The 288,358-nt window shown below is 42.5% G+C and overlaps 1 long non-coding RNA gene across 1 annotated transcript; it reads left to right on the forward strand.

The window, feature by feature from the left end:
• Positions 1-4,493: 4,493 nt before the first annotated feature.
• LOC307226038 lies at positions 4,494-209,976 on the forward strand. Its single transcript, XR_013843281.1, has 4 exons — positions 4,494-4,687; positions 107,591-107,725; positions 203,643-203,712; positions 209,386-209,976. It is a non-coding gene; the product is annotated as an uncharacterized lncRNA (long non-coding RNA).
• The last annotated feature ends 78,382 nt before the right edge of the window (positions 209,977-288,358 follow it).

A 288,358-nucleotide genomic window follows, 5' to 3' on the forward strand; every position in this document is an offset into this window, starting at 1 on the left:
ACAATCTCTACCTCATTACACTATTTTTATATTGAGGCAAGCTATATTTGCAAGGCTTGTCCTTTTCTTTATTACATTCCATGTGGAACAATGTGAAATAGGCTTCAGATGCCTCTAGGCAGTGTGCTTCAAGAGTCTGGACTTACTGCTAGGTAAGGATCTTCTGTCAGGAGCTCATCCTACACTCGAGTAGGACCCTGGTAGAGACACATGCCCAACTGGCATGTTCTCTCCCTCCTGATCAATCGTTTGGGAGCTTCAAAAGCTTTCTTCAGCCTGAACATCACAGCGACCGATGCCAACCGACACTGGTATACTTAGGGATCCGCAGAGTCTTCGCAGCTTGCGTAACAGACCTCAGCAACTCAGCATTTTGGCTAATCTACTTTATTTACATATAAACACACACAGAGCACTACAACATGGCTCCCTCTCTCTCTAGCATCAGACAGCAAAGAGAAAAAGAGCAAAGGACAATAGTCCCACTTCACAGAACACAGTAACACAAACATCCTGTCTCCGTCACTTCCCACTCTGTGAAGTCAAAACATATACTGTCATGTGATAGACAACAATCCCATGACTGCAATCATGGAGCAGGAATTCTAACACTTCCCAGCTTTCCTGCCCTGAGGCAAAGGTCTGAACTAGAGGACACATGTAATCCATATCAGCACTATCTTGCACATTTGATTATTTAGCAGATGGAACCAAATACTTATCTGGCACACGGGCCACTTGGCCACAGCCTTCCCTAGTAAGGGCAGATGTCCTATGGTTCATCATAAATTACAGTAAGCACTTCTAAATTGGCATCTATGTCCTCCTTTCTGGTGATGTGTTATGAGCAAGTGGCCAACCTACCTTCATGCTATTGTCATTCCTTAATACATGTTGCACAACTTTCAAACAGTAGAGGGTAAAAATATCACACTTCCTTAGGCTATGACTGTAGATTTGGAAAGGGGTAATAGAAGGGAAAACAATCACTCGCCTGAGGAAGTGAAAAATACAACCATGGATTTGTAATAGATGGAGGAAGACAAAATTTGCAGAATGGCCATCTGCTATATTGGGCTGCAATGCTATCCTCAAAACACATAGCTGCAATGGATAAAGTGGGACAATAAAGAAATGAATAGTGAGATGATGTAGGCAGGGTAAACAGTGGAGTGTTTTCTGATTATCTAACTTGGGTCAATCTTTCATAGGAGGATTTATGCAATGCAAGATGTGCATTGATTTATAGAATGCTTGTTGTATTGAAGAGGAAGTGCAAACAAAAACCGAACTATTGACAAAAGTGCCAGGAATACCACTGATAGAGTGAATATATTGCGTTCAGTATGATGGACAGCCATAGTCCTGATCAGTTAATCAGGGGGATAATAAATATGTTGCTGTGCTATGGTGCTAAGGTTCAGGCAGACTGAGGCAAGACACTGGGGGTATAGGAGGGCTCAGGCTGTGCTGTACAACCACAAAGCTCATATGTTGTTTCAGCAGGGAACAAATGGAACCTCAGCCCTTTATAGCCTCCTAACTGTGAACCCCACTGGGAGATGTTGACTTGCTTAAATGAGCCTCTGCTGGGAAGCTAAAGTAGCCGCTCCATCCTAACTGGCAAGCTGCTTCCGACTAGAACGTTCACACACCATTTGACTTGATTTACTATATTTCTAGGGTGCTGTTCATTTGAATGAAAAGCACCGTAGAAATATAATGGATCAGATCCAAGGTAGATTTCAGTCCCTTGCACCTACACCTGAAAAAGAACAGGTGACAGGTAATGGATGCAACCTCTCTGGGAAACTCTGGAGAGCTTCTGCTGACCAGTGTAGGCAGTGTTTGACTTCTTGGATCAACAAACTTCCGGTATTCAAAGAATTCTGAGAAAAACACAGATGTACACAAGGGTTTATATACAACAGAGCTAGGATTTAACTCCGAGTTAGGATTTCAACAAGCTTGTTTCTGTTGGATTTAGGCATATCTCTATGTGGTCCCCTTAGAAATGCTAAGACTCTTTTAACTATTCTCAATAGCTAAAAACATTTTTCTTCTGAGCAGAAATGTACCATGAAAAAGAATTTCCTGTCCACATTATTTTTGAGCCATGCTAATTAACTGAGACGTATATTTCTGCTCTAATGCACAGGGTTGTGGCTATGTGATTTACAACTGGTTCCCTACCACCTTCAACTACAACATTTTTGCTACGTTTATTCAGCAACTAGATGCGCTTAACTGCCCCCATATGTCTCTCCCAGCATTTGTACTTTTTGTTACAGGCACCATGTACATGCTTAAAATATCACATTACATACAATTACATGCTGGTAAGCATTTCGTCAGATCTCATTACATTTTCATAACAGACTGCCATGAGCCACCCTTCCCAGGGGATCATTGATAATTTAAGAGGCAATTGCCTCTTTAACCTCATCTTGCAAAATCTTATCTAGTAGAGCTATGGACTCCGTAACTAGAGCTCCAGGGAGCTGGATGTCATCCAAACAAGGCTTAATTTGGGCAACATCAATATTTGCTCCATTAAAAGCTTACTACACAACTTGATAGTGTAACCAGGGAATACCATCTGGGTTTTTTAAGCTACAGTCTTGTATGTTTTATACCTTGCTTCTTACCACTTCCTTAAAGTAATTATGCCATCTGCAGAGGAACTGATAAGGTTTATTTTAAACTTGATTAGAAGATTAGGATCTGCTAAACTAGTGCATCCCCCTTAAAAGTTGTTGAACTTCTCTGGTCTTCTTGGCAATTTTCAGATTGAAAACCATTTAAGTTCAAATAAAAATCCACTTGAAGCTAAAGTTAGTGCTCCTAAAGTTAGTGCTCCATGTATAATTATAATTTCAAGCACCAACTTACTTTTGAGAGCATATAGAATCTTAGTGCTTTACAAAAGTAAAAATAAAGAGGGGAGCCTCTACCAAAAGCTGATGTTTTAAAATTTCCCCGTCGTTTCCACACACAGCTTGGGATTTTATTGACTTCTGGAACACTGTGAAAACTTATATTTAATGAAGAATCCCACAGTTTGTGGGTCAAGAAAAGAAGTCTGTATTATAAACTGGATTGAATTTTTAGGACTGTATCCAATGTTGATTCTACTCAAAGTAGATACGTTAAAAATAATTAGATCTATTAATATCTGACTAATATAGATAAATAGTGTTAAATTTCTATACTGCCCTTGATCTGAGGATCACAGGTTGGTTTGCAATATAAAAACACAAAAATATACCACATAGTAACTAACGAAAACATGACCTGCACAGTTTAAAAGGCTATAGATTTTAACTAGTCAAGGGCCTGGAAAAAGAGGAAAGTTTTTGCCTGGTGCTTAAAAAATATCTAATGAATATGGCAGGTGGGCCTCTGGCGAGAGGATTCAACAAGTGGTGAGTCACTGCAGAAAAGGCCCACTCTCATGTTGCCACTCTCCAGACCTCTCATGGAGGAGGCACACAAAGAAGGGTCTTGGATGATGATCGCAGGGTCTGGGTTCGTTCATAAGGAGAGAGATGGTCCTTGAGGTTGAAGTAACAGACATGAGACAGGAGTTGGTAATGCAAGTGAGCTGTGCAGAAGCAGAAGAAGAGTTTGGATTTGATATCCTGATTTATCACTACCCGAAGGAGTCTCAAAGCGGCTAACATTCTCCTTTCCCTTCCTCCCCCACAACAAACACTCTGTGAGTGGGGCTGAGAGACTTCAGAGAAGTGTGACTAGCCCAAGGTCACCCAGCAGCTGCATGTGGAGGAGCAGGGAAGCGAAACCGGTTCACCAGATTACGAGCCTACCGCTTAACCACTACACCACACTGGCTCTCACACCACACTGGCAGAGCCTCTTTTTATTGGCAAAAATCAACAGTTGGAAAGCAGTAGTTAAACCACTCTGAACTTTATTAACATAATTCCATCTAAGCACATTTCCAGCATTAGGAAATACACGCGTCAGCAGGTGTTTCCCTCAAATGCCCCCCCCCCCGATACTTGACAACGTCTGCTTTCCCCGCCATGCTCCAGCCAAGCAATATGTCTAAGCAAACAGTTTGCGAAAGGACAAAAGGTCAGGGGGGAAACCCTGTTTTCTAGCCAAGAAGGAAAAAGGTCAGGGAAAGCAAGCGTAACGCTCCTTGACATGCTGTGGCACGTCTTGTGCGAGGTTTGCCTTCGCAAAGTGGAGTGTTATCTCTACAGAGGTATTGTGGTCCTGAGCCATTTAAGGTTTTATGGGTCAAAAGAAACACTTTGAATTGGCTCCGGAAACTAATGGGTGTTACATGCTCAAAGCATCTTGCCCCATTGAGCAAGCTGGCCACTGAATTTTGCATCTCTATCTTTCTTCTCGCCCAGGTTGGCCCTGCCTTCTGCCTGCCCCTCAGAGCCAGCACGGGGTTGAGCCTTGGCGGTGGCAGCCTCTCCTCCTCCTCCTCGCCTGCTCTCCAACAGCCAAGGGAGGAGGTCAACAGCAGCCACCGCAAGGCCACAGGATGCTTCCTCACTGCCTCCACCACCACTTGGGACAAGTACCGGCTCATTCTCCTTCTCAACCTTGGTAGCACTGGCAGGGGAATAGGAACATTCCAGTCAAATCAAAAGCTGGGATGGCTTTTGTAATTCCGGGACTGTCTCTGGAAAATCAGGACACTTGAAAGGTATGTCACTAGGGTTCTGTTAACCTTCTTTTTGGTGGGGGAGCTTTTGTGCCTTGGACCGCAAAAATAGGTAAAAGAAGAGGAGGGGTTTGTAAGGCACATGAAAGATTGCTTAACTTGGCTGTTGAAGAGGAACTGTGTTAGACTTGGTCAATGACAGGTTAAGCGGGCCTGGTGTAAGCTAACCTTTCACCCAAAATGACAATATTTGGGATTTGCTCCTGCAATTTGTCTATACATCATGCCTAGTGAAAATTTCAGTTTGCCGCACAATGCAGCTAAAAATAGTGCAGATTAACTGGTAAACATATCAGACAATAAACACGGTCACAAAACTGTTCTGTTGCTAACAGGGGAGCTTGCTGTTATGGATTTGGCAGGAGAAATAGAAGTGGCAGAAGTTTTATTTATTTATTTAAAATTTCGAGAAGGGATGCATCAGTAATTGGAACTGGCAGCCTGTTACTACAGAGGTTTGCAAATTGCATTTGATGCGAGGAATGGTGGCAGCTGAAGTGTGGTCCAATCAGTAGACTGGGATCACTGTTAGAACTAAAAAGGAAGCTTATGTGTGAACCACATGATGTGCTAAAGCTAAACTGAATGCATATGCTATAAGCATATATGAACCATGAGAATGCGAACTCATCTTGGGCCCAAAGGTGCAAAACAGGTGAAAACATTACATTGAAACAATAATATAGTTTAAATCTCACATCTTTAATGAGCGAAAACATTACATTGAAACAATAATATAATTTAAATCTCACATCTTTAATGAGCCTCTAAAGGCAAGGATTCTAAAGGCAAGGACAAAAGGGGACTGAAACATAAAATGCTTGCCTACACTTGCCTTATGTGGTTGCCATGGAATAACACCATCAGCTGGCCAAATCAATCACAGTGGGACACAAGAAATGACTTCCCTTATAGCCTAAAAGCATCACCTTTTTACTGTGCCATGATGGTTATGGGAAGCCAGTACAGATGCTGGGACATGTAACACGACGCTTGCAATATCCCCCCACCCTACCAATCCAGAATTAGCATTTTAGGCTGTGTTGTCACCGAAGAAAATCTGTGGACCTGTTTTCACACGTGATATGTGTTGCTTGTCATTGGTAAAGGTTTTGTGCCACATATTATAGTAATAGCTGTGAGCCGAGAGGTCCCTGGATAGCTGTAAAAGTATCAGCCAACCTTACAAAACTGCTTCAGGAACTACTGCGTGAAACCACATAAATGCTAAGTATAATCACAGCAAGCAAGCTATATGGCTTGCTTACTAAACTGTTAAGAGGCTACTTTATTCTGTGTCGGACCATTGCTCCATCTTTCTCAGAACTGTCTACATCAAGGGTAGCTGAACTGTGCTCCTCCAGAGATGTTAGCTAGCTGGGACTTATGGGGAAGGAAGCCCAACAACATCTGAAGGGCTACAGGAAAGCTGGTAGAAGCTTTCCAAGGTTTCAGGCAGGAGTTTTTCTCTGTCCTACCTGGAGAATGAACCTGAGATATTTTGCACAGCTCTTACGCTAAGCTAGCATCCTTCCCATCTGGATTTGTCTTGCCAAACTTATTGCTCATCCTGAACCTGCTTCTTACATGGTTCACCTTGATCCCCTTCCACTTTCTTTACGACAGACATTAATGTAGTTGATCAGATGATAACACTATTATTTTATTGTATGCCATAAACTGTCAGATTGTGTGCCCATACAAAGGAATTGCTTCAGTGCAGTGCAACCCTTCTTAGATGACCTTAGAGTCCTACAAATTTATTGTTCAATTTGACTGCATAATTTTTAAAGCAAGCAACAGAAACTATATTGGTCTGACTCTATTAGCCACGTTAGTGATCTCACAGTGAAATGTCACTGATCAGGCCAGTAGTCAGGTACTCAGTTACATTGCTAACACTTCATCATCCCATTTTCACGCTCCTGGTTTTGATGTCAATTCATGCATTACATTTGGAGCCAATTCGAGAGTTCTTAAGAGAAATGTATTGCAAAGTATTAGTGACTCTTCTGAGTGTTTGGAAAGGCTACTGTTTTGTGCCTATGTCTTGACGGGTATTTTAAGCGCATGCAGGTCCCATTTACTGAACACAATCAGGGCCATCTTAAGCATATCCGGCGCTGTGGTGCAAAGATCCCACCAGCGCCCCCCCCCCCTTTTCCAGAGTTGTTGACCTTTTTTTAGGGCTGGAGGAGGCAGGCAGCGGATAGAGGGTGGCTCCTCCGGTGGGGAAGAGGTGGAGACTGGACGCAGCACCTCCAGGCTCAGCTGGCCGCTTCGTGCCACGGTGGCCACAGCAGGAAGCACACTGAGCGAGTGGGCCTGCGCCGAGCGAGCGAGGGTGCGTGCACTGCTCCTGTTGAGCGTCAGCTCAGTTTTTCCCCCTTTAGCCTTCTGGCACCCAGCAGAATCCGGCACCTGCAGGCTAAAAGGGAAAAAACCGAGCCGACGGTCAGCGGGAGCAGCACGCGCGCCCTCGCTCACTCAGTGCGCTCGTTCGGTGTTCCCTGGACTCTTGCCTGGCGCCCTCCAGAACTTGGCGTCCTGGCGCCCCACACCACTAGCCTCTATGGTTAAGACGGGCCTGAATAGAACGCACCCCCTGGAAATTGTTCATTAAGCAAGCATACACCTAAGAAGTCCATGATTTCCTTTGGAAATATTTCTAATGTGTGACCTGGCTGGTGATATATATATATATATATATATATATATATATATATATATATATGTAAAGGTACCCCTGCCCGTACGGGCCAGTCGTGTCCAACTCTAGGGTTGTGCGCCCATCTCGCCATCTGGCACTTTGACGTGCTTTTGAACTGCTAGGTGGGCAGGAGCTGGGACCGAAAGACGGGAGCTCACCCCATCGTGGGGATTCGAGCTGCCGACCATGTGATCGGCAAGCCCTAGGCGCTGAGGTTTTACCCATAGCGCATAGGAAAAGGCCATGTTTGGCAAGTTAAACGATGGTTTACTTATAAACCCTCCTACGGCCAGTTTCTCGCCTTTCAGAAAATTGCACAGGCAGTAAAACTTGGCTTAGTTACAAAGTGGTGGAAGTTCCTAAATTATTGCTATAGGAAGTCAAGAATGGCTGATGATAGCCATGCAGTTGAGCAGGAGCAACCAGATCAAACCTCTTCATACTCTGAGCTTTTCAGGTAGCTTAACAGGAGGAACAGGGGTTTTATTACCTATTTCCTCCTATGGTAAAGGAAGTTGACCTAGCTTAGCCTGGCAGGACACCTTACTCTATAGTATTAACCCCTTCGTGCATTAATTAGACTTAAGCATGTTGGTTATATGAGGCTGATTATCCCATATCCATGGTTTCTTCCTGAAATGGTGGCAGCTACTCAGCAAAATAGAGATGGAGTGCGGGGGGCGGGGAATTGATTTGTCTGATTTCTCCTGTTCTGATTTGCCTGCTCTCCGATATATCTGAACTTGCTCCCTTGCTCTGTGGTTTCTGCCTGAAAATGGCTGCCACCAACCAGCAAAACACAAACAAACAAGGAAGTAAGGAAGCCAGCTTCTTGGATATCTGAATCTGTGGAGCAATAGCGAGGTTTTGGGCATAATTCTTTACATGTGGATAAGTGACTTTTCAGACAGTAAGCATGTAGATAACAGGACCTATGCACTGAGGGCAGACTACCACCAAAAAGCACTTTTCTTTGATGGTACTCAATAAGGAAATAGCATCATGTACATTGCTTCCTAGAACATTTCTACCTTCTACCTGGGAACTGAAGCTCACAGGGAAGTCTAGAAGGTGGATAGGTCAGGACTGGATGAACTTGGACAAGCCTAAGTCCTGCTGTGGTTTGGTATTGGTTCAATCACTTTATGCATATGAAATTCATGTTATCTTCCTACCCATACTGTTAAGGCCCGTAAATGTAAGCCAGGGCTTTGCTAGCTGCTTTGAAAGAAGAGACACCAGAGACAAAATTAGCCATATCTACCAATTCAGGATATATGGTCAATGCCTTGGTGGACCATTCAAAGAGCAGAAATGATCAAGGAAATTCCCAGTTGCGGGGCTACTTTAGTCCAGATACTCAGGCCAAGAAGACTTTGGCCCCGGCAGCTAACATTACAGGTTTGCTGGTTTGTGTGTGTTTTAAGTTTATCAGTGTTTAATAACTTGATTGGCAAACTTGTAGTACATCTAACTATTGCTTATATTCAAAGCTGTCCTTGATTAGCAACTTTAAAAGTCTCAACATAGGACAATGGGATTACATTTTCTGGCTCACTCTTGAGCATTATGGGAGTTTGACTGGAACAACCTTATTGTCCATCTTTAAACAGTTTTCACTGTTAAGAATACTTCTGAAAGCTGAAAGGGTATTTGATTATATCTCTTGTGTCCTTAGAATGCCTTGAGAAACTACTGAGAATAGGGAGGTTAACAATTCCAATTTTTGTTTTAATGAGATAGTGCCGTCTTGAGAAACTGTTTGAGATAAGGAGTGAAATAACTACAAAATAAATGAGAAAAAGCACAGCTATAATAGAGGAAAATCGGGTGAGACAAGCTACGTTTCAAATGAAGGGCTTGCGGAATATGCTGTGGAAAACACACTGAGAAATGTTCAAAGAGAAAGATCTCATCTTTTGTCTCCCATCCACAAAACAGTGACAAGCATAAAAGAGCATTTGGTTACGGGATTAGATCCTGCTTACATAAAGGACACACTGCAATGCAGCAGAACTGGGTAATTTTGGGAAAAAAGATAAACCAAAAAACAACCCTACTGCACTCAAAGTTGATAGTGTGTGTAAGGACCTAAGCCTATGCTGGGGAGGGAGTCAAGTGAGTACCAGTAGCTCACATCCCTCCCATGTGGTGTGATGTCATATCCTGTCATATCCTGCAATAACCCTGGCTCCAGTTCACCAACAGCTCTTTGGGGTAGGTGCTGAAATATTGAACATGATGGCACAAAATTACATTATTCAATTACATCATTGCTAGAAAGGTTTATGGAGAGACAACATGGGTTGCTGACAGCAGCCACTAAATGAAATGTTTTGTCTCTATTTGCATGTTCAGACCCAGAAACCTCCCCCCTAAATAAATTCACACATGACTCAAATTTTGTTTTAGTTTTTGGCAGAATTTAGGCCACAACTTTATCGATTACAGAAAGTGACTGGTTGCATAGGCTCTGGTTCGACTTGCGCTGACCCAGGGTTCCAGCATAGGTCAGCCAAGGGTGAACACCTGGATAAGCAGAAAACTGGGAATGGGCTAACTCCAACATCCAAATGTCCCCCTGGACTCAGGCACAGGCACAACCCCCTTTCAGGGGTTGCCCAAACCATCGAGTCCCTGGATTCCTTTAACGGAATATCCTTCACATAGGGATGGTGAGAGCCTTCTCCCATCCCTATCACCTGAACCAGAGCCTATCCACAACCTTACAAGTTGTGACTATTTCCTACGCGGCAGGCGAAACCCAAATGGCAACAGCAAATCAGCCAAGTGGGGAAAATTCCTGCCGTGCCCCTGTCCCAACAAAAGACGACACATGACGGCATATTGCAAAATGCCTGAAAAGTAGGGAGAGGTGGGCGGGTGTTCCGAATGCACGCGCCGAAAGATGAAGCTCTGGGTCACGTCCACGGGTATATACTGGTCTCTCAAACCATTTAAACTGCATCCCATTGGCCAGATTGCACCCAGCTATGAGGGACCTACCAATTGGGTGTTGTGGCTGACCAATCATACCCACCCACAACACAGGGAGTCGGTTGTCCAGGTCCCACAAGGATCCTAGTATGTTTAGGTCCTGTAGAAATCATACATACTAACAACTGTCTGAAATCTCTGAGTGCCATTGCTTATGGCACCACCCACATACGTAACAAATATAGCAGCATGTTCAGAGCACAATGAACATATATATGGCAGAGGGGAATGGTCAGGAGGAGCTGGGATCCTGAACAAAACCACTGTATGCTGCAACATTTTGTTGCATTTCCCACATTTATTTTTTTCCCAGTTCATGCCCTTTTTTCTTATCTGATGAAGACTGAACACAGCTAATACCATCAGACCAATGCTATTTTTCTAGAAAAAGAGGTGCTGGAGTTCACCATGAACTTCTCCCTTGTTTTCTTATCTAGTTATGAGAGGTGCCAGAACTGAGTTCTGGCTGGGGGGGGAAAAAGCCCTGCTCAGAACACTAAAATTATGAGTGACTACCATCATTATCAAACCGTTAAATATAACATCAGTTAATCCAGCTCAAAGAAATTTCGTGAAGATCAAATATAGCCAACTGTCAGCTTGGATTAAAAAAACCTGTCTTCTGAAAGAATACACGGCGAGTCCCTGGACAGACTTTCCAGAGGAGCAAATTTCACAACAAGCTTGCCACAGCAGATGATGGTGGTGGTGATCGACAGATAATCTATCTTCAGTCAAGAACAGTGACCCTAGGCCAGCACAATTTGTGACACATTTTGGACTCGGACTTCACAACCGCAGCAACAACTGAATCAATTTTCATAGTTCAGCTATGGATTGTCATAGCAATACAATACAAATGTTGACTTTTCTCCTTGAAGCAGGAGAGCTGCATGAAAAATCCAGGACTACTTCATTGTATTAGGCTAAATAAACAAATAATCTATTCAGTGACCTAATGTTATAGGTTAAAGTGTGTTCCCTTTCCTTTGGTTATGATTTACATCACGTATGGAACCAAAGGAACGTGTATAAATTTTCCTGTCTGAATTAAAGTGAGGAAAAACACTCCAGGAAAATAAACTCATCTCATTGTAGCACAATATTTGTGAACATTATTTCCACCTTCTTTTTGTTCATTCCAGTTTATCTCTGCTGTGGCTGATATTTAGGATTCTCTTCCCCACCACCACCCCTTTTCATTGTTTTCTGTTGCCATGCATCTGCTTGGATTGTATAGAGGCAACATGTTTTTTTTAGAACTTGTCATATGTCTTTTTGAAAAATGATTTCATGATTATTAAGGACGTCTTTTTAGCTCCAACACACAGGCAACAACAAATCATCTGAAATACTTTATGACAGTGTTCCTGGCAGCAATGCAAATTGATACTCAATCCCGGCTATTTTATCTTTACAGTTACTAAATTCAATATAAGGAGGATAAATTAACATTTTATAATAACAAAGGCAGTAAAGGAAAAAGTACAGTTTGGTATTCCCAGCTTCCCAGTTCTACAGCAGAGACTCTACCTGGTTATTAAACATTTACTCTCAAAAGCAGTTAGGTTTTTCTGATTCACCCAGAGTGCATGTTGGCATAAATTTGTATCTGCAGACCTCCTGTATTGTTTAAAATCCAAAGTGATCTCTGCATTATACTGTACTATATTTATGTGAAGGATCTGATTGCAAGAAACATTGTATCTGTGTGGTGTAGTGGTTAGGAGCGGTAGATTTGTAATCTGGGGAACCAGGTTCGCGTCTCCACTCCTCCACATGCAGCTGCTGGGTGACCTTGGGCCAGTCACACTTCTTTGAAGTCTCTCAGCCCCACTCACCTCACAGAGTGTTTGTTGTGGGGGAGGAAGGGAAAGGAGAATGTTAACCACTTTGAGACTCCTTCGGGTAGTGATAAAGTGGGATATCAAACCCAAACTCCTCTTCTTCTTCTGCATTGAAATCAGGTTATTTGATTTAGTAATAATAATAATATTTTTTTATTTATACCCTGCCCATCTGGCTGGGTTTCCCCTGCCACTCTGGGCAGCAACCAACAGAATATTATTAATAAAAAAAGCAATAAAATATCAAACAGTAAAAAACTTCCATATACAGGGTTGCCTTCAGATGTCTTCTAAAAGACAGATAGTTGTTTATTTCCTTGACATCTGATTGGAGGGTGTTCCACAGGGCTGGTACCAGTACTGAGAAGGCCCTCTGCCTGGTTCCCTGTAACCTCACTTCTTGCAGTGAGGGAACCACCAGAAGGCCCTCGGCATTGGACCTCAGTGTCTGGGCTGAACGATGGGGGTGGAGATGCTCCTTCAGGTATAGTGGGCCGAGACCGTTTAGGGCTTCAAAAGTCAACACCAACACTTTGAATTGTGCTCGGAAACGTACTGGAAGCCATGTAGGTCTTTCAGGACCGGTGTTATGTGGTCTCGGCGGCCACTCCCAGTCACCAGTCTAGCTGCCGCATTCTGGATTAGTTGTAGTTTCTGGGTCACCTTCAAAGGTAGCCCTACATAGAGTACATTGCAGTAGTCCAAGCGGGAGATAACCAGAGCATGCACCACTCTTGAGAGACAGTCTGTGGACAGGTAGTGTCTCCGCCCATATATCAGATGGAGCTGGTAAACAGCTGCCCCGGACACAGAATTGACCTGCACCTCCATGGACAGCTGTGAGTCCAAAATGACTCCCAGGCTGCACACCTGGTCCTTCAGGTGCATGGTTACCCTATTCAGGACCAGGGAGTCCTCCACACCTGCCTGTCCCCCAAAAACAGTACTTCTGTCTTGTCAGGATTCAACCTCAGTCTGTTTAGGACCAGGTTACCTGTCATGAATCCCAAGGAAGTGTCATGGTTACATCCTGAGGAGCAGTGGGAGGAGCTCAGGGAGTTGGACAACCCTGAAAAGGATCCTTGTGGGATGGGGGAGGTAGAGTCAGGACCCCAGGACGGAGGCGAGTTGCACCCAGGGGAAGGACCAAGCGGGTTGGCAAAGGAGTGTCTTTCCCCTCTGGCATCAGACACCCCAGTCACAGACCTCCTGCTATAGGGCTGCCTCCGGTACCTTCTCCTGCAAGTGAGCATCCTCACCCTTCAGGGAAGACGGCTGAAAGTAAATTGGATGCTGCGTCAGAGCCAGTGATGCTCTATCATGAGTGTCCCTCCCAGAGAGGTTTCTCCGGCACCTATGATTTGATGGTGATCTTTTTATTCTCCCTGGCCCTTACGTAGGCATATTTCTTATGTTTTTACAATTTTGCACCAAATTCTTTTCCCTTACTGATTTTATTGTGGTTTAAAACCGATTTTATGCTGCTGTGTTTACAACTGGCTTCTACTGTTTTGTGTTTTGTAAACCACTTTGCAGTTGTTCTACAAACAAGTGGTGTATATATTTTTATGAAATAAAAGTTAAAACCCAAGGACCCCCTGTGCTCTGTCCCTGTAGAAAAACCACAACCCTTTCAGTGGTTGCAGCAATCTCCTTAAATCGTCATCTCGGACTTCCGTTCATTCCAGATCCAGCTTTTAGCAGAAGACACGGTGCTCCACTGGACTCCTGTTCTTAAACATTTAAAAATTCAAAGCGCATTCCCCAGTGCTTTTAGCTGTTTCTATTTTATCTGTAAGCCGCCTTGAGTCCCTGCTAGAGAAAAGGCAGAATACTGTAATAATAATTACAGGTGGTAAGACATCAGGGCTGCAACTCCTGACTTTGCTACTTTTCATTTAGAGTGGGTGGGAGGGTATTAATAGCACAGCAACAGCTGCATTAAAATTTTGGGTTTTCTCCCTTGTTCTGCATCTCCCTCCCCGCTCCCCCAAGAGAGTCCAAAAATGGCACCCGAAGTGAAACAATATTTGAGCTTTGCCGCTCTAGCGTTCCAGTTTCACCATACGACTGGCTTCTCTTCTGCTCTTGTGTTGTTGTTGTTTTAAAAATAACTTACTTAGGTTGTGTTTTGTACTTTTTTAAAAAAGCCACAAATTGCCTAGGGGATCCACATAACCCAGCCAGGGGGTCCGTGGCACCATTCACCATAGCAAGAGACATCAAAAATTTCAAAAGCAGGGGGTCCATGGCTTGGCTTTTGAAAAACAGGGGATCTGCAGTACTAAACTAATTGGGAATCGCTGGCTTACGGGACTTAATTACATGGGTGGTATATAAATAATATCAATCTTAGCAAGCAGTGAAAAACCTGGACTGCACATGTGGCCTAGAGCTGTTATGATCAATTTGCAGCATCAGCATCAGGTATAGCTTGTACGGCCCAGTTCATACATTCAGATGTACCCAGTTGTGCCCTTTCTTTTGCTGTTAATAGAGAGTTAGAGATGTTCTCAAGCTTCTAGTAAGAACAGACACTGCTACTTACTTTTGGAATTTAGCTGTTACTTTTGATGTAAAATGCAGGGACGCAGGTGGCGCTGTGGGTTAAAGCCTCAGCGCCTAGGACTTGCCGATCGAAAGGTCGGCGGTTCGAATCCCTGCGGCGGGATGCGCTCCCGCTGCTCGGTCCCAGCGCCTGCCAACCTAGCAGTTTGAAAGCACCTCCGGGTGCAAGTAGATAAATAGGGACCGCTTACCAACGGGAAGGTAAACGGCGTTTCCGTGTGCGGCTCTGGCTCGCCAGATGCAGCTTTGTCACGCTGGCCACGTGACCCGGAAGTGTCTCCGGACAGCGCTGGCCCCTGGCCTCTTGAGTGAGATGGGCGCACAACCCCAGAGTCTGTCAAGACTGGCCCGTACGGGCAGGGGTACCTTTACCTTTACCTTTACCTTAGATGTAAAATACAATTGAGAGGGGCCCAGAGGTGATAAAAACTACCAGCCATCTTATCAGTAAGACAAACCACAACCAGGGTTATTTTTCCACGCTTCTTTCTCCAGTTATTAACTCTTCGATCTCCCAATACTGTTGCATGCCCTTTACCTTATTTTTCTGTTGCATCTTTTAGTTTCTCAGTCCATGGCCAGGGATTGTCCTATATCACTGGTAGTCATTTAGAAGCCTTTTGTTGTTGTTGAAGAGTGAGGTGAAAGTTATTTAAATAAAGGAAGCTGCCCTTTGAGCTCCTACAGACGACCACGCGGAGCTGCTGAACACTATAGGTGGTCATATGTTGTGCATTTTCTAAGTGCAAAATTTAGATTTAGATGGTGGTTCTTTTTTATAAAAAGGATTCCATATGTTTTTCTGTAGCTTGAGTCTGAATTTCAGTTGCTCATATTCAGTCTATGCAGCTGCTCCATCTGTTACTTTAGCCAATGTTCCTTGGCTATAAATTAGACAATGATCAACTATGCAGCTGATAGCGAAACTGAAAGGATAGCAATACCCAAGCAAGTGGACAGAAACAAGCTGTAAAATCACATTATTTGGACAGATTAGATCAGTGATGGATGCAAACAAGAAAAATAGCAGTGCCTGGGAAGGGAGTGGGGTTGGGGCAATCAATTTCTGTTGCACAATTGCTCCTGTGGTTTTCCCTGTTTGCTCAAATTTAAAGATGAAACCAATTTGTAAGCTGAAAAATTGGTGCTGATTTTGATTATACATGAGTGTAAGTCTGCTATGTTTGGGTTAACTTTTCTTTAAGTATGCATTTGAACTCAGATTTTACTCTGTGCAGAAGCACCTCAGTCCTACAACTACTGTGCTTCGGGTATAATGACTTAAAAAATGCCTGGGCTCCAACAAAACAGCAGCCATTCCATAACCTTCAACATTTCTCCAATGAAAATAGGGACAGTGTGTGTGTATACACACCACATTTTTTCATCTATAAGATGCCCCCATGTATAAGACACCCCCTATTTTGGGGGACAGATTTAAGAAAATGGGGGGAGATGGTCGAGAGTATAAGACGCCCCCTAATTTTTGACATTTTAAAGGGAAAAAACCTTGTCTTATACATGAAAAACTATAGTAATTATTTATGATTTATACCCCCCCCATCAGACCGGGTTGCCCCAGCCCCTGTGGGCAGCTTCCAACATATAATGGTACCTTGGAAGTCAAATGGAATCTGTTCTGGAATCTGTTTGACTTCCAAAACGTTCGGAAACTAAGGAGTGGCTTCCGATTGGCTGCAGGAAGCTCCTGCAGCCAATCAGAAGCGATGTAAGCTGTGTCAGGCGTTTGGGTTCCAAAGAATGTTTGCAAACCAGAACAGTAACTTCTGGGTTTGCGGCGTTCAGGAACCAAAATGTTTGACACTCAAGTTGTTCGGAATCCAAGGTACAACTGTTTATAAAAATATAATAAACATTTTTAAAACTTCCCTGTATGGGGCTGCCTTCAGGGCTGCCTTTGTGTCCCTCAAACCTTTAAATGTCAAGAGTAATGAGCTTGTAAACAAGGGATAGCCCTTTTAGCTTTCAAAATGGTCATTTAATGCTTAGCATTCCAGAGTTCTAATCTTGTGAGAGTACAGCAGATTAGAAGAGGAACTAGGCATCTGCTGAGCTATGGTGTACCTGGTTATTGTGATGAAATTTCGTCTGCAACTAATGATTGCTGACAGGTGCAGTGACTCGGTTCCATCAGCTCAATCTGCCATATAACAAAAATGAGCTCGCAAACTGACAAAGCCACTTCCGACCTCGGGAAGAGGTGGTGTTGCGGGCTTCAAACGCACCCCCGAGCGGTGACCCTGGGGGAGTCCCTAGTTGATGTGGAGGGCTCCCCCTGCTAGTGTTAACCCTTCCCGGTCTTCAAGCAAACAGGCTGAAGCCAGATAGTCAATAGGATCAGTGCCTAAGCCAATACCGCTCTTTACCAATAAAGTTGTGGCCAATTTTAGCCCATTAACCTAAACTTTGGTGTCATGTGTCTTTAGTCCTACTGGTGGGAGGCAGGAACTCACCACGCAACTAAGCTGGCCAGAGGAAAGTAGCATAAGACAGACACCCTCCAGCTCACCCTTCCACACACAAACCAGGATGATACGTACACACTAGCAAGGATAGGCTGGCTGTTGCAGCTGCCACCAGGGGACCCAAGTGACAGGGGCTGCTGCGGGGTTGTCAACGCAAGCAGGGCCCACTGAGGGCAGCCTGCCGTGAGCCCACAAAAGCTGGAGCTGGGTCTGCTAGCCGGCTCCCTCATTCATTCCATTTACTACAAAACAGGAATAAGTCTTACCTTGGAAGTCGAACGAAATCCATTCTGGAAGTCCGTTTGACTTCCAAGATGTTCAGAAACCAAAGCGCAGCTTCTGATTGGCTGTAGGAAGGTCCTGCAGCCAATCAGAAGCCGTGGAAGCTGCGTCAGACATTCAGCTTCCAAAAGAACATCTGAAAACCGGAACAGTCACTTCCAGGTTTGCGGCGTTTGGGAGCCAAAATGTTTGAGAACTAAGCTGTTTGAAAACCAAGGTACGACTGCAGATGGTGTGAATGGGGTCTAGTTATTTATTTTTTACTTATTTCATACAATTTGATATACCGCTTGATTGTAAGAAAAAACCTGAAAGCAGATTTTTAAAAAGCAACAACACCTGTGTTTTTTTATTATTATTTATTATTATTATTATTATTACACATGGATACATATTTGCACACGCTTAGGCTTCCATTCATGCTGGCAATGGTCACTTTCTCATTTGATAAAAACCACTGGGTTCGGATTGTGTGGGTGAACTCATAGATTTGGTGTAGAAACAATCAAGAATCAAAACCGACTTATACTGGAAGCAGCACGAAGCCTAGTGGCTGTAGAACATTGTTATTATGGATACATTATGTGTGCAGAAAAGATGAATGTTCAGGTGCTTCCTTTGCCACATTTTTCTAAGCTGTTCTTGACATTTTCAAATGCACATTCCATAAATGTATTCATATAATCTTTCCTGTACTTAGTCTGCTAAGGAAACCTCAATGTATATTGGAAACAAAATTTGAGGGTAGTAGATAATTTTCGAGCTGTGAACATGCATGCGTTTATAAATGAAAACAAAAGAAAAGTGGGAGAGTCAGAGGATGTCCTCCTCATGCAGGATTAGGCCTTTTGCTGTTAGCTCAGATCACTATGCATTTTGTTGTTTAGCATTCCGTTGCATTGCCAAGATGTTCTAATTCTCTTAAGTCCGTTCCTGCCACATTTAGAATAGTGTCTGCATAGAAATGAGGTAATATGTTATTGTCATGTTTTTGACACTATATGTGACAAAGTGAAATGCTAGGATTCATTTTCCGTTCATTATTAAACTTTGAAGTTCACATTTTCAAGCCTTTATGGAAATTTGTTTCTATTTGCATTTCTTCTTTGCATCAGAAATCTTTTTTTTGTTTTTGTTTTTTTGGAATTGTGTAAGAGCAAGGAGGGCTGCATTTCAGATGAAATCACTAAAACAGTTATCACAGTTCAAAAACACAAACTTAAGGGTTTCAATGAGATCTTTCTCTGATCATATTAAAAATGTGCTTTTGGGATGTTCATTTCTTCCCAGTTCTTAATATTCAGTCGCCATGATCTGATCTCCAAACTGCATTCAGTCTCCATCTGTCTGCCTTCATTATTCATTTCTCTCTTTGCATGGAAGGGGACACATACAAACATTGTTCCTGTTCCCAACTGGAGTAACATTATTGGGCAAGAGCTTGATGAACAGAGCAGAGTGTTCCATGTTGTACTCAAGGAGCGCTGGACTGGGTTCATTGACTTGGCAAGAACAATAATGCAAAACTGAGTTTCCAAAACAAACTTCTCTAACAAGATACAAAGCCAGAACCAGAGATCCTTGGTTTACAATGTCAGTTTTTCCGCTGTGAAGTGCCTTTTTGCATTGATTTTCATGGTCAGTCTTTTGTTTGGGGAGTGGGCAGCAGCCGCTATGTAACATTCGAACTGAGGTCTCAATTTAACATTGATGAGAGGCGATGGCACTGATTTAATACATGGTTCAATAATAGGTAAAAGTAAGAGACATTGAACTCATTGGAAGGATTGTCAGTGAGTTCAACGGGATGTAGACGGCACACAACATGATACAGTGGTACCTCGGGTTAAGAACTTAATTTTTTCTGGAGGTCCATTCTTAACCTGAAACCGTTCTTAACCTGAGGTACTACTTTAGCAAATGGGGCCTCCCACTGCCATCGCGCAGCCACTGGGTAATTTCTGTTCTCATCCTGAGGTAAAGTTCTTAACCTGAGGTACTATTTCTGGGTTAGCGGAGTCTGTAACCTGAAGCACAGGTAACCTGAAGCACATATAACCTGAGGTACCACTGTACTACTGCTGTTTAACCTTTCTATAGCAAGTTTCTATTTTGCATGCTATTGATGGTTGATTCACACTAAACACTGATTTTAAGTATAAATTGCTACATCGGTGAGTTGGGAGCCATTATTAGGCAGGTAGAGAAATGGGTAGAATTGGGGCCTGGTTGCTAGGTGACAGGCAGAGAAATGTTCACACAGCCCTCTTAAGACTTACTCCATGCAAACTCCTCAAAATGGAATATCGGCTTACAAAATGGCAGCCATCTCCCATGTCAAGGGAACCCAGGACCTTCCTGAATACCTTACTCCTGGGAATTCTGTCATCTTACCAATGCAAAGCCTCAGCCCTAGAATATGGAAATAGAATGCATGATTAGATTCCCACAAGTATGTAATGACAGGTAGTGGAGGAGAAAGAAAGGCTTGAGTCTTGCATTGCTTAATTCAAAAATTAAGCACCAAGGCAATGCAGTTTTGTTGTTTTGATCAAGCTCTTTTGTGGGTGGGGGAAGGCGAAGGGGTTTGCTGCACCCTCCTTGTTAGCTGCTGAGATATTATTATGGACAGTCAGTGTTTTGTTTCCGTCGGCAGAAATCTAAATTGCTTTAGATAACATACTCTAGGCGTTCCTGAAATGTTTGTTATAGCAAAGTGTCAAGACACAATTTCCATAATAATACTTCTATTTTGGGTGCTGTGTGTGTGAAGAGCCAGTTTGATGTCACCCTGTGAGACAGACAGGTTCATTTACTGCAGTGTTTGCTCCATCTCCATTATCTGCAGAACTGCAGGCAAACAGTTCACACTGTGGATAGTATCCCAAAACCAAGCAAAAGGCCTGTCATGTTGGGCGATGTTTGACGGCTCACAGAAATTGCTCAGGGAAAAGAGCCTTATAGTAAATAAGGCTAGTTTGTTCTTATATTATCAGAAGCACCACCTTCTAACAATTTTTTCTCAGTTCTGCTACACCATGCTCATAGACTGGGAAGTAATTTAAGTAGTACGAAACTAATAGAAGAGATACCAAGCACAGAGTTCTTACAAGTGCTGTGCCAAAAAATTATTCTGTTTTCTTCTACCAAGCAACAAGAAAAATGGCATTTGAAGGGGGGGGGGATAGTGAATTTTGCATGGGTGCATTTTTTTTAAATTCCACTTGAAGAAGTGAAGAAGAAGAGTTTGGATTTGATATCCCGCTTTATCATACCCGAAGGAGCCTCAAAGCGGCTAACATTCTCCTTTCCCTTCCTCCCCCACAACAAACACTCTGTGAGGTGAGTGGGGCTGAGAGACTTCAGAGAAGTGTGACTAGCCCAAGGTCACCCAGCAGCTGCATGTGAAGGAGTGGAGACGCGAACCCAGTTCACCAGATTACGAGTCCACCGCTCTGAACCACTACACCACACTGAAGTCTACATTTTCTGAAAACACCATAATACCATTGACTAGGCTTTCCTATGCAGTGGTACCTCGGGTTACAGATGCTTCAGGTTACAGACTCTGCTAACCCAGAAATATTACCTCGGGTTAAGAACTTTGCTTCAGGATGAGAACAGAAATCGCGCAGTGGCGGCAGCGGGAGGCCCCATTAGCTAAAGTGGTACCTCAGGTTAAAAACAGTTTCAGGTTAAGAACGGACCTCCCGAATGGACCTCCCGAACGAATTAAGTTCTTAACCTGAGGTACCACTGTAAGTGTGAAAGGTTGAGGAAACTGGCTACCATACACCTGACTGCTATTGGTTGTTGTTTTTTAGTGATTCCCTCCTACTTTTAAAGAAATCACCATGGAGTTATTTTTTTAAGTAAAAGGAAGAACTTCTCCTAGAAACAAAATCAGTGACTCCACTGACCTCAGGTGCTTAGGAGCCAGCCTGCCTGACTTCCCGTGTTCCAATGATGTCACAGGGTAACTCCTCCCATGGGCTTTTTCAGATCAGGAAGTGCGGATAATTGGGGAGGCAGCAGAGCATTAAAGAAATGTTTTTATGGGGGGGAGGGCACACATCACCCTTCTTGCGACAATAAGGAAAGCTTAACCCCCGTTCCCAACAGAATATAAAAAAATTAAAAAGCACCCTGTGAATGAGGCAGACAAATGAAGGAGGGACACAACTTTCAAGAAATTAGAGGACAGGTTTCAACACAATACTAATTTTAAAGTCAGTGACAAAGATAACTCAAACTGTTGCCATCCTAAAATGGCATCCTTTACAAAGACACATTTTGGCTCTTGGTTGTGAAATGAAACTCCTCTTGCAAAATGATGACATGTTGGCATCATGCTTTTTGTTAAGCAGACAAAATATTTGCATGGATCAGTATGCTAAGAAGAATCCCACTGCATTAGAGTAAATGTTATTGCTTCCCAGGAGTCAGTGCAAGCTTACAGTGCTGCCTGCTTGCCTTCAAAATGGAGCCATCATAGTTGCTGCTGCTAAGATGCTCTCTTGTGCTCATGGCCATTGTCTCTTCATTCTCTAACTTGGGGGAAGGCTACTGGGCACCTGTCAGCCCCATTGCAAAATCCAGCTTTTGCACCACAGTAGAAGATCCCCGTTTTAATATGTCCTCTGTCTTCAACCCTACCCATGTCTATGACCCTTGACTATTTAACTTTAGTAGAGGAGCAGGAGGCAGTGGGATGATTAAAGCAAAACAAAGCAAAGCAAGCATCGCTTAGACAGTCTGAGAGGTTGATTTCCGCTGGGCCATTTCAAACATCCAGAGACCTTCAATCCTGAGATAAAAACCGAACTGCCTGTGGTCCACCTCTATTTAATTATCAGTGGCTCGACAATAGCTTTTCATTTTCACTGTGTCAATCTTCTCAGCTCCCCGGGTTCCAAATGACCAATTAGTGACAAGGCACTGAAGGCACTTCACTTCTCTTGGTTGAGAACGTAGCTCAGCTTTCAGTTATGAGTGTTAACAGCCTTATAATTAGATTTTCTTCTTCTAAATTTAAGCTGGATTCAGTGAACAATCCCAGAGGTTTAAGTCTTGCGGCAGTTATTTCACTATGACTGCACCTCTTCTCTAAACCTTGCTTTTGAATTGCTTTGGCTGTACTGGGAGATGTGCTTCATCTGAATTCTTGGGTATCTGACGAGTACCCTTTATTGTTAAAATAAACAAGGCCTTGGTGAACATAGCGATAGCCATCTAGATCTAAACCTCCCATTCCCACCCTAATCTGAGGAGCTCAAAGTGGAATGTGGTTCTCTTCCCACTCATTTTATCCTCACAACAGCTCTGAAACATAGCTAATATGTGACAGGCCCAAAATCACCCAATGAACTTCATGGCTGATTTGAATCCGGGTTTTCCCATTCCCATTCCTAACACTCTAACGACAACATCATGCTGGGACACACAAATAATATAGGATGGCGGAAAAATATATATAGTGGTACCTTGGGTTAAGTACTTAATTCGTTCCGGAGGTCGGTTCTTAACCTGAAACTGTTCTTAACCTGAAGCACCACTTTAGCTAATGGGGCCTCCTGCTGCCGCCGCACCACCGGAACACGATTTCTGTTCTCATCTTGAAGCAAAGTTCTTAACCTGAGGTACTATTTCTGGGTTAGCGGAGTCTGTAACCTGAAGCGTATGTAGCCTGAAGCGTATGTAACCCCAGGTACCACTAGATATTGCTGGATATAAAATTATATAATTCTCATCCCTCTAGTCCTACCTAGTATTGTGCTGGTAGAGTGAAGCCTCCAGTAGAAGCATGCATGTTAGGATGGCATGTTTGCAAACATCCCATTTGTTAAAGAAACAAAGCTGCTGGAATGTGTGCAGCCCACTTTCAACAAAGGAAAGAGAATTCAGTTTCACTGGGATTAAACCTCACATGGGTCCTAAGAACAGACAGCTTTGGGTGGCAATCTTGTGTCTCGGAAGAGGTCCCAGACTTTGGTTTTTGACTATGCAGAATAATTAGACTTGGGTAGGGGGGGGGGAATCCCTTTAGTTGATTACGTATATTCCTTTGTAGCATCAGCAAACCTTGTTCCTAAAACCCTATACCTGCGGGTATAGGGTAGCATACAAAAAATAAAATAAAATAGCTTTATGAAAGAGGCTGAAAATCTGATAGTAGAGAGGCTCCGAATGCAAATAAAGCTCAGGTTTTCAGGTGCAAAGCCAGAATGCGTTTCAACGCAAAACCCTTTGCATCACCTGGAAGGCATCATGAGATCTTTGATCAAAGTAAACAAAGGGGGAGGGATAATCAACATTTCCTGGGAAACCCTTCTTCTGAGAACAGTCTAGCAACCAATTTACAATTCCCTCTATTTTCTGTTATTTAGTGTGAATCCTTATGCAAGTAGAAAGGTAAAAGTGTTGTTGTTGTTACCGTTAGAATAATAGATTTGTGAAGTAATAGATTTGTAGGAAGGGACCCAGAATGCCATCTGGTCCAAACCCCTGCAATGCAGGAACCACAGCTAAGGAATCCCTGACAGATGACCATCCACCCTCTCTTTAAAAACCTCCATCGAAAGAGAGTCCACCACCTTCTTAGGTAGTCCAAGGTTGTTTCTATTTGCTTATACCCTACTGTCCTAAAAGAGAGCCAATGTGATGTAATGATTAAAAGTGTCAGACTAGGAACCGGGGAACTAGAGTGCAAATCTCCATTTAGCCATTAAGCTCACTGGGTGACCTTGGGCAAACCACTGCATCTCAGCTGTAACCTACCTGCTAGGGTTATTGTGGGGATTAAGTAAGAAGGGGGATATAGCAAGTAATTGGAAAAATGCAGAAGAGCTACGGGTGAACCAATGGAGGGAAAAACTGAAAAATACATAAAATGTAAGGGTTTAAGGTCAGTGAGAAGGAGGATTGGTTTGAGAAGATAGTGAATTATTTGGGCAGGTTTGAACAATTTGGGGCAATTAAAATGTTAAAAGTTAAATAAACCTTGTGGAGGGAGGTATATAGAATTGTACATATGGTTGATTTGAATATGTTGTTATTATGTATACCCAATGTATCAGCCGCCTGGGGGTTTTCACTGTTTGTTTTCACTGTCTGTGTTTTGGTTGTTGGTAAAAAAAAAAAAAAAGTAAGAAGGGGGATAACCTTGAGTTCCTTGGATAAAAAAGCTAGGATATAAATGCAATGAATGAATGAATGAATGAATGAATGAATGAATGAATGAAAAAGCAAAAATATTCAGGACTGCTTACAATAAAAGACAAAAACAATAGACAATAATAAAATAGTGATAATTGCAATCATACAAATGAAACAAGCAATAATAATAATAATAATAATAATAATAATAATAATAATAATAGCAGCAAGGCATTACCAATACAAAGAAGATGGTCCTTCGCCATAAAGATTGAAAATCATAAGAGAAACATTTTTTAATATGTAAATGTTTTAGATATATTCATTTGCCTCCCTTAGAACACTGAAAAGAAACATATGTTCATTAAATGCAAATTAACTCCTTCTCTGGCAAGAATAAAAACTGGCTCTTGGGCGGTCATGATTCTTAGAAGTTTGCTCTTGATTGAATCTAATAGCATCCCGGGCAATGATCTAAAGATTCCTGCCAGTTTTGGGAAATTAAATGACATGAGGCCTAACAGTGCTTTGCAGATATATAGACAGTTAAAAAGTAAAGGTAAAGGTACCCCTGCCCATACGGGTCAGTCGTGTCCGACTCTAGGGTTGCGTGCTCATCTCACTCAAGAGGCCGTGAGCCGGTGCCGTCCGAAGACACTTCCGGGTCACGTGGCCAGTGTGATGAAGCTGCAGCTGGCGAGCCAGCACCAGCGCAGCACACGGAAACGCCGTTTACCTTCCCGCTATAAAGCGGTACCTATTTATCTACTTGCACTTTGACGTGCTTTCGAACTGCTAGGTGGGCAGGAGCTGGGACCGAACGACGGGAGCTCACCCCGCCACGGGGATTTGAACCGCCGACCATGCGATCAGCAAGTCCTAGGCACTGTGGTTTGTATAGACAGTTACAAACAATTAATTGTCAGCCTGTCTATTCAAGATCAGTTTCTAGTCTGTGGGTGAGAGCAATGTTCTCTGTAATTGCAGCTGTAGACTGCACTACTTTGGAACTAGGCAAACACTGTTCAGACCTGCGAGGAAAGGGGCAAGAAGAGAATATTAGGAAGCCCCTGCAATGTTTTGATGTCCTATGAGCCTAGTTCAGGTGTACACCTCCCAGGCAATTGGAATTGCATGAGTGTAAGAGCAGGGACGCAGGTGGCGGCAGGGACGCAGGTGGCGCTGTGGGTTAAAGCCTCAGCGCCTAGGACTTGCCGATCGAAAGGTTGGCGGTTCGAATCCCTGCGGCGGGGTGCGCTCCCGCTGCTCGGTCCCAGCGCCTGCCAACCTAGCAGTTCGAAAGCACCTCCGGGTGCAAGTAGATAAATAGGGACCGCTTACCAGCGGGAAGGTAAACGGCGTTTCCGTGTGCGGCTCTGGCTCGCCAGAGCAGCGATGTCACGCTGGCCACGTGACCCGGAAGTGTCTCCAGACAGCGCTGACCCCTGGCCTCTTAAGTGAGATGGGCGCACAACCCCAGAGTCTGTCAAGACTGGCCCGTACGGGCATGGGTACCTTTACCTTACCTTTAAGAGCAAGGACAGATTTCTTGGCTCCTCCGCCTCTATTACATTCCTGTCACTCAGCTTCATTGCCTTTGTATGGTGCAGGGGCAACATCTGCAGCAGGGATCTTTCCCTTTCCATGTAAGATCCCCATGAAATTTGGAAGCACACATGACACAGAGAGCCTGCATTAAGCAGAGCAGGCTAGAGCAGAAGTTGTGGGAAGCAGTGCAGGGATGTGATGGAAAAGATGGAAACCTGTGAAGAAGGTGGTGGAGGAGAATTCGTTAGTTGCTTTGTTACCAAACCGTCTCCAATATGTTGAAAAAAATGAGATAAATATGAATATACCACAGCAACAAAGCAAAAAACAACAATGCTCATAACAGCCATTGGCAGCACACTTACAACAAAAATATCATCTCGGTCCAAGTCTTTACCTGGTGTCAAAAAAAATCAGTGATGGAGAACTGAGGAGAACATTCCACAGACAGGGTGCCCAAACTGAAAAAGCCCTATCTTGTTACCACCCTCCAAACTTCTGTCAGGGGGGGGGAACCTAGTGAAGGGCCTCAGCTCTAGTGGTCCAAATAGGGTCATATTGGGAGAGGTGTTCTAAAAGATAGTGGGGACCTGAGCCATAAAGAGTCAAACCCTCACTTGGACTCAGAGGCATACAAACAGTACTGTAGTCATAATAGGATTAGTGTGCCTTCAGTCTTTCCCTCCTGCAATTCCAACCCCGGTGTGTGTGTGTGTGTGTGTGTGTGTGTGTGTGTGTGTGTGAGAATACCTGAACAGGCCTATTCTCTGCCTATTCTAGCACTGGAATAATTCCAGGTTCGTTCAGATTTACTGACCTTTGTGCAAACAGCAGCCACAATCACTAAACCTGTATTTATGTACAGTGGTACCTCGGTTTAAGAACAGCCCTGTTTATGAACTATTTGGTTTACGAACTCCACAAAACTGGAAGTAGTGTCCTGGTTTGCGAACTTCACCTCGGTCTAAGAATGGAAGCTGAACTGTGGAAGGGCACTGGCAGCGGGAGGCCTCATTAGGGAAAGCGCACCTAGGTTTAAGAACGGTTTTGGTTTAAGAACAGACTTCCAGAACGGATTAAGTTCGTAAACCGAGGTACCACTGTATTTGTTTGAGGGGCCTTTTAAAGGTTATTCTTAAGCCCACCTTTAATTGCAAATGCCTCTGAAGTGACTTAACAACAATCAGCGGGAATAAGCTGTTGCAGGTTTGACAACGGTGCTGTCACCTAGTAATGTGGAAGAAAACTGCAGTCATCACCCACCAGAATACAGGATCCCAGGCTGTCTCACCACCAGAAGAGCCAAATCTGAAATTAGTCAAAAGGGCGAACAACAAGGAGGCATGGCTTCAATGCAGATGGTATCATTGTTTCAAACAATTGAATTAATAATAGTAGTAGTAGTAGCAGATAGGATAACAGCACCAGCAATTCCTGTTATTGTGTTCACATTTCTGCTGAAAAAAACACAAGAGGAACAGCTTTGAGACACCATGCTAATTGATGTTATACTGTAGAAACCCAGAGAACGATTTAGGATGCTATTGAAAAATGCTTTGTTTCTACTACAGTCCATAGGCAATAATTTCATTTATTTCATTCCTTTTAGTGTGGATGTTTGGAGGAATGGCCAAGGTTGCAATCTAAGGAGGCAATCTTCTTTCTCTCCCTGAAGCAGCCGACTACACAATCCATAGAACGTCAATGACATTTAGACAAATGAATACATAAGACTCTTTCCCTAAGAAATTCCATTTTAAAAAAGAGGCAATGATCTACTGCTGTCTCACATATTTGGAATCAGCTGAAAACACTTTCATGCCCCACAGAAGGGCAGTGAGACAAAAGCCAACTCTCAAAAGTCACACCTGTGGAAAAACAGTTTATCATCCCTACCACATAGGCCATGTGCATTTTGCCAGTGGCTACCAAGAAAGCAGGTGCCCCATCGTGGCTCTCCATCCCCAGAGAAAATTTGAAATATGAATTTAACCACCTGTACATGTTGATTCATTGAGCATTGGCAAATACTTAAACTGTATCACTCACAGTGATTAGTTGACTAGAAAGTCTTCATCATTTTTTTTTTTTAAATTGTATACTGTCTTTCTATCTTAAAATACTCAAGGTGGTTTACAAGCTGAAGAAACAAAAAATGTGCATCTTATAGCAATCTAATGTAATACAAAAATGTGATGATAAAACAAAACTTTAAAATAAGCAACCTACATCAAAAAAGTAACATTCAACAATCGTTAGAATAGTATAAAATAATAATATCAACATATAAAAGTTAAACAGAAATCCACTCAAGAGTTACAATAAATAATTTCTAAACTATAATCTATAAAACAACTGCAAGCCACAGTACAGTCATACGTCGGGTTGAAGTTGCTTCAGGTTGAGCATTTACGGCTTGTGCTCTGCAGCGACCCGGTAGTAACGGAACGCGTTACTTCCGGGTTTAGCCGCTCGCGCATGTGCAGATGCGGCGAATCACGACCCGCGCACGCGCAGACGCGGGTTACGTTCACTTCAGGATGAGAACAGGGCTCCGGAATGGATCCTGTTTGTATCCAGAGGTATCACTGTACATAAAATTATACAATACAAATTGAGAAGCAGAGGCTAGAGGGTGGGACAAGGCAGGTGGAAGGAGGCCTTGCATGACGAAGTCTCTCCCCTCATAGTTCTTCCTCCAGGACCAGCTCCCTTATGAGGACTCCTAGGGCCAGAGGGTGGGGCAAGGCAGGTGGAAAGAAGCCTTGCCTGATGGAGTCTCTCCCATCACTATATGGATGTATTGAAAGTCTTGAATCTACACTCACTGCAATGCAGCTTTCTCCAGCCTAGCCTTCCAGATGTTTTGGAATACAGCTCACATCTGCCCTATGCAGTACGGCCTCTGGTCAGGGATGATGTGTGTTGTAGTTCAAAAAACATCTGGAGGGCACCAGGTTGGGGAAGGTGACTCTGTGAATGTACTGCGTTTAAGACCTGCAGCTTCATGTTTCAGAAACTACTACTACTATTATTAATACCATCCTATCCACATGTTTAGGACAGGTTTTTTTGTACAGTAGTTTTATCGTCGTCTCCCTCGGTTGACTAGATTAATGCACAGTTCAAGTGAGCCCGATTGACCCCATTGATGTCAATTGATTGAAACATACCTAAATATGCTGGGCTCTTGCCAGTTTTGTTTATTAAATATTTATTGGAGAAAACATTTGGTCAACTTAAAAAAATCATTACTAGTCACACTCCACAACAACAAGAAAAATGTTTTTGTCTGCTAAGAATGCAATCAATTGACTTTCAGCTTTATTGATCAGAGCACGGTCCATTAAAATGTTAGCCATCTAGAAGAAACTAGCAGCCATCTGATTAATGTGGTTATACTTTCTTAGATTGTGACTCCAGAAATCAAAAATTCCAGCTTAATATCAGTTAAGGTGCAATTAGAAGAGATCAAGCTGCATTATTTACTGCCTATCTGCCCCATGTCCTGAAATGATATACCACAAGGAAGGTGGGGAAAGACGCTTGATTACATTTTTCGTAATCTCATGTTTTCCTACTGAAATCATATCTGAGCCTAACCTGCTATCCTAAAATAGCCAACTGTATAAATACACAGCGTGATTTTTGAATGTGTTTTATATGAGGGTCACGGCTTACGGTTCTTCTTATCTGTAGTGTAAGATGATACAATGCCTTTCTAGCAGAAGCTTGGATGAGGTTGCCCTAGAGCCTGAAAGGGGTACATGCGACAAAAATGATTGCATATTATCTCTAACGGACTTGGAAGGGGAAATGCCCTTTTCCTATCTAAAAGCATTTGTTTTGAGCCAGACATGTAAATGCAATCAAGAGAGTGTATATCAAATGCACCCTGGTTCTATTTCGGCTGAGCCAAATGGGCTTCTGCAACAAAATGTTCAGTGGTCTCATTAATTACAGTATCTGTGAGGTTTATCACTGGGGCATATTCATATAATGGCAGTAATCAAGAGTCATTCTGAGCCACTCCCGAGTAGTTACTCAAAACACAACCAATGTTTCCCTAGTGCATTCCTCATCCCAATTTTCTCTTAACTTCTCATCTAAATGAAGCATATTTCAGTAGGGTCACAACATCTATTCATTATGAGTAAACAGCCAGCGGGACCTGTAACACAATGTTGCAGTGTGGAGCGCTGCTGTTCAGTATTTCAGCCACTCTGTTCCATTTTTCTTCCCTCCTCCCGATGAGTCCTTCAGCATTTTGTGATCACTGAGCATGGTTGCTCCTCATTGTATTGTTGGGGGGGGGGGTTCTCTTCTCCTCCCCCACCAAAAAAAGATTTGTTTTTAACTTCTTCATATGTTGGGTTCCTCCAAGCTTCCTGATTCCTCCTGTTTCTCCACGAATAGTGCCATTCTGCAGACGTAAATAATGGCACGCACAGTCTGAGCTTAGGAAATAGAGGGAATGATGATTGACAGCTGAACGCTAGGCTAAACTAGGTGTATGTGAATTATTGTGAATGCTCTGAATTTTCACTCCTCTTAACTTTCTTTCACTGTTTTGCTTCTCTATGCTTTGTGCTGTATTTTTTTTTATTAGCCATTAATCAAACCATGGCAGACAGCCAGGAAAGCACTCAGGAGCACTTCCTAGTCACCTACCCATTCCAAAATACAACATTCATCATGCACTGAATCTTGACTCTCTTAGGGTTCTCTGTCTGTCAGCAAAACCAAACTGGGAAACTACTATCACAGAGGATAGTGTGTGTACAGAAACAGAAGGGGGAAAAAGATTTTGGTCTATTACATCTTTTAGGAAATGTTATGTCTATGTTGAATATAGATTTGGAGATTTTTTTTTAATTGGATCCAAAATCCAGGGTTGAGCCAAATTCAATAACTATACATTTCTGTACTGGGGAGGTTACCATATTCTGCTTACCATTGAAATACTTTGTTCAGTTTGGGACATGAGAGTTTATAAACTTCATTGGCAGGTTTGGAAAGGATTTGGAAGAGAGCTTATGAGAGGGAGGACACTCCTTTGTGAGAAAGCATTGAATGAACTTGGGTTATATTTAGCCCAGGGGATGGAAGAGGAAGAAGGCAGAAAGATGCTCAGAGAGTAACTGTGTGTGCAGATTTCTTTGAACAATTTTCAAGTAGGAAAAATATGGTGTTAGGGGGAAAGAATTTTTTGGTAGCTCCTTGTGTGGATAATATTTTTAAAGTGTTTGGTGTCTGCCATGAAGAAGAAAATATAATTTAGTGGGAATGTTCAGGGTGTCAGGAGAGGATATATTGCTTATTAATATGTGGTGCTGTGGGTTAAACCACAGAGCCTAGGACTTGCTGATCAGAAGGTCGGCAGTTCGAATCCCCGTGACAGGGTGAGCTCCCGTTGCTCGGTTCCTGCTCCTGCCAACCTAGCAGTTCGAAAGCACGTCAAAGTCCAAGTAGATAAATAGGTACCAGCGGGAAGGTAAACGGCGTTTCCGTGCGCTGCTCTGGTTCACCAGAAGTAGCTTAGTCATGCTGGCCACATGACCCGGAAGCTGTACGCCGGCTCCCTCGGCCAATAAAGTGAGATGAGCGCCGCAACCCCAGAGTTGGCCACAACTGGACCTAATGGTCAGGGGTCCCTTTACCTTTACCTTTACCTTGTGCTAGCAAGTTCCTGTCATAGCTATCAACTTACAGATTTGAAAATAAGGGACCAGCAGACAAAATAAGGGACCTGCAGCCTCACCTGTTCCAGGCACTTCAGTCTTCCTGTCCTCCTGCAGTCTGGTCAAACTCATGCTGGTAGCTTCGAGAACACTGTCCAACCAACTTTGTAACCAGAGGTTCAACTGAAAACAATCTGAATCACATGCACCACAAGGCCTATGGAGCCTTAACTTAAGATGGCTCCCCGGCCTGGCTTTGCACTGCAAAGTTTGCAGCAGCACGTGCAACAAAATGGCGTCCAGCATTCAAAAACCCCCTCAGCTTGCATTAACTAGCCACAGACACACAGCCTCCCCCCCCACGAGATCTCCTTTCCTTTCCCCCCACCATGTGCCCCCGCTCCAGACAAACCTTTTCACCAGCAAGGGTGAGTGGGCCTTCAATGACGTATCCATCTGATTCTGATCCGAGCACTCAGCACAGGTATGTTCAACTTCTGAGCCCCTCTGAGCCAAAGGCAGAAAGCCCAGCCAGCAGCCAAACGAAGTCTCAAGGAAAACCACCGTCACCTCTCCGCTGGGAAGTGCTGAGCAAAGGCGAGTCCCCAGGGAACGCAGCCGATTTGATCAGCACAAGGCATGCAAGCTCCACCCCCCAGTCGTTCTTAGACTTCTTATTGGGTGAGCAACATAGCCAAGCAACACAGTTGGAGATTCCTTCTTCCCTGGCCGGTAGGGAGGGAGGGAGAGGAGCTGCGTCCTTTGAAATTTAAGGGACATCATTTAAGGGACATTTAAGGGACATCCATCAATAAGGGACAGCAGCGGGACATGGCGCTGGAATAAGGGACTGTCCCTTCAAATAAGGGACACTTGACAGTTATGGTTCCTGTACTTAGCAGTGTGCATTCCCCTTTACACAGCAGAAAACTAGTTGCAAATTTGTGTGAGTTTCTTAAGATAATGCACAATTCAATCTGGCTTGTCAAAATTAAAATGTGTTCTAATATTTTCCTGGTAAGACCCCTTGAATCCCTCCTAAAAGAATAAAGATACCATAGTCTTATTCATTAGCAATAAAAAGAAAGTTTACTCGCGATCAGGCAGAGCACAGTGTGATCCCTGAATACAGACTTAAGGCTTAAAGTTACAAACTTAGACTAACAGGTTTATCCCACAAGGAAGATGACCTGGGGGACTGCTTGGTTGGCAGCCAACAGTTCATTCCAGGAAGTTCGCAGGACAAAAAGAAGATGGAAAAGAGAGAGAGTGGCAGCATGCCTTGTCCTTTTACTAGGTCTGGAAATGTCACGCCCACCCACTAGTCAATTGCCAGAAAGGATGCTCCAGGCCAGGAGGAACAGGAAGTTTCAACTAGCTGGACCAAACATTCCCTTGCATGTCCACTCTAGGAAAACAAGGAATGTTGTACTTGACTGCTCTCAGTGGATTACATCTCACAAACTTTTAGTTTTTGCCCAGCTAGATGTTAAGGACACCAAAGTGAAACCTAAAATATGGGACTACGGTGGAAACTGTTGCCAGTAGAAGGATGTCAGGAAAGAAGAGGAGCTACTGCTGTACGAATAGTGGGTGCTACTATTACCCCAATCAGTATGATCAAAATTCAGCTGGAATGGTAGTCCAACCTCTGGAAGAGCACAAGACGGTTCATCACACCTGTCAAGAGTGTTCTGTGACCCAGTTGCGGCCCCAGCCACAATGCAACACACACACACCCCAACGTGCAGTGACTATAGCAAGTGGGTGATGAATAGAATAGGCCACAGCTTTATTGATTACAGATGTAGGTGGATTTTGGCTCAGGTGTATATTTGCCTCAGTCTCCTGCGGGAGGGCAGAGACATTTCAAGGTCGGACCAGGGATTATGACCTGCACAAGATGCTCATCTACTGTGAAGACCACCCTCAGGCTGCCACTCGAAGCTCTATGACCCATCTTCCCCACACATGGCTTCTGGATACCGAGACCCCTTTAACAGGGTACCTTAAATATGCCGCAGGTTCTGCTAAGGGTGATACACCAAGTCACTCCAAGCTTCTGGTGACTAGGATTCCACCCAGGGCCCTAACTGCCAAAGTTGTGACATTTTGCTATGAGGAAGGCAAAACCGGACCACGGCTCTCATCATCTCTAGCCATTGGCCATGGTGGCTGGGGCTGATGGGAGTTGGAGTCCTATAACGTCTGGGGGAGGGTCACATCTTCCAGCTCCTAATATATGAAATAGTCTGTACTGTTGATGGTTAATGTGTTCAGGTTTTGAATGTGCTATTAAGACCTAGGTTAGGTATTGCTTCGTTGGACTTTTTAAAGAAGTTCTTAACTACTGTCTGAAGCTGTGGTATTTTATAGTAAAACTGCGTTTTATAACTTTTGTTTTAATTTAAACCATCACATGAAGGTGTTTTGTCATGAATAGTAGGCTAAAAATATTTATGCACCTTGTGCATAATTGATCAGAAACAAGCCCTAATAATAATAATAATAATAATAATAATAATAATAATAATAATAATTTATTTATACCCCGCCCATCTGGCTGGGTTTCCCCAGTATTGCATTGTCAGTTTCAAACAAGAAGTAGGTATCATTTGTTTTCTTCTAAGTATTTTGCAAAAGTCTTTATGTTGTAATGGTGTTAAAAACATTGCACATGCTGGTGAGTGATGCCGTCTGCGATCATTAAAACTGTGCTGAATGATAGATATACCTATGATTATCTATTGCAGGAACAAATAGAACAGCATGAGCATGCACAATTCATTATGTGTGTGTGTACACACACACACACACACACACACACCCTACTGTAGCCAAAGTGCACTGGGAGGCTTACAATAAAATATTTAAATATAAACAAACTCATAAAATACAGAAAACAGAAATTAATCGGACAACAAATTGTAAAGCTTTATACAATGCCAGCTTTCCTCGTATCATTAGACATTTTGCTAAAGAGATTTATGTAGCGATCCTTTTTGGGTTAACTGTTTACTTTTTGAGATAATTACTTCATTTTTCTCCTGGCTTTTTCCTTGCTCTTATTAATGTTTTATATACAGAATGATAAAACCCCTTTAAAAATTGCATCACCATCATGCTCGTAAGAAGGCGTTCTATTAACATTCTGTTTGGTTATAATGAGAAGCAATCTCCAGGAAATGTTTACTAGTGTTCCGAGCGAGGAACTGGGATCGAATGTGTGTGATTTGATTTTTATCTCCTGGATGTGCCGCAAAATTCTCATAAAACAGCTTTGGTAGGTCAGGCTAACTACTCAGGCTCATTTTACATCTTTCAAATTCAAATGATATATATCCCCCCTTCTTAAATATCTGTTTAGTCCACAGGAGTTTAGTTATCACTAGACAATGGGGATGAAATTCTGCTTCATCTTCTATAGAAGAATGGAAAAGAAATCACACAGGGTGGTCTGCTTAGGGACTGGTATTCCATATACAGTGGTACCTCTGGTTATGAACTTAATTCGTTCCGGAGGTCCCTTCTTAACCTGAGGTACCACTTTAGCTAATGGGGCATCCCGCTGCCACTGCGCCGCCACCGCACGATTTCTGTTCTCATCCTTGGGCAAAGTTCTTAACCCAAGGTACTACTTCCAGATTAGCGGAGTCTGTAACCCGAAGTGTTTGTAACCCAAGGTGTTTTGTAACCTGAGGTACCACTGTATGGGGATGTCCTGGAAGAGGTGTTCACAAACTGGTACTACATGCAGCAGTCATAAATAGATATATAAAATCTCACTGGGGTGTGCATTTTAGGTGTTGTGTTTTCTCTTGAACCCAGTTTCCTCTTTTAGGCTTCCAGACTGGTGTTATTTTATTAATCAGGTATGCAACAATGTTTCTCCCAGCCCAGGGGAGGCGAGGGTGACCAAGAAATTATTGGGCTTCCGACATCCGATTAAGACACACTTGTTCACCCTAACTTTTGCAGGAATTTCACTAGATTGCTCAAGGTCTTAATGTTATCACTAGCTACTGTTGAATCTATAGTGTGCAATAACTTCTTGTAAGTGGTTGCTTTCTGATTGGTTTTTATAATTATATTATAGTGTCGTGACGTTTTAATTTCTGTTTTACAGCATATTGCAAACCACCCTGGGATTGCCATTTGGTGAAGCCTGGTTTAATAGTTGGATTAAATAAATACTGCACACTTCTAAACTATAAATTTATCCCATTTACTTCTGAAAGGAAGGCTATGGAAGGACCAGGTTTTCATATCTGACTGACTTTTCTGTTTCACATGAATAAATTATGGCTATATGTTGCGCCATTGGTCCATATAATTTATGATATATCAGGCCAGATATATCTTTAACTATAGAGGTATAGGAAGTTTTATACATACTAACAGACAAGAACAGCATTAAATTTTATGTATATTGGCAGATTCTCATGTTGGCTGCAATTCTATACCTTGGGTTACAGACACTTCAGGTTACAGGTTACAGACTCCGCTAACCCAGAAATAGTACCTCAGGTTAAGAACTTTGCTTCAGGATGAGAACAGAACTCGCACGGTGACAATGGGAGGCCCCATTAGCTAAAGTGGTACCTCAGGTTAAGAACAGTTTCAGGTTAAGAACGAACCTCCAGAACGAATTAAGTTCTTAACCCGAGGTACCACTGTACTTACTTACCTGGGCACATGTCGCATTGAACAGAATAGGGTTTATTTCTGAGTAGATATGCATAGGGCTGTACTGCAATAGCTTTTTAAAAAGCAAAGCAAGATATCCTGGAAATGCAAATTGAACATGTAATTCCTATTAATGCTATGCGCTCTACCTTGATCATTTACCTCACCGTTGATGCTCTCTCAATGCAATTTAATTTTCAGGATATATCATTTCCCTTTTCAAATAATGATATCTATTGTCCTGAATACAAACAGGCAGCCTTAGATAGAAGTTATCATGAATTTAAATAGACCCAGGAGCATGTTTCCCAAACAATTATAGGGAAAAGAGCACCATTTGCAGCTTTTGTATTACATATTATTAAGTTGTCTCTATTTCATTACAGTGCTCAGTTGTCGCAAAACACAATAATCTATAACTGCAGTTGCTTAAGGGGATTTTATATATGTATATATAAAGAGTGAAAAAGTGTGATTTGCCATCAACCTCAGTGCTAATTTAAATTGTTCTGCTCTCTGAGTTTTGGGTGTGATGCGTTTTTAGTTCTTTTCTATAGGGGCTAGTAAAAGGGAAATGGGAAATAATCTCACGTCTCAACTACATTTGGTGTGGATCAGTTTTCATTACTTTTTAATGTGGAAAGGAGTTTTTTTTTGTAAAGATGCTAGGAATGTGTCACAAATATGTCATTTGAATGTGCCCCCATGTGGCAAGAGTTGGCATTTACCACAGAGAGGGGAAAGTAGGATCCACATGGGTATAATAACAGCTGAGAGCATATTCAGAATTAGTACATTTCTCAATCACATGAAAGTAAATCCACTTCGTTCCAACTTCACCAAATTAAAAGCATCTTTAGAATTAGGTTTGGGTTTCTCTTTTCAAAGTATACATTTTTTATTTCAGTTACAAGAACTGGTATATAAGAGACTCCATCTTGACTCAGAGAGTCGCTTGTATGTTCCTCTTTCTTACAAATCTGAAAAGCCACATGACTTTTCAGCCAGAAAACGTCATTTCTCTTCTGAAAAATTAGGCACATTTCCAGCACTAGGTTCACTTGACATTAGAGCGAATAAATGCCACACACGTTTACAAGAAAACAAATTGTTTTATTTATGTAACCTCCAACAAACTGTGATCCTTTGATTGACAGGAGGTGAACTAGGCATATAGTAACCATGAAAGTTCCTTAATTATTTCATAAACTGAACAAGAGAAGCACATGTGGTTCAGATCTTCAGAGGAAATCTTAATGTCTCTGTGTTCCAAGGAACTAAGCTATTTAAAAGAGAGTGGTCACTTTAGGACAGTGGCAAAAAATATTGTTTATTGCTTCCTGCATAGAATGTATCTGTGGGCTGGTATTCCTTTTCTGACCAGAAGTGATTCAGAAGAGGGAGGAGATAAGAAAAGATGGAAGGACTAGATCTTTCAAGGGCTTACTAGATTGATGGGGAGGGGGGAATTACAGAAGGGGGAGGGGCACACAATGATAGATAAGACTCGCCTCTAAGAGAAGTGCAATACAAGAGAATCAGTTGACTAAAAAAAAAAAGAAGATCAACATTTGAGGCACATATTTCTTCTGAGAAAACTTTATACTTATAAAGAGAACATTAAATACTAATCTTTCCACTTGCAGTAACAGAAATGGTCAGTTCTGTTTGGAGCAGAGCAGTAGAAGAAATGGTCCCAGGACTCACATTAAGATGGGGTCGTAGCAAAACTGACAATCAGGGCACTCCGTGGGGAAGATAACACTGAAACAAGGTACAGTGAGAAGGAAGTGTGTATAGATGTAGATCAAATGAACATTCAGCCCTGGTCATAGAGCCTGGAAAAGCCCACACCAAAACCTATGGAGGTTTTGTGTTTCCAAACAGTGGTTCATGACTACAAGCCTTCAGTGTGCACAGAGTTTTCAGAGCTGGCTATGGGAGACGGCTGTTTCTGAAGACTTGGGACTCTTCTTCACTCCTGCCATTGCCAACTAGATACAGGGGGCCACTGTTAAGTGCTTCAGAAACACAGAATAGCTAAAAACTTTCCAGTGTGGTGTAGCCAGTGTGGTGTAGTGGTTAAGGGCGGTGGACTCGTAATCTGGTGAACCGGGTTCGCTTCCCCGTTCCTCCACATGCAGCTGCTGGGTGACCTTGGGCTAGTCACACTTCTCTAAAGTCTCTCAGCCCCACTCACCTCACAGAGTGTTTGTTGTGGGGGAGGAAGGGAAAGGAGAATGTTAGCTGTTTTGAGACTCCTTCGGGTAGTGATAAAGCGGGATATCAAATCCAAACTCTGCTTCTTTCTTCCCCTTTAAATATTGGTGACATAAATGAGTTTGCATAATATTTTACTCATTTTTAAAATTTGTATTTAAGACATTTCTGTACCACTTAATTATTCAAAATTTCAAAGCTGTGTGCATAGATAATGGGGCAATAAAACCATTAAAAATATCATAACACTTCACATACTCTGGACAGCGGGTATTCTCAAACTATGGGGCAGGTTCACTGGTGAAGGGAAGAGTGCTACAAGATAACTGCATACATGTGTACAGCGTTCCAGAGAGCGAAAGGATCCTGTAGCAGGAAGACATTCTCTGCTCCTCAAAGCACATTCAGAATTGCTAGCCATGGAATCTGTGGAGATGCTTGGAACATATCTTGGCTACAGAAGTTCTCCCTTGATTGGGTGCTTTTACAGGAGGGAAAAGGGAGCAGGTGGTGCTGTGGTCTAAACCCCTGAGCAACTTGGACTTGCTGATCGGAAGGTTGGCGGTTCAAATCTGCATGACAGGGTGAGCTCCTGTTGCTCTGTCCCAGCTCCTGCCAATCTAGAGGTTCGAAAGCACACCAGTGCAAGTAGATAAATCGGTACCACTGCGGCAGGAAGATATACAGCGTTTCTATGTGCTCTGGTTTCCATCACGGTGTTCCGTTGTGCCAGTAGCAGTTTAGTCCTGCTGGCCACATGATCCGGAAAGCTGTCTGTGGACAAACGCCGGCTCCCTCGGCCTGAAAGCAAGATGAGCACCACACCCCATAGTTGCCTTTGACTGGACTTAACCATCCAGGGGTCTTTTATCTTTACCAGGGAACCTGAGATGCCCACTTGTAACCCTACTAAACTTTCATTTATATATTGCTCAAGTGTAACAAAACCTCTGATCAGACTATAAGAAATATAAATAAGAACGTTTTACAATAATATTGTTTGCAATATTGCAACATTGTTGCTATAATGTTGTTTGCAATATCATTACAAACTTAATATAAATAAGAAATATACATAAGAAAGTTTTACAAAAATATTGTTGCATATAGTACATCTGCGATGGCATCAGGATTAGACTGTAAAACTCTGCAATAGGATGTGACCTTGCATTTCACTAAATTTCATTGCTTTAAGTATTTTAAGCATCTTTGAATAACCAACACAAACCCATTTGCGTCTTTATTTGCAGCAGTCTAATGACTATGATTTAAAATACCTGAAAGCATTGCCACAAAATACCTGCTTTATATACTCCCTACCTAGCACAACACTCTGAAATGGTTTTAGCATTCTGAAAGGAGCCTGAAATCACAATGGCTTTTAACCTGCCAAAAGTGTTGGACTCATTTCTAATATATTTAAAAAATTGTTTATCTGGAGAACAAATCGATACAGTGGAACACTCTTAAAAGTAGGGCTTTGTTGAAGAAATACTGAATTTTCAACAGGTTTCCCCTCCCCCTTCCCTTAGACTCTTGCCTAGTGTTGTTCTGTTGTAAGTGATCCTTCCCCAACTCTCCCTGTAAGAGAGAATATATTTAAACCAGGGACAGGGAACTTTTCAAATGTTGTATTTGCACACTAACCCCCAACAGCCCCAGCTATTATAACAAATAGTCAATAATAGTAATAATAATAATAATAATAATAATAATAATAATAATTTATTATTTATACCCCGCCCATCTGGCTGGGTTTCTCCAGCCACTCTGGGCAGCTTCCAACACAATATTAAAATACAATAATGCATTAAACATTGAAGGCCCTTTGCCTGGTTCCCTATAAACTTGGCTTCTTGCAGTGAGGGAACCACCAGAAGGCCCTCGGTGCTGGACCTCAGTGTCCGGGGAGAACGATGGGGGTGGAGACACTCCTTCAGATATACTGGACCGAGGCCGTTTAGGGCATTCAAGGTCAGCACCAACACTTTGAATTGTGCTCGGAAACGTACTGGGAGCCAATGTAGGTCTTTTAAGACCGGTGTTATGTGGTCTCGGCGGCCGCTTCCAGTCACCAGTCTAGCTGATGCATTCTGGATTAGTTGTAGTTTCTGGGTCACCTTCAAAGGTAGCCCCACATAGAGTGCATTGCAGTTGTCCAAGTAGGAGATAACCAGAGCATGCACCACTCTGGCGAGACAGGAAGTTAGAATCCTATAACATCTAGAGGGCCACAGGGCCTCAGTGTCCTGGCTGAAACGTACTGGGAGCCAATGTAGGTCTTTTAAGACCGGTGTTATGTGGTCTCGGCGGCCGCTTCCAGTCACCAGTCTAGCTGATGCATTCTGGATTAGTTGTAGTTTCTGGGTCACCTTCAAAGGTAGCCCCACATAGAGTGCATTGCAGTTGTCCAAGTAGGAGATAACCAGAGCATGCACCACTCTGGCGAGACAGGAAGTTAGAATCCTATAACATCTAGAGGGCCACAGGTTCCTGCCCTACTTTAAACTACAGCCTACCTGATGTAATTGTTGTTGTTGTTGTTATATTTATGTCCAGCTCATCTGGCTGGGTTTCCCCAGCCAGCTTACAGCATATCTAAAAACATAATAAAAACATCAAGCATTAAAAACCTCCTGAAACTGGGCTGCCTTCAGATGTCTTCTAATAGTTGTGTACTTCTTTATCTCTTTGACATCCAATGGGAGGGCATTCCACAGGGAGGACATCACTGCCGAGAAGGCCCCCTGCCTGGTTCCTTCTAGCTATGATTCTTGCAATGAGGGAACCAGCAGAAGACCCTTGGAGGAGGACCTCAGTGTCCTGGCTGAACGATGTGGGTGAAGATGGTCCTTGAGGTATTGGCAGTGAATGAAAAAAGCATACTCCCTCAATTTTGCTGTACTTTTGAAAAGGTTTTGAGGTTCAGACCTAAACGATCCAGAAGAAGAAAACTCTATAATGACTTTATAATATGTTTGCAGAGGAAGGAGCAGTAATTGCACACTTTTCACATCACCTAAACCTTTTTCCTTCCCGGCTGAACAGCTGGTTGGTGAGAGGAGACCTAGAAGACCCATTGAAATCTGGCTGAGGGCTACATGCGCCCAGGGGTTAGTGCTTCGCCATCCCTCATATAAAGGCTGGTTCCCACATGTATTCATCTCATATTACAGTGGTACCTCGGGTTAAGAACTTAATTCATTCTGGAGGTCCGTTCTTAACCTGAAATTGTTCTTAACCTCAGGTACCACTTTAGCTAATGGGGCCTCCCACTGCCGCCGTGCCACCGCCGCACAATTTCTGTACTAATCTGAAGCAAAGTTCTTAACCCAAGGTACTATTTCTGGGTTAGCGGGGTCTGTAACCTGAAGCGTCTGTAACTTGAGGTACCACTGTACTTGATGATGGCAGTCATTACAGAAATTCTCAAGTTGTTCAAGCCTCATGGCTGGGCACTGTGGGGAAATGCTGATAATTTCTTTTTTTATTTTATTTTGACAAAGTAATAATCATAAATAAATAAGAATAAAAATGTGCACCCCACCACCGATACCATTCCATTGTAGCTATCCAACCTCCCAAAATTTCAACACCTCTTGCGATGGTTTGGCCCCTTTTCCGTTTTAACAGTACAAATTCTACACACACCCTCCATATTTCCTCAAAATGATTTCTGCTGCATACTCCCCGTCTTACCTTAATGACACATGTTAATTTATCATTAATAGCTATATCCCACACCTCTTTATACCATCCTTCCATTTTATATTCTGCTTGCCCCTTCCACTTCCTAGCTATGATAACTTGTGCAGCTGTCGATAAATTTGTGAGCAAGTCCTTCACAGCCTGCGAACCCTCCACCCCATTTTAAATTGATAATAATGCTACCTCTGGATTTTTGGTCAGCTTTAACCCAGTGATTTCTGTTATCTCCTTAAGCACCCTTTGCCCCCCAAATTGTACACATTTACACCCCCACCACATGTGAGCATAATTCCCTGTTTCCTGGCAGCCCCTCCAACATAACACCGAATATTCCTTGTTTATTTGATTTAATCTGAATGGTGTTAAATACCAAACTAATTTATAATAATTTTCTTTTATTCTTTTATTCTGATAATTTCTAAGGGAATTGCTTCTGGATTCTCACCAGTTAAGCCCTGCTTTTTGATCCACATCCACACTAGTTCTGTCCTAAATTATGGACAATCCGTGCTTTTTTCTGGGGGGGGGGATGCAGGGGTACGCATTTTGTGAATCTAAATTTGGCCTCATTGAGGGGCAGTATTTCAATATGAGTAGTAAAATGAGAGTACCCCTAAACACTTTTTTAATGAAAAAAAGCACTGTGGAAAATAGTACTACTACTAAATCAGAAAGACATCCCTCCATCTATTCCAGGTGTGCAGAAAATTTGGCAATCTAGATGCTGAAGAACTATAGCTCCCAGCAGCCCAGAAAGCATGACCAGTGACCAGGAATGATGGGAGCTGTAGTTCAGCAACATCTGGAGGGCCAAAGATTTCCCACGCCTGTCCTAATCGATCCCAGGACTCTGTGTGAGCAAAGTAAGGAAAGCACTAACAACAACAACAGATCTAGGCAGATGCTCCTGATCTTTGCTGCTCAGGCCAACAAACATATTGAACTATTTAGACATTTGCTTGAAAAACAGATTTGGTTACCCTGCGCATGTTTCTTCATCTCAACGGACTGGAGAGAAAATATTTGACACTCTCCAGAATGAAAGCCCCTTTCAACAATGGAATTGAAATCTCACTTTCTGAGGTTCCCGGTTTGTTCATTTGCTGGAGTGCATGCAAAATAAGTCTTTGATAACATCCCTTATGTAAAATTTGCTTCCCGCCCTGGTCTCAAGAAATATATGGCTGATCTATGTGGTGATTTAATGCATCAATATTTAAGCTTGCGCTTACATATTCTGGGTAACATTTCTTCTGGACAGGCAGGAATTTGAATTAGCCTTGTTTCAAGATCTCTGTCGTGAATCCTAATGCTCATTTCTTCCCTTGCCTCAAAGGCATTTTTATCTGTTTTCTCATTTATTCCTTTTAAAAATGGAGGTTTCCTACTTCTGTTCTCGAGATAGTGTTCTTCTTTGTTTTCTGTTCTGTTGCCAGCTTTTCATCTTTGCTTCTTACTGCTTTCCTGTTGTCTTTTCTATTATATTTTATATTCCCTTCCTTCTGTGGCTCCTCTAGGCTTCTCTGTGTAAATCCATTTGAGGGTTCAGCAGGCCTGAAACTATCTTAAAATTCAATACTCCTTCCCATATCTGTCAAAGAACAATCTGAGGTCAGACTGTCAAACTTAGATCTTAAGCACTGAACCTATTTGCTGAAACTTGAATTGTGCCTTCCAGATAGGTCATTGATCCTCGATATTGATATTCATCCTTTAGAAATAGTACTAGACTCTCTGAAAACTAGGACTCAAATGTCTGCAGTAAACTGCTAATCAGTGTTTTTCATAATATTGGTAGAGAATTGCCATTGATTTCATCTGCTATATGTTAAAGACTTAGACAGCCTGCACAGTCACTATTAATGATTTACTATGATTGTGAAGATGTCTGATGGATTGCTTCTGTTATCAGTTGCTTTGCTTCCCTTTCAAATCAGTAGGGAGAGTCAGTGTGGTGTAGTGGTTAGGAGCAGTGGACTCGTAATCTGGTGAACTGGGTTTGCGTCTCCGCTCCTCCGCATGCAGCTGCTGGGTGACCTTGGGCTAGTCACACTTCTCTGAAGTCTCTCAGCCCCACTCACCTCACAGAGTGTTTGTTGTGGGGGAGGAAGGGAAAGGAGATTGTTAGCCTCTTTGAGACTCTTTAGGGTAGTGATAAAGTGGGATATCAAATCCAAACTCCTCCTCCTCCTCCTCTTCTTCTTCTTCTGTTCACTCAAAGGGATGTGTGTGCTGAATTCTCCTCACTTGCGAAGTGAGTAAAGCAGTTCACATGGAGTGTCTGTGCAGCATTGGATCAGAACAAGGTGTTAAGATGCAGCAAACAGACCCTCTGAGTGTCTCTATTTTCCAGGGACAGTCCTAGTCCTAGCTGTTCCAGTTTCTGATTTGATCCAAGAATGTCCTGCTTTTCCTTAGGACGTCCCTATCTTCATTGGAGAAACGTTGGAGAGTATGGAGATAATTAACTCTACAACCTTTAGAAGACATCTGAAGGCAGCCCTGTATAGGGAAGTGTGTGTGTTTTTTTAATGTTTTGTTGTGTTTTTACATCTGTTGCAAGCTGCCCAGAATGGCTCGGGCAACCCAGCCAAATGGGTGAGGCAATAATATCATTATGAAATGGGACGTGCCTATTTCATCGGAGAAATGTTGGAAGGTATGAGCAAAGAGCTAGAGATAACATTAAAGACTCAGCATTTAAAATTTAAAACGATAGCTTCACAGCATCAAGTAAGGTAGTTCTTTTACTTGTCTGGACTAGATTTGCTGTTATGCAGGAGATTAAGAACCCAAGAAGAATGTTGCTCCATCAGACCAAAGGCCCATCTAAGTTCAGCATTCTGTTTCCTTAGTGGCCACTCAGCTGCCTATGGGAAGCCCACAAGCAAACATGAATAGAGTGCTCCTCCGCCGCTTGTGTTTACCAGCAACAGATGTTCAGAGGTACATAGCCTCCTCTTCTGCAGTTAATATATAGCTAGCATGATTGCTCAGTATGTGGAGGGATCCAAACTTTCTTGTGGAACTAGTTCAGCAATTCTGCAAGGATCTAAGAAACCCTGAATGATGGTCATCTCCTTTCCAAATGCAACTCGTTTCTTTTCATCTTTTTGGGGTGTGTGTGTGGGGATTGCTAAATGCGTAAGACCAAATCAATAAGAGGCTGGAGACAACTAGCAAAGAATAGACAATTGTGAGAAATGTCAGGTCTCATATGAATCAACGTGGGGAGAAATGTCAGACTAAAAACTAGTCCTACCTTCTCATCTTTCTTGTCACACATGGCCTGGCTTTCTTCTTTCTGAATAACTGGGCTGCGTATGTTTAAATCTCGGGTTTCTCACAGCGCCACGGCATCTCTATTCCTTCATTAATCTCTGATTTAAAAAGATGGGTTTCGCGTGGAGTTTTAATTGGAGCTGTCCCTTGTTTACTGAAAAAAATGTGTTTGCTGATAAGAAGATTGCTATCAGCACCAATCTAGATGTACATCTCTAGACTCAAACAATCCATTTAAGATAATTGATCAACCAATAAAGAGATGGAATAGATTGGAGAGGCAGCTTAGATGAGAAAAGCATTCTCCTCAGACATGCCACAATATTTCACCTAATGCAGGAACAGCGGGTATGGAAGGGCACAAACCAGATCTGGCTTCTTGGCACCAGAACCCCACCGATCTTGCCATTGCTCTGCTTTGCTGCCTCACTGTCCCACTATGTGGCAGTAACACCACTGACCAGGTGATGGGGGCCATGGTGCTGTTCCGCTTGCTTCTCTGCCCTCTATGACTCGAGTCCAGAATAATGCATTTCTAAAACAGAAACAAACAACCCATTTTTTAAAAAGAAGTGAAGTTAAACCTGGGTTGCCATATTTCTGAGAAAACCTGGACATGTCCTCTTTTGGGGGACCAACCTGCCCATCCAGACGGTTTTTTACATTTTAAAGGAAATGTCTGGGTGTGGGTGGATGGCTTGGGCTTGGGCTTGGGCTCCTCCGCATTCCTCAGATGCTGCCAGCCTGAGCCAAGGAAAGAGGCTTGTGGGTGCGGGTGCTCTGCACACTGCGGCCACTGCCAGCCCGACCTGGGGAAAAGGCAGGCATGGCGGTGGCGACCCCGTGTGCCTCTTTCCTCCGCTCAAACTGGCAACGGCTTGGGCTGTCTTCTTTTTTGCTCTTCAAGATATGGCAACGCTGTTAAACCTTGGGTTACATACGCTTCAGGTTACAGACGCTTCAGGTTACAGACTCCGCTAACCCAGAAATAGTACCTCAGGTTAAGAACTTTGCTTCAGGATGAGAACAGAAATCGTGCTCTGGCGGCGTGGCAGCAGCAGGAGGGCCCATTAGCTAAAGTGGTGCTTCAGGTTATAACAGTTTCAGGTTAAGTACGGACCTCTGGAACGAGTTAAGTACTTAACCCGAGGTACCACTGTATTCAAGGTATAAGTTGCCAATTATGCAAAATAAAATATACCCTAAACTTTCTCTCTACGAACGAGATCACAATTTTGCATGGCCAGGTGGTTTCTGGTAAATAAATTTACAATTGTTGTTATACAACCTGTTATGTTTACATGTTTTTTCAAGCAGTCAGACCCACCTACCTCTCAGAAATGGTCCACAGAGAGTGTGCCAGTTCTGAATCTTGCTTGTGGGAAAGATCCATCCCATCACAACCAATGAACACCCATGGCAGTTTCTCAGTGGAGGACCTAGCCTAGACATTTTCCTGTCTTGTCTGTTCCTTGGATTCATTCATTAAAATGAACATGGCAACCTGGACATGGAGTCTATAGATTCACAGATGTCTCAGAATTCAGTGTTATATTCATAAAATGCCTAATGTAGAAATCAAGCACAATTTCTGATGTGTTTTTAATTTCTGATGTAGCTTATTGAACTTCCTGCCCTTTTCCCTCACTTAATGAGCCAATAGTTTAATCAGCTCTGAGACTCACCTGAGAGTCATTTTTAAATGTTTGTTTTTATTTTCAGATAATTTTAATTGGCAGCAGTCTTTCATATAGGGAAGCTTATTTGTTTTTTGATAAGGAAAAAAGAGCACTATGATGAATAAAACATGGCTTTATCATTGCCTTTAAAGGTAAAAAAAAGATAGTTAAAAATTATTGTTAGCAATTTCCAGTCTAATACCATGAAGTAGAATTATTCCAAATTACAAGTGCTTTGATAAAAAAGGTAAATAGAATATTGACTTCCTGTCACTGCTTGTGTGACATGGGCCTTGCATAATTCAAATACTGAAGTACACCCATAAGGGAAAGATAAAGAGTCTGTGCTTGGGAACTAGCAAAATCTATTAGGGCAAGAGGATGACAGTTGCTTAGACATATTATCTCAGAACCTTGTACTGTATTTCAAATTGTCTGGGATCCCTAGAGCAATCTCAAACTGAAAGAACATGGACTAATATAATTAGGTTAGAGATCACTCCTTCATTGACAGGTGAGCTGCAGAATTAGAAATGAGATATTGCAGTCCAAAGGGCTTGGCTTCATCACTGATTGCACCAGGTTGATTCATCTGTTCTTCCCAAATCACACACACAGGGCAGGGCTAAGAATCTAGAAAGCTTGCATACATTTCAAGTTTGTAGGCCACAGTTTACCCAGCAATGTATAATCAGCAGCGCAAAATTATGTCACTCAGTGGACCTGCACTGAGGTCCCTCGTTAACCAACCGTCCTCGTCTGTGGAAATGGAACTTGCATTGATAAGCCAGCAGACAGAAAGTAAAGTAATTTCATTAGGTACAAGTGATTTCATTTTTTTCAAGTGTGTGGAAACGCAGGCACTTGGCTGATTAGGCGTTGTGAGACAGATGAAAGTTTCATCTGGGCAAGTAAGACAGAAACTTGAGCATTAATTTTTGTTTAAAAATATCTTTCAGACATTCTCGACTGTCAATGTGTGACAAGTCTTTAAATGTGGCTGCAAGGTATTTAGAACCTATCTTATAGTGATCATCGGACTCAAAAAATATCAGGACCCTGCAATATATTTCATATTTATGTTCAGTCCAGTGATCACTTGCAGGTAGAAGATTCTGATGCACTCCCAGAGTTCCTGCGTGCAAAGGGATGCATTAATGAATTTATTACACGTGAATCCCTCCTTTATTCAATAGAACTAACCAGACATGGACATGCCTGCAATGTTTCTGCAGTGCATGATGTGCTTTCAGACCACAGTCACGTATGCACAGAGCTCATGGACACGGATGGAGGAATCTAGAACATCAAACTGGAAGCAGAAGGGGTGGAAAGGAGAGAATTGTGTGCTGAAAGTGGCCCCTTTGCTTTCACGTTTGCTTTATGTTTAGCATTATGGGAGAGTTCAGCTCCAACTACCTCTCTGATATGTTTGCTTGGGCGGTGTGTTGCATCTCAAACTGTATGTGTTCTAAGACTAAACACCCACCAAAATTATATTTGCAAAGTCTAAAGTGCCCCATGAATGAGGCAGAAAAATCGAAGCCTCTTTTGACGGGGAAGAAAACTTAGGTTTTGGCACAGCACTGGTTCCAGCATTATTCTTTGACCATAGTGGTTCAGTAGTTGAGACCAGGCAGAATTTCATATAGTTGTTATGATATATCTACATTTCTGACAGCCTGGCTAGCTCAGTTGGTTAGAGCGTTGTGCTGATAATGCCAAGGCTGCAGGTTCAAGCCCCATATGGGAGAACTGCATATTCCTGCATTGCTGTGGGGGTTGGACTTAGATTGTTAGGGTCCCTATCAACTCTACAATTTTAAGATTTTATTATCTTTTGGATAAATCAACATTCTAAAGAGCTGGTGGATTTGGAATTGCTTGCATTTGTTATATAATACCTCTGCTAAGCGCAACAAATTGACTCTCAGAGTTCTGAATTTGCCCAGTATCATGATATCATAACTATATAAACAGTGATTCATGAAGGATGGAATAGTGTAGCCAGCATGATACCCTCCAGACTCTTTGGACTTCAGCCCCCAACAACCTCAGCTGGTATAGCCAGTGGTAGATTGTGATGGAAGTTGGAGTCCAGCAACATCTGAAGGGTACCATTTTTGCTACCCCAAGTGCAGAAGATTGCCTAGAACAGAAATTGCAATTTGTCTCTGTCCCCCTGAGAGAGAATTTTAATCTCACATTTCAAAGTACCGTAAGTAACACCTTATTAGCTGCATATCAGAACTTGTGTTTCTCAGCCAAGATGGATAATAGGATACAGTAGGATTCCTGAAGAAGAAATAAGTGTACTGTCAAATGCCTGTTGGTTATATGACAATAATATTTTGCTTACTAGTCCCAAAGAAGGGCAGTGCCAAAGAATGCTCCAACTACTGCACAATTGCACTCATTTCACACGCTAGCAACGTTATGCTTAAAATTCTACAAGGCAGGCTTAAGCAGTATGTGGACTGAGAACTCCCAGAAGTACAAGCTGGATTTTGAAGGGTCAGAGGAACCAGAGACCAAATTGCAAACATGCGCTGGATTATGGAGAAAGCAAGAGAGGTCCAGAAAAAAGTCTACTTCTGCTTCATTGACTATGCAAAAGCCTTTGACTGTGTCGACCACAGCAAACTATGGCAAGTTCTTAAAGAAATGGGAGTGCCTGATCACTTCATCTGTCTTCTAAGAAATCTCTGTGTGGGACAAGAAGCTACAGTTAGAACTGGATATGGAACAACTGATTGGTTCAAAATTGGGAAAGGAGTACGACAAGGCTGCATTTTGTCTCCCTGTTTATTTAACTTATATGCAGAATTCATCATGCGAAAGGCTGGGCTGGATGAATCCCAAGCCGGAATTAAGATTGCTGGAAGAAATATCAACAACCTCAGATATGCAGATGACACAATCTTGATGGCAGAAAGTGAGGAGGAATTAAAGAACCTTTTAATGAGGGTGAAAGAGGAGAGCACAAAATATGGTCTGAAGCTCAATATCAAACAACAACAACGAAGATCATGGCCACTGGTCCCATCACCTCCTGGCAAATAGAAGGGGAAGAAATGGAGGCAGTGAGAGATTTTACTTTCTTGGGTTCCATGATCACTGCAGATGGTGACAGCAGTCACGAAATTAAAAGACGCCTGCTTCTTGGGAGAAAAGCAATGACAAACCTAGACAGCATCTTAAAAAGCAGACACATCACCTTGCCGACAAAGGTCCGTATAGTTAAAGCTATGGTTTCCCCAGTAGTGATGTATGGAAGTGAGAGCTGGACCATAAAGAGGGCTCTTGAGAGTCCCGTGGACTGCAAGAAGATCAAACCTATCCATTCTTAAGGAAATCAGCCCTGAGTGCTCACTGGAAGGACAGATCCTGAAGCTGAGGCTCCAATACTTTGGCCACCTCATGAGAAGAGAAGACTCCCTGGAAAAGACCCTGATGCTGGGAAAGATTGTGTGCACAAGAAGAAGGGGACGACAGAGGACGAGATGGTTGGACAGTGTTCTCAAAGCTACTAACATGAGTTTGACCAAGCTGCGGGAGGCAGTGGAAGACAGGAGTGCCTGGCGTGCTCTGGTCCATGGGGTCACGAAGAGTCGGACACAACTAAACGATTAAACAACAAAAAGCATTGCATTTTTTTAAAAAAAGATGGTTCAACTGTTCAGCAATGATCAAATAATGATGATGATGATGATGATGATGATGATGATGATGTATATGCTGCCCATCTGACTGGGATCCCCCAGCAACTCTGGGTGGCTTCTAACAAGTAAAAACACAATACGACATCAAATTTTAAAAATTTCCCTGAACAAGAGGGGACTGAATAACCAAAGGAAAGCTGAAAATGTGGGGCATGGAAAACCACTCAGTCTCAATTATTCCTCATATTAAGTCAGATGGTAATTTGCTGTGACTTTTTACATCTTCTCATCCTTCAAGTGGTGATCTATCAATATTCTGTTTACATGGCTTGAATTACTGAGCTTGGTGGTGGGCAGAAAGCCTCACTCAACCCCTCAGAATAGATTGACCTTTTTTCACTGTTCTAAACCAATTGTGTCCCTGTTGATGCTTAATTTACATACCCATCTAATGGAAATGTATAGGGTCAAATTGACTTCAGCGAGAGCTTTCCCTGACTAAGGATTACAGAAGTTTACTCTGAACTTTTGACTTTGGCTTGTACATTGCTTCAGAACAGCATGTCCTGACTTTTAATAGTCCCCACAAACATTTATGGAAGAAAAAATGGTTCAGGTATAGGCCATGGGTTCTTCCTATCAGAGTAAGTTTCCCTTCCTCCTTCATGCATGAAGAGAGTAGATCACAATTGCTTTCTAGGGAAGAACCATAGCTTCATGGAAAAGCATGTGTTTTCATGCAGAGCAGTGTCAACCCAATACAGTGGTACCTCGGGTTAAGAACTTAATTCATTCTGCAGGTCTGTTCTTAACCTGAAACTGTTCTTAACCTGAGGTACCACTTTAGCTAAGGGGGCTTCCTGCTGCTGCTGTGTCACCGCTGCACAATTTCTGTTCTCATCCTGAAGCAAAGTTCTTAACCTGAAGCACTATTTCTAGGTTAGTGGAGTCTGTAACCTGAAGCGTCTGTAACCCGAGGTACCACTGTACATTTTGCTGCCTGAGGAAAAGGTCAGGATGCATGTACAGAAGCTGACTGGACTGGTAGTTGTATCTTTCTTTAACGCATCCTCACTTCAGCATCCTCCATTGTAAGGTAAAGGTAAAGGGACCCTTGACCATTAGGTCCAGTTGTGACCGACTCTGGGGTTGCGGTGCTCATCTTGCTTTATTGGCTGAGGGAGCCAGCATACAGCTTCCGGGTCACATGGCCAACATGACTAAGCCTTCTGGTGAACCAGAGCAGCACACGGAAAAGCCGTTTACCTTCCTGCCAGAGTGGTACCTATTTATCTACTTGCACTTTGATGTGCTTTCGAAATGCTAGGTTGGCAGGGGCAGGGACCGAGCAATGGGAGCTCACCCCGCTGCGGGGGTTCGAACCACCAACCTTCTGATCGGCATGTCCTAGGCTCTGTGGTTTAACCCACAGCACCACCCATGTCCCATCCTCCACTGTACCTTAAGGCTATCTTAGTAAGTGCATGGCAGGCTGAACAGGCACACAATTTTGTCTTCCAACCTCTCACTGCTGCTCCTCACTTTCCAATATCTGCATCCTGAGAAAGCTATCACACTCTGCATAATGGTATGGCTGGCTCTGGGTCCCATGTTTAATCCCTCAGGACCTCCAACGGGAGCGAAAATAAATGGGCTGCTTGTATGCAGTACGTTCCTCTTGTGCGAAAGCTTTTATTAAGCCATAGCTAAGCCATAGAAAGTGGGACGCAGGTGGCGCTGTGGGTTAAAGCCTCAGCGCCTAGGGCTTGCCGATCGAAAGGTTGGCGGTTCGAATCCCTGCGGCGGGGTGCGCTCCCGCTGCTCGGTCCCAGCGCCTGCCAACCTAGCAGTTCGAAAGCACCTCCGGGTGCAAGTAGATAAATAGGGACCGCTTACCAGCGGGAAGGTAAACGGCGTTTCCGTGTGCGGCTCTGGCTCTGGCTCTGGCTCTGGCCAGAGCAGCGATGTCACGCTGGCCACGTGACCCGGAAGTGTCTCCGGACAGCGCTGGCCCCTGGCCTCTTAAGTGAGATGGGCGCACAACCCCAGAGTCTGTCAAGACTGGCCCGTACGGGCAGGGGTACCTTTACCTTTACCTTTAAGCCATAGAAAATACCTGCCAGATATTTGCAGCTACACTTATTTGAGGAAAGATGACACAAAGGGTCTACGGTCTTCTTTTAATTTTTTGATTAAGAAAACCAAACAAGGTGTACAATGAGATACTCTTCCTTTTAAGTGTATCCAATCTTCTGTGGAGAAAAATAATTTGCCGAGTGACAACCCATTTAGTGATTCTCCTAATCTGTTAATGATAATGGAGTCTGATCCTGATTTTTCACGGCAAACACTCGGCTTTATTCCGCTGGCACGCTTCCACCGAGCTTTATGACAGAGTTCAGCATAGCGTAACCTCTTTGAAAGGTTTCAGCAAAGTGTAGTCTGCTTTTGTTATGGATGGGACAGCTACAGTTCAATGTTATGTTTAATTCAGAAGCATTAGCACAGCCCGGGAAGCAGATCATTTCTTTATTCATTCATTCTCAGAATCTTCATTTGAGCAGGTGTTCTGTAGGTGACAAGCTGAATGAGAACTCACTGACAGGAGATGGGAGTATGGTTTACTCTGCACTTAGGGATCCTGCCATGGAAAGAGAACGCTGGTCTTTAGTCGGCAAAAGCTTCTTGTCACATACAGGTTCTTTACCTGTGCAGAGAATGTGCAGTGAAGCACAGCATTCTAGTGTCACAAAGCAGCAGTGATTATGCTCTGTGAAGGATCCCAGCACTTTCTATTTAACTCTCTGGGCTTGGGGACTACAGGTAATGGAGGTCCATATATTCTTCTGGCAGCTAGCGTTGGAAAATGTTCAGTGGTGCCATCAGTGCAGGACTTTGGGGCAGAAGCTTGTGGTCCTATTCAGCAGAATGAGCAGGAAGCCCTCCAAATACAGCAGGATTGGCTTGTCAGGAGTTGCGCCTACACTTGAGTAGGACCCGGGCAGAGACACATGCCCGACTGGCATGTTCTCTCCTTCCTGGTCAATCGTCTGAGAGCTTCAATAGCTTTCTTCTGCCCGAACATCACAGCGACCGATGCCAACCGGCACCGGCACACTTAGGGATCCACAGAGTTTGCGCAACTTGCGTGACTGACGTCAGCAACTCAGCATTTTGGCTAATCTACTTTATTTACATATAAACACACATGGAGCACTGCAACATGGCTCCCTCTCTCTCTCTAGCATCAGACAGCAAAGAGAAAATGGACAAAGGACAATAGCCCCACTTCACGGAACACAGTAACACAAAGATCCTGTCTCCATCACTTCCCACTCTGTGGAGTCAAAACATATACCGTCATGTGAAAGACAACAATCCCATGACTGTAATCATACAGCAGGAATTCTAACATGGCTTGCCACCAGCGCCTGGGGCGGCTCGGGCACCTGGGACGGCACACCCAGGGGCAGGGCGAGCCGCCCATAGGGACAGGGCAAACTTCAGGGCCTCTGGAGTCTGCCTGCCTCCTCCCACTCAGCCACCCTACAGTGTGGCTTCGATGCGCTGCAGGCCCTGCGGTGAGTGCCACCCGGCATTTTGTCACCCCCCTCAGTGATGACATCCAGGGCTGCCCACACTCAATGCACCCCCCTTCCTCCACCCCTGCTTGCCACTTTCTGAAGTGATGTTATTCACATTGCCATTTAAAGAACCCCCAACCCCATAAGACTATTAATTATGTTAACTGGCCTTTTAAACCTCAATGCCAGGCTGGGCGGGGCAGCAGCCATTGCCCGGCTGGCTATCGAGGCACTGCCCTCTAAGCAGGGCCTCTGATTGGCCCAAAGTTGCGTTCTTTGGTGGGAAGGCAGCCCCTTAATACCACTGGCCGAGGGTAATTCCCCAACAGTTGTTGGCAGGCAAGTGTGCCATGACTGGCGGGGAAGAAGCTGAAGCACAAGGGGCTGCAACCTTCTGTGCCCCTGTAGAAGCAGTGGGCAACCATTACCATTTAAAGAACCCAACCCCATAAGACCAACATTTATGTAACTAAAATTACCTAACTGGACCACTGTATGTATTATCATTTTGTACAGTAGGCTCGTTTACACACACACACACACACACACACACACACACACACACACACACACTTATATTTCTCTAGCCTCCATTCTGATAAGCAAGGAGCATTATCAGAGTTCAAGAGCACATCTTGTTATTGATTATGACACTGCAGTTAGGTAAGCAAAAACACACAAGGGGGAGAAGCAAGTCTGGTGAGGGATGTGGCTCTGGAGAGACTCTGCCCAGGGAGAAACTTGAGGCTAGAAAGAGAGGCCTGGAAAACCCCATTTGAGATTCAGGCCTGAGATTCTTCATCCCTGTTACAGCAGAAAACTTGAAGTCAGCCCTGATTCACATGAACGCAGAATGCATCTGAGTCTCAGTGCAGTTCTCAGTACTGTGAGAAAAGGTTGAAACTTGCTCCAGCCTCATTTTCCTGCAATATTAAAGAAGCCATCATTTATTATGGCAAATGAAAATTAAGCCGACAGCTGCACATGTACAGCACTGGACTGCTTCCCCACCTCACCCCAACATTGATGATGACCTAAATATTGGGCATTTTTTACCCATCACTCTATATATTTTTAATACCCACACTTATATTCCAAACCAAGATGCTGAAATGAATCCCATGCCTTCTTTTGCAATTATTACCATGACAAACAGGATGTTCCTTAGACGAACCTATGCCAGAAATAAATATGTCTCTGGTTTTTGGTATTAACTTTCTCTTCTCTTAGTGAAAAGCAAAATCTGTCACATTTTGTGCCTGCAAAGTAGACCACGAGGATGTAAGAACTGCCAAGTAATTTCAATTTCACACCCATGAATCATTTTTCCATTCAAGACACTAAAATAGCAAACCTGCTCAAAGTGGACAGTCTGGAACCTATGGGGCTACCCATTGACAAAGGCAAATATAGAATAATACTAATCATTGTATGATCTATTCCCAACAAATATAAGGGAATGCACAGGCATAGATCTGGTATCAGATATAAAATAACCCAACATTGGAACGTTGGTTTGCTTAAATGTGGAAAATAGAGAGACGTGGAAAGCCACTGACAGTTCAAACCCTCCATATTTTTTTTTACATAATGACCCCCTTTTCTTGCAAATTCAAAAGAAAGGCATACTTCAAAGGGGAGAAAATACCTCTCCAATTCCAATCTTTAGTATATATTGCAATTACAGGTATATCAAAGCAGCAGTCCTTGGGTTATAAATATCTCTTTACAATGGAATGCATCACACAATCAGGGCAGATTCACACCGCACACATTTAAAGCACATGACTTGCCCCAAAGAATTTTGGTAACTAGTTTGTTAAGGGTACTGGGAATTGAAGGTTTTTTTTTGGGGGGGAGTAATGTGCTTTCATTGTGTATTGGGTGAACTTTAAATGTATGGGATGGATCTGCCCCACCATTGCCTATATCTAATGCTGTATTGTGTTTTAATATTTGACTGGGAGCCACCCAGAGTGGCTGGGGAAACCCAGCCAGGTGGGTGGGGTATAAATAATAAATTTTATTTATTTATTTATTTATTTATTTATTTATTTATTTATTATCTTGATTTACTAAACATGAGGTTGAAAAATGAGGTGGTACATATGAATAGTGGAAATAAGTTCAAAGTGGGGAGGAATTAAAGAACCTTTTAATGAGGGTGAAAGAGGAGAGTGCAAAATATGGTATGAAGCTCAACATCAAAAAACCGAAGATCATGGCAACTGGTCCCATCACCTCCTGGCAAATAGAAGGGGATGAAATGGAGGCAGTGAGAGATTTTACTTTCTTGGGTTCTATGATCACTGCAGGTGGTGACAGCAGTCATGAAATTAAAAGACGCCTGCTTCTTGGGAGAAAACAATGACAATCCTAGGCAGCAGCTTAAAAAGCAGAGGTTCACAGCATTAGCACCCCAAGAGGTTCTTGCTTCTCCCATAACTACAGCCTTGGATCCCAGCAGAAATCAGGCATGGCTCTGTCTCTCAGCTGCCCAGCCTGTAGCCGCCTGCTTCTAACTCTAACTCACACACCTGAACTCTAGCTTTTGTCTTACTTTCAGTTGAGGGGAGGGGGAACAACCCACTTGATCTCTGGCACAGAGGCACTCCCTTCAACACCTTGAAGGTACTCAGGCATACAGCCCACCCACCCTCCAAACTCACAACAGTCCCACATAACCTTTTATTTGTCGACACTGCTGTATGAGACAGATCACATTTCAAAATCATCTTCTAAATATTATTTCTGTCATGTCAGTGAAGACACAAAAAAAGATTCAGTTCAGAATGTCTTGGGATATTTCATTGATGACATTGCCTTCCCTCTTTTCATCCATCTTTGCAAGCTGTTAGGACTCTCCATCTCATATCATAGTCTTCCACACACTACTTCCAGGGTAGAATTTCTTCATCTCTGGCCTTCTAAACAACGACTCACAAAAGACCTCCTCCTCTCGCCTTCCTGCATTCATAGAGATTACAAGAAAGGGCAGAGTCATGTGAGCACAATAATCTGAGCACAATAATCATACAGCAACAGGCATTTTCATACCCTAGAGTTGTCACTGAGCTTGTCTCCTTTGTAGAACTCTCTTGGAATATTGGTGAAATGTTCAGTTCGTTCTCTCTCTCTCTCTCTTGTCTCTTGTCATCCACTATGAATTGTTAAGGATTCAGGGAATCCTATCCCTCTCAGGGTAAGATGCCAAGAAACAAAAACAAAAACAAATCCCACCCCCCCCAAAAAAAAACCCCGAGAAAAGTTCTTACCAAGTAGTTTATTCAATATTCACAGAGAGAGAGAAAAGAATGTGGTCTCCCCTAGATAGCTCCAAGTAAAGTCCCACCCCCTCAGTCCCTCTTATTCCACATCACCCCTGCACCGGCTGATCTGTGCTTTCTGCCTTTGAGTTTTCTGTTCTACTACTCTCAAGGCACGCCTGGGAGAGGGGAGGGGGTCAGGAAAGCTTTCAAGAGACACCAAGTCTGTTAGCTGTCTCTCCCCTGGTGCTTCTTCTTCTTCCTGCTGCTCCCCCAATATTTCCCAGCTTCTCCCCTCTGCAGCCTCTGAACTGTGCCTTTCTGCAAACCACTGTTCTAAATCTATGCTGTCCTCCTTTCGGGAAGCTGCAGAAATTGTGTGTGTGTGTGTGTGTGTGTGTGTGTGTGTGTGTGTGTGTGGTTTCCACCATTCCTCCTCAGTCCCCTGACATGAATCTGCAGTAAGGGAAACAGAAGGTACTCCCACAAGTCATCTCCCATATCTAAAAACGTAAGGCAAGTTAATGCATAGTGGTACTTAGTACACTGAGAATGCATTTTTTTAACCCCCCCCCCGTTACGATCCCTCAGTTATGTATTCTCAGCCCTCTGCTATTCTCACTCTACACGCTAGTAAAGGTAAAGGGACCCCTGACTGTTAGGTCCAGTCGCAGACGACTCTGGGGTTGCGGCGCTCATCTCGCTTTACTGGCCGAGGGAGTCGGCGTACAGCTTCCAGGTCATGTGGCCAGCATGACAAAGCCGCTTCTGGAGAACCAGAGCAGCGCACGGAAACGCCGTTTACCTTCCCGCCGGAGCGGTACCTATTTATCTACTTGCACTTTGACATTCTTTCAAACTGCTAGGTTGGCAGGAGCAGGGACCGAGCAACGGGAGCCCACCCCATCGCAGGGATTCGAACCGCCAACCTTCTGATTGGCAAGCCCTAGGCTCAGAGGTTTAGACCACAGTACCGCTACACTCTAGCCCTCATCAGATCTTACGGGTTTTAGTGCCACCTGTAATCTGATTGCACAGAACACTCCCCTTTCATCCGATTCCACACTGCACACCACCTGTCTAAGGTTCCCACCTGGATATCAACATTGCCAATAATATTTTGGCAGGAAAAATCCTTCATCACTGTTGGAATAAAGGAAACTAGCGAGATGGCAGTGGCACACATACTGTATCTGTTCCTGCTCCCAGCATGTAGCACCTCAGCCTTCATCTGAGAAAACACAAGAATAACATAGGTAATTGGATGTTTCATCACTGTCTCAAATTCAGTATGTCGAAAATGGAACTTCTCATCCTTCCTCCGAAACCTTCTCCTCCTCATAGACTCTCTGTGTCAATTACATGGAGGCACTAACAACTTGTGGAGCAGGCACAAAGCCTATTCTTTATTCTTTCCCTCTGCTTTGCATCCCCATATCCAGTCTCTTGCCAGGTTACCTCATTTCCTGTGCAAAAACTGCCAAAATGCAGTCCTAATTCTCTGTCCCCTCAGTGAAAACCCTGATTTCACTGTCATGTTTAACCTTCTCCTCTTGGGACTTGTCTCATTCCAGCTTTTAGACTCACCTCCATCCAGAACTCTGTTGCTGGAGATTCTATTTATAGATTACGCACCCTGCCTTTCCTAGAAGTCTTGCAATATACCGGAGGTGCAACTAATCTCTGAATATGTGACCCTTCTCTTTTATTCCCCTCTCTCCCTTTTTTCGCATCTTGTTGATTAGGTGGGCCAAACCACCTCTGGTGCACTTGAGGGGACATCAGGGTTTAAAACATTGTTATTAGTAGGCATCAGTTTGTGTGCGTGAGTGTGTGTGTGTGTGGGGGGGGAGATTTTCATTGGGACACCACTGCATGGGGAATGGAGGCTTAACCATTCCCTCCCCTGCTGTGATACTGATTTTCATTGTCTCTAGTATGTCTGTTAGTTTCAGAGAAAAAGCTCCCATTGCCACCAATGAAAATTCCATTGGTCTTATTAAAAAGCTCCCTTTGGCAACAGCAAAAATCCTCTGTGCTGCTATGGGGTGGTGGATGAGATTCATTGCTGACAATTCAACTATCTCTTATTTTTGAAATACTAGCAGTAGAGCAGGGAAAATATTCAGCAAGATGGTGGCTGGGGGAGTGGGGAAGAATTAAGCCTCCCCTCTCTGCACACTGATGAAAACTCGACAACCTGTACCTATTATTATTATTAATAATAATAATAACAAACCCTAGCCCTCAAGTGATGTGTTTAGCATTATACACAGCTTGGCCTCGGTAACTCTTAGTCCCATGCAGCAGGAACATGCATTTTTGTTTATTTCTCAATAAAATGCAACATATTTTTAATATATATAATTTTTAAATTAATTTTCCAATTTTGACAATTTTTATAACATCACAATATAACACCATAGTATCATTTGCTCTGCCGAGCTCTCGACTTCCCTCCGTCTTCTGGTTTTCTTATATATCTATTTTATTTCCACACATTTTTACAGCTCCATCCTATATCTATATTATATTATTAACCACTTTATTCACAAATAGAATGTTCCTTTTTTTAAAACGTTGTGAGTTTTATCAGAATCCTGTTAGTGCCTTTAGATGTGTACAATGATTCTCTCTACATAGTATAAATTTACTCCAATCTCTCTGGAAAGCTTGGTCACCCTGGTTGTGGATTCTCCCGGTCAGCTTTGCCAGTTCCACAAAATGCAGCACATATTGGCGATGCGTGAATATGTACGTGCAACCTCAGGTGCCTCAACTGCATAGTTTGGAAGGAAGGATATTAAGTTTTTAAGCAAATAAATTTCAGGCATGGGAACACAATTGCACTGCAGGGGAAGCAGGGAAACTCATGTCATATATCAAGAAGCTTCATTTCTTTAAGAAGCTGCTTTCATATCCATATTGCGTCTGCATATTCCAGATGAGTTCTTAGGCGATTTTTAATGTTAATGGGAAACTTGTCATGCCAGAAGATTTCTCTCAGTTTTGCCTGTCAGGGAAGACTGGCAGTCCTTGACTGACTGCTTTTAGCAGTGATCCTTCTTTGACATCTGCAGCAACCAATTTATCTTTCACCCTCAATCCCTTCCTTAAAGCATTTGGAAGGTTCACTGGCATTTACCTTTGTGAAATGCTGTCTTTACTTACTTTATGTCAGCCATAGGGTATTGCCTTTAAACTTTTTTCTTTTTTTTGCCACTGATTTACTATGGGTGCGGAAAATAAAGTGACCATTAGCCTTCTCACAGTAGCTTTTAAACACTCCTGGACTAGCTTGTTCTCCATACATCTTTGAAGACCTGTCAATGGCTTCTTGTATACAGCTCTGTCAGTTGCTATAAATGGGATACCAGCAAAGGGGAGGGGAGCAATCTTTTAAAAAATTCTTTGTGATCTTTGCTAAAATAAAAGTTATACTTTTTATTCAAGCAATGTAGGAATGTAGGAAAGGTAGGGCTACGATATGCCCAGATTTTCCCTGACATTACTGGGATTTCAAAGGTGGAAGTGACGTCTGAGGGGATTTTCTGGCGGTTTCTCCTAGATCTTAGGCAAGTCAATTGAATTGGGGGGGGCATCTTTGTAGCTCAACAACTTTTGGGGTGTCCTGGTTTTTACTTTGCAAAATATGGCAATCCTAGGAAGGGCTTAGCAGACCCTCCTGGATTTACAGTACCATATTTGCAGAAGCCGTCTCTATTTCTGATTTGATCTCAGAATGTCCCACTTTTCCTTAGGATATCCTTATTTTCATTGTAGAAATATTGGAGGGTATGGAGATATGTGACCTCTGAGCAAGGGAGATAAGTAACTATTCAACCTTTAAAAGACTTCTGAAGGCAGAACATTAATGTTTTATTATGGAGCAATCCAGTCAGATGGGTGGGGTATAAATAATAAAATTATTAAGGAACAGGACATCCCTAATTTCATTGGACAAATGTTGGAGGGTATGGGGTAAGAGTAGGGGGTATGGAGATAACCTCAAATCTATCATCTAAAGACAAAACCTAAGTAATTAAACGGAAACTAAGTCATTAAACTTTGGCCTCCATGTCACAGGCTTTCGGGTCCTGTCTGCACTATACATTTAAAGCGGTATCATATCTCCCAAGGAATCCTGGGAACTGTGGCTTGTTAAGGGTGCTGAGAGAGGTTAGGAAACTGCTAGTCCCCTCACAGAACTATGATTCCCTAAATTTGCTGGGAAGAGGGATTGGTTCTTAATCCACTCTTGAAATTGTAGCTCTGTGGGTGGGATGGGGGGGTCTTAACAAACTCTTAACAACTCTCTTAACAAACTACAGTTCCCAAGATTCTGTGGGGAAAGTCAAAGTCAAAATCTGCTCTAGAGGGCTGGGGGACCTTCCAGAACATACTTTGGGAGCACATGGGGGCAGTCCTGTTGTGTGAACAGGACTCCACGTGCCACACCGGATGAAACCCTTTTTTCATATGACACGTCTTCTTACCGTACTGATGATGTGGCTCTCAGCAGGACTTTATCTCCAGAGCACACTCAAAAGCCTCCAAAATCTTGAAGTTCTTGGCACTTGATCAGTGACAGAATGGCATATGCTGAACTAATTAAAGGAGCTTGTTCTTGGATGGAGCTTCAAACCCCACATGAAGCGAATGTGGAGATTCATCGGATGGCGCGTTAAATGGCCATGTAGTTCTGCTTAAAGAGAAACGAAAACAGCTGCAACAGGGGTAGTAGGAGCATCTGGTTGAGTTCTCGCTTTGTCTTTGATATATACTTGTAAAACACTTAGAAGCCATCTTGGCAATTGATCGAGGAATCAGCCAAATGTGAAACCCCATCTTACGTATATTTCCTTGGAAGTAAGTCTCACTGAAGATTCTATTTTACAGTGTGTGTGTGTAGGTGAGTGGGTGGCGCTGTGGTCTAAACCACTGAGCCTCTTAGGCTTGCTGATCAGAACGTTGGCGGTTCAAATCCCCGCGACGGGGTGAGCTCCCTTTGTTCAGTCCCAGCTCCTGCCAACCTAGCAGTTCCAAAGCACACCAATGCAAGTAGATAAATAGGTACTGCTGTGGTGGGAAGGTAAACGGCATTTCCGTGCTCTCTGGTTTCCATTACGGTGTTCCGTTGCACCAGAAGCAGTTTAGTCATGCTGGCCACATGACCCGGAAAGTTGTCTGTGGACAAAGAAGAGTTTGGATTTGATATCCCGCTTTATCACTACCCTAGGGAGTCTCAAAGTGGCTAACATTCTCTTTTCCCTTCCTCCCCCACAACAAACACTCTGTGAGGTGAGTGGGGCTGAGAGACTTCAGAGAAGTGTGACTGCCCGAAGGTCATCCAGCAGTTGCATGTGGAGGAGCGGGGAATCAAACCCGGTTCCCCAGATTACGAGTCTATCGCTCTTAACCACTACACCACACTGGACAAACGCTGGCTCCCTCAGCCTGAAAGCGAGATGAGTGCTGCAACCCTGTAGTCGCCTTTGACTGGACTTAACCGTCCATGGGTCCTTTAACTTTTTACCATATCTATCTATCTATCTATCTATCTATCTATCTATCTATCTATCTATCTATCTATCTATCTATATCTATCATCTATCTATCTATAGATATAGGTATTTAGAAATACTCCTACAAATAAATAAATGGTTGCAATTACTGTAGCAGAGTTCTGTATGTTTTCCTCATGGGGGGCTTGTTTTTCCCATGTAAAACTTTTCAAAAGTCCTATTTCACTTGGCACCTTATGAAGCATTTTCGTGCGCTAGCCCCAGACCTATTAAGCACTTAGTCTTAGGCTCTTGCAACAGTCATTCATAGAACACATATCAGTATAGAAAGAAGGGCTCTCTGCTTTGTTATCAGAAACCTGCTGTTTTGAAGGGCTTGCTGCAGATGGAAATATCAGTCATAAAGCTGGTTTAAGGAACAGGTAAGATTGTTGCCTTAAGAGGATGGCTTAGGAAAGAGACTGCATTTAACCAGCAGCTTCGAAAGATTAACAGAATACTTCCAACATTGAAAAATCGCAAATCTGCCATTGTGTACAATGCAATTTCTTAGTAATAGAGGGCTTTAAAGAAAGTCTAGTGTATTCAGAGTTAAGGATAACAGAGAAATTTTCCAAACTTGCATTTTTATACAGGTTTTGTGTGTTCTAATACCCCAAAACTGCCTAGGAACTAACCCCCACCCCCATTTTATTTGCTCAGTGATTTTTGTAGCAAATTACTGAGTGGCTTCAGACACTGCAAAAAAAAAAAAAAGGATTTATTATTCTTAATATGATAATGTAGTGTGTTATGCTGATGTTTGTACTTCTGGACAGCATCTCTGACCATTAGCTACTATGGCAACAAATCACTGATCCTTAATCAGTCTTTTGTTATACAAAGGTCATTCTCTTGACAAAGGGGAATCTGCAAGGCTATCTACTTAAGGAAAGAAAAACAGGTTTGCACATTTTTTGCAATCTTCATGTTCTGCAGACTTAAATTCTTCAGGTCTGAATGGAGTCGATGCATTATTATTTTTTAAATGGGGATTTATGGGTCTCAGCCTCATAGGGGCACCATAATAACACTCCATGTGTTGCTGGTTTTTTTGTTTGTTTCTTTGTTTTTTAAAGGGGGTCCACAAGTACAAAAGTATCAGCCTCCATGTATGTTTATGCTGATATGACCACTTCCAAATGACATCTCTAGCCTGTTACCGGAAAGATCCGAGGGCCCCCTTGGACAAAAACAAAGACACCAACCAGGATAACTTCGAGCAAAACAGCAGCCTGTAGGCTTGGCCTTTATTGAACTGTTGCAACAGGGTGTTCCCCTCACTTGCAGGAGAGAGGAAAGTCACAGAAAAATGGTGTGCAAGACCTTATAAAAACTTTTGAAATCCCCATCCTGTAGGTCAGGCCCACCCCCAGAAACATCATGCATACATTACAGAAAGGAGGGGTTGAGGGAGGAGTTGCGGTGGTAACCTGAGTGTCCTGTCTGGTTCCCTTCTCCCCCTTCCCATGAGTCATTTTCTGAAGACAAAAGGTAGTCGCAGTTTCCTGCCCCCTGAGGGAAGATCTGATCATTGTCCTTTGTTCCAGTCCATGCTGAATCCACTCCCATATGGAAGTTCTTTGTGATCTTGATTGTCTTCTGTCTAGGACCATCAGGGTTGGCATAGCAACTGGGCAGGGCTCCTGTGGATGTGCTGGGATGGGATTATGGTGCCCTGTATCAAACCTTCCCCATTTTGTAGTCTTTCCTTCATGGAGTAAAATAAAAGTGGAACAGTGCAAATGCGATGTATGGTTGATTTTCTATGAATTTATAACAGAAACGTAGTGTATGCAGTGTGTGAGTGTCAGTGTGTGTGAAGTTTGTACAAACTGAATGACTGGGGGGGGGGAGGTTTCCTGCTACAAGCCATTAGCTACTGTGGCAACAAGTCACTTATACTTTACTTTATCCCTAACCATCCAGGGGTCCTTTACCTTTACTTTTACCTATTTTAAGTGCCTCTCCCTATTCACTTTCATGGAAATGCAATGCCTATGATATAATTCCAGAGGTGTGAGAGACCCAGTCTTAACGCCTAGCTTAGTCAATGATTTTCTAGCCTAGACTTTAGTCTGTCCAGCAGAGATCTCCTTATGTTCCTAAAAAGTCTCCAAAATAACTCTTCCAGTGCTTTGTGGTGTGTGTGAGAGAAGAGACTGAAGGTTTCAGAGAATGGGAATAGACAGGTGTCTGAAAAGTTAACTTTGTGGAAAATAAAACAAGTTGTTCAATTTGAATCTAATTCAGCAAAGAAGGGTTTTTAGAATGCATTGGTCTCATGAGAAAAGTGAGTAAGTAAGCATGAGTGCAAGTATTTATTCACACTGCAATTTAGAAAAATAACTGTTATAATGCATATGCTTGGGGATTCGCAAACAAACAGAGCAAAGCCTGGGAGAATTTATTTTTAATTCATTAATTGAGAGAATATATCATTTGAACAGATGGCCATTGATTCTGAAAATTAATAAAACATATACTAAAGTTTTAGCTTTTGCTTTGAAAAGAAAATCGTTGTCTCGTATATTGTTTCTATCTTCATACCCTTTTCATTTTACATGCATATTAGCAGAATTATTTCATTCAAATGTTTTATTGCTTTTAAAAACAGCTTTATCACAACCTCTTTCAATACTGTAGAGCATGAAAACTTTATTCTAATGATACAGATTGCAGTTCTCACACTACTTTATCTAAAGTTGCCCGATTAGTTATTGCAGAAATGTATTCTACTTTGTAAGAATGACGGCCCTACTTAGAAATTGTTAAAACAGAATAGCATCTTTAGAACTATAGGGTTCTCCATTTTATGGACAGATCCTTGCAATTTATATATCAATCAATCTTCAAAACAAATGTATTTTATACTTTTGTCTTTCTTCCCTGGCACGTCCCAATCTTGAATGACAGGCAGCGCATCAAGATATTCATTTGGAGATTTTCCAATGCTGAGAAGTGGCATTTGGTTGCTGATATTTGTGCATCTCACTAGACTTTTTGCTACCGTAATAACATAGTTTCTGGAATTACACCGCTGAGTAAACAAATAAGGCAGTTCAGTGACTACTGGTAGGCTCATGTTATCCAATTTCCCAAACAACTCAAAATAAGTCCCTGTTTATGTGCGTTTCAAGAATCAGCTACTAGCTGATCTGTCCCTAGAATGATCCTTGCAGCAGTCGGTTTGTCCTCTGAGTCTTCTTCTGCATTCCGTTCTGTCTTTGAACTTTTATCATTCGCCTTTTTCTTTGGCCATTCGACTGAGACAGGCCCACTGGAGTTATTAATGATTTGCTTGCGGCTACATCCAGAAGGCTCCCTTCCTTTCTTATTCCACTTGACTTATCTGCTGCTTTTGACAAAATGGATCATTCTCTTCTCCTTTCCTTGCCTCGGCACATATAGATTTTCTGACTCTGTTCTCCAAGGTTCGTTCATCTTCCCACGATCGTCTTACTACAATTCATTACACTTTTCCATTTCTGTGCATTGTTCTTTGTCCCCATCGTTTTTTTGTGTGGACGTGGCTTCACTTTTCAGTGTTAATCTCGTCTGAAACATTTTCTTTTTATTATTTTTAACTGGCTTTAACTTGCCTGGTTCTTCCCATGGAGGCCAGCAAGTAATTGGTTCACCTTGTTGCTTGCTGTTAGGGGGTAATTTATATTCCATTGTGCCGTTCAGATAAACTTGCACAGAATTTTGAAACAAAGTTACTGGACAGATAAGCAATGAATTGTAATTCATAGATCAGGTTTGAATTTAAAAATATCCTTCAAGAATATACAAACATACATTTGGAGTGCTAACACCAATTTGTGTGAAACTATGCAACTGAATATATAGAATGCATGTATATGTAAATGGAGAGAGAGAGAGAGAGAGAGAGAGAGAGAGATACAGTTTTCAAGTGTTTTATCTATGCCAAAATGTTGGGGTTTTTTTTGGTCAGCTTCCTTTTGTAGTTGTGGGGAAAGGTTAAATGTTTACCTCATAAAATCCATTTTCGTTGTATCCTTCTCCAGCAGTTGTGTTATGACAGTCTCTAGGGATATACTGAATTTTTAAAAATGGTTTTTAACATCCTACATTTTTTATGTCTACCACTTTCTGCACTCATCCTTTGATTTGCACCTACGAATCACTAAAATTGGCATTATATTTTGTGAACAGGCAGGATGCCATCTTGACAGATGGGTGTAAATGCAGTCATGCTCGTAGACATGTTGCATGCATCCGTTTTGATTAGCATGGGCAGAAATCCTATAACTGAAGCCAGTTCCTGGACCTGTTATTAAAGGAATAAAGTATTGTGAACTGAGTTCAAGACTCCTGTGCTTAGAACAGAGGGTATCACACTTCTTGTTAGCATGCACACATTTTCCTCATTTTCCCATTGAAGGATTAAATTTGAAATGGAAAGATAGTCCTAACGTTTAGCTATTTTATAGTATTCTTCAGGAAAAGGCATTAATACAGTTCTTAACAAGAGAGTCACCATACATTTGTTAACAAACGCTGAGATATCTGAGCATATTGGAACACTTGTGCTTTGAGGGATTTGTGCTGACAAATTATTTCACATGTGTTCTCTAGCTGTTTTAGGATGAATGAGGTGTAGAATGTAAAATGTGACAAATTGGCACATCAAATCTAAATATTTCCACGAGTGACTAGCATATCTGCTTGACACTTTATTATAACAATATTGTTGCAGCACTATGATTTTTGCCATGGATATAGCAGAAACTGCGCTCCGCCCACTGAGATGGCACAGCAAGTCGTCAGCTATCACTGCAAAACTTTACTCCCATTTTTCTTCTCTTTTCAGAAAAATGTAACCATTTTGTTTTACCTTCACCTGGGAGCAGTTAAGATATTGTTTGTGAGGTATTGATATGTGCCTGTTGTTTAGATAGGACCTAAGAGGATCCCTGGTGATCAGATCATAGGCCTCTTCGCTTCTTATCCTGGCCAGCCAGATGTCTATGGGGAGTGTTTCTGCAAGCATAATCTGATTATTATCAGCACTGTCTCTTCTCTGGCAGTCTTGGCTCTGCACTAGTGATGCAGTCCGCACAGGTTGGAGTTGAAGAGAAAACAAAACCATATAGTGCCTCATCTTCTTCTTTGGAGATCACTCATAGATGAGTAAGATTGTCTTCCATGAACACGGTCTTAACAGTGAGACCGTAAGTGACTGTGGAGGCCAATTCTGGATCCACATGTCCTTCCACAGAGGAGACATAGGTTTCCTCAGTGTTTTTTTCTGGGGGTATGTGGGGGTACGTATACCCCTAAACATTTTGTGAATCTAAGTTTGGCTTCATTGAGAGGCAGTATTTCAATATGAGTAGGAAAATGAGAGTACCCTTAATCATTTTTTTAGAAAAAAAGCACTGGGTTTCTGGGTGGGAGTTGATCATGGTGAGGGTTTGCCAAGCATGCCTTCCTCTTAGCACGTTTCTCCCTTTCAGCCTGAGTTTGAGCATCTTCAAAGCCCTTGACACCTTTGGTAAAGGCTGTTCACCAATTGGAGCGCTTGCAGGTCAGTGTTTCCCAGTTGTCGGTGTTTATACTACATTTTTAAAGATTTGCCTTGAGAGAGTCTTTGAACCTCTTTTGTTGACCACCAGCATTATGCATTCCATTTATAAGTTCAGAATAGAGTAGTGGCTTTGGGAGACGATAATCAGGCATCTGTACAACATGACCAGTCCAACAAAGTTGATGTTGAAGAATCATTGCTTCAACACTGGTGATCTTTTCTTCTTCCAGTACACTGGCATTAGTTCACCTGTCTTCCCAAGTGATGTGTAAGATTTTTCGGAGACACCGTTGATGAAATCTTTCAAGGAGTTGGAGGTGGTGTTTGAAAGTGGTCTGTGTTTCACAAGCATGCAATAAGGTTGGTAGTACAATAGCTTTGTAAACAAGCATTTTGGTTTCCCTTCTAGTCAACAAGTACAAGTGCTAACCTCCCCATTTCTCAGAGCCACCCACAAGCATGCCGGAAGTCTATGCCAGGACAGGACCTGGCATAAATAATTTCGCTCTGTTCAACTCCATTGAAAGGGAACAAGGTAGGAAGATGGTTGCTCCATTTTCCACACTTTTCCCTTCTTCCTTTCTTCTTGAGCTGGGAGTCAGTATTAGATAGATATTAAGAGTTTGAGAAAGAGTGGTTATCAGGAGGAAAGGAGGACTTCTTTTGGAGCAGAATTGCAAATAAAAGTATAGACACCATGCAGGTATATAAAGGTAAAGGGACCCCTGACCATTAGGTCCAGTCGTGGCCGACTCTGGGGTTGCGGCACTCAGCTCGCTTTATTGGTACAGCTTCCGGGTCATGCGGCCAGCATGACTAAGCCGCTTCTGGCGAACCAGAGCAGTGGACGGAAATGCTGTTTACCTTCCCGCCGGAGCAGTACCTATTTCTCTACTTGCACTTTGGCATGCTTTCGAACTGTTAGGTGGGCAGGAGCTGGGACTGAACAACGGGAGCTCATCCCGTCGTGGGGATTCGAACCACCAACCTTCAGGTCGGCAAGTCCTAGGCTCTGTGGTTTAACCCACAGCGCCACAGCGTCTCACAAAAACTATCAGAACTCAGTCCCACAGCTGGTTTTGCATATGAAGAGAGTCAGGCTGGGGTCCAAACAGCACAAACCTCTTCACAAAGATGAAAAGCTTAACAGACTAGCAAATAAGTTTCAGAAGCAACTGTCTAGAATTGGTCATATAGCATTGTCTATCCCTATAAAAGCTTCCTAGTCAGGCTTGCCCAGTGGTCTGAATCACAAGGGAGTCTGTTGTGGTGCCTCTCTCTCTCCCTCCCCGGGAACTGGGTCAAACTGTTGTACGCTTAACTTTTGTACTGCTTTCAACTGGGAAAGCGAAGCCTGGATTGTCAAATAAACGTGGTTTTCAAATATGAGGTTTTATTAAGGCACGCAACATACTGGCAGTGACCTTTCTGCTTCTTTTTATCCCTTTATTGCTGTAGTGATAGTTCTTTGCTTCAATAAACAGCTGAGTTCTGTCAATTTTTATAACTGAGGCAACAAATAAAATATATGCTAGAGAAGCATATTTGGAGATAGTATGGCAGAATTAGCCCAGGGCAATATTCAGTTTCTTCAAAACAAAAGTGAAGGAACTCAATGGTTTTAAATTACAGCAATACTGGAGACTAGCTAAAAAACACACGCACACTTCAGTTTGCAATAGTTTTCTAAATGAGATGAATAATGAGATCCTCCACTGTCATTATGAACAAGGTACTGCAAAATACAGTAAAGTCATTTGTATGGCTTTGTTCCCATTGAGAGCTTGTATTTAAAATATTATAAATTAGAGAATGAAGCAGGATAATATATTAGAAGCCAATTTACATGCCTGAAATGTCAATATATATCAAATTGGCACATGTGCCACAGCCGATAATGGTCCCATTTCAAACATACTTTTTATTGTTTATTCCTGCACCAGCAGTATTGCACTCTTGTTATTGACTTCGTCTTTGACACATAGAATTGGGTCCTGAAGTCAAGTATTTAACTGCAGAAAATTGATTCAACATGTTTTAATGTTGCTTCTCAGGGATTTAGGTGAGCAAGTACAAACTCTGAAGACAAAAGACCTTCTGATTAATTTGCATAATTAAACAAACTGCAAGTGCATTTATATATTCGATCAGAAATTGCCATCTACTGGAACCCACAGTGAATTCAAGATACGATGGTAATTAATGTTCATTGAGTAGGAAAGGGACAGTAATACTATTCATTTAATATTAAAATGTAAGTGACCAACACAAAGTGAATAAAAATTGACTGGGCTTAAAGTAGCATGATTCTTCCAGAAACCATGCAGCCCATTTCCAGTAACGTTACTAAAGGATGAGTGTGTTCAGCTTGTTGTAAAAGAGTGGCCTGCCATTATTTCAGACCCTGACAGAAAACAACAAACAGAGAAGATGGCAATAAGCTGCTACTAGACCACTAGCGGAAAGGAAAGGATTTGAAGGCCTCTCGCCTGCCCAAAAGACCAGCTGTGAACAAGAGAGGACTCCAACTGATTAAGTGCCTTAGCCCAAAGGAAGAAAATGTCAAGGTAGCAATCGAGTTAGGCAACTCTGTGACTTTGGTAGCAAGGTGTGCACATCAGGGAAGATTATGCCCCCCCACCTTTTTACGGGACCACCCTCCTGGTATGCCCCGCAGAGGACCTTAAGGTCCATGAATAATCATAGTTTAGAGGTCCCGGGCCCTAATGAAGTCAGATTATCCTCCAGAAGGGCCAGAGCCTTCTCAGTGATGGCTCCGACCTGGTAGAATGCTCTGTCCCATGACACCAGGGCCCTGCAGGATTTAACTTCCTTCCACAGGGCCTGTAAGACAGAGCTATTCCGCCTGGCATTCCTTTTAGAACTTAGCCTGATCTTTTATTCCCCTTCCTTCCTTCCCTCTCCCCTTTTTATGAAGATTACCTGCTCTGGGATCCCACAGCTAATTCTCCCCTGGTCTCCTCACTGGCCCAAATAGGACTAATTTAGCCAGCTAGCCCTAGTGATCATCTAATGTTTATTGGACGGATTTCCCCCCTAAATTGATTTTTAATTCTGAATTTATTGTTATTCACATTTTATATTGTATTTTATGCTGTTTTTTGTTGCATTAATTAAATGTTTTAAATTTGTTGTTAGCCGCCCTGAGCCCGGTTTTCTGAACCGGGAAGGGCGGGGCATAAATAAACATTTATTATTATTTATTAGTTACCTAACAAATCACAAGCACTAAAGTAAGGAAGCTCCATAAACAACAATAACAGGTATGCATGTAGAAAGCCAGCAGGGGAATGGGCTTTATTCAATGCACTGTACAGAAAGCCACATGTATCGCTCTCTTCCTACCGGGCAGTTGACGTGGTTGGGTGCTTGGTACAATGAGCTCCTGACTCTCAGGGAATATATTCATTCCCTTGAGGCTAAGGCAGCTGACCAAGAAGATGAGAAAGGTTGGTGTGCAAGGCCTTCAGGGATGTGACAGTGGCGTCTCATTCCCAGTCGTATCACATCTCTCTTACTGCCATAGAGCAGTGTTTCCCAACTGGGGGCCTTATGACCCCCTGGGACACCCCAGGATATTCTGATGGGGGACCCAGGTGAAAACTGCGTAAACGGGGGACCACAGCTATGGGGCCACAGAGGGAAGTGAGAAGCGAATATATATATAACCAATGTCCTTCCTTTTAGCTTCTCAGCTGGGAAACCTGAGCATGAAGCTCTTTTCACATCATAAAGTTAATTGGATTGGACACTCTCCTTGAAGCCAGCTGCAAAAAGCTACAGTGATATGTGAAAGCAAAAGTTTTGTTTTCTGTCCACCACACACCAACCTATTTTTAGAATGTGCTCTGCGGCTCACCCTGCTAGATAGAGTACATCACTAACATTTAAGGTTTGATTAGTGGAACTAATAGCGGTGGTGCTGTTAGTGTACTTCTGACGGCTCAATCATAGGGCAAAATCTCTTGAAGGCTAGGTTATTAGATTAAGTGAAAGAATAAATTCTTGTAATGTGAATATCCACTTCCTAAGTAAACAAGAATGGCTTTCATCAAGAAGATAGATAATTTAATTTACCTTTTCCCCAAGCAAACCCGAGTTTTAGATCAAGAATAGCCTGCTTTTCTAGCTCTTGCACTTGCTTTGTCTCTGTCTTGGCTGTCAAATGTGTTTAATAAATAATTATTCTAGCATTCTGATCTTCCCGGGTGTTTTGCATGGATTTATTATTATGGCAGCATCTAGAGAAAATGTATTTATTCTTTTCCTTGGTAAATGAATTTAAGGCTTCTTGAAAGCATTCCATAGGATCAAGGTAAAAATGATTTGATTTACATATCAGGTTATTCATAGCTATGCATAGAGAAGGACTCTGTGTACCATCCTTGCAACAATTTCAGAAATAGTACCAGTTTAAATAGGAGAAGTCCATGGGCAAAATATATTTCCCAAGTCTGCTTGTAGCCATCTTGGTGTCTACAGTAGATGGGCAGAAGACGCCCTACTGGTGTTGTGACGTATGCCTTGTAATTAGAAGGATAGGCCCAGCCTGGTATATACACTTTTGCTTTCCAATAGTTAACATACCCAGCATTTTTTATTTTTTAGCATTCTTTTTTCCGCTTTCAGTTTCCACCTCAAACCAACCAGGTCTAGATTTGGGTACAACTGCACACAACCCCAGTTGAATCCTGATCTAATTTCTAGTAGACAGACTGTTATCCCTTCTCATGAAAGTCAAGCACATTATTTCCATTCAGCTCTGGACTCTCATATCCCAAATCCATCAAAACAGCCTGATTAATGGCTCTGCTATGTAAGGAGACAGAATGATGATGTCATCTATATGCGCAGTATGCTGAAGTCTATCGGTGACAAGGTTGTGTAATTGCCGGAAGTGGAAACGGATACTTGAATTCCTGTTGTCATTTTGCTTGCAATTCCATAGAGGTGGAACCCCAAATTTGCCAGCAGAATTTGGGTTGAACTGAAACTTAGTAAAATTGCTGGATATATAATTATTGTCATGTTCATGCACTCATGCAAGGAAAAAGGTAAAGATACCCCTGACCGTTAGGTCCAGTTGCGGACGACTCATCTCACTTTTTAGGCCGAGGGAGCCGGCGTTTGTCCGCAGACAGCTTCCGGGTCATGTGGCCAGCATGACTAAGCCGCTTCTGGTGAACCAGAGCAGCGCACGAAAATGCTGTTTACCTTCCCGCTGGAGCGGTACCTAGTAAGGTAAAGGTAAATATTTGTTCCCTTTGTAGCAACGGAGTTGCCCCTTAGACATCAGTGTAAGAGAAAGTTTGGGGCCTGGATAGCTCAGCTGGGTAGAGCGTGGTACTGATAATGCCAAGGTTGCAGGTTTGATTCCCCATATGGGAAAGCTGCATGTTGCTGCATCACACGGGGTTGGATTAGATGATCCTTAGGATTCCTTCCAACTCTGCATTTCTACGAATACAGATAGCCAAGCCCAAGTCCCAATGTGTTAATAATAATAATAATAATAATAAATTTTATTTATATCCCGCCCTCCCCAGCCGAAGCTGGGCTCAGGGCGGCTAACAACATTAAAACAGTGTAACATTATAAACATTATAAAAATGAATTAAAATCAAAATTGATGGCAACCATAAACTAAAGCTTTGTAAAGATTGCCAGAGGAGGGGGTCAGACTGCGCCCTGACCAAATGCCAGGTGGAACAGCTCTGTCTTGCAGGCCCTGCGGAAAGATGTCAAGTCCTGCAGGGCCCTTGTCTCTTGTGACAGAGCGTTCCACCAGGTTGGAGCCGCAGCCGAAAAAGCCCTGGCTCTAGTTGAGGCTCTAGTTGTGTTCCATTTAAATATCAGAGATCTGCAGGAAATTTTGAGAGATTAGTTTCAGTTCTTTCAAAACACCATGAGTACATCAGTGTTGTGCTCCTAGTACAATAGTGCCATAATTTTGCTTCATGTCTGTCATGACATCTCACACTGTATAAATTTAGATTATTCAGAATTACTGCAGCCACCAGCCATTATTTCCAATTATCCTGATGCTCAATGACTAGATTTCTTGACAGATAGGAAATTAACTGCTATCTGAACTCCAATGTGCAGTCTGCCTCCTTTCTCTCGTGACTATTGTTTTACGAGGCATAGGGCAGAGTCAGTGCACCATGATTCTGAAACCAGATTTTTAAGAGCTTCCTCAGAGGAGGTGGGTTAGCAAAGCATGGGTTTACATTATGTAAAACCTGCTTGTAAAATGAGTGCAAAAATTCAATTACGCACACTGAATATCCAATGCAGGTGTGAAGCTATTTTCCTTAGTTTCAGCTGCCTTGACTGACAATGTCGAGCTGTTTTGACAAAAAAACACTGCAGGTATTTGTGGAATTCGACAAACGAGAAAGATGGAGTAATTTGGTTGTGGCAACACTAGCCCAGTAATCCAATGAAGCTGGAAGAATAGAAGTACAGTGGTACCTCAGGTTACAGACTCCGCTAACCCAGAAATAGTACCTCAGGTTAAGAACTTTGCTTCAGGATGAGAACAGAAATCGTGCAGCAGCAGCACGGCGGCAGCGGGAGGCCCCATTAACTAAAGTGGTGCTTCAGGTTAAGAACAGTTTCAGGTTAAGAACGGACCTCCAGAACAAATTAAGTTCTTAACCCGTGCTACCACTGTAGTGACTTGTACTGCCACAAAACAATACTAGCATCTTCTTTTAAAAAATAATAATTATAGCAAGTTTAACCAAGAAAGGGCAGAAAAGGCACACATTAGAAATACAATACCTATCAATACATCCAGCTTATTTTAAACATGCAAGTTGATATATGCTATTCAGATATCATGATAGATATCTGAATGAAATTGACGTTTATAAGAAATACGTACAAATGCCACAAGGTCAGTGTCAGGCTTCAGGGAACCGGCTTCCTCCCTGCCTTGGCAGAACAAAGGAAAAGGAGTCTTCTTACCAGTTAGAAACTTTAATGATCACAGTGAGAGAACAAAGAATCCATTTCCTAGGAATGGCAGTGCTCCCAATTAATGGTTCCACTAACTTCCTCCCTAGTCACCCACATCACTACTGTGTCTTGTAACCTGAGCTCATAATCTCTGTTTTCTGTTCTACCACCTTATCAGCTCTTCTTCCAGAGACAGTGAATCTGTTAACTCTCTTTCCCCCCCAGTGCTTCTTCTCCTAGCTGTTCCCTATCCAATATTTCCCAGCTTCTGCCTTCTGAACTATGCCCCTCTGCAAACCACCATTCCAAATCTATACTGTCCTCCTGCTCCTGGGAAGATTCAGGATCCTGATCAGGAGCAGGGGGAGGGGGAGGCTCCCACCATTCCTCCTCGGTGCAGCCCTCCTCAGCGCGGTCCCTGACAGTCAGTCAGGACTTCGGACCATTACATAAGGGATGGTGGGTGCTTGTCCTTTCAGGCTCCAGGTGACCAAAAGGGTTCACAAAACCCACTTTTGTTGTCCTGCCATTAGTCCCCATATCACAGGGGTATAATTTTAAAGTACACAGACCTCTGCAGATATCAATGATTTTTCCCCAATACAAAATTAATGCTGACAATAACTTCAGACCAAAAAAAGAAAACATCACTGAACATGCCCACGTCATACGACCCAAAGAGGCATTATAAGCGTTATGTCTCCACCAACTATCTGTTTGAGATGATGCCTTCTTATGAAGATGTCGTGATGCCCAGTAACACCATCTTGTGATTGAAGAAGTTGGCAGAGCACTTGTCTCAAGCAAACTCTTTTTGGGGGGAGCCTCTTGTTCCTATCTTAGCTTGTTATTCCATTGTAGCTCTGATGGGTCTTTGTAGAGTACTTTTATACCACACGTGAGTGCTGCCACATCAACCAGTGATTGCGATAGTGAGTCTGAGATGGAGCTCTTTGTTCCTCGTATGGAATGGAGGGTGTGAAATCAAAGAGGTGGAAGCAGTTGCGTTAAACAATGTTGAATTTTGAGCAGTGGAATGGTAGAACAATGACACTTTTATATTCTCTCTCTCACACACAAACACATAAAATAATGGCAGCAGATAAAAAACAATTCAGCGTGATGTTTAGACGGGTGGATAAAAATGTCAGAGATATTTTCCCAAGCCATTAAAGTTCAAAAATCATTCTGAGTTGCAAATATTAATAGATTTGTTTACAAGCTTCCTAAACTGCTGCTTTATTTAGGCCATACACTAAAATTGGATGAAAGTGTGCACCATATGTGTATTTAGAATTATTGTAATGTGTACTTGTTAGGGATATGCACTAGCTTCAAGATTTGGTAGGGATCTGTTTCTGTTTCTGTTTCTGGGTTACAGCCCCATCTGATCTGTGGTTTGTCCAATTTGTATCATGATTCTGGTCTAACTCAGCTTAATTAAAAACAAGCTGGTGTTTCCCACCATTCACTATTATAGTGAATCAATAAATGACTATAACCGCCCCATCTTTAATGAAAGTCGATGAAATTTGCAGGCACAGTGACCCCTTCTGAGAGGATTAAACTTGCCAAATTAACAGGCAGATGCATCTTGGGTTTTTTGTTTTTCGTTTTGTACTGGGCACCTTTAAATTTTAATTTAGAAAAAAAACCATATATTTTTAAATTTTCTGGTAGAATCCGATGCCTTTTGCCGACACAGTTTCTCCTCCTGAAAGGTATCTATGGTTAAGGTAAAGGTAAAGGTACCCCTGCCCGTACGGGCCAGTCTTGACAGACTCTGGGGTTGTGCGCCCATCTCACTTAAGAGGCCAGGGGCCAGCGCTGTCCGGAGACACTTCCGGGTCACGTGGCCAGCGTGACATCGCTGCTCTGGCGAGCCAGAGCCGCACACGGAAACGCCGTTTACCTTCCCGCTGGTAAGCGGTCCCTATTTATCTACTTGCACCCGGAGGTGCTTTCGAACTGCTAGGTTGGCCGGCGCTGGGACCGAGCAGCGGGAGCGCACCCCGCCGCAGGGATTCGAACCGCCGACCTTTCGATCGGCAAGTCCTAGGCGCTGAGGCTTTAACCCACAGCGCCACAAGGCAGATCTTACCATTTCAGGGTGGGTAAAATTGTTTACTTTTAAGTCCCCCACCCCCCAGAAGGAAATGTCTATAACTTTTTTTTTATTGTTTCGGGATAGAATTTTTAAAAATGCAGCCACAGTCATACCTTCAAAGGGGATGAAGCCTGCCAAATTTCAGAATGACAGCTGCGGAAGCCTTTACCATTTGGGATGAGTAAATTAGGAATCATTTTATCTCCTTTAGTTCTGTGGGCAATCAGTCTGAAAACTGCTGACATGAGAGAGGTGCCCCTGGGTAAGAAACCAGCCAAATCACAGAGAAAGAGGTTTTTGTGCGAGGAACCCTTTAAAACAATAGGAAAATAAAATAATGAAGGATTGTCAAGAGATAGCACTATACTCTAACGTGTACAACTTATCCAAGGGCAACATTTCCACAAACGTCAAATGAAAAAAAACCAAGAAAAATGGTATGAAAACAAAATAATTAAAAAGAGATAGGGTGCATTGTCAGTACAGTGGTACGCTTCAGGTTACATACCCTTCAAGTTACAGACTCTGCTAACCCAGAAATAGTACCTCGGGTTAAGAACTTTGCTTCAGGATAAGAACAGAAATCGTGCTCCGGCGGCGCAGCGGCAGCGGGAAGCCCCATTAGCTAAAGTGGTGCTTCAGGTTAAGAACAGTTTCAGGTTAAGAACGGACCTCCAGAACGAATTAAGTACTTAACCCGAGGTACCACTGAAATTGGAGTAGAAAGCAGTTTGGAAAAGAGGAAGGGGCTAGGAAAACGGATTTGGCCTAATCCACCAGAACTCTTTTAAACGTCCAGCTCCAGAGAGACAAAAATTGTAGAAGAGCTATAAGAATGTTAAACATTCTCTAAAGCTCTGTGATGTGAGACTCCTTGTGAAATAGTTCCCCCTGTTCAAATGCTCTCCCGCCCCTCTCCTTCCCACAGAAGCGGCAATGGGGTATTTCTCACATAATCAGCTTTGCTTCACAAACACCAAAAAGTAAAAGAAAGCCTGTAGAAATTCTTGGTGAGCAAGTCATCAGGGCAACACAAGACTTTGGATGCCTTGCTTTGCAATTTGAATTTTGCTTGTTTGGGCGCATTAATATACACCACTTCCATTTTATGTTTAAAGTTTATACTGTTCAGTAAACAGCTGCAAGACTGGGGTTTAGCACATACCTGAGCTTAACGAAAGAAGCTCACCTGGAGGGGTGGAGCTGCAGCAACAGCCTCCTGACAGCAAAGTCAGTGGAAAGGAGAGAAGACGGTATGTGGTAGTGGTGAGGTTATTGTTGCATTGACACAAGATTGGGAGCTCCAGATTGGCTCTGCATGTGCATTCACACCTCACTGCCTCCTCCTCACTTCCAGAAAGGGTCAGGAACTCAATTGGTGGGAGACGATTGCTGCTTTACCCCACAGGGTGAGCCCACTTCTGGGGCATAGATAACCTCTCAGAAGGGTGAATATCTATGAGTGCTACTTCATTATTGTTACAGGGACTTGGGTAAGTAACAGGCTTGTATAACTGCGTTTAACAACTGCTTGATCTACTGACATTAGTAGCTGATGATGAAGGTTATCTCCACACAGACATACGCACACACAAATCCACATGCCTATTTCTGTAAATCAACCTGTAATTAAAGACCAAAGAATAAGCCTTGAGCAGCTTTTTTTAAAAAAAAAAAAATATATCTAGACTGTTGGCAGCTTTATAATGGAGAATCAGTTGCAAAAATGATTTGCAGAATAAGGAAGAAGTGAGATTAACGCAGCAACAACTAATTCTTACCCGCTACGAGGTGCCCAGTTTGCTTACAGCAGATAAAAACACAATACAATTTGCTTACCATTATTTGCTTTCACATGTCCTCAGATTTAAAAAAAATAATTCATCACCACTGTGCACTTTAAACTGTGTTTCCCTTTGTATTTACCCAGCAAAAAAGCTTTACAGAGAGCCTTGTATGGCATTCTGTTTTTTCATCTTTCTATTAATAGGTCGAAAGTTATTCCTTTACAAATTCAGTTGATTGTCTTGACCCCCAACAATTATGGTTATCAAGCTCTGCAAAATTTGAGGATGTATATTGTTGCATTCCACCTGGATCTCTGAGTGGTGCAAGATTCCAGGCGCTCACCCAGGGTTTGTGTTTCCTTTTTGGGAATGAGGCACAGCGGATGCTGATGTGTCCTTATGATATATGGTTTGTTTTCACAAAGATGCAACCTGAGCCTATGATGGAGGGGTTCACATTAATTTCCCCATAGCCTCCTATACCCTTAAAATATAAATCAGCCATCATGCTCTAACCATGTCTACAGCTTGTTGCCCTACCAGCCTGCAACCTTTTCCCCTCCTGGTGACATCACAGCCAGCTCTTGCCCTCCTTCAGTCTCTGGCTTTGTCTCAGAGTTGGGGCCCCACCCTTTTGCCATCTGGCAGAAAGCCCATTCTCATTGGCTGCCTCAATGGCCTCCTTGTTCTCTGAATGGTCCATCACCCAGGCAATCTCCTGAACACTGGAAGCTGGGTCCAGGGATTAGCAGTTTGGAATCCAATTTAACCCCCCAGGCCTTGATTAAATTCCAACACCTAATGGGCCCAGGAATTTAAGGGAGCCTGGCACCCACAAGCTCATAACCATGTGTTAAATTTTATCAGGAAACCAAACACCAAATATTGGTCTTTTTTTAAAAAAAAGAGGAAAGGAAAAACATAGCATCACTTTCATGCAATGCATTGGGGAGAGAGGATATTTGAAAAAGTCTTGGATCTATAGCTATTGTGGATATCATGCTATAAATAGACTGCTACAAAGTCAATTTCTGCTGCTGGGCTTTTATTTTATTTTATTTTTATAAATATTTATTGAGGTTTTTCACAACAAAACAAATGTCACAATCAGAAAAGAAAAGAAAAGCAAAAAACAGAAAAAATACAATCAAAAACAGCACGACAAAAACAACAATAAACAAAGAAAAAGTTATTACTTGCTTGCTATCTTTATAACCCTCTTTCCTGACTTCCTCACATCTCCCTTTTCTGTGTTCCCCTTTACACAATTAATTTTAGCAGTTTCCTACCCTCTTTCCAGTCTTAGTCAATATTATACATTTCAGCCTATTATGCATTGGTTTCCTTTTCTTTTAAAACCATTTATCACATGTTCTTTATAACTTAATCCTTTATATCATTTGTTTAGTCACAACATAATAATACTCTGGTCTTACCCCTTTTTTTCCACGTCATTTTTACATATTTCTTTTTACCAAATCATTAATGCCATATTTTCTTTGTATCCAACATCATTTTAACATTCAAACATTTTACAATGTTTTTGGAGGTATTCTTTAAACTTCTTCCAGTCCTCTTCCACCAACTCTTCTCCCCGATCTCGGATTCTGCCAGTCATTTCTGCCAATTCCATGTAATCGATCACTTGCATCTGCCATTCTTCCAAGGTGGGCAAATCTTGTGTCTTCCAATACTTTGCGATAAGTATTCTTGCTGCAGTTGTTGCATACATAAAGAATGTTCTATCTTTCTTTAGCACCAATTGGCCGACAATGCCCAAAAGGAAGGCCTCTGGTTTCTTAGAGAAGGTATATTTAAATACCTTTTTTAGTTCATTATATATCATTTCCCAGAAAGCCTTAACCCTTGGGCAAGTCCACCAAAGGTGAAAGAATGTTCCCTCAGTTTCTTTACATTTCCAACATTTGTTATCGGGCAGGTGATAAATTTTTGCAAGCTTGACTGGGGTCATGTACCACCTATAGATCATTTTCATAATATTTTCTCTTAAGGCATTACATGCCGTAAACTTCATATCGGTGGTCCACAACTTTTCCCAGTCAGCAAACATAATGTTATGACCAATGTCCTGTGCCCATTTAATCATAGCTGATTTAACTGTTTCATCCTGAGTGTTCCATTTTAACAGCAAGTTGTACATTCTCGAAAGTATCTTAGTTTTAGGTTCTAACAATTCTGTTTCTAATTTCGATTTTTCCACCTGGAAGCCTATTTTTTTTATCCAAGTTAAAGGCTTCTCTTATTTGATGATAATGTAACCAATCTCGCACTTTATCTTTTAGTTTCTCAAAACTCTGCAATCTCCATGTGTCTCGATCTTGTTCTAATATCTCCCAATATTTTGGCCACTTGGCCTCCATGTTGAGTTTTTTCAGAGCCTTAGCCTCCATAGGTGATAGCCACCTTGGGGTTTTGTTTTCCAATAAATCTTTATATCTTGTCCAGACATTAAACAGAGCTTTCCTGACAATATGGTTTTTGAATGCTCTATTAGCTTTTACCTTGTCATACCACAAATATGCATGCCACCCAAAAATATTATTGAACCCTTCCAGATCCAAAATGTCAGTATTCTCAAGAAGTAGCCATTCTTTCAGCCAGCAAAATGCTGCTGATTCATAATACAACCTCATGTCTGGCAGGGCAAACCCCCCTCTTTCTTTAGCATCTATGATGGGATAATGAGCTGCTTGTGCGTAAAAGCTTGATCCCTCAGAGATTACTCAGTGTAGTAAAGCTCTGCCTTGAGCGGAGACCTTTGGCATGGCTCCGTCAGTCGCTGGTAGAATCTGACAGTGGGCGTCTGCGGAAACGTTTCCAACATAAAAGCTGTTTAACGGAAACGCGTCTCCTGGATTCTCTGCGTGACAGTTTCCGGCGAGGGATGGGGGTCCCTAAAGGGGGTCTTGATACCTCCTCACTGTTCTCACTGGAAGTATCCCAGAGCCTCCCCTCCGACTCCCTTTCCCTTGGAGCTCCTGCTCCCCCCCTACTGGTTCCCTCTTCTGCTGTAGTGTCTCTCCTATTCTCCTGGAGCCTTTCCACCACCTGTTCTTCCGATGGCAGTTCCCTGACAGCATCAGTCAATATTTTAAATTTTATTCTAGGCTTTTTGCCCTGCCAGACAAATTTAGAAATGTCTCTTTGCCACCTCTTGAAACAATCCATCTTGTCCGCAATCTGTAAAGTTTGAAACAAAAATAGCATCTTTGGCAATACATTCATCTTTATAGCTGCAATTCGACCCAACAAGGAAAGCTTCAATTTTGACCAAATTTCTAGATCTTTTTTGACTTCTGACCAGCATTTCTCATAATTATCTTTAAATAAATTCAAATTTTTAGCCGTCATATTGATCCCTAGGTACTTCACTTTCTTAACCACATTTAAATCTGTCTCCTTCTGAAACCTTTCTTTTTCCGTTGTTGTCAGATTTTTCTCTAAAACCTTAGTTTTTTGCTTGTTCAATTTAAATCCTGCCACATGACCAAATTCTTGAATCAATTCTAACACCCTTTTCGTACTAGATTCTGGCTCCTGCAATGTCAAAACCAAGTCATCTGCAAAAGCCTTATGTTTATATTGTTTAGCTCCGACCTTAATTCCTTGGATCAGCCGGTCCCTTCTAATCATGTTCAAAAGCACCTCCAGGACCGAAATAAATAGCAATGGAGAGATAGGGCAGCCCTGTCGTGTTCCTTCTTCTATTCTAAACTCTTCTGACACCACATTATTAACTATCAATTTTGCTTTTTGTTCTGAATAAATTGCTTCTATGCCATTTTCAAACCCTCGTCCCACTCCCATTCCCTTAAGGTTTTTCTTCATAAAATTCCAAGAAATATTATCAAAGGCCTTCTCCGCATCAATAAAAATTAAAACTGCTTTTGTATTAATATTCTCTTGTAATAACTCCAAAATATCAATAATGTTCCTTGTATTATCAGACAAGTGTCTGCCTGGGAGAAAGCCTGCCTGATCTTTATGTATCACTTCATTTAGGACTCTTTTTAATCTATTAGCTAAAATATCTGCAAAAATTTTGTAATCCACATTTAAAAGGGATATGAGACGGTAGTTCTTTAGTTGTGTCTTTTCAGATTCAGATTTCGGTATGAGTGTGATGAAAGCTTCTTTCCATGACTCCGGCGCCTTCTTTCCCTCCAGAATCTCATTGCATACCTCTTTTAATGGTTGAATTAAGTAGTCTTTCAAAATCTTGTAATACTTGGAAGTTAATCTGTCCGGTCCTGGAGACTTGCCCAATTGCATGTTCTGAATGGCACCTTCAATCTCCTGTTCTGTTATTTTGTAGTTTAACATTGTCTTGTTTTCTTGAGATATTTTTTGTAATCCATTAGTTCTTAAGAATTGGTCTATATCCGCCTCTTTCTGTGGCCCCTGAGTGTAGAGTTGTTTGAAGTATCTCTGGAAGCGTTTTCTAATCTCCACAGGATTCTGAATATTTTTCCCTTCAATTTCAAGATTTGTAACCGTATTCAACTTCTGTCTTTTTTTCAACTGCCACGCTAGCAGTTTTCCACATTTATTAGCTGATTCAAAAGTCTTTTGTCTCATTTGTTTAATTTTCCACTCAACTTCCTGATTTATCAGTTTCATGTATTGAACTTGATATAGTTTAATTTCTCTCAAAATCTCCTGTGACTTTGGTTTCGATCTTACTTTTTTCTCTCCCTCTTTTATTTTCTCCAAAATTTTGTCTTTTTTCTCATTTAAGGCTCTCTTTTTTATTGCATTCTGTTGTATCAGAAACCCCCTCATAACCGCTTTACTTGCGTCCCAGATTACTCTTTTTTCAACTGTAGTTTTCAAATTTACTTCAAAGTAGTCTCTCAGAGTCTTTTGGGCCTTCTTAACAATCTCTTGATCTCTTAATAAGGTGTCATTCATCTTCCATCTGAAGGAACCAGTTAATGTTAGTTTCATTTCCATCTTCACGGCGTTATGGTCGGAGCAGGTTTGGGGGCAGATTTCCACCTTTCTAGTCTTTGGTGCCAGTCCTCTAGTTATCCATATTTGGTCAATTCTAGTCCAGGTCATTTGGGCTTCAGAGAAGAAAGTCCCTTCTCTCCCTAAGGGATTTTTAGTTCTCCAAATGTCAATCAAATCCATATCAAAAAAAGTTTTAGGTAGCCTGCCATCCTTTGTTATGTTTTGTCTTTGTTCTTTGTCCATATTTGTAGATACCATCCCATTCATATCTCCCATCATAATGATGTTGTTATAGTCCATGTAGTCCAGCATTGTCTCATGCAACTTCTTATAGAATTCTGACTTCCCCTCATTTGGTGCATAAATTCCTAAAATCAAAAATTTTTCTCCTTGTATTTGAATTTCAATTGCCAAAATTCTCCCTTGTTCATCTTTAAAAAGAAATTTTGGTGATAGGCTTTCTTTTGCATAGATAACAACTCCTCTCTTCTTCACTCTGCCCGATGAGATAAATTCTTGGCCTAATTTTTTGTTAATTAAAACTTTCCTGTGAAGCCTAATCACATGCGTTTCCTGTAAGCAAATTAGGTCTAATTGTTCTGCTGCTGGGCTTTTAAGAGGAATCCACAAATGTACATATCCATATTGACATATGCACATTCACCCAAATTCCAAAAGAAAATGTATTAACAGAAACATAAGGTAGCGGGAACCCTGGTCAAAGTGAAAATGTAATTTGTAATTCGGGGGGGAAAGCATTAACAATATGCTTTGGGATAAAATGTGAACACTTGCAAGAACCACTATAAATTCATGACATTTTAACAAGGAGCTTAGTATCTGAAGTTTGGCTAACTTTTCTCATACTGTGCTTAGTTAACAATGTATGTACTAAGCACCCACTTCAGTGTGGTCTACTGTGGGTAGGAGTGACTCAATGAGGTATCACAGAAAGTGGTATGCTAGGGATTGAAGCTGGGACCTTCTGGACGAAGAACATATATTCCACCAGTGAGGTGCAGGTGTAGGAACAAACGTACAGTTGTACCTCAGGTTAAGTACTTAATTTGTTCCAGAGGTCCGTTCTTAATCTGAAACTGTTCTTAACCTGAAGCACCACTTTAGCTAATGTGGCCTCTTGCTGCCGCTGCGCTGCCACCACATGATTTCTGATTTCTGTTCTCATCCTGAAGCAAAGTTCTTAACCTGAAGCACTATTTCTGGGTTAGCGGAGTCTGTAATCTGAAGTATATGTAACCTGAAGCGTATGTTGTTACATGTTGTTACATGCTGTACATAAGTTTTGGGTGGATGGATGAACTTGGGAGTCAGAGTTTCAATTGGTAGTTAAGTTTCAATATAGTTCTACAGCAAGATGCACTTGGCATTTTAGGTAACGTGCAGAGGCCCAGAACCCTAGCAGATGCTACAACACCTGTCGAAGTCTGCCACCACCAGGTAAGCTTGATATAGCTCAATGGAGTGGGGGAACAGACATAAGAAAAATCCCACAGAGATTATTCTGCTATTTATGTTAGAAATGCTTAAACTGCCAATCATCTAAGTCGATTCCAGGGCAGTGTACAATAATTAAAATGCAATACATTAAACAAAAACAAAAAAACCCAAACACCCACTCCGCATTCTTCATATAAACATAAACACTGAGAGGCAACCAACCAGCAGAACTATTAAGCAGACAGAGGCCATAAAACCAATTTCAAAATGCCTGGGAAAGAAAAATGTGACTCTGGAAAAGACTGTCGTGTCAGCATCAGTCAGACCTTGCTGGAGAGGGTATTCCAAAATTGGACACCACCACACATTATGCTGAGCGATTCCTCTGACCTGAAGACAGCCCAGTTCTATAATTCTGAGTGTAAGTTCAATTGATGAGTTAACATGTAAATTAAGTATTATACAGCTGATGATTAAGGCATTTTAAGTCCCAATGATTGATGAAAAGGTCAGTCTTAAGTGTTCCCAGGCATGGAGTGTGCCCTATTTAATTTACTGCATTCCACCCTGGGTGCTTTATGAGGCAGCCATTTCTTAAAGCAATGCCCCCCCCCCTACTAAACACATTGTTTAATGATTCTCCACTCCCCCGTTGGGGCATACCTAGTGGCTGGCTAAGTTGGCTCCCTCCAAGAGAGCAGGCACAGGGTGTGTGTACAAAAATAATGATGCTCCTGGACCAGCTTCTGGGTGAAAAGGGTTTTCCCAAGATGGTGGAGGGCACCCCCCCCCCCAACATTTCTCAGGTGAAGAGCGGGACATCCTATTCCATCCCTTTCAGCATTTCTCCAATGAAAACAGGGACATCCAAAGGGAAATTGTGACAGTCCGGGATCAAATCAGAAACCAGGATGGCTTCCGTAACTCCGGAATTGCCCCTGGGAAACTTGGAGGGTATGTGAGTGTGTACACATCTGCAAATAAATGGTAAGGCTCTTCTTTGGTCCAGGTACATGGTAGCGCCAGAAGGCAGGCTCTGTCCAGGGCATGTGAATCCACCCACTTTCCCCCCTTTCATGCTTGCCTACTAATTAACATTCATTTTTAGTGGCCAAGCCACTCACAATAAATGGACAGCATAAACATGATGGCAATTTACCTCTCTTCTATGATACTAGACTGTGAAAATATAAAGGTACGAATGAAATGCAGAGAGCAGGTTTTAGTAGGGTTCTCCACCCCACATAGACCTCTTTCGCCTTTTATCTGAATAGACAGATAATATTCAATGTAAGCACTGCAGTGTTTGTGCTATGGAGCAGAGGCAGCAGAACTAAGAAAGGGTGTGTCTCTGCATTTTGTAGCAAACAAACGCCAAAGATCTGCGGCAACACAACGTTTCCCTTAGCTAAATTCCAGAAGAAAAGTCTTTGCAGAGTTTCACAAAGAGTCCTGTAGCATATTAAAGATGGATAAATCTGCTGTGAAGTTACATTTCATAGGCCGCAGGCTATTTCTGGATAAAGTGCTCAGGCAATCCCAATCGTGTGAGGAGGTAGAGCAAAGGTGCACTCTGGCACCATCCTCCAGGCTGAACTTCTGCAGTGGGGACCCATGAAAGCACCTTGTGTGATTTAGAACCCTGATCTTCCAGCATAGAAGGCTGCAGGGCAGGTGATGGAGAAACAAAAGAGAGAGAAGGAGGGGAGGAGTGTCTGAATAGGGCTATATGGTCTTGCCAAGAAAGCTCATCACACTCATCTCTAAGGTGCTTCAGAACTCTGGCTCTCCTTAAAGGGACCCCTGACTATTAGGTCCAGTCATGGCCGACTCTGGGGTTGTGGCGCTCATCTCGCTTTATTGGCCGAGGGAGCCGGTGAACCAGAGCAGCACACGGAAATGCCCTTTACCTTCCTGCTGGAGTGGTACCTACTTATCTACTTGCACTTTGATGTGCTTTCGAACTGCTAGGTGGGCAGGAGCGGGGATTCGAACCGCCAACCTTCTGATCGGCAAGTCCTAGGCTCTGTGGTTTAACCCACAGTGCCACCCGCATCCCTCTGGCTCTCCTTAGGTAGCATTAAATAAAACTGCACAGAATTCTTTGAACACGCAAGGAAAAAGAGCACAACTGTAATCAGAGTTCTCACTGCGCAAGAAAGATGCCTAGAGCCAGCTGGATAGGCAATTTCTATCACGAGTAATATAATCCTTCCATTAGCTGAATGGCAGCCAGTAAAAATTCATTGCCTTTGTGTGGCGAAGTGGCTCACATTGATGCATGATTCCTGATTAATGCTCTGTGAACGGCTCTTTGGCCCCTGTGTGTTTTCAGCACTATGTGGCTGTGGGGACACAACCCTTTGATGAGCTTGCATATGGATCTCATTAGGCACTGGCTTGATTTTCAAAGCACACAATTTTGCAAAATTGGCTCATAAACACATTCCAAAGATATATGCGGGGAAAGAAGCAGCCATTAGTAGGCGGGCACCATGTTGCCTCTAGTAGTTGTTTACTTTGCTTCCTTTCAAGTCAGGCAAAACAAAGGTTGGGCATTAGATGCTGCAGGTAGCTAGACACAGATCATTGCTCAGCAGAGAGGTAGGGAAAAGAACCCATTCCAGGCTTTGACATATGGATCAGATAACAGCCAAGTACACCACTTGACTGGCACCAATGCAAGAGCATATGAGAAAAGGGACCAGAGAGTTTTCTGAAGAGCAGCGGTGAGAGGAGAGGAAGTAAACAGTTGGTAGCAAAACTGCATTCCAGTTACCACTGTGCATGGTAATTGCTTTGCCCTTTAGGAAAGAGAAAATTGCACAAATAGTATTATATTCCTATGCTGCTTAAAAGGAAGAAAAAAAAGCAGAAGACCAGTGTAGCAAAGTTAAATAGGACTAAGTCCAATGGCAAGATACTGACCTTGGGTTTGGAGAGCTGAGCTAAATTACAAGCCCTCCTGATCTTGTACAACCTTGGGCAAATAATCAAAGAGGATTTTGAGACGAGGCCGAAGCAAGAGGAATCACTGGCTTTCTATTGCAATCCGATGATGCCTGTTTCTTCAGAGTGCAGTTTTGATTATGTAGCAGTATCACTAAAGTCTGTGCCTGAGGATATCTGTGCCTGCACACAGACCTCTAGCAGATATCATGCAGCACACTTGGTATGCTCTTAAGGAGCGCAGAAAAAGACACAGCAAACATCTGCAAAGCACCACGCTGCTTAGATCGCTGGAATTGGGTGGCATGCCTAAGAGCCCCCCAGGCATAAATACCATTAGGGAATAACAGTAAGCTAACCTTGAGAAAAATATTAAAAGGTTTGTGGACATTTCCAGGAGAGGAGAGCAAAGAGGCAAAAATGGTGGCAACGCTGTATAATATAGCAAGTGACCATTTCTCAAGGAAAAGGGAGATTTATAAGGAAACAAATGTTGAGCTTGGGGGTGGGGATTGGAAGTTTCAATAGTGGTGGAGATATAAACAAGCTGCTCCTCTGAATCAGTTGTCCATCACACCTGTTTTGGGGTTGAACATAGACACAACATTTGCTTAAGCGTGGTGGATCTCCTTTTCACTGCCCTGCAATAGTAATAACAATGTTTCAAGAATTCATAAAATGTGCTTTCAAATCATTTTCACCACACTTGGTGTTATGTCTGCCTTCAATATTAGGTTTCCCAGTCTGTCAAGCGCTGATGAGACTTGCGGGAAAGTGGAGGGCTGGGAGTGGGGAAGGTTCCCATAGAGACCCTGCAGGTTTTGTGCTGGATAGAGTCCTAGATTTCTATGCCAGCCTCTGCTGTGTAACCTCTGAAGTTTCCCAACGGGACTTGGCAGTCAGGTCCAATACCCAAGTTGAACTTATTCTGCAGATTTTATCAGTGTGTGAAGCTGTTAAAGGAAGATAAATGCTGGTGACAATTGTTTGTGAATGAAACATTCTTGATAGATATAGGATACTTGCTCAATAAGATACAGCTCCTCTTGGAGCTGATCTATTTGCATCTCTTGCATCTGGGTCTTCTTTTCTAGAGTGGAGATTGTGCCAGTGAGGGTTTCCACTTTGGAAGCCAGGTCGTTCATCTTTGTCTCTACAGGTGAAACTCGGAGAATTAGAATATCGTGGAAAAATTCATTTATTTCAGTAGTTCAACTTAAAAGGTGAAACTGATATATGAGATAGACCCATGAAATGCAAAGCGAGATATGGCAAGCCTTTATTTGTTATAATTGTGATGTTTATGGCGTACAGCTGATGAAAACCCCAAATTAACAATCTCAGAAAATTTGAATATTAAATGAAATCGGCAAAACAAGGACTGCAAATAGAGCAATATTGGACCTCTGAGAAGTAGAAGCATGCACATGTACTCAGTACTTGGTTTGGGCCCCTTTTGCATCAATTACTGCCTCAACGCAGCGTGGCATGGATGCTATCAGCTTGTGGCACTACTGAGGTGTTATGGAAGACCAGGATGTTTCAATAGCAGCCTTCAGCTCTTCTGCATTGCTTGGTCTCATGTCTCTCATCTGTCTCTTGGCAATGCCCCATAGATTCTCTATGGGGTTCAGGTCAGGTGAGTTTGCTGGCCAATCAAGCACAGAAATCCCATGGACACTGAACCAGGTTTTGGTACTTTTGGCAGTGTGGGCAGATGCCAAAGTCCTGCTGGAAAATGAAGTCAGCATCCCCATAAAGCTCATCTGCGGAAGGAAGCATGAAGTGCTCCAAAATCTCCTGGTAGATGGCTGTGTTGACCCTGGACTTAATGAAGCACAGTGGACCAACACCAACTGATGACATGGCTGTAGAGCAGTTGGCAATTTATTCATGATTTCTGTTAGTCTCAGTTCCGTTTCCCTCAGCTCCTGTTTTGTTGTTGGATCATTGTCATCATGGAGTGTGTGTGTTGTGGTCTCTTTGTCTTTTGCCTTCCCCTCAGTTGGTGCCATTTTGATCTTCTTGGTGACCCTGGTCTATGTTGTACGTGGTGTTCTTCGGAGATTGGTGGTCTTACGGTGTGTTGATCCCCCCAAAAATATGGACACAGGTTTCCATTGCCCATCTCACCAACCCCCATCCATACAAACAAATATCCCATTGTAGATGCCTTATGAAAAAGTTTCCAGTCATGCACATAATTTCACCAAACATCAGTATCCCCAAGATTACTAATCCCCACATTTCGCTTTCCACCCAATTTGATTCCTTTTCCATAACACCACAAATGTATGTGGCAAGGAGGGCTTCACTCACAACTTTGGTAGGTTAGGCATTGGTTAAGCCTTAGTCTTTGGTGAAGGGGAGGTTGTAGTCTTTGCCAACAACTCTAGTCTCCAGGGGTATCCTGATAAAGGGATCCTGAAGGAGTTGCTTCTGTCCAGAACCCCAGGTGGGGAGCTAGATCCATAGCACTTCCCAAGGCAGTAACCCAGCAAGAGGTTCTTACTTGATGTGCGTCATAGGACCTCTTCAGGTTGACTCCTAACAGTTATACATCAACAAGCGGGTTGGTGGTTCAATGGTTATACCCAACACCTATGCCAAACCTCTACATCTGTAAACAATAAAGTTGTCAGCTGGTTTGACCCCCAAATAATGTTGTTTTGTCCATTTCCCAGGAGTCAGACATGGGTGAGGGGAAGTGCCCGGCCTATGCAAAAGAGTGGGTGAATGATTGGGGAAGCCTTCATGCATGCAAGGCTTTTTTGCTACAGATGTTTGTGCATTATGCGAGAACATCCATTGGGGAGCATGTAGTGTCAGGAACAGGCTACTCAGTGTAGCCCCACTCCTTGCTTTCCCATGTTTTTCAACATAGGAGCAAAGAATGCCCAAATAGGCTCAGTGTTATCAGTAGATGCTGATTATTAGAGCAAATGGGATGTTGTCTCACCATCCTCAGTCTGCCCCTAGCCTGCCTGCACTTGCCTCCCTACTTAACAACCAGTCTACTTAACAAGGATGGCACTGGCTGTTAATTTCCTCCTCCTCAGTGTTACGCTTGCAGAAATCTTCAGGAAAGAAGATGGGGACAGAAGTAAAATGAATGGGCTCTGCCTCTCAATGGCACTGCCTCCATCTGCTCTTTGGACTTCCGGCCTTGCCACTCACAATCAGCACCAACCACCAAGGCTTGAGATATCATAGCTACTGTTCCCTGAACAGTGTGTGTGTGTGTGTGTGTGTGTGTGTGTGTGTGAGAGAGAGAGAGAGAGAGAGAGTGTCAGTGGCGGGCATGTGGTCCACATATCCTTCTAGTCATCCAGATCTTGAACAAAGAACAGGCGAAGTTTTGAAGGGGCAATTTAAAAGCTCACCAACAAACAGAAGTAAACTCTTTCCAGAGTGAAAACAAAGATTAAAGAAGACTGTTTCTGTTCAGCTTTACTTTTTATGCTGAATGTGAAATGTTTGGGGATCAGATCATATATTACACTTAGGGCTGTCATTTACAGCTCAGTGGGTTTGTTCTTGTGAATAATAGTTCTAATTATTTAATCTTTTCAAGAGGAGAGGCTTTGCAATACTACTGAAGTCCCCCTTGGAATATAAGTGATGATCTACACCCTTCATAGTGTCTGGAACAAAGCTCTACTATTAGCCGAGCATTTGAAACATAAAAGATTTAATGCTCAATGCAGGAATGTAAGCTGCCTCTTTCTTATGGTAATTATTTAATTCCAGCAACTCAAAGAACATGAGTTTGAGAACTGGCATACATTTCCCCTCATGCTGTGATAACATCAGGATTCTTCTTCTTTACTTACCTTTTGCTCAAAGCATTGTCACTTAAGTTTCTTACTGGTAAATCCCATGGATTGGTTGAAGTGGAAATAGTGCAGGGTGTGAATTAGGTCTAAGCAAAAATGGGCTCCAAAAATTCTCCACCATATTTGTGTGCTGCAGGAGTGTGTGTGTGTGTGTGTGTGAGAGAGAGAGAGAGAGAGAGAGAGAAACAGAGACAGAGAGACAGACAGACAGAGATTGTGTGTGTGTGTGTATGTGTGTTTGTGTGTAGCTCTCAGTGAATGTTATTTTAGGGTGGGTGGAATTTAGGGTGGGTGGGAAGGAGATAAATTTCTTGGATAATCTCTTGAGAACATTCTCTTTTAATATTTTATACTTTGGCTCAGTTAATGCTGAATGAAACTGGTGGATGAAAGCAGCAGTGGACTATGAATTGAGAACTAGAAGGAGTTAAGCCCATTGCCTTCTTCCTGAACATTAAAATAATATTTAACTAGGGGCACTCAAAAATCTTTATCTTATTTGTGGCTGGCAAAAAGGGGGTATTTTGCCAAATATTCTATATATGGGCTGAAATTCTCAAGGCAGAGCACCTCCCCTCCAAAAACACACACAAATATCTCAGGAAATTTATCAGATAATTCTTTTCTAATAAATCTTGTCCCAGTACTTCTTTTAAGGAAGCAGCACTTCATCACTTGCCATAAAATGCCATCTCATTTACGGTACTTTTGCCAAAAGAATCCCAGAGAAAGTCATACAAGAAGGATAAAGGGAGCTCTCTCACATTCTTCTCTGTTTCTTACATTCTGCTCCCAGGAGGAAGCTGCAGTTTCTTTGAAGGCAGTGGTATCATGCCATGCTTGGAAGAGAAGTAGTGGCACGACAGAACCAAAGGCAGCAGTGGGCCTTCCTTTCTAGTTCTGGCACAAAAAAGGAAGTTGTTGTTGTTATGTATTAAGATTAAGTTGCAGTTCTCACTCAGGGCCACCAGTATGTAAATGAAGGATTGAAAACTGTCACTCCTGATTGGTTAGCTAGTTGTGAGTTGTTACTGTTTCACGTTACTTAGTATTATATAAAGCAGCCACCTAGGCTGCAGTCAGTCTGATTCCAGGAGCAGTTCTAACTGCTGCAGTAAAGAGCTGTGAATCCAACAGAGCTGTGTCCTTTGTCCATCTCTTCCACTATTCAACAGTTGTATTATGGCAGCTCTAGGACTTTGGAGCCAGATCCTACACGCTATGAAAGCAGGATGGGGATCACTAGGACTGGTCCTTTAGGGGATAAGGACAACAACAACAAAATTTGCTCTAGAACAGAAATCAGGGAAGCGTTATTTTTTTAAAAAAACACGGAGACCATCACGAACATCTGTCATAAGTCGGGAGTGGGGATCATTTGAAAAATTCGTAGGAAACAGATCCACCTTTAGTCTTTTCTATATAAATCAGGCCTCACCAACTTTTTTGGACCAGTGGGCACATTTAAAATTCTGAGGAAGTGTTTTGGGTCCTCATCAGAAAACAGCTGCCATTGGGTTGTGACGTAACACAACGTGGCTCCTGTGAGGTGTGGCATAACACAACATTTGAGATGGTGCAGTCATGCTGCTCCCCCTTCACCACTGGACAGCTTCATACTTCACCTATGTCCTGCTGGTGGAGTCCTGGCTGTGTAGATCACACAATATTGATTCCCCCTATCGCCATAGTCAAGGTGTTAAGGTTCAGCTGCTTCCATCAAAGCTCCTATATTTATTTTGGGGGCGTAATGAGATAGATAAACATCTGGTGCCCTTTTGAAATGTGTTGTGGAGGTGGGATTATTGGGTTGTTCTTGCTTTTCATTTTTATTATGTGTTTTGTGGTTTTATATTGTGATTTTATGTTGTGAACTGCTCTGATCTGCAGGTATAGAGCAGTATATAAATTTTAAAAATAATAATAATAAGTAGAACCATTTGCTGCATGAGCATGCTATGGGTGAGTAGGGGAGTATGGAGATTATCTGCCACTCTTCCTTCATAATAGAGTTTTGCTATACTTGCTCCGTGCAAACCTTGTTTTTGATGGCAGTTATGAAGAAGCTACCATTACAGCTTTTCTTCTGTGCACACAAACTATCACCTTTTTTATTCTCTCACAGTCTGTTTCAATAAAGCTATCATCTATCACCTTCTCATTATCTTCTGCTCTGAATCCCAATGCAGCAGTAACTTACACAAACAGCCATCCTGTCTGTGTTGGTTGATGCCCATTGGTTCTTGCGGGGCGTAAGGCAGAGAACTCAAAAGTAGATGGAGCAAGAGCCAATGGCAGGCAGAGCTTTGTCCCCATCCTTCTCCCTGTTGAGTCCTACAAGGGCAAAACTGAGACCAAGGAAGAGAAAGCTAACAGCCAGGGCAGCCCCCTGGGCTGGTTGCAAACATGGTGTAGACAAGTGGGGACCAGCTATGGGGAGACTGAGGTTGGTGGTGCAGTGCTCCACTTGTTCTAATGGCTCAACTTCCTCTACATCCTATTACCATTGGTAATGTATGCTCCATGCCTGAAGCTGAAGTTGAAGGAAGGGTTATTACAGTAATACTGCAATTTTAATCTGTGTTTTAACACATCTGGAAAGAGTCTCCTCTCCCTCCTCCACTCCTGCCCCTAAATCTTCTCCACCAACCCTAGAAAACAAAGGTGGCAGCATTTTAGCTCAAGGCAGAAGACTTTTAGTCAGAAAATAAAATTATATAGGATTAAGAAATGGAAACTTGACTAGTAATTTCTTTCAAAGGAATAAAGAGTTAGTGATTCAGCTTCCTATATTTAGTGCTAAGGACTGAGCACATATTATCTGCTGATTCTTTGGGGCTGGGTGTGAATGTCTTCTGGAAGTGATTTTCCCAGATATCTCCCAAGCCAATCAGTTTCTAAAGAAGTTCTAAAGAAGAATAAGGAATATTAGTATTTAACAGCAAATGTAGGGGGGGGGGGTTGTAATTAAAACAACCCCTACAACTAATTTTTCTTCAACAGGGAATACAACGTTAGTGAATCATCTAAAAACAATGATATTTTCCTCTCTCTTTTTGGCTGAAAGAAAGCTTCAGATTTTGCCGTGGCTATGCTGGTTCATTTAAATTCACATTACCACACTAGCCTCTGGTTCAGATTCAAGAGAATGACTGATCAACTTTAAGAGACAAGGAAGCAGATAATTAGATACTCAGGACTGTGGCACAAAATTAGTAACTTGTGTTAAGTGTTGGAATTCATTAACGATTTAAGAAAAATTAACAACTATCAGGTTAAGTAATCTCAAACCTCATTTAATCAGAGTCTGGGCGTTTTCCACGTGTTTCTTCCAGGTGCCAGCAAATGGATCTTGGAACTTTCCCAGATAGTTTATACTGCTGAGTTGTAGAGGGCTCCTAATTTTACATAAAATTCAGAATGTGATCTAAGAGGTCTTGGTTCTGATTTCTGGTTGATTGCACAGAACATAACCAATACTATGGAAAATTGGTGACACTTGGCTTCTTTAAGTGATAGCGATTTCCTCCAAGGGTATTGAGACAGAGTTTTCCATCAATGGGAATGAGTCTTAAGGACTAAGAGATAAATGTGGCAGAAAGGCACTCACATATTTAGTTACTGGATGCCTTCCAAGGTTTCTTCCTCAAGGTGGAACACTATGGGGTTGAGACCAGACACAAAAAAATAATGGTTAGTCACTTATGCCTGGGATGAAATGGCAACTTCCTTGCATATGAATTGGATAGAGTCTATTAAGAGATATCCTTTATTTATACATGGATTCTCTCAATAAAGTAATGAACTATAAGAAAGATGTTGACAGCTCTCTCCATTTGCATCTAGATTTCCAAAAGCAACAAGAAAATTATCAGTCTATCTGCATGAGCTGTGCTCTGTGGCAAATAGGTTGTCTAAAACCTGACAGAAGTGCTCTGTTGCTGGAAGAATAATATATTACATGCGACTTACAAAATTAAAACGAAAGGAACATTGCAAAGGAATGCAGGATTCGCGTGTGAGTGTAATTATCAGAGAGCAGCAGAATGCAGAAAGTGGCAGGTGAAACACTGCAGAATATTTATTTTGAACAATTAAATGCAGTTCCCAGCTTAAAATTGCTTTGCATTACAGCTTTGAATATATTCAAGCATATTTACAGTATGTTCACACTGTGCTGGGTTTTGTTCACTTGTACTGGACAGCAAGGAGGCTTAGTTTTTGTTTTCTCCTGTGTGGGGGCCTGTCCCCTCCTTCCTTGGTGTAAAGTGCACTTTATCCTGCACAGCACTCATCCATAATGCACTAAAATCACCCATCCATTACCGGAAGCCTAACTGGCATCCACAGGACTCTTGCAATCCATTGGTAAAAACCTCTTCAGTGGATCACGAACCAGCCTTGTAGAATCAGGTTAAGAAGTCCTACAGTATGCTTTTTCAGGTCAAAGTCTAAAAGACAGAGAAGGCCAGCCACATAAAAATTGCAAAGTTTATGCAGCGTCCAGGTCCAAATAACATTCTTTGATGAACAGATACTAAGCAATAGGTGGGATGGAAGCAACTTACTGAAGGGGTTAAACCTTGATGCACTAATGGACCCTGAGTGATGCTCACGACAATTCTGATCACATTTACAGCTGGGGCGGGGGTCTTTGAAACAAGCCACTCTTGCACCCATGAAACAAAAAGCAGACTAGGCTTTCCAAATTGGTCCATTTCTTCACTGCACTCCAACCAGCTCTCTGTTTCCTGAAGAGCCCAGTGATAGGTTTGGTGCAAGTCAGCCTCCATTGGAGTGCATAACTGGCAGTATGTACGTTGCCCATTTAAGAGTTTCTCCAACAGAATTAGCCATAGGACAATGAGTCCTAGCCTGGGGTCTTCCTGTTTAAGGACTCAGAAAAGAGTTGACCTTTGCAAGTGCAGAATTGCAGTTTTCCTAGCTCCCTGTTCCAGATGGATAGTCTCTGTTCCTTCAACTTTTTGATGACTTGATCAATCTCCCGCATACAGCTTCAGCCAATTTGAACAAAGCTATTTCACTCTTAGCAACGAGGGTGGCGCTGTGGTCTAAACCACAGAGCCTAGGGCTTCCAATCAGAAGGTCGGCAGTTCAAATCCCTGTGACAGGGTGAGCTCCTGTTGTTCGGTCCCTGCTCCTGCCAACCTAGCAGTACGAAAGCACGTCAAGTGCAATTAGATAAATAGGTACCACTTGGGTGGGAAGGTAAATGGCGTTTCCGTGTGCTGCTCTGGTTCGCCAGAAGTGGCTTTGTCATGCTGACCACATGACCCAGAAACTGTCTGTGGACAAACGCTGGCTCCCTCGGCCTATAGAGCAAGATGAGTGCCACAACCCCAGAGTCGTCACTCTTAACTTTCTCATGATTTAAATATACTCCTCTGAGGATAGTGGCTTAAGCCATCTCCTGCCTGATGTCTCTTTCCTAACCATTGTAGAAGATTCAAGAAGGAAAGTGCACCTAAGGTCAGCTGGAAAATATCACCTTAAAGAAGGTGCACAGAGGCCAGCAAAGATGTAAGAGCTCATAAAAGGGCAAGAAGGCATTCAAAGACAGAGAGGCTGAAAATAAAAGACAAGGCAGAATCTGTGGAAACTTGTGGCAAATTTATTCCACACGCATGCCCTTTGGAAGTTATCATACAGGTAACTCGCAACTTACACACATTTAACGTGCACATTCAGCTTTATGCACTTGGCAAAAAAAAAAAAAAATAAAGATGAAAAGGGGACAGGCAATTGGGAAAAAAGACTTTGGCAATCCTGAAGTCCTGGGATTGTATACGCAATTGAGAATATTGTGGAAAGTTTTCAACCAAATGCTCAGAAGTCAGGGGCAGGGTTGCCTAGGAGCGGAATATGAGTTCTCCAGAGGATCCATTTTTTGTGTGAAATTCAGCTATGGATGGTTTTGAAGTGCACTGTGTCTGCCTAGGAATGGAGTTAAAAAATAAATAAATCTCGGTATTGAGTAAAGTATTTACATCTGCATGTGTGTGGTTTTTTTTAATTTTAAATAATTCCCATCTCACTTCTTAATCTCAAGAAATGAATGAAGCTTTTTTGATGGGTTTAAGAAAAGAAAAGAAGATTAACTGCATGAGCAGCTTGGACATCAGTTGGTGCTCAATAAAAGAGGTAATTTGGTGGGAGCAAAGCTCAACCAGGTCAGAACCACCAAACACTGTGTATGAATCAGTTTATAATGGTTATCTTCTCTATTCCTATAGCCCCTATAACCCCTTTATAATGGTTTATAATGGTTTATAATGGTTATCTTCTCTATTCCTATAGCCCCTCTATCTCCACTTTTCATGGACTTGAAAGGACAGATCTTACCCTCTTTAAACAACAGAGGGAGCCTGTTACTCTGAGCCACAGTGGATCTTATTATAGTTGACACTATGCAGTTGTTTCTTGTAGAGCTGAGAAGAAATGAATAAAAACTGAAGCGAGTGCGGTGGAAGACTTTTGTGGAAAGCCCTGTAGTCTGCTTTTCTGCCCCTCAAGATACTTTTTCCTTAACTTGAGCATTGGTGGTAAAGGATTCAAGGTTTCTGAAGAATTCAAGTGGACTCTGGTGTTTGTAGGCCAGATTCAAATGAGAGCACTTGGGGGGGGGGCATATCCTACGGAGAAAGATGAAAGGGCTTTGAGAAGATCAAAGACAAAACAGTGAATAGGAAATGGAAACAGTTGTGATAATAACCAATATTCTCTTTATATATCAGTTCAGCATTTTCTAGTATACTTTGGAAGTCACACTGTGTGAAAGATAGCGAGTCCCGCCAGACTGCAAGTGTCTTGCAGGAGGGATTCAAGCATACACCAGAATTTAAGTTTGTGCAATTAAAGTGGATTAAAGTGCTTTGTCAGCCTGGTACTACAAATCCACTCCTTATTTAAGAAAGGACTTTTGCAGATTGAAAAGCGTGGAATGAGCAAATGATTAATGGGAAGACATGCACACCCTGCGAGCAAGTCAGGACGAATGCTGGTTGTCATATAACCTCCCAGTAAACCAATCAGAACAAAGGTTCAAGGAAGACTGGACTACTTGTGCAAGCAAATGTGGATGGATGCATAAAAAACCAGATCATCTGGAGGGATCCATTGACTAGAGCACACAAGGCACCTGATTGATGCTCTGGCCAAAGTATCACATTGCTTCAGGCAAATGCTTCTGTAGTAAGTCCACCTGCACAGACACAACCCTGCTGAGACCTCTCGTGTTCTTTTGCTATTCTGCCTTCTGAGCTTCAATATGGTAGCATAGATATATTTATTTAGTTACCCAGTCTTTAGTGGTTAGTTAGCACATCAACTGTTAAGGCAGGTAGTCTCATTCTCCAAGCCCAATATTCAAATAATCCCCCAACAAATGTATATAAAATGTTGTCCGCAGTCATTTTTCTCGTGCAAATACTGTAGATTAGGAAGTATGTTTTATATTCATTTGTATCAGGGAGGACTCCAAGGGTTGGTAAAAGGTAAAGGTAAAGGGACCCCTGACCATTAGGTCCAGTCATGGCTGACTCTGGGGTTGCGGCGCTCATCTCGCTTTATTGGCCGAGGGAGCCGTTGTACAGCTTCCAGGTCATGTGGCCAGCATGACTAAACCACTTCTGGCAAACCAGAGCAGTGCACGGAAACGCCGTTTACCTTCCCGCCAGAGTGGTACCTATTTATGTACTTGCACTTTGACGTGCTTTCATACTGCTAGGTTGGCAGGAGCAGGGACTGAGCAACGGGAGCTCACCCCGTCGCGGGGATTCGAACCGCCAACCTTATGATCGGCAAGTCCTAGGCTCTGTGGTTTAACCCACAGTGCCACCTGCGTCCCTCCAAGGGTTGGTAAATATCCCCAAATATCTATTCCTTCTCCAATTGCTTTTACAACTTTCATTCACAGTAATTTCACATGGCTCCTAATATTGTGTGTTGCCTCTTTTGTGTGATCTGCCAAGGAACATAAGTGGGTGTTGTAATCAGGGGCGGACTTTGGTCTTTCAAATTTCAGCGGCGCCCTGTATGAGCCCAAAATTCGGTGCCCCATCACCCCTTCCCTTCCATTCTGCCCAATTCACAATGTCATAGTTGCGCCGCCCTGCAGCACCCCCAAGGCTCAGCGCCCAGTGCAGAATGCTGCCCTAAACCCGCCTCTTCTGTAATGGTGTGTGGGCTCTTCTTTGTGTGTTATCATCCAAAACAGGGATTGTGAGGGGCACAAAGAACTCTCCCTATACTTGCAAATTTCAGTTCTTGCATTATTTCAGAAAGTGCGAATGTAGATTCGCCTTTAAATGTCAGTTGAATCAAATTTCCCTGCCATCGCTAGTTCTCAACAATTGCAACATGTGGATTACTAGTTACAACATGTAGATGATGATGGCCAGAAGAATAACACATAGAGAATTTCTCAAATTTGCCTAGGAACTGCTTGGATTTAACAAGGGAGAGTGACACTACACTCCAGCAATTTATCCGTCCTCCTTCTATTTTGCATATATTTCCTCCCTCCCTGACATATCTCTCTTGGTTGCTTTGAGGACTAATTTACACTTTGTGAATAGACCATTAAAGTGAATCCGAAAGGAGACAGGATGTATGAAAAAACCATTAAAGACAGTGAAGATCTATGGAGCTCCTACAAATGACTATCATTCAGTGTCATCTGATTTATACAGAGAAACAGGAGAAATTGTTCCCTCGATAATATTATGCTACTGCTTTCTAAGGGAATTTCTAAATGAAGAAAGTAACTTGGGGCATATCAACTGTTAATGCGAGACTAGTAAAGTACACTCACCGAGCTATGAATTAGTTATTAAAATAAATAACTCAGGGCCCAGTATCTCTCGTAGCCCTAGAAACCTTATTTACAATTTGGTGTTTTTTTTCCTGAGCGATAGTGAATCTTCTATGCCTAGGGAAAATTATGTTAGGAAAACATTAAGGTTGATTGTAATTTATGGTATTTACATATTGTTGATTAGGCGAAGCGTTCATATGGTTCCACAGAAATGTTGATATGGAAAAGTTATCGCAACCAAGCATTCTTTTTCATGCCAGGAAACAGAACATTTTTGTTTGCCCAGGCATTTTAAATAGCGGGAAATTAATTTTGTTGATTTTTATTTAGTGTTTTATTGTTGTACTGTTGCTATTGATTATTGATTGGGGGTTGGGCTGAGATGCACTTTTAACCATTAGATCTGAACTCAGGATTTCCCATGACTTCTGTACTGGAGCATCTTTATTAATATACCAATTTGTTGTTGTGTCTCTGTTCAATTAGATTATGTAAGATAAAATGTACTGGAAGGTCATCTCACTGCCTATATGAGTCTCATTCTTTCTAGAGCAAGGATCGTCAACCTGACTAGTGGCCCTCATGTATTTTTTGTTTAAAGGACAGAAAAGTCCACGAAGGAGCTATCAAATATGCTCTCTATGAGTGTGTGATTGAGAGTGATGTACTTTGGGGATATGGACATGTCCTCTGTGTACCCAAGTGGTCTGTGTGAGAAAGGGAGAGAGACACTTGGGCAGAGAGAGTGGGAGATATTTATTTAGGGCCTGTGTCTGTGAGAGAAAAGACAAGGTGTGCACCTAGAGAAGTATGTGGTGTGTATGTGAGAAAGGCAGTGAGGGAGGTTGTGTTCTGTGCGAGTGAGGGGGAGATGTATGTGGAGCTGTGTATTTGTGAAGTATACGAGTATGTGAGAGAGAAAGAAATATGAATGTATGCTTGTGAGTCCTGGAAGACTTGTCCCCTACCTTGCAGGCCTTTTCCCACTTGGCCTGAGAGGGCAGGGCTGTAGGTGAGTTGCCACGAGGGAAAACACGATGATAACAGCAAGAACCTTTATTAAACTAACAGAACTGGACAACAGGTGCAAAGCAACTGCTTATATACATTTCTGGAGGCCTGGGCCACTCCCACTCTCAACGTGATTGGCTGTCTAAACTTCCAAGCTGCGAATCATACCCCAGAGTTTTAGGTCCAATGGTAGAGGCCCAAATCCTGAAATGTTCTGTGATTGGATGTCATGTATCGAATCAGAACACAGGTGCTCAGAAGCCTTAGTCCAGACTCAAGCTCAGGCAAACACAGACCACTGTGTACATAACAAGGGCTCTGACTAACTCCAGCTACAAAAGCTGAGGCTGCTGAACAGACTCTTGGGTTGCGGTGTTGTTGGGGGGGGGGGATGTTACTGTTGGATTTTTGTGTCTTTGTTTTAGATCTTGTGATTTATATGGAAATTGTTCGTCTTGGTTCTGTATTTTTAATGTTTTGCTGATGATTTGTGACTGCTTTCATTATGTTGGAGTTAAGTATGTTTTTCACGTTGAGCATGGTTTGAACTGTGGAAAGGTGGCATACAAATAAAATCATGTATGTATGCATGTGTGCGGCGAGTATGATGACAGTGAGTATGGAGTGGCCATCTTATACCCATTTAGTGACTGGCACCCACAACACTTTCTCAAAAGCCTGCATCTGCCTAATGTTTCAGAATGGTTGGCGGCCCCTGTTCTAGAGCATGAATAGCAGGAATGGACAAATTTAGTTAGCTGTGGTCCAGATATGATACCACACTGGGAATGGTTTGAAACTGTCCCAAATTAGCAGTCCAAATTCTGGGAGTATGAGACTGTAACTGGCATGTTAACAGGAGTGGTTGTCAATTTGCCAGACTGTTACTATTGCTGCAACGAGGCCCAAGATAACATGGTCATGCCAGGTTATGTTGAGTCATGTTGTTGTTGTTGTTGTTGTTGTTGTTGTTGTTGTTGTTGTTGTTGTTGTTGTTGAGTCATGTTGTTGTTGTTGTTGTTGTTGTTGTTGTTGTTAGAATTTATATACTGCCCTATACCATAAGCTTCAGCCAGTTCCCAACCTGCATTTGTCCCAATGGTTTTTTATGTGTTTCCTTTATTAATGATTAATTATAGCCCACCTTCACTAAATGGTCCCAGGCAGGGCCTTTTTTTCAGCCAGAATTCAGTTATGGCACCTCTCAGATGGGCACCAGAGAATAAGGGAGGCATTAATGGTGGGTCCTGGCTAGAAAAATAGCACTGGTCCAATGACATGTTACAAAAGCCCGGGATAGTTTGCAATTTAGATCTCTTTCAATATAATTTCAAGCATCCCAAACATAAAGTACCCATGCATGGCTAAATATATGCAAGATTGTGCCTTTAAAAAGTTCCCTAGTTTTATTCCACTGCCACAGCTGAATGCCTGAAAAGAAGGACTGCTTTTTCTGAAAATAAAAGTCAGATATAGTTTTAAACACCCTAAAGTAATATTAGAAATTCTCTTAGAAACAACAGTGATTTATCAGAGAGATAGTTTTGTTTCATTTTTGGTTAGCTGTTACCTTTAGCCTATGCTACGTCTGTTATTTCGAATATAGCAGTATTATGATTTTTGTAAAGAAAGCAAGGCACAGATGGAGGAAGACGTGATTGCAGAATTAAGGTCCCAGTTTTAACATTTTGCCTCCTTCATTCCCACCTGACCATGTTTGACAAAAGGGAAAGATTCATTGGGGTTAATAATAATAACGCAGATCTCTGCACCGAAGGAAAAACTGATTGATGTTTACTCAGGCTCACATTTTCTTATTTGAAGCCGGGGCTTATCTTAGAGCCTTTGCTAAAAGAGGCTTACTGTTTAATTATAACTCTGAATGTTGAGTCCTTAACACTAATAATCAGATTCTTGTGAGAAATGCTAGGATATTGTGCTTGAGATCCCCCCCACCCCTTCTATTCATTGTTTAGTTTAGCAGGGCCTGTCTTCTTTGAAGGCCTCTAATTTTCTTCCAGATTGTAGATCTATTTTTTATTTTTATTCTAAGTTCAGCATATCACTGATCACTCTGTGCTTTGTCTCTTATACTTAGAACCAGAAAAAGCAGGTCCAGGCAAAGTTTCCATTGTTTAGCCAAAGCCTATTTCATAAAAGGATGCGGGTGGCGCTGTGGGTTAAACCACAGAGCCTAGGACTTGATGATCAGAAGGTCGGCGGTTCGAATCCCCGCGGGCTTGGTCCCTGCTCCTGCCAACCTAGCAGTTTGAAAGCATGTCAAAGTGCAAGTAGATAAATAGGTACCACTCCGGCGGGAAGGTAAACGGCATTTCCGTGTGCTGCTCTGGTTTGCCAGAAGCAGCTTAGCCATGCTGGCCACATGACCTGGAAGCTGTACGCTGGCTCCCTCGGCCAATAAAGCAAGATGAGCGCCGCAACCCAGAGTCGGTCACGACTGGACCTAATTGTCATGGGCCCCTTTACTATTTTATAAAACCCAATGGATTTTCCATCTTGTTTCCATATTTATCTGGATCATAGGAAGCTGTCTTCTATTGAGACAGTCCATTGATCCTTTTAGTTCCGTATAAGGTGTGTAAAAGGAGATGGCATACCCTCTAACATTTCTCTGATGAAAATAGGGATGTCCTATTTCATCATCATCATCATGCCCCACCTTTCTGACTGGGTTGTCCCAGCCACTCCAGGTGGCTTCCAACATATATAAAAACATGACAAAATTTTAAACATTATGAAACTTCCCTGTACAGGGCTGCCTTCAGGTGTCTTCTAAAAGTTGTATAGTTACTTATCTCCTTGGCTCAGGAGTCACATAACTCCATATCCTCCAACATTTCTCTGATGAAAATAGGGAAAGCAGGACATTCTGGGATCAAATCAGAGAATGGGATGGCTTTTGTAAATCTGGAACTGTCCCTTGGAAATAGGAAGGTTTGCAATGGACTGCATGCATTTCTGCTCCTATGATTCATTCAGTGGATGGAACATTGTGTTTCCTCTTCCTCCATTTCTGTGTATGCAGAGCTCAGAGCCAATTCTGTTTGTTGCCTGCTTAATAAAGTCAGCTGTTCAGCTACTTTCCAGGAGTCCATGGCACATGGTTAACAGGGAGGTGTGCAATTACATAAATAGGTGCAGAAAGAGGCACATAACCATCTCACAGTCTACACTGACTCCAGGGTTTCAGGCACAACATCTCTCAAGCCACTTCTGGAGATGCTAGTGATGGAGCCTGGGACTTTTTGCCTTCAAAGCATGTGGTCTACTACTGAGCACATATGACCCATTTCTTGTTTGCATTTTTTTAAACATATTTTTTGCCATTTTAAAAAGTGAAATCTGCATGAAAATTCACATTAAGCTGTTATTTATTATGTGCTTTCAAATGTATTTTTTCACAAAATATGCATTTCTGAACAGATTCTGTCTTAAATGGTACATTTAAAAATCAATTTCATCCCAAACTATGCACTCTTAAATACAGTTTTGTACATTTGTTTATGCTAGCAGCTGCATTGCAAATCTGGAGAAGTTCAAAACTCAAAGTATGATTACATTCTGGTCTGCACATTATTCCAGGACAGGGTATGGAAGGTTGCATGAATGCAACAGCTAATTTTTAGACTTCACGATGAATAATAATTAAAATTACAGACAGTTAATAAGGAACACGATTATGATCCCTAGTTTTAATTTATAGTTAAGTTTATTGACATGTAAAATCTTGTTACATAGTTCTATTTTATAGTGTTTTTGTATAATTACATTACTCTTTATAAGAAGAAGAAGAAGAAAGTACAGAGATTTTGCCCAAAAAAGATGCCAAGCTTATGTGTTTGTAGGTAGGGTAGTATCTCTGTGCTGGATAAATGAGTTGAATGGTTCATTTCTACCACCAGTGAGATTCTTATAATGGATCCAACACACACTGGTCTGGGCTTTTACATTCTTTAAGCCTAGCATCACTCAGCTGCTGCTGTATCTTTTATGAGAGCGATCTCCATCAATACTGTGTTGGGAATTGGTTGTTTTTATCACCACGTATATGGAAATATCCCAGATTAACAAAAATTAAATAGAAAGAAGCACTGAGTTTGCAGTTAGTTATGGTATTAATAATGAACATAATAAGATGAGAAAAGAGAAGGGGGAAATTCTGAATAAAACAACAAGCATCATTTCTGATTTACACTGAAACCTCTGTTTGAACTGGAAACGTAAAGAAGCTTTAAAGTTGTAGCTGTTTTAAAAGGGCCTCAGTGTAAGGAAGAATTAGGCCACCTGGGTCCTGAGTTCTGCTTCCAAAAAGGCAGAAACAGAGGAGGAAACACTGGATGAGATTTTCTCTCCCTCTCTCTGTCTGTCTCTTTTAACATAGAGCTCCATTGAGGTTCAGTTTCCTCCTGGCTAATTTCCAGCAGTGTATTTGTTCTCTCAAAGGCAGATGAACCTTTAAACTAGAGAAATAACCCTGGCAAGGAAGAGACGGGGAGAGAGACCTGCCGACCAGCAGAAAGAGCAACTATAAAGGCATGCTTTCATGTCCACACAAGAATGCCACATCCATATAAACAAGTAAGTGGGTTTCTAGCTCAGCTGTGTGAATTTGCCACCCAGGGATATTATTTATGTGTATCTTTGCAGATATATTGTTGCTTATATATGAAAAAAAATGTTTTCCATGGGAAATGGAGCCTCATTTGATGCCTGTCCAAAGGTCTTTCCTCAGAGAGAAGAGTTAACCTGTAGACCTTGGTCTGATATCAAGGAAACGAGGAACCCAACAGCCATTTGATATAAAAGCGCCAGTGTTTTTAGGCCAGGGCTGACTGTCTTGAGAAAAAACACACAGACAGAAAACAAACCGTTTTTAGAACATATAATTGAAAGGCAGGCTTTATCCACCCATTTTCCCTGGAGGATATGAAAAGTTGTTTCATGAGTCTGCACACAAGGCCTATCAAAGCGACTGGGCTTCCAGAGAGTTGGACTCAATTAGTCCAGCAATCTCGCGTTAGCAACTGCATCTAGTTCAACATGGTATTTTGCTGTGTGCAGGAAAAGGGGGGGCATTTAGGGGTGCAACCACCCTTTCCAGTCTGCAGCAACCTTAACAGAATTTTAAAAAATGTAAGTATATTGTGTATGTTAGTTAATTAATTAATAAGGGACGCAGGTGGCGCTGTGGGTAAACCACAGAGCCTAGGACTTGCCGATCAGAAGGTCGGTGGTTCGAATCCCTGCGACGGGGTGAGCTCCCGTTGCTCGGTTCCTGCTCCTGCCAACCTAGCAGTTCAAAAGCTTGTCAAAGTGCAAGTAGATAAATAGGTACCGCTCTGGCGGGAAGGTAAACGGCGTTTCCGTGCGCTGCTCTGGTTCGCCAAAAGTGGCTTAGTCATGCTGGCCACATGACCTGGAAGCTGTACACCAGCTCCCTCAGCCAATAAAGCGAGATGAGCGCTGCAACCCCAGAGTCGACCACGACTGGGCCTAATGGTCAGGGGCCCCTTTACCTTAGTTAATTAATGGTATGCCACCTCTGGCTATTATCAGGTAGAAAGGTGGGAATCAAATATTTTCAAGTGAACAAAGAATGAATTATGTCAGTACAAACACCCCAAAAAGAAGAGTTGTGAATGGTGTGGTTGGAACGGACGCAAACACATGGGAAATCACTTCTGAAACAGGATTACATCGCCATTCATTGTGGACAGTTGGAATATCTGGGCACTAGGTGGATGCTTTTGTCTCTGTTGCATCTAAGCCTCTTGAATCTGTTGTCAAGAGCCATAAAGGATGAGTGACAGCTGCAGCGGTCTTTAGGAGGAAGCCGCATCCTATAATGGACATCTGAAAGGTCCAGTCGTGACCAACTCTGGGGTTGCGGCGCTCATCTCGCTTTATTGGCCGAGGAAGCCGGCGTACAGCTTCCGGGTCATGTGGCCAGCATGACTAAGCTGCTTCTGGTGAACCAGAGCAGCGCACGGAAACGCCGTTTATCTTCCCTATTTATCTACTTGCACTTTGACGTGCTTTTGAACTGCTAGGTTGGCAGGAGCAGGGACCGAGCAACAGGAGCTCACCCCGTCGCAGGGATTCAAACCGCTGTCCTTCTGATCGGCAAGTCCTAGGCTCTGTAGTTTAACTCACAGCGCCACCCACGTCCCTTAAGCGTGCTTTAAATGTATTGTAAGCTACCTTAAGAACTTTGTCCTGTAGACTGAGCATTCATATTTCAAATAAATCCACACAAATAGGCAAGCAAACATAAAGTTATTTATTTTTTTACCTCTATTTATTTATAGAAATATTTCTGTACTGCTGTATCATGGAAGTATATCACAGTGGTTTACAACAATTTGTGCAAATTAAGATGGGGATAGATTTTGCTATGTTGATTACAAAATTCCAAGGATTTACTTGTATAGCTAGCTGAAGGGCCTTGTTTAAATCAACTTGTGAGCAGAGGTTGCGGGAGGGCAGTAGACCTTGCCACTGATCTTCACACAGTGATGGGCTCTGGGTCTGTGCATGCAAGGCGTATCTGTTCTTTCTGTGTGATTAGGTAGCCTGTGAAAAATGTGATACCAGATCACATATGTCCATCTACCCAAGGAGGTTGCATTTCCATGGTGTCAGAAGTTATGGCTCAACCTTTATTAAGAACACGGTAAGGTTAGAACTTGGCAACTTTCTCGGTTCATTCTGAGATGGATTAGGAACTCTTTCTCTCCATTGTGTGTGCAGTTATAGAAAAATAGTGAAAAATACTCATATTAGCTTCTGACTTGTTGGGGGCATTTAACAGTACAAAGAAAGAAAAGGCGCCACTTTTGTTACGCAAAGCTTTATCTACTGTAATGCTGAAGAGGCTGCTGGAAAGTTAATAATGACTCACAAATCAATGCCAAATACATAGTACAGGCTTCTCCTTCTTCACAGTTTGTGGATCGGCAGACTGTAATTAAACCTTGCACTTTCTTTTAGCTTCCCACTAGAGCACCTCATCATTTGCTGTGCTTCTTTGACACAATTACCATTTCTGCTGGCCTGTCAATATCACTCTGTCCCTCCGGAGATAGTGTGTCTACAAAGGCATAAGCTTCAGAGAATAAACTGGATCTGGAAACATCTCTAAAACTACTGTTCAATATTACTCTGGAGCCCGGCAGAATACTAATACCAACTCAGTAGTGTAATGAATAATAAAAAGCAAATTGGCATTGTTTCAAACATTTTCCCAATATCTCCAAATCATATTCATGACAGATATAACAAGTATTTCACAAATGAAAAGGCTTTCAAGGGCCTAAACCATGAATCCTAGTTGAAAATTACATGCTGGGGTGGGGGGGGGAGACCTCAGAAATGACTCTCAGCTTTATAGGACAGAATTCATCTGCATATGCTTTTAGAAGGTACAAGTGGTTTACTTCCTCTGAGTGAGATACTTTCATATTTCTGCCTTGTTGCTTGGCAACACTATTTTTAGATATTAAAAAATGTGTACTTTTTGCAAATTAATCTCAGGCACATTGTTGCAGAATGTTTTTCAAATGGCAGCTATTTCATAATATTAAAATACAAATCAAATCAACTGCTCCTTCTTTGGCTTTGATTTACAAGAATGTTTAAAAATCTTGGGCTAAGTCAGATGGAAACATCTCAAGTGCAGTGAATGAGCACGTGCCGTATATTTCACATCATTGGAACTCTCCATTAGCAGTTAGGAAGGGGAGGTCTCAAATTTAAGGAAATCTTTATTATTATTACAGTGGTACCTTGGGTTAAGTACTTAATTCGTTCCGGAGGTCCGTACTTAACCTGAAACTGTTCTTAACCTGAAGACCACTTTAGCTAATGGGGTCTCCTGCTGCCGCCGCGCCGCCGGACCACGATTTCTGTTCTCATGCTGAAGCAAAGTTCTTAACCTGAAGCACTATTTCTGGGTTAGCGGAGTCTGTAACCTGAAGCGTATGTAACCCGAGGTACCACTGTACTTCTTAAATTTGTATACTGCCCTTCATCCAAAGAGCACAGGGTGGTCCACAACATAAAAGCAGAAAATGATAACACAGAATACATAATAAACCAAAACCAAAACAATACCAACACACACACACCCCCGACACATCTTTATGGTTTGTATACTACATTCACAATAACCTTTTCTCTTGAAACAACTTGTTAGGTTTGTCAGCTCAAAACTGGGAAAGTGAGCAAGTCCAGATGGTCGTACAGTATGACCAGGAAGCATGGGCATAGCTGGGATTTTTGTTAGGGGGACAGGCCTTTTGTTGGGGGGGGGGCAGAACCTCAGTTCACTATGTATTATTATTGATTTAAGGGGGCGGTTGCCCCTCCCTGCCCCCCTTGGCTACGCCCATGCCAGGAAGAGAACAATAAATACTGTGTATCTGTCTAAAATAACCTGCGCAAAACATGGCCGTCTCATTCAGAGATCACATTCTCCAGCCCTCCAGACCGTAGACCAGTGGTTCCCCATGTTTTGTCAAAAGCCAAACCACAGACCCCCTACTTTTGAAAATATTGATCTCTCTATATGGCATTTCTTGTTATGTGAATGGTGCCGCAGACCGCCAGAGTAGGTTCTGTTCTAAGAAACAGAAAGCTTGTGGTAGGTGGGAGAACTATCCAAACCCCTTCTTTATCAATTCAACAACTGAGGTGCACGAATAATAACACTGACATTTCAGCAAGCTAAGACTGAAAAGGAGCAGCTTTGAGATGGAGGTCAGGTTTTAGTCTCAAACACAGAACACCTGGACAAATTTATGTTTCTGTGACAAAAAGTGGGAAGGAAAGAAGTTGACTTGAAAAGTGGCCCAGTGACACATTGTACCAGAAATCTGTTCCAAAAAGAGAAAAGAAAAAGCAAGGAAGGGCAATCCTCAGAACTGCTTCTTAAAATAACGATGTCTTCTGCATTTTGACAAGTATGATGTCTGAAGATCAAAATCAAGTACTAGTCTTCAATTATTCAAATAACTGGATCCCAAACTAAAAATATATAGGTTGTGATTTGATATATAGAAGTGATTTGCCTCTTGCACTAGCAAAAATGTTCATAATATATATAAAAAAACCCTCTGGCAGAACAAGTCCTGCCCTATTTCAATTTGAAGCCTGGGAGTGTAAGTGCTTTCAGGATCAAACCACAATCAATATAAAGTGGGAGCATTCAGCTTTCCTTGAAGGTCAACGTGAACTTTGCCCCAGTATTATTGCAACCAGCTTGTTCAATGAATCACACTACACACATATATACAGTATATATATATATATATATTCTGCAAGCAGCTGAAATTGTAAGACAGTGGTTTATGATTAGCAAATAAAAGCCTTTTTGGAATTCTGCCAGCATGCATTGTTTATTAGCATGTTGCAATGAGCTTACTTAGTCAAGTTTTGCTATTAGTCTGCCACTTATATAGAATACTTTGGATCTCGAGGCAAAAATTATTGGTAGCCAATAAAAAATGGGCTCTCTCCATGGCCTGTGTTAACACAACACTACATAGAATAATTACTTTTTGATTACTGACCTTACTAAAACTCTGTAACTTCTACATTATTGTTGTCTTGGCCTACTCCATAAACAGTCATGATAAACCTTCTGTTGCAGTGAACGGTTTAATTTCTAAAAAGAACACTGCTGTGCTTTTAAGCTTTTCCAGAAACTTGGATATTTTGTCACCGAACATTTTCCCCTACCCCTCCGAGTCTCAAATATATGAAGTTATAGTGTTATTTGTGCTGCATTCATGGATAGAAGAGGTACAGTGGCTTGGATCCAAGCCGCCACGTGAAAGGGGAGAAAGCAGGTGCCCCTCGTCTGTGCATAGTTTCCTTTCCTCCTAGTGCCCCTACCTGTTCTCCCCGCTACTTTAATTTGCACCTGTGGGGGGGGGGGAGACCTCCAATTAGGGTTCTTGCAGCCACTGTAACGTAAAGAAATATTTTCTTATTTTCTCTGGCTATATCCATATCTAATATACCCAGTAAAAAAAGCTTCTGTTTTCTTAACAAAGCTTTGTTTAAACATTTTCTTTAGCTCTTCGTATACCATATCCCATCATGCCAACCTAGCAGTTTGAAAGCATGTCAAAGTGCAAGTAGATAAACAGGTACCGCTCCGGCAGGAAGGTAAACTGCGTTTCTGCGCGCTGCTCTGGTTTCACCAGAAGCGGCTTAGTCATGCTGGTCACATGACCCGGAAAAACTGTCTGCAGACAAATGCCTGCTCCCTCTGCCAGTAAAACGAGATGAGCGCCGCAACCCCAGAGTCGTCCGCAACTGGACTTTACCTTTGTACCATATCCCAAAAGCCTTTACTTTTTATCACAAGTCCATCACATATATAGGAGTGTCCCCTCTACTTGGTTACACGTCCAACATAAATTTGATTTTGTTTTATACATTTTACATATTTGGGTTGGTGTTAAATACCATCCGTAAAACATCCTTATCAAATTGTCCTTTATCGTAAATTTCCAACTCTCCATCCATGATTTTTCCATATCTGTAATTTCTATTGCCTGTCAGAGTCAGTGCATCACATGGGACAGAGCCTTGCAGTGGCAGCCTCTCTTCTTCCTCAGCTGCTGTCTGCTACAAGCTGCCCAAGGGAGAATGCCCCTGTTGGGATGCTGCCGGGAGACGGGGGCATTTGGCAGGCCCCCCAGCTGGCACCAGCCACTTCCGGCCGGCAGCCGGGTGATCTCTGGTTCTCGGAACAGCATCAAACAGCGACACAAGCCTCAGATACCTTTAGAGACTTGGCATGCTCTTGTCAGCAGATTGAGTAACTTCTCACAACGGAAGTGGCGGACAGAGACATGTGCAAGCATTATTTACAGGCGTTTATTCAGCATAGTTCAGGAACAAAGGAAAAAACATGTCTGCTTCCTTTCGTGTCCAAGCACACAGCAAAATAGCAAAAGCAATATACAAACGGAATTTCCCAGAAAGCCTGTGCTGGAAGTAAACAGGCATGTGACACACAACAGTCATGCCTGTTCCCTTTTAAGGTGGAATGGAACTATATCCTAACAGCCCCCACACAACTGCCACTCGGGACAACTGCTGGTTCATCTTCTTTCCTGAGCTGAGTGGCGGCAGCACTGGCAGGGGAAATAGGTACATTCCAGGATCAAATCAGAAGCTAGGATGGCTTTCATAATTCCGGGACTGTCCCTGGAAAATCGGGACATTTGGAGGGTATGCATCAGGCTTTTGGGCCAGAGATTCCCCCGTCCGTGGTCTTCACTGACTGGCAGCAGACAGGAATCTTTCCCTGCTCTACCTAGAGGAGCCAGGAATTGAACCTGCATGGAAAGTTGGTACTAATATTAACTATGTTATTATGGTAATGTTGACATCAAAGGAGGGACTTAGCTGAACATACTCCACTTGAATAAACCTGCGCAGCACAGTCTTCAGAAGTAACTGGACAGTTGTGCAAAAGGATGCCAATAGTCTCTGCACATCTCCAAAGTGTCTCTGTTCTGTGCTTGCTTAACATGTTCCACAACTTGGCACTGGAATTAGATTTTCAAGGACCTTAGATTAATAGTGGTTCAGATAAAACCGTGGTCTGGAGAAATGGCCATTGGACAGAAGACACCATGCAGGTGTTGTGCTTAAGTATAGCCATAAGCAGGAAGGGGGGAGGGAGAGACAGAGAGACTCATATATCAAAGGTAGATTTAAGAAACGCTGTACATTTATAATCTGTAAATCTAGTGATTTATGGGCTTCCCCCTAGCTAGACCATACCCTTGTTGCCGCAACAAATCTCCTAATATGTTGAATAGAGCTCAGGCAACAATCCCAGTATGGGAGGAGTGGCAGGTAAATTCCAGTGACAAATTGGATCAGCTACTGATATAAATAATACATATATTACAAGTAGAGTTGAATGTTCCTTCTATCAGGACAGATAAGGGCTCATCTAAGCCCTCTGGCCAAATAAAATGATAAAGCTCCTTGCAATAAAGATTTGCTCTTTGTTATGGTCTGGGGGTCAACTTTTTCTTACCCTGGAGCATCTGAACTGTTCTAACTGTTGAAGAGCGGAATAAGATAGATAGATCTATTTCTCCTTGGGTTTTTTTTTGTATGCTCGGATCCAGAAACAATAAAGACAGTTTTATTTAATTTTAAAGAGATTTATCTAGAAGTGCCTAAAATGGCAAATAAAAGATGTGTAAAAAGCACGGAAAGCCAACAAGAACCACCAGAAGAATCCAAAGCAGCACCAAAAAACCCCTAGCCCAAACCGCAAGACAACACTCAAACTAACAAAATTAAAATTAGAGTCAATATTTGAGTGAATGCCAGCAAAATGGTTAGAAGCTGTGGACATAAGCATAAGGAATGGACTTTGTCTGATTTGTACAGCCTAACTCTATTTATGTTTACTTGAAAGTAAGTCCACAAACCACTATAGCTGCCTTGTGTATGGTCAATGGCCAAAATCCATAATATGCAATTACTTGTGAATAAATCCCATTGAATGCACCGGGACTTACTTCTGAGCAAGTGCATTTGGGAATGGGATATGAGATTAGAGCAGGGGTGGGGAATCTGTGCCCTTCCAGATGTTTCTTGACTACAGCTCCCATCTTCCTTCACAGTTGGCCATGCTGGTTGGGCATGCTGGGAGTTGGCATCAAGCAACATCTGGAAACATGCCCTCCAACATTTCCCCAATGAAAATAGGGACAATAATAATACCAATAATTATACCCCACCCATCCAATTGGATTTCCCCAGCCACTCTGGGCAGCTTCCAACATACGGTATATAAAAACATATTAACAAATTAAACATTAAAAAACTTCCCTATACAAGGCTGCCTTCAGATGTTTTTTTAAGTTGTATAGTTACTTATCTCCTTGGCTCAGGGGTCGCATAACTCCATGCACTCCAACATTTCTCTGATGAAAATAGGGACGTCCTAAAGAAAAGCGGGACATTCTGGGATCAAATCAGAAACTGGGATGGCTTTTGTAAATCTGGGACTGCCCCTGGAAAAAGGGTCTGCTGGAAGGCCACAGGTTCCCCATCTCTGGGTTAGAATAGCTCACAAAGAACTGTTTTATTTTATCCTTTTAACAACTTCTACAAAGAAAGAAATTCTGAGCTATGTTTGGAATGCATTATTTAGAAGCACAACTGTCTATGGAGTATGAGGTAAAATGATGCAGTCATTATGGGAATATTAATGCCATATACAGTCTGTAAAAAGAAGACGTGGAACTTAACTAGTTCAGTTTTAATTCCTGTCAAGGAGTATCCTCATGACAGTTTCCCACCTTGTGATGGCCTTGAGCAACAGAGCACAAAAAGTCAAAATTCCAGGCCCCAAACCCGCTCAGTCAGCATGGACACATCACTTTGTAATTAATTACTATAATGAGATTAATTAATAATCTGAGCAAGCAGGTTCTGCTCATTCCTAGTGGTGGCTGACATTGTGAAGGAATATAGAATGATTGTTTCGGTGTAGTGGCCAGTCCTTTGAATGCCTTTGCCTAAGGCAACGAATGAGAAGTCTGTAATTTGCCACATCAGGCTCAGTCCTGATTTCCAGGATGTAGGGATCTGCATCCTCACCAGCCAACTGCCACACATCAGGGACAAACTAGACATTATAATGCAATTGTGTATAAAGGTACCCAGATATGTGGGAGCGGGGTGGCATGGGGGGGGGGTGTTTATCATTTTTGTTGTGTTGGACTCAACACAAATCAAATGAAACGGTAGTTGTGGATGTATTCAATATGACTTAATTGATTGGACTTCTAAATGTCTTTGTGTATTGTGGAACTGGAAAAGTCAAATAAAGAGACAAAGCAGGGGGAAATTAGTAAGTGCTTCTCCCCTGATGTCAGGTGTCAGAGGATCCAACCCCCAATGGTAGGTTGCCAGGAACAGATAAGACAAGAAAAGTTCTTACCAATGCTATTTACTCAATATTCACAGAGAGAGGCTTAGAAATTAGTAATTGTGTTGCTCTGAGTGAAACCACACACACCCTGTCTCTCCCACTTCCTCATGTCATCGCCTTTTGCCCTTGAGCTCTTTCCTCTCCTACTTTCAAGGCCCTCCAGGTTCTGGGAGAAGCAGGGTCTGGAATGCTTTCTAAAGACACTGAGTCCATCAGCTGTCTCTCCCCTGGTGCTTCTTCTTCCTCTTCCTCCTCCTCCTCTCCCATTACTTCCCAGCTTTTTCCCTCATCTGCCTCTGAGCTCCCTCAAACTCCCTGTTGTAATTCTGAACTGTCTCCTCCTTCTCTGGAAAGGTCAGGCTGGAGAGGCAGTCTCCACTATTCCTCCTCTGCCAGTCCCTGGCACTTGAATAGTCGAAGGTGAAGACGGGAGGGTTTTTCTGCCACCTATTTTACCCTGAAACCACCATCAACTTCCTCCTCTGGCTTCAGATTTTTTTAAAAAATGAATGAAAAAATGAAACAAATGATTTGTTCATTTGTTCATTTGTTTCTAATTTGATCAAATAAATATAAATGAAAATTTGTTCATGCATAAGTTCACTCATTCTGACTTGTTTGCATTGTTAGACATATCCCGTCAGCACAATGATGTCCACTCGTACAATCGGACGCCCTCTCTCCTTCCCCCACATACTCCTAAATCTGTTCTAAGGATTTCCCCAACTCTCCAGAGCAGATTTAGGGGGAGCACGGGGCTCACATGTGGGAGAAAAGAGGAAACTTTCATTGTGCAAGTGGAAATGTTTGCACTGATGCGGCTTGTTAGTTGGATAGCACCCATTGCTTTGCACTGGAGAAATAAGCTGGAACACCAATACTTACTTTATGGAAAAGTCACAGGAAAAGAGAAGAATGAGAGAGTAGTGAAACTGACAGAGTGGAGGAAATCTCTGCTTGGTTTGAAATCACAATTAGAGTGTGTGTATTTTTACAAACCACCTATAAAATGAGATTATTTGTTCTCTTTCTATGAAATGAAGAAGAATTCCTGCAAATTTCAAGTCACATGAATGGAAAACATCAACATTTCAGGCAGTGGAAGGCTGACTAGGTCTTCCATTGAAAACCAAATGAACCAAATGAACTAATACAATTCAAATAAATAAGAAAAAAAAAAACACTAATAAATTCTAAAGATGAAAACAAATAGTTTTTTCCATACATGCCTTAAGCTCATGTTTGCATGCATAATTTTCTCTTCCACCCTTCTCTGCTGCAAATCAGCTTCTCCAAAGCAAGAAGCATTCCATGAATTTTGAGGATTTGCTACCTGAGTCACATACAGTGATTTAGTTGACTAATTTATAAAGGTTTTCTTCCCATCTTGCAATAGCCATATCAGTATTTATTTATTTAGAACATTCCTTTTCTAACTTTCTACCTCTAAGGAAACCTCCCAATGTTGCCTTGTCTATGAAGGAACCCCCTGTGTGCTGTGGAAGATTCTGGAGGGTGCAAATTCAATTCACGTGGAAACCTGTCCAAACCAATTGGGTGTCACTGTCAGTCACCCAACTAGATGTGATTATACCTTGGAATTCATCCAGTGGTTTCCTGTGCCACACTCCTTCCCATCGCATTAGAGGATCAGGAGACAGAAGCAAGCTGTCTTTCAGAGAAGTTTATCAGTCATTACTAATCTTCTTTTTGAGGAACCCCTGCTAAGCTTCCTACAGATTCTGGGAACACAGTGTGAAACCATTGATTTAGAGCATATACCAAACAAGTTCCATATGTTTCTAATTTGATGGGTTTCTTTGGGTTTTTTAAAAGAATTGTTCCCTACAACTCTTCTCTTTACTGCAAAGGGGATTTTCATTTTCTATTCTGTGGCTTACGTTTACTGTACATTAGGAATTGTTGACCTTGCAAACAAATAATCCAAAGTGATAATTACCTAGTTTCTATATTTACAGAAGAATTGCCTTTGCCAAGTGAACAATGCCATTTAATATTAATGAAGGTAATGGTTTGTGTGAATGCAGCAATTTAAATTATTAATTACTGTTTGAACATTTTGTTATTCACCTTCATTTCATGAATGAGAGTGTGTGGGGGTCAATTACAATTCCAAAGGCCCACAACCATCTCAAGAAATTGTGCCAGCTTGAACTGCCAAGCCTTGAATTATCAGCAAACTGTGAATTCCCTCCTTTGTGATCAAAGGATTGGAGATCTATGCCTCTGTCTTCACTCTCAAAGGAAAGCAGTGCCCAACCTGGTGATAACAGAATCAGTGATGCAAGGAGAGAGCTGCTGCCCAAGATAGGAAAAGAGGTAGTAAGGGAACACCTAGCTAGAATTCAGATCTCGAGGGCCTGTTGCAAGGAGCTTGCAGATGTAAACTCAGAGCCTCTGTCTATGATCTTTGAGATATTTTGGAGAACAGGCAAGGTCCCTGCAGAATACAGACAAGCAAATATTTCTGTATCTTCAAAAAAAGAAAGGGGTTGGGTGGAGAGAAGACCTAGGTAACTACTGACAAGTCATTTGTTTCTTGCACTGTCCTTAAACAGAATGAAACACTCATGAATTTTTATCCTTCCTTGAAGGTTTTTAAGCAGAGTTTGGGTGGCCAGCTGTGGTATATGATTGAGCTGAGATTCCTGCATTGCAAGAGGTTGGCTAGAAGACCTTCAAGGTCACTCCCAACTTTACAGTTTTATGATTCTGCAGATCATTCACTGAAAATTGTCAGGAAGTCAAAGTTGTTGCGCTATCCATGACCTCCTCTGACGTGGGTTGAAGCCATAACCTTGCAAGGGAGACCAAACGCAACATCAGTTCTTCAGTTTCCCAAGTAGACATGTATGGTTTCCATACACTGGAAGAACCCACAAATGTGCCTTTGGGGAATAGGTGTGAGCCTCAGCTTTGGACATTTGACAGGAAGGCTGCTTGTGGTTTCCTCTAACTTTACTTGTTACTCCAATCTCTCTCTGAGACACTCTGAAAATATACAGGCATTTGAAGAATGGTCAAGACACATACACACACACAAAACTATCAAAATGATCTTTAACATGAAATGAATATGTTCATTGCCTTATCTCCACTATGGAAACATATCTGAGACTGTGAAATGGTTTCTGAAGGAGCTGATAGATATTCAAGATAGATGTGTTGGCAGTGAGTCTGCCCAGCTGTTTTGTCATAGGCTGAGCAGCCCTCACCAAACACTCCTCCTGCCTCCACCACAACAGACACAGTTCTATCATTTTGACAATTCTGCCATTTATTCCATCAGAATGTGGGCTGGCTGGCTGTTTTTTTTTTAAGAACCATGACCTGCCGGTTATAAACACAGGCTGTTTGTGGCTGTAAAATCCTCCCGCCTGGCAGGACTGAGGACTCAGAAGAACTATGAGCTGGTCTCAGTGCGGTGGAATTAATTTATTATAAAAACCATGAAAACGCACACAAATAAGTGGTGTGTGATAGTGTTATCATGGGGATGGAAGACATCCATTACAGTGGTACCTCGGGATAAGTACTTAATTCATTCCATCGGTCAGTACTTAACCTGAAACTGTTCTTAACCTGAAGCACCACTTTAGTTAATGGGGCCTCCTGCTGCCGCCGTGCTGCCGGGCACGATTTCTGTTCTCATCCTGAAGCAAAGTTCTTAACCTGAAGCACTATTTCTGGGTTAGCGGAGTCTGTAACCTGAAGCGTATGTAACCTGAGGTACCACTGTATTGGAATGGAGATGGCTCTGCATTCCCCATATCACCTGAATCTGTAAGACCCAAACACCCTGGCACTGGTCCAAAGAACATTCTGAAATGAAAAGGACACACCATTGTTCCTTAAATATAGTCATTAGATCAAGACTCTGAATAACAAAGCTGTTACAACATTACTGTTTATGCAGGAATGCCTCTTATCTTCTTCTTCTTCTTTGGCAATCACTCGTAGCCGAGTAAGATTGTCTTCCATAAACGTGATTTTAACAATGAGTCCGTAAGTGACTGTGGAGGCCAATTCTGGATCCACACGTCCTTCCACAGTGGGGACATTGGTTTCCGGGCAGGAGTTGACCACGGTGTGGATTTGCCAAGCGTGCCTTCCTCTTAGCACATTTCTCCCTTGTGTCCTGAGTTCTAGTGTCTTCAAAGCACATGAGACCTTTGGTAAAGGCTGTTCTCCAACTGGAGCGCTCGCAAGCCAGTGTTTCCCAGTTGTCAGTGTTTATACTACATTTTTTTAAGATTTGCTTTGAGACAGTCTTTGAACCTCTTTTGTTGACCACCAGCATTATACTTTCCATTTTAAAGTTTGGAATAGAGTAGTTGCTTTGGAAGATGATCGTTAGGCATCTGCACAACATGACCAGTCCAACGAAGTTGATGTTGAAGAATCATTGCTTCAACTCTGGATATCTTTGCTTCTTCCAGTACACTGATACTAGTTTGCCTGTCTTCCCAAGCGATGTGTAAATTTTTTTGGAGACACCGTTGATGGAATCTTTCGAGGAGTTGGAGATGGTGTTTATAAGTGGTCTATGTTTCACAAGCATATAGTAAGGTTGGTAATACAATAGCTTTGGAAACAAGCATTTTGGTTTCCCTGCAAATGTCCTGGTCCTCAAACAGTCTGTACTTCAATCGGGAGAAAGCTGCACTCGCAGAGCTCAGGCGGTGCTGGATTTCGGCATCAATGTCAGCCCTTGTGGAAAGATAACTGCCTAGGTAGGATCTTATAATGCATCTTATAAGAATGCTGGGATGATGCTATAGTAACTCTGATTAATGAATTGTAAAAATGGGCAGATCTGTTAAGGAATTTGCAAGAGGATTGCAGGTAAGATTAGTAAATGGTTAAGCAATATTTTTGGAGCAAATAAATGCATTTAATTTCGGTTGCGGGAATGAAGATTGACACAAAGTTAATTAAAATCTTGTGCTGAATAGCTCTTTTCTTTTGTTGGCTCAACAGCCACACCTGGCCTGTCATTTAACAAGATTACAAATGAGCCAAATGCATTTATCTATATGTTGGCAATTTCAAGACTGGTAGTGTATATTCTCTTCCTCACTTGTTCATTTTGGGGGCTTACAATCAAATCAAATCCAAGAGTGATTTTATTTTATCCTAGCTGGGTGCAAAATAACCGAGGAATTTAATACTCCCGCGAACCATTAGATACTCTCATCCTCCATGACCACCCTACCCCCACAATTTAAATTAATAACAAATAGGGCATGTGAATCTCCACAAAATTGTCTTCATCTATATTTGCAAACAATGAATGAAGCAAACAGAAAATCTTTAATATTGCAAGTCGCACTAGTGCTTCGCCTCATTTGCCCAAATGTACATTTGCTTCATAGCTGGTCAAATGTCACAAAGGTGGATTTGAGCCAGGATGTGAAGTGAGAGGAAGGGTCCTTAGGCGTATTGATCGACAGATAATTTCCCCCCTCCCCCCAAAAATAACATTTTAGCAGTTAAACTGGCCTTGTTTATGTCAGGGGCAGGGATCTGGCAGACAAAAAGCAAGACTTCAGTTGTCAGGACCAGCCCTGCTGCTTAATATGGGCTGTTTTCACACTCCCCCCCCTTTTTTTGGAAAGCAAACAGACACTTGCTGTTCTGCAATTTGTTTGCATCAAAAGGCCTTTCAAACCGTTTTGAATAGCGAACATATCTCTGCATATTCAGTTAATTTGTGAACAAACAAACTCAAATTCTGAATGGATTATTGTACAGAAAACATTTGGCTTCCTGTTCAGGGACAGAGAAAGGGAGAATGGAGCATGTTCAGCCAGAACACAATCGCTCCCCCTCCCCATTAAATCTTTTCATTTGTAGCAGATGTACAGTTGATGATGTGTGACTGACATGTTCTGCCACAATGATTTAAAGCCTTACCGCAGCATGCTAGCCTTATCATTGTGTGAATAAAGGCAAAATGCTTCCCCCATATAATTCCAGTTAGAACAGATAAAAGAAAATAATGCATGGAGCCCCTTTCCCCCTGCAGAAGAAATTGTTTGCCCTACGATGAATAAAGCAAGATCAGGTATTCATTAGCATCGTAATTCAGAGGATCTTTGGGCAATATACTATCAGCGCCTCCCAGTGTTCTCTCCTTCTTCACTACTGCTACCATTGATCATTTACCTGACTCTCTCTCTCTCTCTCTCTCTCTGGACCCAATCCACACCACACCACCTCTGAGAGACACAGAAGCCCTTTTCATGAGTTCCTTGTATGCAGGGCTTTTTTCCCCCAGCTGGAACTCACCAGAACTCAGTTCCAGCACCTCTCAGGTGGTCGCCATTGCCATTCCAAGAGAACAAGGGAGGCGTTCATGGTGAGTCCTGGCACCTCTTTTGCTAGAAAAATAGCACTGTGTATATCTTTAGGCTGTGCCCATTTACCTGGGAATGAGCCCTGTTGAAATTGATGTATGCATACAGTACAGAGAAACGTGGGCACTTTCACAGCACACAACAATGCATCCCTCCCCACAACTAAATATTGTGCATTGTGTTATGAGAACAAAGGCCAGTCCATGAGTAGGGGCTGTGTGTGACGAAGGGACCTGCGCGATCAAGTATCCTGATCTGCCAAGCAAATAGGTGCTTGTGCATTCGCAGAAACTTACTCCACACACAACCACAGCAACATGTGGTTGTGGGAAGCAAACAATGCGGCATCTGGGGTGAGGATTTTATATATGTGTGTTTGTGTGTGTGTGTGATTTTACAAGTGTAAAGTTACAACAATACAAAATGCCTTTCCATATTTAGAGATTTCTCCAAATCTCTAGACTTCCCACTTTCCCCTCTATGGGCCCTATTGTAAACCTTTTCAACAACATATTATTTCATATCCAAATTTTATGTCTCTCCATTTTGTCCATAATATCTTTTACATTACAGGTGTTATTGTAATCCTGCTAATGTTTCCATTTGCTTACAGTGGTCTCTCAAGTAAATTATAAATTTCCCCCCTTCTTTATTGAAGATTTGGTCTTCTTGGTTCCTGAGCTTTCCGATCAGTTTTTGCCATTTCGACATAGTCCAACAGCTTAGTTTGCCATTCCTCTCTGGTAGGGACTTCATCTTCTTTCCATCTCTGGGCTAGTAGTGTCCGTGCGGCTGTCATTGCATACATGAAAAGTCTTTTCTGCTCCTTTGGGATCTCGGTACCTACAATTCCTTGAAAAAAGGCTTCTGGTTTTTAAACAAAAGTTATTGTAAGCATTTTTTTTCAATTCATTATCATTTCCCAGAACGCTTTTGTTACCTTACATGTTCACCACATATGGTAGAAGGTGTCTTCTTTTTCTTTACGTTTCTAGGAGGTATTTGTACTTGTCTTATACATGTTTGCTAAATTAAAAGGTAAAGGTAAAGAGACCCCTGACCATTAGGTCAAGTTGCAGATGACTCTGGGTTGCGGCGCTCATCTTGCTTTACTGGCCAAGGGAGCCGGCATACAGCTTCCGGGTCATGTGGCCAGCATGACTAAGCCACTTCTAGCGAACCAGAGTAGCACACGGAAACACCGTTTACCTTCCCACTGGAGTGGTACCTGTTTATCTACTTGCATTTTGACGTGCTTTCGAACTGCTAGGTTGGCAGGAGCAGGGACTGAGCAATGGGAGCTCACCCCGTCATGGGGATTCGAACCGCCAACCTTCTGATCAGCAAGCCCTAGGCTTTGTGGTTTAACCCACAGCGCCACCTGTGTCCTGCTAACTTACTAGGAGTCAAATACCACTGGTGCATCTAGGGTGAGGATGAAAGCATGGTTGTGCTTCTCTCTGCACACACTTGTGCCCTACAAGTGAGTAACATGTGAACTAGAGAGAATATGGCATGAGGTTGTTACTGATCTTTCTCTTTGCTCCTCTCAGTGCTCAGAGAGGTCAAGTTGAACAGGCAGAAACGGCAGTTGCGGGGGTTGGCAGCAGAGCCCCACCAGTGGCCTGTGGGTCTTAGCAGGTGCCCAGCATAACCATCTCTTGATACTGGCTCTGGGCTGAGTGAGGATGCATTAAACTGAGCCTCATAGGATACAGGATTTGGAAGGTTTCTGGGAAGTGTCAGTTTGTCTCATTTGGTGTTTAACTGTCTGGCAACAGATGCCTCTGCTGTAGGGAAGAGAGAGAGAGAGAGAGAGAGAGAGAGAGAGAGAGAGAGAGCGCCATGGAGAAGTTAAGTCTGGCACAATGAAAAGTTTAGATAACCAAGGCAATGGTGTAGACAAGGTTTGCAAATGATGTTATCATAATTCTGTCTACATCATCAGCCTTTATTTCAACACTGAGTACACGGAGCATAGCCCATATGTTTAGCCGGGGAGAATCTATTATCAGCTGAGTTTCTGCTATATATGTATATTTATTTCATGCATCTTCACTCAAGATCTCATTGCATTTCCCCCACTGACAGTGTAAGCAAACACTATATCCCCAAGCCTAAACAAATAAATATGATTTAAGGAGAGAAAAGTCTTCCAGCAAATTAGCAAAAAAACCAATTGACTTATTAAAGCTAATTTTCTTTAGTATACTACTTCCCACATGATGGTACGTAATTGTTTCTTTAATGACCCTGGAGTTTTGCCTCAATAGTTTTGCCTCAGAGGCAACTTCACAGTTCTATAATTCTCTACGTGAAAAAAGACTTCTTGACATCTGTTCAGAACTTGTTTCTTTTGGTCCCCTCCACTTTCAAATTCTGCTTTGTCCCCTTTGCCCTCTCATTGTCAGGATTTTGCTGATAATAGGCGTTTGGGTTGATGGTTCCATAATATTTTATGTGCATGACTTTAATTAATCTCTTTGCTATACTGCCTAGTCCGAGCCTTTACAGCTCACCCTGTGATTCATCGTTGACTGAAAACAACCTGAGACAGGAATCTTTCAGTATGTCGGAGGTGAAACCAATACTTTTGGGTTAGTATAAAACTAAGTAGAACATCCAGCAAAATAGTTCAATTACTGCAACTTCCTGGCTGCGCAGTGGATCTTCCCCTCCTCTCCCTGCTCTCATGCTGTGTACACACCATACTTTGCAGCACATGCATAGTTTCTTCTTTTTTTTTAATAAATTTTTATTAAAGTTTCAACAAATTTTATAGTAACACAAAAAGCAAAACATCACAACAACAATACAAACAAACAATACAAAACAAAAATCAAACAAAATTAAAAGGTTCAATTCTTGGTTTCATGTAGCTTTCTTTCCGGACTTCCTCACATCTCCCTTTTCTGTTTTCAAATTTCCAATTTAGTTTCAGCAGATTTTTCCCCTATTTTAACCAGATTAATATGTCTTAATTTCTTTTAAAGTTAACCATTCCTGCTGCTATCCCATCTTTTTATCTTCCATCCTTAGGTTAACTAAACTGTGATTCTCTTATTTGTTACTAATGAAACATCTTTGCACATTCCTTCAGCTTTGTCACTAATGCCACATTGTCTCAATATCCTGCATCATATTAACATTCATACAGTTTACAATGTTTTTGCAGATAATCTTTGAATTTCTTCCATTCTTCTTCTATTTGTTCTTCTCCTGTATCTCGGATTCTGCCAGTCATTTCTGCTAGGTCCATATAGTCCATCAATTGCATCTGCCATTCTTCCAGAGTGGGCAAATCTTGTGTCTTCCAATACTTTGCGATGAGTATTCTTGCTGCTGTTGTTGCGTACATAAAAAAAGTTCTATCCTTCTTTAACACCTTCTGATCGACAATGCCCAGAAGGAAGGCCTCTGGTTTCTTCAAGAAGGTATACCTAAATACCTTTTTCAACTCATTATATATCATTTCCCAGAATACCTTTACCCTTGGGCATGTCCACCAGAGGTGAAAGAATGTTCCCTCAGTTTCCTTACATTTCCAACATTTATTATCGGGCAAATGGTATATCTTTGCAAGCTTGACTGGTGTCATGTACCACCTATAAATCATTTTCATAATATTTTCTTTCAAGGCATTACATGCCGTAAATTTCATACCAGTGGTCCATAACCGTTCCCAGTCCGCAAACATAATATTATAACCAATGTCTTGTGCCCACTTAATCATAGCTGATTTGACCATTTCATCCTGAGTATTCCATTTTAACAGCAAGTTATACATTCTTGACAATGTCTTAGTTTTAGGTTCTAACAATTCCGTTTCTAGTTTCGATTTTTCCACCTGGAAACCTAGTTTCTTGTCCATGTTAAAAGCCTCTCTAATTTGGTAATAATGTAGCCAATCTCGCACTCTATCTTTTAGCTTCTCGAAGCTCTGCAATTTCCATGTGTTTCCTTCCTGTTTTAATATCTCCCAATATCTCGGCCATTTGGCCTCCATATTGAGCTTTTTCAGAGCCTTAGCCTCCATAGGTGACAACCACCTTGGGGTCTTATTTTCTAGCAAGTCTTTATATCTTATCCAGACATTAAAAACTGCTCTCCTGACAATATTGTTCTTAAATACTTTATGAACTCTTACCTTGTCGTACCACAAGTATGCATGCCATCCAAACGCATTATTAAACCCTTCCAGGTCTAGAATGTCAGTGTTTTCAAGAAGTAGCCAGTCCTTAATCCAGCAGAAAGCTGCTGATTCATAGTAAAGCTTCATGTCTGGCAGGGCAAACCCCCCTCTTTCTTTAGCATCGGTTAATATTTTAAATTTTATTCTGGGCTTTTTGCCCTGCCAGACAAATTTAGAAATATCTCGCTGCCACCTCTTGAAACAATCCATTCTGTCCACAATCTGCAAAGTCTGAAACAAAAACAACATTTTCGGCAAAACATTCATCTTTATAGCGGCAATTCGGCCCAACAAGGAGAGTTTCAAGTTTGACCATCTTTCTAAATCTTTCTTTACCTCTGACCAACATTTTTCATAATTGTCCTTAAATAAATTCAGGTTTTTAGCTGTCATATTTATCCCTAGGTATTTCACTTTCTTCACCACATTTAAATCTGTCTCTTTCTGAAGCTTTTCTATTTCCATTGAAGTCATATTTTTCTCCAATACTTTAGTTTTTTGTTTATTTAATTTGAATCCTGCTACCTGACCAAACTCCTGAATCAGTTCTAAGACTCTTTTCGTACTAGATTCTGGCTCCTGTAACGTTAAGACCAAGTCATCTGCAAAGGCTTTAAGTTTATATTGTTTAGCTCCGACCTGAACCCCTTTAATCAACTGGTCCCTCCTAATCAGATTCAGGAGCACTTCCAGGACTGAAATAAATAGCAATGGAGAGATAGGGCACCCCTGTCGCGTTCCTTTTTCAATTTTAATCTCTTCTGACACCACATTGTTAACTATCAATTTTGCTTTTTGTTCCGAATATATTGCTTCTATGCTATTTTCGAACCCTCGTCCCACACCCATTCCCTTAAGATTTTTTTTCCATAAAACTCCAAGAAATGTTGTCAAAGGCCTTCTCCGCATCAATAAAAATCAACACTGCTTTTGTATTTATATTCGTCTGCAATAACTCTAATATGTCAATGATGTTTCTTGTATTGTCAGACAGATGCCTGCCAGGGAGAAAGCCTGCTTGGTCCTTATGTATTACTTCATTTAACACTCTTTTCAGTCTATTTGCCAAAATGTCTGCAAAGATTTTATAATCCACATTTAACAGGGATATGGGACGGTAGTTTTTAAGTTGTGTCTTTTCAGCTTCGGATTTTGGTATAAGCGTGATGAAAGCTTCTTTCCACGAATCTGGTGCCTTCTTCCCCTCCATTATCTCATTACACACCTCCTTTAGTGGTTGAATTAAATAGTCTTTCAACATCTTGTAATATTTGGAGGTTAACCCGTCCGGCCCTGGAGATTTGCCCAATTGCATATTCCGAATAGCACCTTCAATCTCCTGTTCTGTTATTTCATAATACAATATCATCTTATTTTCTTGAGATAGCTCTTGTAATCCGTTAGTCTTTGAAAATTGGTCTATGTCAAACTCTTTTTGCGGCCCCTGCGTGTAAAGTTGTTTAAAATATCTCTGGAAACACTTTCTAATCTCTTCAGGTCTCTGTATATTTCTCGCCTCTATCTCAAGGTTGGTTACCGTATTCAACTTCTGTCTTTTTTTCAGCTGCCATGCTAGCAACTTTCCACATTTATTTGCCGATTCAAAAGTTTTCTGCTTCATTTGTTTAATTTTCCATTCAACTTCTTTATTTACTAATTTCATATATTGTACTTGGTAGAGTTTAATTTCTCTCAAAATCTCCTGCGACTTGGGTTTCGATCTTAACCTTTTTTCCCCTTCTTTTATTTTTTCCAAAATTTTGTCTTTTTTCTCATTTTGGGTTCTCCTCTTTATTGCATTCTGCTGTATCAGAAACCCCCTCATAACTGCTTTACTTGCGTCCCAGATTATTCTTTTTTCCACTGTAGTGTTCAAATTAACTTCAAAGTAATCCTTCAAGTTTTTTTGGGCCTTCTTAACAATCTCTTGATCTCTTAATAAGGTGTCATTCATCCTCCATCTAAAGGAACCAGTTGTAGTTAATCTCATTTCCATCTTGACGGCGTTGTGGTCGGAGCATGTTTTTGGGCATATTTCCACTTTTCTAGTCTTTGGTGCCAGTCCTCTAGTTATCCATATTTGGTCAATTCTTGTCCATGTCAATTTAGCTTCAGAAAAGAAAGTCCCTTCTCTTCCTAGGGGGTTTTTAGTTCTCCAAATATCAATCAGATCCATATTGTCAGTTAGTTCAAAGAAAGTCTTAGGTAGTCTGCCCTCTTTTGTTATATTATGACTTTGTGCTTTGTCCATGTTCGTGGACACCACTCCGTTCATATCTCCCATCAAAATGATGTTGTTGTAGTCAATGTGCTCCAGCATTTTCTCATGCAACTTCTTATAAAATTCCGACTTTCCCTCATTTGGTGCATATATTCCTAAAATCAAAAATTTTTCTCCTTGTACTTGAATTTCAATTGCCACAATCCTTCCTTGTTCATCTTTAAAAAGAAATTTCGGTGACAGGCTTTCTTTTGCATATATAACAACTCCTCTCTTCTTCACTCTGTCAGATGAAATAAATTCTTGACCCAATCTCTTTTTAATCAAAACTTTCCTATGAAGCCTAGTCACATGTGTTTCCTGTAGGCAAATTAAGTCTAATTGCTCCTTTTTTAATATGTGAAATATCCTCTTCCTTTTCTTCGGACAATTACAGCCATGAATATTCCAAGTTACTAGTTGCAGGGCCATGCTGGAGCCTTCTTGTTCCTTTTGGGTGGTGTCACTTACTTCTGATCCACAGATCCCAAAGGTGTGGGAACAGAGCTTAGTAGTCCAGATCCTAAGGCTCCTTGTTCCGCTTCAATCCCTTTCTGAAGGTCTTCTCCGTAGTGGCTCAGGAATTTTTCCCTGTCTTCAGCTGATTTGATTTTAACCTTCTTCCCCCTAAAAGTGAAAGATAGTCCCTGGGGGAACTCCCATCTAAAAATGATGCTGTTTCCTTTCAATAGTGTCACCAAATCTTTGTAATCGACTCTAAGATCTAATAAATATTTCGGGATGTCCTTGTAGATTTCCACGTTGGTATCCTGGATAGTTAAGGTCTTTTGATAGTGTGCATTCAGTATCTTGTCTCTTTCTTCTTTCGATCTGAGGGAGATCAGACAGTCTCTAGACTTGTCTTTCCTCCCTCCTCTTCCAAGCCTGAATGCAGTTGTTATTTTAAAATCCTTATCTTCTTCCAAAGACCAAAGTTCTGCAAATTCTTTTGTCAGATACTCCTTCAAGTCTCCTTTTTCAAGTTCTGGGACTGACCTCAGCTTCAAATTATTTTCTTTACTTTTCAGATCCACCATGGAAAGATATGCCTGATGGTCACCAATCTGTTTACGCATAGGTTTTATTTCCTGTTCCACGGCTTCCACTTTCCGTTGAGCCTCCTCTGCAATTTTACGATTTTCAGTGGTGGTTTCTAAGAGTTTCCCAATTGCCTGTGCATTTAAGCCGACTTGTTGTGTCAAATTATTTACACTAGCTGTGTTCTGATCTAGTTTAGATGAGTGTTCATTCACTTGCTTACACAGATCATCTAGTTTCCCAAGGATTTTATCCAATACTGTTACTGATGTGTCTCCACCTGTGGCCATTCCTGCAGGCCTTGCTGGCTCTAAATCTTCCTGTGGAGTCACGGAGACTGTAGGAACCGATGATCTGCGCAGCTGTGAAGTTATCGTAGTTTGTTGTGTTTTGGCTTTTGCTGATCTTGTCTTCCCACTCATCCCACCACTGTCTAGGCGCCAAGGTCAGTCTTATGATTAACAGTTCCCATGGGAATCCACAAGCCCTTGGATGGAAAATTCCCCCCAGCCGTTGCAAGTTTTCAATAGTCCACTAGGGGAAGACTGGCTGTTTCTTCACAAAGGAAAAACAATTTGCAATATGCCAAAATTCAAAGTCTCTAGAAAGTTCAATAACAATGTCTAACAGCCCCAAACTTCCAAAGACCTTCCGAGGTTCTTAATTTTTGCAGAGCCAAGCCTTAATTCCTTACAATGTCTCAAAGAGTGCAAGTTTCTAGTGTAACAACTCCATGTAGCAATCCACTGTAACAGTTCCAACAGACTGGCAGCTCTGGCAATTTAGTAGCTCTACCAATCTGGCAGTCTGCTGCAGTCACTGTCTCTCAAAGAATTTGTAAATCCATAAAAAAAGAAAGATATATCCACAGGTATAGGGTATAGTCCACAAGCATAATAAATTAGAGCCAGTTGATGCTTGGAAAGATGCTATTCAGAGAAGTAGTTCAACGGCAATTAGAAAGTTAAAAGTCTCTGCTTAAAATCTATATACAAAACCGGGAGACGGACTTCCTGGTTGCATCTCCCGCTTCAGTGCCAAATTTCCACAAATTTAGTCTCAAAATCGATTAACTTCACCTACTCACGAGTAGTTGGTTTATATCCGAATTGTCCCAGGAAAAAAGGTCAGCGCTCACCGGCAGCAGCTTCGCGGCTTCGTCTCTGCAGGAAGAGCGATTGACTCACAGCACCGCGCTAGCCCTTTCACGCTCCGGAGCTCCTTACGGGGTTCCTTTGACGTTTCTGGGCGCACAAATGGTGCCCGCCGAGTCCCACGGCCACAGGCTATCTCTGCCTGTGGTTTTCCGACGCGGGTCTCCGCTTCGCCGTAGCGGACGACCTGTTTCTGCAGAGCCTCCTCTTCACAAAGTAAAGAGGACCGCCATTGCCGTTCGCGCCGCCTCCGGAAGTTTCTTAAGGGTACTGGGAATTGCAGCTCTGTGAGCAGCAAATTACAGTTGTGATTCAAGGACCTGCCACCTGATTGGGGATAAGAAAGACACATGGACACAGTACAGTGGTACCTCGAGTTAAGTACTTAATTCGTTCTGGAGGTCTGTACTTAACCTGAAACTGTTCTTAACCTGAAGCACCACTTCAGCTAATGAGGCCTCCTGCTGTAGCTGCGCCGCCCGAGCACGATTTCTGAAGCAAAGTTCTTAACCTGAGGCACTATTTCTGGGTTAGCGAAGTCTGTAACCAGAAGCGTATGTAACCTGAAGCGTACATAACCCGAGGTACCACTGTATATTAGGTTAATGGGCTAAAAAAGGCCACAACTTTATTGATTACAGCATGTGAGAGGTATTGGCTTAGGCATTGGATAAAACAACAGAGCGTGACTCCACCCCCTCAGGGAGGGTGAGTCTCACAAGTGTTAACCACCAGTGGGAGGAGCCTGTTGATGGAAAAACCACTGAAAGCTCCCCCTGTTGTCACCGGGGGTCGTGCCATGGCCCTAGCCACCAGCAAGGGCGTCGGACAGGATCCACGACCGCCGGATTCCTTTACCGGAATACTCATAAAATGGAGGGGTAGGCGATGGCCACACCCTGCCCTCCAATACACAAACATATTCCAATGCCTAACCACCAGTACCTAAAAGGTGTGACAATTTGCTATGAGGTAGGCGGAAAACCAAGTGGACAGTGCCAATTTGCCAGTTGGATAAAAATTCCTACCACGCCCCTTGGACAACCAAGGCGACCAACCACAGGTCCATAGCAATGTCAAGAACCAAGCAATGAACTAAAGTGAGGGTGGGTGGGTTATCTGACGAAAACCAGCAGCGGAATAAAAGGGAAGTGCTGCCATGGCCGCATTTCAGCGGCTAAACCCCGCCCCCAAGCCTCCACCTGATTGGTTGGCTACCTGGGGCGTGGCACGGCAGCCAGGCCATCTGGGCAGGGGCTGGAACACTCCCTGCCAACACGGGAAACGGCTCCTACTCACAACTCCTCCCCTCTGTAAGAGGCTTTCCCAGGATTTATGCTGGAAAGTTATGCTTTAAAAATATGGTCCATACACAGCTTCAGTTTGTTCCCCACCAACACTCCTTGGCAGATTTGGGGAGGGCAAGGGAAGAGGGATGGGAATCCTCATTGCTCAAATGGAAATATTTGCGCTAATGGAACTACGCCGTTGCTTTCTCTCCCATCCCTACCATGGCAAGCAGTCAAAGTCCCTGCAGGGAATTTTGCAATGTATTCCCTGCACACATTGTGATGGAGGCTTTACGTTCCACTTTCCTGGAAGTTGTGGTTTGGGGTCTATAATGTTCTCTGTTTCAGAATGAGCAAGCCCTGAGGAGTTGAAGAATAAATAGTTTCATTAAAGAACTATGTACAACAGGTCTTTTCTCCTTCAGCTACTTTCGTATTCTGCTTCTAAACTTCCTAAGCTTGATATGGGAGGTGCCCTAAAAGGTACAGTCACATGTTTCCTCTAAACACTCATGCTCATTGGCTACATTCAAATGAAGGAAAGCTACTGCAAGTCAACCTAAGCAAGTTGCCCTTCCTTTTTCTGGTTATTTGGCTATAGCTGTTGATAGGATACAGATAATTGAACAAACTTCGTTGCATTACATTCTTCATTAAATTATTTATCCATTAACTATATAATTTTATGGTATTACTCCAAAGAAAATTGGTGTTATGAGCCACCAAACCTCAGAAATACACTTTATCCAAAAGTTTCCACAATTTTGGCCACGTGTGTGTGTGTGTGTGTGTGTGTGCGCGCGCGCGCATAAGTTTCTGTGAATCCTTCTGGTTTCAACTGGACCCTCCTCAGGTTCATTTCTGAAGATTCTTAATTTTCTGATGTATGACCAATCCTGTGTTATAAAGATGTCAGCAGACATGACAAGAAGTCTGGAAACATGAACCCCACCATGTGGGAATCCCTTGCAGATGACTGCAGTGCCTTGAGACAGTTAGGTTGTGTATCTACCGAAGTGACCAGAGGAGAAATGACTCCTGGGAAGGGTGCAGAAAGAAGAAACATCTGTAACAGCAAAAATGTATGCCTCCATCTGCCCCAGCTGCAATAAACATGTCTGTCCTGTATCAGTCTCTACAGCCACTGCATGTACTGCAACCTTCCAGTGGTTTGACTTCACCCCAAAAGGTGCACTCCTCCATTGTCTCTCCATGCAGATGTATGCCAATGACATGACTAGCTCAGTGTTTTCACCTTGATGTTTTTCCTGCTGTGTTCCTCCTAAAGGTAAAGGTAAAGGGACCCCTGACCATTAGGTCCAGTCATGGCCGACTCTTGGGTTGCGGCGCTCATCTCGCTTTACTGGCCAAGGGAGCCGGTGTACAGCTTCCGGGTCATGTGGCCAGCATGACTAAGCTGCTTCTGGCGAACCAGAGCTGCGCACGGAAACACCATTTACCTTCCCGCTGGAGCGGTACCTATTTATCTACTTGCACTTTGGTGTGCTTTCAAACTGCTAGGTTGGCAGGAGCAGGGACTGAGCAATGGGAGCTCACCCCATTGTGGGGATTCAAACCGCTGACCTTCTGATCGGCAAGTCCTAGGCTCTGCGGTTTAACCCACAGCGCCACCTGGAGGGCCCCTATCTGATACTGGAACCTGATCTCCAGTTCACAGACACCTCTATATGCACTTATTTCCTCAGTGTAAACCTTCAGTCTTACATTTTGCTTTCAGACAGGACAGGTTTTTCTTGGTTTTTTTTTAAAGATTCTGAAAGATTGTATGGCCAGTGGTCACATTTGTCCAACTTGTATTCCAGCACAGTTTCGTTGGTTTCTAAGGCAATGGTCCATATCTCTGACACCTGCCCTGTGCTTATTACAGCACTGATGTGGAAGTCGACCTCTGCACTGTTCTGGAATGAAGTGCCTGCTTTCACTCACTATATTTTCTGTTGAGCTTGCTTTAGTTAGTAACATACTTTTGCAAAGCGGTTGCATATTTTTTGGCAACCAATGAAGTGATTCCCCATTGCAAGAGTGTTGTGTCTTTGATTGCCTTCACAAATGCACATGCTTCTCTTGGTAAGACATTAATTCAGAGGTGTGTGCATGTTGCATGCCGATAAACCTGTGATTTCCTTGTTTCTCTGACTTTCCCCCTGAAGCTGTCCCTTCTGTGAAAACCAACTCCTACAGCATCCTGGATTCCTAGGGTTTCTGTCTCCTCTAACTGTTTTAATGGAAACATTTGGTATTTTTCTCTCTTAAGATCTGCATTCTACCTTCGTTGCAGCAGCCACTTGTGCAGTCTTGACTGCCCTTTCTAGAGTCAGATCACATGAGTCTTTTTCTTCTTTCAGTTTGCAGTCTCTAACTCTCAACACTATCTGATCACTAAATAATGACTCTGTTAGGGTCCCCAAGTTGTATGTCTAACTCATCAGTTTAAGGCCAGTCAAGAACCCTTTCTGCTGCACTCTGAGGCAAAACTTACATCTGTCATAAGTCTTATTGAATTTGGGTATGGACTACTGAAAAACTAGTCTAATAATAATAATAATAATAATAATAATAATAATAATAATAATTTATTACTTATACCCCTCCCATCTGGCTGGGTTTCCCCATCCACTCTGGGCAGCTCCTAACCGAATATTAAAAACACAATACAGTATTAAACATTAAAAACTTCCCTAAACAGGGCTACCTTCAGATGTCTTTTAAAAGTAAGATAGTTGCTTATTGCCTTGACATCTGATGGGAGGGCGTTCCACAGGTGGGCACCACCACCGAGAAGGCCCTCTGCCTGGTTCCCTGTAACTTCGCTTCTCGCAGTGAGGAACTGCCAGAAGGCCCTCAGTGCTGGACCTCAGTGTCCAGGCTGAACAATAGGGGTGGAGACGCTCCTTCAGGTATGCTGGGCCAAGGCCGTTTAGGGCTTTAAAAGTCAGACCAACACTTTGAATTGTGCTCGGAAACGTACTGGAAGTTATCATGTGTCTACCACCCCATGCCCTGCTATATACAAAATATGGCCACCTTTGCAGATTTTCTGTTTCAACCACTCCTGTAGCTTGCCTGCAGTCTTCTTCCTTAAGCCTTTTCCAGGAATCTGCTGCATTGCCACTCAGTTTCAACTCCCCTGGGCCTTGAAGCCATTCCATCTTTCAATCTCAATTTTCTGCCCTCTTGCTGATCCCTCTCCTGGTACCGTGTAATGTTCTCTGCTTAATGATGAGCAGGTCAGAGGAGTTGAACGAAAAAGAGTTTAGAGAACTATATACAAGAGGTCTTCGCTACTTCCTCACTCTGCCTCCTACGTGGGCCTCACCTCCTAAATAGAAGCGGCAGGTGCCCTAAATGGTATCATTACATTTAGACTGGAGATTCACAACATGAACAGAAGCTCCATAGCCAACATTAGATAACACGACCACTGGGACAAGGATCACTTGCCACAGAGAAGCTGTACATTAGTTTAGCTTTAAAAATTGGATCTCTCCATACTTTCCCCCCAATGCAAAAGTACTTTGTCTGTTGTCTCCTTGTTCCAGCTCACTTCCATTCAATTTGTTTTGTTTTTTTAATACATATTTATTAAAGTTTTTTGAATACAAATGCATAAAATAATAAACAACATTACTTATTACATAACATAATTTCGTCACTTCTTTGGACTCCCTCACATCTCCCGCTCCCACTTACATCGTTACAAAAAAAAAAAAAATTCCAAGCAAATTACCCACTTGTTTACAATCTTATCTCCGTTCATTTAAATAAAATCTAGCAATTTTCCAGAAAGTTTATATTTTCCTTAATCTCACTTATCGTCAAATTCAGATCTAATTCAGTGGTGGGCAGTTATTTATGATCTAGCATCCTTCTTAACATTCAACCAGATTACAATATTTCTGTAAATAAATCTTGAATTTCCTCCAATCCTCCTCAACCCTCTCCTCTCCCAGGTCTCGGATTCTACCAGTCATCTCGGCCAGTTGCATATAGTCCATCAGCTGCATCTGCCACTCTTCCAGTGTGGGTAGATCTTGAGTTTTCCAATTCTTAGTGATGAGTATCCTTGCTGCCGTTGTTGCATACATAAAAAATGTTCGGTCCTTCTTTAACACCTTCTGGCTGACAATACCCAGAAGGAAGGCCTCTGGTTTCTTAGTAAAGGTATACTTAAATACCTTTTTCAACTCATTATATATCATTTCCCAGAAGGCCTTCACTTTAGGGCAGGTCCACCAGAGGTGAAAGAATGTTCCCTCATGTTCTTTACATTTCCAACATTTATTATCCGACAAATGGTATATTTTGGCAAGTTTAACTGGGGTCATGTACCATCTATATATCATTTTCATTACATTTTCCTTCAGAGCATTACATGCAGTGAAGTTCAGCCCAGTGGTCCACAACCTTTCCCAGTCCTCAAACATAATATTATACCCAATGTCCTGAGCCCACTTTATCATAACCGATTTAACCATTTCGTCTTTCAATTTGTACTTGTATTATTATTTTTAATGAATAAAAACTTATATAGCTGCACTGCTGTCAATAAGCTGTAATTTCAGCTCATAAGGAGGCAGTCTTTAGCAGTTGCATTACAAATGCAATGGGCCAGAACCATCTGCATTCACCAGCAGTTTTCCAGACTGTAGAAATGAAGTGGTAAACTTTAGTATCCTGGTTGTTGGCCAGAAAGTGAAGTATTGCACAGTCATCATCATGTTAGAGGTTGGGATCCTGGCTTGAATTTCCTATGGCAAAACTGCTACATCAACACTTATAAGTGTGACTTTTCCTGGACTTGCCTCCCGTAGAAACAGTATTATTGACCCAACACCATATACTGTGCAACTGTATTGATTTTCTAATATAGTACTTTATTCCAGGTGCCTGTACTGGTTTTCTGTGTGCATCTGATATGTACCAAATTGCAACACCATGCAGCTTGCCTTCCCTGGAGTCCTCAGGTCTATCCTGGGACAGAATGGCCTTTTGTAACACAGTGAACAGTGCAACATAGCTCAATTTCTTTGCAAGCTAATCAGCTCCCTGCAATAAGCCGTGGTGGTTTTTTTAGGTAAAAGAATTAACCTGCCGAGGAACACTGCTGTGTTACTTTGAAAACTTGCAAAAGGGTTTGCAGTGTTTAATCAAGGACACCTTCATAATCAATAACATATTTTAATCAAAATATTGAGAATGCAGGGTGATGAATGGCAGATTCAATTAAAATATTGTAAGATTTTAAAAAATAATCTAAAAGGTCAAATCAGCAGAATAAAATCTCATCCACAAATAAAGAATAAAATCGCACCCTCAATTTTAAACCAGCAACAGGAAGCTGATAAAATGTGGGTTGAATGAGGTAACTGTTAGATGGATTTGTAGCTGGTTGACTGACCGAACCCAAAGTGTACTCATTAATGGTTCCTCGTCATCCTGGAAAAAAGTGACAAGTGGAACCACAGGGTTCTGTCCTGGGTCCGTTGTTGTTCAACATCTTTATAAATGACTTGGAAGAAGGAATTGAGGGGATGCTCATCAAATTTGCAGATGACACCAAATTGGGAGGGGTAGCTAATGCCTCAGAAGACAGAATCAGAATTCAAAATGAGCTTAACAAATTGGAGAACTGGGCACAAGTTAAGAAAATGAATTTCAGTAGGGACAAAAGTAAGGTTCTGCACTTAAGCAGGAAGAACCAGGTGCACAAATATAGGGTGGGGGATACCTGGCTTACTAGCGGTACATGTGAAAAGGATCTATGGGTCTTGGTGGACCACAAACTTAACATGAGTCAACAGTGTGATGCAGCAGCAAAAAGAAAGCTAATGCTATTCTAGGCTGCCTCAACAGAAGTATAGTGTCTAGATCAAGGGAAGTAGTAATATCATTCTATTCTGCCTTAGTCAGACCACACTTGGAATACTGTGTCCAATTCTGGGCACCACGATTTAAGAAGGATGTTGACAAGCTGGAACGTGTGCAGAGGATTCTTGCTTACCATGATTTCCAAAGAACAATCTAAAATATGCCTTAAAAATACCAGTAAGGGTAAACATTAAAAAGACATTGGCATAACAGTTTATCAAAATATAAATATCTTATCGCACTCACAAATCTATGTTAGAATTCTTACCTCATGAAACCAGTTAGCATTTAACTGATTACTGAATCTTCATTGGCTGGTCCCCAAAGAGAATCCAAATAACTTCAGTGACAGTGGAAACTTAATCTATGTCTAAGAAATGGGTATAGCTGATGTCTTGAGTACTATATAGTGGTATTGCTTGTCAGCCAACAGGGAGTTGGGAAAGCCATCAATATTTTAGGGAGAGTTATTCACTGTTTTAGAAGGTCAACTCCAAATTTCTTAGATGGAATAATTTTCAGAAATAAATTCTTCCCTATCTAAAAAAGTTGATCTTCATGTAATATTTTGTTCTTAAGAACCACTAGGTGATTGAATCGCTAGCATTAATCCACCAGGTGACTTTCCAAAATGACCAACATGATTTGTAGCCATTTAAAGACATTTCAGAAAGCTTAATGGCACAGAAAGACTATATAAAGATTTTAGAAATGGAAATCTCATTTCATGCAAAATTCATTCATTACTTGGGCTGAAATATCTCTTGCTCTTTCTCAACAGTAATGAAGCAATGAAACAATTCCTATGTGCAGGTATGGATGGGGGCCAATGCATCCATGTAACAATAAATAAATAAAAAATGGTTGAACATAGCTGATTTTCTTTTTCTGATGAGAGGGACCAAAATATGTATGTTATTTTATGAGCAAATGAGGGACAGAGCCTCAGCATTTTCTTTACTGAATGGCTTTGTACCACTAAAGCAGAGGGTCATTGTGTCCTCTATCTGAATGGCTGCCTAGTGATTCCTCTTTTTGAAAGGCTGTCCAGCCCAAGTCAATGTAAAGATAAAGAACCCTAAGAATTGAGAGGAGTGCGCTTGAAGTTGCCCGTCAACAGTTCGGCACATGAAGTGCAGACTGAGAAGACACCAACCAGCCACAGTCTTCACCAATATGGTGAGACGTAGAGTAGTGTATTTAATCATGTATATCAGCATATGCAACATTTATGCAAATTGGCACCCTGTTTTGTCCTCTTTTTTGGGGGGGAGGGGTGATGTGTATCTGTACACTCTACACTGAGGCCGTATTTCACTCATTTAAATCTTTTAAAATAATTTAATAATCACTGTCCCCTGTAATTAATTCTTCGTATATCCAATGATATCCAGAGCAAACTACTTACAGTATTTTAGATTAAGCATGGAGAGTTACAGTGAAATCCTTTTTTGAAAATCATTTTTATTTGATTTTACAAATACAAAGTTATAAAAATCCCAATATATATCCATAGACAGAGATTACTCCGAATCTCACGACTTCCCTCCACCCCCTCCATGGGGTCCCATTTTAAACATTTACAACTGCATATTCTTCCATACTCTATCAATCCATATTGTCCATGGTATTTGTTACACTACAAGTGACATCAAAATCCTGCCAATGTTTCCATCTGCTTACGGTGGTCTCCTAAATAACTTATAATTTTCTCCCATTTTTTTAATAAAGTTTTTGTCCTCTTGGGTCCTGAGTTTTCCAGTCAGTTTTGCCATTTTTGCATAGTCCATCAACTTGGTTTGCCATTCCTCTCTGGTAGGGACTTTGTCTTCTTTCCAGAGTCACAGTTCAATTCTAACCATGTCTACTCAGAAGTAAATAGACTCTTCAGGCTATTATGGTCCTTCCAAAGCAAATCCTGCATTCCAGAGAAATATAGAAGAGCTTCCTGCTGATCACTTTTGAATTAAGTTGCCAGGATTCATAAACTAATCCTCCTCTCAAAAGCATGGGCTTTCCAGGTCTCCCAGCCATGATTTAGCTTTCCATTGAGTTCTGCTACATAAATGGTTCCCCCCTTTTTTTGCAGTGCTGTTTACTTATTTGCATTTCAATTGGCTTTATTTGTAGCACTGGTGAGCAGTCCTGCCCTCATATCACCCACAATGGCTTGTAGAAATTGAGATTAGTTCATTCTGGGCATCTTGCCAGCAGCTTTCAGGTTTATGTTATTGAAAACAAGTGTTTTCCCAGCTTCCTCTGAGTAGTTACCTCTGAATATGGTTTGAAGCTTTCCATTCATGGCACATGTTGTCATGTCATCCGCCTTTGAAATTGTGATTTCCCGATTTTAGTAAAATCCTGGAAAGTTATTGAGTTCGGTCAGATTACCAGATGTGAAAGAAAGCTCCTCCATTAGCATCACCAGAAGAAATTGGGAGTCATTTTAGGTGGTTCTTCCGCTGTTGACTGTACAGTGTACCTGCATAATAATAGCTGAGAAGTAAAAGAGGGCTCAAGCTTTGAGAAGAAGAAGAAGAGTTTGGATTTGATATCCCGCCTTTCACTCCCTTTAAGGAGTCTCAAAGCGGCTAACATTCTCCTTTCCCTTCCTCCCCCACAACAAACACTCTGTGAGGTGAGTGGGGCTGAGAGACTTCAAAGAAGTGTGACTGGCCCAAGGTCACCCAGCAGCTGCATGTGGAGGAGCGGAGATGCGAACCCGGTTCCCCAGATTACGTGTCTACCGCTCTTAACCATTACACCACACTGAGAAAGGACTGACCACAGGTCTGGTTTTTTAAAAGCATTGGTCAACATTATTATTATTTTAGTAGATCTGCATGTGCAGAACTACTCTTGTTAATGGTTCTGTGTGCTTCCAAAGGTTGAAAAGCCTTATCCTTACGCACCCAAACTTTGAAATTATGGTGAATTTTCCTTCTTGTTGTATATGGCATAAATATTATTCCTTTACTTCACAGATGAGGATTGCTTTTGAGTACTTATGCCATTTATTATGTAAACGCAACCACCTTTTTTCTAAACCAAATGATTAAAAACTGTGTGCTGCAAAGAGATTTAGGAAGTACTACTCTGGAAGGCAGTATTAGAAAGCCAAATCTTATTTTTGGCTAGAGTTTCAATTGAGTTCAGACTCTAAATGCTTCTAAGATGCTTGTTATGGATTTAAATGGGATCTGTTGCTATTGGAAACTGTTTCTGTAATTGTAAAATCCATAAAATTGAGAAGGCTATTTAAGACGGTTAAAATTTATAGCTTAGTAGATTTAATTAATGTATTCAAATGTGAGAAAGCATTGATGATTTAAAATCTAAATCAACACTTCATATATATATATATATATATATATATATATAAGTTTTTGAGGTATATATCTCAAAAACAATTTATTCAGTTCTCTGAGTAGCTCTATTTAGCTGTATTTATTTACTTGGGCAAGTCCAGACTCTAGCTGGCTTAACACACATCACAAAGAGAATTAATGTGGACAGTTTCTCCAATTCCCTGTCAGGAGGTGATGATTAAAGCATATTACACATAATTTTAATTTGAGGGATGCTTGCAATATTTGCAATGGCTGGGTTCCAGAGAGCTACTTTAGGGCTGCTCAAGGGTTGCACAGGCCCACTGGCATCCCGGACTTCGATTTTTGAGCAATATCACAAATTGCTTCAGAGGCTTCTCCCAGATTCAAAAGTGACTTGCCAATCAGGGCTGCGCTTCGTCAGACATTATTGCATTGGACATGCATATTCTAAAAATGGTAAGAGCCACCTCTATAATCCTTGAGCAGCAACAGGAATGGAATCACAGCATTCAGGTGGGGGACTTTTAAGACTTCCCTCCTGCTGTGATTCAACTGAACCTACCCCTCCCCTGAAAGATTGGGTGGAAATCTCCCAGTCGTTGGAAGAGTGGCAGGATGGTTTCAATCCTGTTCAGCTGTTGGAGTTTCAATCCTGTTTAGCTCCTCCCTACAAAATGCTGTCTATCTCTATATTTTTAAAGCAATGTTAAATACAAAAAACATATTCAATGTCATGTCTAGTTTAACTTTTAGTGCAGTCTAGCCACATTGGGTAAGCAAAGACAAATGGTTATCCCAATCACTGGAGGTGGGGAGATAATATCAAATCCTCAATTTTCAGCTACCTGTTGAGGAATTAAAGCAACAACACACCACTTTAAACAGTCATGCCATCTCCCAAAGAATATTGGGAACTGTAGCTTGTGAAGGGTTCTGGCAGTTGTTAAAAGACCCCTGTTTCCCTCGCAGAGCTGCCATTCTCAGAGTTCCCTAGGTAGCAGGCTTGATTGTTAAAGCACTCTTTAACAATCTATGTCACTGTAGCTTATGAATCTACTAAGGATGGAAAGGCCTGTCGCAGAGCAAGCCGGTCAGTAAATTACACCATTCAAAGCTGGACTTAACTTTTTATTAGCGAAACATGATCTACACAGACTTAGCTGGATTTCAGGCCCAATGAGCACAGCAGCTCATTCCCTGTAGGTCTTACTCAATGAAATCAGTTGCCAACACTAAAAGTCAGTATTTTCCTGCAGCCATCTATGTCTCCTCTTCAGCAGGGCTGCTTGTCAGCAATCAGAGACTGTGCCCGTGTAAAGCCTGCCTTTGCTCCACCCGTTTCATACCTCTCTTGGTTCTGAGAGTATGGGGGAAGGGGAGGTTGTCACAGCAAGAGGGGAAGAGACACCTGTGACTCTTCACTAGCCTGACTTCTCTCTGCCTCTTGACCTCCCTCCTCATACTCACCTGCTTCAGCTTCTGCCTCTTAATCTTGACTTCTCTCTGCCACCGACTCTCCCAGCACACTGAGCCTTGCTATACCTTTCAACACATCCTCTTCCCAGTCTTCTTCCTCTGACCACTCATTGTTGTCCTACCACCACTCCCCAGGCTCTGAGCCTTTCCCCCTGGGTGGCACACCTCTGTGTCTTTTTTATGATAATAGTTTTTATTAGTTTTCAGTTACAATGCAATAATAGCCTCATTATAACAATGCCAAATTATAACACAGTTATTTATTCCAATCATTCAGACGCCACATTCTATAATTTAGGTGGCCGCCCGTGTGCTATAATTGATGGTTTGATTATTATTATTTTCCATGTCCCACTATTTTATTTATCTCAATTACACTGCAGTCAAAATAACAATCCCTTATACAACAACTGCAATATTAATGATTCCTCTGTGTCAGTCCATGACAAGACCTGACAATTTAAATTTACTCAGATCAATTTTTAAAACCGCAGAAACTATCTTTCTAACAACAACAACAACAACTTTATTATATCCCACACATATGGCTGGGTTTCCCCAGTCACTCTGGGCAGCTTACAGCATATCTAAAAACACAATAAAACATCAAGCATTAAAAACCTCTTGATACAGGGCTGTCTTCTAAAAGTTGTGTAGTTCTTTATCTCCTTGACGTCCAATGGGAGGATGTTCCACAGGGAGGACGTCACTGCCGAGAAGGCCTGGTGTGAATTTAGAAGGATAGCTACAGTATGTTTGGGTTCTCATTATTTCAGAAAGTGTGATTTGTTTAGACTGGGCTTTAAATCAGATTTTCCACCCAAATCCAGAAGCTGCACATTTCCCTTTTTCTGTAATGTAGTAGTGCTTAGGCAAAACCCACTGCAAGAGTAGGGAGAACATAGATCCAAAAGTCCAAGTTAGATAGATAGTCCTTGAAATTACACAAACTCCAATCAATACTCAGCTGTAATGGCTACGGAACAGAGTTTAGCCCCTTAGGAAAGAGAATTGAAAACACCAAAACCAGGGCTGGATTTAGATGAAGAGAAGCCCTAGGCTACTCCACTTGTGAGGTCCCCCCCCCCCCCCACAACTAGGAGAAAATGGAAGCGATGATGGGATATTTAAAATTCTGCAATTCACAATTCTCCTTTAAAGAACGTAAGATATTATTGTTAAAAACCATGGTGATTTTTAAAAATGCATAAAATTAACACTGAAAAACTTTTGCAATAACTAAACTTTGTAAACTTTGTGTTGCCTGTGACCTTTTGTGGGCAGGCCACATTGCCACTTTGTTTTGTACGATTCTTTGCAAATGAAGGAAAACAATTTTTCTGCTTGTATATGTTGGGCAGGCCGGGTCTTCCTGTTACAGTCATACCTCGGGTTGAAGACGCTTCAGGTTAAGCCTTTTCGGGTTGCGCTCCGCTGCGACCTAGAAGTAATGGAGTGTGTTACTCCCAGGTTTTGCCGCTCACACATGTGCAGACACTCAAAATGACGTCACGTGCATGCGCGGAAGCAGCGAATTGCAAGATGCGCAGACATGGGTTGTGTTTGCTTCAGGATGCAAACGGGGCTCTGGAACGGATCCCATTTGCCTCCAGAGGTACCACTGTATATACTTGCTGGGATTGACAAGGCATCTGATCCTCACCTGAATCTCATAGCTCTCCTGACGAGTGCCTTGGTCTGCCGCCACAGTGTGGAAATAAAGGATGAGATTGCCCACCTGATACCAGGCACTCTACTATTCAAATTAGGCCCCAGTGTTTTTGTTACAATCCCCTTCTCAATTAAGTAATCAATTTTAATCTAGAATTTAAATTCTCAAAACTTTATTATTTGTTGATTTGAGCAAGTAAACTACTGCTCTCACTTCATTACAAACAGTATTTCTGTCTGCAACACACTTGAGCAAATCTGCTCCTCTTCCTTTCACAGATATTTTGTTGTCATTTGCAACTGTAGCTGCCACTGAATAGTTATCATTTAAGTCTTGGGGGAAATAATTAGCATCACACGTCATGTGCATGGAAGTTGCTGAACCAATTAACCACCTAGAAGGATTACTGTTAATAGCACCAGTTTCCCTATAACTTGATATTGCTGGACAGTTTTAATGAGCTGCAAAAGCATTTTCAGATTGCTTTCTGCTGCCACCCTGGAACTTTTCTTTATTAGTGCCACTTTGTTTTGTACGATTCCTTCAAATGAAGGAAAACAACTTTTCTGCTTGTATATGTTGATAATATCTACAAACAAGTTTGTAGAAAAACAAGATTGGGTGCAGGCCTGGCCAGGACTGTGACAAAGGTGACCTGTGTGCTTGCTTGCTTGCTTGCTTGCTTGCTTGCTTGATTAACAGCTGTTGGGAACTTCAAGGTCCCTACTCTCCCTTCTTATGGTCTTTGTATTGGATCTGGAGACTCCAATAGAGAGCATTCCAGGTCAAGGATAGCAAGCAGGCACCCTATCAAATGACAGTGCCGGAGCTACACGGAGCAACGCCTTTTCACTGGTGGTGCCCACTGTATGGCTTGCTCTTCCCAGACCTGCTCTCTTTTGGCCTGTATTTTGGAACTTTATAATTTAGGAAGACTTTGGAAGAACTGGTTGACAAGTCTTATCAGTCGCTGACGTATGAACAGATTTTATTTGCTGCTATTCTGGGCTTCTGGTGCACCAGGGTTTACACCAGCATAATAGAGTTGGCCAGGACGCCAGAAGGGATACAATTAACGAGTTTTCTCCATTATCTGCACAGCAGGGGGTGTTTAGTCAACAGTGCAAAGGCTGAGCTGAAGCGTTTCCTGCTGGTTACCTGCTTTCAGCAATAGGGGTCACTGTTTGGTAGTACCCAATTGGTTAGCTGTCAGATTCTAGAGCTCCCTTTGGTGGCTCTTAGGTAATTCACAAAATACAGAGTCCATTCATAAAACACAGTGTTCATTCATAAAGCAGTAACATAAATCTCCATTGCTACATATTGGGTGTATATTTCAGTGGTTGAACATACAGGTTTATGGCCATGCTGTAATGTAGTGCTTATGCGACTGTGAATAAAAGGTGACTGGGCTCATTGTCTCGGGGTTGGGAAGAGGTGACAAAACTGATTTCCAATAAGTGCCCCCTCCTTTATTTCCATAACAAGTCCTTGAGTCTGTACTCTGAATAGTGACACCAGGGACCTAAAAGGTGCAGGGCTTGTCAATCCAACCCCTGCACAGTCTCATCAGGGCTGACCTTAAGGCAACTGGAGCAATTGGGCGAAATTGGGCCCCATGGGCCACTCCTAAGGGCCCCCCCCCCCCCGCACCAGGGCAATCTAGGTGGATTTTATTTATATCTATAAGATTTTGCAGACTTTGGCTGTGAACTGGAGCCCTACAATAAAAATTTCAAGCTTCAAATTGGGCTCCACTGGCAAGCCCTGAATCTCATAGTTGCTGGGTCTGAGTTGCCCTGCCCTTGCATGAAGTCTTCGGTATACAGTTTTGGGAGTGGGGAGACGGCGGCATTGGGGAGCAGGCAGGCTGGCGAGGCCCCCTAGATTTAGAGGCCCTACTTAGCCTATACATAAATCTGGCACTGACCAAACCACTGAAAAAGCTGGCTCAATATATAAAGGAAGATAAAGATCTAATACAATGTGATCTTATTCCACTGAGTATATCCTAAAATCCTCCAGAATTACAAGTAAAAAAGAACAAATTCAAAATACATATACAAACCATCAGATTCAGAAATGCTTTTTATTTCCAGTGACATCCTTTGGAAGGCAGGTAAAGTGCTTCATAGGCTACCAGGTAAAGAGAAGGGATGGGGTTTTTGCCCTGTTTTTAAGTTGAAGGAAGGGAAACACATTTTTCCCCATGGTATTTGTCAACTCCTTTCAGAAGACACTGCAGTTTAATCCAATGAAATAACACCTTCTAAAGGCGCTCTCTCTCTCTCTCTCTCTCTCTCTCTCTCTCTGTGTGTGTGTGTGTGTGTTTGTTTGTTTGTTTGTTTGTGTGTGTGTGCAACCAATAGACAGGGGTAGTGATACATAGGTATTCTTTTGCAACTTTGTGATTTCATCACACAAGGGAGAATTTAGCCCTGGAATTCAGCATCCTGAATATAGTTCAGGCCACATGTCACTCCTGGGGCTATTTCTGCTGCCTGCCTGGGTAAACTCACCAAGGTTCATGAGAGCTTAGGAAGCGACTCTTCGCAGGGCTCTGTGCTGAAGGCTCCCTTAAAATGGAGCTGACCCTGCTTAGAATTGACCTGGCTTTCAAACGTATAACCAAATTCCCAAATCAGCGAGCAATGCAAAACAGAATTCCATTGGGGATGTAACGGCAAATATAATTTATTTGCAGAGCAGCAGGTCAGATGACTAATCGCAGGACCAGAGATAAAAGTGGTAAAACAGCAGATAAGAGAATAAAAAATGATCCATGCAAAAATGTTCTCATCAGAGAAACCCAAGCTCATTTTTTACTCTAAAAATGCTGTCAAACTATAAAAGCTTTCTCTAGAGAGAGCATGCCATCAGTGGGGTGGGGTCCTGTAACCCCCCAAAAAGGGTACCTGAGAAATGCCTCTATTGAAGATTTCAGTGCCCAGCAGGTTTTGAATAGTCCTTGCATGGTGCTGCTAGGAAGTCACTTAAATAATGCATGTGGGTTCCAGATAGAAAATAAATCCTGATAACACTTTACTGAGGAAACAGAACAAAAGCAGTGCATAATTTGAGGAGAAACGAGCAGAGATTTTTCATCTTTTTTTTGTTAGGCCTTGTACATAGCACAGAGACATTCAACTAAGCATACTGAACTCCACAGAGCACTTGCTACCAAAATGAATAGAATATCACTCTGGTTGCTAGGCAACACCTCCATCCATCTTCCCCTTGGCTAGTTGACTGACTTTTACATAATTAACTCTTGAGTTACAAACTGAATGATCACTGCTGCTGCACTTCCAGCAATTACTTAGACCATGGGTAGGCAAATTAAGGCCCTGGGGCCAGGGCTGGGGCCAGCCCAATCGCCTTCTAAATCTGGCGCATGGACGGTCTTGGAATCAGCATGTTTTTACAAGAGTAGAATGTGTGCGTTTATTTAAAATGGATCTCTGGGTTATTTGTGGGGCACAGGAATTCGTTCATTATTATTTTTTTCAAAATATAGTCTGGCCCACCACATGGTCTGAGGGACAGTGGACCGGCCCCCTGTTGAAAAAGTTTGCTGACCCCTGACTTAGACAATCCCATGACTACTTGAGAAAGAGGTGTGCATTTGCCCAATCTGCATAATTTCTATAGGTTGCAGAATTTTGTGGCTGTGGGAATCCAGTGCGCAGACTTTAAGAGTATTTTAGCACAGGATGTAAGAACCAGATAGACACATCCCTAAATCAGTTTTATCAACTGTGGTAAAACTCATTTTATAATCGTGTTCCCATTGTGGAACTGCCTCCTCAGGCAATTGGTCTTATGCTGACATCACAGTTGTCTCTTCAGTTGCATTCTGAAACTTTCCCCCCAAGCTTTTTATGAGAAATAATATTAGAAGCTCGCCGGGTGACCTTGCCTCGCAGCCTAACCTTCCCCACAGGGCTGTTGTGGGGATTAAATGAGAAGGGGGAGAACCACCCTGAGCACCTTGAAGAAAAAGGTGGGGTACAAGTACGATAAATAAACAAACATTTCAGTTTCTGTTTAGTGCTGCTTCTCTGCAAATGTGGGAGTTTAGATTGTAGTGTTCTTAAATGTTCAGAAATAGGACAGTTGAAAGGAAATTATAAGATGCCACGAAGGTCAGTTTTGGTGGAAAGGTAGGATTGAACTTTTTTTTGGGGGGGGGTAGAGAAATTGTGTACAGTGGTACCTCGGGTTACATACGCTTCAGGTTACAGACACTTCAGGTTACAGACTCCGCTAACCCAGAAATAGTACCTCGGGTTAAGAACTTTGCTTCAGGATGAGAACAGAAATCATGCTCTGGCAGCGCGGTGGCAGCGGGAGCCCCCATTAGCTAAAGTGATGCTTCAGGTTAAGAACAGTTTCAGGTTAAGTACTGACCTACAGAATGAATTAAGTACTTACCCCGAGGTACCACTGTACTCAATAACTCTACCACTGATGAGCTCAACACAATTGCCATGCAGCTGGAAAAAGGAATCACTGTACACCTAACCTCCTGCGTCCCCTCCAACATTTATCTGATGAAAATCCTAAGGAAAAGTGGGAGATTCTGGAATCAAATCAGAAACTGGGATGTCCTCTGTAAATCTGAGACTACTCCTGAAAAATAGGGACACTTGGAGCGTCTGTTCCTGCCAGCTCTGTTGCTTTGCTCACTACTACTGCTACTGCTACTACTAATTTATTACTTATACTCCACCCATCTGGCCCTCCCTCCCCAGCCACTCTGGGCAACTTCCAATTAGATATTAAAAACACAATAAAAGATAAAACATTAAAAACTTCCCTAAACAGGGCTGCCTTCAGATGTCTTCTAAAAGTCAGATAGTCGTTTATCTCCTTGACATCTGATGGGAGGGCGTTCCACAGGGTGGGCGCCACTACCGAGAAGGCCCTCTGCCTGGTTCCCTGTAACCTCACTTCTCACAGTGAGGGAACCACCAGTAGGCCCTTGGAGCTAGACCTCAGTGTCCAGGCTGAATGATGGGGGTGGAGACGCTCCTTCAGGTATACTGGGCCAAGGCCGTTTAGGGCTTCAAAGGTCAGCACCAACACTCTGAATTGTACTCAGAAACATACTGGGAGCCAATGTAGGTCTTTCAGAACTAGTGTTATATGGTCTCGGCGGCCACTCCCAGTCACCAGCCTAGCTGCCGCATTCTGGATTAGTTGTAGTTTCCGGGTCACCTTCAAAGGTAGCCCCACGTAGAGCGCATTGCAGTAGTCCAAGTAGGGATGAAGTAGTGGGAGAAGCATGTGATGGAGCCAGTCCACTGTTCCTGATACTTTTTTGCTCACACTTAGCCAAAGTTGCCCTTGCTTCTCTCTGTCTCCCTCCTGGTAAGCAGAGTGATTTGACTGACAGGAAGCCAGGTGCACAGTGCCAGCCTTCCCCACCAGCTGTGGAGAAGACACAATATTAAACCACAAACCAAAGTAATGGTTGCACAAGTTGTGGGGTGGGGTGCAACTGCAGAGCTCTCTCACCCTCACCCTCAGAGCAGAAATAACCATGGAGTGGCTGGCTTAGTGTTATGTCTAAGAAACATTCGTCGTTTGTTTTTGACTGAAACAAACCATGAACTGAAGCCAAGGTTTTTTCCTTAATCTTGATTTGTTTGGGAGGAACAAGCCGTGAGCATTGGAGCGGATGTGATACTAGAACAGCTGCCCCACTGGTTGTTTCCCCACTGGAGGAAGTGGGGAGCAATGAGAGAATGCTCAAGCTATGTGCACTAGTGTTGAGCTCATGCACTGAATAGTTTGCTTAAAGTTGCACAAAGCTTTTTTTAAGCTGGAACTCGCCTGAACTCCTTTGCAGCACCTCTCAGGTGGGCACCATTGCCATTATAAGAGAACAAGGGAGGCATTCGTGGTGAGTTCAGGCACCTCTTTTTCTAGAAAAATAGCACTGGTGTTGCATCTAAATGTGGACAATGGCCCCTTTTATGCTGAAAATCTCCATGCAAGCTCTGGAACATGCAAAGTTTCCATCATGATTAACATGCGCCAACTTATTGTGTATTAATGTGATTCTGGTGCAGAAGTCAAACAACTACATTATTTGTAAAATGAGAGCTTTCTAAATAATTCATTCTTCCTTTTAGCTACAAGAAATGTGCTTTGTTTAAATAATGATGTGCAAAGTAATAGAGAATGTTCCCTGCGCAAAATTTTCTAGTTATCTAATCTTTGATTGTTCTGATTGCGAGCAAACTTTTGTGCTTTTCTCATAGCCTGGAGTCTTTCTGCCTCTTTGCGGGCTTTATTTTTCATTGGAAACATCTAATAGGCAAATTAATAATGTCATTGATTTCAATGGAACAACTCTCATGCTTAAAATTAATCACATACTTTTGTGTGCTGCTAGCTTAAGGGCCCAAATGCCTGGTGTGGCTAGGCTTCAACTATAATGGAGAAGCCTAAGAAATACATAATGAGAAAGAAGCATTTTTTTTTTTTTTTGCAAATATTTTCTTGCAATATATACTTGGAGGTGTCAGGACCCTGGCAGGAAGGAGCAGGATACTATGGGATTGATTCAAGGCCAGAAAGAAGATCAATACCAAAACATGACCATAGCTGAGAATGTAAATCAGGTGGTCTAGCAAACAGAAAAACTTGGACCTAGACTGAAATACCAGCTCAGCTGTAGGATGGCAGTGAATAGCCCAAGGTCAGCAAAGGAGCATCATAGATAAGTGGTGATTTTAACCCTAGTCTCCTATACCCTGGTAGGACTGTATATCCCTCCACATTTTAGAAAAAAATCTATGTTATTAATATTATTAATATTACTATTATTATTATTATTATTATTGTACCCCCTTTCATCCAAAGAACATAGCATCCATAGCATAGTTTACAATGTAAAAACACAAAAATAACATACAATGGGGGGCAGGACCCAATACCTCCATAGTTTAAAAGGTCATAGATTGTTTAATTAGCCAAAGGCCTGGGAGAATAGGAATGATTTTCCCTGGTGCCTAAAGATATGTAATGATGGTGAGCATTCCATAAGTGGGGAGCCATCACAGAAAAGGCCCTCTCTTGTGTTGCCGCTTTCCAGACCTCTCATGGAGGAGCCACACATAGAAGGGCCTCAGATAACAATTGGGTTGGTTTATATGGGGAGGGACAGTACTTGAGTGTCAGGATGGTGTCAGCGGCTCCCGGCTGGTTGCCCAGGAAAGTATAAAGACAAGGAAAAGTTTCTTACCATCAATTTTTATTTCAATCTTTACAGAGATTGAGAGAGGCTATAGAACACAACCTCTTGGATAACGGCATTGTCCCGAGTGAATCTCTATCCCTGTCTCCTCATTCTTCCTCATTCGTCATTCGTCATTCATCTTTCTCATCAGCTCCTCTACGGATGCTGCTACCTGCCCTCTGTCTTTGAGCTCTTTGCTCTCCTACTTTTAAGGCTTGCTGGGTTCTGAGAGATGGAGGGTCTGTAATGCTTTCTAATGACAACTGTCAGCCGGGTGTTGTTCCGGCTCTGCCATGATTTCCCAGTTTCCTCCCTCATCTTCTTCTGACCTGCTTCCTCCCTCAAACCCCTGTTGTAAATCTATACTGTATTTCTCTTCCTCCTCCCTGGGTCCTGGTCTTCACCATTCCTTCTCTGCCTAGTCCCTGACATTGAGGTACTGCAGTCCTGAGCCATTTAAGTATTTATGGGTCAAAACCAGCACTTTGAATTGGGCCTGGAAACTGGTTGGCTGCCAGTACAGGATTGGCATTGCATGCTCAAACTGTCTTGCCCCGGTGAGCAACATGGCCACTAAATTCTGCACCAGCTGAACTTCCGACACTGTCTTCAGAGGCAGCTCCACATATAACTTGTTGCAGTAATATAACCTGGAGGTAACAAGAACATAGACAACAGTAGTTAGGCTGTCACTGTCCAGATATGGTTGCCATCAATTTTGATTTTAATTAATTTTTATAATGTTTTATAATGTTGCACTACTTCAATGTTGTTAGCCGCCCTGAGCCTGGTTTCGGCTGGGGAGGGCGGGATATAAATAAAATTTATTATTATTATTATTATTATTGGGGCTCAGATGGGCCACCAGCTGAAGCTGATGGAAGGCACTCCGCGACCTGAGCTTCAAGTGACAGCAAAGGATCAGGAGTACCCTCAACCTGTGTACCTGCTCCTTCAGAGGGAGTGTAACCCCATCAAAAGCACACAACCTCCCATCTATTTAGTCTGGGAAACTGTCCACCAACAATGTCTCAGTCTTTTCTGGGTTGAGCTTCAGTCTTTTTGGCTCTCCTCAGGGGTGGCCAATTCCCAAGAGACTGCAATCTACTCACAGAGTTAAAAACTGGCAGTGATCTACCCCCTTTTGGGGGGTTCAGGTCAAAGTTGTTGAGCTTTTTGTAGGGAGGAGGAAGGCCCGGTTCAGATCAGAGTTGTTGAGCCAGTGATCTACCAGTGATCTACCACAGACATTCAGTGATCTACCAGTAGATCACGGTCTACCTGTTGGACGTGCTTGGTCTAGTCCATTACCAAGGCAAGACGGCAGTCCAGCCCATCTGCTGCCACTCCTGCAGATATAAAGGAGAAGTAGAGCTTTGTGTCATCAGCCTATTGCTGACAACATACTACAAAACTCCGGATGACCCCATAGAAATAAATAAACTGGGGTGGGAGCTAAGCCTTTTTTTCGTGGTTGTGTGTCTTGTTAACAGCTCCGTGTGGCACCTTTAAGACTAACACATTCAAGACCCAGTCCTATCTAGGAGCTTTCCCCGTGAAATTTAGTGGGGCTTACATCTGAATAATGTACAGTTAATGTCACATTAATCCACACTTGAAATTGTGATAGCAGGGGCTGCTTCTAAATCAAGGCCAGTCACTCTTCAGTTTAGTTAGGCACTGAGTAATACACAACTGCGATGTTTTTCTGTCCACAACATTGCAATGGAGGAGGAGGGGAAGAAAAGCAGAACATGTTGACCGTGTCCATGTCACCTCCTTGGTCCCAACCATGTGAGTTTACTGGCCATCCCTGCATGACCTCCTTGGCTACTCACCAGGTCCAGGGGTTACCAGCTGTCACTCATCTATCAATGGAATTTAGTACATTTTCTGATCATTATTCATAGCTGCCAACAAGCCCTAGGGGAATGTACATATCCTAGCTGAATTCTGTGCAATCTCTCTCCGATATGCATAATCTCCAGCAGGATTTGAGGAATATACATTCAACCAAAATCCCCAGCCGTTATGTATGTTGACGGGGGATTATGCCTAATGGTCAAAGAATATACAAAATGTAGTCAATATGCGCTATGTGGATTTAATAGATCTGTTGCATTGTTGCTGTTGCTTTGTTATAATGTTGCTTTGTTTATTTCTATAGTAATCAATCATTGGTGTTTTTATTAAATTTCTTTTTCTGAGCTGCCTTGCACCCAATGCCTATAGAAAGATGGCAAATAAATAAAGCCGCCACCCCCCTAAAAAGATGTCATACATTAGAAGAAAATTGTGGGAGAATACAGAACATATTCAATGCAGAATAAGGTCCTGTTTTTTAAAATACCTGGTGTGCTTGTGCTGAGATTTCTCATCACACTTCTTTGCCTGTGATGAGCATTCTCATTTGAAATCTGATTTTCATTAACTTACATAATACCAGGTGGTTAAGCAAAACAGCTGGGGCAATAGAAACGTATATTACATTTACATCCAGGCTCTCGTCAGAGTGGCAGGAATCCACAGCTCTTCAGAGCTAATGTCTGCAGCAATGCTCACTAAATTCAGCACCGGCTCTATGAAATTTCCATGACAATTCAGAAGGAGTAAAAGCTGCATAATTCATAACAGCAGGGAACATAATATAGGTACTTTTCCGCATTAAAAACAAAACCTTATTTTGTTTCTATACCCTGTAATAAATCAGACACCTTGCACATTCAGTTTTCCTGAGAACGCTTCTGGTGTCTTTTATTTTGGATTTAAAAAAAAAACCACCACCCACCTATGTGATTTAGGAACCATCAACTTTACACCTCCAGTGAATGTTCTAGGTGGAAGGGGAAAAAGAAGTTAGTGGATTGAACATGGGTCTGTGCAATCAGGGGCTTTAAAGGTAAAGGTAAAGGGACCCCTGACCATTAGGTCCAGTCGTGGCCGACTCTGGGGTTGCGGCACTCATCTCGCTTTATTGGCCGAGGGAGCCAGCGTTTGTCCGCAGACAGCTTCTGGGTCATGTGGCCAGCATGACTAAGCTGCTTCTGGCGAACCAGAGCAGCACACGGAAACGCCGTTTACCTTCCCGCTAGAGCGGTACCTATTTATCTACTTGCACTTTGTGCTTTCGAACTGCTAGGCTGGCAGGAGCTGGGACTGAACAACGGGAGCTCACCCCATCGCAGGGATTCGAACCACCAACCTTCTGATCGGCAAGTCCTAGGCTTTGTGGTTTAACCCACAATGCCACCCGTGTCCCAGTCAGGGGCTTTAGAGATGTGTTAAATGACATCAACATGTACCTGAATATACTGATAAGAAAGCAGTGTTCTCACTGCCACATCCTATAGCTCAGCTGTGGGGGACCTTTTACTCTCTGGTTGCTGCTGAACTGCAGTGCCCACCAGCCCCAGGAAGCATGGCCAAAGGCCATGGATGATGGGAATTGTAGTCCACCAACATCTGGAAGCACCAAAAGTTCCCCATACCTACTATACCTCAAAGGCTTCTGGGTAGGCTTAGCTTTGTGGGTTTATAAACTGGGACTGTATGTGTGACCTAGCTGAATTTATTGTGTGTTTTTTTCTGCGCTGGCTTTAGACATGGGTATAAAGAGGGTATTTTAAATGTTTTTATATTGCACTCCAGAAATGGATTTTTATCAATATCTGAAAGCTGCTTTGTGGAGATAGCTCTCTCACTTCCTTGGCCACCTCTCCTTGGCCATGCAACGTCAAGGCAGGGGCTGGCAGATCCCAGCAAGCATGCATCTCTTCTCTCCATGCCCCCTCTGTGGGGCGTGTGCCTCACCCAAGGACACATGCCAGGAGGGAGGTTCTGGGGAACGACTGGTGTGGACCAGGAAGAATCTGGGCTCTGGTCAACAGAAGTTCTGTCCGGGGCAAGCGCCTCTTCACTGGCTGCAAAGAGGAGGCGACACTGCAGCTTGCCTCCCCGCAGTGAGTGAGCCTGTCATGGGGGCACTGGATTGCACCCCCTCAGAATTCTGTGCCCAGGTCCACAGCCCTCCTTGACCCCCCCCCCAAATGCACTGCCTGTAAAAGGTTGTAATGTGTGAAGAGGAACTTTGGCTGTTTACACCCATGCGTTCACCTGCATTCATAGCGCTCCACCTGCTGGTTGAGAAGCAATGTGCCCAATCCCAACTTCTCCTGTATTTCTCCCATAGTTTTTTTTTTTTTAATGAAATACTGCATTTTGATGGATTTCCCACCAAACCAGATGAGAAAAAGAATGACCTACTTGTGTTTTAACCCGGTAATGTGTGCATGCCTATGTGTGAAAGAATCGAGCCTGTATAATGGTTTGGCTTTAGAAAATAGCAAAGGAAACTATGGGGTGTGTTTTCAGAGCAGCAATGTCATGTGCGTGAAGGATGTACAGTCGTCACCGAAAAGTCGAACGGAATTCCAAAACGTTCGGAAACCAAGGCGCGGCTTCCAATTGTAAGCCACGTCAGACATTCAGGTTCCAAAGAACTTTCGCAAACTGGAACTCTCACATCCGGGTTTGCAACGTTTCACTCGCAAGGCGTTCAACTTCCAAGGTACAACTGTATCATTCCGGGGAAGACACCTCATGGAGGGAATGGGCTAAGTATAGCTAGGGAGTTAAATTTGTCCTGTCTTCCCCAATGAATTGTGTACTGTTGCAGATCCCTTTCTTTTACCTAGAAGCACTCAGGCCTGCAAGTAATTGCCAGATTAAGCAATTCTGTACTACACAATGTTGTCCTGACAACAATTTTGATATCGTAGAAGAATAGAGAAAGAAATTATTTTCCTCCACGGGAAAAGTGTTTTCTTGTTGCCATTTTTATTAACCTTTGGGAACTTGCATTTTACTTCCAACCATGTGTTTAACACCAGCATCCAGTTTAATGCAGACTTTACAATTCACCTCTAATAATATTTGATAAGCAGGGTTGACATTTCTGAGCTCCTACTTTGTCACTCTCATAGTGGGTGCTAATAAGAAAATGGAGATTTTTTTAAGGGACTGTTTGAACTACTTCTGCTTAGCTGTTCAGATTTTGAGTGGTGTGTTAACTTTTTAGATTACATTTTGCAAATAAAGTAAAGAAAGAAAAGAAGCATTGATAAATTAGCATACCACTATTATTGATGATGAGCTAAATGTTTTCAGGAATGGATGCCAGATTCATATAAAAAACATCCACTTGAGAATACATATAAATTATTGCAGCAAAGACATTGCAGATATACTCAGTAATTTGCTAAAAGGACTCTTGTTTATAAGCATTCTATAAATCAAATATACAGAAACCAGTTTCATAGCCCTCCTACCATTTCCATTGTATATTATGGCAGTAAATATATAAAAATGAAATAGCCCAAGACATTTCACAGCTACTACATTGTCTGACAGCCATTTGGAGAAACATTTATAAGAAAACAAAGTACGTTAAATTAACAAATGGTTCGCTATCATTTTGATCTATAGAAATTGTTCTGACAATCTGTATCTCTGTAATTGTTTTCTCTTTTTTGGCAGGGATATATATATATATATATATATATATATATATATATATATTCTTTGTGCTTATTCAGTAGCCCTTTGCAGAGTGCAGCAATGCAGACAGACTGTCCTTATTTTCCAGGACAGTCCCAGATTTACAGAAGCCATCCCAGTTTTTGATTTGATCTCAGAATGTTTCTCTTTTCCTTAGGACGTCCTTATTTTTTAATGGGAGAACTATTGGAGTTAAGTGACCTCCAAGCCAAGACATCTGAAGGCAGCCCTGTATATGGAAGTTTTTTTTAAAAAAAGTTTAATGCTTTGTTATGTTTTTATATATGTTGGAAGCTGCCCAGAGTGGCTGGGGCAACCCAGTCAGATGGGAGGGGTATAAATTTAACAATTACTGTTGTTGTTGTTGTTGTTATTATGGAATAGTGTGTCCCTATTTTCATCACAGAAATGTTGGAGGGTATGAACAGATGATAAGAATGTAAGAAAGCCTGTACTGAATCAGGCCAAAGGCCCATCTAGTCTAGCATCCCAAAGACAGGGATCTTTGGGAATCCCATAAGCAGGAACCAAGTGTAGCAGCATTCTTCCCACGTGTGGGTTCCAACAACTGGTATTCAGAGGTACAGTGGTACCTCGGGTTAAGTACTTAATTCGTTCCAAAGGTCCATACTTAACCTGAAACTGTTCTTAACCTGAAGCACCACTTTAGCTAATGGGGCCTCCCACTGCCACCGCACCACTGGAGCACAATTTCTGTTCTCATTCTGAAGCAAAGTTCTTAACCTGAAGCACTATTCCTGGGTTAGCGGAGTCTGTAACCTGAAGCGTGTGTAACCTGAAGCATATGTAACCCGAGGTACCACTGTATACTGCTGCCGACTGTGGAGGCTCAACATAGCCACTGTAGCTAGTTGCGTGATAAGATCCCCAGGAGCTTCCCAATAAATAAAGACATAATTGACACGGAATTTAGTTTTTAGATTATTGGCATAATTTTGGCCACAGCTTTATTGACTACAGATAGTGAGTGGCTTGTTTAGGCATTGGTTCCCGACTAGCTGCACCTGACCTTGGCAAGGCAGCACGGACGACTGGAACATCATGGGGGAGCAATGGTCCAGCTCACTCCAAATGCATCCAGGGAATCTTGCGTGGCCCTACCCCCCGAAAGGGGTCAACGAATGCATGGCAAATCCATGGATTCCTTTAATGGAACACCTTTGTGCGTTGGAGGGGACAGGTGCTCCAACCCCCCCTCCAGACCACCTTGAACTAATGCCTAACCACCAAACCTTACGAAGTTGTGACAATTTGCGGAAATTCCTACCGGGCCCCTGCCCCCAAAGCAGACGACCCACGACGGCATAGCAAGGTCATAGCAAGACCCTAAATTTAGGGTGGGTGGGTGATCTGGTGCACAAAGCGAAATGAGGAAGCTCTATGCAATGTGCAGCGGTATATAAAGGTCCCTCGGTTAATACATAAAATTCCCTATTGGCCAGATTTGCCCAGCAACCGATGGACCACCAATCAGGGTTGTTGTGACTATCCAATCGCTCCCACCCACACAAACAGTGAGGTCAGTCCTGATGATCTCCCCGCAACACGTGCCCTCAGTGAGGAGGACTCAATTTGCTGCTGAAAACCTTATCCTCCATGAATTGGTCTAATTGAAAAACCCCCACCATTTATAGTTATCTTAATATTTTATCTTAACTTATCCTATTACCTGAAGCAGTTGTGTTTGGCACACAGCACACTTTTAAAAAAAAGAAAAGAAAAAGAAAGGAACCTCTGTCATTAATACATATACCATCGTTCCTAAAATGTTCTCAAATAAAGGGCCTGGGATCTTTTCATACCTATTTGCAGTCATCAGTACCACCAATATCACTCAGCAAACCCAATTCACCGTTACCACGGTCAAGAAGACTTAAAGGACATGTTAGCAAGCACACTTATTCATGAGTTGATCCCATAGTGACATGGTCACCCCTTTTAAATCACCTCGCGAGCTTGAGTTAACCTTGCAGCAAGCCAATATTCTTTGCACTGAGAAGCAGGCATGAAGAAGTGGGTCATCTTTCAAAGTCTTTTTTCCCTCCCTTGCTAGTGCAATATTTTCCCACCTGGAGATATTTTTTAAAAAAAGTGATGTACTCACAGCGGAGTGGGGTGCATGCAGGAAGAGGAGACTGGAAAATTGAAGTTTGCCAGATTAACTCACTGGCATTTCCAATTAGGGCCAGGAAAGACTCTGTCTGAGACCTTCTAGAGTCGCTGCCAGGTGAGAGAGGCTACAGCTCTAGAGATTCTGCATGCCATTTTTGTCTATGCTAATAAAAATAATATGTAACCAGAAATCAGTAATTTGCATCTTCAAATCCTGTTCTAGTTGAAGAGAATATAAACTGTGAAATCACCAGTAGGGATGAATAGATCAGGGCATGACCTTTACAATTTGTAGTTTCCCTCGTCTCATGTTGTTGTTTTTTAAGACAACCCCCAAAGTTGTTTATATTTTTTTAGAGAAACCCCAAAGTTTTATTTTACAAAAATACCCAAAAACCTGTGGTTTTTTTATTATTATTAGCTTGCCTGAGATCCAGAACAAAGCGCCAACTTTCGGAAATTCCCTGTGGACATCAATGCTGCCTTTGAAATCCCAGTAATGTCCGGACATATGGCAGTGCTACTATATAAGTACCCACATTCACCTTTTACCATCAGAAGTGGAAAGAAAGATATGTGAATTTGTTGTTTGCCTTTTGAAGATGTCTGTTTGTGCTGAACAGGTTCCCAACCCAACATACATTGTGTTCACAGTTGTGTCTGGAAACTGCAGTCATAAATACAGGGGCAGCCAACATGATGTTCGTTCATGGTTTTGGTTGTTCTTTAGTCATTTAGTCGTGTCCGACTCTTCATGACCTCATGGACCAGAGCATGCCAGGTACTCCTATCTTCCACTGCCTCCTGCAGTTTGGTCAAACTCATGTTGGTAACTTCGAGAACGCTGTCCAGCCATCTCATCCTCTGTCGTTCCCTTCTCCTTGCGCCCTCAATCTTTCCCAGCATCAGGGTCTTTTCCAGGGAGTCTTCTCTTCTCATGAGGTGGCCAAAGTACTGGAGCCTCAGCTTCACGATCTGTCCTTCTAGTGAGTACTCAGGGCTAATTTTCTTAAGAATGGATAGGTTTGTTCTTCTTGCAGTCCATGGGACTCTCAAGAGTCTCCTCCAGCACCATAATTCAAAAGCATCAATTCTTCGGCAATCAGCCTTCTTTATGGTCCAGCTTCATGGTGTTAGTGGACTACAACTCCCATGATCCCTGCTCATTAGCCATGCTGGCTGGAGCTGATGAGAGTCTGGAGTGCAACAACATATTGAGGGTGTCAATAGGGCTACCCTTATTCTAACATGAACTTGAGAATGCAGGGTGGCACAGCACAACAGTCTTCAAAGTGCCCTTGATTCTAAGCCATGTATTTTTTTCAAAACAAAATCATCATTTAACAACTTTCTAATATTTTGCAGTGTTCTTGATTTCATCCACATGCTTTCTTAGCCATCTATCTTTTTAATTTTAATTTTCTTTTTAATTCTAGGAGACCACTAATACATTATCTGGTGGGTAGATTTCACCAACAGATTTTCTACTGTTAAAAAATAACTAGACTACCTTGAGGGAGATAGTTCACTTTTTAAGTTTCTTCTCTCCAACTTTTATCTCTATCTTTTAATGAGATTTTAAAAAATGTTTTATTAGAAGTTCCACTCTTCCTCACTTAATTGACCATTAGTACTATTATAGGTGCAGAAGTTTTATATTAGATGAAATTGCATATTCAAAAATTAAAAGCATCTCATAAGAACTATGAATAGAGATAACACCTTTCTATGCAAGAGACAAATCTCTAATACTGGTCTTTATACTCACTGGCAATATAAATCCATGCCCTACTTTTCTAGAGTCATCTTATGAAGCAAAGTCTTACATTTCTCAACCTCTTCTTTCTGCAACAGTGTTTTCAATACAGCCTTATTGTAAGAGAACAAAGAAAACTGGAAGTGTTTTTGTCTGAAATAATCAGACATAAGGGAAGAATTTTGAAGCCATGAGAAGAAAAGGATTTGGTTTTGTTATGTTTTAGTCATCGTCAGAAGGCATCTAAGGCATCTTATGTACAGTATATGGATTCAAATTTCAATCAATCTATAGCTGTGGGACTAATCATGCATCACAGGGTGAACATACTAGAGGTGGGTAATTGGAGCACTATAGGCCATGAATCATGACATTATGCCTTTCTGGGATGACAGCAGTCTGAAAGAAGCAACCACTATTGCTCTCTAGCATGTGGGACTAGCTCCTGGGAGTAGTCTCCCTCTTGGAGCAAGCCACCCTAGAAGGGACAGGATCAGATGATGTTCAAGGGGAATTGTATGGGGAAAGCATAAACGAGTGGCTGGATGCATGATTTAACAAGTTTTCAAGTTGGGGAAGTGGGTGGCGGGGACGGAGACAGCACACAACCCTTGGACCACGTCATAAGTGATTTTAATTATGTGTTTCCAGGCAGGTCTTCAGGATTTTCCATTGATGGAAATGGGTTAGGATGGACTTTAATGAGTCCAGACATTCCTAGGTGCAAAAAGTACAGTGGTACTTCAGGTTACCATCTCCGCTAATCTGGAAGTAGTACCTCGAGTTAAGAACTTTACCTCAGGGTGAGAACAGAAATTGTGCGGTAGTGGTGGTGCAGCGGCAGTGGGAGGCCCCATTAGCTAAAGTGGTACCTCAGGTTAAGAACACTTTCAGGTTAAGAACAGACCTCTGGAACAAATTAAGTTCGTAACCAGAGGTACCACTGTAAAGGTAAAGGTAAAGGACCCCTGGATGGTTAAGTCCAGTCAAAGGAGACTATGATGTGAGGCGCTCATCTCGCTTTCAGGCCGATGGAGCTTGCATTTGTCCACAGACAGCTTTTTGGGTCACGTGGCCAGCATGACTAAACTGCTTCTGGTGCAATGGGACACCATGACAGAAGCCAGAGCACATGGAAACACCATTTACCTTTCCGCCACAGTGGTACCTATTTATCTACTTGTACTGGCATGCTTTCAAACTGCTAGATTGGCAGGAGCTGGGACAGAGCAACGGGAGCTCACTCGGTTACGCAGATTTGAACTGCCGACCTTCCGATCGGCAAGCCCAAGAGGTTCAGTGGTTTAGACCACAGCACCACCCGCGTCCCTATCCCTAGGTGCATGGCAGGCCAGACCACGTGGCACACACAGGTCTGTCTGTCAACATCTCAACACTCCTACCCACCTCGTAGCATTTCTCACCTCATTCTGCCCAATGGTAGGGCCCTGATGTACATTTTCTTACAGTGTGGGTGTGTCATCAGCTGGTTGTATGTTCCTGGTTGCTGGTTGTAAATTATTGTTATTATTCCTCTTCTTCCTGGAACTGATTATGGGCTTTTGGTGGAGGTTTTTGTTGTTGTTTTTAGGGCCCACTCTTTCCTTCTGATTGTAAATTCTTTTAACTGATTTTAATATAGTGTTTTTATCCTGTTGCAATCTTCCCTGGGACCTTGTGGTGTGTAAGATGGAGCAGTAGATAATCATAATGATAATATCTCAAAATGTAGGAAGTTACTATAATTCTGTACTCTTGGACTCAGGAGCTTTTCTCTGGAGAGATTCTCATTTGCAATGGAGGCAACGGGATGTATACATTGTGACATGTTTCATTCATCTGTTTTAACAGCCACTATAGATTTAGTCCTGACATGCTTTCCGAATGTTGAGTAAAATATTTTGCAGTGCATTTGCATAATTTCAGAATTTATTGTTAAATGACCCTCTGGGTCTTTTCTCTTTGCCCATTTTAGATTACGGTAACAGGATCTTCATTAACTTATACTTATGTAAATGTGTGGAAATCAGAAGTAATAAAAGTTTATGCCAATCGTTATAGAAATTGAATAGCTGACACCACATTTTAGATAAACCATAAATATTTTATTTAGCTTTAGTCACTCTTCCTGGAACATAGTCTAGGAGCATGCCTTTAGATATGCTAACAAAATGCAAAAACATTACTGGAAATGAATAAAGTATATAGTCATCATGGCTAGGACATAATGAATCAAACTATATAAGACCATGATGCCTTCGACAGCTTCAATGGATTTCTGTAAAAATAATAGTAACTCTAATTGGAGATTTCGGATAATATTTGGTTCCTGTTACAGAAATAAGTGGAAGCTAGATAAAATTGATATGCCAGTCATTTTTTTTTATTTTTTGCCACTGTGTGGGACAAATCAAACCAGTCTACTGTCAAACGTAAGTGAAAGAAGTTAATATCTTTGGAACATCTTATTAAATTAGTGTAATATAAATTCAAAGCATCTAGAAAGAAAAGGCTGAATAAAAGGTACAGATGAAATATTCAGGTTGGAGAAAAGTGAATAATGATGAAATGGACCACTTTCTAAACTCAGTTACAAAACAACTCCAAAAGACTTGTGTTCTCTGCCTTCTTGGTGCTCAACCCAGTCGAGATTAACTGCTAAATCTTATGCATAGCTACTTGGAAATAAGTTGTTTTGAGTTCAGTGGGGATGATTTCTCAGGTTATGTATGTTTAGGATTTCAATCTAAGCAATCTTATACACAATGCTATTTTTCTAGAAAAAAGAGGTGCCAGAGCTCACCATGAACTTCTCCCTTGTTCTCTTAGAATGGCCATGGTGCCCACCTGAGAGGTGCCAGAGGTGAACTCAAGTAAGCTCTGGCTGGAAAAAAGTCCTGCTTATACATGCCTACCTGGGAGTAAACCAGTCAAATTGAGTTAAACTTATTTCTCAGAAGGCATCTGTAGGACTACAACTTTACAGTGTAATCCCAACTATTGCTTTCCCTGTTAGTTTCCTCATTATATCTGAGCTTTCACAAAACATAGTGCACCCCCCTTTCAGAAATATAGTGGAATGTAACTCAAGTTTACTGCTCATTCCCATGCTGTTTGCATCCAGGGAAAAAAATCTGCTTGCAACTAATATGGAAATGAGCGATAAACCTCTGTTATATATATATGTTCCACTGTATTTCTGGAAGTGGCATTTTAGAGAGAAATTATCCTGTAATACAGACATTTTTGTATGCAATTTTGCACAATATACACATTTTTGCATATTTCCCAAACGTTTATATAAAATTTATATTATGTTAGTTCTTACGCGCCTTTTGTGCATATTACCTGGCTGGAGAACAGCATCCCAAAAAATCAGCATTTTGATGTACAAATTGTTTCAGAAAGTGTAAATAAGGTAGAGTCGTCTTTAAATGTGAACAGAGTCAAATTGCTTCCCCATCCCTAGTGACAGGAATATGATGGAGAGATTTCACTAGAACCGTCTGTGGTTCTAGTATCCCATGGTGTCCCATGCATTACACACTATTTATTACAACTCATTGCAACTAGGGAGTTGGGTAATATTGGGCTTACCATGTAGCCTGAGGGACATGGGTGGTGCTGTGGGTTAAACCACAGAGCCTAGGGCTTGCTGATCGGAAGGTCGGCGGTTCGAATCCCCGCAACAGGGTGAGCTCCCGTTGCTCGGTCCCTGTTCCTGCCAACCTTTATGTAGCTTGAAGCTATTGACATATCAATAATAGCAGCAGCAGAGGAAGCCGATTGGGCTCCTGGGGCAGTGTGTGTGCCTTGCGCCCAGGGGCCAGCCACCCGCAGGGGAGGGGGAAGCCACCCATTGGGGCGGGGCGAGCCAGGGCAGGATGCTCTGTGGGGCCTCCAAGGAGTCTGCCTGCCTCCTCCCACTCAGCTGCCCTACAGATGTGGGGGAGGCAGCAGGCGGACCATTTGGGGCAGCGCAGAGCCTGCGGGACTCCCAATTCACTGTGTCACTCCCAGGAGAGACGCGTGTCTTGGGTGTTCCGCAGGCCCCATGGTGAGTGCCGCCTGCCATTTTGTCACCCTCCTCAGTGCTGACACCCGGGGCGACTCGCCCTCACCTCACCCCCTTCCTCCGCCCCTGGTTAACAGTCATTGTACAGAAAGACTCCTGTGGCTTACTATTGCTTGTGAGTGGTTTCCACCCTCCATCCCTTTGATCTACAGCTGCAGATTGTGAAGCAGAGAAAAATACATTTACATTCAAGCTCATCCATAGCATAGTAAGTAATTTTGAAGTAGAGGAGAAAAAACAGAAGTAAATTCTAGAGAGCTTTTTGGGGTTTTTTGTCTTAAGAAAGGCAAACAATAAACGGATTTGCCCCCGATTCCCTTCACAAAACCGTTCATTCATGTAAGAACTAAGACTCCAAGAGAAGCATGTGCTACTGTCAGATAACCGTCAGCACAGAAAGGCTATGGAAGGAAAAATAAAATAAATTGATTGTCTTCAAAGAGAGAGAAAGCATTATCATTTTACATATCGTACTCCATAATGTCTTTAAAATGGCAGGACAAAACTGCATTTTAGGAAAAGGTCTTGGTTTCTGAAGGAAAAAACAAGTGAGATGCTTTTTTAAATAAAATGCAATGGTTGTAGAAAATGTGTGATCAGTTGGTTAGCAATGTTATGCCAAATTTATCTCATGTTGTCTTTCAGCTTGTGCGGTGGAATTAGTTGAGAACATTGGCCCCAATCCTCAGTGGCTGGTCAGTCAGGGTAACCTGCCTCTTAGCTACCATGGAGATGGGCAACCACTGCTTCTTCTGATGTTTTTGGACTCCAACTCCAGTCACCATTGACCTTGACCGTGTTGGCTTCTTCTGATGTTTTTGGACTCCAACTCCAGTCACCATTGAGCTTTGACCATGTTGGCAAAGGCTGATGGGAATTGAAATCCAACAACATCTGGAGAGCCACAGGTTCCTCAACCCTGAGGAAAAATGCCTCGTTCTCAGTGAGCTGATAAATCTGTGTCTGCATTGGGGACAAATGAGTTTGTCTATTTCAGTTTCTGTCCATTTCTCTCTGGGTTTTCTTCTTTTTTCTTTTTCAGTCTTAAGTTCAGTTCCACATCTGATATTTGTTTTTTGTTTAAATTCATCAGTGATCATTTTGCCTACTACTGTCGTATACTCCCCAGCTCCCTCTGTGTACATATTTTTTGTTTGCAGGTTTACATATACCAATAACTATAAGATGATGTAGATGAAGAAACAAAGTGCTTAGGGCTCATTAAAATAAATTTAAACAGAAATTCATTACTTGATCATTTCCCATTTATTTCAATGGGAGCTAAGCACGACTGTTTAATGTGAGTCTACCCCTATATAGAAGGGACGCGGGTGGTGCTGTGGGTTAAACCATAGAGCCTAGGACTTGCCGATCAGGTCGTCGGTGGTTCGAATCCCTGTGATGGTGTGAGCTCCCGTTGCTCGGTCCCTGTTCCTGCCAACCTAGCAGTTCAAAAGCACGTCAAGTAGATAAACAGGTACCGCTCCGGCAGGAAGGTAAACGGTGTTTCCGTGCGCTGCTCTGGTTCGCCAGAAGCGGCTTAGTCATGCTGGCCACATGACCCAGAAGCTGTACGCCGGCTCCCTCGGCCAGTAAAGCGAGATGAGCGCTGCAACCCCAGAGTCGGCCACGACTGGACCTAATGGTCAGGGGTCCATTTACCTTTACATTACCCCTATATAGGCGCATTCAGTGTCAAGGTTAAAGGCAGTAGAAGCATTTGACTCTATTTTTGCTGCAGATTGCAGTTTTACTTTGTTCACACATGCTTTGTTATAAATTTCTGCCAGAGGAGTTTTAAATCCTAAGTTTGAAATTTATTCTCCTCTTGTCTTTAAACTTCATACCACCTTTGGTATGTGGGAAGAATGAAGGATTTAGTTAAAATTCTTGCACTCAGGGAACTGGACTAGATTACCCTTATGGTCCCTTCCAGCTTTAAAATTCTATGATTCTGTTACTTTTATGCACAATCAACCCTATTACCTACACTTTCTCCCACTGTGTATGTGCTGCAGAACTGCATTCAGAGACGTGTGGATTTTGAAGGGTGGTTGTGTGTCAGTTCTTGCATTTGTTTTTGGAAGGTTAGATGGATTCACCTTGAAAGGAGAACTGGGTCAAATTTCTACTCTATCCCTAATCTGGACTATATGACTTCTGATTGCAGATTGCATTTCTTGCAATAAAACTCCTCCTCCGTGTTATGATCGTGGGGCCTGACTCCACTTCTTCAGAAAGTGAGGCTTAGGATTCAGTGTGGCGGATGGAATTTCCCTCAGTACTGACAGCAGAAACAACTAACCTGCTAGAAGCGCCCAGGAAGCCATGAAGACATTGTGTTGTCCTTCTCTGATTTAGAGAACTCATCTTCAAAAGTCTCCTCAACTCAATCAGCCTAAAGTTTTCAGGAGAAGACTGGGATTGCATCGCACCTGACAGTGTGGAAGTGCCCATACTCTCAGAAATAGTTAAAGCAAGGTTGGGGAATCTGTAGGCCCTAGATGCTGTTGGAATTCCATCTACCCTAGCCAGTGGGGTTAAGGGTCCAGAATTAGAGGCACCTCTCAGTGACGACAGCTCTGTGGCGGAGCTGCAGCTCCGATATAGGGCTTGGACTGACACTACTGCTGAGGCAACATCTGAGTTCTGCTTTCATTGCAATATTCAGCCTGAGCTCTGCACAAGAGCTGTCCATGGCCTCTTCACCTGTGCTTTTGGTCAATTCAAAGGCAAACATGGACCCCCCTCCCATGTAGAAAGCTAGGTGTCAGGAACGAGATGTTTAGCCTAGAGCTTTCCTGAGGTCTAGCTTTCTTTGTGCAGAGATTTGTTTTATTTAGATATACAGTGGTACCTCAGGTTAAGTACTTAATTCGTTCTGGAGGTCTGTTCTTAACCTGAAACTGCTGCCGCCACGCTGCCGGAGCCCGATTTCTGTTCTTATCCTGAAGCAAAGTTCTTAACCTGAAGCACTATTTCTTTATTAGCGGAGCAGTGGTGTAGCGTGGGGGTGCAGGGGGAGCCGGCCTCACCGGGCGCAACATCTGGGGGTTAGGGTTAGGGGGCGCAAATCCACGGGTTAGGGGGTCAAATCCACGGGTTAGGGGGTGCAAATCCATGGGCTAGGGGGCGCAAATTACTTGCCTTGCCCCGGGTGCTGACAACCCACGCTACGCCACTGTAGCGGAGTGTATAACCTGAAGCGTATGTAACCTGAAGCGTAACTACCCACTGTAGTGGAGGATTTCCTCAGGTGACTTCCATGCTGTTGTCTGAATTGGCACGGCCCAGATTAGATACTAGTTTACCGTATCAGTGGAAACGAGACTGATGAGGCTATTCCAGAAGAAGAATTGGCTCAAATGAGCCTTTAATACAGGGGAAGAAGGGAGTGGAGAGCTTGCCACCCATGGGAAATGAGCCAAATCTGGGATTTATTCCATTTGCAGGAAAAGGAGGTTGTGCTTCAGTTTATGCTGCTTTATATAGTTTTATAATGAATGTTGTTTATGTATCAGGAAAGCTCTGTTTGATCCTTTCTGCGGTATAAATACCCAAAATAGATACACTTATGACAGTAACGGCACGATTTCCCTCTCTGCTTCTTTATAATATCAGAGTAATGAGAGGGTCCTCCTGGGTGGGAGTAACACCCCAATCTTTCCCTCTTGAATAGTTGCTGTAAGAAGCCCAGTTTCCTGAACTGACTACTGGAATGAAGACCTATTCCTTGATATGTTATGTTAATAAGCTGAGCTGTTTTAGCATATGTAGGTCACATCTGAATCCAGGCTTTTCATAGAACTTAAAATCTTTGTGTGTGCGCATCTCACTGAGCTCCTAAATCCATTAACTTTCAGTAAGACCCACTTAATATCGCTTCCCATTGCGATGATTCAGAGGACTGAAGAAAGGGAGGAGATAATAAATGCTGAAGAGAATAAGCATTAAGGAAAGCACATTTAATCTGAAAGCCAAGAGGAAAACAGTGCAGATTTATCATGCATGGGAAACAGGAAAGCAAATCACCTACCCAATATGAGATGAGATGAGGGGCAAACACTTCTCCCCATTTTTTGTTCTTCCACAGCTTGGTTCTGCCTCCTATTGTCCTTGTCTCCATTTCATATTTAAGGATGTCTACTTGAGTCTGGGTTTGGTACATGGACTGCTTGCCTCCATTTGTTTTTTTCTTCCCTTCTCTATGTGCATAAGCAATCATGTGTTTTAACAATGTGAGCTTTCTGGTTTTTTTGAGTCTGCGCTCAGGGTGTGTAAATTTGCATCACTAAAAAAACATGGGTCTTAATGGGGTGGAGAATCATTTATTTATTCCAAGTCTTTATGAGCCATTTTTTCAGGGCCATGCCCTCACACAATAATTTACATAAAAAGAATGATACAGATTTATGCTGGATACATGAAAAATATATCCATTACTGTACAAAACCTGCTCTAAACCACTTAAGCCACTTTCATTCTTAGGAAAAGGCCTCTTCAAATCAATATATTTTCAAAGCCCTCTGAAAAGGCCCTCCAATCCAGAGTTCCAGAACTATGGAGCCACCACTGAGAAGGCCATGCCTTTCCAGGTTTCTAAAACAAATGGGGAGCCTCTAGGGATGGACAAAGGTTCCCCACTGCAGAAGTTGTTCTTCCATGAGTTGGAAGGTGTCAAGAATAGCGACCCAGTTGACAGAGTTATTGCACTCATCCCTGCTTTACTAATTACAGCTCTTGAAGAGGACTAACAGTTATCTATGATCCAGAAGGTCTACTTGTTTGCAGTGCTGTTTGGTTACTTCTGAGTTTGTACAGTATATAAACACATATATACACATATCTTGCTGTGAACTTGCTGCCTGATCATGATGACTTTCATCTTAAAATGCTGCCCGATTAGAGTCTGAGATTTGACAAGAGAATGTCCACGGCATTTAGAACTGTGAATAGCCTTTGAAATCAGCAATTCACTTGTAGCACTGGGGTCATCAATGATTTCTTGCATGCAATAAATAGTTGGCTACAACCCCATGTCCCTGTCTGTTTCCCAAATTCAAATCTTGGCAAATCACTCCGTTTTGTTCCCAACCAACCAACTGAAATTAATAAACCCTGAGCTAGTCATGTCCATTAAGTTCAGTTGCTCCAACTCTGAGCATGGCTGATGTTAGATGCAACCCAGAGAGAACGGCAAGTTGGGTGAGGTCACCTTAGAGATGCAGGTTGTATTTCTGGGCATCTGATGTGTAGCAGATTCGGCAGGTGAGCCTTAGCTTCCACTTAAGCTCTGCTTGAATATTTGTGTTTAAAGGAAAGGTGACAAAAATGGCATGATAAGTGTCAGGGACTGTGCTGGCAAGGGCTGCACTGAGGAAGAATGGTGGGAGCCACCCCCTCCCCCGGATCCTGATCCTGAATCTTCCCAGGAGCAGGAGGACAGCATAGATTTGGAACAGCGGTTTGCAGAGGGGCATAGTTCAGAAGGCAGAAGCTGGGAAATACTGGCTAGGGAACGGCTAAGAGAAGAAACACTAGGAGAGAGAGAATTAACAGATTCACAGTCTCTGGATAGCATCCACCCCCCTTTTCCAAAGTCATGAAGAGCTCAGAAAGTGTCAGAACAAAAAGCACAGAAAGTACAAACTCAGATTACAAAACGTAGGAGTGACGTAGATTAATAGGGACAGAGGGGGGAGTGTCCCTTAATTGGGAGCACCACCATTTCTAGGAGATGTGTCCTTTGTTCTCTCACTGTGATTGTTAAAGATTCTAACTGGTAATGCTTTCCTTTTGTCTGATCTCTTATCTACTGCCTACTACTGGGGATGGGGGTGGGAGTGGGGAGGAAGCCAATTCCCTGAAGCCTGACAATAAGGCTGTAACACCCTCTCATCTAGTGGTAGTTATGCCTGGTAGTCCTGCCCCTGGAACCTCTCAGTGCTTGGGAAACCAGGGAGCATGTAAGAACACCAGCTTGATAAGGCCCAACCAGTCAAGCATTCTTTTGTCACAGTGGTCAACCAGTGGCTTATGGGTAGTTCAAAAGGCAGAGCCTGAGTACAACAGAACTCTCCCCAGTTGTGATTCCCATCAGTTGGAATTCTGACAGTGGGGGAAGAATGTGGCCAATATACACAATTCAGAATGCACAAAAAAGTATACATTTACTACAAAAGAGACACAAACTTTTGATTCCTGAGTTTGCTAAAGCTATCCAATATTAGAAGTGACTTTAAAAGAGGTTTAGAGGATAAAGCTATCAATATGTCGTCTGTGGATGAATTCCAGAGTTCAACTTTGTGCTGTGTGAATAACTTACTTTCTTTTGTCGCAATATCTATGTTGCTGTAGGTACATTAAGTGAAGATATAATGTCTCAGAATGCATAAATGAGTTGCTTTCAGGTGTTTCCTGATTGGCAAATTGGTCAATGCCACCTGCAAGAAAATTAGTGTGTTGAATTTATTTGAAAACATAATTATCAAGAAGATGACACTTTTTCTCAGAACTGCTTGAATACTTAAAGGCAAAAGTTTCTTTCAATAGACCTGACAGAATATTAAACAGAAAAGAGCATTATTCCCCTCCCACCCCCAGGAAAATATATCATCATCCTGTGAAGAGTATAATCATTTAATCATCCTTGTCGATGCTGTTCTAAACAAAAATCCATCAAATTTGTCAAATCTGCAGTATAGCAGAAAAGTTGTATAAGCATTACGTGAATCCTTTCTAAATCCTTTTGGGATGAGATACCTCACTGCTGCCATTAACTCTACAGATATGGCTCCACTTCTGCACCGAGGCTGCTATTAGGGACACTGAAGACTGTCTTATAAGAGGCTGGTACAGATGTAATGCTGGTTTAGTGATGTGAGAGTGACCCTGCCTCTTTCTCTAGTGTGAATAATAATAATAATAATAAAATTTATTTATATCCCGCCCTCCCCAGCCGAAGCCGGGCTCAGGGCGGCTAACAACAATAAAACAGTACAACAGTACAACAGTGTGGACACAAAGTAGTGTTTGCAGACTTCCATTTCTGACAAACTCCAGCTTGCTGTGTTGTCCAAACCTGGACTAACTGAGTGATGGTCTTTCGCCAAATCCTAAACCACCCCAACCCCTTTGGTGGATTTATGGACACAAACCAGTTCTGGGAACACTACTTGGACAAGCACACTTCCCTCACACCAACCTATATGATCTCTTTCTGGCATTTGAAATAGACAGTTGTTTTTTCAATAAAGTAAGTCAATTGCCCTCCTAGAAAGGAAGCTATGGGATTTCTGTAAAATGAGAGTGAGTGTGATGTGAACACCTTGTGTATTTTTTCTGGAACAGCACTAAGGAATGCTCCCTGTTGCTGTAAGATTGTGTGTGTGTGAGAGAGAGAGAGAGAGAGGGAGAGAAAGAAAGAATATTGCATGATCTCCACAAAGCGCGTTCTCCTTCATGGGCAAGACATCCAACTGTTGCTGGGCAGGTAAAGGTAGTTGGCCACCATTGCGATTGGGCTCTGTTTGTTGTTGGGGAGAATTTGATGTTGCCATTTTTTGATTGACAGCCAAGAAGTTTTATATTCCCTGTGCTCAACCTTGAGCTTCCTCTTTTCGCTGTGTGCATCAGATTACCCGCCCACCCTTCCTATAGTTAGATTTGTTCGCTTTGACCTTGCTATGCCTGTCCTGGGGTCATCTGCTTTTGGGGCAGGGGCCTGTAGGAATTTTGTCCATTTGGCTGATTGGCTGGTGCCATTTGGTTTTTGCCTACCGCGTAGCAAATCGTCACAACTTGCAAGGTTGAGGTTAGGCATTGGTTTTATGAATTGGTTGGTGGAGGGGTATGGATTGGCTGTGCCTGCCCCTCCAATGCTGCTGCTGCAAGGGAATTCCGTTAAAGGAATCCAGGGGCTCTCCATGCTTTTGTCCTAACCCCTGTCAAGGGGCTAGGGCCACACAAGAGCCCCTGGGAGCATTTGGGGAGATGTGAGGGCATGGTACCCAGCTCCATCTTTCTCCCCAAAGTGTTTTCCCTTTCTGACTTTCTTGGGCGTGCGAATGTCAGTCTGTCCCCAGGCTGGGGCAGATAGTTGCAACCAATGCCTAAGCAACCACTCACATTTTTTGTATTTTAATAAAGTTGTGGCCCAAACTCTGCCAAAAACCTTAAACAAAAATTCTGTGTGAATTGTGTTTTATTGGGGTGGCTTGGGGACCTCGACACGCAGTCAGGACCAGCAGGACATAGCTGACTTACCATGCTAAGCAGAAGGTTGCCGGAGGTGGCTAACTAATTTGGTTTTGCACCATGCCCTCTCTGTTACGCCACCCCCCTGCCCACTGCAGTTATTTTGTGATTGTGACCCTTAGCACTCTCAAAATTTGAGTTGCCCATTGGTTCAAAAAGGATAGCAACCCGTGAAGCAATCGCTTGTGTCTACAGGAATTTTGAGGCACACGGGTCCTTCTTCCCCATTAATTTCAGTGGAGAACAGGTTGTATACGCATATTCCTTTTGCTTGCACTGAGCTCTACCCAGTTAAAAGAATGGAGATTTCCATGTTGGTGGAGGAGTTTCCTGGACTTTGCAGCTGTCCAGATTAGGGCAAAGATTAGTAGATAACGCAGTATGGCAGACATTCACTTTTCTGATGGCTACATTAGATACTTTGACACTGAAAGCAATGAGAATGCATCATGAAGTAGATGAACATAAAAATCCATTTGCTAAAAGCAATCTAAATTGATTTACCTTGGCCGCTTGAATAAACTTGACTGTAGTCAGAATAAAGGATTTATCATCTGCAATTCAACATTTCTTGGAAACAAATTTCGTGGGTGTACCCCTCCTCCATGCACCAATTATTGCAATGTTTGCTCTTCCCCATTGTAGTAGTAATGATTAAAGAACTCCTCCAAATTGCCTGTTCATTCAAGATTCCTCCTCACTTGTTTGCACAAAGTTTACATGGCGGTGAGATTATGTCTGGGCTTCACTGAGCATTCATTCTGATTTGTTTACGGGGTGGTCATACCAAGCTGAGCATTCATTCCAGTTTGCTTGCAGGGTGTTTGCACATCTTCCCATTAACCATTCACTTTTCAACCCCTCACTTTTCAGTGCACTCACTAAATCATCATCATCATCATCATCATCATCATCATCATTTATTTATACCCCGCCCATCTGGCTGGATTTCCCCAGCCACTCTGGGCAGCTCCCAACAGAATATTAAAAACACGATAAAACATCAAACATTAAACACTTCTCTAAACAGGGCTGCCTTTAGATGTCTTCTAAAAGTTTGGTAGTTATTTTTCTCTTTGACATCTGGTGGGAGGGCATTCCACAGGGCGGGCACCACTACCGAGAAGGCCCTCTGCCTGGTTCCCTGTAACTTGGCTTCTCACAGTGAGGAAACCACCAGAAGGCCCTCAGCACTGGACCTCCGTGTCCGGGCAGAACGATGGGGGCGGAGTCCCTCCTTCAGGTATACTGGACCGAGGCCGTTTAGGGCTTTAACTTTCCTTAACTCACAAGTCCTTTAAAAAAAAAAAAGGTGGATTTGTTGTTCTAGGGCAAAAGAACACTTTAATCACACAAGCATACTGTTGCACACTATCCCAATTTCTGAGTAGTGTGAGATTCCAGGGGTTTGAGGCATTTACCCAGAATTTGTGTTTCCTTTCGGGAATGAGGCACAGCAGAGACTGCAGTGTTTACATGATATATGGTTTACTTACACATATATACAACCTGAGTCTACAATGGAGGGGTTTGCAGCATTGACACTCCAAGAAAGCTGCAAGACTTAGATTCAAGGTTGCTCTGACTCTCTCCCCAGCTTGCTGCTTTTCCATTACTGAAACTTTCATCTAAACTCTGGCTTTCTCCTTCTAACTAACCGCGAGCTGGGGTCCCCCACCCACTTGCCATCTCACACAGAGCCTCTTTCTTTTGTTTCCCTTAATGGCTCATCATGTGAGGAATCACTTCATCAGAAAGCTAGCCTGGCTCATATTTTGACACTTGCTGGATGCAATGATTAGAAGGGTCTAAGCCAGAGGTTTTCAACCTTTTTGAGTCCATGGCTCCCTTGACCAACTACATTCTTTCTGCGGCTCCCCTGTAGGGAGATGTGCTCCAAGCCTCAGAAGCTCAGTTATGCCAGCCCTTGCAAGCAGAGCTGGCAGCCCCTCACTCCTTTTCATACACCCTCCCTTGGGGGAGTGTTCCCTTGGCCTCCTCTCCTCTTCCCTTCTTCTTGGGAGTCCTCTGGGCAGCCGCCACCACTGCTTACCTCCCCCAACCTCAAACTCCTAGCAGTACATTTCCAGCATGTGTTTTAATCCTTCTCACAAAACAGCCACAGTCGAAAGGCACCCAAATGCAGCATTTTGCAGCAGTTTCCTAATAGCTCAAAGTTCTTCAAATATAATACAGCATCAGTCTCTACAATTCTGATAATGTTGTTGTTGTTTAGCATTTAGTCGTTTAGTCGTGTCCGACTCTTCGTGACCCCATGGACCAGAGCACACTAGGCACTCCTGTCTTCCACTGCCTCCCGCAGTTTGGTCAAACTCATGTTGGTAGCTTCGAGAACACTGTCCAACCATCTTGTCCTCTGTCGTCCCCTCAATCTTTCCCAACATCAGGTTCTTTTCCAGGGAGCCTTCTCTTCTCATGAGGAGGCCAAAGTATTGAAGCCTCAGCTTCACGATCTGTCCTTCCAGTGAGCATAAATTTACAATGCATTCAGTATAAGGGACATGTTTACAAGTCACATGATCAAAGGGGGTCTGAAGGAAGCTAGTCTTCTCAGAGCATCTAGGTAAATAAACTGTCCCTATACCAGCCTTTGAAAAGGACTGCCAATTTTCCTGTAGTTATATCTGTCCCTGTAGCGAACTCTTATGAGATTAGGTGTTTAAAATTTAATTTAAAAAATTGCTGGTTGTTAATGCCACATAAGGAACCCGAAGTGTGTGCTGAGGTGATTCTCAATAGGTAGACGATCCACTTTGTGTAAGTCAAACAGATTCATATTAATTAAGAGGCCGAGATGTACTTCCTAGAAAGGCAATCTGGAGTGGCTGGCCTACATGGAAAGGATTAATAACAGGACTTTTCAAACCAATGAATGTAAAATTTATCATAAAAATAACTTGAGCTCCCTTCCCCTAAAGAGAGATCAGGAAATAATTTCATTCCTTAGGCCTTACTGGAATGCTCAAACAGATCCACTGTGCAGTTTTCAATAACACATTTTACAAAGAATTTCAAACCTTCAGTTTCATCCATTGTGAAGGGAAGGGGAAATTAAAAATGCTTCGTGCAGGAATGATAAAGTAAAATAATTAAGACTCATAAACTAGGAACCACATGAAATTTGACAAATGCCACAGGAGGTTTGGGCTGGGTGTTCACTAGTATGCAGATGATACCCAGCTCTAGGAGCCGGTGGAGGCAGTGAACGTCCTATGTGGGTGTCTGGAGGTGGTTGGAAGATGGATGGCAGCTAATGGGTTGAGGCTGAATCCTGACAAAACAGAAGAAATGTTTCTGGGGGACAGGGGGAGGGCAGGTGTGGAGGACTCCCTGGTTCTGAATGGGGTAACTGTGTGCCTGGAAGACCAGGTGTCACTCTGGACTCACAGCTGTCCATGGAGGCACAGGTCAGTTCTGTGTCCAGGGCAGCTGTCTACCAGCTCCATCTGGTATGCAGGCTGAGACCCTACCTCTCGCCAGGGTGGTACATGCTCTGGTTACCTGCCGCTTGGATTACTGCAATGCGCTCTGTGTGGGTCTACCTTTGAAGGTTACTCGGAAACTACAACTAATCCAGAATGCAGTAGCTAGACTGGTGACTGGGAGTGGCCACCAAGACCATATAACGCCGGTCCTGAAAGAACTGCATTGGCTCCCAGTTTGTTTCCAAGCGCAAATCCAAGTGTTTGTGCTCATCTTTAAAGCCCTAAACAGCTCCGGCCCTGTATACACTGAGATCCAGCTCCGAGGGCCTCCTGATGGTTCCCTCATTGCGAGAGGTGAGGTTAACAGGGAACCAAGCAGAGGGCCTTTTTGGAAGACACATCCGCCCTGTGCATGTGTGTAGCTGGCACCCAGAGTGCAGAGGGACGAGCTCCATCAGCCCCAACCCTGCAAGGTGCTGTGGCTAAGGAAGGTTGTTTCTCCCTCGGCTTCTTTTCCCACTGTGCCCTGCACCCAGCACACCACACCCCCCTGGTGCTCTCACCTGCCCGCCCCAGGCGCTATAGGCTCATGCAATGCTGCTGGCTCTGTGGAATGCCCTCCCAGTATGTGTCAAAGAGATAAGACAGCTATGCAATTTTTAAAAGACATCTGAAGGCAGTCCTGTTCAGGGAAGTTTTTAGTGTGTGATGTTGTATTTTGCTTTTACTATTTTGGGGGCAGCATATAAATTATAAATTATTATTGTTGTTGTTGTTGTTGTTGTTGTTGTTGTTGTTGTTACTAGAGGCCATCACCTGGTTGAAGCTAATCAGGTCTAGGTCTGTTCCAGCATTTGGACTCGAGATTTTCTGGGAGCCACAAGTGTGCCACTTTGCGTTCCTGGTGGAAGAAAGGCAGGCAGGAGATATAGATGATAGATAGATAGATAGATAGATAGATAGATAGATAGATAGACAGACAGACAGATGATAGAGTATGGGCCTAAGGTTTCAACTGTTGGTTGCACCAAAGGAATATGATAGAAGATAGATGATAGATGACAGATGATAGATGATAGATGATAGATAGATTAGATAGATGATATAGATGATAGATAGATGATAGATAGATAGATAGATGATAGATTAGATAGATAGATAGATAGATAGATGATAGATAGATAGATAGATAGATGATAGATAGATAGATAGATGATAGATAGATAGATAGATAGATAGATCTCTATCTGTCATCTATCTATCTATCTATCTATCATCTATCATCTATCTATCTATCATCTATCATTATATTCCTTTGGTGCAACCAACAGTTGAAACCTTAGGCCCAAACTTAAAAAGTGTTAGACCTGTGTTAAATGAAAACTCTGCAGTATTAATGAGTCCAACTTCGAAGCCTACTTACACGGTTTCCCAAACACAGTAATGTGAAACAAAGCCATTCATTTTACCTTAACAGCAGTGTTGCTACTGCTGTTAAGTTTCATTAAATTTTGGTTGAAGCAGAAAATGGTCTGTAGTTCGAAGTGAATAATTTACTATTGAAATATACAGAACCCACTGCCCATAATCAGATTGCTAGTACTCTTCTTAGCATTTCAGAATATGGCAAAGGAAGATGTGTTTTATATGTTTCTCTCTCCACCCTCCCCAACCCACTCAAGTTTACCCAACTTCTGGCAGAGTTCCTTCACTTTGTCATTCTGATCCTGGAGAGTTAGGTGGTCTGTAATATTTAGAAGAATTAAACTTTAATAATGCATCGCATTAAATGTAGCAATAATGGAGTACAGAAATTTAACCAACCATGTCTTTAATAGAATTAAAGTTTTAGCTGTAGGTGAAATAAGCACACGCTCTCACTTCTGCCATGGTTTTTGCTGCCCTGTATATTCAATGAGTTAGGGATGAGTAATGAAATGCTAATTTAGTGAAAAACACTCATTATGTTGGGTGACCTGTGGGCAAGTTGTGTCCATATCAAAGACAGATTTTCATCACACAGATGGCACCTTAACATAGGATTGGGATGAGGGGGAAATCTATTGATCACATCACAGAAGACACTTCTAAAAATGGCAAGTAATTGACTATTAATGTGCTGCCACAAAAGCTGGCTCTATCAAAGGATTTGTCACGTTGCTCTTTGGAAGAAAATGAAATATGAAATATCCTGTCAGAACTGATTCGGATGTGCATAACAAGCAGAGAAAGCAGAAACACACATGATTTGACCTATTCATCTCATACTGTATCACCCAAAATGGAAATCTGCAGATCACACAAACATGACTCGCTCAAGACATTTTGCCGCCTGGGGCAAAAGAAATGCACAGAGCACAATAGTATCTAGCTTCAACACTGGCAATAGAAAAGTGTCCTCCATGACACCTCAGGGAAGCAGGCTAGTTTAGCAGGTGCAAGACAGGTCATGTGACACACACAGCTCTGCTCCCCCCACAGAGTGGAATGGCTGGTGAGTTCAGGAGGAACATTTTGGGGGCTTCCAATGCTACCCACCATAATCAAGTGGTCACCTCATGTGAAATACTGTTAGGCATTCAGTAAAAGCAGAGGATCTTATGGATAACATAATATGAAGAACCACTTCCCTATACTGATTCAAATCAATAACTCATTTAGCAAGGTCTGCCTCTTTTGACTGACACGCCTGTCTCTAGAGTTTTGAGCAAAAGGCTTTCCGAGCTTTGCAAGCCTGTGATCCTTTAAATAGAGACGTCAGCAATTACATCTAGGATAACTCATGCAAGACATGTGCTCTTCTCTAAGCTGTATCCCCTCCCAACATCCATTTCATACTGTGAGATCTATTAGACCTGTGTTGATTAATACATTTGAAGCAGCTTAAAAAAAGAAACTGGGCTTTGCATAACTTCCTTGAAATACCCCCAAACCTCTCCTATGCCTTTGCAACTACCTGCAAGGATGTCTAGTTGACAGTCTTCTAGCTCTACAGGACTGGGAAGCATCTGGGACCTGGTGGGTCATGTAGTCCAAGGGAATAGAGACCCACAGAGCAAGGAGGGAGGGAACTTCAGAGGCAGGCCTCAAACCTTAAACCAACAGTAACACCGCAGAGACAGTTGGGCTTCTTGCTGTAAAGTCTGCCTGGGTCCCAGACTGCAGCTAGTTAGAAGAAGAAGAAGAAGAAGAAGAAGAAGAAGGAGAAGAGGAGGAGGAGTTTGGATTTGATAACCTGCTTTACCCTAAGGAGTCTCAAAGCGGCTCACAGTCTCCTTTTCCCTTCCTCCCCCACAGCAAACACTCTGTGAGGCTGAGAGACTTCAGAGAAGTGTGACTAGCCCGAGGTCACCCAGCAGCTGCATGTGGAGGAGCGGGGAAGCGAACCCGGTTCACCAGATTACGAGTCCATCGCTCTTAATCACTACACCATGAAGGCAACAGGGAGTATAGAAGCAACAGAAGAAATAGGTCCAGAAAAGTATCGGGTAGGGCATCTGGGCCCTAAGAAGTGGAAGATCAAGATAGGAATGGAGCAGTGGGAATATGCAGCTTCCTCCTTCTAGTGGTCAAGACCACCTCTTGTGGCAAAAGTACAGCCACTGCCCACAGCTGCAAAAAAGCTCTACCATTGTATTGTTATAGCACTGCAGGGTTGGTGGTTTCAACCATGCCCCTTTTTTATATCTGTAAGACTGTAGTCAACAGCAGAAGTAACTGAAACTGAAACAAAATAAAAAAATTCATTGCACACGAAAGCTCATACCAATAACAAACTTCGTTGGTCTCTAAAGTGCTACTGGAAGGAATTTTTTTAATTGTTTCAACTACTGCAGACCAACATGGCTACCTACCTATAAGTAGAAGTAACTGTTGAACTGGTCAACTATAGGTTTGAGAGCTAGTCTTGCAGTAGTCTGGTCTGGTGTAGGGTACTGGAAAAGAGACAAGGAGACTTGACTTGTGTCTGTGCTGAATCCAAAGCTATAGCTTTGGGGGACAGCCTCCCTAAGAACCTAATGAAGAAGCAAGGTCTGCTGGAATGTTAATGCTGGAAGCCCTACCATCTTATGCTCAAATTGTATGTATGTGAAAAGAAAACTATACCTATATAGTCTACAGTGACTTTTCTTCCAATGAAACCCCAGGAGTCTATCACCAGAGATTCGGATGCATGCAGCAATATACACAGGGCCGGATTTAGGTTTGATGAGGCTCTAAGCTACTGAAGGTAAAGGGGCCCTTTATATGCCCAGCTGTCCTTTGTCAACAACAAATTATCACTGTTTTCTTTGTCTTGAATATATGTTATATGGTAATTTATGGACCCAATAGGTATCTAAAGCCATTTGCACATAATAAAATATGTATTTTATCAAAGTAATTGTTGAACTGAAATACAATTAAGAAGTATATTAATAGTGAAATTTGTTGGGGGGCCCCAAGAGAGTGGAGCTATAGCTTGTTTAGCTTATATGTAAATCCGGCACTGGATATACATGAGGGATGGGGAACCTGCAGCCATCCAGATATTGGATTTCAGCTCCCATCAGTCCAAGTTAGCAGGGTCAATGATCAAGGATGAAGGGAGTTGTAGTTTCTTAGCAACTGGAGGGGTACAGACTTCTGATCCCTGATTTGCACACGCCGCTGAAAAATCCTTAAAAGGTACAGGAACTCTGGCATCTCGTCCACCTACTCGTGAACAAGGCAGAGTTGTAAGGTGTAAGCTGATGCCACGTTTTTGGGTTTGACATGAATCAGGATAATGTAGACAAGGAGCTGGGAAGTGCACGGCTATTGCCACTGCTTTCAAAGGGATGCAGGATTAATAGCCCTTCATCTGAAGGTGCAAGAATGAAATGTCAGGCAGCAGCCATTATGCAAGGTCTATTTCCCTCTGCAGACAGTACCCAGTTGCTTGGGAGAGCAGCTGGTGACATTGTAGTCAGTGCTTTCCAAAAGCTAATTGAGAGTGATAGGGGTAGAAATTCTTGTGTAATATATCGGTGCACACATTTCTATTTCACCCCAGATGCTCATCATACACATCTGTTCTTTGGTTCCAATAAACAAGCCGTTTCTTCCGTCCTCCTTCCTTCCTCCAAAATTCATCAACAGCCTGGAAGACAAAGAGGCACAAGGGAGGGACAAGATGAAGCTTGTTGCCTCAATTACAAGCCCCTTCCCTTACAATTTGAAACACGTTAGAGGTTACTCACTGTGCAATCCCCGCAAGGAATTTGTTTCACAAATCTGCATCACATTGTGGCATTCATATTGTGCTAACTATGACACGTCTACGCTGAAGCAGCATTTCCTGGCCCCGTCTGTGAAGTTCTGATGGTAAAATAAATCTAAAAATAGAATACACATGTCTGTGGTTCAGGAGCAGAAGCACAGGGAAGAGGGGAGATGGAGAGCGAAGGGGAAGAATCTGAGGGCAGCGTAGGAGAAGATGACAGTGGCCCGAGAGATACCATGAGCCTCTCCAGCGAATCGGAAGATTCACAGAAGGGGGCGCCAGTGGCCAGGGGAAGGGGGTTCCCAAGGGGAACACCCCAGGAGCAAGGGGGCAGCAGGGACTCCCAGAGCAGCAGTTGGAAATCAGGACCAGCTTCCCCACCAGAGCATAGTGGGGGGGAAGAGTCCCAGGTATCGGGGCCAGTGGATTCCCCACCAGGGAGAGAAGATAAGGCAGGGCTGACCACACCTCCATCGGAGAGTCAGACAACGGAGGGGAGGTCAGATCCGGCCAGTATCCCGGAAGAGGGAAGCAGTGACAGAAGTAGTGTAACGGTCAGGAGGAAGGTCACTGGGTTGGCGCGAGAGGCAAGTTCAAATGTACAGGAGCGCGGGACAGCAGAGAGTGAGGATTGGGAACCGGGTCCTAAAGCCCGCCGGAGGCAGGGGGAGGAGCTAAGCGACTCAGCGTCAGAAGAGTCCAGAAAGGGGGATGCCCCAGCGGGCAGGAGGACCCAGAGGAGGAGAGAGCAGCGGAAAAGGTGGAGCAGGGCTAGGATCTTAAACTGGTGTCAGAGGGGAGGAGATTCAGACAGGACTTCGCCGGTCTAGGGTTTAAGACGTAGAGCTGCGTGCTGCGGCTTTGAAATGGAAACTGAACCTCAATAAAGACTTTTGTACATAACGACAGCCTGGCATTGGTCCTCTGTGAGCTGGGACCTAGGGGCAGCTCTGACAACACACTTTTTGCTTTTGGATAAACACCGTTTTCTAAAAACAAAAAACAAAAACTGCCAGGTTTTGATGTCGTATTATTGTCATAGAGAATGAAGTAACACAAAGATGTGGATTTTTTAAGCATATGTTTTTAATGACACATGCCCAGTTCAGTTTATTTTATTGCACCACAGACATGGTATCACCCTGTGATGAAAAGTAGGTTGAAAGTATTTTAAATAAAAGAAGTATATAAAATCCAACATTTAATATTGAAGCAATATTAAGTAGCAGAACAGAGAAATTTAATTACCTGCCAAAAAAAATAAGAAAACTTATTCTGTACTAGCTACTAATATAAATTTTCAAAAAATTATATTCCTTATTACAGTCTAAATATATATTGCATAATAAAAACCCAGCCAGATGTGCAGGGTAGAAATATATTACTATTATTATTATTAGTAGTAGTATTAGTATTATTATTATTACAACAAATACAGAAGAAACCAAGGCTGGGAAGTAACCTTCTTTGGTAAAGTGCTTATTATAATTTTAACCAAAAAGTCATCCTGGTTTCTTAACAATACTTAATAGAATAACTGGCATATACAGTGGTACCTCGGGTTACAGACACTTCAGGTTACAGACTCCGCTAACCCAGAAATAGTACCTTGGGTTAAGAACTTTGCTTCAGGACGAGAACAGAAATTGTGTGGCAGCAGCAGGAGGCTCCATTAGCTAAAGTGGTACCTCAGGTTAAGAACAGTTTCAGGTTAAGAACAGACCTGCACAACGAATTAAGTTCTTAACCCAAGGTACCACTGTAGTTCTTGGCTCAGAAACTTCTAAAAGTTAAAAGTCAATAAAGGTGGGGGGTTTGGTTTGCAGTGGTAGTTAGTATTTTATTTTCATAGCACTGAAACATAATGCTGATCATTGTGTGTTTGCTGTTCAAAATCCCCAAGGTGATGAATCTAAAACTATTGCATAAGCTGCTAAATAGTGTGGGAGAGGAATAATTCACAGCCTTATTGGTAAGTGCTTAACAGAATGAAGTGAAGAAAATGGGAATCCTTAAATCTAGCATACCAGTGTTGTGTTCTTAAATTTCTTTGGGCCATGTTGAAAAATCGATGTTGCTGTTGTTGTTGTTGTTGTTGTTGTTGCTGCTGCTGCTGCTGCTGCTGCTGCTGCTCCTGCTGTTGTAGGATTGGAGTTTGGTTTAGATTATGCCCATAGGTCCAAACAAAGCCTTTGATGGCCGGTAGAAGAGGGAATCTTCTTTACTGATCAAACCAGTTTCTTTGTCAATATGATGGCCCTGTTAAGTACCACCAACTGCAACAGAGGCAGGTGGGTGTGCCTTCACCTGGCTGGGTACCATTTTATCCTGGGAAGGAGAACATTAGATCAGGTTGGCTAGGGTGTGTATGCATTTAGCTGGACTAGAAACAAGAGAGAGAAGCTTCACTTTTTCTGAGCTCCAAACTATGACTTTGGAGCCTTCCTCTGGAAGCCTAATGGGAAAGCAATATCTGTTGGAGTGTTAATGCTGTGAGCCCTTCCACCCTGTGCTCAGGTAATATATATGTGCACTTGTTTGTTTTGTTTAGTCGTCTTAGTTGTGTTTGACTCTCCGTGACCCCATGAACCAGAGCATGCCTTGGAAACTCTCACTTTCTTCTCAAAGCTTCTCCTTTTTTATGTCCATGGAGTTTTCTTGGCAAAATACTGGAGTGGTTTGCCAGTTCCTTCTCCAGGTAGATCACATTTAGTATAAACTCTTGGCTATGACCTGTCCATCTTGGGTGGCCCTACAAGGCATAGCTCATAGCTTCTCTGAGTTATTCAAGCCCCTTTGCCACGACAAGGCAGTGATCCATGAAGGGGATATATGTGCACATAAAACTATATATTCCAAAGAGAGCAGATTCTCCATTGACCTTTACTCCATGGAAACTGAATCCTAGGTAAGAACAGGCATCTCTGGAGTCTCCCACTGCTCAGAGATTGGGGTGCATGCAAAGAGTCACACAGTTCTCCTCTAAACACTAACCATTTAAAATGTGAACCAACATTTCTGAACAATATTGGTTAGGAATCATCAAATAACCACAAAGAATGCTAGTGCACATTGGCAAATAAATCTAAAGCTTCACTTATTCGTTAATGACATCTGAGCTGGTGAAAGAGGTTTTTGGGGTCATGGTGGATAGTTTAATGAAAATGCCACTTACGCAAGTCTTCAGTTCCAGGGGTCCATACACAAAGCAAAATCTTGTAAAGCCAGGAACCCCCATAACCGCCTGTCCCATGACCACCCCTACCTGGGCTCTCGGAAGGTCTCAGGAGACCTTAAGCTTCTTTCCCAGTGGCCCATAAGCAGTCCTTTGCCTTGCTTACTGAGCTCAAGGCAGCTTGTGCAATGCCCTTGGACTCTCCCAGAGCCCTTGAGCCTCTTCTTCCAGGGCCATAATGATAGAGTTTTGTAACAAGTATTTGCATAATACTAGAACAGTACATACCTGATTACTGTTATACCACTCTGATCACACACTGACAGCCTATAATCAAGGTAACAAAGAAGGCAGCTTAAGCAGCTGATCCCCTGAGCCTCAGGGTTTGGTGGTGGTGGTAAGACTGGGAGCAAAAAACTCTGATACCCCAGCCTCATCTCTAGTCCTCTTTCTTCCTCCTCCCTCTAGCTGACCCAGGACTCAGCTATACAGCTGCAAATATGACATTTTACATGTGTATTAAGTGCATTATAGAAATGTGACAGTAGATGGCACTGGTGAGCTAATGGCAGATTCTATATATATTTTAAATCGTTGGGTTGTTTTTAAGGCATTTTCACAGCATTTTTAAATATATGTGTAGATTCAGCCCCAGACTGGCCATCTACCAGTTTAAGTCCTTATCCCTAGTAACTATCCTCCTGCATTTGTTAGTGTGCAAATGTGTATGTGTTTGTAAAGGTGTGTGCACCTCTGCTAAGGTGTGTATGCATTAAGATGCATGTGGATGGTTGCTATTGGCTATTTTTCTCCCCCCCCCCCCGCTGTACCAATTGTATCAGTAAGTACAGGATTTTGCCTCATCCCCCACTATAATTTTTTTTGCTGTTGTTTAAGTCTGGGCCTTATGCACAACACCAGCCAGACTCTTACTTTCTGAAGTGTTTGATTTCCCATTGGCATAATAAATAAACCAGTGCACAAGATGTCGCTGCAGATATGATTCTTAACCAGCCTTTTATAGCATATATTTTAATGCTGCTGATTGTCCACATTTCCCATTTCTGCTCCAGATTTGAATATATTGGAACTGCAGCTTCAATTTCAGAAATAACCATCTCATTTTAGCTATAAGGCAACATTGTTATGAGTCAGAAGGCTGCCATCCATTTTGTATGTAATTCTGCATAAGATTTGCCTGAACTGGTAGACGGATTTTGTGTTTTTGCAAAGTACCTTATGTAGCTTCCAGTGTGAAACTACAAATAATTGTATTCAAGTGTCCCAGCTAATCTGCATGCGAAAGCAGGATTCTCTGTGCAGATCATCTCCAGCCATGTATACATAATGGTGCAGTATGGTATAAAAGCAATATATCAGGCACCTGGGGATCTATGTGTGGTAATCTATGCTAATCCATTCATTCTTACAGTGGAATATTCTGCTGATTAGACCAAAAGATCCTTGCAGCAGTTTACAACAATACACACACACAAAAATACAAAATTTAATAAAATCAATAAGCAGTTTAAAAAAACTATTGTGGAATAACTAAACTAACTACACAGACCCAACTAGCAGATTTTCATCAATATCACTAGATTCCAACTTCCAGTAGGTAGAAGCCGTCATGCACAAGAAAGATAGGGCATGTGTTCTGAAGGGTAGAAGTTTACAGAAGTTGGGCAGAGTTTTTAGCTTGCCACAAATGTGAGGGCAACACCACCAAGTTCCTTTGCACTAAACTTGAACAGTGAGGTATTCCAAGGATGTCCTCTGGTGTATCTTAAAGTGTAAATCAGAGCACGGAAAAGTTCATTTTTTAAAGGAGCTAGTTCTAGTTCAACGCTTCAGCATGTCCCGAAAGGAACTAATTCCAGTTCATGTTCATGCCTTTACGAAACAAACTAATCCGGTTCCTGTGGCCAGCACTGTCAAAACTGACAGCAGCAGTCATCTTTGGTTCAGGAGATCTACATCCCCAGATCCTATAAAATGCACAGATTTTTTTGTGTGTGGCTTGGAACTAGGTCAGAATACCATGAAAATGAAATGGTTCTGTTCTGTTGTGATGAAATGCCCAGGAAATAAATATCACTAGTGATATATTTTTTAACAAGCACTAGGTAGATAGCTGCTCTCTTGCTCCTCATTGATACCATTTGATGCCTGTCACCTCTATCCTATGATGATATTCCAAAATGGAATACCTTTAACAGATTTATATTATTCTGTGACTCACTCCATCTCTATTTTTAGAGAGACCATTCAAACTGACAGGCAGCCCTTCCTTTCTGAAAGGCCAAGGTTGGTGTTCATCGTAGTTCCTGATAGCATCTCACTGGAGCATAAACAGTCTAGAATTATTCACCCTCTGTATGGTTTTTCAGCTAATTAATTCAAGATTTTTGTCACTCCCTGCACTAGAGGGCGTGTAACTTTTGTGCAGCAAAAGAACAATGTGCTTCTATCTGATTAACAAAAGGAAGTCCAACGTTCCTTTCTTTTCTGATTTGGTGCTGCTTCGAAACTTCTGCTTGGAAGAGGCCAAAATCCCTGATCTTGTCAGCAACTCACATTTCTGGAAAGAAAAATCTCTATATGAAGTGGCCTGTCTTGTTGTTCAAATATATGTTGCACTGGAGGAATCCTGGCAGATGGAGATACATTAATCCTTCGCAGCACTGCAAAACAACAGCCCTAGCTACTGCTCTCAGCCCTGCAAGAAGTAAAAGCAGAGAATTCATGGGGTAGTTTTAGAGCAAAGAGAAACAAACACCCCACACCAATTTCATTTTCAAAATTTATATTGTAAGAATGATTAACTGGGGTGTGTGTGTATGTGTAATTCCATTCTGGGAAATAGGAGAAGCTCTGGATTGGTTATCTGTGCAAGTTTCCCTTCTAAATCATTGCAGATACTTCAATGCCTAGAAATAGTTGACCTAGCCAAACCTGTTTGATGCATTGGCAGAGCAATCCCAGTGGCAGCTTGGCAGTGGCAGAGCATGATGGAGCCGCAGAGTCAGTTCTGCATCTACAGCCCCATCGCTCATGCTGACCAGGATGGGAAGCAAGAGAGCAGGCAAAGGTTGGTGTAGCAACTGAGTGTGAGTCATGTCCAGGCCAGTCAAGCTGATGGCAGTGGGGCCACCTCAAGATCTAGATGCTGCCCCCTGGACACCCCATTCTTAGCTTTCAACAAAGAAATGGGTGAGTACAGGAATGCTTGGCTAGCCACTTTTCCACTTCAGACCAGCATTGTGCTTCTGGAATGGCAGGTGGGAGCTGGCTGGCTCCCTAGTTGGCTGTTGTTATTGTCATGGGAGCCAATCAGCAGCCATGGCTGGCTCCCTGAGGGTGGGGACTGCAAGCATAGACTGGACTGACTCCACCTGTCCAGGCTTTGGCCACAGCAGGGTGGTTTCTGGCACTTAGCTTCTCACTCATCCTCCCTTGGAGAGAACCACCCTTGCTGTGGACAAAGGTTGGGTCAAAGAGATGGGGAAATAATTTTACTCATTGTCATAGTTGGCCTGGTGGGCTTGCCATCCCCTAAGCAAGACTGTGTGTGCATTGGTTTGGATGTTGCAGCAAATTTGTCATGATGTCCCTTGGCAGGACCTGTAGTTTACATGGAGATCGTCATAAGGGGCAGAGCTGATTTACTGTAAAGATAGCTTAGGAGACCAGGATTTGTTACCATACACACCTGGTTGTCAGTAGGACCTCCAGAAGCAACCTTCATTATGGTGGGTCCTACCTGTTTGCAACTCCTCCTGGTTACCCAGCAGATGGGCTGGCTTATATTGGCCAGTACCCATGTTGTTCATTAGACGGATCCATGCTGTGTCAACCAGGAAGTTGTGGCTATGTTTGAAACTATAGTCTTGACCCTCACTGGCCCTGCATTCCAGTATAGCTGTGTAGGGTGTGCAATGAGAGACATCCATTATATTCTGTGACATGGTGAGATTCTATGGATTAATCTCAACAAAGAGCTTTATTTCTGAATTGGAAAAGAAATCACACAAGGTAGGAATGAATGAATGAATGAATGAATGAATGAGGAGGAGAAGGATTATGATGTTGTTGATGATGATAATGATTTGGGATGCAATATTCTAGAATAAGGGGAAATCAATTTGCGATAATATCTTCTGGCCACTCCAGTCACTTAAGAGAAATCAGGGAACTTCCTGATATGATTTGGATAATAGTCAGAAGCCCTTTCCTGGTAGCTTTTAGCGTTACACCAACAGCTTCCTACACCGGAAAAAGCTGCCCTTCCACAGAATAAATTGCAGGAGCTCCAAACTGGTTGCCTCCTGTAGCTAAATTATTGCTCTCCTTCAGATTGCACCACAGCTATAAATAAAGGGAGCAAGAAGCCACATTTTTCTGAATGACCAATATAAGGTGCTGAGGTGCATTTTAAATAGCAGTTCTCTTTCTGCATCACAATCAGGCCATTTTACAGATTTCTTTCCCCTTCTTGAGAGCAGCCTCATCGAAAAGCATCTCTTCTGAAGACAATGAGGTGCATTCATTGCTTTGCATAGATCTTGTGGCTTAAACATCTAGGGAATGATTCTGAACTCACTAGCTCGTGAATGAGAACTGTTGAATTCAGGAGTTTGGCTTTCCCCCTTCTACATCCACTTACTGCTTTTCTCCTCAACTCTTCTCCCTTGCTGTGCCTTTTAGCTTCAGTTCCCTTCTTTGCTACTTTTTTCAATTATCCTTAGTTGACATCCCCCCGTCGAAAGAGAAAAAAGAAAGAAAAGGAAGGAGTGCAATTAAATGGAGTAGATATAAACTGTTCACTCATTAGCGCTATACCGGCTGAAAAGAGAACAACTTCAAATGATACCATATACACATACAGCTCTACCTAAAAATAATTGTATTCACAGTTTTGTTGTTGTTGTTGTTGTTGTTTAACAGGCTTTTCGCCCTGCCTTGGATTTTACAGATGATTCCATTCAAATGTTTTGGACTATAACTCCTATCAGGTGCAGCCATGACAGCCATGCTGGCTGGGCCTCATGGGAGTTGTAGTCCAAAGTGTCTGGAGGGAACCAGCTTGAGACCGGCCTATATAGGCTTTCCAGTTGAGCCAGGAGGATGTAGTACTATTAGTTTTCTGTTGGCTCTGGAAGTGGTTTTGATGTCATATTACATCATATTCAAATTCATATGGGTGATAAACCTCTCACAAGGCGCCAGGTTCAATCCCAGGCTAGGAGAAAATCCTGGCTGAAAATCTGTAGAGCTTCTGCCTGTCATTGTAGAAAATACTTTTTTTAAAAAAACAAAAACTTTTTCAGCTTCTGAAAACCCTTATAACAAACAAGCCTTATATACCCCCAACCTGGAAGAAACAACTCATGTATATACAATGTAAATGATACAGTCAACATTAAGCAGTTTTGTACAATAGTTTAGAGTTGATTTTATCCATTAAGTGTCTTAATGGCAACACTGTCCTTTCCTGTGTATAGAATAACAATGTATCATACAGTCATCAAATTGTGTGTGGTCTTTAGTGTAGACAGTACTTAGGAATGTTCTAACTTGGTGTAGGGCAATTTAGAAAGATTTACCACTTTTACCCCTTGTGTTTTCTTACTACTTTATGGGAAAGCATGTTAATCTGACCTTTGAACAGTTTGTAAGTAAACCATTTTTAACTTACCAAATGTGTGGTCTCTTTCCATGATGAGGGAAGTGGGGAACTTTGGAAGCAACTTAGAAAGGGATATTTTAAAGATCTAACAGCCTATATTTCCATTCATTGAATATTTTGTGATTTTAAGTCTCTGCTGGGGTTCTCTCACCAAACAGTACTTGTCCCAAACCTGGATCTTAATCATCCAGGGAATTCTCCTTCTTATATACCTACTATATTTATATTTAACCTAATCAAATTATCTATCAGAATCCATACACATTCCTTTCATTCATACCTTCTCTTTCTCTGCTGCTCGATCTTTATTTAGCCTGGGAGGTGCTAACATTAGATCAGTTCCCCTTAAGATGCAGACGAAATGAAATTCTCCTCAATTCCGACACTCCACTTGCCTGCTTCTGCTACTTTTCTCTGATTTCATGAATACCACCACAAATTAACACATCCACAGTCTTAAAATTATTACCAATCCCAAACGCCGAAAGATTCTTATTAATCCAGGGAACGAGGCCACCATCATTTACCCAGATTCTTTGCTCTGATCCCCATAATTGGTGTGTCAGTCAATTTTATGTTGTGAGCTTGTGGGAAATTTTTTATTTTAAAATGCATTGCAGAGAACCTATAAAATTCAACACAACAGAACATGAATGAACAACTTCCATAAGCAGAAGTTGGTGGTACTTTCATGTCATAGAACATAGCTGTAAAAAGTTGTAGTGGCTGAAAGAACCTTTGTAAAGAACTTGATGTTTGTCAAATGGATAGTTTCTACCAAAAAGCCAAAGGACAACTGTGACCTTTCACTAACAGCTCAAACCCCAAATAAAACACACAGGAGAAAATGAACTGAGGGAACTACCTAATCTATGTCTCTCTAACAGACAAGTGGATCTTAGCTTTTAAAGTCAGAGAACTTTACTGAAAAACCAAGTAGACATCAGCAGGAATTAAAGATTTGCCTTTGTCAGCTGGTTTCAGGGACATTTAAATCATTTTTCTTGGAATGCTGAAAGGTTGGGTACTATAAATTTAATATATGGGGCATAATTTTATTTTATTTCTTCTGTCGAGCTGTGAAGTTTCAAGAGGGCAGGCTTATTTATATTAAATATGACAGCAAGTTTATTCAAATGTGTATTAATGTTCAGTCTACATTTGCAACAAAAGGACATGGCATGTTTTCAGCAGTTAATATATTTAATGACATTATTAACCACAGCATATGGACAGCAATGTGAGGAAAAGTGTGTATCTGAGAAGGGAAGGTATGAATGAAAGGAATATGTATGGATTCTGATGGATAATTTGATTAGGTTAAATATAAATATAGTAGGTATATAAGAAGGAGAATTCCCTGGATGATTAAGATCAAGGTTTGGGACAAGTACTATTTGGTGAGAGAACCCCGGCAGAGATTTAAAATCACAAAATATTCAACGAATGGAAATATAGGCTGTTAGATCTTTAAAATATCCCTTTCTAAGTTGCTTCCAAAGTTCCCCACTTTCCTTATCATGGAAAGAGACCACACATTTGGTAAGTTAAAAATGGTTTACTTACAAACTGTTCAAAGGTCAGATTACTGGGCTTTCCCATACAGTAGTAAGAAAACACAAGGAGTAAAAGTGGTAAATCTTTATAAATTATTTGTACAGAACACAAAAGATTCCATGCTTAAGCCACTTTTTCTGTTTCCTTGGGCTTTTGGAGTTTTTAATGAGAAACCATTTCATTCTTGACTGGTTGTTTTCCCCTCCAAAACTGTTTTTTTAAATAAAAAAACCCAGTTTGTTATAATACCCTGATATTAGTACTGATAAAAGGTGGGCTATAAATCTTCTAAGTAAATAAACATCCCACACAACTGGTGCATTACTACGAGAGTTGAAGTCTGTTATTTTCAATTGGTAATTTGAGGACATGTTTAAAATTCTGCTTGAAATCACTGGACCTTAAAAGCTCTTAGCATTGGCTAGATTCAGTAGCTTATGACCAAAGTTAGATGCACTTAAGTAACAAAATGAACCTGTTTCACTATGCTTGGACTTCAGTTAGTCTTAAACATGGTTCTTTTTCTTTGAAGTGGCCAAATGAATATGATTTAACATGTACATTTGAAAAATAATAATAACCACAAATTTAGACACTACTTGTGTTCTGACAAGATTCCACATTAAAAGTGTTAACTTTAATGATGTGTGTCATTAGGGCTAAAAAATAGTTTATGAAGAATAATGCTGAAATCTAATGGCACAAAACCAGTCCATAATTACTAAACACCTCTTAAGTCTAATTTTTAAACTGTAGTAATTGATCCTACAGTGAGATTTATTCCATAATCATGGAAGCGACAGCATTTACAACCAGAATAAATTAAAGTAAATGAAGAGGAAAATTGTATTCTGTGTAACATTTAGTTCATTATAGGCTTAAACAACTACACCAATCCATGTTCATCAATATAAGTTATGATGCTCGCAGACATAATTAAATAAAATGTTATCACCAAGAAACAGTTTGTGTTCCACAAGCATAGAAATTGGTACATTACAAGTGAGTTGCTTGTCTTAAGGGCTTATTGGCGGCGCTTAGGAATATGAATGGCAGGCACAAGTATGGCAATCTCTCCTGTGTTTTGATCTGGAGGTAGAAATATGACACAACACTGTTGCAAAGTGTGTGCCTTGTGGAATGTTTCCTTTTAAAAGCCATTTGCACTATGCCATTTGGTGCTTTTTAAAAATTCATTTCAGGCTCTCAAGAGTCTTTTCAGCTGTTCGGAATCTTCAAAGACATTTCTGGAAGTGCAAGAGATTCTGAAACATCCTCACTGAAAGTACATGTTCTTGAAACTACGTCTGGTTCTGGCCCAGATTTTCAGTGTGTGGAATGAGAAAATGGTTAGGAATCACCTAACCATTCATGGGAGATCTGTAGGCAGGGTTTTGCAGGTGGAAGTGCCTTGAAACCCAGCCCTTGCAGAGCTTGTCTGATGCTCAGGGTAGGAGTCTTGTTAGAAAAAAGTTATAAACTCAAACAAAAAGGCAGCTGGTCCCTAGTGGGACCCCCTGACTGGCTTAGCCCTCCAAGGCCCAGGGCAAGTGTACATCTGCCCTCAACTTCTAAGCAGGTCTGCTTGAAACCAGTGATTATACCTTGAAGCAGATGAAGACCCTAATTCTTCATGGCACTAGTTATAATACAATTGATTGTGATAGGAATATGTATATTTGCTCAGATAACAGTTGGCGTTCCCTTGTGACAGGTCATTTCCAGTGGTGGTTATGAAATGCTTTCCCTAGTGAGGTACACCTTTTTTCATCAATATTAACTTTTAGGAGGAATTTGAAAACATCCCTGTTTACTCAGGCGGCCGAAAATTGCTGTTCCTCGCAACCCTGAGATCACTGAATGGAATAATGTTTTGAACTGGAAGTTCTTTTTTAGAATACAGTGGTACCTCACGTTACAGACGCTTCAGGTTACGGATGCTTCAGGTTACAGACTCCGCTAACCCAGAAATAGTACCTCAGGTTAAGAACTTTGCTTCAGGATGAGAACAGAAATTGCGCGGCCGCAGCACGGCAGCAGCAGGAGGCCCCATTAGCTAAAGTGGTGCTTTAGGTTAAGAACAGTTTCATGTTAAGAACGGACCTCCAGAACGAATTAAGTACTTAACCTGAGGTACCACTGTATATATCTTGCTTTTGTTTTGAAATTATGGGTCCATTTGCCACCCTGGGCTCCTTCCAGGAGAAGGGTGGGAAACAAACAAATAACCAACCAACCAAACTACGGTGGTCTGCAACTAAGTCATATCCAGTGAAGACCACTAGTTTTATGGGACACGTGCTTCAGGGCAAGGTCCCCATTATTATGGACATTAAATTTTCGCCATTTGGAAAGAATCTTATTTCAAGCTGTTATGGGAGCACTGGAGAATCTGTTTTCGGTTATGGAGCCACACATTTCCTTGAAGGTAATCTATGAGAGGCCACATTCCAATGGCAGGTAGGCCTGGAGCGGAAAGTGACTTGAGGGCTCGTGAAATTAGGACTGTAAGTTTTGCACCTCAGTTTTATGGACTCACACCAAAAACTCAAGCATGTGGGAAGACATTTCAGTATCTTGACTTATCCTACTAGGATATCTTAAGATTACTGCAGCCTTTGGCAAACAACGCTGCTACCAGCATGGGATATTGGAAATGTAGTACTTAGTGAAAATATTGACATATGCAGTGGTTGCGGGATAAGTCTGTAGAAACCATACCTTCACAGTGAAGTTTTCTAAATGAAAAACTGATCACGCTCACCTCCTATTGAAATTAGTAATTATGTATTTGGTCATATACACTGCAATTATAGCCAACGGACTGTAGAACTCGATTCCATTTTGTAGTTACTGCTTTATCAAATGTTCATGTTAAGAAAATAATAATGACGGTACACCGAGACTGTATAGTCCAGCATTCTCTTTCAAGCAGGATCAGCGAGATGACTCTTGAAACAGGCATCTTGATTTCCTATGCAGGTTCCTTTCCATCATTATATCATTTTCTGTGTGGCTTGCTTTCCTGTCTGTAAATTAATAGACATGCATTTTAATTTCTGGCGTTCTTTTTTTGCTTAGCTTAGCAGTTTATGGAAAACAGCTTTTTTTGCCTTGTTGGGATCACAGCATTCTTAGATTTTCACTAAACATTGACTTTGTACTTTAAAAAAAAATGGTTGAAAGAGTGCATTTGAGTGGCGATTTGGTTTGGTCGAGAATGTTGCCTGAAGATTTAATTAGTGAGGGTTCAGTGGGTTTAGACTCTCAAGATTTGTTCTTATGGGATTCATTTATTTATTTATTTATTTATTTTTGTACACATTGTGCCCTGGAGGAGTCTGAGCAGGTCCAAGGATTCATTGCCATCCTTCTCACAGTAGAATGCAACAGAGACCAATTTAAGATTCTGCTTTTGGTCTTTCTCTGGCTCTAATTAACTGCAATACAGAATTCCAAATGAGTGGGATGTTTTTAACTTGATGTGTACTTAGCTACTCACAACCGATTGGTTTAAATCTACTCAGTGCAAGTGCTCCACTTGGTAAAAAAGTTCACGTGATCTCTGGGAACAGAGAAGATAACCCAACTCTGCCACATTATAGAGTCATTAATTAAGGAAAATGATGCTGAAGTTTGCTTAATTACTAAATTGTTGATTCATTCAGTATAATACATTGCTTTTTTATAATTACTTCACAGGTTCACCATTTACCATTCAGGTCCCAACAACCCATTACATTTAATGCATAGTAAAATTAAGAGCCAAATAATATCCTATAATAAACATGTATGATTATTTTAACATGTTAAATAGGGGGAGGGGAGTCTGTGATTAAGAAGGTGGCAAGATGGGCTGAAGAAAGTTCCCCACTCTGCAATAAAACAACATAGTGCACATCAATTTTAACAGCCTGAGCAAATAAAAACGTCTTAGCCAAAAAGAGTACAATGTTAGTGCCATTCTGCCTGCCTTTGGGAGGGCACAAAAGCGAAGACACGGAACATGCTTTCCCTATGCTCCTTTTCTCAAAGCCTGGCCTTGGGGCTGGCAACTCTCTAGAACATTGCAAGGCATTTCAGATGATAAAAGTGTGTCGGCAGCCATTAAATCACAACCTGATGGCAGTTATGTGTCCCACAACTCCTTTGCAATTTTCTCCATTCAATACTTAAAGTTCTCTACTGATGCCTTTGCAAGCTGACCTTTTCCCCCGCTTCAGTTCCAGAAAAGGCATGAGGGTTGCAACAAATTTGTGGGACTCCAACGTTTCTTGAGCAGCAACTGGCATTGTCTGTTTCAATCTTGCTGGGCTTTGACGCTTTCTGCTCCTCCTAGAATGGCAGATTGCACACTCTTTCCCTAACTGGAATGCAGTTGTCACTGTGTAACCACAGTTTTGTGGCCAGTGAGCTTAGTTTTCTTTGCTGCTACCTACCTGTTTAATTGGGAAGAAATGGAGGCAGTGAGAGATTTTACTTTCTTGGGCTCCATGATCACTGCAAGTCACGAAATTAAAAGATGCCTGCTTCTTGGGAGAAGAGCAATGACAAACCTAGACAGCATCTTAAAAAGCAGAGACATCACCTTGCTGACAAAGGTCCGTATAGTTAAAGCTATGGTTTTCCCAGTAATGATGTATGGAAGTGAGAGCTGGACCATAAAGAAGGCTGATCGCCAAAGAATTGATGCTTTTGAATTCTGGTGCTGGAGGAGACTTTGAGAGTCCCATGGACTGCAAGAAGATCAAACCTATCCATTCTTAAGGAAATCAGCCCTGAGTGCTCACTGGAAGGACAGATCCTGAAGCTGAGACTCCAATACTTTGGCCACCTCATGAGAAGAGAAGACTCCCTGGAAAAGACCCTGATGTTGGGAAAGATGGAGGGCACAAGGAGAAGGGGACAACAGAGGACAAGAAGGTTGGACAGTGTTCTCGAAGCTACCAGCATGAGTTTGACCAAACTGCAGGAGGCAATGGAAGACAGGAGTGCCTGGCGTGCTCTGGTCCATGGGGTCATGAAGAGTCGGACACGACTAAACAACAACAACAGCCTGTTTCGTTGCATCCCTGTGATTGTAAAGACATTAGCAAAGTTAATTAAACAAGTGTTTGGAAAACAAGCAGTTCGCAATGACTTGCATCAACTATGATTCGTGTGCAAAACTGCTTTTACTGAAGCTGTTCGTAATTAGCATTGACCCAATGCCAGTCTGTTAAATTTAAATGGGGTTCCTAGACTGGAGGTATTCTGCCCAGAAAACCAAAAGAAAAGGATGCAGACTCCCAGGGAAAATAAATGCAAGAAATTCCCTTTATTGAAATGCAAATGTACATAGGAACAGCCTCAGAGGCTGCAAAGAACTGCGTCAAACACAATGTTTCTTAAACATTTCCAGATTACACATGATTTCATTTCACCAACCAAAGGATCACAGCAATCTTAGCAGCTGCAACCCAGTGTCATCATCCTGAACTAATTAAAAAACTTTTAGCTCTTCAGATCATCCTACAGTTCCTAGGATTCTTTCATGGAAGACATGGCTGTAAAAGTGGTATAAGAGTGCTTTAAATGGATGGTGCAGATCTGACCTATTCCCTAATAAGTGTGCTTAGAGTATTAGATTATAAACTAGTTCTTACTGCATTGAATCCCCTTTGTGCAAAAGTGCATATGAGTTTCTTAAACATTCTGCCAAAGGTATTAATTATAATGGGGTCATAATATTGGTAATTTATATCGTGTGATGCTTTGGAAGTAAGATGTTTTGTAAGTGTCTTCAAATCGAAAAGAAACACACCTATAACATCAAAAACAAAAAAGGCAAAAGAAGAATCAGGCGCCGAATTAGCCTCCTCGATGTGCAAATGACAGGAAAGTCAAAACTATTGGTAAGCACAGCTTAGGCAGCCCTGAATTATTAATTACTAGATTACTAATTAACCCTTAATTAACTTGGAGAACTCATTACCGCAAAACACCATTAAGGCCAAATAATTTAGTAAAATTCCAACCTATTAGAGTCGGCTTTTAAGGAATAATGAGAACATCCATCGCTACATTAGACGTGCCTCGGAGCATAAAGTCAGCTAACAAATTGGTTTAGGGAGGAAGGTCTCTTGTGGCCAGATGATGTCATAATTGCCAACTAGCCTGTGCTGTCTTTTTGAAGGAGTTTACAGTGGTACCTCGGGTTACAGACGCTTCAGGTTACAGACGCTTCAGGTTACAGACGCCGCTAACCCAGAAATAGTACCTCGGGTTAAGAACTTTGCTTCAGGATGAGAACAGAAATCGTGCTCCGGCGGTGTGGCAGCAGCAGGAGGCCCCATTAGCTAAAGTGGTGCTTCAGGTTAAGAGCAGTTTCAGGTCAAGAACGGACCTCTGGAACGAATTAAGTACTTACCCCGAGGTACCACTGTACATTGGTGGCTTTGTTTTGTTCAGCAGCATACAGTAGTGTGAATACTCAAAAGGGAACCTAGGAAGATAGTTTATTCTAATCAGGTATTGCCTACTCCAGTAAGTGGCTCTGTAGCCAGTGCTTCTCCCATCACTTTCTAGCTGCCTGAGCTTTGTGTGCTAGAGATGCCCAGGACTGTACTGGTGCTGTACCACTGAGCCATAATAGTCCTCACGCCAGCACTGAGCAATACAGTTGAGGGGCAGAATGGAGCAACACTCAGTGGCTCCACTCCCTCTAAAGCAGTGGTTCTCAACCTGTGGGTCCCCAGATGTTGTTGGACTACAACTCCCATCACCCCTAGCTAGCAAGGCCAGAGCTCAGGGGTGATGGGAGTTGTAGTCCAACAACATCTGGGGACCCACAGGTTGAAAACTGCTGCTCTAAAGCATCCCAGTTATCTGGACCCCATTGTTCTCCATGCTTTGGAGGGGAAAGGTCTGAAGCAAGGGGTCTACTCTATGTAAATATGTGCAAGGGAGGTAAGGGGCACTTAAAAGTCTAACCATATTCTGTGTTATAACTGGGACATCCCCAAAGAAAATGGATCTGTTGATTTAAGCATAAGTGAGATTTACAAGAGCTGAGGCATTCCTGCCCATTCTCCCCCAGCCGCCAATTTATCTGCCATCTTTCTCCCATCAGGGAATTCAAGGGTTTCTCCCAGCCACGAAAATAAAAGTTACCAAGCTGTTGAAGACAGAGGGCTATCAAAAGACAAACGGTGATATAAAAAAAAAAACCCCATGTCTTTATGAAGGATAGAACTGCATTGAAGAATCGAATCTCATTTCTGCCAGCAAAAATATGCCCTTGACCTTTGTTCCTGATTCAAGTTTGTTCCCCTGCCATTGTGGCACATTCCAGTGTGTGCTGAAGGCGAAACCAAGGGAGCTATGGAAGAAAACAGCTCAAGCCATCTTCTGTATGACCTTCAGACCTCATTCACTGTGACGCAGAGAAGAAACTCTGAATCATTTTGTTAATGGCTGGGGTTACAGAAGCTAATTAACACTGAACTACCAAGATCAATGGTGGAAGTAATTGGGTTTTCTCTTTGTATACCCATAGCCAAGAAAGCCAGTTCTGAGGGAAGAGAAAGGGATAAGAACAGAAACACATGAAGAAGGAGAAATAGAGTGATGGTTCGATTATTAGGACTTTACATGCACTCACTTGGCTTCAGTGCTGTGCACTGAGAAAGACACTTCCTTTCTCAGCGCAGAAACACAGAGAATGCCATTGGTGGAAGAGAGTGATCTCTTTCTCCATGGACACCTCACTTTACTTCCATGTTGCACAGTGAAATAAAAAGCTGCTTTATGTGACCATAAAGCGTCTCCACCCCCATCATTCTACCCGGACACTGAGGTGCAGCACCGAGGGCCTTCTGGCGGTTCCCTCACTGTGAGAAGCCAAGTTACAGGGAACCAGGCAGAGGGCCTTCTCGGTAGTGGCGCCTTCCCTGTGGAATGCCCTCCCACCATATGTCAAAGAGAACAACAACTACCAGACTTTTAGAAGACATCTGAAGGCAGCCCTGTTTAGGGAAGCTTTTAATGTTTGATGTATTATAGTCTTTTAATATTTTTTGGAAGCCGCCCAGAGTGGCTGGGGAATAATAATAATAATAATAATAATAATAATAATAATAATAATTGGTTCATCACTATTTTCTACACTGAATTACAGTTTCTTTCCAAACCCTACCTGGAGACAGTGGCATAGTGGGGGCCACAGAGGCGGTTGCCCCGGGTGCAAAATTATTAGGGGTGCAAACATTCAACAACTGGTGCTGCCTCAATACAGCTGCACACTTCATCAGTTGAAAAACAGCTTCTCCATGCAAACCAGGAAGTGACCTCTCCAGAGAACGGAATTGTAATCTCCTGGATTATGTGGATGCCATTAGGCAATTGAATGTGCATGCGTACTCCATCTGTTTCCCTCCCTCACACCCACTGTCCTCCAAGCAGCCCCAGGCACTGGTAACCCACACTACGCCACTGCCTGGAGATTCCACTTGTCTGACCATTCCCAACAACAAGTGCTGTTGGACTGGCTGGCTAGGTTGAAAACCACTGGTGTAGACAGTGCTGAGCTACTTCGACCAATGGTCTGACTCAGTATGGAGCAGCTCCCCACAGTGCGAAAGCATCACATTTCAGTTTCTTTATAAACCAATGCAAGTTGTCAAATCCATAAAACCTTGTTTAATTAATACATTGTACCCCATCAAATATTTCAGTGTGTTCAGTTTATATGGAGAAGCCTGACTTTGCTGGAGGAGCAACAGTATATGGTTGTGGGAGGAGATGTTATTTTTTTCTCCTTGGTTTTTCAAACCATTTTTAGCTCCTCAGACTTAATGAGGTAACACTAGGTTTCTAGAAAGTGGCAGATATTCTAATGTGTCACTGGCAGTGACAGAAAGAGCCAAGAATGAAACATCCTTGCTCTGTGATATAAATATAGTGAATTGCCTTGGGTTCATGTTTGAGACTCTAGATATCCAAGCTACCTTTAAAGAGTTGTCATGCTACTTTCACAGCAATTCCAATACAGTGGTACCTCAGGTTAAGAACTTAATTCATTCTGGAGGTCTGTTCTTAACCTGAAGCTGTTCTTAACCTGAGGTACCACTTTAGCTAATGGGGCCTCCCGCTGCCACTGCACCGCCTCCTCACAATTTCTGTACTCATCCTGAAGCAAAGTTCTTAACCTGAGGTATTATTTCTGGGTTAGCGGCGTCTGTAACCTGAAGCGTCTGTAACCTGAGGTACCACTGTACTTCATTTGCATTTTTTTGAACTAAACTCCTAACAGTCCCAAACTGCATAAGCACGCTCCCATCATACAGCTGTGCTGACTGAGGCTGTTGAGTGTTGTGGTCCAAAACATCTGGAAAGCACCAGTTGGCGAAGGCTGGCTTAGGAATAGTAGTTTGACAGACTAAAGGGAAATCACAGAAAGGGCCTCCACAAGACAATTAATGAACAGTTATGTTTGGGTGGAAATGGGGCAATGGAATCTGCTAACCATGTTCTTCTACACTGTAGTGTATGTAGAGAAAGTTTACTTTCCCTTTACTAAGAACTTTCCTGGGAAGATTTCCCAAAGATTTGGGAGCATTCCAGACTTTCCAAGTGTCCCTATTTTCCAGGGACAGTTCTGGATTTATAGAAGCCATCCTGGTTCTGATTTGATTCTGAAATGTCCTGCTTTTCCTTAGAACTTCCCAATTTTCATCGGAGAAATGCTGGAGGGTATGGAGTTATACGACCCCCGAGCCAAGGAGATAAGTAAGTATACGACCTAACTGTACAAGATATCTGAAGGCAGCCCTGTATAGGAAAGGGTTTTTTTCAATGTTTTATCATGTTTTATGTCAAGAGTGGCTGGGGCAACCCAGTCAGATGGGTGGGGTATTAATAATAATAATAGTAATAGTAATAATAATGACTTCCCTAGTTTCATTGCAGAAATGTTGGAGGGTATGGCACTCTGCTTCCTTACATGTTACTGAAAGGGTTGCAAACAAATTTCTGATTTCCATGCAGATCAGGATAAATTTTCTGTTGCCTTAAGAATAGGGTGGGAGGAGAAATGTATATTTATTCTAATTGTTTTAATGAATTGTATGTTTTATTTTGCACCTAACTTTATTGGTCTGTGTCCATAAAAAACAGTCCATTCATTTACATATGCAGAGGACCTGTTTAGATGTCACTCACTAGAGAGGAATCTCACCCATTCCTTGGCAATTTGCCCTTTCACTAGATGGACATAGTTGGTTAGCTAAATTTATTTAGCTAACTAACAGTGATTATATAATAGGTTCCATCCAGAGAAACACTCACATAATGGGGCTGGTAGAAACTCAAAACCCCCCTGCTGAACGGAATTGACGGTGACACAGGGAACATTCGTCTCCGTGGTATTGCATAGAGTCTGGAGGAATCAAAATCAGTGGTGGTTCACAAGTCCCCTATACATTACAAATATGAATAATTGTGTCATTTCATAGTATATATGCTAATGATCTTATGTGCTACATCCACCTGGAGCGTTTAAAACCTTACACATACGAAACATCTGTTCCATGTGTAGAAACATGCCCAGACTCTGCTGTGTACAGGAAACAAGGCAGATTGAGACATTCAAATTTCATATACATAAGTAGAGTCTGGAAGAAGCTACATGCAGATAAGCCAACCTGTACGTTGTATTCAGCATTTGTCCTAGTCAAAGTAGAAACATTAAAAATGATGGGCATGGCCAACTTGGGGTCATTAATTTCAATGGGTAGAACTTAGCTGGATACAACCTGAAGCACACAGATGTTCATGGAAATTTGTAAGGGCTACATGGGCAGGTACTTTGCCATATGCCCTTAAATGCAAATTGCATTCATTCACATGGCTCCTGAAGTCCTATGACTACTCCTGTGCAATGTAGATATTGCTGGATTTTATATATTTGTGTACCAGTTACTGTGCATGCTTTTCAAAACCCCTTAGCAATGCAAGTCGTTGGCAGAAAAAATTAATGGACTATGCAGAATTAGATAAGATGACAGGAAGGATCTGAAACCTGCAGGACTAGAGATTCTCAGAGGACTGGAGTAAATATTTGAACTATTTGAAAAGCAATTGTAATAAACAGATTACGCTAGTAGGACTTCAAGAAGTTTTGTAAGGAGGACTACGCGAAGTATTGCAGAGAAGATTATGAAGAGAGTTATTAGTTAAGGATAATTCAAAGGAATAGTGAAATTAAGAAATGTAGATTAAGTGATAAAGATTGAAAAATCTTCAAATGTGGTTGATGGAAGTCTAAAGCATTGTATAAGATAAGAAAGTATGCATAGCTGTCAACTTTTTCCTTTTCTTGCCAGGAATGCTATTAGGAATAAGGGAATTTCCCTTAAAAAAAGGGAAACGTTGACAGCTATGGAAAGTATGTGATATGATTTTTGGAATATATATATATATATATTCACACAATGCAAGTTGTGAGTCTTGTGCATTGCGCCCAACAATTTCTGGACGTGAACCATGAAAAGGTCCTTGAACTGAGTGGGCGAAGTACTGAAATTTGATTAGATGAGAGCTGAAATTGGAGGTTGTTAAGCAGAGGTTGAATGGCCGCCTCTCATAGATGCTTTAGCTGAGATTCCTGCATTGCAGTTGGACGAGAGAAGCCTTGGGTTTCCTTCCAGCTCTACAGTTCTATGATGGAAGTAGCGGTTTGCAGGAACGAGTGCCTGACAAATATTTCCCTCTCTTGTTAAGCACAATTATTTTCATACTCATTAATATTTCCCTCTGAAATCCCACAGAGCTGTGATCTCAACTGATTCTTTTTGTCACCGCTGCATGACTATTGCCAGTAGTCTGAATGAGAAAGGACAACTTGTACCGTATTTTTCGCTCTATAGGACGCACTTTTTCCACTTCAAAAATGAAGGGGAAATATGTGTGCGTCCTATGGAGCGAAGAAGCCATTGCCCCGCGACCCTCTCCTGGCTGGAGAGGTGATGCGTGGCTATGGCAGGAGCCTCTTTAGCCGCACACCTCCTCTCCAGCCGGGACAACGCGCGCGGGGCTAAAGAAGCCCCGCTTACCCTCTCCCAGCTGGAGAGGTGACACGCGGCTATGGCAGCAGCCTCTCCGCTGCGCACCTTTCCGCTGCTCCCCGACCTGCTCTTTGGGGCTGGTGGTGGGCTTCCCCCCGCCATCCCCAAAGAGCAGGTCGAAAGGAACCTGAAGCCTGGAGAGCGAGAGGGGTTGGTGTGCACCGACCCCTCTCGCTCTACAGGCTTCCAAGGTAGCCCCCTGAAGGCGACTGAATGCACCTTAAGCGGCACCTTGTTTTAGAGGGGGAAAACAAGAGGGGGGAAATTCTCCCCCTCTCCGCGCAGCGCCTCCTGCCACTTCGCTGAAGGGGTGCTGGGCAGAGAGGGGGAGATTCCCCCCCTTGTTTCCCCCCCTCTAAAAAAAGGTGCATCCTATTGTCCGGTGCGTCCTATAGAGCGAAAAATACGGTGTACTTCAGTCCAATTATTTGTTGGAAAAAAGGAATGAGATCCAGTTAAAGACACTTATTATTATTATTATTATTATTATTATTATTATTATTATTATACCTCGCCCATCTGGCTGGGCTTCCCCAGCCACTCTGGGCGGCTTCCAACAAAATATTAAAATACAGTAATGCATCAAACATTAAAAGCTTCCCTAAACAGGGATGCCTTCAGATGTCTTCTAAAAGTCTGGTAGTTGTTGTTCTCATTTCTACTGAAATGAAGCTGCATTTTAATGTTGTACTTAATCTTGTTTTTAAGTTGTATTTTAATCAATTGTTTTTATCTGGTGTTAGCCACCCTGAGCCAGGTATTAATTATTATTATGTGTTCCACAGGGCGGGTGCCACTACCGAGAAGGCCCTCTGCCTGCTTCCCTGTAACTTGGCTTCTCACAGTGAGGGAACTGCCAGAAGGCCCTCGGTCCTGGACCTCAGCGTCTGGGCAGAACAACGGGGGTGGAGACGCTCCTTCCTAAAAGTCAAATAATGTTACTGGCAGGATATTGCTCTTCATATCCAATTTGTCAAACTGGCATCATTTAACTCTGATAATGCTTTTTAGTTGCTGCTCATTTGAGGCCAGAACTTACAAAGTTTAAATAACTCGAGTCAGAGTAATATTCTGAACCACACTGGGGCAGAGGGATTGTATACAAGCACCATAAATTTATCTTCCACCTTTATCCATTTCATGGCTCCATCTTCTAAAAGGGGTCCAATCTTTCACTTAAGCCCAATTAATCATTGAATTGGTTAATGTTTAGTGCAGGAGTTCATCATGACAGATTCTCACAGCCAAACCCCCAAGAAGAATCTAATTTATTAAGACCAGCTGACAGTGAGAGAATAGTGAGCTGGCAATAGTAGAATAGTAGAATATTGATTAGCATGTTGGACTTGGGGTGTCACATCTCTGATCAACCATGTTGTTTCCCGGGTTACCCTGACTGAGCCTTAGCCTAAACAACTTCACAAAGGACTAGGGGCCAGGGAGAAATTTGATTAAATGTCACACCTTCCAAACAGTACATGAACCAAAACACAACCATCCTTCTAATTTTGCAGTGCAGTTTTTCAGCCAAGCCATGTATACAAAAATGCATACACTAGGGCAGGGGTCAGCAAGGGGCCGGTCTACTGTTCCTCAGACCTTGTGGAGGGCCATACTATATTTTTTTGAGGGGGGGGGGGTAACAAAAAAACGAATGAATTCCTATGCCCCACAAATAACCCAGAGATGCATTTTAAATAAAAGCACACATTCTACTCATGTAAAAACACGCTGATTCGCAGGCCATCCGAGGGCCAGATTTAGAAGGCAATTGGGCCAGATCCGGCCCCCGGGCCTTAGTTTGCCTACCCATGCAGTAGGGTAAAGTGTGCATTAAAATGCATATATTCATTGCACAGATGTGTATACAGTGGAACCTTGGTTGTTGAATGTAATCCATTCTGAAAGACTGTTTGACAACCAAGGCGCAAAGTGCTGTCGGCAAGTTCAATGGGGGGAAAATAGAAACGCTCCTACAAAGCCGTTCGACTTCTGAGGCACGTTCAAAAATGGAAGTGGTTACTTCCAGGTTTCCAGCGTTTGGCTTCCAAAACGTTCGGCAGCAATTATCAGATAGGCTTAGGATTTAAATATGTAATGAGATGAATTAATATGTTTAAAGCTGAATTGATAAGAAAGAAAGATGTTAAGTGATTAAGTTAAGTTTATAAGAATTTTGATTTGGAAAACCGTTAAAATGATATGTATTGAAATTCAACTAGGAAGTGACTTAACAATGTTAATAAGATTAGTTTTAATGAGGTTATGATTTATGTTTGTTTGTTTATTTGTTTGAGTGTTTATAATTTTGTGAAAAATCAATAAAAAATTTTTGGGAAAAAAACAAAAACAAAACGTTTGGCAGCCGAGCAGTTCAAAAACCAACATTCCACTGTATTAGGCAAAATTGCATGGAAACTTGTATGCTCAGGAAAATTTGCACTAAATGTAGATGAAAAAAAATAAGTGAACTGAAAAATGTGGACAACTGAATTTAAGAGTGGAAAAATGAGAAACAAAGAGATACTGAAACTGAATGATTAGCCTATTCCAGGCTTCGTCAACCTTGGCCCTCCAGATGTTTTGATACTACAATTCCCATCATTCCTGACCACTGGTCCTGCTAGCTAGGGATCATGGGAGTTGTAGGCCAAAAACATCTGGAGGGCCGAGGTTGAGGAAGCCTTGCCTATTCCTACAAAGAGGCCATGTACCTGGTCAACCCTCTCCTCCACTGACATGGCGAATGCCGTTCCAGCAGATGACATCACTGCTCCTGCTATGAAAAAGTACGAAAGCTGCACTTCCCTATAGTCACTGTTCAAACTTCAAAATTAGGTCCCCACATGTCGACAGACTACAACTTCCATCATTTCCACCAGCTTAGACAATTGTCAGGAATGATGGGTGTTGGAGCCCAACACCACCTGGGGACCCAAGACTGAAGAACACTGTGCTATACTACTCAACTGTTTCAATTCAAGTTACCACTAAACGTTGCCAAAAGTGAATTTGTGGGTTCTTCCTGAGCCAAAGCAACAAAGGATTTCAACAGAAGCCCAGAATGTTTCTATAAGATCAGCAATATTTCTCAAAAGGCGTTTTCTTAGTTTTAACAACAACAACAAACACCACCACCCATCTGGTTGCCCCAGCCACTCTTCCACACTCTTTCATGTCTTTCTCATCTCACTGCTTACTGCAACCACTACTATGCTATAAGACCCATATCCCGTAATATTACATATGGTATGTACAGTTGTTTATGGTTTTTTTACATTAATTTTGCTGTAAAAATGTGTGAGATTACGATATTATATTTATTTGCATTACTTAGAGCCTGTTCTACTGATGAAGCCTAGGATGGCGAAACAAGGCTAATATTCCGGAAATCCTTGTCTTAGACTATGAAAGGATTGTAACAACCCTGTAACAACCCTTCATGTGGATTATTGGACCATTTGAACAGACAGGTGGAATATATGTATGGACCTTATGCATGAACTGACTAGAGAATGAACTGATCCACTGGGTCTTCTGCTTTTTTGTTGAACTGTATGAGACTTCTGTTGAAATCTACAAATTGATACCATGAATAGTATACCTTATTTATTCAAAATTACAGCCAGTTACATCTTGTGTGTTTATTATGCTAAATAGACCATTGGTTAACTAGCTCAGTATTGGTAAACCTAGCTTATTATTCTACTTCCATTGTACAGAAATACTTTCTCAAAATCTTATTTCCCTCCCACCCAAACTGAAAACCTTGGTTTGTTGGGCTGGTTTAGACCTATTTGAACTACTGTGGAGTTTAATTAACTGCTTGGCACATATCTGTGCAATATTTAGCTACTTCCTCTTCCCTTCCCCTTTGCAAAGCTTGCCATAGATGGGGGAGGATATGCATCTCATTCAAGTTTGCACATGGAAAATTCCTCTGTAGTTCTTCAGCAAAATGTTAGCAAAGATTAAATACAATTAAGTCTCACACTTTTTCAAAATTTAAAAACACACAATAAATGTCTAATAGATCTACTTGGATGTGGCCATGCCTTCTGGCTTAGTATTGCTTTTTTCATCACCTTTCCAAATAAGCATATAAATCAATTTCTTCCTTAGTTCCAGCTGAGACATTGATTTCAACTTATAAATCCAGAAAGCTTCTTTCTCTTCTGTTCTATTTTATCTATTACTTCCTCTCTTTAATTACAGCAGATGATCTATTGCTTGGATCTGAAATTGGACCACCAAATATTTCAAACTATTAACGTGACACAACCCCAGGGATGCTATCTCATTATTTCTCACAGCACGTCCGTGCTCTAGCATTCTTCTTCTACGTTTTAAAAAAAATTCTTAGCGATGTCCTCAGTAAAAATTAAAACCATTTAGACATTGTGTTAAATGAAAAACATACTCATGACGGCACTTACCATATGAAACTCCTTCCATAATAGAGGATGATGGAATGCATTCCTTATAGTAATACAACTCCATTTTGCGTAGCCTGTGAAGAAAGATTGTCATGATGACATAGGTACTTTGGGTGAGATTAGCAATTTCCCTCTGATCCCTGGAACAGAGCAACTTTGTACGTGTGCATCGGGGCTTAGCTTTCTCTACAGTGCTCCCTACCATCTGGACCCTATTCTGGAGATACATAGCTGTGCACCACAACAAACATAAGAACCATCAAAGTATATATGTGCAGCTCTTAGGGAGGTTTTCCATGCTATGTTTTAGTGGCTATTCTGATCAGCTATGTCTGAGAGCTTCAGCTAGCAAACATAGCAGCTAGACTGGTGGTGTGAGAAGACCACTGCATGGCGCCAGTGTTAAAAGACTTGCAGTGGCTTCTCATCTGCCACTGGGCCAGGTTCAAAGTTCTTGTACTAGTGTGCCCAGCCCTGAACAACTTAAGCCAAGTACATCTTATGGGCTGCCTTATCCCCATGTGTTTAAAGCCATTTACTGGGATCGTCAGGGGGAAGCAATGTTAGTTGTTCCTGATGGACCAGAAGCACAACTTATGTCAATGAGGAGTCGTGATTTCAGTTTAGCAGGCCCAGTTTTATGGAACTCCCTCCCAGTCGAAATCAGGCAGGGACTGTTCTTGCAAAGGTGCAGTCATCTAAAGGTAAAGGGACCCCTGACCATTAGGTCCAGTCGCGGACGACTCTGGAGTTGCGGCGCTCATCTTGCTTTACTGGCTGAGGGAGCCGGAATACAGCTTCCGGGTCATGTGGCCAGCATGACTAAGCTGCTTCTGGCGAACCAGAGCAGCGCACTGAAACGCCGTTTACCTTCCTGCTGGAGCAGTACCTGTTTATCTACTTGCACTTTGATGTGCTTCCGAACTGCTAGGTTGGCAGGAGCTGGGACTGAGCAACAGGCTCTCACCCCGTCGCAGGGATTCGAACCGCCAACCTTCTGATCGGCAAGCCCTAGGCTCTGTGGTTTAGACCACAGCGCCACCCGCATTCCTTTATGGAACTTTATGGAACTCCCTCCCAGTCGAAATCAGGCAGGGACTGTTCTTGCAAAGGTGTAGACACCTAGTTGAAAATATTTTATTCCAGGAGGCCTTTGAACCATAAATGCCGCTCTGATATTTCAGTCCCTGACATTTAATTTTTGTTTTACTTTTTGCATACTGTATTTAACTTATATGCAGAATTCATCATGCGAAAGGCTGGGCTGGATGAATCCCTAGCCGGAATTAAGATTGCCGGAAGAAATATCAACAACCTCAGATATGCAGATGACACAACCTTGATGGCAGAAAGTGAGGAGGAATTAAAGAACCTTTTATTGAGGGTGAAAGAGGAGAGTGCAAAATATGGTCTGAAGCTCAACATCAAAAAAACAAAGTTCATGGCTACTGGTCCCATCACCTCCTGGCAAATAGAAGGGGAAGAAATGGAGGCAGTGAGAGATTTTACTTTCTTGGGCTCCATGATCACTGCAGATGGTGACAGCAGCCACGAAATTAAAAGACGCCTGCTTCTTGGGAGAAGGGCAATGACAGGCCTAGACAGCATCTTGAGAAGTAGAGACATCACCTTGCCAACAAAGGTCCGTATAGTTAAAGCTATGGTTTTCCCAGTAGTGATGTATGGAAGTGAGAGCTGGACCATAAAGAAGGCTGATCGCCGAAGAATTGATGCTTTTGAATTATGGTGCTGGAGGAGACTCTTGAGAGTCCCATGGACTGCAAGAAGATCAAACCTCTCCATTCTGAAGGAAATCAGCCCTGAGTGCTCACTGGAAGGACAGATTGTGAAGCTGAGGCTCCAGTACTTTGGCCACCTCATGAGAAGAGAAGACTCCCTGGAGAAGACCCTGATGTTGGGAAAGATGGAGGGCACAAGGAGAAGGGGACGACAGGGGACGAGATGGTTGGATAGTGTTTTCGAGGTTACCAGCATGAGTCTGACCAAGCTGCGGGGGGCAGTGGAGGACAGGAGTGCCTGGCGTTCTCTGGTCCATGGGGTCACGAAGAGTCGGACACGACTAAACGACTAAACAACAACAACAACAACATGGGAAGGGGTAGTACATCTGGTGGGGGTCACATCATTATCCTTCTGGGGTAGTTTGCCTGCCTTTGGTCCCCACTCTGCACTCAGCTATCACCTGTGTCTCCTAGAAGCTGCCAGACTGAGACAGGGACCACAGCCTGGGAACGGCTTTCACTGGCTGGCTTAACTAAGTGAGGGTAGTTGATGGGTTTCAAACCCTCAGTGAGTTAGGAGCTCTCCCTGAATGTGAAGACAGGCTCTGGCGGATTGAGTGGATGAGACTAATTGTGGATTCAACGGTCAAGAAGGCGGTTTCTGCATGTGCTGTAGAGGGCAATCAGGGACAACCACGGCTCATCAACCTAGGAAGGCAGCCCATCTAGGAAATGGAAACCTCTGATCCTAAACCTCTGCTGTCTTGTGGCTATGCTCATTCATGAGAAAGGCTTTGAGAGAAAACCCCAAGGAAAAATCTGTACTCACTGCCTTGAGGGATATCTTCAGTAGAAGAAAAGACTAATCATTAAATCCTACACAAATCCGGAGTGGAGTCCTTAAAGGATGATGTGTTGTACGCCTCTTTCCAGTAACTCCTGCAGCCAAGTTGATGCCAAATGTATTGCTCTGCTTTCCTTTGGACCACATCAGCAAAGCCGAGAAGGGGGTCTTGTTGTATGGTTAGCCCAGGACCTTGCACTCCAGAGCGGTCACTTCGCTGTTGCTAATGGTCAGTAGCAGTTATGAATTACTGGTCTGTGTGATTCTCCAATAGCTTGACTTCACCCCAGAGGTGTACTCCATTGTTCCCCTTCAGAGCCATGTAAGTTAGGGGCCATCACTACTTCTTCTGTGGTAATGATTTCCTGATTTAACTATGTGCTGTGTGAAGAACTTTGCTGCTGCACATGATGGCCTGTGATCCATTGCCTTGATACAAATGTTTCCTAAACAGATAATCAAACAATTAAAAACCTATATTTAACTACAGCCAGAACCATTCTAATGCATGTCCACAGATAACAATCTGTTTTGTCAGTACTTATTATTTCGAAGAGTGTTACAGCTAAACAGTATCTGACGCTTCTAAATGTAGGAAACATTAGAATAATAAGGAAATGGAACCCTATTATTGATTTATGGATTTCCACACTAAAACTAGTGCACAGAATGTCTCTCAGTGCTTTCATTCTTCATAAACATTAGCATCAGGAAGCTGATACAAGGTTGCAGCCTTCAGTTTGAGAAATCACATCAGATTACATTTACATTATTATTAGATGTTCTTTACCTCGTTACTTTAACATGACTAAATGTCATTTGTCAAACCTGCATAGTCAGTTACACTTCAGAAATGTCAAATGTCAAAGGAATTGTCATATTGGTTCAAGAAATTAGTTGTTGTTCAGTGTTCTATCTCTGACAGATAGGGCAGATATTTCACAGAAAAATATTAAAATTAGCAAAATAATATTACTCTGTATATATATAGTGTGTTCCAAGTGTTCAAAGCAATTTATATACTTTATAAATTATATACCTTATATATGTATTTACCTTATAGATGCATCTGTTTCCGGTTGGTGTAACTTTCACATACATTCACTAGTAAATTCATTTCATCCTGTTTCCTCATTAACCTGTGAACAATATAAAAACAAATTGAAAATCGCATTTACCTGCTATTTAAAAGCATATTTCCCCACAAAAAGTAACTTTTAAAAGCTGAGAACTGCAATACATAATTTGGAGAAGTGTCAAATCTAAAAGGGAATGATCTCATGATCCATACATTCGTCTGGGATGAGCAAATCTCATAAATTCATCTTAGAATTGTAGAAAGAAAACCATTCGGCATTCCTCAAATAATTCTACAGTGTTTACAACTGCCCTATAACTTTTACCCTAACATTGCAGATAACAAGCTTGGAATGAGAGACTATTGCACCTCACCTGAGCATAGAGCAGCTCTGAAAAACCATCCACTTAAAAAACCCCCCCAAATACTCTCCTGGCTCCTCTACAGGGTAAGAGGCCTGCATGAATTCAGAGGCAATTCCCTCCCAATATAGACAAGCTGCAGAAGACCCATTTCCCCACAGATAGAGCCAATGCTCTGTAGTGACTCATTCAGCCAATGAAGAATAGGCTTTCATGGTTTGCCTTATGGGCTGTTGCTAATGTTAAGATGGGGAAATGAAGGAAGCAATCCTGTGACTCACTTTCTCTGTTATTAGTGTCTGTGTTTCTACACTAGATTACATTATTTCATACTCTCACACTACATTGTAAAGTAAACATAATGGGAATTTCTTTCACTTTGGAGCTTTAATGTTTTTAAAGAGTAAAACAGTGTGTGCACACACGCACACATGCACATATATATTACCTAGTATCATGACAGTACTGCTGGACAGGGAGCAAATGATAAGGGAGGTATAGTCATTTTCCTCAGAGAGTTTTTAGCACTCTGCTTCATGGCAATCCAAATCCAGCAATGAACAGCTAAGCTGTAAACTATTTTAGCACACCCTGATAGGCAATGTTCCCAGAATGGCGGCTACTTATTTATTTATTTTTCGACAGCAAGAAAAGGGCATTATCGCATGCAGCTGTTCAGTCACACTTGGCCACATCTTTTTAATAACTAGGTGTAGCTCACCCTTGGCTTTAATGTTCATAGGCCAAAGGGAAATGAATAGCACTCGAGCAAGTTGGCTGGAAGAAGAGGCCAAACTTTCCTCAGTGAGGCATTTCTATTCTTGGCTGCCATGGTCTGCCTGTAGGGTGAAGGTGGTGGAATGCCTTGTTCTTCAGTTCCCTGACTGCAGGCTTACTTGACAACAGTGCTGATGAGTTTGAAAATGCCATTTAAAACCCCCTAGTGCCACAGAGTGGTGCTGTGTTGAGTGCTCCAGGACATAGTGGGGAGTTTTTAGCACAGTGACTCATGGCTGCCATGTGAGAGGGCTTGAGGGAGATATCAATACCAGTGGACCCAACTAGGTTGTTCATGCTCTGTTGGGTGCTTAAGAATGCTGGTGCTGGACCTGCAGGTTAGTACAGGTTGTATGTAATAAGCTATTGCGTGTTAAGATCCCAAGACCTCCCCCAATAAATAAAGACACAATTGACACAGAATTTACTTTAAGGTTATTGGCATAATTTTGGCCACAACTTTATTGATTACAGATCGTGAGTGGTTGGCTTAGGCATTGGTTCCCGACTAGCTGCACCTGACCTTGGCAAGGCAGCACTGACGACTGGACAGTGGCAGAGGTCTCAAGCTCACCCCAAATGCTCCCAGGGGCTCTGGCGTGGCCCTAACCCCTGGAAGAGGATCGGACAAAAGCAAGGCAAGCCCCTGGATTCCTTTAACAGAATACCCTTTTGTACATTGGAGGGGCAAGTGTGACAACCTCCCCTCAACTCCATGTTGAACCAATGCCTAACCGCCAAACCTTACAAAGTTGTGACGATTTGCTACAGGGCAGGTGAAACCCAAGCGGCACCAGCCAATGGGAAAATGGCTACCGAGCCCCTGTCCCAAAAACAGACAACCCACGGCGGCATAGCAAGGTCATAATGAACCCTAAATATAGAGAGGGTGATCCGAGGCATGAGGCAAAAAGAGGAAGCTCAACGCAATGTGCAGCGGTATATATAGGTCCCTCTGTTATGGATGAACAATCCCAATGGCCAGAATTACCCCAGCAACTGAGGGACCACCAATCGTGTTGTTGTGGCTATCCAATTGCTCCCACCCACACAAGCAGTGAGGCCAGTCCTGATGATCTTACTGCAGCACGTGCTCTCTGTGAGGAGGACACGATTTCTCAGAATAGACCCACTGAAATCAGTCGGCATTATTAGCTTGTCAATTTATTTCAGGGGAGGGCCTGGTCTCAGTATGATCTTTTTGTTAACACGTCAACTTTCCGATGCCCCAGTGAAGTCGCAAACAGGAATCTGGGAAATTGCCCTGTCATGACTTGTCTACGTTGACTCTGGGATATGAGAAAAGGTTCTCTCCTGTTATTTATTATTCTTATATTATCTGTTCAATTTATATACGGCCCTTCATCAAAAGATCTCAGGGTGGTGTACAACATTAAAAACACATTACAAAACATCAGTGATAAAAACATGGTAAAAAGCATACTGACAGGCAGCCTAATAGTAAAATAATCATCATAATAGCAGTTATTTCCCCTACACTTTTACAGGCCATAGATTATTTAATAGCCATAGGCCTCGGTAAAGAAGAATCTTTTTGCCTGGCCTCTAAAGACATGTAATGATGGTGCCAGCCAAGCTGCTCTGCTTGGACACGCCATGGATCAGACCTGATCCATTCAAAGCAGATGCTATTCTACCCTTCCCTATACCTTGCAATGTCACATCTTAGTACAGTGATACCCAGTGTGGCACCTTTCAGACAATAACTCCCATTATTCCCATAGTTTAGCGAATACCCGTTAGGGAATGTTGACGTGGTGAAGAAAGATTCAAAACAAGATCATGCCATTCTCTAGTATCTTGTGATCTTCAGACCCCAGAATTCCTAGAGTGGGTGTAGATGTGGATTGCCATACATGAAATTGGAGATGAAACATATCCCTGAGGCCAAGCATTATATTTAGCAGAGAGTCACTGAACCAGCCATCACCCTTTATTTTTTATTGACAAGCAGACCTACCACTAATCACTCAGGGGGTTTCTATACTTCCTGTGAAGGAAAGGCAAAATAACAACAACACCAGATTGGACTAGTGTTAACAACTGTTGATGACCATCACTTTTGCCCCAACAGTGGAGACTTTAGATACCAACATCAATGATTGGTGGCTAAGATCAGACCTTTGGCTTAGGTTCGTCTCATGGAATTGAAACCAACCAAGCATAAGTTAAAGTAGGGTTGCTGTATTTCAAAAAGTAAAAACCAGGACACCCTGAAAGTGGCGCCTTTCATAAATTCCCCCCGGATGTCAATTCCGCCTTTGAAATCCCAGTAATGTCTGGGAAAATCTGGATGTATGGTAGCCCTAGTTTAAGGGTATCATATTCTTTAAGCCAGGGACCCGAGGTTACATATTTCACCTCAGCTTCTACTATTCCTTGGGGTTAGGCCTAGGCAAGTCAATAGGGATTTACTGTTCCATTAGGTAAAATGCTAGACCACTCATTTTCTCCATCCTCCTTAAGTTCACTTCCAGGCAGATGGCCATGCAAATTATTATTAACATGCAGCTCTTACATTTCTAAATTTATAGCAGTAATGATGAGGGATTTTTTTTTAGCAATAATGAATTTTCCTTATTAATAACTTCAAGGTACATTGAAATATTAGCCGGCAAGTGGAGATTTGGGGAAAGATGCACATGCTCTCTCATTTCCCCCTTTCCTGTTCCTTGTGTAAATTGTATATTTTAACAAGGCACCAATAAAATGAAATCAGAATTATATTTCCAAATGGTTAAAGTGTTAACATAACTTCTTCTTTTTTAAGGAACTGATAGGCGGTTCTAATTAATGAAGGAGCCATATCAGTACATTTCAAACAAACCTTTCATCCTCTGTTGTTCACATTTGATGCCAGCATCTCTGAAAATGTAAAGAGAAACACCCACTAAGTATTGGTAGAGGGTGCTCTTTAAACAAATAATCACACAGCCCTAAAAAAAGGACTACAAAAAGGTTTTCTGCTTTGGGGCTAAATCTTTAAAAATCTGCAGGTATCAGCAGGAAATAAAGAGGTGAAAAGAAAATTTATATTAGGCCAGTCCAAATTCCTTAGAACAAATGGTTCTGTTTTTGTCCCAGTAATGAGCAGAATTACCTGTATACTAAGGACTCAACCATATACAAACTTGCATGGGAGTAAAGCCTGTTTTTACCCAGTCAGACATACTTTTGAAGAGACAAACATTGGATTGCACCATTAGTGAAACAGCTGCAACAATGACACAAAGGATTTGTGCATGTGATAAGAAATCACATATTTTGGTCCAAAACAATTTATGCAAACAACACACACAAATTCAAATATACATGCATATGTTCATTTGTGGGGATTTCTCTTAAAATCAGTATTGGCATACTCTTGATGAACTTTCTGAATGATGTTCTGCTGCTCTCAGAAGATGCTGAAGGGTAAGATAGGTTTTCAGCTTGGACTGTAAGAGCTTAATTAACTTCTCAGTTCATGTGTGTTCTCATTAGTTGAACTTGGGATAATCACAGCAATGTAAGCATGTGAATGTGCCACACAAACTCTAGTTTCTCAAGGCTCTTTATGGAGTGCATGACTCATAGTGGATCAGAGATATGCATGTAAGATTCTCATGCATGTAAGATTCTCTGATAGCAGTAATTCTCTTGTTGAAAATGTAACGCCAGAATTCACCCTAAAGAAATGGCTGCCACTATACCCCCTTAGTTATCCATGGATAGCAAAATCTGTATTCAGGTTTAGAGGCATAAGGCCTGCAGGTATAATGCAGCAAGTGTTCTCAACCTTAGGCTATAATGTTTGTAAGCTGTTTCCATCTTCTTAACCAAAATCATTCTGCAGGAGTCCTTTGGAAACATGCCAGAAACTCATTGATTGAAACAGTGATGTTGGGGGTTTATCAGAGAATATTACAGCAAACACCTCTGATCCAAGGACTCCTAGAGGCTAGCATGTTTAGATTTGGATTTGACCCGTGAGGTTCTTCTCATTTTGCTTTATGTGAAGTTAGTGTAACACAGGTAATTGTCAACACTACGTTGAGAAATAAAATCTAGATTTATGACTGTGTTTTTGGAAAGATGAATTTGAGCATACTGCAAACGAGCATCAAATCTGACAGGTGGATAGTTTTAATTTCAATATAATTGATACCTTAGGGAGGACAGAAAAATGTGGTTGAAAGCTTCAAACACGTAAGCAGGCAGAACTGTGTATCTAGTTTATTTCTTCGGGAGGTAAATGCATGCTAGTTCAGGTTCTGAGGTTATGGAGCTAGGGTAAATTACTTTGTAGTCAAATAATCCTGTTGGGAACGGAGCAGGAATAATGGAAAAACAGCTAGAGTGCGGCAATTTTTGGAGGTAACAAAAATGAATTAATAGGGTTCCAAGTTACAAAATTAAATCCCAGTGTGTCTGAGCTTGCATGAAAAGTTCAGCAATATTTTATCATTTTAGTGCTCTCAAATATAAGAGTTTAAACCTTAATGCCGATATGTAAACACGGATGCTGCATAGTGATTAATATAAGGACTCATTTCAATATTTTAAAATCTAGGTGAGCTATTTAGTAAGATGAAAGGAAATGAATAAACATTCAAATATATATTTTTTTCTAAGTGTAGAGTACATCTAATCATATGTGTCAAATTCATAGGCAGGGTTTTGCCCCCTCGGTTAACATTTTAGAAGTTAGAATGTTTTTCTTAGCCATTCAACAACATTCAAAACTTCAGTTTTCAGTGAATGTTGTTATTGTTCTTTTCAGACCTGGATGAAAGGTTTTGGTCAGCTTTCAAAAAAGCTTATATCCTTTTCTTAAATATTGAAAGCAGCTCAGTTTACTGACAAGGATCCTCTTTCAATATTTCCAGCTCATTGCGTCCTTGTAGGATGGTCACCAGCAAACAAGGGCATCAACATGAACTGCACAAATCATTTTCATTGCCAGGGCTTGTTACCCAGCCTTGAAACAAGAAAATAAAATTTATATGCAGACCCTCGATGAAAAATTAAAATCACAGCTGCAATAGCAACATGCAGAAGTTTAAACAGATTGTAGTAATTTCACATTGCTGAATGAAAGCAACACTGGAGTGTCCTTTTGTTCTGTAAATCTGACACAACTAAAGTGTGGAACGATACGTCTCTGCCCAAAATAAGAACACAAACAAACATACGTGTCTTTCTGAAATTGAGTCATCAATAAAACAGACGTACTCCGATAAACTGGCACCATTACTCTTGAACTGGAGAGTGCTAATGCTGACAGATGTTCATCTGACATGGATGAATAGAGGTAGGCTTCTATCAGGTTCAGCTGGGGAAATCTATGTTCTACAGATGCTGCAATCATCAGAAATGTCAGTAATATTCTCATCGAAATGTGACAACTTGGTGATATGTTCCAATATAGATCTGTTTACATTGAAATGCGGAAGTGCTAGGCACATCTGTATTTTTCTCAGAACATATACTCCAAAAGACTGGAATGAACTTCATTACTGTAAGTATTACAACCTCCTCAACCATATCTCAGGTACTATAGGTATTATTTGATACCCTCCCCTGCAAATTTAATTATGTGTTTCCATCTTTAGTACACACACACACACACACACACACACACAATGCTTGAATAAAAATCATTTGGTTACACTTGTATTAGGAAACAAAGTGCTGGTATATACCTTTTCGAGAGTCTTGAACCAGTGCTACCACTGGCCAGACAAATTCCCACATTGCTTCCTTGTGAGTAGGGACTAGGGATGGGTGATTATGTCATTTTTGGTTTCCTTCCATTTCTCATTTTTCAAATCTTAAATTCAGGTCTCCACATTTCCACACCAGTTTGCGTCCCCTTCCCTAAAATGTACTCATGAAAATTCACCAAGATTTTAGTGCACGTTTCCTAGCGAGCACATTTATGTATAATTTTTGCAAAGCCATCCCTCCCCAATTTAACACATTTCTGCATGCTACTTTTCACTAATATATGCATTTTTATGCACACTTTTACCCTAGCATATGCTTTTTTGCACACATTGGTAAGTTGAAGAAATCTGCTGCAAAATTCAGAGAACTGAGAATTTCAAAGAATGGATTTTTGCTGGTTCACGTATTGTTTCCGGAAGCACAAATCACCAGTAGGTAGGTTCGACTTTGAATCTAAACTGAAACAAATTTATCTCCCATCCCTACTATGGACTGAGCAGGCATACAGATCACCTGGCCCCAATCTTCCCTGCTATGGTGAGGTGCTTGTAACCTCCAGTACAGTGGTGCCTCGCAAGACGAAATTAATTCGTTCCACAAGTTTTTTCTTCTTGCAAGTTTTTCGTCTTGCGAAGCACGGTTTCCCATAGGAATGCATTGAAAATCAATCAATGCGTTCCTATGGAGACCGTCCGGGGACAGAGGGGAAGCGCTGCGCGCCTTCCCCTCTGTCCCCGGACCTGTTTAAAGCAAGGGGCGGCAGGGAGAAGACTGCTTCTCCCCCTTGCCTGCCCCGCAATCTCCGGGGACAGAGGGGAAGCGCCGCGCGTCTTCCCCTCTGTCCCCGGACCTGTTTTAAAGCAAGGGAAGGGGCAGCGGGGAGAATCGCTTCTCCCCGTTGCCACCCCTTGGTTCCCCTTGGCCTTCCCCTCTGTCCCCGGAGATTGCGGAGCTGGCAACGGGGAGAAGCGATCTTCTCCCCGTTGCCGCCCCTTGCTTCAAAAGAGGTCTGGGGACAGCGGGGAAGACGCGCTGCGCTTCCCCGCTATCCCCGGAGCTTGCGGGGCAAGCTTCGTTTTGCGAAGCAAGCCCATAGGGAGATGCGTCTTGCGAAGCGGCTAAGAAAACAAAAAACTCCTTCGTCTAGCGAGTTTTTCGTCTTCCGAGGTGTTCGTCTTGCGGGGCACCACTGTAATCATTTCTAGATTTTCCTCTGTTAGCATATGCTACTTTCATGGAAAGCTGTGTCCTCTTTTGACTTTTTATGTATGTTACATTCCCTGGCTCTCTCTGCCACAGTTCTTTCTTTCACATATATATGGGGAATCACAGGCACTGAACTACCGAGGCAGTAAAAGAGCTTTCCTCTCCATTTGTACATATTTGTCTCCCCTGCTTACCTACTTCCATTCATGGCCTACAGGTATTGGGGCAGCACATACTCAATTCCTGGTCCTTTCCCCAATGTTTCCCTTGCTGGATGGGCTCCTTGATATGAGGCCTGATGGGCTCCTTGATATGAGGCACAGTGCAGATGGAGCACACCTTTTCATTGAATTCACATTGCAGATTAGGACACAGGTTTCCTAACTACATTTTGGGTTATTGTGACATGCAGCTGTACTGGAACCTAGGTTCTATAGCTTTGATTATTACACAAGTATCTAAAAGGCTATATACTATGATTTAGAATTGTACTGCTTAGTTTAAAGCTATTTTGAGCTATGCAACCTAGCAGTTCGAAAGCACCTCCGGGTGCAAGTAGATAAATAGGGACCGCTTACCAGCGGGAAGGTAAACGGCGTTTCCGTGTGCGGCTCTGGCTCGCCAGAGCAGCGATGTCATGCTGGCCACGTGACCTGGAAGTGTCTCCGGACAGCGCTGGCCCCTGGCCTCTTAAGTGAGATGGGCGCACAACCCCAGAGTCTGTCAAGACTGGCCCGTACGGGCAGGGGTACCTTTACCTTTACCTTTTTTAGAACTGGCACTCCCTTGGGTGTGTGCATATATATATGATCTCACTAAGTCATACTCAGAAAAGACTTTTTGATATCAATGGACCTAAGGTAGCAATAGCTAAGTTAAGTCCAGGGCTCTTTTTCAGTCTTAACTTGCTGGAACTCAGTTCTGGCATCTCTCAGGTGGACACCATTGCCATTCTAAGAGGTGTTCATGGTGAGCCCTAGCACCTCTTTGTATAGAAAAATAGCACTGGTCAAGTCCATAGACGCCAATGAGTCTTCTCTTAAGTTGCGAGTATGACTCAATTAGATACAATCTTACATGCATACATCACAGAAGACTACCGCCTAGGTCTATAAACGAAACTGAATATAAAATTTCCCTCTCACTTTGTCACTGCAGACATTGAATTATATTGTATTGATCAAAATGTTCCTTCAGATGACAGGCCCGCGCTCTGAGTGGATGTTCCTCCTCAAAGAACAGTACTACCTCATGGCTCCCATTTCCCCAAATCGTCACTCCTATATTTCCCACCACCTCCAGTTTCAACTCCACCAGCATCCCAAAACAACACGACAACATGGTATATTCCTAGAAGTTCAGGCCATATTTTGCAGGGCCAGGGGAGGTTCCCTTGGTAGTTAACATGGATTCCCCCCCCCTTTTAATTCACAAACTTCATGTGTTATTCTTAGGTTAATAATTTACAGAATCCAGGATGTCCATAAACATAATGTAAGATCGTCATGGACTGGCTGGGTGCAAAGGAGTGGTGGGAGGCACAAAAAACAGGGCACCCCCTGGAAAACCCTCAGGGGAAGAAGGCTCAGAGCCAGGGGAGTGGTGGTGGGATGACAAGGAGTGGACAAGGAGCAAACTGGGAGGTGTCAGAAGCAGAAAAGGGGACAGGGTTTAGTGAACAGGAAGGTGCTATGCCTGAGCATTGTCCAGACTCCTGCAGAAGTGGAGGCAGGAAAGGGGTGGAGTGATGAGACAGAGAGGCAGGCAACTGAAGAAGCCAGGGGATCTCCCCCTGTTGCTGCAACCTGTTCCCTTCTCCCCTGGTCTCCTAGAACACAGAAAGAAATCAAATGAACAGAGCGGAGGGGAGGGGAGTTGTGCACAGAGACTGCACGAGAAAGACCCTGGAGAGGAGCAATCCTAGGGGTCACTGGGAAGGTGGAGACCACCAGTCTTTGCAACTGCAAGACCTCCTAGAATGAGTTGCTGAGGCCAGAGCTGCAGTTTGTTTCCTTGAATAAAGAACTCACTGGCCTTGGTTGAATTTTTGTTTTGTTGCTGACCTACGCCTGACTCCAACCCTAACATGATATAAACTTATTAACCAAATAGTACCTTGTTAAAGGAAGCCATGGTTTCTCTGTTGCTGAATCGTTCTCCTCCCCAGATGTCCCTTCCAGTCTCCTCTGATTCACTTTGGCACAACCTACTTAAAGTGATAGGCCCTCCTCCCCTGGGGACGTAGAAACCACAGTGTTATTTTTGGGCAGTCTATTTCACTATCAAACTGGTAAGCAGCCTGATTCACTATAAGAAAAAAAAACCCATACAATTAGATAAGAAACAGTATCACAGTGGGTTAGAGAGAGCCCCATAATTTACTGTTCCATCCTCCTACAGGGGAAGGACTAGCAGGTATTGCTGCCAGAGAGATTGTAGCCGCCCCCCTCAATGAATTTTATTTTTTTTTCATGAACCTTTTAAAGACATTATTTGGTTTTTTGATGTTTTGAGTGCCCAGGCTCCTGGATACTTTTTAATGTAAATTTATTCTCCTATGCAACTAAACAAATCTCTCTCAGAAGCAGGGCATAACTAGGTAAATTTTACAAATGGGATATGAAAGCAGCACCATGTAAATCTCCTGGGAACCTGTTGTTTTTATGGATATACATTTCTATAGTTGCTATAGTGGTAAACTGCTCTGGGCATGTATTATATTATTGGAGGTTTGTTGCATTTCAAAGCATACCTTGATTTCCCATACTTTATGCAAAGACTGAAGGCATATATGCAGATTAGCAAAGAACATGTTTTCTGTCACGGCTAATTGCAGAACAAACATGTTCATTCTCAGGGAACATTATTTAAAAATTGCATAAAGCACATGTGTCAGTAAACATGCAGTGTTTCATATTGTTTAACATGACATTCCTTCAGCGCTCTGCACATAGCCTCTGGAGAGTACTTGATTTAGAAATGGTATTGATTTGTGTAGCCAAATTATAATTAACGAACACTCAACTGTTTGCTTTTTATTCACAGAAAACATTGCTAACTCCAAGCCTCGCGCATTATAGAAATTGGTGTTTTCTATGCAGTGAATGGCTACAATAATGAATAACTCAAAAGAGGATTAAGTAGTTTGTTTTACTTGGTTTTTACTTGCCACTTTGGAATGGCAATGAGAAAATGCTAAGAAAATCACAGCAACAGTGTAACTCGGGAAAACTATGGTTATCTGTATCAGGAGCATAATGCACAAGCAAGATAGAATTCTCTCTAGTGTTGCCATTAAAAGAGCAAGTAATGCAAAATCTGTACTGATGTATCTTCTTGCTTAGATGAAACACCTGAAGAATTGTGACAGGACCCAGAAATAAAGAGATCAGGCCTGTTATTGTTCAGCGTCTTGGAAGAAGGAATTGAGGGGGTACTCATCAAATTTCCAGATGACACCAAATTGGGAGGGGTAGCTAGTGCCACAGAAGACAGAATCAGAATTCAAAATGACCTTAACAGATTGGAGAACTGGGCGCAAGCTTAACAAAATGAATTTCAGTAGGGACAAAAGTAAGGTTCTGCACCTGGCAGGAAGAACCAGATGCACAAATATAGGATGGTGGGCATCTGGCTTACTAGCAGTACATGTAAAAAGGATCTAGGGGTCTTGGTGGGCCACAAGCTTAACATGAGTCAACAGTGTGATGCAGCAGCAAAAAAGCTAATGCTATTCTAGGCTGCCTCAACAGAAGTATAGTGTCTAGATCAAGGGAATTAGTAGTATCATTCTATTCTGCCTTGGTCAGACCACACCTGGAATACAGTGTCCAGTTATGGGCACCACAATTCAGAATGGATGCTGACAAGCTAGATGGGCAAACACATGCCTGTTGTGTTGCTGTATCTCACCTCCCTTCTGGTTGTGACCAAAAGGTGTGGCCCAAGGGAGTGGGATTTTGAGTAAAACCATAACTACAGCAATAAGAGGAGCTACATTTATCACATATCCATGAATTGCTATATAAAGAGCATAAAAGGACATTGTTTTCATAGGTTGAGCACTTAAACAATGTGATCCCCACATACAGTTGTTGTTCACATCCACCTGTCTTGATAAACAACTGAGTGTGCCTCTGGGGAGGAAGACAAACCACTACATTAGCAGTGGGAATTATGCATTTTCTACCTAGTTCAGAAATGGAGTTGAACAGCATCAAACTCTTCATTTCAGTGAAGTTGTGCCTGTCTTTACAAAAACAGGAGAACCGAAACAAGATGAGTCATGAAGGTGGGGTGCAGTGGTAGCAATTATAATAGCAGTGAAGAAGGGCACATTTTCGAGGGACCCTATGGACTTTCCAAAAAAGGCTTAGTTTACAGCTTCATTGAATTCTGTAGCAGTGGTATACCCTACATTTTTAGCTCAATACTTGCATTTCTGAGCATCACCAATCTCAATAGTGTTATAACAGCAGGCAGGCATTTACAACTACATACCTGAAAGGGGATCCACAGGTCTAGGCATACTTGGGAGAAATTGATCTTTGCAAATTCCAATATGGAATGTCGTGATCCGTACCTCTCAGACCAATATACAGTTCAAAATTTGGCTATCTAAACAGATCTCACAGTTCTCCAGATGTTTGGATACTGTTCTTGGCCATTTAAACACATCAAAATGTGCACTGAATAAATTTAAATAAATAGATTATCTTATTTAGAGAATACTATTTATATATATCTTTTAAGATAAAATATGCATTTAAATGCATACTAAAACAGATATGTTTAAGACAATTTAAATGCTAACAATGCCAGATTAATATGGAAATCCAAAGGAATAGAGCTTTGGGTAATATCCAGCCTTGAGAGTAGATCCACTGAAGGCAGAAGAACCCCACTGACTAAGCATGACTAAGTTTGGGGCTAACACATGTAGAAAAAAACAGAGAAATACAGATTTATCAATCCATTTGCAGGCCTATGCACTGGCTATTTTACAGTAACATTGCTTCTTCTTTGTCTGTATTGTACAAAAATGTTCATTAAGAGACCCTGATTTATTGCATCTTTTTGACAGCTACCTTATATAGCAACACAACGTTCCGTGGCTTTCTAGGCTAAACCTTTGACAATGGTAACAGTATGGGGCCTTAGTGGAATATATTAAAAACAGCATATACTAAAATATAGTGTTTATCCATTAGTTAAGCAGAAAGCCAGCAATGTAAAGGGTTGCCAGACGATTAGCAAAGCAAGTTGGACATCTAAGAGATTACCTTTTGTGCCAAATCCCTTTTGCTAGTTCTCCACCTCATCAATATTGAATTCTGAACTTCCTTTGAAAGAAGCATAAAAGTGGCTGTATTGATGATTTACTGCCACCTAACTTTTCAAAAGCAGCATTTTGTTCCCACATCAGCCTCAGCAGAAAAGTACTTTGATTCTGCACTGTATCAACTGAAGCTACTGATCTTCTGCTAGGATCTGCCCTCACACCAGGAAGAAAAGTAGATGTGACCCCCATATTTGTTGGTATCACATAAGCCTGTGTGGTTTTGCAAATGAGACCTGAAGTACGGTAGTTTCTTATTTCATGCCACTGAGGGAACTACTTCCTCCACTCCGTTGAAAGGATACACACAGCTAAGTATGTATTTTGAGATAAAATATGCATTTAAATACTTAAAATACATATTTAAATAGTTTGAGTTTTTTTTTTTTAAAAAAGAAAAGAATAATACAGATCTGGAATGGAACAGAATTAAAGGTTAAAATGTGCAGTAGTGACATGGATCAAAACCAGTCAGATTTGTGCATCCCTCATACTACATCATGGTTTACTTTCACTGCCAATTTCCCTCTCAGGCTGGCCTAAATAGAATATTAGTTTCTTTTTTTCTTTTTTTAAAAAATGATATTTATTACTTTTAAAACTTACAGAAAAAAAAGAAAAAGAGAGAAGAAACAAAAGAAACAATACAATATAGACAATACAAAACACAACCTTAACATCTAAGCACCATAAACTATACAAGACAAAACAAAAACAATTTAAAAACACACATCATGCCTTTACCATAATCTATCTTTCATTCCCTTGTTTCATTGACCTCCTCTCACCTCCCTCCTTGTATTCCACTTCTATACGTTATCTCAGCAAATCCTTTATCTTAAAATATTTTTAATCTTATTCCCCATTAAATCTAATATACCTATTTACACTTAACCTCTTAAAACATTTCCACTAAGGCCTAGAATATTAGTTTCTTCTGAGTGCATTTCCCCTCCAGTATGGCTGTGGGTCAAGGGTGCTGACCCACAACTATAGCCTTATTCATGCACTCCTACTCCCAATTATTTCAAGATGATTGGCCCTACCCATCTTGCCAATCCTCCTCACTATTCCTGAAGCTCATGCATGTTGAGGGGCTGAAATTCTGCAGCAGAAAGCCTGCTCTCATTGAGCTGCCCACATCATTATGAACCTGAGAAGAACAGGGTTCTATATTGCACCAGGACTCTACTTGAGCTGATAGGTGGTGACTTCTAGCCTGCTGGTCAACAATGCTTCAAAGCATCATACAGCCCCGCATGACACTTTCAATTCAGTCAGATCAATTCATCCAGCCCTGACCCAACATGTAGAATCAGGGGCACCTCTACCAGAGAGCATTTGAAACCCACACAGACCAAAACAAATATGAAAAAAATAAACGAGTTCAAGGGAAGTTGTACACAAAGTAGACTGACAAGCAAAAGTGCCCAAGTGTGAAAACATTAACCCTTTTCCTGTCTCTTTTCATATTCAAAAAGTAATCATTTGGTTGCCTAGAGGAATGGAATATGCAACATTCTTTGAAAAATGAGACTATTTCTGTTTACTCACAGCCAGCCGCCAGTATGCCTGTCCAATACAGTGGTACCTGTAGTTATGAACTTAATTCGTTCTGGAGGTCCGTTCTTAACCTGAAACTGTTCTTAACTAGAGGTGTGTTTTCGCTAATGGGGCCTCTTGCTACCACTGTGTTGCCGCCACACAATTTCTGTTCTCATCCTGGGGCAAAGTTCTCAACTAGAGGTAACTCTTCCAGGTTAGTGGAGTTTGTAACCTGAGGTGTTTGTAACCTGAGGTGTTTGTAACTTGAGGTACCACTATATATGGATCAGTAGAATAGAAACATTAGTTTCCATTGACGATTTCCATTGAGGATTCAGATTTAAATTCAGAGGTAGAACACATTAGGGAAAAGTAGTGGAATGGTCAGAACAGCAACAGGAGAGATACATGCTTCAGATGACACTTCAGCAGAATTCTCATTTTTGCAGTACTCTGCACAATTTCAATTAGCTGTTATTCTGGGCTGGTCACAGAAACTCAGGCCTTCAAATAAAAACATCTTGAAGGTCCCAGGCCACAGAGAAGTTAGGCTGGCCTCAACTAGAGCCAGGGCTTTTTCGGCTGTGGCTCCGACCTGGTGGAACACTCTGTCACAAGAGACTAGGGCCCTGCGGGACTTGACATCTTTCCGCAGGGCCTGCAAGACAGAGCTGTTCCGCCAGGCCTTTGGCCAGGGCACAGCCTGACTCCCTCCTTTGGCAATCTTCGCGGAGCTCTGGCCCAGTGGTGGCCAGTGGCTTGAATTTAATTAAATTTATAATGAATGATTTTAGAGTGTTGTTTGTGCTGTACTTTTGTACTGTTTTGTTGTTGTCCTGAGCCCGGCTTTGGCTGGGGAGGGCGGGATATAAATAAAATTTATTATTATTATTATTATTATTATTATTATTATTATTATTATTCTATTAAGACGACACAGCACATTCTGCTGGGATGACTCAAATCAGAAACTGGCATGCTCTGGCAATGATGTTCCTGCCCACCTGTGGGTGGGGCTAATGGAAGGATTGCTGTGTGCAGGCATGCGAACTGTAGGGAGCCAGGGCAAGGTGATGCCACAGTAATTCAGCTGATCATTTTGTACCTTCTTAATAGAAGCATCAGGCCCTCTGCCCATGTGGCCAGCAACACACAGCAGTATTAGCTTGGAGGACAAGGCAATTCTGGAGTGAGGCTTCTTTCTTCTTGTTTATCCAGAGCAGGCTAGACCCATCATAGGAGCCTACACAACACAAAACACTGTTGTTGTGTGTGGGTTTTAATTTTTTTATCTTATATTTTGGAAATGTGCATCCAGGTTTTTGTTTCCTTTAAATTGGGGGGGGGCAAGAGAGTGGGGCCCTAAACTGTAGCTTGTTTAGTTATACGTAAATCTGGCACTAGGTGGGAAGACAAGGTCAGGCTGTCCCTGGGTCTGTCCCACCAAGATATGATGTGGCCTGACACTAATGCAACCAACGCTTTCGTTAAGCACATGTTATTTGAACACATTTTTAGATTGGATGCATCTGGGAGTGATGAAGAGATCAGAGTTGTGAGGTGAAGCTTAGACTAGGCCAGGGAGATCCAAGTTGAAATCTTCACTCAGCCACAAAGCTCACCAGTAGATGATGGATCTGTTGCTGTCTCTGTCTCCCAGCCTAACAGGGTTAGAAACATGCCTGCAGGGGTGGTCCTGTCCTGTGGAACTCCCTGCCAGAAGAGAGTGGGCATGAATTGTCCCAGTCTTCTAAACACTGTTCGATTCATGTAGGCCTCTGAAACCTAAATTTGTTTTCCCAACAAGATTTCATTGATGGCTTTATTAATTTTGTTGTCGTTTTGTATGTTGCATACCACCTTTTTGTATTTTTATGAAAGTGTGGTCTAGAAATAATATTCAATATGGACCAAGCATGGAATGGGTAGGGTCTCCAGAACAGACAACAGATCCCATGGGTGGGAGTGTTATAGGTTTCCAGGTGGGAAAAAAATCTGGTTTTACTGAAAGATAGTAAGGGGAATCAGAACTAGAATCCACTAATTATCCGTCACCCATAGGACCTGTGTAAAAGTTTGCTTTTGATCATGATTGATGCTCTTTGCTTCAAAAAGCCAGCTTTCCCTCCCCCCCCCACCCTGAATATCGGCATAGGTCCCCCCCCCCCACTTTCACCCAGTTCTGGAGACTGGCACACAATGCCTGCAGGAAAAGATAGAAATAGACACCCTGTCACCATTATTTCTCATCAAGCTATAAACCTAATAGCAGGCTCCTGTAATGGCCAGTTGAGTTCTATAAATGTACTATCCTTCCCCAAGTCAGCGCAGGACCTATGTAGGGCTGGAGCTCCAAAAGATGCAACAGAAAACAGGTCCCACCCTCCTCATTCTCCTAGCTACAAACACAGCACAACACTTAAGCCTTATTTAACAATTTTTTTCTGAAAAAGGTGTTAAGGGGAGAACAGAGTCACCTATATTGAACAGGCGACAACATCCCCATCCTGCTAGCTGTAGTCTGAGACCCAGAGCTGGCTCTTAAATAAAGCAAACTGAGGTGATTGCCTCAGACATCAGGTGCAGGGGGTGGTAAATTGCTCCCCCTTGGTTTAGGATGAAGAGTTGGAACCGACAAGGCTGGTTCATGTGGACATATTGCAACAGGTGCTGGTGCATACGGTCATATTTTCGATATATTTTGCCACCCCTCACATGTTCTTTAAATATCCAGATAGGGCAATAGGATTATCACAAATGAGAGAGCTGTGCTCACTTCCCATATCCTTGTCAAGGAATATTAGCTTGTGTTCCTTTATGAAGCAGAGAAACAGTTGAATGGGAATGCAGGAGATGGGCCCAGACATACTGTCCCCTGTTATGTACAGGGCCTATGTTCATGATCTAGGGCGAGGAGTAATTTGTTCTGCTCCATGGCAGGAGTGGGGCATCTCCAGATTCTGTTAGACTACAACTCCCATCATCCCCAGCAATTGGGGCTGCCTGGAGTCTGTAAGTTGAACCTATCTACTCTGCGGGGATATTTCTACTGTCCATGTACAGGGAAACATCATGCCCTGTATGTATGTATGTATGTATGTACAGATTAACATGCATAGCATGCATATGCATGTTTGTTTTGTAAAAGAAACAAGTAGGAGCAACACATAATAGCAATCCAAAACTGGTCAGCTCCCTTTTCGTGGCAGCTATTTATCAACAGAACAAGTTTTACACTGTGTCAAAAGACTACAAGTATTCTATAGCCCCACCTGGACTGGTAGACAAGCTCAGTCATTTCTTTCTTTCTGGTGGATGCAATGAGTTTCATTTGCCATTTCACTTGCTAACAGGAGCTGTTCTTATGGATTGATCTGCATTCACTTGAGCCATCATATTCCATACGTAGCCCGGCTGAGTTGCAAGATTCCATTCACCATTGATAAGGCTGGAGTGTTATTTCTGGGCAATTCCTATAGCAGTATTTCCTAAACTTTTGATACCTGCAACACAGTTTTCAATTAGAATTGGAAGCAAATCCCACACTTAAAACTAAACAATATTTATCTGAACCATATTCCTAGTCAGCAGAGCTTGACTCCATCCCCTCAGGAAGGGGTGAGTCTAACAAGGGTTAACCACCAGTAGGAGGAGCCTGTTGATGCAAATACAACTGTAAGCTCACCCCTGATGTCACCGGGGGTCGTGCCATGGCCCTAGCCACCAGCAGGGCATTGGACAGGATCCACAACTGCCGGATTCCTTTAACGGAATACCCATAAAGTGAAGGGGTAGGCAATGGCCACACCCTGCCCTTCCATACACCAACAACATATTCCAATGCCTAACCACCACCAGAGCCAAAGAGGCTCGCCGCCAATACCCTCACAGCTGCAAGCAATCCCTAAGGCTTCGGATGATGTCGGCCAGCCACATATCATTGCCAAGATCTGAAAGATGAACACCGTCATCCTGGAACAAAGTCTCCTTGCCGATCCGGATGTCAGCATGCGGAATAACCTGGCCATTCATATAACACAATTTATGCGCTACCAAACAATTTAAGAGTTTCCTGGATTTTTCCCAGCAGCACAATGAGGGGAAGGAGCTGCCGCGGCCGCATCTGAGTGGCTAAACCCCACCCCCAAGCCTCCCCTCGATTGGTAGGCTGCCCAGGAGCGCAGCGCGGCAGCAGTGGTGGCAGCAGTGGTGGCAAGCAGGGGCCCGAACGCCCCCTGCAAAGCATGGGAATGGCTCCTGATCACAACCCCTCCCCTCCAGGAGGAGGAGAGGCTATGCCACAATTTCCTTCATTCCTGCAGTCACTCAGGTCACTAGAATATACGTGTGTTTATGGGGCATTGCTTCTCCTTTTTACTATTACATAGCCAAAATGGCACCACACATACACACAAAAGGAGGGGTGTATCAGCTCACTTGGGGAAGCCCCAAGGTTTGCAGAAGTGTTCCCCCCAAAAAAACAACTCTAGGGGCTCCTTCCCAAAGAAACAGCCCTATGAGGATGAGCATGCTCAGTGGCTGAAGAATAATGGCTGACTGTTGGAGGTGGGGATGGAAACTAGCAGCAGAAAGAATTGAGTGGAGTGGCTGGAGCCATGAACAGCCATGGCCCACACTGGACAGTTTTGTTGCAGGTCGAACTAATACCTCTCATTGTCCCATGCACCTGTCAACTAAAGCCCAGTAAATAGTTCTTCTGAATTATGTCACCAGGTGGAGCAAAGCCATTATGCTAACTTCCTGGTAGGTAGGTTACTGTTACGTAATGGGAGGGAGAGTGGGGAGATAGCAGGGAGGTCATCATGGTGCAAACTCACAGACAGAGCCTATCAACACTCCTGCTGATGCATTTTAACCATGCTGACGTCCCTCCTGCCTCCTCTGTTCCTTTTGATAGACAGCCATGACCCATCTGCTGGGAAGCTAGGAAGATATTGTAGCTTCTTCTAGGTGTCACTATCCACATACTAGCAAAGATATGTGGGATTCAGTGCTGCACATGATCTCTCCACTCCAACAGACACAAAGTTGTAGGTCCATTTTTAATTATTATTATTTTTTTAGGCATACTGCCACACTGCACTATTTGGGAATTACTTCCCAATAGTATAAAATCAGGATTTTTTAAAGCAGGATTACTTGGTGGAATGTGCCCACAGTTAGGTTTTTCAATTTTTACACCAAATTATGAGCAGTCCCATCTGGGGACTATTTTAAAATGCTAAAAGTTGATGATTTAATGGCTTGCAAAGCCATTATGTCTGCATTGCCTGAAATCCATTTGTATTTCAGAATGAATTCAAACCCCAAGAAAAAGCTATATCCCAAGAAAATGTCATTAAGATCCCAAAGTGAACTGGATGTATTACAAGGGAAATAATTAGTATCAAACATGTAGATTCTACTGAAGCATGACTAATACATTTGGTGCAAGCTGAATGAATAAGCAAGGGTTTCTTATTTGAAAGTATATTCCTTTTTAAACAAGCTATGTGAAAAACACGCACAATGAGATTTGTTTTTGTTTATACCCCAGACTTTTAAAAAAATCAATTATAATTTTGCCTAAAGAAAGGGGAAGCTCGGAATTATTTTTAAAATTATTTTTGTTGTTGACTCAAGCTGCAAACTTCAGCTGTCGGTAACAAAATTTTGACAGTTCATTACCAGCATGACATTTAATATATTAGCAGCTTTCCCCCCTCTTGGTTATTTTGCCAGCTGCAGCATATTTGTTGCAATCTATTGCAAGCTACTCACATCAAAAATTAATTTTGTCACTCTCAACAAAGAAAAGGATAGATCAGATTCTGTCACTGCCTCTGTGGATGCCTTGCAACAATGACGTCGGCCTGAGATGGAACACCCATGTGACTCAAAGACTTCTGATTATATTGCTACACTCTCCCCAACTCTCTGAGCCAGCCTTTCTCAAACTTGGGTCCCCAGATGTTGCTAAACTACAAATCTCACCTTATATAAACAGGAGGGGCAGCAGTCAGGGATGATTGGAGTGGTAGTCCAACAACATCTGGGAACCCAAGTTTGAGAAAGGCTGCTCTAGGTTTGTGGCTTAGATGCAGAGTGCTTAGACAGCTTTTGGAAAGAGATCGCTGGAGATGTTGGGGGGTTGGGAGGGCCATGGCTCAGTAGCAGGCCACATGCTTTGTGCTCAATTGGTCCTAAATTCAATCCTTGGCATCTTCAGAATGGGCTGAGAATGACTCCAGGTTTGAAACCCTGGCGAGCCTGTGCCAGTCAAAGTAGAAAATATAATGGACCTATAGGACATGCCAACTTCCTGTGTTTATTTGCAAGTATCTAAGCAGGGTGTCACGGGGAGCATGCCATTCAGTATTCACACAATTCCAAGATGGAATTAACTCTTTATTAGCAAAAACAAGATCTCCACAGACTTGGTTAAGTGTCAGGCCTAAGGAGCAGAGCAGATCATTCCTGGCAGTCTTCCTCCATGAAAATCAGTTGCTGAGACTGAAGGTCCCCTGCTCTCCAAGGTTTTCCCCAAGCAACTGGAGACTGTACCTGCGTCCAGCCAACCTCTTATCTGCCCTTTTCATGCCTCTTCTGGTTCTGGGAAACAAGAGGGGGAGGAAAGATTGTCTAGGCAGGAGGGGGAGACACCCGTGACTCTTCATCAGTCTGACTCATCTCTGCTTCTTGGTCTCCCACATCCCACTCTGTTCCTTCAGCTTCTGCCACAGCTTCTGGAATTCTCTCTACCATCGACTCTCCCAGCTCATTTCGACCTGTTACTTCTTCAGCTTCCAATACCTCCTCTTTCCAGTCTTCTCCCTGTTTTCCTTCTGACCACTCATCATTGTCGTACTACCACTCCCCGGACTCTGATCCTTCTTCCCTTAGTGGTTCCCCCCAGCTGGTTCCTCCCACCATTCCTCTGTGTCCATACATACAGTCCATGACACATGGATGGAGGTATAGCTTAAGCACTCCACCGGCACCCAAAATCCACTGTCCCTGCATCTGATTTCCGGAGACATAGCCAGGACACCAAGATGCTGCTGCCTGTCCAGAGTTCATAATCTACCTCTCAGACTCTTCTGCTTTCTTCTTCTACTCCTCGCCTCCTCATTTTGGCTAAAGGAAAGAGAAGAAGGGCATTATCTCTTCCTTTCATCTGGGACTCCTTGGGTCATTGGAGCTCTCACTCCCCACCTGCAATTTACCTAATAATAAGGAAATACTTAGCAGGTTACCATATTTTGTTGCATCACATTCTAGTTACAGGAATACAGGTGTAGTTCAGTAATGAAGTGTTGTGCATGGAATTGAAAGGCCTGTGCTCATGTCTTACCATGATCACTAGGCAATCACAGGTATTACTTGCTAGCCTCTGTTCCCCACCTGTTAAATTGGAACTAGTGCCTTAACATGTTTGGGAGAATCTTAATGTCTACTGAATAGTAAGTCTTATGGAATTTCAGAAAGCAAGGGGAAGATTGCAGCCTTAATTCTATAGTATTGCCTATCCAAAATGTGATGCAATTAATAATGTCAACATCTTCGGGTCTATTTTCCTTATTATAAATCAATCAAATTAAGGGTCAATGTTTGCAACTTGCAACAAAGTGGAATTCAAGCTGAAATGAACCCAAGTTGATTCCTGTAGCAGCGGTTCTCAACCTGTGGGTTCCCAGATGTTGTTGGACTACAACTCCCATCATCCCTGAGCTCTGGCCTTGCTGGCTAGGGGTGATGGGAGTTGTAGTTCAACAACATCTGGGGACCCACAGGTTGAGAAAGGCTGCTGTAGGTGATGGGTCAGTCTAAGTGGTTCACTGCCAGTCCAGGTTGTTGGCTACCTCATGACAAGGAAAGTTCAACAAAGTCAGTCAACTGGCAATCCAAGCACTGGGTTCAGCAGTCTCCCTGGGCATGTGTTTTTCCACGGACTGAAGTCTCCTGCGAGAGCCAACAGCCACTTGACAGATTAGTGAGGCTAACTATTCTGATAGTTGAGAAAAGCAGCAGACTTCACAAAGCTGAACTTTTGATTTCTCTCTTGTTCCCTCTTGCCCATACTTGATTGCATAAAAAGGACCTGGGAGACTGGGGGTGAAATCCCTACTCAGCCATGAAACTCACTGGGTGACCTTGGGTCTCTCAGCCTAGCCAACCTCACAAGGTAGTTTGTGAGGAATGAATGAAGAGGGGGAGAATCATGTTTGCTACCTCGAGCTCCTTGGAGAGAAGAGTGGGATAGCAATGTCATAAATAAAATAAAATAAAATCCCCAGATCACTCAATGCCTTTTCTCCTTCCTATTCAGACTGATGTCTATCACATACAGAAAGACTAATTGATAGGTCATTTTAAACATAAAACCAGTAAACCTAGACTGGGGGACACTGGCCACTCTTGTCCCCATTAGCACAGCTTAGGGCTTGGGTGGAATTTACAGCAGTGACCCAGCTGATTTGAAACTTAATCAAGTATCTAAAAACAGAATACTTTCTCTCTTATTACTGTTGTAATTAATATTCCCTGGTGCATTTGCATGCATGAATGCAACTGTAGTTGATCTGAATTAATCTAACTACACATTATAAAAGCATAATTACCCGAATCATTTCTTCCTGGCTATAGAAATGAAATCATGGTAATGCAATTGTGCCATGTAGATCTCCTGCAACATTCATCTGGAAGTCGAGGAACGTAGTCTATGGACTCAGCTATACAGCTGCAAATTACGGTTGCCGCTGCAAGTCTCACATTACAACTGGACCCTGAACCTACATGATGTAGAAACCTACTGTTTCCACCATGGTGCATTTGAAACAAACTCCCCTGAGAAGTATGCAAGACTTACTCTTTACTAGCCTTTAGAAGGATTTTAAAGATTAAAAATAGAAAAAGAAAACCCTCCAGCCTGTGTTTAGTTAGTTTTTGAGCAGTGAGCTTTTAACTGGGGCTTTATCTCCTCTGCTAACTTATTTGTTGTTTGAATGATTCATATAATGGATATTGTTGTTATGGTTTGATTATTAATTACTCTGTATTTTAAAAGTATATTGCAATCTGCTTTATGGGAGGGGTGGTGGTTAGGGTCAACATTATCCTCTTATAGTTCCACTAAAATACGATACTGTGATACTCTTTCGCTATCCCTGGGAAGTAGCAACACAAAGCCATGTTGGTCAATGTCATTTGGTTTAATTAACTGTAGTGTCCTCACAGTTAAAAGGTAAAGGGACCCCTGACCGTTAAGTCAAGTCGCTGACAACTCTGGGGTTGCGGCGCTCATCTCACTTTACTGGCCGAGGGAGCCAGTGTTTGTCCGCAGACAGCTGCTGGGTCATGTGGCCAGCATGACTAAGCCACTTCTGGTGAACCAGAGCAGCACATGGAAACACAATTTACCTTCCCGCTGGAGTGGTACCTATTTATTTACTTGCACTTTGACGTGCTTTCGAATTGCTAGGTTGGCAGGAGCAGGGACCGAACAACAGGATTCGCGGGGATTCGAACCACCAACTTTCTGATCGGCAAGCCCTAGGCTCTCTGGTTTAGACCACAGCACCACCCGCGTTCCTGTCCTCACAGTTACTCACATGTTTAAAATCCAGCTTCTCAAAACCCTTCAGGAAAAGAGGCACATTTTCACTTTGCTCTGATTATCGGGTGGCGGGGAGGAGAGAGAAGGTAGTTAAAACTTGTAAGGCATAATGAGTCCATGTTAAATGCTCTTGTAGAGAATCCCCTATGGAGCATATTTTAGCAGTGTCCTGGAAACCTTAGTCTGGAAGCCCATTTGCTTCAGAGCGAAAGCTTTGGAGTAAGTGAATTGTGGCAATAGAATAACATCAAATAATTCTTCATCTCTCCCATACTCAGCTGTGGGCCCCTGGAAAATATGGAGCACGGTTTTTCTGATGTGCCCCTTCCTCTGGAATACAGCACAGCGAGGAGGAGAAATACAGGAATGCTGCAACACCACTTATAGCGACCCAGAAATAATAGCATGAAAAATTGGGATGGGTGGGGTGAGGGAGAAGCTGTGTGCAAAGAACACTCAAAAGGATATTTGCAAAATACTAAATATTGAATGCAATTACATTGGGGAGAATGGAATCCATTTGTCAAAAATTGAGAAAGCGGGTTATTAATCCCATGGGTGGGGGCAGAAAGAATGATGCAAACTTAAGGGGAAATGAAACAGGAGGAATGGCAACCAAGTTCCTTTGACGTACTCAGCTTTAGCTGACAACTGCTAAACCCCAGAGGTTTTCCCACAAGTCGTGAACGCTCTGAATTCATTTTCTCAGTTAATGGATGGCACAGGGAAATGCCTGTGGAAATGGATGAACACATTAGTGATTAGAAAGAGAGGTCTTGGTGTCTTGGTGTCTTTGGGCCAGTGGCTTATAAGGCTTTCAGAGATTCATTTGCAAATCTTCCACCCAAAGTACCGTGTTTTCTCTTCCTGATCCCCAATAAATTACAGCTTATGCTTTTCAAGTTGGTTTGAAGACACACAGACTGGGTTCATTTGTAAGTGGGACTTGGAACATTTCTGCACATGATGCATTTGGAATGGAGTCTAAAATCAGTAAAGGATGTCCGCTGCCCTTGAGCATTTAATCCTCCGCCTTCGACATTTACCTGCTTGACCTAATGTCTTGTGACTTAATTCCCAGAACTACTGCATCTGGAAGGTGATGGTTCCTGGAAACCTATTTCAGAGCAGTGCAAATCAATGTCTTGATGGCTAAAATCTAATTTCTAATATTATAATTCATTCCAGAAACCATATGTTCATGAATGATAATGCAACATCGCACAAGGAATGCACTTTTCATAGAGATGCAAAAAAAATGGGCATTAGTCTCCGACTTCAGACTTTGCTGCTTCTTAACGAAGATGCCTCACTGTGTTATGACGTTCCGAATGTAGCCATGGAAGCTTCTCTCAAACAATAATTCATACAAGATTGATAACCTGATATTGTTTACTGAGCTAATTTATGCTGATAATGGAGTGCGCCAATCTTCAATTTATGCAGATATTTTAATCAGACAGGATGCATAGCTAGTTCACCTTGAACCGTATATAATTCAGCCATAAATTCGGTTACTTAGGTTCGTGCAGAAAGCTTTGGCTCAATCTTGACTGAGACAAGGTGCTAGGATTGTGTGACTTATTCATTCTATCAGGTGCACAAAATCCCCATCCATTTCCAAGTGCAAATCAAGGTGCTTGATATTATCTATAAAGCTCTAAACCAAGCTACTCGAAGAACTGCTACCTTGTACGGGAATCTGCTTATCTGTTAAGATTGGCTGGTGTGCCCCTCTTACATTGGCTGGTGTGCTTCTCAGCAGCAACCGGCAATAAGGCATTTTCTGTAGTGGCCCTCTATATATGCAGAACTCCATGCCCAAAGAGGTTAGGCCATCTTCCATTTTATCTGCTTTCTGACAGCAATTGAAAATGTTCCTTTTATGCAAGCTTTCCCACTCTGACGCATGTCACTGCTGATCATCATGTTGGTGCTTTCTGCTGCTGCTTTTAGCTTTATTAATTTGTGCTGCAATGACTGGCTTATTTCTTTTATTTCTTTAGATATTTGTGATCTGGTCTTCGCTCCAAGGCTCCAAGCTAGCACACAGTAAGCAATGTAATTAACAATAAAGGAAACCAAAAGAAGAACGAACAATAAAACTCGGTCACAATCGCAAAGAGAAATTTCACAGACTGTAGAAAGCAGAATGCATGCTCAGTTCACTATCCCACTTTAAATGCTTGGTCAAAGAATTGTATCTTTGCTGGTTGTCAACATGAAAGCAATGTTGGAGCATGCCACACTTCAGAAAGCAAGCATTTCCAAAGTTGTGGAGCCACCGCAGAGAAAGGCCAGTTTATGGAGATTACAAATACACTTAAACAACATTCATACCCAATGACAATCAGTTGCAACACATGCATTGCCTGACATTATAGTCTCTGACAATGGGTCCACATTTGCATCAATTGAATTTAAGGAATTTGTGCACAGAAACCTTATATGAGCAGTCACGCTGCACCCCATCATCCTCTAGCAAATGTTCAAACATAATGGATGATGCAGACAACAAAGGATGCCCTGAAGCAGATTATTGGGGGTGACTGGCCAACAAGACTTGCCAGGCTCCTCATTGCTCAACATGTTACTCCACGTTCAACAGTAGGAGCCAAATCCTGCTTAATTACTAATGGGGCAACAGCTGAAGGCTTGCCCCAGCCATCTCCATCCAGTCTTAGCAGAGGACTTTACAGGATAATTAAGGAAGTACTTTTGAGGATGCTTTCTCAGCTCCTAATCACTGTTCATTTGCGCCACAAGACCTAGTTCTTGTGATTGAAGTCACAGGACCTGTGTCATATATGGTCCAGAGCACAGATGGGCTGATGTAGCTTCGCCATGTTGATCAGCTGAGAAGGCGTTCTGCCTAAAGTGATGCTACAACAGCAGAACCATCAGAAGCTTATCACCTAGAGCAATCTGGAGCAGATGTTCCTGCTACAACTCCTGTGGACTTACTGGAGCCACTAAGTGACAGAAGTAACAATACCCCTCTGTCCACAGGAGCTGCTGAAGCAGAGTCACCTGGGGTTTCTACTCCCATCAGTGATACACAGACTACACCATGAATGGGTACCTCTCAGTTGGTTAAATGATTATGTTCACTAAGTGGGGAGGAGTGTTATCTATTCAGGGGGCGCTATGCTTCAGTGTAGTACTTTTTGGACCTCTTTAGCTCCTATAGTTTGCATGCTGCAGAGCTCCAGAGTTAGTTTCTCTTTCCATTCTTGTTATGTAGCATTAAAGGACAATAAAGGGCAGTTACGTTTTAGAGGCATGTTTCCTCCTGATGTGTTTTGCTGTTAGCCCAACACAACTCATTTCTCCCATCAAGCTGGAGAATAAAATGGTTCAATAACTGTTTAAGCATTGCTCATACAGAATATGTTTAGAGGCTAAGAATGACATGAAACCCAATTGCAGTTCTTTTTTTCAAGATGAGCAAGTGCCTTTGAGGACTGCAAAATCATTTTTCCCCCACATGTAAATATTATTAACTGTTCGTAATATCTGAACTGTAATTTCGAATCTAATTTCCAAACACTGTTTATGAAAAATTGTTCCATGAAATCACTTTACCCTGAAGATCTAGCATGATATTATAAACGTAATATATAGATCCCATTTAACCCACGATCTTTGCTATTTAAAAAAAATAAACAAATTTCAGGAGTTTATAAACAAGGTTGAGTCAACGGGAGAGCAATTTTCATCAGTGTTTTCATTAGAATGAAACATGCCTTGTGCCCTTAGTGACTTTTTGGTGTGTTGTTGTGCAAGGGAATGGAACTGACTTTTCAGGAAGCATTATCCTGAAAAGGCTTCATTTTCCTTTAGTAATATTATATTATTTCTGATTGGTTAGGTTATATCAGGTCCAATAAGCATCACCCTTTATATTCCATCAGTGACATTAGCACATAACCAAATTTGACCGTCTGTTGTTTTATACTGCCATAATGGTCAATATCACAATGGTCACAGGTGGCGCTGTGGTCTAAACCACAGAGCCTAGGGCTTGCCGATCAGAAGTTCAGCTGCTCAAATCCCCGTGATGGGGTGAGCTCCCATTGTTTGGTCCCAGCTCCTGCCCACTTAGCAGTTTGAAAGCACGTCAAAGTGCAAGTAGATAAATAGGCACCACTCCAGTGGGAAGGTAAACGGCGTTTCCATGTGCTGCTCTGGTTCACCAGAAGTGGCTTAGTCATGCTGGCCACATGACCCGGAAGCTATTTGCGGACAAACGCCAGCTCCCTTGGCTTATAGAGCAAGATGAGCGCCGCAACCCCAGAGTTGTTCACAACTGGACCTAACAGTCAGGAGTACCTTTACCTTTTATAGTCAATATGGCTGGATGGGATGAATCCAGTAAGACGACAAATCACTAATTAGAAATAAAGATAGCACCAATATACAATAGGCCAGGGGACAGCATTTCCATTTATTATGTGGATACTCTGGGTCCAATTTTTATAACTTGACAAAATCGAATCATTAAGAGAATGTAGAATATCCTTGCTGCGTGACTACTTATTTTTTAATAGTTGTCCAAATATCATGGATCTCAACCTCATATCTACTGGCTCTTTCCATATGCTACTCTAGCAGCTGGTCAGGGGATTGTATTCTGCATAATCTAATCCAGTCAGGAAGCTGACTCTTCCAGGAAAGAAATTTACATGACTCCCAGAATCCATTTGCATGCCACTGTTAACATCCTGGTTGTCATTATATGGTTGTCAATATATCCCCAGATCCCTAAGGATTCGGTTTTCTTTTGATGAGAAATCACTGGAAGCTTGGGATTTCTTAGTGCTGTTACAAATGTACAAGCAGATTGTAATGGAAGCAAATACACTGTACAGATATTTTACCCACTAATTCTGAATAAAATGCTGAGAGAGAGAGAGAGAGAGAGAGAGATCCTGAATCCATGCTTAGCTACCTACAGTTAAACTCTAAGCTCAATCTTTTCTTTGTCTAAACTGTGGTTTCCACATGCACAGAAGGTAAAATGTCTGTTATTCAAAGAGGGGAAACCCCACAACCCACCCATAGTCTGCGAGAGCCATTAACACTCTCCTGCGTGGGTGTCTGAGGGCCCTGCTCCTTCCTGCCACTCACCATCTGGCCTGGGGCGGGGCCTGAAGCCCCATAAGGACTGCTGTGCTCTGCTGCCCAGGAGGACTCTCCTGCGTGGGTGTCTGAGGGCCCTGCTCCTTCCTGCCACTCACCATCTGGCCCGGGGCGGGGCCTGAAGCCCCATAAGGACTGCTGCGCTCTGCTGCCCAGGAGGACTCTCCTGTGTGGGTGTCTGAGGGCCCTGCTCCTTCCTGCCACTCACCATCTGGCCCGGGGCGGGGCCTGAAGCCCCATAAGGACTGCTGCGCTCTGCTGCCCAGGAGGACTCTCCTGCGTGGGTGTCTGAGGGCCCTGCTCCTTCCTGCCACTCACCATCTGGCCTAGGGCGGGGCCTGACAGGCCTGACAGGGACGATTGCTGTCACTGCTGCTGCGGCCCAGGGGGATCCGGAGGGGTGCAGAGTTCTTTTTAAAATGTTTTAAAATTTTCCTTTTCCTTTTTATTTCTTTATTATTATTATTATTGTCATTATTATTACTGTATATGCAGGGATGGGGTGGGGGTGGGATGGATGTTTAGTTGGGAATTTGTTTTGATTTTGATGGATTTGTAATTTTTGGAGTTTTTTATTTGTATTGTTTTTTGTTTTTTGGGGTTTCTTTTTTGTTTTGTTTTCATTGTTTTAAGGTCTTATTTTGTTCTTAAGGGGAGGGGTCAGGGCTGCCGGGGAGTGGGTCCCAGCCAACAAAATGGCTGCGGCATGTTCCACAGGGGGGGATGCGTTGGGACAACCGATCTCAGTGATCTCGGGTAGGAGGAGGAGTTACGCTAAGACCAGACCATGTCATTACAGAGGAGGCAAGTTTAGTCGTTGTCTGAGGACTATCCCTGCCTCCAGGTCTGGTCCTGACCAGATGGATACTAGAATCAGCAAGGGATACCCACATGACCTGAAGGTGCTGCTGTGCAATGCCAGGTCAATGATTCATAAGAACACTGCCATTCATGACCTGATCATGGATGGGGGATTTGACCTGGCATGTGTAACAGAGACTTGGTTGAATGAAGCGGATGGGCCTGTTCTTGCTGCTGCTTGTCCACCAGGTTTCTCTTACGCACAGCAACCCAGGCCTTGTGGGCGGGGAGGGGGGGTTGCAGTGATTTTTAGGAAGTCATTAGTTTGCACCAGGCGTCCTATTGGGAAGACCCAGTTCTCTGAGTGCATGTTCTGGAAGTTGGGCAATAGGGGCAGTACAGGATTCCTTTTGGTGTACCGACCTCCCCGCTGCACCAAGGATTCCCTGCCCGAGCTGCTTCAGGTCGTGGCGGATGTTCTCCTGGAGACACCTAGTTTGGTTGTCCTAGGGGATTTTAATATCCATGCCGACACGACCTTACAAGGGGCCGCTCGGGACTTCATGGAAAGCATGGCCTCCATGGGGCTGTCCCTGAATAAGTTTGGCCCAACCCATAGCCGCGGACATGCCTTGGACCTGGTGTTTACCTCTACGGATGTTGGTGACCTGACACTAACTAAAAGTGAAACAAAAGAAGTGCCATGGTCAGATCACTTCCTGGTGCAACTGGACTTCTCCGCGACCCTTCCCCTCTGCAGGGAGGTGGGACCGATTCGGATGGTCCGCCCCCGCCACTTAATGGATCCAAATGGTTTCCAGAGAGTGGTAGGGGATGCTTTATCCCATGTTGATGGCCTTTCAGCTGATTCCCTGGTGGCCCGCTGGAATGTGGAGTTAACCAGGGCTATTGACTGTTTGGCTCCGAAGCGCCCTCTCCGATTGCATGGAGCCCGGAGAGCCCCGTGGTTTTCCACGGATCTGAGGGCAATGAAACAATCGTTGAGACGGCTAGAGCGCCGGTGGCGGATAACTCATTCTGAAGCTGACCGGACACAGGTTAGAGCTCAATGTCGAGCCTACCAAGTGGCGGTAGCGACGGCGAAGAAGACTTTCTTCACCGCCTCTATTGCATCTGCAGAAAACAGCAGCAGGAGACTTTTTCAGGTGGTCCGCAATTTAGCGGAACCACCTGCTACATCAGGGCCCAGTACGGGCCACATGATCTCCTGCAATGATTTTGCAAAGTTTTTTGCAGATAAAGTCGCTCAGATTCGGGAAGAGGTAGACGCCACCGTGGGAGCAGGGCCGGGGCGGGAGAGTGCTAGAGTCCTGTCTAGTCAAATTGCATGGGATCAATTCCAATCTGTTACCTCCGAGGATGTGGACAGGCTGCTTGGATGAGTGAAACCAACCACCTGTCTCCTTGATCCTTGCCCATCCTGGCTTATAAAAGCTAGCCGGGAAGGACTGGGCGATGGGCTTCGTGGGGTGGTGAATGCTTCCCTCCGTGAGGGAGCCTTCCCAGACCCGCTGAAAGAGGCGGTTATCAAACCACTTATTAAAAAACCATCTTTAGATGCGGCCACGATGGCCAGCTATCGCCCAGTCTCAAATCTTCCATTCTTGGGCAAGGTGATTGAGCGAGTGGTTGCTGAACAACTCCAGGCACGCCTGGAAGAAGCGGACCATTTGGATCCCTTCCAGTCGGGATTCAGGCCTCATCATGGGACTGAAACTGCCTTGGTCGCACTGGTTGATGATCTCCGGCGGGCTAGGGACAAAGGTGAGAGCTGTTTCCTAGTTCTGCTGGATCTCTCAGCGGCGTTTGATACCATCGACCATAACATCCTTCTGGACCGTCTTGAGGGGCTGGGAGCTGGGGGCACTGTCCTACAGTGGTTCCGCTCCTTCCTCCTGGGCCGTGTTCAGAAAGTGGTGGTGGGGGATGAGTGTTCAGACCCCTGGGCTCTCACTTGTGGGGTGCCTCAGGGTTCTGTCCTCTCCCCCATGCTTTTCAACATTTACATGCAGCCGCTGGGAGAGATCATCAGGGGGTTTGGGCTGGGTGTTCATCAGTATGCGGATGATACCCAGCTCTACCTCTCCTTCAAATCAGAACCAGTGAAGGCGGTGAAGGTCCTGTGTGAGTGTCTGGAGGCGGTTGGAGGATGGATGGCGGCTAACAGATTGAGATTGAATCCTGACAAGACAGAAGTACTGTTTCTGGGGGACAGGAGGCGGGCAGGTGTGGAGGACTCCCTGGTCCTGAATGGGGTAACTGTGCCCCTGAAGGACCAGGTGCGCAGCCTGGGAGTCATTTTGGACTCACAGCTGTCCATGGAGGCACAGGTTAAATCCGTGTCCAGGGCAGCTGTGTACCAGCTCCATCTGGTACGCAGGCTGAGACCCTATCTGCCTGTGGACTGCCTCGCCAGAGTGGTGCATGCTCTGGTTATCTCCCGCTTGGATTACTGCAATGCACTCTACGTGGGGCTACCTTTGAAGGTGACCCGGAAACTACAACTAATCCAGAACGCAGCAGCCAGACTGGTGACAGGGAGCGGCCACCGAGACCATATAACACCGGTCTTGAAAGACCTACATTGGCTCCCAGTACGTTTCCGAGCACAATTCAAAGTGTTGGTGCTGACCTTTAAAGCCCTAAACGGCCTCGGTCCAGTATACCTGAAGGAGCGTCTCCACCCCCATCGTTCTACCCGGACACTGAGGTCCAGCACCAAGGGCTTCTGGCGGTTCCCTCACTGCGAGAAGCCAAGTTACAGGGAACCAGGCAGAGGGCCTTTTCGGTAGTGGCGCCCTCCTTGTGGAATGCCCTCCCACCAGATGTCAAAGAGAACAACTACCAGACTTTTAGAAGACATCTGAAGGCAGCCCTGTTCAGGGATGCTTTTAATGTTTGATGTATCATAGTATTTTAATATTCTTTTGGAAGCCGCCCAGAGTGGCTGGGGAGGCCCAGCCAGATGGGCGGGGTATAAATAATAAATTATTATTATTATTATTATTATTATTATTATTATTATTATTATAACAACCCAACAGATGTGATATTAAGCAAGTCACAATAATAGGCCACTCACTTCACGGAATTAAAGATTCCCTGACTCACAACATTATACAGCACCATCAGTGTACATGGCATTTTACCATATTTCATAAATCATCAGTAGAAAGGACCACTGCCCCCTGGGAGTTGAACTTCATAATGTGGGGAGGCAACAAAGGAAAGACAAGATTGGACTGAAACAAATATGATAAATATGCTTACAAAACAAATAGTTAAACTTGGTTTTGGGTATGAGGATTAACAAGTTAGCAGAGTTGATCTCATTATGATCAATTCATTGCGAGAACTGGACTTGGAGGGGCCATTTTGCACTCTAGATCCACCGGTTGCTGTTCTTGATTGAAAGATGCTTCGATATGATAGAATTATACTCTTTGGTAGAATATCTTTCAATCTGGATTGTAGGATTCTGCCTGAATGGAACATCTGCAAATTTTGGAGAGGAAATGCTGCCTGGAACCTCTGGCAGATCCAACCTGGTCTTGGAAGGTGTCCTAACACCCAAAACCTTATTAGATGTTGTCAAATGTCTGTTCAAAAACTGAGCCTGAAAATAGCCTCCCAAAAAATAGCCTCCCAAGCTGTTCTAGATAGTAAACAACAAAAATTTGCAAGCCAGTTTTGAATGTATTCAATTTTTCATCAAGCAACTTGATAAGTGAGTACAAAGAATTGCTAATCAGTGACTAAGCACATATATGTTTTGGTCATGTTTATCATTGCCAAGTTTGCCATCTTACAAGGTATTCCTCCAATATTGCAAACATGCATTGGAGCTTTGTGTTCAATTCTTTAGGCCTCTGTCCTGCCACAATCCATTACAAACACCATTTGTACTGCAACACCATAGAAATGTATTTGGTCTCCCTTGAGTAGCCATTCACAACCTTTGATTTCACACACTATCAGCTTTAGATCAGATATATTTCCCCTAGCCTATGGCTGCCTTTTTGATAGATAACTCCTGCCTTGGCAAGCCTTTCCCCCTGAATCAAAGTCTGACAGCTGGGTTAGGGCCAGTTCCCTTTCCTACAGACAGCTCTGGAAGACATTCAGGGTCACTTGTCAAACCACCTTTCTTTGGGGGGGGGGGGTTCGTGGGTGAAGAGTGGCTGACCACACGCTTTCTGTTACAAGTGAATTATGTAAATCCACTTAATGCTGATGGTGAGGCGAAGCAACATACGGAAAAGGCTATGTAGGTGGTTCCACTGGAATAAAAACCACTTATAGGAGAAATATGGCTTTAAAATAAAAGGAAGTAGGAAAGCATACAACCCCAGTTGTAGACTAGTGATTTAACCTCCGTTATTAGAAAATATTTTTACTGCTGGCCTAAAACTGCAGGTTCTCTTAGAGAAATATACCACACACTCTCATATGCAGAAGAGATTAATTACCCCACGATGTAATAAAAGAAATAAGCAGTGCAGTGTTGTCAAGTGCTACTTATACAGCAAGACACCTCTACAATGCAGAATAAGCAATGGAGGCCCAGAGGTGCAGAGTTTATTGTGCAATGCATTAGCAGAGTGCTGCTTCAAGAGTCACTTGTTGCCCTTGCTTCCTTTCCCATTAGCAAACTTAGTGTCAGAGGTGGGAGCCAGGAGCACGCCAGTAGTAAGTCACACCGCGTCAGGGAAGTTAACTCTTTATTCAAAGCAGCAAACAGCTCAGGAGGCCAAGCCTATAGAGCAGGTTTCCTCAACCTCAGCCCTCCAGATGTTTTTGGCCTACAACTCCCATGATCCCTAGCTAGCAGGACCAGTGGTCTGGGATGATGGGAATTGTAGTCTCAAAACAGCTAGAGGGCCGAGGTTGAGGAAGCCTGCTATAGAGCACAGCAACTCTTCTGGGTCGCTCTTGCCCCAGTGAGGCAGTTGCAAGGACTGCCTGTCTTTGCTCCACGCTCTGCATACCTCTTTGGGTTCTGGGAGACTGGTGGGAAAGGGAGCTGGTCACAGCAGGAGGGGGAGACAGCCAGGATTCCTCCCCAGCCTGACTCATCGCTGCTTTTTGCTCCCTACTCTCCAGCCTTCACTTCTGCCACTGATTCTGGACAGCTGTCTGCCATAGACTCTTCCTGCTCACTAGACTGTTACCTTTTCAGCTTCCAGCACCATCTTCTCCCAGTCTTCTCCCTCTGACCACTCATTGTTATCCCACCACCAATCCCCTGGCTCTGAGCCTTCTTCCCTTAGGGGTTCCCCTGGGGGTTCCTCAGCTGGTGTCTCCCACCACTCCTCTGTATCCAGCCAGTCTATTACACTTAGCTGCATTGTTGTAACTTAGGCTGCAGTCCTAAACAATGGTAAGTTCATTGTGCTTCTGAGTAGGGGTAGACAAATCTGACAACCATAATTTCTCTAGGTTTCTTATACCGAGTACAAACAATACCTTTGAAGCACATTCAAAGTACACTTCCCTTCTCAAATAATTCTGGGTGCTTCACTTTGTTAAGCATTGCTGGGAATTGTAACACAGTGAGTGGTAAAGTAGAGTGCCCAGAATTTGTTGACGGAGAAAATCATGCTTCAGATGATTTTCAAATAATTCTGGGCACCGCAGTTATCTTTTGGTAATAAATGTGGCCATTGCTTCCAATTCCCTTTTTACATGTTGCTGCACACCCAGTGCAAAGTGTGCCATGGCAGAACGCAATGAAAGACTGATTTGTTCAAATAATTACTGTACAATGAAAAAGTTCATTTCAATCAGGCATTTTTGCACTCAGAAACATTAGTGTAGCTTTTTACCTTTTTTATTCATGCAGAATTTTTTTGGAAAGGCAGAGCAGATATAAGGACTTATGGGAAAGGAATACATGTGTCTTGACTCTTTCTGTGAAGCAATTGTCCATGTGGGCAGATACCTCTGAGCATTATTTTTTTAAAAACCAAAGAGTGTCACCTCAAAAGTGGAAAAAGTGCTGCCCTTTGACACTATCTTTAACATTAAAAATAGTAGTATTGGGGTCTGGAAAAGGTTGTGCTACTTTTTATTAACTTTAATAGTATTTTTTTTCTGATGAAGAACCCCACCCCAAATTTCCAGCAGTGCTATTCAAGGAGGGCTGTAAGGTGCACAGAAGAACAAGATGTGGCACCAGCGTTGCTGTTGTGTCATCTGACATTGATTGGATCTGAAACCCCCAAGTCCTTTAATATTAGCACTCAGAAACTAGGTCTTGGAAATGACATAGTCTCGATCTAAAGTTCCAAGGCTGGCTGGCTTTCAGCCTTCTGGATGGGAGAGGAGAAATCGAGCGGGCAATTTCATGAGACCATATCTGGGTTAATTTCACAAATGTATGGTCAAATCACTGTTTGACCAGTGTAGACTGCTTTGCAACCCTGATTGTTGGAGCAACCATTATTGTTTCTAAAAACCATCATGTACAAATCAACATCATCATGGGGCGAGTGTGATAAGGGTTAGATTTGTCTCTGGTCCCGAGTTTCAGCCTAAGGTGCAAGATGAGGCTTTGGGACTCACTGGAGTCTCAACGGCTGAACCAACTTTCTAACGACCTCTGACAATAGCCAAGGATGGAGTTGAGAGTTGATTGACAAATTAGATGAATTTCATTAGCTCAATCCTCCTTGGCAGGCCTGCTTTTCAAACAGTAGTTTATATGAAACATTTTTTTTTTTGGTGGTGCAAAACAAACAGATAAAGAGGGAAAGGTACATCTATTGTCTCCACTTTCAAATCAGAATCATTTTCACAGTTTGTTTCATTTAGCGAGAGAGACTTGTCATAGACATCTTGTGGTTGGAGGAAGAGAGAGGAGACAGATGTGGGGGAATTGTTCTTTTGTTCTGTTGCCTAGTGTTAGTGTAGGGGTTTGTGTCAGCATCATGTGGGTAGGTCCTTAGTTGAGAGAGAGAGAGAGAGAGGTATTGCAAGAGAGGGGTTCCAGAGCTTGCTTGGTTGTGTTCAGTTGGTTGCAAAATGACAAAACAGGTAATAGAAGCAACTCTAGAACTAGCCCTATTAAATATTTTCCAGGAGAGCAACACACAAGCACATGACGCCCGCCCTGTAGAACTCCCTCCCATCAGATGTCAAAGAGATAAAAAACTACCTGACATTTAGAAAACATCTGAGGGAAGTTTTTAATGTGTGACATTTTGATGCATTTTAATCTTTGGTGGAAGCTGCCCAGAGTGGCTGGGGAAACGCAGCCAGATAGGCGGGGTACAAATAATAAATTATTATTATTATTATTATTATTATTATTATTATTATTATTAGTCACTTATTTGCAACAGCTAGAAATATAGCAATTAGACACTGGAAGGACCTAGCAGGAGTTAACATAGACCACTGGTACCAAAATATATGGGAAACAGCCCTATTTGAAAAGTTAACCAACAAACTTAAACTAGCATGGAGACAAGCAAAGGAGGATGCCTTTACCCTGGTGTGGTTCCCCTTTATCACATATGCAGCACAACAGGACAATGACCTATCCCCAGAGGCGAAGCAACCTGCTCCGGTACCCAGAGCGGTGCTCATCCCTGGGGGCGTGGTGCGTGTCCCAGGGGGCGTGGTGCTCTGCTCATGGGGGGCATACTATGCCCCCCATGGGGGACATGGTGTGCCCCCCATGGGGGACATGGTGTGCCACCTGTGGGGTGTGTGGTGCCTGTCCTGGGGGCATGGCACGTGCTCCGGGGTTGCTGCCAACAGGGGGCAGGATTTTGTCACCCCCATTTTGAATGGTACCTGGGGCGGACCGCCCCCGCCCTCAGAATGCCCCGCCTATTCCCCCCCAACAGTTTATAAATCAATATGGCTAACCTGACCCAAGAACCTCTTTCCCCCATACAAACAAGTCACACTGCTTGATTATTTTGACCATTTCCCATCCTTAAGAAATCAGGTGATACAATTGTTGTAAGCAGGATAAAGAGCTTGAGAGACTCCGGGGGTGGGGGGAGATCGTTATAGACTACAATTACTTTTAAGTGGATGATTAGGATTAAGTTTTTATCATGGGGTAGGAAAGAAGGGGAGCAATATTTCTTAGCCTTTGAATTTAAAATATTCTAGTCCCTGCATTGCTATTTGCACCAAAGTAAAGGCAGGCAGTATTTTTCAGTACCAGCTGCTTTAGTGCCCACCATCTGTGGATATTGACAATAAGCTTACCCAAGAGAGCTTGTATCATAGCACTTAACATTGAGAATATTTTAAACCTTTTATGGGCCTTGCTACATGCTGAAAAATTCAGGGCAATGCAACAGTTTGACTATGGGAAACTTGCATAAAAATCTCCGCTCAGCCCTTACACTTATTCAAAATGTCTTGGGGGGGGGGGGGAGTCGTGATTTCGCAACCTCACAGGGTTGTTGTGAGCAGTGCTATTTTTCTAGAAAGAGAGGTCCCGGAACTCACCACCTCCCTTGTTCTCTTAGAATGGTAATGGCACCCACCTGAGAGGTGTGGGACTGAGTTCCAGCATATTCTGGCTGGGGAAAAGCCCTGGTTATGAGTATAAATGGAATTAAGAATGGTAAAGCACTTTGTAAGGTAAAGGTACCCCTGCCCGTACGGGCCAGTCGTGTCCGACTCTAGGGTTGTGTGCTCATCTTGCTCTAGAGGCCAGGAGCCGGCGCCGTTCAAGGACACTTCCGGGTCACGTGGCCAGCGTGACGAAGCTGCAGTTGGCAAGCCAGCACCAGCGCAGCACACTGAAACGCCGTTTACCTTCCCGCTATAAAGCGGTCCCTATTTATCTACTTGCACTTAAGAGTGCTTTTGAACTGCTAACTGGGCAGGAGCTGGGACCGAACGACGGGAGCTCACCCTGCCGCGGGGATTCGAACCACTGACCATATGATCAGCAAGTCCTAGGCACTGAGGTTTTACCCACAGCGCCACCTGTACTTAGGGCTAAATCTATATAAGTTATTAAAAACAATGTAGCAATGGACATTAAAAAAAATGGATGGGGAATAATTTTCAGCCCAAGGGTCACATTACAGTGGTACCTCGGGTTAAGAACTTAATTCATTCTGGAGGTCTGTTCTTAACCTGAAATTGTTCTTAACCTGAAGCACCACTTTAGCTAATGGGGCCTCCCGCTGCCACCGGAGCCTGATTTCTGTTCTCATCCTGAAGCAAAGTTCTTAACCTGAGGTAATATTTCTGGGTTAGTGAAGTCTGTAACCTGAAGCGTCTGTAACCTGAAGTGTATGTAACCTGAGGTACCACTGTACCTTGTGGACAGCCTTGTAGGGGCCACTTGGCAGTGATGAATGGGACAAGAGACAAGAGTGGGCAGATAAATGGATGTGACCTTTATATTTATACAGTAGGTTACATTCCAGGCATGTAAAAGTCAGAGGTTTGACACACCCCACCGACTCATGCCTCTCCATCGTCCATCCAGGCAGTCAAGAGATATTAACAGAGTTAAGGAAACACTCTAACAAGATAAAAAGGTATGGAATAGTGCCATTGAGATGGAATCTAGTGAGATTCTAGAGGGCCAGAAATATCCAGTCCCTGGGACCAAGGTTCCCCAACTCCGATACAAAGGGTTGGAGATAAAATATTGTAAGGAGTGTTTTGCAATTCTTCCTGAAGGGCAGATGAAAAATACTGTCCAAAGATTCCTGGGTGAATAAGCTACATTATCAAATTGTTTCCATCTCTTTGGTTTCTATTTATATTAGATATCGGACATCGCTCCACCAGCAGGTGCCCATGTCAAAGCCTGTAGGCACCGTTCTTGAGAAAGTGAACATAAATGGATTTGATGTTTGATTTGGTCTGGTGAGTCAGGGTAAGTGGCAAGGATCTCCTGTCTGCCATGCCTAGCCTAAAGGCTGGTGTGATGTGCAATTTCAGAACTCATTTTTTTCCAGCTGTTTGCCTAGTAAACGATCATCGGATAGCCCAAATGGTCACCTCACGACCTATTATCAGAGGATACTTTCCATTGTTTACCCACAGGCTGGGTTGCAGCAGAAGAACAATTTTTCTCCTAGCAAAAACAAATAACCTGAGCTGATATTGAACAGCGTTGGGGCCAAAAAAGCACGGCAATGATATGATTTCTAAATTAAAGGATGATTAGGAATGGGTGGGCAGGTTTATTTCTGGTCTGTGTCACTGTCATGTGTTCATTCATAAGGTTGTTCTGCTTTTTCCTCATTTTTCTCTGTTGGTTTTTTTTAAAAAAAAATCTGCGTGAAAATTCATATGCAACTTACCACAAAATAGAGATTTCTAAGTGTGTTTTATCTAAAATCAAACGTTTTAAAAAAGCACTTTGATACTTGTTTGATCTGAGAACTGCATTGCAAAATTTAGAGATTGTGTATCGGAATTCTCAAAAATCAAATTTGAAAAAATTAATGGGGTAAACCTTGAGCAGGAAGAAAAGAGCCCTACTACAGCAGAAGGGAACGGTATAACAGATATAGATGAATTAGGTTCACATAAATGACTTTACCATGTTCTCAGAATTTCCTGGCTGACATATGAATGCCAGTTGATTCTGCTGAAAAGTGTTGCGATGGAGATGATGCAAAGCAACATGGAAGTCATGTCTGTAGCAACTGGTCTCACCCCTTCACAAACGCCAATCACTACCTGATCATTTGAGACAGCAGTGACGAACTCTCAAAGCTGAATTGCCCCAGAAGCTGGAGGAAGAACTCTGTTTTTCCGCCCGCCTCTGGAGCAGTGAGCCAAAGAGATTGTTGCTGTTAAAGAAAACTATTTAATTACCGCCCACAAGGTTTGAAGTGGGCACCTGCTGGTGGAATGATATCTAACAAGTCGTATAACTAGAATCCAGAAACCGGTCTTCCTCTACAATGACACCCCCCACTACCATGCTAAGTAAGGGCTCCAAAAGCACCCTGGGAAATGGAACTGCAGGTGAGGAAGACATCAAAAGCTTCTGTATAGCAGAGAGAACAAGGAAATTAAGCTTCTTGAAAACCTAGCCTAAAATGATATGAAATTCAACAAACAGAAAGAGGATGTTCAATGAAGGCCATGCAATCCATTTGTTGTTGTTTAGTCGTTTAGTCGTGTCCGACTCTTCGTGACCCCCTGGACCAGAGCACACCAGGCACTCCTGTCTTCCACTGCCTCCCGCAGTTTGGTCAGACTCATGTTGGTAGCTTCAACAACACTGTCCAATCATCTCGTCCTCTGTCGTCCCCTTCTCCTTGTGCCCTCCATCTTTCCCAGCACCAGGGTCTTTTCCAGGGAGTCTTCTCTTCTCATGAGGTGGCCAAAGTATTGGAGTCTCAGCTTCATGATCTGTCCTTCCAATGAGCACTCAGGGCTGATTTCCTTCAGAATGGAGAGGTTTGATCTTCTTGCAGTCCATGGGACTCTCAAGAGTCTCCTCCAGCACCATAATTCAAAAGCATCAATTCTTCGGCGATCAGCCTTCCTTATGGTCCAGCTCTCACTTCCATACATTACTACTGGGAAAACCATAGCTATGTGATCCATACCCAGGAATAAATTCAATTGCATTCAGTACACATGTTCCATGTGTATAGGACTGTAATTTAAATATATATTCTCTTTGTTACCCCAGATAACAAAGAGAATAATAAAGTGCAATTGAGATGCAGATTGATCAACAGTTTCCCCAAATTCACATTTTATATTAATCCACTTGTTGAGAGATAATCCTGCGTTTTCATAAACCGCTCTAACTATTTTCTAATCTACCACCTTTTGGGAATGATGGTTATGTATTTATGCTTTTAATGTTTAGGGTGTTTTACTATTTCAATTAACTTTTTTCCAAAAGTTTTATTGAAATTATAAAGCAGTAAGAGAGGGGGAGAATGAGGTCTTTGATAATTTAATCAGAGCTTATTTTTTTCAATTAGCATGCTTCTTAACAGCAAAAGACAGCATGATGCCAGCGGGAGATTAATTTGGACAAAAGAAAATGAAGATGGAATAACTGTACATGAAAAGCAGCATTTGAGAACCAAAAGTTTCGAATAAATGGGAACTGTAAAATAAAACAAAGTCAGTCAAAGGGCACCAACTAGCTCTTGTACATTGAAAGCTTTGTTCACCTCAGAGTTGTCAACCAGCAACTTCCCACTAGTCATCCAGCCTACCTTGACAAAAGGTGACGCATGCTGGGTTCCAGAATTCGTGTTCCTACTTAGGATCAAGTTTTGTTTTATGCTTATTTCTTATCATGTAACTACATCCTGTGGAGGCTGTTCCATCAGGGCAAATAGGACATTGCCCCACCAACCTCATTCTGCCTTCAAGCCCCTTTCTTCTTGCCTTCTTAAAGATAAAGGTAAAGGGACCCCTGACCATTAGGTCTGGCGTGGCCGACTCTGGGGTTGCGGCGCTCATCTCGCTTTATTGGCCGAGGGAGCCAGCGTACAGCTTCCGGGTCATGTGGCCAGCATGACTAAGCCGCTTCTGGCGAACCAGAGCAGTGCATGGAAACGCCGTTTACCTTCCCGCTGGAGCGGTACCTATTTATCTACTTGCACTATGATGTGCTTTCGAACTGCTAGGTTGGCAGGAGCAGGGACTGAGCAACGGGAGATCACCCCATCGTGGGGATTCGAACCGCCGACCTTCTGATCTGCAAGCCCTAGGCTCTGTGGTTTAACCCACAGTGCCACCCACGTCCCATCTCTTGCCTTCTTACGTACAACTAATCAGGGAACACTGGCTGTCACCTTCCTCCTCAGCCTCAGTATTGTCCTTGTAGAATTCAGCAGGGTGGAGGATGAGGACGAAAGTAAAATTCGTTGGCTCTGCCTGTCATTGGCTTTCTAGCTTTACCGGTCACTGCCTCTGGCTCCACCTACTGTTGGTCTTTCAGCCTTCTGCCCTACCATTCTCAATGGGCACCAGCAAGTACTGGTTACATCTCTTATGTTTATTTCATTTGAGGTGGGATTGTTTTCTAGGCCATGTAGCCTTTGGGGAGGAGACTTGCACACTCTGATCCTGATAATAAATGGGGGCTTATGGCTATCTGCTGCAGATCAAAGAAAAAGAATGTGCATGCTTCTCTCTTTTTTTAAAAAATGTGTGATTTGACCCATATTTTTCTCATATGGGCAAAACTTTTAGGTGAGTGGGGGAACTTTTCCAGCCTCAGGGCTATGCCCCCTCCTGGGAAGCAATCTGAGAACTGTGTGCCAGGGGTGGATGGGGCCAAATGCAAAAGTAGATGGAGCAACAAATATCAATGTTATCTTTGTACAGTAGGCTAGTTTCTACAGACACATGCACACCCCTCTTCATCCTCTGTCCAGAAAAGCAAGAGGACATATTTTAGCCAGGGGAAAATACCTACCCTGGGGACGCAACAGGGAAAGTGAGGGGTGTGACCTGTGGCAAAGGGAGCAGAGAGTGGAGAGTTGCATTCATCCCTCAATTTCCCACCAATGTTTTAATGGAAGCATGTATGGAATGTTAACCACACTTGCATCCTCTTGGCTTCATTTGTGTGACTTTCATGATATGTATTATTCATATTCCGTCTGAACTTAGAATCACAGAATTGTAGAGTTGGAAGAAAGTCATCTAGTCCGGCCCCATGCAATGCAGGAATCTCAACTGAAGCGTTCATGGCAAATGGGCATGCCACCTCTGCTTAAAAACCTCCACTGAAACAGTGTCCACAACTTCCTTCCCAAGGGAGACTGTTGTACTGTCAAACAGCTGCTACTGTCAGGAAGCTTTTCCTAATGTTTAGTCGGAATTTCCTTTCTTGTAACTTGAAACCATTGGTTCAGGAGAAAGCTTGTGTTCAGGCGAAAACAAGCTTGCTCCATCTTCCATGTGATAGCCCTTAAGGTATTAGGAGATAACTATAATATCTTCTCTTATTCTCCTCTTTTCCATGTTAAACATTTCCATGTTAAACATCCTCTTTTCCATGTTTAACAGTTCCTCATAAGGCTTGGTTTCCAGACACTTGACGATCTTGGTTACCCTCCTCTGCCCCCACCCTCTTTTCTCTCTTTCTTTTTGTTTCCTGGAACAGGCAAGAAGCAATGTGGACATGGCTCTCTGCAAGTGAATTGAATCTCTCTAAAAGGAGATTTTGTAGTCTGCATCTTTGGTAACCCAAAGATTGTTTCCCCACAAAAAGGATCATGCAAAGTTGTTGTTTTTTAAAAAGCTATTTAGATCCTTTTTTTCTGCCAGGAGATGAAGACTTGCTTGCTGCAACTTCTGGAAACTGAGTTAAACATTCACTTATTTGCAAAGCAAAGTCCCTGTGATTTATTCTAGCCTATGTATTTTCATGGGGAATGTTTGTTTAATGGTGGATGAGGGTAAATGTAAATCTAACCAAGTTTTAATGTCCCTGGAGCAATGACCATTGTGCTTAACTCTGCCTGCCGAACAACTACCACCAAACTTTTAGAAGACATCTGAAGGTAGCCCTGTTTAGGGAAGCTTTTAATGTTTGATGGATTGTTGTTGTTGTTGTTTAGTCGTTTAGTCGTGTCCGACTCTTCGTGACCCCATGGACCAGAGAACGCCAGGCACTCCTGTCCTCCACTGCCCCCCGCAGCTTGGTCAGACTCATGCTGGTAACCTCGAAAACACTATCCAACCATCTCGTCCTCTGTCGCCCCCTTCTCCTTGTGCCCTCCATCTTTCCCAACATCAGGGTCTTCTCCAGGGAGTCTTCTCTTCTCATGAGGTGGCCAAAGTACTGGAGCCTCAGCTTCACAATCTGTCCTTCCAGTGTCCTTCCAGTTTGATGTATTACTGTATTTTAATATTTGGTTGGAGGCCAGAGTGGCTGGGGAAGCCCAGCCAGATGGGTGGGGTATAAATAATAAATTATCATTATTATATTATATTACTGGACAGTAAGAATCTCTTCTCTCCCCATCCATTTTGACAATATTTTGTGGGTGTTTTATTTGTTTGTTTATATATTTCCATTTATGAATAATTTCCTATGAAATATATTGTGGTTATTTTGTGGCTGTATTTAAGGCTGTAAAACTTATTTTGTACACCTCCCTGATATTTAATTGATGCAGGGCAGAAAGTTAAAAATCTTTTCATAAATAAAATAAATGTTGGTTTCTTTAAATCTAAAGAGGCTTTATTCCATGTCCTTCAATATAAGGGACCCACCACTAAAACTCCCTCTCATATATATTCACACACACACACATATGCACAGTGTGAGAGAGAAATTGTTTAGCTTTAAAATATTAAATAGAAGAACAAATTTGTATATATATTTTCATAAGAATAACAGTTTTAAATATTAATATTGTAATTTGACTGGAAGCATGCACCATGGAATCAAAATAATTTATTTTAATGGGATTATAAATGGGTAACAAAATGAAATTATGTTGAAATATCATCAGTTTGACACTGAGCAGCATTCTTCAGCTATGCACCTTTTTATTTATGTTTATACTAGAACCATTTAATTTCTAGAAACATAAACTTTTATGCCCTAATTTAGTGCTACAGAAATCATCAGAAGCAATGGTCCAACATCTTAGCACAACTGAAGGTCATAGAATGCCACCTCTATTTCTGTCCTTCAATTTCAACTAATCCACGCATTCCTGGATGGCTCCCAATGACATGACATATAATTTTTACATTGATTCATTTGCAAACATTCCTCATCTTTGTTTCCATTATGCCATGCTATAGTAGTTAAGGTTAATTGCCTGAATTAAAAGCCATTATGCTTGTATGTTTGCAATGCCTTTGTTTTGAGTATTTAAATTTGCTTGCAAACATACCCTTCCACTCTTTTCTTGCTTTCCACAGCCACTCCTCACTTCCCCCCGCCCCCTAGGTCACATTCACATCAAAAGATACCTCCATATCAGTACCTCATTAAACTGGGGTTTTCTTTCTCAATATGATGCCCAGAAGGTTCTTGGGGAAAACTCAAGTCATAGAACTATTGCAATGGACAGAAGCTGGAGTAGCCAAATTCAAGAAGAGGAACATGGCTTTTTCGTATCATCAGTGGCCTTTTTAAGATTGTCTCTACTAATGTTTTCATTTCTATATCCATGCACAGTATTTAAGAGTGTCAACTAGAACAGGGGAGAACTAAGTTTTAAGCCCTCATGCAGGCATGAAAGTCATTGGTTGACAGTCCCTTATCACCCTAGCTAACTTCACGAGGTTCTTCTGAGAATAAAATGGGTGAGTGGAGTGCCTGCTACTCCAATCTCCTTTCAGAAAGGGGGAAAACAAAATAGGAATGGTAATATATGGTGGCATTCAGTTGGCACCCGTATGTGCTCATGGAAGGGCTTTAGATCCAGCAGATAAACTGTTAATGGAAGAGGAAGAGGCAATTGTCCCCATGACACTTGTATCCCTACTCCCCATCATCTCCAAAGAATTAGGAGGCCACTCCAAATAGTGTGGAAGTTGAAAGAGGGACAAATGCTTCCATTTGTGACTTCCATTATTAGTGGTTGTCTCCACTGGATCAAAAGCCTTTCCGTGAGCTTCAGGGCACCAACTGGATTCCTCCTGTAACAAGTTGCTTTCTTTACTACTACCACCACCACTCAGATTTAATAATGGTCAATCTATTCCTCAGTCCAGTTTTTAGTTCAAGAAACAGCAATCCTACTGTGCATGGAAGCCATAGGAAGTACAGCTGGCACTGGCAATGTGGTAGACTGATTGACTGATCACTTCCCATGCTTCATTGGTTAGCGAATCCAGCTGTAAAAATAAAAAAGAGGCTAAGCCCTCTACTATTTTCCAGAACAATGACCTAAATGCCACAACACAACTCTTTTACCAAAAGTAAATATCACTATTTATCACTATTTCAGAGGATGGCTATATGGTTTGCAGGAATCGACATCCTTAGTAGTTGCTAAGATATATGGCTACGGGGTGCATTAAAAGAGACTGGGAAGAAGAGCTCAGGAAGAGCTTGATTCAGACAACGACTGCTCCTCCTTTTGAAGCAAGCAGACCATGTGCTCTATTTAAGCCAATATATGAGAATCAGCTTTAAAAAAAATGATGCACACCTCTTTATGAGCAGAGATCTGTGTTCACTATATTGGTGTGAGGTCTAAGACTCATGTAACATATTGCAACATGAGCTGGGAATATGAAAATGTGGCAAGATTTCTGGTGGGGCAAGTATTTTATGAGACATTCTGTTAATTAGCGAATGTTTAAGTCCAAATGATTACTATTTGATGAGGAGGATAAAATACTTATTTTATCAAAATCATATAATCTTCTTGATGGTTGCAATTCAGTTAGAAGTTGTAAAATACAATGCAGAAAACTGTATGATGCCAGCTTTTTAGGCCCAGGAGTCAACTGCAGTCTTCAGGCCTCAATCCAGCTATCTGGAATCTCACTAGGGCACAGTCTCTTTTCCACTACCCTCATAGACCTTCCTAACCGACCTCCTTGAGTGCTTTGCCTGGCTGGAATGTTTCCCTAACTGCAATAATACATGATGCCTTACTAGATGGATGGAGGATGACCACTGGTCCTACTAGCTAGGGATCATGGAATTTGTAGGCCAAAAACATCTGGAGGGCCAAGGCTGAGGAAGCCTGGGTTAAGGAATGGTTTTGATAATGTATATGGACACATGACATCCTACTTTTAACATTTATAATACATTATCAAAATGTGACACCAGACACCAGCAATAAGGAGACAGTGTTTTGACGAAAGAAACAAAGGTAAAAACACTTTAATTTACAAATATGCCCTGTGACATTTTGGAACAATATATTTAATATCATTCTAGTAACGTTAAACAGATCAGTGTAGATCCAGGTCTAGTAGAATGAATGGGGAAAGCACAAGCCCCTAATATTTATTTCCTCTTTCGCTTCCTCCTTTCATGTCCAAGAGTGCTCTTTAGACTCAATGTTAGTCATAGGAAGCAGCGCTTAATTCACAGCTAAAACAGTGGCAAAATATTTGTTTTTTACAGTTACTTTGAATGATGGCTGCTACTTTACAGATACCAAGTAAGAAGTTGGATCAAACTAGCAGGTTTACAGTTTCTGTGAACAGGTTAATGCAATTCATACAATGCAAAAAAAAAGTCTTCTCTCCCTTGCAGCCCTCTGAGAGCTTCACATCATTAGTGAAAAGAATAAATATGCTCACTAATTCATGAGGGCTACAGCTCACAGGCAGATGCAAGGTCATCAGTAGTTTAGCTACCCGATCAAAGATTTGCTTCAAAAAACATAATGGAGAATTCTCACCACCCACCTTTTGAATTTTAGTCCAAAATGGAAATGCAGAAGTTGCAGCTTATTAAAAACAGTTAATGTTCTTCTGGATGTTTCTTATTTTATGTCCTCGTATTACTTCAGGCAGTTGTACTTATCTTGTGCCTCGGCATAATCCTTTTGTGGATTACTGTGGAATTGTAAGCACATCTCTACATTCATGGTTTCATAAATATGTTCAAATACCAAAGGCGCTTTTCATTTTAAGTGGAATGAATACTGTATCCCACTGGAAGCCATTAGATAGTCTCTATAGTGCACAAAAGTGAAAGACTGTAGTATCTTTGAAATGTAAAGCACCCTTCTCAGTAGACAGATTTCTCTTATGGGGCATTCTTTAAAAATCTGGCATTCTAAAGTTTTAAGGAAATATATCTCCCTCTTTTTCCCAAGTTCTCAAGAATGGAGAGGGAGATTAGAGTCATGGATGGCTATCTCAATGGTAGAGTCAAGATATTTATACTAGGTCTGAAGCTTTAACTAATCCATTAAGCATTCATGGTGCACCCTTGGGCTTTGTCCTGGTGCTAGCGCGATCCAACAAGCAAAGTGCCGTGCAGAGGGATCCTAGATTTCCCTGCTGGCCTATAATTTCATTTTGTAACCTGGGCAAGTCATTACCTCTTAGCCTCATCTCTCAGTGTGTAAAATGGGAATGGAATTGATGTCCCCCAGAGGTTTGGTTAAAGATCAGTTGCATAAAAATTGCATATTTGGTGAGACTAAGGCTTCAACACTTGCCCTAGCCCAGAAGTCTTGGTTCACTCTGTGGGATATTAACAAAGCAGTCAAACCAAGAATGCATGTTTGCTACACAGGCACTTGATAGGAACTGAAGCTCAGAGTCCTGTAAGTTTCCTAGAGATAACTCTGAAAGACATTCCCATTCTGCCCTGTCAGGGGGAGAGGAATAGGTGCTTCCCCTTTCCTCTTTCACCTTCATTCCAGCAATGTGAGAACATATTCCAAATCTGCACCAGAGCTCATACACCATTTTAAACTGAACTAAATCTCAGCAGCCAGAAGCATCATAGCTAGACGTTGAAGAGACTGGTCAGAAGTAAACATGGACCACTGGTATCAAATTGCATGGGAAACAGCCTTACTAGATGAAATATACTCGGAGTCCTGTAGTGATTTCATGCTCTTTACTGCAGCTTGTAAAACAATGATTGAATTGCCCCCCAAACCTCAGGCTTTTATATACATTATTTACACAATGAGTCCAGTCTGATTGGCTGATTCTGCTTGCCTCCTGGAGCCTGATTGGTCTTTTCCTGCAGGCCAATCAGTTGTTTCATTCTAGGATCCTACTTGCCTATTGTTCTAGGATCCAAGGTTAGTATATAACACTAGAAAAGCTAACCAATAGAATGAAATTGACATGGAACGAACAGAAGAAGACGCCTTCATTCCGGTATGGTTCCCCTTTATCACACACACAGCCCAACAAGACAACAACAAGAATCCACCAACAGCATATGACTAACCTGATCTGACAACCCACTTCCTCACACACACAATTGTCACTGAAGCCAACCAAAGACAACCAACCACACCCTAGGCTACACCCAACCTATCTCGCTACCAAGCGAATAGGAAGTGAACCTACCCAAATGACACTGACACAAAAGCCCACACATACACGAAGTAGAAAAATATAAACTTTACCATTCCACCCACCCCCTTCCTCTCCCCAACCTTATACTGCATACAACACTAATGTCTCACAACAAATGTAACTGATCTGTAGAAAACACAACCTGAAAAAAAGAACTAAGAAAATCCTTATTTTTTTTAATTAAAAAAAACTGGACTAAAGTATATCTTTGCAACTGGATTATCACTTCAAACCTGCCTGAACAAAGCTACTGTATCTGTTACACTTTGAGTGAGTAAATGCTTTTTACCTTTCAAAAGATTGTATGATTGTTATTTAAAGGGGGAGAAAAGTGGGAAATACCAGGATAATCCAGTCTGCCTTAAAGCATCCTGGGTTACTTAAGCTAAAAGGATAGAACTAGCTTAACTAAGCTTCCCTTTTAAGCTGCAAAGGAGTTGCACTCTGCTGAACCCACAAACGCGAGGAAGAAAAGATAATATCTAATAAATAAATTGTCTCCTAGCATCTATACACATCCCTACACACTGCAGCACCCATGTGGAGCTTCTAGACATCCTACTTCTTTTTATCCTTACTGTACACATTCAAGTGCTTTCTCCTAAAGGAGCCCATGTGAAGTGCAAAGCTCTGTATGTCCACCAAAGCTCCTCAATCTGCAAGCCATCACTTGATTGGATCCCATGTGATGTGCTTAAAGGGGGTGAACAGAAGCTGGTTCATACATGTTGATAAAGAGTTCCTTATATACAGAAGTGTCCTAACGCAGCAGTGTCATTTTGGGAGAATAAGAGAGCACCATTCTTCCCAGTGTGCTGCAGCCCACATGTGATTATTTGTCAGGAGCACCTACACTTCTGGCGAATTTGCTGGTCTACTTACAAAGAGGCTATTATAATGAACATGCAAGTGTCCCGGAGAAGGGGGGAAGGGATTGAGACATTGTTAACCTGCTGGAAAATTACTGGGAAAATAAGACCTTCCACTGCCAAATCCCCCAGGTCGGGCTGCCCAAATAAGACACCGGGATCTGAACTGTCATTTTAAACTTCTTAAAGTGGGGGTTTGTTTGTAACAAAGTTACTGGACTTTAGATTAACCTGCTGCACCTTGGCTACATTGAAAGACAGAGAGTTTACAGTTTGGACATTGGAAATTACTGGCTACTGTTATACTTTCTTGCTCCTTTGTTTTTCCTTGCCATTTGGATAAAATTGAATGCTCCCTCTAGAGGGTTTCAAGTGAAATTGTTGCATTGAAAAAGTAACAGTGGGATTTTCCACTTGGAAACTATTTTTGTGAGAACGACCTTGAGGATATGAGTGGCCCAACAGAAGAGATAGTAACAAGGCTTAAAGCAAAACAATCTCAGAAGAAAAGGGGTTCAATATCAGGAACTGCACCAGCTGCACAGGAAAAAGCAGCAACAGCTTCTATGGATCCTATGACACAGGCACTCCTTAAAATAAATCAATCTCTGGAAGCACTGACAAAGCTGTCGACAGAGAACTCCAAAAAATTGACAGAGTTGACAGCAAGACTAGATGTTAATACAGCCAGCGTAACGTCTAATACAGATTCTATAAATAGATTAATTCAGGAGAGCTCTGAAACACGAAAGATTGCAGAAAGTGCAAAAAATACTGCTGAGGAGACAAGGGAAAAGTTTGGGCCTATCATTAAAAAAGTGAATGAGCATGATGCAGCCCTCTCCTTACTGGAACTTCAGAGGAAAGAGAAAAACTTAAAACTAAGACTGGTTCCTGAAGGGGAAGGGGACAACCTTGTGGAATTCCTTACAGAGAACTTTATATCTTTCTGGCAAGAGGAATGGGCCGAAGAAGACGAATTTGAGATAACAACAGCCTTTCGACTGGGCAGGAGACAGGACAAGAAACCAAGGGATTGTCTAATTACACTGAGATCAAAGGAAGAACGAGATAAAATACTGAACCTACATTATCAAAAGCCATTGCTGATCCAAAACAGTCAAATACAGATTTTTAAAGACATTCCCAAGTACATTTTAGAGGTGAGAACCCTCTACAAAAATTTAGTTGACCTGCTGAAGAAAAATACTATACCATTCAGATGGGAGTTCCCACAAGGATTGTCCTTTAACTTTAAAGGAAGGAAGATCAAAATAAGAACAATTCAGGACAAAGAACAGTTTCTGGAGAGATACGCGGAGGACCTGCAGAAAGGAACTGTAGAGGAGAAAGAACCACCTGACATAGCAAATCTATCATTTGGACTTTTACCACCACCATCGGAGGAAGAACAGAAGCTTGGAGCAGTTGGAGGAACAGGTACTTAAACACAAAATGTCTCTGCAACTTCTTAGCTGGAATTGTAACGGCTTGAACCTTCCTCGGAAAAGACGACAAGTTTTTCACATTTTGAAGAGAGAACAATTAGATTTAATATGTTTGCAAGAAACCCATATTGCCAGGATACACAGGAAATTATTGATAAATAAGAGGCTTGGTCAAGAATTTATCTCATCAGATAAAGTGAAGAAAAGAGGTGTGGTGATCTATGCAAAGGAAAAATTGGCTCCAAAATTGATATTTAAAGATGAACAAGGAAGATACCTGGCAATTGAAATACAAATTCAAGGAGAAAAGATTTTGATTGTTGGAGTATATGCCCCAAATGAGGGGAAGGCCGAATTCTTTAAGAAGCTGCATGAGACACTAGTCGACTTTATAGACTATGCTTCGGCAGCACATATACTAAAATTGGAACGATACAGTGAGATGACGGGCAGAATCCGTGACCAGGGGAAAGAGACAGTGGAAGAGGACTGGAAGAAATTTAAAATATATCTTAAAAACAATTGTAAAATTGAGGAATGTTAAGATGTCAGGGGGTAAGAGGTAAAGAATTGCAGCAGTAACTAAAAAACTAAAGGAAACTTTATGAAAGGGAATTAAGAAAATGGACTTAAGGGTTGCTAAAGAATCATTAAACAAGGATGCAGGGATGGGGAGGTATGGGGAAGTCAAAAGAAAGAAGAGTACGAAATGATGAATTTGAAGTTATATGGGTTTAATTGTCTTGTGTGCCTTGTTTGTTTTTTTGTTCTTCTTTTGTTTGTTTTGTTGTGTTTTTTCTATTTGTTTGAAAAACGAATAAAAATTAATTTAAAAAAAAAACATGCAAGTGTCCCTCTGCACAAGATGTGCCCATTAATGGCACATAGGTAAAGGTAAAGGGACCCCTGACCGTTAGGTCCAGTTGCGGACAACTCTGGGGTTGCGTGCTCATCTTGCTCTATAGGCCGAGGGAGCTGGCATACAGCTTCCGTGTCATGTGGCCAGCATGACTAAGCCGCTTCTGGCAAACCAGAGCAGCACACGGAAACACCGTTTACCTTTCCGCTGGAGCAGTACCTATTTATCTACTTGCACTTTGACGTGCTTTCGAACTGCTAGGTGGACAGGAGTTGGGACCAAACAACAGGAGCTCACCCCGTCACGGGGATTCAAACCACTGACCTTCTGATCGGCAAGCCCTAGGGCTCTGTGGTTTAGACCACAGCGCCACCCGCGTCCCAATGGCACATAGACATTTGCTTTAAATGACACTGTTTCCCCTCTCCTCTATAACAAACACGGCTGTAGCTGTTACAAGATCAGAGGCGTCAACTTGTGAGGGAGATTTGGGGTGGGCGGGGCGACACTGCACATGTGACATCCCAACATGGTGTCAAGATGTCAGGAGGAGCCAAGAGGCAGAGCCAAACACAGCAACAGCACGGTTTCAATGGCTGGTGGCTCCTCCTCCTCCTGCCACCACTACTGGTTGGGAGCTGTTTCACCCTCATTCCCCTCCACGGCAGCAGCAGCAGCAGGAGGAAATGGCCACTGAATCTGCATCACTCTTTTTTGGAACATTGCCTCCCCGCAAATATTGGGGATCCCAGAAGGGTTGGGAGCTTCCCTAAAGAGGGCTGCCTTCAGATGTCTTCTAAAAGTCTGGTAGTTGTTGTTCTCTTTGACATCTGGCGGGAGGGCGTTCCACAGGGCAGGTGCCACTACCGAGAAAGCCCTCTGCCTGATACCCTGTAACTTAGCTTCTCGCAATGAGGAACCTCCAGAAGGGCCTCGGCACTGGACATCAGTGTCCGGGCTGAACGATGGGGGTGGAGATGCTCCTTCAGATGTACTGGACCGAGGCTGTTTAGGGCTTTAAAGGTCAGCACCAACACTTTGAATTGTGCTCAGAAATGTACTAGTTTGATTCAGCAGGATTAGCACAGTATTGGGAATGGGGAGGGGGAGGGGAGAGTGGCTTCTTACTTAATATCCCCCACTTTTCGTTTAGCATTCCAGGGCGAAATCAGCACGACCTATATTTGTACGTCAGCTAGCATGAGTTGCAGGTCAGACCAAAATTGCTGTATCAGGAAGCACTGCATTGATGCGTGTGTTGTGTCGATTACAGAACAAACTTCTCAGAGCGCAGTTGCTGAACAGGTGCTGGTGTTTCTTATTAAGAAATAGCTATCAAATCTCAGGGGGACGCAGGTGGCGCTGTGGGTTAAAGCCTCAGCGCCTAGGACTTGCCGATCGAAAGGTCGGCGGTTCGAATCCCTGTGGCGGGGTGCGCTCCCGCTGCTCGGTCCCAGCGCCTGCCAACCTAGCAGTTCGAAAGCACCTCCGGGTGCAAGTAGATAAATAGGGACCACTTACCAGCGGGAAGGTAAACGGCGTTTCCGTGTGCGGCTCTGGCTCTGGCTCTGGCTCTGGCCAGAGCAGCGATGTCACGCTGGCCACGTGACCCGGAAGTGTCTCCGAACAGCGCTGGCCCCTGGCCTCTTAAGTGAGATGGGCGCACAACCCCAGAGTCTGTCAAGACTGGCCCGTACGGGCAGGGGTACCTTTACCTTTTACCTTTATCAAATCTCAGTAGTGCAAAACATGTGCCCTGTGAGACTGTGGTGTCCACAGCAGCATTTGTGACTCAGTAACGCTGCAGGAAGCACTGAACGAAAAGAAGCTTGTCAAGTAGGAGAGAGAGAGGAGAGGGAGAGAGAGATTCTGTGTTGTGGCTTACAAGAAGAGAACCCATTTCATGCTGAAAAGGTCAAGGAAATGATCAAGGTAAAAAGCAAATATTGACTAAGTACCTCACATCTGATGTAAATGTCACAAGCAGGAAGCAGGGAGAGACACACATGTCCAATTAGCTTTTGGCAGGGCTTCTGGTTTCATTCTAAGAGTCCGCAGTACGCATAATCAAAAGGTGCTTCGTACAACAGCGTAAGATTGTACATTATGTCCCAGCACACTTCGCTTTAAGAGCTTCTGCCACACACTTCGCTTTAAGAGCTTCTGCCAAGATGCATCCTTTCCATCTACTTGCCATTGCCTTGGAAATATATATATTTGTGAAACCTAAACGACCTCTGGGAGATAAGTGGCATTTCTAAAGGTGAAAGATATCCTAATCAATAAGGACATTTCCTGGTGATTAATGATTCAAAATCTCATTAATCCGTGGAACATATCCTGCATCAAAACAAAGGTTGCTATTATGACTGGGTGTGTGTGTGTGTGAAACTAACAAGGCGGAAATGTATAGTATTTCGGCCCCAAACAGTATTATTATACCATTCACTTGTAAAATACACTTCTGAATTTTTCTTCTAAGATGGGAAAATAGCTTGGAATTTGGGGGGGAAATGGAGGGGCAGTTAGAAAACACTGTCTGAGAAGGCTCCAAATTCTCCAACAGTTGTGGGGAGAACAAAGAGAGAGAAAATTCTCAGAAAATTTATCAGAAAATTCTAATCTGAGAAACTGCATATTGGCTAATAGTGAACGAAACTATAGTGTTGTTGGTAAATGAAGGAAGCAATGAACCAAGAGAGAAGGGCTGGAAGGAACAGGAGTCAAACTTATTGCATTAGCAGTACTGAAGTATGGTAGGTTGGTGTGGATCATAAGAACTAAGAAGAGCCTGCTGGATCAGACTAATCAAGTCAAGTATCCTGTTCTGACGAATTCATCATGCGAAAGGCTGGGCTGGATGAATCCCTAGCCGGAATTAAGATTGCCGGAAGAAATATCAACAACCTCAGATATGCAGATGACACAACCTTGATGGCAGAAAGTGAGGAGGAATTAAAGAACCTTTTATTGAGGGTGAAAGAGGAGAGTGCAAAATATGGTCTGAAGCTCAACATCAAAAAAACGAAGATCATGGCTACTGGTCCCATCACCTCCTGGCAAATAGAAGGGGAAGAAATGGAGGCAGTGAGAGATTTTACTTTCTTGGGCTCCATGATCACTGCAGATGGTGACAGCAGCCACGAAATTAAAAGACGCCTGCTTCTTGGGAGAAGGGCAATGACAGGCCTAGACAGCATCTTGAGAAGTAGAGACATCACCTTGCCAACAAAGGTCCGTATAGTTAAAGCTATGGTTTTCCCAGTAGTGATGTATGGAAGTGAGAGCTGGACCATAAAGAAGGCTGATCGCCGAAGAATTGATGCTTTTGAATTATGGTGCTGGAGGAGACTCTTGAGAGTCCCATGGACTGCAAGAAGATCAAACCTCTCCATTCTGAAGGAAATCAGCCCTGAGTGCTCACTGGAAGGACAGATTGTGAAGCTGAGGCTCCAGTACTTTGGCCACCTCATGAGAAGAGAAGACTCCCTGGAGAAGACCCTGATGTTGGGAAAGATGGAGGGCACAAGGAGAAGGGGGCGACAGAGGACGAAATGGTTGGATAGTGTTTTCGAGGTTACCAGCATGAGTCTGACCAAGCTGCGGGGGGCAGTGGAGGACAGGAGTGCCTGGCGTTCTCTGGTCCATGGGGTCACGAAGAGTCGGACACGACTAAACGACTAAACAACAACAACAAATCCTGTTCTGACAAGCACCTGTAGGACACCTGAGAACAAGAACATCCTCTTCTCCTGTGGCTTCCAGCAGCTGGTACTCAGAACAATACTGTTCTAACCATGGCAGAGCATAGCCATCATGTCTAGCAGCCACTGGTAGCCCCATTCTCTATGAATTTATCTAATCTTCTTTTAAAGCCAACCAAGTTGGTGGCCACCACTGCCTCTTGCGGAACTGAGTTCCACAGTCTATGCAGAGTTCACGTAATGCCACAGTGGTGCCTGAGATTCTCCACCCTATGTGCTGGTAAGAAAATGGGAAAGAGATGCAAGTGAATATTCTCTGGGGGTTAAATTCTCAAAAACTTTCCAGGGGAAGAGAGGAAATTCTCAAATTTTCTTCAGAAATGTTTCGGCTAAGCTATATACCACGAGGGAAATACTTAGGCAGACATGCTTTTCCACCAGTAAGAAGTACAGTGGAACCTTGGTTCTCAAACTGAATCCATTCCAGAAGTCTGTTCGACTCCCAAAACATTTGAAAACCAAGGTGTGGCTTCTGATTCGTTGCAGGAGCTTCCTGTACTCAAGCGGAAACTGCAATGGACATTTGGATTCTGAAAAACGTTCGAAAACTGGAACACTTACTTCTAGGTTTTGGGCGTTCAGGAGCTGACTTGTTCGTCAACTAAGCCGTTCGAGAACCAAGGTTCCACTGCACCATGATGGCTTTGTTTCCATGAGTGCTGGGCTTGCTCTTGCATGCTATTTATTTTATTTATTTTGTTATTAAATTTCTATCCTACCCTTCTATACGTATATTTTTAAATAAACACAATCAAACAGCTGAAAACATGTAAAAAAAACCCCAGATTCAATACCCTCACAGCAAATAATTTCAAGGTTGGCAGTCATTAAGTGCCTTGGGTGCACAGGAATGTCTTTAAATCTATTCTGCACCATCAACTAGTCCACCCCTGCAAAACAGTTGATTTTGGAGGAGGTACTATTTTTGGTACTTGGGTCTCAATTCCATTGTTATTTAAGATTGTCACTTTGTAATCTGTAATCTGGATTGGAGCACTGGTACAAAGAGAATTCAGCCTTAGGAAATAAATTTGGTTTGATTAACCTATTGCAGTTTATCAGATCCAGTTTCAGTTTACTGGTTCCCATTCAGCCCCTTAGTGCTCCCAGGCACTGGTCTAGCTCATTCAGTGCATTGTTCAATTCCAACTTGAGAGGGAGCTGGGTAGCATCAGCATGCTGACACCTTGCCCCAAATTACCAGATGACCTCTCTCAGTGGCCTCATATAGATTAACCTCCTCTGATCTGGTGCCCTCAATATATCTCAGAGTACAAATCCATCCGTCCCAATCAGCAATATTCAGTGATGGTTGGCGTTGGATTCCAAAATAATCTGGAGGAAACCAGGTAAGGAATCATCATTCTGACGGGGGCTGCAGAATGCAACCATCTACCATCTCTCAGCACAACTACCACATTGCTGATCAAAGATCCCTCAGTGCTTTCAATATCACAATACCCTAAACAGTATTCCAGTGATAGCTACAGTATTAGATTCAGAGACCTCTTTATGACTAGATTGTGACACGTAGGTTTTGTAAAGGCTACATGAACTGAAACTGACCTGAACACTAGCTACAAGTTTCCATTTGAGCTAATTATTTCGTTAAATGAAGGGCTGTGTTCCTCAACTCACATTTGTGTGGCAGGCCTGCAGAGGCAGAGGAGGAATAATTGCCTTCTTTCTGCAGAGTATTCAGTTCTGTGGCACAATAACTGTCATGTCTTGGAGAGCTATCAAGTAGCCGGATTAGTAGCACCAAAATAAATTCCGTTCTAACTATAGTTAGCTCCCCAGACTGTCTCCATTTCATACTATCCATGTTACACATTTCATTCAGCTCATGCCAGATTGGCAACTATTCTAATTGACAATTCCCTCAGTTTCTCCCATTCCATTAACTTTGGCGAGGAGAACACAAGGCACCTTCTCATGTTTGCAAACAGAAAATTGGAACTGGTGGATCAAAGAGGACACGAAGAACCCCATGGGAGTTGTAGCTCAGTAATATCTGGAGGGCCTAAGGTTCCCCACACATGGCCTATAAAGTCCAGCATCCTTTTTCTCCCTGTAGCCAAACAGATGCCTACTGGAAGGCCACAAGCAGGGCACAAGGTAATTATCCTGTCCCACTGTTGTTCCCCAATAATCAGAGGCAAGTTGCTAGAGGACATGTACTCAGTGCTTTTTTCTTAAAAATATGTTTAGGGTACTCTCATTTTGATTCCAGAAAATCACCATTTTACAGTTCAAATTGGGAAAAGTAAATACAGTAAATGGACAAAGATTCACAAAATGTTTAGGGTTAGGGTTAGGGTTAGGGGAATGCGTACCCCTGCATACCCACCAGAAAAAAAGCATTGCATATACCAGGCATATGCAAACTCCGGGCCTCCAGATGTTTGGGACTACAATTCCCATCATCCCTAGCTAACAGGACCAGTAGTCAGGGATGATGGGAATTGTAGCCCCAAACATCTGGAGGGCCGGAGTTTGTCTATGCCTAGCATATACTAATGGCCTTCCCCTTCATGAATGGCTTTGAAGCCATCTAAATTGGTGGCCCTCACTGTATCTTGTGGTAGCAAAGTCCATACTTTTAACTGTGTGAATAAGCAATTTCCCTTGTCTGTCCCAAATCTCCCATCATTCAGCTTGATTGGATGTTGTCCAGCTCCAGTCTTAGGACAGGAGGAGTAGGGGAAAATGCTTCTATTGATCCACGTATTGTTCACCATGCACAATTTGACACCCCTCTATCATGTCCCCTGCCTTACCTGCTGTGGTAATCTTGTGCTGAGCAAGAACAAGCAGAGCTCAGTGGAGGGGGAAGGCCAGCGAACTAGAAGAGTCTCTGAGGTGGACTTGCCTGGAGACAAGGCAGTATCCAAAGTCAGGTCCAGTCCTAGGGTTGGGTGAACAGCAATATACATGGTCAAACAGTCCAGGGATCAGGGAATCCAATGGTCAAGGGTCAAGATGAGCAGGAAGCAACAAGGTCTGTCCAGGAACTACAGGAGTTGTTTCCAGCATCTGACTTCTGCTAGAAACTCTGCTTGAGAAGTCTGAAGCCAGCTGGTTCTCATCAGTGCCTTCTCCTCTGTGTCCTTGAAGGCTGATCAGCTGCAGGTGGAGTCACTCTGCCTTCTCTCCCTTCAGGCTGCTTTTCAGCAGGTGAAGCTGACTCCTGGCCCATGACACCTGCCTTTCCCTAAACTAAAAGGACACAAGAGTGGTAAACATTTCTAGTATAAAGGACCTTTACTGCAGTCAGAACTATACACAGTATTACATTTGTGGTTGCTCCACAGATATGTATGAAGAAATTTCAATATTGGGAGGTTCATTTTTCAATGCCTTTTCTGATCACCCCCAACATAGAAAATACACTTTTCACAGCTACCACACACCAGTGCAGCACTTTCATTAAGCCATCCACCACAAGCCCAAGATCCCTTTTTCTGGTCAGTCACAGCTGGCTGAGGACCCTTAAGTGTGTATGTGGAGGTATGATTTATTTTGCTTTTTGTCTCAAAAGTTATTAAGCATGCAAGGCTGTAGTTTGTGTTGTGTTTCTTAAAATGCCGTCTCCTTCTTTTAGCTTTATACATTTGCATAATCTCCTATGACTGTACCTTATTCTGCCTTTGCTTCTAATATTGCATTTTTTTTATTCCTTTAGCTTATTATATAATAGTGCAAGCATGATCTAGCCAAAGTTACTCTTCCTTAAATCTCATTGGTTCCAGGAGAAGAGATTTTAGAAGGTGCTTAACTTCCTCGCTGATAACAAAAGGATGAACTAATATTTAACTTGGGTGGCAGAATGTCTGTTATTCGCAAGCTTCCTCTGTAAACAACTGAAGAAACAAAACTCTTCTTTTGTGAGCTCCCTAAATTGGCTCACAATTCATTCATTTATTTATAAATCTTTTGTACCCCCCAAAATATAACTTTAAAAAATTATCTAAGTGGTTCACGTAACTGCAGTTAATGTACAACAATAACGTTCAGTAAAATATTTTCTTACAACTTGATCAAAGCAAAACCGTGTATCACTAGTAAAACTAGTGTAACAGAGAATTAAAAATTAAGAGTCCAGGAAAGCTTGGGTAGAGAAGAAAGCTTTTAAGAGGTGCTTAAAGTTTGTCCCTGTCTCACAAATAATTCAAGGGAGGGCAAGAAGGCCAATTTTCGTAATGTCAACAAGGGACAATCTGCTAGTCATGGAAAAACCAGCAGTCTCCTCAGAAGATTTTAAAGATCAGCTTGGAGAGATAGTTTAGAAGGTATCCTGATCTCAAGTAGTTTAGGGCTTTATCTGTCAACATCAAAACCTTGGACCTAGCTGCGTAGCTAATAGGAACCCAGTGCAGAGCTTCAAATACTGACGCAATATGTGTAAAGCTAGGTGTTCCCCTAAGCACCCTAACAGCTGCACACACACATATATATATAGACTTATATGATACCCACTCCAATACTTGGAAGCCAGATTTCAGAATGCCATCTTCCTGGTTGCAGAGGTCACGACAACCAAAATGAACGCCATTCTCTCGCAATAAAAAAAAGGGATGTCCCAGTTTTTCCAGGACATTTGTGGGGTATGCTATATACATTTATTTGCAACTCAGCACAACACGTCCTACATCAGACTGAGAAAACTTGTGCCGTAACAAATGTGATCATCTGTAAGGCTGCACGAGGGTCCTTGTGGGTTTTTTTAAAAAAACAACAACAACAACACCACACACACACACACACACACACACACACACACAGTAAGATATTTTAAAATAATCCTTTAAAACAATTGCAAAAATGGTTCCCCGCTTCCCATAGTGAGCACTAATACAGTAAGTGCCCACAGCAGAGTCTAAAATGTATACACACCTATATTGCTTTTTTAAACAGGTTGTCACTTGTGAATCAACAAATTGACAGTCCTGTGACATCAATTTCACTGGCTCACACTACCTCCGTTTACAAGCAATTTTTTTCTTTTTAAAATAAGGTGGAAAGAACATGATTTCTTTTAAGAGAACATCGACTTGTCACCAGCAGGGGGCGCTAGTTCAACAAGAGCAGGGCTCTTCCTGCCTGTGTGAAGATGCAAAAAAAGGAAGAACGCCAATGGACCCAAGATATTGATGAGAAAGAGAGGACAGGCTACTCAAGCTCTCAGTTCCAGCCATGGAATTAAGGCTACAGCCTGGATACAGTCCTTTAATGTGCATTACTACTAATAAGGAAATCCCACTGAGTCAATAGGCTATACTCCCATGTAAGGCTTGCAGCCTAAATAGATGCGAAGAATTTCCATTTTAGTGGAGGACTTAGATACTTTTATGGCTAATGTCTGGGTTATGAGGTGCTCTCACTCAGATTAATATGCAAGTGGGTGAGACCAGAAACCAGTTTCTTGTGCCACTAGGGGGAGTTTGTAACATGTCCAGTTTCACTGTTGGTGGAGGCGTTGGCAAAGAGATTGTGGCAGCGCACTATTGACTGCAAAGGTTCAAAGGCCTCCTCTCACAAGTTAAAAGCAGTGTATTTTAAGACCATTTGTTGGATTTTTACTCCTGTACATATCATAAATTGAGACACAGTTATTCCTAGGAGAGCGAACTGAGTCTGAAATGTATGCAAAAAAGCATTTGTGTGTGTGTGTGTGTGTGTGTGTGTGTGTGTGTGTGTGAGAGAGAGAGAGAGAGAGAGAGAGAGAGAGAGAGAGAGAATAAAAGCCCTCAATCAATTGAAAATGGCGCCCCTGAAATATTTGTTTAAATATTTTTGCACTGTTTGTTATGGGGGTATCACAAAGTATAGTGGAACCATGGTTTTCGAGAGTCTCAGAAGCCAAACAATTCAGAAAGCGAACACCGAAAACCTGGAAGTAATTGCTTCCATTTTCGAACGCACTGCAGAAGTCGAACGGCTTCTGAGGCACGTTTTTCCATTTTTGTCAATGGATTTTGCCAACTGCCCATTGATCCTCAGTTTTCAAATGTCTCAGAAGTCAAACCATCTTCTGGAAAGGATGAAGTTCAAAAACTGAGGTTCCACTGTACAACAAATAATATATCACAACTCAAAAATGCAATTAAGAGAATCAGGTGCGAAAAAACAGCCATCAAGTGATCAAAACATCCTTCAAATTCTATAGTGGCAGATGTCAAAAGTGGTATGACTCCTTTTGCCATGCCTCCTGCCTTTTTATGGTGACTTGTGTTACACTCAGAGAACATAATGTAAATATTATGGGTTGTAGCCACCTAAGGGCTTATTCACACCTCCACTTGCTCGGCTGCTTTCCCCTGGCGAAAACCGATCTTTAGTGCTGAACCAGAACAAACGGCGATCAAGTTTTTCGTGGATGGCTGTTTCTTCCAATTCAACGCTAAAGAACAGGTTTTCCAGAAAAAGCAGCGAGACAAAGGCAAAACCACCAAGACCCATGTTTTCTAGGCACAAGACAAGGGAAAGTGTGGATGAGCCCTCCAAGTCATGCCCACTAATTTAATTGGGTCTGCTCTAAGTAGAACAAACATTGTCTAAAATTCTATATCAATAAAATATCACGCCAGCAGCTGGGAAATATTCCTACCCCCTTTCAAGCCACCCACATCACTTTCTGATCTCTTCATTTGATTTAATTGAAGAGATAGCTGAGAACACCGAATGTTCAAAGCCAACCATTACAATAATTTATGCTATAGATACTTTAGTGTTTAATTAAAGGCCAGCATTTTCCTGCAGCGCTCTGTCTGTCACTTCTCTTTTGCCGATTGTTTTCCTCATTACTAATTGAATGAATTAATGCCCCTTTGCAATCAGTCAGACAATTTAATGGTTCCTCTTTTCTTACGATAGCGATTTATTACCTTCCATGGCTAACTGTCAAGGTTGCATGGTTCTGGTTCCAGTGATTGCATTTAATCTCTTGCAGGTACAAAGCTGACCTCCACTTTGCTCAGTCTTCTTAATTGTGATGAAGAGGCCTGTTCATCAAATACTTTCTTTACTTTCAAACATAGTGCAGTGAAACAGGGGCAATTAAAAGAGCTCACGGCAGCTGACACCCTTCCTACTCAAAGAGCAGGGAAACTTGGAAGAAGAATTCTCACTTGCCATGCAGAATGAATGTCAGGCAACAGGAACACCTCAACATCACTTTTTCACTTAGCTTTCTCTTTCCCCCCCCCATTCTCAGTAAGAAAAGGCATGGATATAGTCGAGGTGAATTAGCAGCCTCATATGTACAATTGCCAGTCAAACACTGATCTAGCTTTAGCACCCATGATATGTCAGATAAATATTCTGGATAGGGAACTGTTTATTTGGGAGTCAACAGAAACATAGCCACTTTTCTCATCTTGCTTTTGGGTGCTGGCATCAATGATGGCAGGATTGCCAGGCTTCTCTAATGCAGATGCCATCTTTAAACGTGCCTCTATGTGACTGGGATGGGCAGAGAAAGATGCTATTGTCTCATCAGTCCTTGCAGCAGCAAATGTAAAGAGAGGGAATGAGACCACAGATTTCCTCTAAGAAGAGGGCAGGGGAGGGCATAGCTGTCGACTGTCCCTTATTTGGCGGGAAACTCCCTTATCCTAGCTCTGTGTCCCACTGCTGTCCCTTATTGATGATGTCTCTTAAATTTCCCAGGTTTCAAAGGAAGCAGCTCCTCTCCCTCCCTCCCTGCCGGCCAGGGAGGAGGGAGGCTCCAACTGTGTTGCTTGGCTGCGTTGCTCACCCAATAAGGAGTCTAAGAGCGACTGGAGGGTGGAGCCTGCATGCCTTGTGCCAATCAAATCGGCCGCGTTGCTTGGGGACTCGCCTTTACTCAGCGCTTCCCAGTTGAGAGGTGATGGTATTTTTCCTTGCTGCATCCCCTTTGCCGGGTTGCTGTGCTGAGGGAACCACCCCTTGAGGCTTCGTTTGGCTGCTGGTTCACTAAAATCCCTTATTTTGGCTGCTGATCCCTTATTTTTGAGGCTGCCTGTCCCTTATTTTCAAATCTTTAAGTTGACAGCTATGGGGGAGGGACCCACAATAAAAGATTCTGTGTGCAACCCCATGGCCACTTTTCTTCTGTTACATCCTCTCCTGAAATAAAAAGCTAATTGTTTCACATGGACATCTGCTTTCCATAAACTGCTAGGCTTCAGTTCTTTTCAGCTTGCCCTGCATTCCTGGAACTTTGGGAAGGTGCCTTTATTTAGCCTAACCACCTCCAACATGCTACCCTTCAGATGTTTTGCACCATAACTCTCATCATCCCCGAACATTGGCTCTGCTGGCTGGGGCTGGTGGGAGTTGTAGCCCAAAATATCTGTAAGGCACCAGGTGGGGAAGTATGACTCAGTCCACCATTGCCTACACGGATAAGCAGTGATTTTCAGACACTCTTCATTTCAACACATGCTACCTGGTGTCTTTTTAGCCAAGGAATAAATAAAGGACTTCTGCTTATCAGTTCTTTTTATTGAAACTTTTCAAGATAGAATAAACTAAAAGGCAAACTAATTAAATAAAAACAGAAGAGGGAGAAGCAAACAAAATGAAAAAGAAAAGAAAGGCAGAAAAACACAAAGAAGAAGTAGTAGAAGAAAAAGAAGAATAGAATTGTAGAGTTGCCAAGGGCTCAAACCCACAACCCTGAGATTAACAGTGTCATGTTCTCACGACTGAACTATCTCAGAAGAGGAGGAGGAAGAAGTATGAAGCCTTTATTAGAGTTGTATCTTACACCTTGTCCCACACAAAGAAGGTGAGCTCTCACCTAGGAGCTTTCCTTTCTTTCCCCAGCTTCCCATCCTTGAAGATCATCCCTTCTGTGTTGATAGAACGTCATCTTGTTGTTTAGTTGTTTAGTCGTGTCCGACTCTTCATGACCCCATGGACCAGAGCATGCCAGGGACTCCTGTCTTCCACTGCCTCCCGAAGTTGGGTCAAACTCATGCTGGTAGCTTCGAGAACACTGTCCAACCATCTCGTCCTCTGTCGTCCCCTTCTCCTTGTGCCCTCCATCTTACAATGTGCATGTTCTGTTGTTGATCTATGGACCCTCCTCAAAAGATGCTTCCTACTCTGAGTTCCTGTTGTCTTCTTGTGTTTTCTGTTTTCCTGCCTGCTTGCTGCTTACTCTGATGTTCCTGGACCTAAACCTGTATGATGCCCCCCGAAATTTAACTCTGCTGAGACTCCGCCCCACCCCCGGCATCAAATTATACTCATGGTTTATCTCACTGCTTATCTGCCAAGAAATAATGAGGGTACAAGTCAAAGGATCAAATGAGTTATCCCAGATAATGGAAAAGAATTAAGATATTTTTCTTATTGCTTTCTTTAAAAGACTGGAATACGAATTGCAAAACTCTATGGCATTTCCCATAGGATCAAACTGCAAAAGCTTATGTACATATTGGCCTTGAGCAAGCAAGTGAGCTCATATTTTATTTTATTTTATTTTATTTTTTAAGATTGTAGATTCTTAGGTTGAAACTTTAATTTGATAGAACACACATTTTTTATATAAAAAAATTGTCACTAAGACCCTATGAATATTCATCATGAGTTATGCTAAAACCAGCAAAATGAAAAATAAACATTTCTTCAAAAGTAACAGTAGGCTGGCATAACCTACTAAATGTAACCAACTAAAAAATCAACTTTACAGTCTACAAATCCCACTTGGCTAATTGCTCATCAAATTTTCAGCAGCTTTGTGTAGTCAGAAACATATTTTTCTGCTCTGCAGAATTTATATAGTTTGCATGCCTATATTTGGAGGGTGTTCCTTCTCTTCATTTGACTGGGTTTGTAGGAGCATGACCTTCTCATAAATAAAAGGAGAGGGCTGTACACACTCTCTTGCACATCCATGCTTGGTAGTCAGTGATTCTTTGTGAATTTTCAGTTGCATTAATATGAGTAAAGATGAAAAGACTTTATTAAAAGGCTGGGATGAAGGTATTAATACAAATTAGTTTTTAATTCTTCATGACTTTATTAACTGCCCCACTTCCAAAAAGGCAGAAACTACAGATCCTTTGCCGCGAACATTTAGGCTAAGGATTTTTTTCAGATGTGCCAAGGCAAAACTTGGTTTGCCATCAAATGGATGGCCGGTGGGTAGCAACTGCCAACCACAACTCCTTGACTCCCTGTGTTTGTAAATGTTTTTGTTACATTACTGCTCTTTCCCTAACCAGGACTTCACAGCATTATAAGCAGGACCAAGGTGACTCTGTTGCCTCTTCCTTGTACAGTCTGGCCAATGGAGTCTTAGCCCTAATTGGGTTCCTGAGGTCAAAAGCCTCTCTCCTGGGCACGCTCAAATATTCAGCCTCTCAGCTGAGCATCTGCAGTGTAGAGGCTTGGCACGCATCGGTCGAGGATGCTCTGGCTCTAAGATTCCTAGCTTCAAGCTGGGGCTGGATTAAAAATGAATGGCATAGCAACTAATGAATAATGAAATGAATTTGATTCAAACACATTTAAATGAATGAGGCTTTTAAGAACAAAGAACAGCAAAATTATCTCCACCACCTCCACCCCCGTTACATATCCCTAACCCTTGATAGACCCAAACATCTTTTATCTCCTTATTTCTTGGTCCGTGCAGAATCCCATTTTCCATTTTTAAGTGTGCATATAAAACATCTTATTCATATGCCTAATACTGTAACAAGTAAAGTAAGCCTCTTTAGTACTCAACCACAACTGCCCTTTAGAGGATCAGGCCCCTATCCTTAGTCATATTGCTATGTTTCCACCTAAGTTATATGGATTTTAAATGTATACCAGCTAGTTAGGTGTCTGTAACCATGGCATCTCGGTCTAAATAACTCCATTGGAAGCATCAATGGCATTACATATATCCACTGCCCCAAACATTTTGTGTTTTATTTTAAACTAGCAGCCCTGTACCCTGCATTGCTCAGAAATTCTAAGGCAACCCATTAGCAATGCTGTTTTGAAATCAAGTGGTTGAAATCAGTGCCATTTTGAAAAGTTCAGTTCACCACCTTGATTCAAAATGGCACCCAACTGGATCCAAATATCTGCTCCTTGAGTTCAGGGACCACCATGCATAATTTGGTTAGGATATCTTGAGAGGTGTCCATATGCATAGCTAACAGACAGCTTTCCAAAACGTGTAATAGATGTTGAAAGGAAAGTTGGAAGGCAAGGACCTAAAACCTTGGCAATGGTTCTGAGTGATGAAGTGAAGCCAGACTCTTCTGAAGTGACTAGGGTTTGTTTGTTCCTACCTTTCTAATTCATCTGAGTCGCCAGTGGAATAGATTGATTGGGGAGGCAGCATTTAAATGTGCCATTGGACTTTATATCCTACCATGAAAGGAAGGTAAAAGACTGACTAGCTAATAGATCAGAAGCCGAAGACATGTGCTGGGCTCTGGCATTCCGTTCTGAGCTTCCTGGATGGAGAATGGAATAAATATAGGATAAATAAAGTGTGCATTTGCTGGAGCCACAATGTCTGAGGAATTTCATCACTGGCTAATAATTAAGGGTAATTACTAGCAAACTTTGGGGTTTTCATGTGTACATCCATGCGTGCACGCGCACACACACTCACTCACATGCCTGAATACACCCCATGCAATAAAACCTCCTGCGCATGGGGAAAAGGCACATTGGGACTTTTCTTCCTGGGATCTTGTTTTCAATGTGGACGGACATTTTTAGTTTATTATTTTGTAGTGTAAAAGCTAAAGGGACCCCTGACCATTAGGTCCAGTCGTGGCCGACTCTGGGGTTGCGGTGCTCATCTCGCTTTATTGGCCGAGGAAGCTGGCGTACAGCTTCTGGGTCATGTGACCAGCATGACTAAGCCGCTTCTGGTGAACCAGAGCACGGAAACGCTGTTTACCTTCCCGCCAGAGCGGTACCTATTTATCTACTTGCACTTTGACGTGCTTTCGAACTGCTAGGTTGGCAGGAGACGGGACCGAGCAATGGGAGGTCACCCCATCGTGGGGATTCGAACCACCGACCTTCTGATCAGCAAGTCCTAGGCTCTGTGGTTTAACCAACAGCGCCACCCACATCCCATTTTGTAGTATAGAGAAGCCTTTAATCATTTCAGCCCCATCTGCATTCTGAAGTGGTACAGCCCAGACATAGCTTTTCCGATGATGCTCCTCGTGAGATCTAAGCCTTTGGCTGCAATGCTAAACACTGCAAGCTGGGGACAGAGAGATGGCCCTGACAAATTTTACTGCATTAAAGCAAAATTGCTTTCAATGACTTAGTAAACACTAAGAGTGAAGAACTCTTTTATTCCCGAATGCTTTCCGCCAGAGAAAGTGAGAGACGATACATTTAGCTTGGTGTTGGGCAGGCCCCGAATAAATTAAAGAACAGAATTACTTTATGACTATCATTCCTAAGAGAGAGGCAAGGAAGGATTGCCTGTTGTTTTGAATGAGCTCTGAATGTTGCAATTAGGATTGTCTCAAACACTCATGTGCATTGAATCTTACAAACAGTTCATAACGATTGGAACGAATCCTTGCTAGTAAATGTTTTAACGTTACTTGTGGACTATAAAGGCAGAGCAGGTATCTGGAAATTGCCCACTTTATCAGACTATAAGGGTAGCTGTGAAGCCTCTGCTACACTCTCAAAACCACCAAGGAGGCTATAAGAAGAAAGTGATGAAGTAAAGATTTTTAATGGGGCTCGGGAGAACTGAAACGGACGTGATATTGAGAGAGCTGGGAGGCAGACTATACTAATCAGTGAGCTGAAAGCTTTAAATACACTAATGGAAGCCAGTGCAAAGCATCACTCTTCAGCATCTGACAATCGGCTGGCTGGTCCTTCACCTTTCTTTCATGATAAGGACATAGAGTCCAGTGATTCATTTGTGGAATGCTGTAATTCGAAAAGCAATTGTTCAGAATATTTACAGCCACCCCAGTGACTTGTTTAATGGTTATACCGTCGAAGGAGCATTTGAGGTTATGCCAAATCTGCCCTGCACTCTTATTAATCAGCGTGGAGCTGTAGCCTGTGCATTGACATAGGATGCAATGAAGACTCAGGAGAGATTGAGTGGGAGAAGTGGATGGCTGAATAAAGGGTGGCAGGAATGGGAAAAGCCTCTGGCATCACCAACCAGATGCCCTCTGGATGTTTTGGACTGGCTGATAGGCATTGTAGTCCAAAACACTAGGAGAGTCCCAAGCTGCTGGAGTACCTCCTTGGTTTCACCTCCTCGCACTGCACTAGTCCCTATGGATGGGGTAGAAATCTAATGTTTGTATTTTCATAAGGATACCGAATTCACACTTCTCAAACTAACACACAAACCGAAACACAGCTATCCTTTGAAATCCACATTTCTCTGAGCTTTGAGAAGCACTGTGCACAAAACTGCATCTATTAGGGAAGTCTGTGCATACGATTCATGAAAACAACACCCACAGGAAAATTGCTTGCAAAAATGCCAGGGACAGACAAAACTGTATACAAAAATGAAGAAACTTGCACAGAAATGCTGAGCCACTTTCATATGGATTTTTAAAAGAATATATATATTTATGGAAAATTGCAATGGAAATATGGAGAACTGAGTTTAAGATGGAAAAATGAGCAGCTAGAACTGAAAGATTCAGCCATCCCTATTAATCCCATACACTTTCACAGACTTCCTTTGCAGCCAAAATGCTGTAGAATATTGTAGTTCACTCTTAACCCTATCCCCCTCCCCTTTCACACTTCTCCTGCCCAAGAATTAGCACTAAAACTGCCCCCCCTGTGGCCATGTGAGGGAGGCATGCCTAGGAAGTTGGAAGAAGCTGATGGAATGGGGAGCGCCTATCGTTGTGCAGTCGATGCAGACTAGTCCATTGGGGTGAACAGAGTGCTGCCCCACTGACACCAGCCTGCCCTCAGCCAGCCCCCACATGCCAGTCTTCTTTCCTACATCCACTGTTTGTCAGTTTCCTCCTCCTTAGTCTCACTGTTACAGGGGAAAGGGGCGAGATAAAACGAGAATTAGCTGGCTCTGTCTCCAGCTGCTGTTGGCATCTTTGTCTTCTGCCAACAGCCATCACTGGTGCAACATGAAGCACGCACAACAACACAATACAAGCAGCTCAGTCTGTGTGAGACAGTAACTTGTGTGTCGCTACCCCAAAGGCCTGGAACCATATCCCCTCTCACAGTGTGAAAATCCCTAATATATGTGAACATCCCTGATATATGTTCCTAGTAATCAATTGCCCTTAATTATTAACCAGCCACGGAATTCCTCAGCCATTTGTGGAACTCCAGCAAACAGGCACTTTTTATTTTATCACATGCATGTTATTTATTTTCATTCCACCCTGCGCCCGAGAAACTCGGAATGGGTTTCTGTCCATTTGATCTTTGCACAATTGTGAGACGTCCGCTCACGTTTTTCAGTGGGTGGTGTTGTGGCCGGGCCTTTTCAGTGACACAGCATGGGAGTGGGGAGCTGCTACCCCCCTCATGCCGTCCCAGCCACGTCACCGGTGCTGGGCTGGACCCTGCCCAGTGTAGCCCTGCTGGCCAATCACGACTGGGCCTGACATCACACTATTAGTTTTACACTGGAGCTGGGGTTCAAACAGTCTTTCTGATCCGAATGTTTGTTTCATAAAATACATCACTTGGTTGTAAAACAAACAAACAACCTCAAAGCAGTTTACGAAAGGATAAGACAGGAAAATCCAGGAAAAAAATTACGGACATACTTTAAAACATACAAAAGTTAAAATGCTAAAACAGATTAAAATTACCTCAGTTTTCTAAGCTGAGTACTATTCAGTACAGAACACTGTCATTTCATGAGGCTTCTTCATATGCTACTGAAATTGTCCTGGATACCCACATTTACTATCCTACCGAAGAAATTCTTCCACACAGAAAATAGTTACTGATTGATTGTATGAACCTAAGTCTATAGCTGTGAATAAAAACAATGGAGGCCTTCTTATATGAACTGGTGCCTTTAGCTGAGGCACATCCCTGAAGGGGTAAGCACAGGGTGTGAATCACTTACGAGTTCACCCACATTCTATTATGTTAAATTGGGCAATTTGCTTTCAACAAAGTTATTTAATTAAACTCCAGGTAAATTAAACCTTAAGCAAAACAACAACAACAACAAATGACTTTGCCTTCCAATTGCAAAATTGGTTCACAAGCAAAACTCACAGGAGGCGAGTTTGAGCCAAGCTGGCAACCTGTATATAAGTCACAGGAAGCGTTGGAAGATGATTTAGGAAGTGAAGCTGCAAAGATTTTGTAGACAAGCACATGGTAGTCATTATGGACTCATCAATACCTCACCTACAGCCCAGGCCATTAATCTGCTTTATTGAGAGAGTGAGGGAGTGCATGGCCAGGAAAGCAGGATTTTCAGCTACCCTTTTAAAAATTTCCACTTGAATAACTAAGAAAACAGAAGCAAAGGACCCTGATTTAGCTAACTTGGGTGCCATGCCCGGCAGTTGCAAAGTCCCACTTCTGATGCTTCCCTCTGTCTGATACTTCTACCCAGGGAGAAACAAATATGTCAATTTTGGTTTCTTTAAGTTTCTTTTTGCAAGATCAGGTGTCGGATTCCCCTTACCCCAACCCATGCAAATATGAGACCAATGAGGCTGGGGTTTTGGGGTCAAAACAGGCTGCAACTTTACTGAATACAGATGAAAGAGGTTTGGCTTGGGCATGGGGCAATCAAAATACTTCCAGTCCATCTGCCGGAAGTGACGTGTGGTCAATCCAGATTCCTTAGACTTATATCAAATATGGTGAGCCCTGCAAGGATTGTCGTCTGGGGGTGTGTCTTCGGTCCTGGCCCCACCTGGGCACACAGACATGGCCACTCCCCCCAGATTCCTTTAATGTAGCCTTTCTCAACCTGTGGGTCCCCAGATGTTGTTGAACTACAACTCCCATCACCCCTAGCTAGCAAGGCAGAGCTCAGGAATGATGGGAGTTGTAGTCCAACAACATCTGAGGACCCACAGGTTGAGAACCGCTGCTTTAATGGGATACCTCAGGGGCAGGCGAAGACTACAACCTCCCCTCCAACCAAAACAAAGGATTGCCCCAACGCCCAACCAGTTGTGACGATTGTTATGAGGTAGGCAAAACCACCGGGTAAGAGTCAATTATCCCAGTGGGCAAATTCCTACACAGCCCCTTGAAAGATGACAACCACTGTAGCCACAGCAAAGTCATTGACCATCAGCTTAAACCGAGGGTGAGTGAGTGGGCAGGACAACCTGGTGCAGCAACAAACAGGCTGAGCCCCAGGTGCTGGCTGCTTAAAAGGGCAAGGGGTGGATCTGACGGAAGCCTACCTGCTACGTTGGCTCCACCCCCTGGCACAGTCCAAATCCCCAGCCTGCATCCCCATTAGCCAAAGCTGGGTGAAGGCCAGGATCTAGTTCCTGATAGGTGGAGGGGGCTTAAGCCCCCACTGCCTACCAGAAGGGGCACTGCTGTTCCAGCTCCCTTGTTGGGGCCCCGGTGAAGCCTCCGCCATCCTGCAACACTGCTGAACCAAGAGAGAGGAGAAGGCTTCTTCCAATCTTAAATTCAGTTCACTATGTTTCTACAGCAGTCCACACACACACACACACACAGAGAGAGAGAGAGAGAGAGAGAGAGAGAGAGCACAGCAGCAGCATTTCTCTCTTTTAATTTTGTTTTGTCATCAACTGTGTACAAGTAACAAGTGCTGTATGGAATAAG

The sequence above is a fragment of the Podarcis cretensis genome, assembly GCF_951804945.1.
Source record: "Podarcis cretensis genome assembly, chromosome: 10".
In the NCBI taxonomy this organism is placed as follows: domain Eukaryota; kingdom Metazoa; phylum Chordata; class Lepidosauria; order Squamata; family Lacertidae; genus Podarcis; species Podarcis cretensis.